The following is a 287651-nucleotide window of genomic DNA, read 5'->3' as shown; positions in this document are numbered from 1 at the left end:
TTATAAGCCAGTCAGGCTCACCTCCATCCTTGGAAAGTTCTTTGCAAAGATTATGAAGGATCATATTTGTGGGAATCCAGGGGGAAAAATAATGCAGCAGGGCAACCAGCATGGATTTGTAGCAGGTAGATCATGCTTGACCAATCCGGTTTCATTTTATGACAGGGTCACAAAATGCTTAGATGCAGAAGTAGAGGTAGATGTCGTTTTCTTGGACTTTAGCAAGGCCTTTGATATGATATCTCGTCATATTCTCATAAATAAATTAAGAAGCTGTGACATAGATGTTTATACGGTTCGGTGGGTGGCAAATTGGCTTAGCGGTCGCACCCAGAGAGTGGTAGTAGATGGGTTGGTATTGACCTGGAAGGATGTGGGTAGTGGGGTCCCGCAGGGTTCGGTCCTTGGACCTGTGCTCTTCAATATCTTCATCAGTGACTTGAATGTGGGTGTCCCAGGGGAGCGGGGGCACCGGGAGACCCCCGCGGCGGCCAAGGGGTCTGCTTACCTCCCGCAGGGCCGGAAGACCCAAAGAAACTCCAAAGCGCCGGCGCGGGCCATCAGCCGGGCGTTTATCCAGCTGTGGCTGAGCGGCGGGGGCGGGGCACACCGGCCGGGAGGAACAAAAGGCGGCCCCGCCGAAGCAGCGGGGCGGCTGGAGGGAGAGAGCAGGAGCGCGGAGCTCCAGCGAGCAGGGGATCAGCCGCCACCCGCGGAGTGCGGGACGCCACCGGATAGAGGCGGAGCAGGCTGCGAGCAGCGCAGCGGAGAGCCCAGACGGGCAGAGACAGGGGGAGAAGTCAGCCCCAGAGGCGGGGCAGCAGCCGGCGGGGAACTCGCCACCCGAGGCAGCGGGAGGCGTAGCAGCTACCCCGAGAGCGGGGCCAGCTGTAGCCGGTGTTGCGGAGCAGGCTGCGAGCAGCGCAGCGGAGAACCCAGAAGGGAAGAGACAGAGGGAGAAGTCACCCCCAGAGGCGGGGCAGCAGCCAGCGGGGAACCCAACACCTGAGGCAGCGTGAGGCGTAGCAGCTACCCTGAGAGCGGGGCCAGCTGTAGCTGGTATTGCAGAGCCGCCGGAGTGGGTAACGGCGGCCGAGACTATTGGGGGAGGCAGAGAGGACGGCTGCCTCCCAAGGAAGGAGGGATCAGGGCAGCACCCTCCAACTGGGTGAGGTATACCCGGCCCGCAGACAGCCTGAAGGGGCTAGGGTGCCCGAGCCGAGAGAGAGGACGAGACGAGGACGGGTGAGAGGCCAGGACAGGAAGACCTGAGGTGGCGTATGGCTGGGGTGTAGGGGAGGACGGAGCCCCGAGAGTACCTGCGAAGAGGCGTGCCGGCACCAGGGGATACCCCAAGGGAAGACCCCCCACTGAGAGAGTTATCAAAGTCGTGGCAGGCGAGTTCTGGGGTCCCCCTTAATACCAGCCGGGGTAAACCCTGGGGCGTACCAACGAAGCTCGGGGGCACAAGATCCCGAGCCCGGGCTAAGGCGGCGTGCGAGCTCCTAATCGAACGGAGGCGGGTACAAAGTGGTGCATTGGCCGGGAACATGGAGGACCCGGACATGGCGGCCTATGCCAGTGCCCAACCCGTGCCGGTGTCTGCACTCGAGGCTATAGGCCAAAACCTACAAGCCCTCACCCAAATTGTGGGCACTCAGCAGCAGATGCTGGGTCAACAACAGGAATGGTTCAGGCAAGGCCAGGCGTCTGTTAGGATGCCGAAAATGACGCAGGAGGATGACCCCGAAGCATATATAGAGGCCTTCGAGCGTCACGCCTTAATGACTAACCTCCCCCAGGAGCACTGGGCCAGTCAGTTGGGAGCCCTAGTGGTCGGAGTGGCACAGGCGGCCTACCGGGCCATCCCGAGAGAGGAGGCCCGGGACTACGATCGGGTCAAGCAAGCCATACTCTATCGGCTGGAACTCAGCCCAGATTATTACCGACACCTGTTCCGGGCTAAGAAGAGGCCTGACGAAAGGCGCCCCCGGGCGCTGCTACAGTTATTGCGGGACCTCCTTGATAAATGGGTGAGCCCAGTGGGGTCGGACCGCCAAGATTTGGCGGATCAGGTTATTTTGGAACAATTCCAGATTGACCTAGATGAAAGAACTCAGCGTTGGGTGCGGCAACACGCCCCGCGGAATTGCGAGGAGGCATTGAAGCTGGCGGAAGCCTATGCGGCCGCAGAAGCAAGTTATCCGAAGGAGCAGAGGAACCAAAAGCCAGCATCACTGCCACTGAGAGAGGCTGGACATCGGCCGGCCCCTATCCGGGGGACAGGTAAAGATACGGTGTGTTTCCGCTGTGGGCAGAGGGGGCACCTCTCACGAGAATGCCCCACGCAACCCACTGCGCAATGGGTCCCGGCTAGTCAACCCAGAGGCTTCCCTGACCGGCGCCGTGGCACGGAAGTGGGAGAGCCTATGGACTGCAGCTACGCTAACTGCGAGGGGAACGCGACGTGGAGCCGCCCAACCGTCAAGGCCTGGGTAGACGGCCGACCTATACGGGCCACTCTGGACTCAGGGTGCGCCCAATCAATGGTAAGGGCCGAGGTGATCCAGGGCCGAGAAGGAAGGGAGGCCCCTCCTGTGACGGTGGCCTGCCTCCATGGGGAGGCCGAACGCGTAAGGCGGCGATGGATACAGCTGCGCGTGATGGAGCACCAAGGGGAGCTACTCGCGGGAGTGGTGCCGAGGCTAGCGTGCGACATGCTACTAGGCCGAGATTGGACACCCCTCTACGACGTGTTGGAGCGAGTGAGGGATGTGGAACGAGCCCGTAAAAAGATGGGGGCCAGCGAAGGGTGGCTAGGAGAGGAAGAAGCGGAGCCGACCAACAGGGAGGGCCCCATAAGCATCGACCTCAACCAGGTTGCCAGTAGCCGACAGTTCCGGGAGGCACAGAGAGATGACCCGGAACTCGAAACCCACTGGAGGCAAGCCCAGGAGGACCGAGGCGAAGCCGCATCACCCAGAGGAGAGCAACCCCAATACGAGGTAAGGAACCACCTACTGTATCGCATACCAGGGCCCAGGAGGGAGGGCCCCGCAGAGGCACAGTTGGTAGTCCCGAGGCAGTTCCGCCGGGTGATCTGGCAACTCGCCCTTGCAAGCCCAGTGGGGGGCCACTTGGGGCGAGATAAAACCCTGGCCAAGGTGGGACGTTGGTTCTTTTGGCCTGGGATCGGAGAAGAAGTGGCCCGTCGGTGTGCAGCCTGTCCGGAATGTCAGAAGACCCGAACGGAGCGCCCTGCCAGGGCCCCTCTCCAACCGATGCCGGTCATAGATACCCCCTTTGCGAGGATAGCCCTAGACATTGTGGGGCCCCTACCCCGCAGTAGTTCTGGCCACCAGTATGTGCTAGTCATGGTGGACTATGCAACACGGTATCCCGAGGCCGTTCCGTTGCGAACCGCCACGGCCCCTCGGGTGGCAGAAGAACTGATAAAATGGGTCGCAAGAATGGGTGTCCCTGAAGAGATCCTGACCGACCAGGGCCGAAATTTCATGTCCGGCGTCATGAAGGTGGCGTGCCAGACTCTGCAAATAAGACAGATACGCACCGCGGTATACCACCCCCAAACCAACGGGCTGGTGGAGCGCCTAAATGGCACCCTGAAGAGGGTATTGAGACGGTGCATTCAGGGAGATCCACGGAAGTGGGACTTGTTGTTGCCGTTGGTCTTGTTCTCTCTCAGGGATACCCCTCAGGACTCCATGAAGTTTTCCCCATTCGAGCTGGTCCTCGGGCATCGCCCGAGGGGATGGCTGCAAGTCCTCCGAGAAGAGTGGGAGCAGGACCCTAGGGGGCTACAGGACCCGGCGGGATATCGCCAGGCTTTCCAGCAAAGGATAAGAACAGCCCAGGATATAGCTCGTGAGAACCTGAGAGACGCCCAGGCACGGCAGAAGGAGAGGTACGACAGCAACACCAAAGAACGGGTCTTCGAACCTGGGCAACGGGTACTAGTGCTGCTGCCCACATCCACTAGCCGGTTCCTGACGCAATGGCAAGGCCCCTTCGAGATTCTCCGGCAAGTTGGGCCTGTGGACTACGAGGTGCACCGGCCCGGCCATCGCCGAGAGAAGCAAATCTTCCATGTAAATTTACTACGAGAATGGAAGGAACCAACGGGCTGGGTAACTTTCGTGGAGACCGAAGGGGAGGATTTGGGGCCCCAAGGGCAGCAGCGAGTGGGGACGCGTTCCGACGAGATACAGCAACTAGTCGGAATAGGGGAAGACCTGTCGGAACTACAGAAGCAAGAAACCCGGAAGGTCATTCAGGAATTCCAGGACGTGTTTTGCATAGAGCCAGGGTGGGCCCATGGAGCCAGGCACATCATTAAGACGCCTCCCGGGGCTATAGTGAGGGAGAAGTGGAGGCCTATACCACATCACTTACGAGACGCCGTGCGGGGAGAGGTGGACTCCATGCTACAGTTGGGGGTGGTGAGGCCTTCCCGAAGCCCTTGGAGAAGCCCACTGGTCCCCGTGCGAAAACCGGACGGGTCACTAAGGCTGTGCGTTGACTATAGAAGGTTAAACGCATTGGCCACCTTTGACGCATTCCCCATGCCCCAGGTAGACGAGTTAATAGAAAAGATCGGAGAGGCCCAATATATATCAACGTTGGATTTGGCCAAAGGCTACTGGCAGATCCCAGTGGCACCAGCCGACCGACCAAAGACGGCCTTCGGCACGCCCTGGGGCCTATATGAGTTTGTCAGAATGCCCTTTGGGTTACATGGGGCGGCAGCGACATTCCAGCGGTTAATGGACCGACTGCTGGCTCCGCACGCAGAATACGCGGCGGCCTACATCGACGACATTATCATATACTCGCCGACCTGGACGCACCACAAGCAAGCGCTCCGGGCCGTGTTGTCAGAGTTAAGGCGGGCCGGAATGACAGCAAATCCGCGGAAATGCGCTTTAGCGAAAAGAGAGACCAAATACCTGGGATTCCTGGTGGGTAGAGGCACTATCAGACCCTTAGCGGATAAAGTTGAAACGGTGCGGAATTTCCCAGCCCCTCAAAATTGCCGTCAGCTCCGATCATTCCTGGGGCGTACCAACTATTACCGAAGGTTCGTGCCCCACTTCTCAGAATTGATGGCTCCCTTGACAGAGGCATTAAAGGGAAGGAAAAATGGGGCGGTGAGGTGGACAGAGCACATGGAGCAGTGCTTCCGGAGATTAAAACAGGCCCTTTGCGAGGAGGTAATAATGCATACTCCTAACTTCGGGAAAACTTTCGTTTTGCAGACGGACGCCTCCGAAACCGCAGTGGGAGCCGTCCTCACGCAGGAGGAAGAAGGAATAGAGAGACCAATAGCATATGCCAGCCGCAAGTTGACACCGGCGGAAAAGAGGTACGCCACGATAGAAAGGGAATGCCTGGCCATTCGGTGGGCCGTGGACCATTTCCGATATTATTTAATGGGCCGAGAATTCAAACTAATAACGGACCACGCCCCGCTCCAATGGCTAAGCACGGCCCGGACCGATAATGCCCGGATCACCCGGTGGGCATTGGCCCTACAACCTTATAAATTCCAAATAGTGTTCAGGCCTGGGAAATCAAATACCGTGGCGGATTTCCTGTCTAGGTGCAACGGCAGCGACTCGGACGAAACAGCAAAGCCGCAGACGTTCAAGGCAGACAACGGCTCTGGTGTACCCCGGAAAGGTAAAACAAGAACGCCCCAAGGCATCTTGAGGGGGGGGTTGTGTCCCAGGGGAGCGGGGGCACCGGGAGACCCCCGCGGCGGCCAAGGGGTCTGCTTACCTCCCGCAGGGCCAGAAGACCCAAAGAAACTCCACGCGCCGGTGCTGCCGGCACGGGCCATCAGCCGGGCGTTTATCCAGCTGCGGCTGAGCGGCGGGGGCGGGGCACGCCGGCCGGGAGGAACAAAAGGCGGCCCCGCCGAAGCAGCGGGGCTGCTGGAGGGAGAGAGCAGGAGCGCGGAGCTCCAGCGAGCAGGGGATCAGCCGCCACCCGCGGAGTGCGGGACGCCACCGGATAGAGGCGGAGCAGGCTGCGAGCAGCGCAGCGGAGAGCCCAGAGGGGCAGAGACAGGGGGAGCAGTCAGCCCCAGAGGCGGGGCAGCAGCCGGCGGGGAACTCGCCACCCGAGGCAGCGGGAAGCGTAGCAGCTACCCCGAGAGCGGGGCCAGCTGTAGCCGGTGTTGCGGAGCAGGCTGCGAGCAGCGCAGCGGAGAACCCAGAAGGGAAGAGACAGAGGGAGAAGTCACCCCCAGAGGCGGGGCAGCAGCCAGCGGGGAACCCAACACCCGAGGCAGCGTGAGGCGTAGCAGCTACCCTGAGAGCGGGGCCAGCTGTAGCCGGTATTGCGGAGCCGCCGGAGTGGGTAACGGCGGCCGAGACTATTGGGGGAGGCAGAGAGGACGGCTGCCTCCCAAGGAAGGAGGGATCAGGGCAGCACCCTCCAACTGGGTGAGGCATACCCGGCCCGCAGACAGCCTGTAGGGGCTAGGGTGCCCGAGCCGAGAGAGAGGACGAGACGAGGACGGGTGAGAGGCCAGGACAGGAAGACCTGAGGTGGCGTATGGCCGGGGTGTAGGGGAGGACGGAGCCCCGAGAGTACCTGCGAAGAGGCGTGCCAGCACCAGGGGATACCCCAAGGGAAGACCCCCCACTGAGAGAGTCATCAAAGTCGTGGCAGGCGAGTTCTGGGGTCCCCCTTAATACCAGCCGGGGTAAACCCTGGGGCGTACCAACGAAGCTCGGGGGCACAAGATCCCGAGCCCGGGCTAAGGCGGCGTGCGAGCTCCTAATCGAACGGAGGCGGGTACAGTGGGTATGAAGCATACTCTGTCCAAGTTTGTGGATGATACTAAATTGTGGGGTGAAGTGCACACTCTGGAGGGTAGGGAACAATTGCAGGCAGACCTGGACAGGTTAGAAAAGTGGGCAGAACACAATAGGATGCAATACAACAAGAACAAGTGCAGAGTGCTGCAACTAGGGCGCGAAAATATCCAGCACACCTACTGGCTGGGAAGTGACCCTCTCAGCAGCACAGAAGCAGAAAGCGATCTCGGAGTCCTAGTGGACTCCAAGATGAACATGAGTCATCAGTGTGATGAAATCATCAGCAAAGCTAACCGCACTTTATCATCCATCAGCAGATGCATGACAAATAGATCCAAGGAGGCAATACTTCCCCTCTATGTGGTATTGGTTAGACCACAGTTGGAGTACTGCATCCAGTTTTGGGCACCGTACTTCAAGAAGGATGTTGATAGACTCGAGAGGGTCCAGAGGAGAGCCACTTGTATGGTTAGGGGCTTTTCCCCACCTTTCTTAGAGAAAAACTGAAATTAAAGCCTACAAAATTATCAAAAGTGATTTCTTTCACAGATACTCCAAAGTCCCCATTTTTTAAATCTTAAGAACATTTTTGGTTGAAAATGTTATATAGGAGGCCCTCTTGCTTCTAAACTCATGCTTTCATTTAAAAGGGGAATTAGTTCCCTTAGTGAGGTTTGTTTAAAAATGTTCAAAAAGCTTTAGGTAACAACGTACAATCCTATAACCTGCCTAGGACTGACTATTGATATAAGAAGCTACTTGATTATTCAGGACTCGTTACTCAAATCTTTTTTACCAAATGCAGAAAAGCAATAGCTCTACAAAGACTTGGAGAAAAAAGAAAATAACTTCCTTTAATGTCATTTCAAGTTTTACAATTCTCTTCACAAATTATGTTAAAAAAACTACTTTCAGAACTGAAGAAAACTTTCTATATAAAGTGCATGTGTCAAAAGGATGTTAGGACCTATTCGAAGCTGGTCTTCAATTCTTATACAACTCTAACAGAACATAAGGGAAATTTCAGAAAATGGACTGAATAGAAGAAAAAACGTCAAAGCTATCTGTAAAGATGGTCTGAGACACCATCTATGTGCATCAGGCCATGTTTAGAGGCCCAAGAGAAAGTGGTTTAACAAAAGTCCCCATGTTCTGACATGGCTGTAACAAACAGGGTGTGACTGTGACATTTCTTAAGAAACGCAGCTCTCATTTCTCATAGCAGCATCCGGCTCTTTCACAACAGAACAGCTTTCCTACGAAAAACTACCAGCTACCTCCACAGTTTTAAGTGAAATAAATAAACTTCTGACTCAATGTTTTTTTCCTTATGGAAACAGAGGTTTCTAAAGATCCTTCAAATTACTCTTCTCAGTCTTTAACTTTTTAATTTCTGGTGATAAAAATAAATGGCTTTTAAAGAAATGCAGAACTGTAGAACTGTTGGTTCTGAGATGATATCTTTTATTAGACCAACTAAGAAATCGCAAAAAAAATATCTTTTAAAGGAAACTGTGTTCAACCTCAGCTGTAAATGATGCTCTCCCTTGCTTGCTGGGGCTCTGAAAGACGGAGGCTTGACCGCCATGGCAGACTTCAAGCTCAGTTCTTGTGTATCCAGCACAGTAGAGCTGTGTGAAACGGCACTGTTCCATTTCGACTTTTGTTTCGATTCGAAACAGCTGGTCTGGTCCTGTCCGTCGAAACAGTTTCACCGTTTTGACCCTGTTTTGCCATTTCACCCATAGAATATAATGGGGAAGGTTGAAACAGCCTATAACTTTGTCATTTCTGGCCTGAATTGGATGAAACTTGCAGGAACGGTAGCCCCTTCTGAGGGCATGACCACAGTGGGGTTAAAACTGCAGGCATACTAGCCCCTGCTGAGGCCACAAAGCCTGCTAAGTTTCAAGGAGATCAGTGCAGAGGCTTGGGGGAACCTGTACCTCAAGCTGTGGACAAGCAAAACTCGTGCCATGGGTGACACTGTGTGTGTTAAGACGCGGCAGGGTGAAAGCTGCAGGCCTGCTAGCCCCTGCTGCAGCCACAAAGCCTGCCAGCTGTCAAGGAAATAGGTGCAGGGGCTTCTGGTTTCTGGGGCCCTGCACCTGTAGCTGCTGACAGACAAAACTCGTGTCATGGGTGCTTGTGGGACTGTGTCTGTCTTGGGGCAGAGGGAGGTGAAAACTGCAGGCCTGCTAGCCCCTGCCATGGCCACGAAGCCTGCTAGCTGTCAAGGACATGGGTGCAGGGGGGGTTCTGGGGCCCTGCACCCCTAGCTGCTCACAGGCAAAACTCGTGACGTGGGTGCTTGTGCAACTGCTGCCTCTCATCAGGCAGCAAGACTGAAGATCCCCCATCACTTGTCACCACACACAAGTAATAATCGACCACAGTATGAACATGAGCTGGCAGTGTGATGCCGTAGCCAGCAGCGCCAACAATCCCCTGGCATGCATCAGTTGATGCATCTCCAGTAAAACCAGCAGAACCATTGCAAAGAAGTGATTCTCCCGCTCTACTCGGCTCTACTCGGCATTGGCGAGACCGCAGCTGGAGTACTGCGTCCAGTTCAGGGCTTCACACTTTAACAAGGACGTGGTAAAGCTTGAGAGAGTCCAGAGAAGGGCTACCCATATGATCAGAAACTTGCATGGCAAGCCATACAGGGAAAGGCTGAGGGACCTGGGATGCTTCAGCCTGAAAAAGAGAAGGCTGAGAGGGGATTTGGTAGCAGCTTACCGCTGCATCAGAAGCCTACATCTAGGGCTCGGTGAGCAACTGTTCACCAGGGCACCCTTGGGGAAAACTAGGAGGAACGGTCACAAACTCCTGGAAGATCGTTTCAGACTCGTTTCAGGCTCAACACTAGGAAAAACTACTTCACAACATGGGTATCCAGACTGTGGAATAAGCAACCTCCAGAGGTGGTGCAATCACCTACCCTGGAAATCTTCAAGAGGAGACTGGACGGTCACCTAGCTGGGATCACCTGACCCCAGTTGTCTTTCCTGCTTGGTGCAGGGGGCTGGACCCAGACTCTGAATCTGAGTGGCTGGAGCCTAAGTCTTAGGAGACATAGCTTTGAAACAGTTCTTCCAGAGACTTCCAAGCAAGCTTGGTCAGGTTCCTCAGCCCCCCTGAGCCTCAGCTAGTGACCTGTAAAATGAAGTAATTACACTTCCCAATTCACAGGAGTGCTGTGAAAATCAGTTCATTAAACAACTGTGAGGTACTATGGCAGGCTTCATGGCCACAGCAGGGGCTAGCAGGCCTGCAGCTTTCACCTCACTGCGCCTTAACACACACAGTGTCACCCATGGCACGAGTTCTGCTTGTCCTCAGCTTGAGGTGCAGTTCCCCCCAAACCCCTGCACCTATCTGCTTGAAACTTGGCAGGCTTTGTGGCCTCAGCAGGGGCCACCATCCCTGTAGTTTTGACCCTGCTGTGGCTTAACATATACACATGACATGAGTTTTGCTTTCAAGACTTTGGGGTGCAGTTCCCCCAATCCTATATCCTCGTAACTTGGCAAGCTTCATGCTCTCAGCAGGGGCTACCATTCCTGCAAGTTTCATCCAAATCAGGCCAGAAATGAAGTTATAGGCTGTGTCAACCTTCCCCATTACAGCCTACGGGCGAAACATTGATACAGGGTGGAAACGGCAAAACGTTTTGACTTGCCACATTTTATTTCAAGGCTGTTTCGACCACATCCGTTTCATTTTGATTTTGCTGTTTCGACCTCAAAACGAGTCGAAACAGCATCGAAACAAAACTGGTGGCGAAATTTCGCACAGCCCTACAACACAGCTATATAGATTGCTCTACACCGCTCTGCACTCCTATAGCAACAACAGCTGCTTGCTTAATCTCCTTTCCTAAGAAAAACTACCAAGAAGCTCCACTGTAACAAGCAAGAATTATAGCTGAGGTCACCTCTCACCTTTCTGAGGAAGGGTGTTCATTCAAAATCACTTCCAGAATCAATTTGCATAGCTCTGAAGAAGAGATCTCAGGCTGTGAATTGGCAGAGATAATTACTTAAGTGGCTGCTCTTAATTGACGACATTAAAAAACACCAGACCAAAGACAGGTCCCCATTGAATCCCACTTGATATCCTCCCAATTGTATGCACTGAGTCATCGATGACCACTTGCTGAACACCATCCAACCAGTTTTGTGTCCCCCTTACAGTGCTTCCATGTCATCTGTATTTTTTCAGCTTGTTAATGGGAAAATTGTGGGAGGCCATGTCAGAAAAGCTGCTAAAGCCAAGATATATCACATCCATTGCTCTCCACAAATCCACAGAGCCTATCACCTTCCCATAAGAGGAAATCAGGTTGGTCAGGCATGACTTGCTCTCGGTAAATCCACGCTGGTTGTTCGTGATGCACCAGCTTCCTCAAAACAGATTCTCTGAGGACCTGCTCTTCTGATTCTTCCCTCTGGTGGAAACAACAGGATATGATATAATGTTCTCTGCCTGTTTCACGCGAATACATTTTCTCCTGTAGACATTTCCTTGCTATTTCTTTTCTGATGCAACAAATGGCAATATGAAATTAGTGTAGTGCTACTATTACAGTCTGTTTGCAGACCTGCATGTTAAGTTACAACAATTTCACATCAGATTTGTTCAGTTTACATGTAAAAAAAATTGGCCATCTCCTCTGCAAAATCACAGCAGCAGGCAAAAAATAAGCAAGGCTATTTTTAACCATTATCTCCAGCTACGAAGAGTACTACTACAGTAAGGACGTGTTTTTCTGTGTACACCCTGAGATCAGGTACGCCCCGAAAGTATTTTAATAGTCGCTTTTCATAGCAGAAACACAAATTTCAGAGGTAGAAAGTCTCATTGGACTGGGTTGCTTCCTATAACTGTAACAAATTAAGAACCTTCCTAGCCCCTGACCTCCCCTTCCTGTTGTGCAAGAGTGTACCTGTCACAAGTGAGCCTATTAGCTGACCTCGAATTAGCAATGACCCAGTCTAAAGTCCAGGTGACTGGGCTTTGTTAACTCTGGACCTTCATGAATCTCCTTTTTTGTAATAAGCTGAGAACATATCTGCTCACAATGTGTCACTCTTCTAACCAATGGCAGAAAGGTGTTTGGTCACTGAGTGGATTTCCTTGAACATCAGGAATAGGTCTAATTTTTGGAATGTGGATTCCTAGTTTAGCCAAGCCAGTTCAGCTATCTCTTGTTCTCATTTCTGGCTGCCCCAAAATAACTCAAATATTGAATCCATATTACTTGCTATTCAGTTATTGATATTTATTATATAAAATAGAGATTTGTAGTATTAAGGATCAATATACAACCATGCCCAACCGTGAGACATGGGAGATGGGTCTGACTTGCAGAAGACAAGAATGCAAAAATCTTCCAAATATTAGACTTCTTCTCAGACACGGAGGCATCACTACCTATTTCTGCACTCTGGGCAGAGCCAGGGGCTAGGGAGGGAGAAAGGGAATGTGGATGCCAAAGTCTTATCTACTGCGATGGGGGGGGAGGGGGCGGGGGGCACCAAAGGCACCATTCAGAGGGCTCAAGTGCCTCTATACTAATGCTAGAAGCATGGGGAACAAGCAGGAAGAACTTGCACTCTTGCTTGCAGATAATAACTTGGATTTAGTGGGGCTAACAGAAACCTGGTAGGACCCTACCCATGACTGGGTGGTACACATTGAGGGCTACAGGTTGTACAGAAGGGACAGAGTAGGGAGGAAAGGGGGCGGGGTTGCTCTCTATGTAAAGGAGCACTATACATCTACCCTAGGCAAAATGGGATCGGGGAGGAGAAAGTTGAGGCATTGTGAGTTAGGATCCATGGAGGTCGAGAGGAAAGGGACTTGGTGGTGGGGGTCTGCTACAGACCACCACACCAAGAGGAAAAGCTAGACGTGGAATTCCTGAGGCATTTCTCAGAGGCTGTACAGTCTAGGGACGTGGTTGTCATTGGGGACCTAAACTACCCTGACATCTGCTGGGAGGAGCAGTCAGCCAAATCCAACCGTTCACGTAGGTTCTTAACCTGCCTGCAGGACCTTCACCTAACACAGGAGGTATACGGTCCCACTAGGGGGAATGCCTAACTGGACTTGGTGTTGGCGACAGGGGAGGACCTGGTAGGGGAGCTGCAGATTCGTGGTCACCTTGGAGACAGTGACCACCAATCAATCAAATTCACCATACAGCATAGGGTGGGTAAGATAACTCTAGGAGGGTGGAAGTGCTGGACTTCAGGAAAGCTAACTGCAGTGTGCTCAGGAGTCTAGTCAGCGGTGCACTGCAGGAGAAGAGTATTGGTGAGAGGGGAGTCCAGGAAGGGTGGTCATTCCTAAAGGATGTGATCCTTCGGGCACAGAGGGAGACTATCCCAGTACGAGGGAAAAGGGGGAAAGGAGCCAAAAAGCATCCTTGGCTGAACATGGAAATCCAGGGGAGCCTAAGGGCAAAAAAGCAGGCAAGTAGGCAGTGGAAGCAGGGAGAAGCTACCAGGGAGGAGTATACCTACTTGGCCCGCACTTGCAGGGAGCCAGTCAGAAAGGCCAAAGCAACTACAGAGCTGAAGTTGGCAATACAAATTAAAGACAAGAAAAAGTCTTTTAGGTATATAGGGAGTAAAAGGAAGGTGCAGGGCAGGATAGGACCCCAACTGAACAATGAGGAACAATTAGTGACAAAGAGGGGGAACAAGGCTGAGATATTCAATGAGTTTTCTGCCTCAGTGTTCCTGAACACGGCTCAAGATAAGTCTCCCAGTGGGTTCTTAGATGGGCATCAGAGGGACACCAGCCCAACAACTGTCGGCACTGACTTGGTGCAGAGTCACTTGGATGGACTGGATGTGTTCGAGTCAGCATGCCTGGATGAGCTGCATCCGAGGGTACTGAAGGAATTGGCCGGTGTCACAGCAGAACCACTGGCACAGCTGTTTGAGCACTTGTGGCACTCGGGTCAGGTCCCAGAGGACTGGAAAAGGACCAATGTGATCCCTGTTTTCAAGAAGGGGAGGAAGGAGGATCCGAGTAATTATAAGCCAGTCAGGCTCACCTCCATCCTTGGAAAGTTCTTTGCAAAGATTATGAAGGATCATATTTGTGGGAATCCAGGGGGAAAAATAATGCAGCAGGGCAACCAGCATGGATTTGTAGCAGGTAGATCATGCTTGACCAATCCGGTTTCATTTTATGACAGGGTCACAAAATGCTTAGATGCAGAAGTAGAGGTAGATGTCGTTTTCTTGGACTTTAGCAAGGCCTTTGATATGATATCTCGTCATATTCTCATAAATAAATTAAGAAGCTGTGACATAGATGTTTATACGGTTCGGTGGGTGGCAAATTGGCTTAGCGGTCGCACCCAGAGAGTGGTAGTAGATGGGTTGGTATTGACCTGGAAGGATGTGGGTAGTGGGGTCCCGCAGGGTTCGGTCCTTGGACCTGTGCTCTTCAATATCTTCATCAGTGACTTGAATGTGGGTGTCCCAGGGGAGCGGGGGCACCGGGAGACCCCCGCGGCGGCCAAGGGGTCTGCTTACCTCCCGCAGGGCCGGAAGACCCAAAGAAACTCCAAAGCGCCGGCGCGGGCCATCAGCCGGGCGTTTATCCAGCTGTGGCTGAGCGGCGGGGGCGGGGCACACCGGCCGGGAGGAACAAAAGGCGGCCCCGCCGAAGCAGCGGGGCGGCTGGAGGGAGAGAGCAGGAGCGCGGAGCTCCAGCGAGCAGGGGATCAGCCGCCACCCGCGGAGTGCGGGACGCCACCGGATAGAGGCGGAGCAGGCTGCGAGCAGCGCAGCGGAGAGCCCAGACGGGCAGAGACAGGGGGAGAAGTCAGCCCCAGAGGCGGGGCAGCAGCCGGCGGGGAACTCGCCACCCGAGGCAGCGGGAGGCGTAGCAGCTACCCCGAGAGCGGGGCCAGCTGTAGCCGGTGTTGCGGAGCAGGCTGCGAGCAGCGCAGCGGAGAACCCAGAAGGGAAGAGACAGAGGGAGAAGTCACCCCCAGAGGCGGGGCAGCAGCCAGCGGGGAACCCAACACCTGAGGCAGCGTGAGGCGTAGCAGCTACCCTGAGAGCGGGGCCAGCTGTAGCTGGTATTGCAGAGCCGCCGGAGTGGGTAACGGCGGCCGAGACTATTGGGGGAGGCAGAGAGGACGGCTGCCTCCCAAGGAAGGAGGGATCAGGGCAGCACCCTCCAACTGGGTGAGGTATACCCGGCCCGCAGACAGCCTGAAGGGGCTAGGGTGCCCGAGCCGAGAGAGAGGACGAGACGAGGACGGGTGAGAGGCCAGGACAGGAAGACCTGAGGTGGCGTATGGCTGGGGTGTAGGGGAGGACGGAGCCCCGAGAGTACCTGCGAAGAGGCGTGCCGGCACCAGGGGATACCCCAAGGGAAGACCCCCCACTGAGAGAGTTATCAAAGTCGTGGCAGGCGAGTTCTGGGGTCCCCCTTAATACCAGCCGGGGTAAACCCTGGGGCGTACCAACGAAGCTCGGGGGCACAAGATCCCGAGCCCGGGCTAAGGCGGCGTGCGAGCTCCTAATCGAACGGAGGCGGGTACAAAGTGGTGCATTGGCCGGGAACATGGAGGACCCGGACATGGCGGCCTATGCCAGTGCCCAACCCGTGCCGGTGTCTGCACTCGAGGCTATAGGCCAAAACCTACAAGCCCTCACCCAAATTGTGGGCACTCAGCAGCAGATGCTGGGTCAACAACAGGAATGGTTCAGGCAAGGCCAGGCGTCTGTTAGGATGCCGAAAATGACGCAGGAGGATGACCCCGAAGCATATATAGAGGCCTTCGAGCGTCACGCCTTAATGACTAACCTCCCCCAGGAGCACTGGGCCAGTCAGTTGGGAGCCCTAGTGGTCGGAGTGGCACAGGCGGCCTACCGGGCCATCCCGAGAGAGGAGGCCCGGGACTACGATCGGGTCAAGCAAGCCATACTCTATCGGCTGGAACTCAGCCCAGATTATTACCGACACCTGTTCCGGGCTAAGAAGAGGCCTGACGAAAGGCGCCCCCGGGCGCTGCTACAGTTATTGCGGGACCTCCTTGATAAATGGGTGAGCCCAGTGGGGTCGGACCGCCAAGATTTGGCGGATCAGGTTATTTTGGAACAATTCCAGATTGACCTAGATGAAAGAACTCAGCGTTGGGTGCGGCAACACGCCCCGCGGAATTGCGAGGAGGCATTGAAGCTGGCGGAAGCCTATGCGGCCGCAGAAGCAAGTTATCCGAAGGAGCAGAGGAACCAAAAGCCAGCATCACTGCCACTGAGAGAGGCTGGACATCGGCCGGCCCCTATCCGGGGGACAGGTAAAGATACGGTGTGTTTCCGCTGTGGGCAGAGGGGGCACCTCTCACGAGAATGCCCCACGCAACCCACTGCGCAATGGGTCCCGGCTAGTCAACCCAGAGGCTTCCCTGACCGGCGCCGTGGCACGGAAGTGGGAGAGCCTATGGACTGCAGCTACGCTAACTGCGAGGGGAACGCGACGTGGAGCCGCCCAACCGTCAAGGCCTGGGTAGACGGCCGACCTATACGGGCCACTCTGGACTCAGGGTGCGCCCAATCAATGGTAAGGGCCGAGGTGATCCAGGGCCGAGAAGGAAGGGAGGCCCCTCCTGTGACGGTGGCCTGCCTCCATGGGGAGGCCGAACGCGTAAGGCGGCGATGGATACAGCTGCGCGTGATGGAGCACCAAGGGGAGCTACTCGCGGGAGTGGTGCCGAGGCTAGCGTGCGACATGCTACTAGGCCGAGATTGGACACCCCTCTACGACGTGTTGGAGCGAGTGAGGGATGTGGAACGAGCCCGTAAAAAGATGGGGGCCAGCGAAGGGTGGCTAGGAGAGGAAGAAGCGGAGCCGACCAACAGGGAGGGCCCCATAAGCATCGACCTCAACCAGGTTGCCAGTAGCCGACAGTTCCGGGAGGCACAGAGAGATGACCCGGAACTCGAAACCCACTGGAGGCAAGCCCAGGAGGACCGAGGCGAAGCCGCATCACCCAGAGGAGAGCAACCCCAATACGAGGTAAGGAACCACCTACTGTATCGCATACCAGGGCCCAGGAGGGAGGGCCCCGCAGAGGCACAGTTGGTAGTCCCGAGGCAGTTCCGCCGGGTGATCTGGCAACTCGCCCTTGCAAGCCCAGTGGGGGGCCACTTGGGGCGAGATAAAACCCTGGCCAAGGTGGGACGTTGGTTCTTTTGGCCTGGGATCGGAGAAGAAGTGGCCCGTCGGTGTGCAGCCTGTCCGGAATGTCAGAAGACCCGAACGGAGCGCCCTGCCAGGGCCCCTCTCCAACCGATGCCGGTCATAGATACCCCCTTTGCGAGGATAGCCCTAGACATTGTGGGGCCCCTACCCCGCAGTAGTTCTGGCCACCAGTATGTGCTAGTCATGGTGGACTATGCAACACGGTATCCCGAGGCCGTTCCGTTGCGAACCGCCACGGCCCCTCGGGTGGCAGAAGAACTGATAAAATGGGTCGCAAGAATGGGTGTCCCTGAAGAGATCCTGACCGACCAGGGCCGAAATTTCATGTCCGGCGTCATGAAGGTGGCGTGCCAGACTCTGCAAATAAGACAGATACGCACCGCGGTATACCACCCCCAAACCAACGGGCTGGTGGAGCGCCTAAATGGCACCCTGAAGAGGGTATTGAGACGGTGCATTCAGGGAGATCCACGGAAGTGGGACTTGTTGTTGCCGTTGGTCTTGTTCTCTCTCAGGGATACCCCTCAGGACTCCATGAAGTTTTCCCCATTCGAGCTGGTCCTCGGGCATCGCCCGAGGGGATGGCTGCAAGTCCTCCGAGAAGAGTGGGAGCAGGACCCTAGGGGGCTACAGGACCCGGCGGGATATCGCCAGGCTTTCCAGCAAAGGATAAGAACAGCCCAGGATATAGCTCGTGAGAACCTGAGAGACGCCCAGGCACGGCAGAAGGAGAGGTACGACAGCAACACCAAAGAACGGGTCTTCGAACCTGGGCAACGGGTACTAGTGCTGCTGCCCACATCCACTAGCCGGTTCCTGACGCAATGGCAAGGCCCCTTCGAGATTCTCCGGCAAGTTGGGCCTGTGGACTACGAGGTGCACCGGCCCGGCCATCGCCGAGAGAAGCAAATCTTCCATGTAAATTTACTACGAGAATGGAAGGAACCAACGGGCTGGGTAACTTTCGTGGAGACCGAAGGGGAGGATTTGGGGCCCCAAGGGCAGCAGCGAGTGGGGACGCGTTCCGACGAGATACAGCAACTAGTCGGAATAGGGGAAGACCTGTCGGAACTACAGAAGCAAGAAACCCGGAAGGTCATTCAGGAATTCCAGGACGTGTTTTGCATAGAGCCAGGGTGGGCCCATGGAGCCAGGCACATCATTAAGACGCCTCCCGGGGCTATAGTGAGGGAGAAGTGGAGGCCTATACCACATCACTTACGAGACGCCGTGCGGGGAGAGGTGGACTCCATGCTACAGTTGGGGGTGGTGAGGCCTTCCCGAAGCCCTTGGAGAAGCCCACTGGTCCCCGTGCGAAAACCGGACGGGTCACTAAGGCTGTGCGTTGACTATAGAAGGTTAAACGCATTGGCCACCTTTGACGCATTCCCCATGCCCCAGGTAGACGAGTTAATAGAAAAGATCGGAGAGGCCCAATATATATCAACGTTGGATTTGGCCAAAGGCTACTGGCAGATCCCAGTGGCACCAGCCGACCGACCAAAGACGGCCTTCGGCACGCCCTGGGGCCTATATGAGTTTGTCAGAATGCCCTTTGGGTTACATGGGGCGGCAGCGACATTCCAGCGGTTAATGGACCGACTGCTGGCTCCGCACGCAGAATACGCGGCGGCCTACATCGACGACATTATCATATACTCGCCGACCTGGACGCACCACAAGCAAGCGCTCCGGGCCGTGTTGTCAGAGTTAAGGCGGGCCGGAATGACAGCAAATCCGCGGAAATGCGCTTTAGCGAAAAGAGAGACCAAATACCTGGGATTCCTGGTGGGTAGAGGCACTATCAGACCCTTAGCGGATAAAGTTGAAACGGTGCGGAATTTCCCAGCCCCTCAAAATTGCCGTCAGCTCCGATCATTCCTGGGGCGTACCAACTATTACCGAAGGTTCGTGCCCCACTTCTCAGAATTGATGGCTCCCTTGACAGAGGCATTAAAGGGAAGGAAAAATGGGGCGGTGAGGTGGACAGAGCACATGGAGCAGTGCTTCCGGAGATTAAAACAGGCCCTTTGCGAGGAGGTAATAATGCATACTCCTAACTTCGGGAAAACTTTCGTTTTGCAGACGGACGCCTCCGAAACCGCAGTGGGAGCCGTCCTCACGCAGGAGGAAGAAGGAATAGAGAGACCAATAGCATATGCCAGCCGCAAGTTGACACCGGCGGAAAAGAGGTACGCCACGATAGAAAGGGAATGCCTGGCCATTCGGTGGGCCGTGGACCATTTCCGATATTATTTAATGGGCCGAGAATTCAAACTAATAACGGACCACGCCCCGCTCCAATGGCTAAGCACGGCCCGGACCGATAATGCCCGGATCACCCGGTGGGCATTGGCCCTACAACCTTATAAATTCCAAATAGTGTTCAGGCCTGGGAAATCAAATACCGTGGCGGATTTCCTGTCTAGGTGCAACGGCAGCGACTCGGACGAAACAGCAAAGCCGCAGACGTTCAAGGCAGACAACGGCTCTGGTGTACCCCGGAAAGGTAAAACAAGAACGCCCCAAGGCATCTTGAGGGGGGGGTTGTGTCCCAGGGGAGCGGGGGCACCGGGAGACCCCCGCGGCGGCCAAGGGGTCTGCTTACCTCCCGCAGGGCCAGAAGACCCAAAGAAACTCCACGCGCCGGTGCTGCCGGCACGGGCCATCAGCCGGGCGTTTATCCAGCTGCGGCTGAGCGGCGGGGGCGGGGCACGCCGGCCGGGAGGAACAAAAGGCGGCCCCGCCGAAGCAGCGGGGCTGCTGGAGGGAGAGAGCAGGAGCGCGGAGCTCCAGCGAGCAGGGGATCAGCCGCCACCCGCGGAGTGCGGGACGCCACCGGATAGAGGCGGAGCAGGCTGCGAGCAGCGCAGCGGAGAGCCCAGAGGGGCAGAGACAGGGGGAGCAGTCAGCCCCAGAGGCGGGGCAGCAGCCGGCGGGGAACTCGCCACCCGAGGCAGCGGGAAGCGTAGCAGCTACCCCGAGAGCGGGGCCAGCTGTAGCCGGTGTTGCGGAGCAGGCTGCGAGCAGCGCAGCGGAGAACCCAGAAGGGAAGAGACAGAGGGAGAAGTCACCCCCAGAGGCGGGGCAGCAGCCAGCGGGGAACCCAACACCCGAGGCAGCGTGAGGCGTAGCAGCTACCCTGAGAGCGGGGCCAGCTGTAGCCGGTATTGCGGAGCCGCCGGAGTGGGTAACGGCGGCCGAGACTATTGGGGGAGGCAGAGAGGACGGCTGCCTCCCAAGGAAGGAGGGATCAGGGCAGCACCCTCCAACTGGGTGAGGCATACCCGGCCCGCAGACAGCCTGTAGGGGCTAGGGTGCCCGAGCCGAGAGAGAGGACGAGACGAGGACGGGTGAGAGGCCAGGACAGGAAGACCTGAGGTGGCGTATGGCCGGGGTGTAGGGGAGGACGGAGCCCCGAGAGTACCTGCGAAGAGGCGTGCCAGCACCAGGGGATACCCCAAGGGAAGACCCCCCACTGAGAGAGTCATCAAAGTCGTGGCAGGCGAGTTCTGGGGTCCCCCTTAATACCAGCCGGGGTAAACCCTGGGGCGTACCAACGAAGCTCGGGGGCACAAGATCCCGAGCCCGGGCTAAGGCGGCGTGCGAGCTCCTAATCGAACGGAGGCGGGTACAGTGGGTATGAAGCATACTCTGTCCAAGTTTGTGGATGATACTAAATTGTGGGGTGAAGTGCACACTCTGGAGGGTAGGGAACAATTGCAGGCAGACCTGGACAGGTTAGAAAAGTGGGCAGAACACAATAGGATGCAATACAACAAGAACAAGTGCAGAGTGCTGCAACTAGGGCGCGAAAATATCCAGCACACCTACTGGCTGGGAAGTGACCCTCTCAGCAGCACAGAAGCAGAAAGCGATCTCGGAGTCCTAGTGGACTCCAAGATGAACATGAGTCATCAGTGTGATGAAATCATCAGCAAAGCTAACCGCACTTTATCATCCATCAGCAGATGCATGACAAATAGATCCAAGGAGGCAATACTTCCCCTCTATGTGGTATTGGTTAGACCACAGTTGGAGTACTGCATCCAGTTTTGGGCACCGTACTTCAAGAAGGATGTTGATAGACTCGAGAGGGTCCAGAGGAGAGCCACTTGTATGGTTAGGGGCTTTTCCCCACCTTTCTTAGAGAAAAACTGAAATTAAAGCCTACAAAATTATCAAAAGTGATTTCTTTCACAGATACTCCAAAGTCCCCATTTTTTAAATCTTAAGAACATTTTTGGTTGAAAATGTTATATAGGAGGCCCTCTTGCTTCTAAACTCATGCTTTCATTTAAAAGGGGAATTAGTTCCCTTAGTGAGGTTTGTTTAAAAATGTTCAAAAAGCTTTAGGTAACAACGTACAATCCTATAACCTGCCTAGGACTGACTATTGATATAAGAAGCTACTTGATTATTCAGGACTCGTTACTCAAATCTTTTTTACCAAATGCAGAAAAGCAATAGCTCTACAAAGACTTGGAGAAAAAAGAAAATAACTTCCTTTAATGTCATTTCAAGTTTTACAATTCTCTTCACAAATTATGTTAAAAAAACTACTTTCAGAACTGAAGAAAACTTTCTATATAAAGTGCATGTGTCAAAAGGATGTTAGGACCTATTCGAAGCTGGTCTTCAATTCTTATACAACTCTAACAGAACATAAGGGAAATTTCAGAAAATGGACTGAATAGAAGAAAAAACGTCAAAGCTATCTGTAAAGATGGTCTGAGACACCATCTATGTGCATCAGGCCATGTTTAGAGGCCCAAGAGAAAGTGGTTTAACAAAAGTCCCCATGTTCTGACATGGCTGTAACAAACAGGGTGTGACTGTGACATTTCTTAAGAAACGCAGCTCTCATTTCTCATAGCAGCATCCGGCTCTTTCACAACAGAACAGCTTTCCTACGAAAAACTACCAGCTACCTCCACAGTTTTAAGTGAAATAAATAAACTTCTGACTCAATGTTTTTTTCCTTATGGAAACAGAGGTTTCTAAAGATCCTTCAAATTACTCTTCTCAGTCTTTAACTTTTTAATTTCTGGTGATAAAAATAAATGGCTTTTAAAGAAATGCAGAACTGTAGAACTGTTGGTTCTGAGATGATATCTTTTATTAGACCAACTAAGAAATCGCAAAAAAAATATCTTTTAAAGGAAACTGTGTTCAACCTCAGCTGTAAATGATGCTCTCCCTTGCTTGCTGGGGCTCTGAAAGACGGAGGCTTGACCGCCATGGCAGACTTCAAGCTCAGTTCTTGTGTATCCAGCACAGTAGAGCTGTGTGAAACGGCACTGTTCCATTTCGACTTTTGTTTCGATTCGAAACAGCTGGTCTGGTCCTGTCCGTCGAAACAGTTTCACCGTTTTGACCCTGTTTTGCCATTTCACCCATAGAATATAATGGGGAAGGTTGAAACAGCCTATAACTTTGTCATTTCTGGCCTGAATTGGATGAAACTTGCAGGAACGGTAGCCCCTTCTGAGGGCATGACCACAGTGGGGTTAAAACTGCAGGCATACTAGCCCCTGCTGAGGCCACAAAGCCTGCTAAGTTTCAAGGAGATCAGTGCAGAGGCTTGGGGGAACCTGTACCTCAAGCTGTGGACAAGCAAAACTCGTGCCATGGGTGACACTGTGTGTGTTAAGACGCGGCAGGGTGAAAGCTGCAGGCCTGCTAGCCCCTGCTGCAGCCACAAAGCCTGCCAGCTGTCAAGGAAATAGGTGCAGGGGCTTCTGGTTTCTGGGGCCCTGCACCTGTAGCTGCTGACAGACAAAACTCGTGTCATGGGTGCTTGTGGGACTGTGTCTGTCTTGGGGCAGAGGGAGGTGAAAACTGCAGGCCTGCTAGCCCCTGCCATGGCCACGAAGCCTGCTAGCTGTCAAGGACATGGGTGCAGGGGGGGTTCTGGGGCCCTGCACCCCTAGCTGCTCACAGGCAAAACTCGTGACGTGGGTGCTTGTGCAACTGCTGCCTCTCATCAGGCAGCAAGACTGAAGATCCCCCATCACTTGTCACCACACACAAGTAATAATCGACCACAGTATGAACATGAGCTGGCAGTGTGATGCCGTAGCCAGCAGCGCCAACAATCCCCTGGCATGCATCAGTTGATGCATCTCCAGTAAAACCAGCAGAACCATTGCAAAGAAGTGATTCTCCCGCTCTACTCGGCTCTACTCGGCATTGGCGAGACCGCAGCTGGAGTACTGCGTCCAGTTCAGGGCTTCACACTTTAACAAGGACGTGGTAAAGCTTGAGAGAGTCCAGAGAAGGGCTACCCATATGATCAGAAACTTGCATGGCAAGCCATACAGGGAAAGGCTGAGGGACCTGGGATGCTTCAGCCTGAAAAAGAGAAGGCTGAGAGGGGATTTGGTAGCAGCTTACCGCTGCATCAGAAGCCTACATCTAGGGCTCGGTGAGCAACTGTTCACCAGGGCACCCTTGGGGAAAACTAGGAGGAACGGTCACAAACTCCTGGAAGATCGTTTCAGACTCGTTTCAGGCTCAACACTAGGAAAAACTACTTCACAACATGGGTATCCAGACTGTGGAATAAGCAACCTCCAGAGGTGGTGCAATCACCTACCCTGGAAATCTTCAAGAGGAGACTGGACGGTCACCTAGCTGGGATCACCTGACCCCAGTTGTCTTTCCTGCTTGGTGCAGGGGGCTGGACCCAGACTCTGAATCTGAGTGGCTGGAGCCTAAGTCTTAGGAGACATAGCTTTGAAACAGTTCTTCCAGAGACTTCCAAGCAAGCTTGGTCAGGTTCCTCAGCCCCCCTGAGCCTCAGCTAGTGACCTGTAAAATGAAGTAATTACACTTCCCAATTCACAGGAGTGCTGTGAAAATCAGTTCATTAAACAACTGTGAGGTACTATGGCAGGCTTCATGGCCACAGCAGGGGCTAGCAGGCCTGCAGCTTTCACCTCACTGCGCCTTAACACACACAGTGTCACCCATGGCACGAGTTCTGCTTGTCCTCAGCTTGAGGTGCAGTTCCCCCCAAACCCCTGCACCTATCTGCTTGAAACTTGGCAGGCTTTGTGGCCTCAGCAGGGGCCACCATCCCTGTAGTTTTGACCCTGCTGTGGCTTAACATATACACATGACATGAGTTTTGCTTTCAAGACTTTGGGGTGCAGTTCCCCCAATCCTATATCCTCGTAACTTGGCAAGCTTCATGCTCTCAGCAGGGGCTACCATTCCTGCAAGTTTCATCCAAATCAGGCCAGAAATGAAGTTATAGGCTGTGTCAACCTTCCCCATTACAGCCTACGGGCGAAACATTGATACAGGGTGGAAACGGCAAAACGTTTTGACTTGCCACATTTTATTTCAAGGCTGTTTCGACCACATCCGTTTCATTTTGATTTTGCTGTTTCGACCTCAAAACGAGTCGAAACAGCATCGAAACAAAACTGGTGGCGAAATTTCGCACAGCCCTACAACACAGCTATATAGATTGCTCTACACCGCTCTGCACTCCTATAGCAACAACAGCTGCTTGCTTAATCTCCTTTCCTAAGAAAAACTACCAAGAAGCTCCACTGTAACAAGCAAGAATTATAGCTGAGGTCACCTCTCACCTTTCTGAGGAAGGGTGTTCATTCAAAATCACTTCCAGAATCAATTTGCATAGCTCTGAAGAAGAGATCTCAGGCTGTGAATTGGCAGAGATAATTACTTAAGTGGCTGCTCTTAATTGACGACATTAAAAAACACCAGACCAAAGACAGATCCCCATTGAATCCCACTTGATATCCTCCCAATTGTATGCACTGAGTCATCGATGACCACTTGCTGAACACCATCCAACCAGTTTTGTGTCCCCCTTACAGTGCTTCCATGTCATCTGTATTTTTTCAGCTTGTTAATGGGAAAATTGTGGGAGGCCATGTCAGAAAAGCTGCTAAAGCCAAGATATATCACATCCATTGCTCTCCACAAATCCACAGAGCCTATCACCTTCCCATAAGAGGAAATCAGGTTGGTCAGGCATGACTTGCTCTCGGTAAATCCACGCTGGTTGTTCGTGATGCACCAGCTTCCTCAAAACAGATTCTCTGAGGACCTGCTCTTCTGATTCTTCCCTCTGGTGGAAACAACAGGATATGATATAATGTTCTCTGCCTGTTTCACGCGAATACATTTTCTCCTGTAGACATTTCCTTGCTATTTCTTTTCTGATGCACCAAATGGCAATATGAAATTAGTGTAGTGCTACTATTACAGTCTGTTTGCAGACCTGCATGTTAAGTTACAACAATTTCACATCAGATTTGTTCAGTTTACATGTAAAAAAACTTGACCATCTCCTCTGCAAAATCACAGCAGCAGGCAAAAAATAAGCAAGGCTATTTTTAACCATTATCTCCAGCTACGAAGAGTACTACTACAGTAAGGACGTGTTTTTCTGTGTACACCCTGAGATCAGGTACGCCCCGAAAGTATTTTAATAGTCGCTTTTCATAGCAGAAACACAAATTTCAGAGGTAGAAAGTCTCATTGGACTGGGTTGCTTCCTATAACTGTAACAAATTAAGAACCTTCCTAGCCCCTGACCTCCCCTTCCTGTTGTGCAAGAGTGTACCTGTCACAAGTGAGCCTATTAGCTGACCTCGAATTAGCAATGACCCAGTCTAAAGTCCAGGTGACTGGGCTTTGTTAACTCTGGACCTTCATGAATCTCCTTTTTTGTAATAAGCTGAGAACATATCTGCTCACAATGTGTCACTCTTCTAACCAATGGCAGAAAGGTGTTTGGTCACTGAGTGGATTTCCTTGAACATCAGGAATAGGTCTAATTTTTGGAATGTGGATTCCTAGTTTAGCCAAGCCAGTTCAGCTATCTCTTGTTCTCATTTCTGGCTGCCCCAAAATAACTCAAATATTGAATCCATATTACTTGCTATTCAGTTATTGATATTTATTATATAAAATAGAGATTTGTAGTATTAAGGATCAATATACAACCATGCCCAACCGTGAGACATGGGAGATGGGTCTGACTTGCAGAAGACAAGAATGCAAAAATCTTCCGAATGTTAGACTTCTTCTCGGACACGGAGGCATCACTACCTATTTCTGCACTCTGGGCAGAGCCAGGGGCTAGGGAGGGAGAAAGGGAATGTGGATGCCAAAGTCTTATCTACTGCAGTGTGGTGGGTTAGCTGGCAGTGACTTAGCCAGGGGTTTTTAAACAGCAAAAGATGATTGGAGGACTTGGGATTCCCTTTCCTCACCAATCAGGCCCCAGAGACTCACCCTCCATGTCCCCAATTGGCCCCTTGGGTCACCTGGAGGGGGATAAAAGGGGCAGGGCGGCTGACTCAGGAGGGAGACCAGTGAGGGACCACAAGGAAGGAGCTTCAAAGAGCTGGCAAGAGCTGAGCCAGCAGGGTGGGAGCAGTTGCCCCAGAAGAGCCTGAAGGAGTGGGACCTGCAGGCAGCACTGGGGTCCTCAGCAGCACGGCAATCGGCCAGCAGGAGAGGCTCCCCATGGGGCTCCAGGATCGCCTGTGAGAGGCTGTGGCCAGCAGGAGAGGCTCCCCAGCTCCAGCAAGGGTTTGAGCAGCGACCTGAGAGGTTCCCAGCAGAGGCCAGGCAGCTCAACATGAGGCTGGGGATGCAGGAAGGTCAAGACCCCTAGCAGCCTGGAGCACTGCTACCAGTGGTGGCTGTGTGGCAGTGTTTCTGTTCTACCATGTGGGACATCCAAGTTCAAACCTCAGCTTTGGTGACTTGGGGTGAGTGAGCTAACAGGGGAAAATTCCTCTTGCAGTGGGAAGGGGCCATTGTGTTCTCCCCCTCCAGGTACCTAGGCCCTATATTCTTTGACATTTTGTATTTTGTGCCTTTTTGTATTTCTAGTAATACCAACCAGTATTGTTTGTTCTGCTGTTTGTGTTTACATTTTGGTTAACCCTGTCTTTTGTCAACTGGATGAATATGTCTATGATCGTAAGTGTATAACCTTTGCTGAATCCTGGCCTTTTGGGGCATTGTAGTGTCCCCTATACCCACCTGGTTTATACTGGTTATGTCCCCAGTACTGTTCCCTCATTAAAAGGTATATGTTTAAGTCCCCATTGGTGGTCTGACTCTGCTCTATAGGGGAAGGAGATTCCCTACACCTCCCACAGCGCTTGTGCACCTGCTTTGATCCCTTCAATTGGAGAGTGGGTAACTCTTGGAGTACTGCCTGGGTTACAGCAGCATAGACTGAAGCAGAGGTGGAGTCCCCTTGTTAGCCTCACTCCTCCTGCTGAATGCTGCTGTGAATCTGCCACCACTGAGAACAGTCTACCTCCATCTTCTTTTGACCACTCCCACCACCCACCTCTGTCAGGTAGCTGAAGGATGCTATTAAATCCCCCCTCAGTCTTTCTTCTTTACACTAAATAAGCCCAGATCCCTCAGCCTATCCTCATCAGTCATGACCCCGAGTCCCCTCACCATTTTTTGCTGCCCTCCACTGGACTCTCTCCAATTTGTCCTCATTCTTTCTGTGTTGTGGGCCCCAAACTGAACACAGTGCTCCAGCTGCGGCCTCACCAGTGCAGAATAGAAAGGAATTATCTCTTCCCTTGACCTCCTGACAACACACCTACCAATGCAGCCCACTATGCCAGTAGCCTTCTTTGCAACAAGGGCACACTGCTGGCTCATATTCAGCGTATTGTCCACTGTAACCTCCAGGTCCTTTTCTGCAGAGCTGCTGCCCAGCCAGTCAGTCCTCAGCCTGTACCAGAGCATGGGATTTTTCTGTCCTAAGTGCAGGGCTTTGCACTTCTCCTTGTTGAACCTCATGAGATTTCTTTTGGCCCAATCCTCCAATTTGTCTAGGTCACTCTGAATCCTAGCCCTGCCCTCTAGCATACCTACTACTCCCCTGCAGCTTGGTGTCATCTGCAAACTTGCTGAGGGAGCACTCGTTGATTAAGACGTTGAACAAAACCAGCCCCAGGACCAACCCCTGAGCCACTCCACTTGATACCAGCTGCCAAGTAGACATTGAGTCATTGATTACTATCCTCTGAGCCCAATGCTTCAGCCAGTTTTCTATCCACCATACAGTTTATTCATCCAACCTGTACTTTCCTAGCTTGCCTACAAGAATGTTGTGGGAGACGGTATCAAAAGCCTTGCTAAAATCAAGGTATACCACATACACTGGTCTCCCCGCATCCACAGAGCCAGTCACCTCATCACAGAAGGCAATCAGGTTCGTCAGGCATGACTTACCCCTGGTGAATCCATGCTGACTGTTTCTAATGATCTTCTTCTCCTCCGAGTGCTTAGAAATGGAATCCTTGAGGATCTGCTCCATGATTTTTCCAGGGACTGAGGTGAGGCTGACTGGTCTGAATGCCCACTTGTTACAGTAATAAATCTGTGAAGATTAGCACAGCACAGCTGACAGATGCCCTGGATCACTGCCACTGTTGGTACTGACAATTGCTGTAATGACATTAACTGAGCTATTTAGAAAACAGTTCACATAATTAATGCATTTCTCAGAAATCTTATTAGCTTAAATAGTGAGAAACTAATGTATTCCATTCAAAGTAAGAACCAGGAGTTTTCTGACCTCTAAATTACTATGGGTTGGAGGCCCAATCCTGATCCCACTGAGTGTTGAAAGTGCCTTTTATCTGTCTTCCAAAGTCAAAACCTGTAATACAAGCTTGTCAGGGGGATAGTCTGAGCAATGAGAAGAAAGAGAACTGCTTTTGTTCCAGTCACTCCAATATCAAGCTGCATTTCCTATTATCATCAAAAAGCAAGGGCTGGGGTGGTGTGGGCACCAACACACATGGTTGACAGCCCAGAGGTCACCAGGTTGAGGCCATAGCAGAAGTGCTCATGGTGCAGCCTGTCAGATTCCATTTAAATCTGTGAATTCTGCTAAATACTTTGTCATGAGGACACAGAAAAGGATGGAAGTATCTTCACAGAACTCATCAAAGTCCCCAGGATAAAAAATCCCCAAATAATTAGTCACCCAAGAATATCCTGAATTTGGAGCCACTGGAAATTCAGTATTTTTAACACAAGCTAAATTAAAATAAAGTGCTAAAGTTACGGTATTTTCCATCTGCAATGTCCAGTCCTATTCTCTGGAGTAATCTTACAAGATCTGTTCCAATAGGACCAATGACATGAATAAGAGCTATTTGTTTACCTACCTTGAAATGGGCATAGCAAGCACTGGTAAAGTAATAATTCAGGTCTCAGCCACAAAGCCCCCTCCCTCACTGCTGATTCCTCCTCCCTTCTTTTTCCCTGTTCCCAGACAGCACTGGGTTTTTTCTCCCCTCTCCTGAAAGTTCTTTGCCACCACACACCTTTTTCCTCTCCTTATGGCTGTTGTGGCTTTCTGCCCCTCTCCCTTAGTGGGCCACTTTCTTAAAACCAGGCTGTCCTCATGGCTCCCATCCCCTCCCTTTCCTCGTCACTACTGGCTACTACATTATGCACTCAGAACTTATATCGGGGTGGGCAATTATTTCAGGCAGAGGGCCACTTACTGAGTTTTGGCAAGCCATCGAGGGCCACATGACAGGCAGCCAGGGGCAGAAAAATATTAATTTTCTAAATTTTGTAGGGTCCCCGCAGGCTGGATAATGGCCTGGTGGGCTGCATCTGGCCTGCGGGCCGCATTTTGCCTACCCCTGATTTGTATATAACAAGATAAAATTGAGAAAATGAGTATGGTGGCTGGAAAGAAAAAAGGGAAGGCTAAGAAAATTCTTTCTAATGGTTTTCTTGTGCTATTGAGTAGTGTAAAGAATGGGGTGAAAATCCAATTGCTTAGGACAGTCACTATTAGATTGGATAGACTCCAGGGAATGCATCTCCAGAGATGCGCAAGCTGGGACCCAAAGCTGATTGCTTCCATCTCTAACTCTACTGATATCCACTCATGCTGGGGAAAAACGTTAGCTGGAAGATCTCTGAAAATGACTATCAGTTAAACAGCTAAGCATTGACATTTAAAATATCCATTGTTAGAATCCAGAGTTAATACATGCAGAGATTAACAGAAACGCTGAGAAGCATAAACTATTCAGGTTCTTATAGATACAGACTACCTATATCCATTCAAGCTGTGCTGATTATTTAAAACTGAATATTAGGGCCCGGGAGCAGCGAAAGATGCACGGGTGAAAGCCCATCATGCCCTCACATCCTGAAGACCTCCAGCGACCCCCAGCAGCTGCGGGGGACCCCCATCTGACCCCCAGCAGAGCCAGAGGTAAGCGGGGCCTTTGATGGGAGGGGAATAGCACAGATGTGGAGAGGCACCTGAGAGGAGCCGAGGAGGTTCTCACCCTGCCCTGGCTCCTACTTCACCCAGCCCCCCAGGGAGCCACACAACCAGAGCCATGCAACCAGGACACACAAACAGGCGTGCTTCTCTGCCCGGAGTGCAAGTTAGCATGGAAGTTTGCACAGCAGGGTGAGCAGGAGGGCATGAGGCTCCAGGCACTGAGCCGTAGTCAAGGGTCTGCACAGTAGTAGCCAGACTACTACAAGGACCATGGTGGGTGGGACACTTTGCACCCCAAGGTTCCCCTCTGCACCTGGACTCGCCTGCTCTGACACCACTGGGGTCTCCACCCAAATGGAGTCCATGGTTCCGGCCTCTACCCAAACGGAGCCTGCGGTCCCTGCCCCCACCCGGGCAGGACTCGTGGCCCTGACCTCCACTCAGATGGAGCCCCTGGCTTCATGTGGAGGCTGCCTAGCAAGAATGCAGACAGCTGGGTTTCAGGGTACTGATACCTCCCCTTGTGGGGTGTGCCCAGTGGTGGAGGCCCTGGAGTGTCAGATTAGGGAACTCCAGGCAAGGGTGTCATTAGAGACACCGAGCAGAAACTGGGCTCTTACTTTCAGGCTCCCCACCCAATGGCTGATGACAGCAAGGAACAGCCATGAAGTCCAGCCTGGGGTTGCCTGGACAATGGTTGTCTCCAGCCCAACGAGGCACAGCATCAGGGCTACCACTCCCCTAGAGCTGCACAACCATTTTGCACCTCTCATATCAACTGAGCCAGCCATTCTGCTGGCTCCAGCATGTGAGGATGAAGGGCCACCAGCACCTGTGCCTAGAGGACAATGCAGATTTATCGTGGTGGGTGACTCCCATTTAGGGGGACAGAGGGAGCGATCTGTCACCCTGACCCCCTAGCCCATGAGGTCTGCTGCCTGCCTGGAGCTCATGTCCAGGATGTGATGGAGAGGATCCCCAGCTGCTTGCCTTCTGTTAGACTGGTGTTGATGGATCCCTTGATAATTTCTTCAGGATTTTTCCAGGGATAGACATCAGACTGATTGGTCTATAATTCCCTGGGTCATCCCTTCCCCCTTTCTTGAAGACAGGGATCACATTGACTCTTTTCCAGTCTTCCGGGGCCTCACCCAAGTGCCACAAATTTTCAAATGTCTCTGCCAAGGGGGATGCAATGGTGTCTGCCAGCTCCTTCAAGACTCTTGGGTGCATTCCGTCTGGGCCCGCGGACCTGTGAATGTCCACCTTCTCAAGGTATTCCCTCACCTGATCCACATCAATTTTGGGCCCGTCACCCACTCCTAGAATGGTTTGTGTTGTTTCTGACAGTGTGATCCTCCTCGAAGGGTGAAAAACGGATGCGAAAAAGCCATTTAAGAGATTGGCTCTTTCTTGGGCATCGGATGTTAGTTGCCCTGTTAGATCTCGCAGGGGCCCAATGCTATCTTTGTTCTTTTTTTTTACTTCCCACGTATCCATAGAAGGACTTTTTGTTGTCCTTGGTTCCTGTAGCTAGCCTGAGTTCGGTTTGTGCCTTGGCTTTTCTGGCCTGCTCTCTACAGGTGCAGGCAAGTGCTAAGTAGTCCTCTTTGGTGATGCTTCCTGTTTTCCAACTGGTATAGGCTTCTCTTTTGAGTTTAATGGGGTCCAACAGTTCCTTGTTCAGCCAAGGGGGCTTCCTTGCCCATTGACTGCATTTCTTGTGAGATGGAATGGCTTTCCCCTGTGCTTCTAGGATTATGTTTTTTGAAAGATGACCATTCCTCATATACTCCCTTTTCTAGGGGGGGTATGGCCTCTAGTTGCCCGACTGACCAATTCTCTGAGTTTGCAAAAGTCAGCTTTCCCAAAGTTAAAGATTTCTCTTTTACTGAGAACTAAGAAGGTGACCAATTCATAGTCACTGTCATCAAGCTTCCCCTTGATCCTTACATTGCTCACATGATCATTATACGTGATAATTGTAGGCTGCCACCAAGTCCCCCCGAGCCTTCTCTTTTCCAGACTAAAGAGTCCCAAGTCCCTCAGCCTCTCCTTGTATGGCCTGCACTCCAGGCCTTGGATCATATGATTGGCTCTTCTCTGGACTCTCTCAAGCTTCTCCACATCCCTCCTGAAGTGGGGGGCCCAATACTGGACAGAGTAATCCAGCTGCGGTCTCACCAGGGCTAAGTAAAGTGGGAGGATGACTTCCCTGGTTTTGCTTGAGATGCATCAATGGATGCGTGCCAGAGTTTGGTTTGCTTTGCCAGCAACACCATTGAATTGATGACTCATATTCATATTGTGGTTAATCAAGACCCCCAAGTTTCTCTTGGTCATGGTGCTAGCGAGCATAGCACTGCTGAGCCTGTAAGTATGTTGAGGGTTCTTCCTACCGAGGTGCAGCACCTTACACTTCTCTACATTGAAGGCCACTAGGTTTTGATCAGCCCACCGTAAGAGCGTGTCCAAATCAGCCTGTATCCCCAGCCTGTCCTGTGGTGTGACCGCCCTCCCCCATACTTTGGTATTGTCCATGAATTTTCCCAGTTTGCATCTGACTCCCAAATCCAGATCGTTAATGAAGATATTAAAGAGTACTGGCCCAAGTACTAAGCCCTAAGGGACTCCACTGGTCACCCTGCACCACGTTGATTTGCTCCCATCAACTAGTACTCTTTGGGTCCGACCCCATAGCTAGTTTACCTAGCTATCGGACCGTAAGATGACCAAGGCCACAGTTCCCCAGCTTAACCATGAGGACATCATAGGGAACTAAGTCAAAGTCTTTCTTAAAATCCAAATATATGACATCCACATCATCTCCCTTGCCCAGGGCACGTTACCTCGTCATAGAAAGAGATGAGGTTGGTTAGGCAAGACCTGCCAGTCGCAAAGCCGTGTTGGCTGTAAACTCCAGGAAAGCCGATTTAGACTAGACATAAGAAAACAGTTCCTTATGGTGCAAGTGTCCAGGGTCTGGAAAAAACTCCTCCCAGAGGTGGTGCAAGCATCTACTCTGGACTCTTTCAAAAAACATGTGGATGTATTTCTTGCTGGGGTCACTTGATCCCAGCTGACTTCCTGCCTATGGCAGGGGGACTGGACTCGATGATCTCACAAGGTCCTTTCCAGACCCTAAAGTCTATGAAATCTATGAAATATTACACGTTTCTTTGGGTACATGAGATATCTTTTATTAGACCAAAGCAGGTCTGTTAACATGTAAATTGAGGTGATAAGGATAATAGGTGTGAGTTTCAGGAAAATACACTGGTTTAGCATAGTAAACATTTAGAGATTGACTGCCTATTTTGAGAAATATGCCTTCAGTAATTAATGCAAATGTGAGACACTGAGGATCAAAGGCCCCTGAGGACAATAGGTGAGAGTTAGTTTTGGGTTGGTTGCAGTCATGTAGACTGATGTAGCATAGGAAACATTGGGTACATTTGCAATTAACAAAGGAGATGCAACACAGGAGATGTGGTCAATTTGGGATTGCTTTCTTTCACATGGTCCCAGCCACTATCTTCCATTTTTGTACAAAATGTATTGTTTTAGCAGTTTAACAATTTAAATTTCACGTGTAGATCTGGCCAAGCTTTTATACGTACCAGATAGTTTGCTGTTATTCCATGCACGTTTCTATAATAGCCTGAAATGCTTAGCTGCTTTTCCAATTATGTTGGTTCAGTCTGAAGGTCAAGATTCCTGTTGCTCGTAGAACCCAAGTAGCAAAAACTGACTGGCTGTCTGGCGTGCATACCAGTAGGGCTGTGCAGAATTTCACGCTGCATTCTGTTTTGAAGCTGTTTTGTTGTGTTTTGTGCTCAAAACAGCAAAATCAAAACAAAACAAAAGCGTTCGAAACAGCTTCAAAATGAAACAAGTGCACTCAAAATGTTTCAAAAGTTTAGAAACATTTTGAGTTGCAAAGCCAGGTTTACTCGGCTTCAGCGCCGGTCCCAGCTGGCAGCAGCAGCCTCCTGTCATACAGCAGGCAGATCGGGGCCCACCTGCATCCATGGGAGGGCTGCGGGACTGTGCCGGACTCCTCCCGGGGATGCGGGCCCCTGATCTGTGTGACGGATGACAGGAAGCTGGTGCTGCCAGCTGGGACCGGCAGCAGCACCAATCTTCCTGGTGCTGGGTGTGGGCTGTGCCCAGCGCCACCCCAGGTGGCAGGAGTAGCATCCTGTGATCCAGCAGTCCAGTTGGGGCCTTAGACCAACACGGCTACAACCTACACCCCAAAAACTGTCTGTGACACCAAGAGATGTATGCTCCAGAGGGATGTCAGGTATTGGTTTTTCCACCCCTTGGTACATGATCACATTCTTTTTGAGCCTGATTGCCATCTCAAAGCTCTTGCATGACTCAAAAAATCCAAGCGGCAAACAGATGGCTCTGCTTCAATAAAGGCATTTACTGAGGGAAAGGTCACCCAGCTAGAGGGTCTCTGCCCCCTTTCCAAAGGGTAAAGCAGTTTTTCTGTCCCCAGTTTAGCCCAAAGCTCTCCCAAAAGATTGCTCTGCTGTTCTCTTTCCAGTCTGTCCAACTTCCAAGCCCCAAATCTGCTGGGTTGGCATCCTTCTCTAGAGTGTCTCCTTTAGAAAACACCCTGTTTGTCCAACTTTATGTCCATTTCTCTCCCCTAAGCACCTCCTGGGTATTACCTGCAATCCCACTCTTGCTTAAATCTCAACAAAGCTATACAAATGTATGTAGATGAATGTGTCTTCTGTCATCTAAACTCTGGATTCACTGTCTCTGTATCCCATGTTTTCCCCCTGCATAAGTTAGCTAGGGGGAAACTGAGGTATGCAGCATTATTACAACACGAACATGGTTAGCACAGAACTATTACAATAAATCCCACAGTCTGACACCTATCCAAGGGTAATATTGATACTTTAAATCACCACTTTATTCATCCATTGATCTACATACTTCAAAGTGCACTTGTGTCAATTTTAATGGTGACCTTGCACACATGTCCACTATGGGCCTGACAGCACCAATTTATTTTACATAGGCTGTTGAGCAGCCATCATATGTTGATGACTTTCAGTCATTGCATTCATGCTAGTGACCTAGAAGCATGTATCATGTTACCAATTCTGTCAACCATTCAGACTGCTGTAGTTTACATTGGGCTGCTGTTACATCTTTCCTTAATTGATGAAGTGTCTGTGTGTTGCAGGGTGGAAACTTGAACTGTCAAGACTATGATGATCAAACTCCTCTTCACATTGCATCCTGTGAAGGACACTCAGAGCTAGGCAAGTACTTGCTGAAATATGGAGCAACTGTGTATGCTAAAGACAGACATGGTGCTACCCCACTGATGACTGCAGTCAAGTTCAGCTATAAGAGAACATTTTGTGCAAAGCTTCATGAAAGACTAAATCAGTAAATGTTTCATTTCAGTGAGCAAAGCTTAGTAAGCAATAAGTGATATTATCAGAGGAAGGCAAGGTGGGATCAGTTGTATGATAATATTTAAAGCAGTTTCAAAGAATACATAAATAGTTTGCCTAATTGGAAGGCTTGCTGGTCTCAAGACAAATAATAGAGGTGACTAATTAAAGGATCTTATAGCTCAGTAACTAGTTCTGGATGTCATTATAAAGAATACCTGACCAGAAATAAAGTAGCATATCTTTGTCAGATGAAGCTGGCTTTGTTAATTTTGCTTTTACAAATGCAAGAAGCTGGGAGATAAAGCAGAGGTATCTTGCCTATATCCTCTCATGAAGAAGAGAGGCAATAGGCTTCTCCAATAGGCTGTAGAGTTCATACTTACATTTTTGTGACAAATTTCCTCTACTTTGCGCTTCATATCCCTTAAATGATTTCTGGACTTTTACAAGTTAGTGGCCTGGACTGAAAAAGAGTCAGTAGATCGTTACTGTGTTGCTAATATCAGAGTAAGGAGCTATAGGGGAAAGAGAGACTAGACAAGTGGTGCTCAACCTTCTTCCGTAGCAGGCTGGACGGGCAGTGCCTGGTCCGACTGCGGGCTGGACAGTGGTTCCAATCCAGCGCCTGGGGCCAACCACCATCTGGCCATGAGAAGCAGGACAGGGGGCAGCCAACCTGGGCTTAGTCCCACTGTGGAGGGAAGGGGACTTCACCTGGCCCTGGGGGTAGGGGAGAGAGGGACGTGACCTGGCCTTGTGGTGGGGAAGAGGCTTTGACCTAGCCCACAGAGGGAAAAGGGGCATGGCCCAGGCCCAACCCTGCCCCCTAAGCAAAAGGAGGCATGGTCCCATCCCACATGGGGCAAACTCTTAATTTTGAATTAATTAAGACTGTTGTTTTAGAAAATGTCAACATGGATAGTTTATTACTTTTTTCCTCCTTTCTTTTTTTCTTACATTTGTGAAGCAGGGAGGCTAGGGACAGACGTTCCGAAAAGCCTGAGCCTGAACTGAATCAATCTTTGCAGGTTAGTCTAACCTGGCTAGGCTGAACCGGTTTGTAACTGCACAGATATCCCAGAAATGCAGTCACATGCCTGCAGTGGCTCAGGCTAGAAGCTGGGGGGTGCTAGAGCAGCCCTCCTGTCCCTTGCACAGCACTCAGCTGAGGCGGGGTGGGGCAGGATGCTCTGATTAGCCCAGCAGGCAATTAATAATAGTGTTTATCACTCCCTAACTCAGTGTTTATCACCCCATTAAGAAAACAACAGAGGGACATTACCAGCTACCTGATGATTCTGCCTGTTGATTCAGCAGGGACTGTGGTCTGCTAGCCACAGACATAGACACCTCCTCAGCAAGGCAGAGGGGAGGAAGGATTCCTGCATAGCAGGGAATGGTGAGGGGGTGGGGGGTTGCAGCCTGCAGTCCATGCTGGAGCTGCTGTCAGGGAGCAGAGGGGAAGGGTCAGCCCTGCTGTGGAGCAGAGAGCCCACCCCCCCCTCCCCCCAGCCCAGCCCAGCCCAGCCCAGCCCAGCCCAGAGAGCATGCCAGGATGCTGGGGGAGTCTGGTGGATCTTAAACAAGCAAGGGGTCTCGGACAGACATTGCGTAAACTGGTTTGAGACAAATCAGTTAAGTCTGATACTACATTCAACCAGGTTTATCTCAAACCAGTTTTAGCCATTTTCAAACTGGCTTCTGTGCACTGAACATCTGTTCTGTTACAGGTTTAAACCAGTTTCTGACCACTTCAACTAGTTTGTGTGTAATGTCTGTCCCTAGCCGGGGTGAAGTGCCAACTAGAGGTTTGAGCCGAGAACTGAGAGCCAGAATTCTGAAGGTAATTCCTTTTGTAGCCTTTGACAAAGTGTCTGTATTGTTATAACCACATTTTTTCCATTTATAAGATGGAATGGTATTGCCCTGTCTTCTGGGATTCTGAAGACTATTACTTTATAAAGCACTTTCAAGATGGAACATAAGTAAGCAGTAAATCTTTTATTTGTAGTGACAGTAACCTGAACAATTCTGTTTAAGCAGCTGATTGTTGAGAAATGTTGACTAAACTGTTCAAATATTTGTAGTCTCCTCCTCCTCCACCACCCTCTCTGGCAGCAGTCTAGTCCTGCTTAGTTCAATGCTTAGCAGCACTCCTTGACTAATTAGCACAATACATTATTGTAGTGAAATAGCCTTAAAATTAATGGAATGGTACTTTTCCCAGCCTTGCTGTTAACAGTGATGTGGAAGGGCTGCCTGCCTGGTACCAGGCTGGGTGAGACATGTAAGAAACAGGTTACAACGGTAGAACTCACAAGTTGCAAGTGTGCCCTGTGCTATGTTGCATGTAGAGCTGTAAACATGCATGCTAGGCACATCTACTTGGAATGCCAAAAAGTAGTATATTAAGTAAAATACTAAATTGTTCCAATTATGAGTTGATCCTGCATATAATTTGTCATTTTCAGGTTCACTTTTAGAAAAACAGCTTTTTCCTTGAATATGAGGGTATTCTGCACCAGCAGTATGGGGATGCACCCAGGGCCAAGCAGAAGCAATGACTTCTGGTTACCATGCTGTGGATTTCTGTTGTGTATTTTGAATTAATTCTTTACCTGTATTTGTTATAATTTTGCATGTATTTTCTTCAACTTTTTAACACTTTAAAAATATGCTTCTCATCAACATGTGGGATGTTCACTAACATTTCAGTGTAGATCACTTTTTAGTGCTATGTATCCAAATATAGACTGCTGAGGTTAGAATTTTTCATAATGTGGTTTTTCTACTGTGTAAATTCATCATTTTCACCTTGCTAATCTCTTTCACCAGCCTATCAGTCATTAGTGGATTTAAGAAGATTATTGCTAACAGCATGGCTTTACCTTATAAGACTGAAGGTACTGAAGCCTGAAAGTTTGAATACTGGAAAGACAATTAAGTCTTATCTACTGATAAACTGGATCTGTGTAATCCGTGCCATTCACTAGAGCATCTGGCTCGTACAGGTTTGTCAGACGTCGCCACTGTCCGAAGAAAAGACAGCCTATTATCATGTTACATACCAGAGGATCTTCAGGGGTTCTTTCCTACCATGTCTTTGCTGTAATAAATTATTTAGTAGGGAGCAAGATGTATGTGCCATCCCTCCTGGCCCCCTCTTTCGATCCTCCAGTCAGTCTTCCCGCTTTGGGCCTCCACCTCCCCTACACCAACCAGTGATGTTGAATCCTGGTCTTCTGGGTTCGGTCACAGTGTTGGTACACACATCTTTGCCTTTTGGATCAGTATAAACGTGTATGGACGTCAGTTCACCTCACTCAGCTTTGGCCATAGTGGGACTGACCTAACCTCTTCCTGACCCTGGGTTACCTTGACTCCCAGCATCGGTTCCACTTTCCTTGGACTGCAGTTGTCGTGGTAGGGCCAGCTGTCTCTCCTCCTCTCTGCAAGTTTCCTGGGGGGCCCAATACCTTCGGGAGACATCAAGAGTCCACGGCTTTGTCTCAGGTAAGTAATACAGCCCTTCTGGGCTTGAAATATCTCCAAAACCCCCCTCTTGGGGCTGCCACCACTTTCCCTCAGTGGGGCTCTGCTTTGCTCTGGGCTGCTGGCTGCCTGCAGGGGAACCCACTTCCAGTCCCCAGTGCTTCCCATCTGGCAGGGTTTTTATTCCCTTTTAGATGGACCAGCCAGTGAATTGGCACCAGCACGTGGCCACAAACCACGCCCACGCTGGTGTGGGAGCTGGTTCCAGCTCCTCCTGGGTCGGCTGCTTTTTGGAGCTTTTTTCTTCTGGCACAGTGTTCTCTCCAGCCACGGCTCCATGCCCACCACTCCTTCAGCTCAGCACGGCTTCACACCAGCTCTGCTCGTCTTCTCCCCCAGGTAAATTTCCTTCTGTGGTTCCATTTTTGTCACAATTTGCTTTAAATAATGGGTCTAAGTATATCATGGGGAAGGCAGATGTACCTCTGCTTTTCCAGCATTACTGTACTAGAAGCAAGAGAGCATCTGGCCAAGTTTAAAGAAGTGGGAAACAGTGATGGTCAAGACTTCCTTGCAGGGGTCTGAATGACCCCAAGGGGAGAAATATAAATAATGCTGCTTGTGTTTTATTTAATGTTGTACTTTATATAGCTGAAACAGGTAGTCAAAATTGTGGTTAAGGTGGAGGCAGGGACCGCAGGCTCCATTTGGGTAGAGGCCAGAGCCATGGGCTCCATTTGGGTGGAGACCCCAGTGGTGTCAGAGCAGGCGAGTCCAGGTGCAGGGGGGAACCTTGGGGTGCAACGTGTCCCACCCACCATGGTCCTTGTAGTAGTCTGGCTACTACTGTGCAGACACTTGGCTACGGCTCAGTGCCTGGAGCCTCATGCCCTCCTGTGCAAACTTCCATGCTAACTTGCACTCCGGGCAGAGAAGCACGCCTGTTTGTGTGTCCTGGTTGCGTGGCTCCCTGGGGGGCTGGGTGAAGTAGGAGCCAGGGCAGGGTGAGAACCTCCTCGGCTCCTCTCAGCTGCCTCTCCACATCTGTGCTATTCCCCTCCCATCAAAGGCCCCGCTTACCTCTGGCTCTGCTGGGGGTCAGATGGGGGTCCCCCGCAGCTGCTGGGGGTCGCTGGAGGTCTTCAGGGTGCAGGGGCACGATGGATTTTCGCCTGTGCATCTTTCGCTGCTTCCAGACCCTAACTGCAGCTTTTTTCCATTAGTGGGCCCTTTTAAACTGTGTACATGTGCACTGGGCTCGCCACCGTGTCATGCTGCTCCTGGGCTAGGGGGGACCCTACCCAGGACTAGGAGGACCCTGCCCCACTGGAGAGAAACCAGTGAGTACCCTCTCCCTCTCCTCTCTCTCCCTGGGGGGCTGGCCCAAGTAAGAGCTAGGGTGGGGTGAGCCTCTCCTCGGCTCCTCTCAGCTGCCTCCCCGCAGCAATTAATCCCCTCCCACCACTCACCCTGCTCACCTCCAACTCTGCTGGGGGTCAGACAGGGGTCTGCTGTGGTTGCTGGGGGCCACTGGGGGTCTTCGGGGAGTGGGGCGTGATGGGCTTACACCCATACATCTTGCACTGCTCCTGAACCCTAACTCATAATAGCTTCCCTTAATAAAGACATCTCTCTAAAAACAAGCATTCAAAGCATGTCAAATACCTCCATAAGCCATTTGATGCAGCTCCATTGTTAAAATAATTACTGAAAGGTAGTATTCTTAAAAACCAATAAAATAAGACCAACATGGCTACAACCTGTACCCCTGTACTGAAAGACAGTATTTTGTGATCAACTTCCTAAACGTATTTCATTCAATCAATACCCATCCCATTTAATTCCAAATTGATCAAAAGCTTGCAAACTTCACAAACACACAAAGGGGATACAATTGAAATATGTTAATTCCCTCCTTGCCTGCTTTGTTCAGACTTTGATTAAGCAGCTATCAAGAACGAATGCTTTGAAGCTATACAATTGAAAAAGTATAAGAAGGGAAGAGTTCCCAGCAACTGGTGGGCATCTTCTCCAGAGGGAAAAAGGGACACTATAACCTGTCCCCAGCTGGACTAAGGCACCAGATCCACAATTTGAGAAAGCTAAAAACTTGAACTGGCTTCAGCCTGCATGAGTAAAGAATCTCCTACAGCTAGTATGAAGACTGTGTGGTAATATTGAGAAAGAGCCTTCATTTTCATTTATTGAATATTGAGAAAGAGCCTTTTTTCTGTCTTTTAGTTGTATAGCTTATTCCTAGTTATTAAAGCAAGCCCTTCTGCTATTAATCAACTGAGTGTTGTGTAAATTCTTAGAGCACTAAGTTAAAAAGTGCAACACTATCAGCTGTGGAAATGTAAATCTATGAGACTTGTGTGCTGTCACCCTTGCTTTATGGTTCAGAAACATGGACTATATATGCTAGGTACATCAAGAGACTTGAACAGCTTCCACATGAGATGTCTGTGTAAGAACATGAAAATAAAGTGGGAAGACAGAATACCAAACACAGAGGTACTGAAGCACGCAAGACAGAAGCTTAGAAACCGCTATCAAGAAGAGGAGGTTGCGATGGATCAGTCACGTCAGGAAAATGGGAGGAGACAATATCCCAAAGAATATTTTGTACAGCAAGAGCTGAGATGGTTCTAGAAAGCAGGGTCACCTCTATGGCAGTACCACGTTGTGTACAAAAATTATATGAAGTTATTCAATATCAATGTAGAAAGCCTGGGAGGAGTGTGCAGAATCCTATCCGATCAGGAGAGAATAGCTGGCACTAGGTGCATCTCAACATGAAGCTGCTTTGATCAGGAGAATGGAAGCAAACTGTGAAAGGAGGAAGCAGAAAGCTGTGAACTTGGACTCCAACTCAGACAACTTCCAGATCTGTGAAACTTGTAACAAGCCATGTCACTCTTGAATTGGGCTTATCAGCCACAAACAGATTCAAGTGACTAGACGTATTACATGTAGACTGTCAAGGAATCCCCTCCCCCTCTCTCGGCCCCTCACTTGGGTCAGCCCGGGTGACCCCTCTCTCTCCTTGCTTTGGTTTAGGCTGGTCAATCACGTGACCTGGCCAGATAAAATTCGTAGAGGAAGGGGAGGATCTCTGTCTTCCTTCCAGCAGGCATTTTGAAAACTGCAGCTGCCTGGTGATTACTAAAAGTAAAAACCTGGAAACCAGCCAGGAGTTAGGAATTATGTGTAGGCCAGTCGCATCTTCAAAGAGTCACCATATCCAGTCTCTGTAAAGACGTAAGTTGATTTTGTTTGCTCAAATTGTATTCTGACTTCCTTGCTCTACCCTCCTCCCCCCTCCCCCCAATCAATAAAGGTGTTGGGTTACAACCTGTATTTCTGGGCTGCTGAGGGGGAAGGCCTTCCGCCTCTTGCTTAGCTAGCAAAGTTTTTTTTTTCTTTCTATTCTCCTTCAGTTTTTCCTGGTTCTATCTAGGGTTGCTTCAGGCTGAAAGAAACACCCGGAAATATTACTGTAGACAAAGCACCTCCAAAGTTCACAGGGTCTGTGTGGCCCAGGCTGCCCAAAGCCCTGCTAGAGACCAGTGCCTGGGTGGTGGCAATGTTACCCCAGGCGTTCTCCAGGAAGTGGGACAGCCGGCTGTAGGCTCCCCGAGGGAGACTCCTGAAGTGAAGTTTTGGGCCTGGCACAGTGAGACGGGTGGCTCTGTGTAGTAGGCCCCTCTACTGTGCCACTGCATAGACCATGAACCAAAGGATCAACAGTTGCCCCCCCCCCCACATTGTTTATGTACACAGTTCACACAAAGGCTTTGCTAAAGCATTGGCCAGAGTGGGCCTAATCGATAAACCTGACTGAAGCATAAGCCCCTTACAGAAGCATAAACTGAATCTTCAAATGTGGTTAGGATGATGGCACAAGATGTGAAATCTTACCAGGAGATGGGTGGAAGGGGTGTGTGTATGCGTGTGTCATCTAAAGGTCTCAAGGGGTTCTGCTTTTGTCACGGGTTCATGCATCAGTCATGTCTGTTGGTCAGGCCTACTCTGGCCAATGCTTCAGCAAAGCCTTTGATCAATGCTCCAGTGAGGCCTACATTCTCCCCCCCCCCCCCCCCCCCTTTTTGTCTTTTATAGAGGAGGATGTCTCCTCATCATCCTGGAAAAGCATAATGCAACAGAAGGTAACCCGGTGGGCTAGACACTGTTTGAGGTTACCTTTTTTATATCCATCTATACATTTATCCCTCATCTGTCTATACATTGTGGTCTACACATTGCCTCATATGACCTGCAGACAGATTTACTCAATTGTTTGTCCCATAGCTTCTATCTGGGAATGTTAGGTCCAGGACTTAAGTCAAGAGGAATAGCCTGCTCATGAGTATTTGAAACACTATCTGCACAGTGATAATAAGCCATAACTGAGGATACTAAATGATGATACTTGAGTCTAAATATACATGTGCATTTTATATTGTTAGAAGGAATAATAAACTCTATTAAGAGTGCTTGCATTGCTGGTTGGCAGAAATTTCTGACTTGGACTACTTTTGATATGTTCAAGCAGAATCCTTCCAGGTTCCCTGGACAGTGTACCCAAAAACCATGAGAGTACCCAAAAAGCACATATTGTATTTTTTACTTGTATTGCCTCATGAATTCTTTTTGTGCCAATCAGACCCAGGCCTTTTTTTGCAGTATTGGCAGTGATAGAGGCGTAGCTCTCACAGAGCCACTTGCTTTGAACAGCAAGTTTGGTCAACTTCTAACCCTGTTTTTGTTATCAGGCAAACACTAGGGTAATGCTGCACATATATTTTATTCAGTAAAATTCCTGTGCTGTTTGCATACTACACCTTTACTGGAGGATTATTTCATCTGGGGATTGCCATTAGAATTTTGCACCTCCCTCTGTATGGGGATGGCACCCAGCCAATTTAGCAAAACTTAAGAAGTCCCATGGGATATGCCCTATTCTTTGTTCATGTAGTTGTGCTAGAATGGCTGTGAGACCATATAATGAGACCATTGTTGGGACTGCAATAAAAACAAACTTTTCTTAACTAAGTCAGCAACCGTACTTCCATACATTACACAGGCTATGGCTAAAGAGACTTTGTTATGTTTTAAATTATTGATAATGGATACGATTGCACTGAGTTTCCGTGTCACAGTATGCGTGTTGTTCAGCCAGTACGTATCAACCAATCCACTTGTCTCCTTGCTTGCAACAATTAAGAACAAAAGTTCCATTATCCAAGTTAGTGCTCTTTCCTGTAAGAACAAAATAAGAAATTGCTTCTCCCTTTAAAATATATATTATATACATGGCATAGAAAGTACTAGAATTTATTTTTTTTTAAACACAGACATTAAACTGTGTATATTTTAAACAGCATGATATGTTTCCAATATAACTGTCATTTATGTTAGTTAGATACAGGGGTAGTCCAAACTTATTTACAACAGGGTATGGGCCATGCCATTCATTTTTAGGAAATGTTCTTTTTGGCTCTGGTATAGTTTTAACTATTTCTTGGTAAAATCAAGGATTATTCCCAATCATTTTATAGGTTCTGCTCCAATCAAGTTTTCCCTTCCTCTAACAGCACGTCATCTGGGGTTATCAGTGTAGTCATTGCTGTTGTCCTCATTGGGTGTTATTGATGCATTGCCACTGTCGAAGTTTCAGGAACTGCAGGGTCGACAAGTCACAGCCAAGAGATTCCAACACCAACCTTGCCTTGAAGAACGACCACAGGCTCAGTTCAGTGGCAAAGATTTGGCCAGGTTTATTGTGTACAAGCACAGCTCTAACACATTTTGATCTAACAAGTACAGGTGACCCTCCTCATTCATGGGAGATATGCTATCGTATTTCCCGCAAATGGCGAAATCTGCAAATAAGGCACTGCGTTCATGAACACAGCACCCACGGCAGCTGCCAGGGGCACAGCTCCAGCGGTGACAGCGAGAGCCCAGCAGCAGCAGCAGGAGCCCGGCAGCAGCAAGCACACAGCTCCCAAGGAGCTCCTGTAAGTGTACAAAGTGTATTTAAAATGCAGTTTCAGCATTCACGAATATTTGAAACCACAAATGCTGAACCCGCGAATAGTGACCATTTCTTGTACATCAAACCAGGAGCTCAGGAACTTGTACGTGTGACAAAGTAGTCAGCACAGCACAATGCAGGCTCCCCCAGGCCACTACAATATTCCCTTGCTTTCCAGTTCTCTTTTTATACAATAATCAAAACAAATTACATATTGCATTTCATCTGTATCTTGAACATCTCAAACCATCCTATACCGTGGGCTTGGTTCAAATTTTGACCTGAGAGTTTCTGTTCCACCCTTATCATCCTGGTACTATCCTATCATACTGTGCCAGTTATGACTCTTTCCTTCTGCTCCTCTTCTGCTGCTCTCATCACAACCATCTCCCTAACCCAGTCTGTGACCTGGGCACAGAACTAGCTAGTTATGCTGCTGGAACAGAGGTCTTTAACTACAATGCTAACCAATTCAATAAAGTTAGAGGGGGGCCTTAAGTACAGAAAGGTTGAGAACCACTGGTTTAGTTTAAGGAAGAGGCAAGTGAGTGAAAACATGAGGACAGTCTTCAAATATGTAAATGGTTGCTGCAAAGAGGAAGGCCATAAACTGTTCTCTGTACTCTATGGGCACAGGGCGAGAAGTAACGAGCTTCCATTGCAACAAGGAAGACTTAAGAAAAACTTAAAACTAGGATTGTTAAGCATGGGGATAGGTTACCTACAGAGGCAATGGAATCTCCACCACTTCAGGTTTCAAAGATCAGGTGAGACAAACATCTGTCAAGAATGGTTTAGGTATAGTCAAACCTGCCTTGGAACTGGAGTAAATGACTTCGTGAAGCCCTCTTCCAGACCCATTTTCTGTGATCCCTCAGAGAAACACTTGAAGCTTGGCAGAGTACACATTCCTCACTGAAGACTATACACTTCCCATTACAAGTCATATAATTCAACTGGTAGCCCCTGTAGGTACTGCTTAGCAAATCTGTTGTGGCTTGGAATTGGCCAGGTTTACTCTGAAAATGCTGGGGAAAAATAAAACTTCTAACTGAGAAAATTGGTCAAAAATATCTTTGCTTTACATGCTGTTAATAATTACCTTGACTTGAAATTTTGTCTTGCATCCATAAAGTTTATGTCCCTTTAGCTCAAATATAATCTTTCTTCATTAATCCTTCAAGCTCTCCACAGTCAGATTTCCCAAACCATTTTTGAGCATGTTATTTTGGAGGAAAAACCCTAAATTTTTTTAGTTAAAAAAAAATGTTAGTTAAAATAGATTAGCTGGATGCAAGACAATGATTGTATTATGGAACTGTATGGTTCTGAGTACGTAAAGAATTTGCCCTCTGGTGGCTGACTGGAGTGTAGAGATGGGAAGGACTCCTGCCTTATCTGCACAGCAAAGAACAACTCACAGAGACAGTCTCATGGACCTTGAGGAACAGACTTCCACCTTCAGCTTCCTCTGTGCAAAAATGAAGTTTATTTTCTACCTATGGAGACTTTTTTTTGCCATCTTTAATTTTCCCTGAGCCTGAGGAAGGGCGTTTGCGCCCAAAAGCTTGCAGAAAAGGATACCTTTTGCGTGATTTCTTAGTTGGTCTAATAAAAGGTATCATCTCTGAACCAAAGAGTTCTAGAGTTTTACATTTCAAGATCTATAAAAGACTTTTTTCCACCTCCAGGTCAGAGATTTTTCCCCATGCTCAAATTGCAGAAGCTTGTGCTTTATCAATCTAGGTGCTTATATGCCACAGATGTTAAGTGAGTGCCAACAGATATGTATTAATAAATGGCCACTTTCTTGTGCTCTACAAAGCAAATTTTGAGAATATGTTTTTGGATTTCTTCTGCATAAAGTAGTGCACAACCCAAAAGGGACAAATTTAAGTAACTGTGTAAAAAGTTAGTATAATGAAATATTTATCTGCTTTTCCAATGTGATACACTGGCTTTGAGTCCCGAATTAAGAATCCCAAACTCTAGGTTTTATCCTGAAGTCCAGCCAAGGCAATTCACTTTACTACTCCATGGTTCTGGTCCAGCATCAGCATCTGAATACTTATTTCCCACTTTGGAAAGAGCTCAGATGCCCACCTATTGATATCACTAAATACAATGCTTAACATTACATTTTTGTTGTTATTCCCTGATGGTTAACTTCAACACTTTTAAGCTTGGTGGTTTTTACATTATGGTTCACAGATAAACTTACAAGACAGCCACATTAAAGTTAGCCCATTCATTATGTGATGAATTGGAAGATTTAATTCTGAGTTATCAGAATGTAGTAAAATGAGTGAGCAGATTCTTCTATCACATGGGAATCACTTATCTCAAAAACGAGTCAGGTTATTGCTGTTTTGTTTTGTTTTAAATGAGTTAAATTTTAAATTAAGAATGGCCTTCAATATTTTGATGCTGGAAAATGCTGACTTATAACGGAATAGAAATGTCATGTTTAAGAAGAACATTGCTTTTATAAGGCAGTCATGTTTCCTGCTTTCAGTCACTTGCAATTTTGCAATTCTAAATGCAGTGTATATTAGTGCCCCTAAAAAGCTTAAATACATGTGTTTTACTACTTCTTCTATGGCTTTTAGTGCATCTGCATCACTTGTTTTAGCCACAGCACACAGCAAAGAGGGAATTAAAGCCTGAAGCTCCTAAGAAACACAAAGAAAAATGAGTTTTGTACCATACATATCTCACCTACCGCAAAGGTTTCAAAGAGGTTTCCTCCATGACAGGAAAAATATTCCAGGCGATATTACATGTTGAATTTTGAAATATAAAAAACTGTAGACATTATTAGTTAAATATTATGTCAGCAATTAACTACTACAAACCTCGGCAGGGAGTTAAGTCATCAGTGGACTGAACTCATTGACTACCCATGCTGCATTCATTACCTTTCCTTGTACTTCCCCAGAAGTGCCTGTGCCTCTTGTGTCATCTTTAATGACTGTAAGCTCGTAGGGACCCATAATCTTTCTATCTCGTGTTGCTCCAGCATTGAGCTCAATGGGGTTTGGCCCGTGACCAAGGCTCTTAAGCATTATGGTACTACAAATAAATACTATAAAGATAAAACTTTGTATCAAGGAAAGAAATTGCATGTGCATCTTCCACAGAATTTAACAATTAAAAATGGACCCTTTTCACATAAAAGTTAAATGAAACAAGATGCTGTGAACAAAGAACCTGGTAAGAAAACCAAATCCAAATGATCAGTCTTTCTAGAACCTCTAAGATGATTCCAGGCAGTCTGGAACAGCTGAGTTGATGTTTTGAAAGTGTATTATTCTTTAGGCCCATACGTTCTATTAAACTTAATTAAGCTTTGAAAACTCTAGTCATTGTGCTGCACATTGTTGGACCATAATGCAGCAAGATTCCCTTTTCATGATTTCACAGAGTCAGAATTTATTTCAAAATTCTGCCTAAGTGAACACACCTGACACCCTGCATGCATACAAACTACTACTTTCCCTTATCTTTGTTCCTTTCCCTCTTCTTCAGGTTCATGGCCACAGGGACAGCTGTGACGCCCCCTAGTGGCCTTGCCACTCCTGCCTGGCTCAAACTCTAATGTCACTCTCCTTAGATAGCTCGTCTGCCATGCCTTGTTCTTAATATTATAGGCTGATTAAGGGAGGCTGCCAGCAGGCCTTAGAGTAAGCCCTCATCCCAATAAGTACCCATGGGGTCTCTCCTGAGGCCCCACTAGCCTCAATCCTGCCATCAGGCCTCATAGGTCCCTTTGACCTGACTAGGCCCCCTGTAGCCTTAAGGACAAATTGTGTGCCTCCTTTTCCTCCCCTATACCATACCCCAAGCCTTGCAGATGTTCTCTCTCACTGATGTTACTTCATTTATACACTTGGCCTCCTTGGGCCCTCAGACCCCCTGGTCCCTTACTCAGCTTCCCCCTGCACTCTCTGACCCCTGGTCCCGCACACAGCCCCTCCTCTGGGCTCTTGGACCCCTGGTCCCGCACACAGCCCCTCCTCTGGGCTCTTGGACCCCTGGCCCCACACACAGCCCCTCCTCTGGGCTCTCGGACCCCTGGCCCCACATGCAGCCCATCCTCTGGGGTCTCAGACCCCTGGTCCCACATGCAGCCCCTCCTCTCAGACCCCCTAGTCCAGCTTGGCCCGCTCTGGGCTCACAGGCCCTTTGGCCGGGCTCAACCCTTCCCTGGGCTCTTGGACCTTCTGGTTTGGGCTTCAGGCTTTTTCTAGGCTCCTGGACCCCTCACTGGGTCCCACCCTCAGTCTGAAGACTCTTAGGTTACTGGTTCTCTAAATGGGCCTTAATCCTGCCCCATCAGGGCTCAAGACTAAACTACCGGTGTAACTCAAACAAGAAGCATCACCGCCCTCTGGCAGACACCTCAAGCCCTCTGGGGTGTAACTTAAACAAAGACCACTTGCCTGTAAACCCAAACTTCCTTAGCCCAGGAAACTTGCTTCTGTTCCCAGGCCTGCAGAGTTGTCTGGCAACATCCAGGTCCTTTCAGGAGCCCTGCAGCCAGGAGCTCCTCACTTCATGGTTGCTAGGGAGAGACTACCTGACCCATGCAGGCTCTGGGCTTATATAGCTCCAGCCTGAGCCCTCTTCCGGTCAGGTGAGCCCCTCATTAGCTCTCCCATGATACCTGGCTGCTTGCTCTCTTGAAGGAGCAGGCACATCCCAGTGCCCTGCTACACATTGCCTCAGGTTGTTGGGGAGATCAATGAGCTGGGTTCAGAACTGGGTTCAGAATGGGATCAGACAAGCTCATGGAGGACAGGTCTTTCAGAGGCTGTAAACACAAATGTTAGTGGTCTAACCATCTCCTGTTAACTAGGAGAGAAAAAGGAGGAGGATCTGGCCCTGTTTCATATACTCTTCTTCTAAACCAGTGGTTACTTGTCACTGTGAGAGACAGGATACTGGACTACTGGACTAGATGGACCATTTATCTGATTTGGTATTGAAATTGTTATTTATGTTCTTAGAATGGAGACCTGCTCACTTCAATATTTATTTTTTCACTACATAATGAGCTGTCCTGTTATTAAATTACTTATGCTGTTCATGTCTGGTTTTTGTAGTGTTCACCATAAAGTGTTATGGAAAGAAACCTGATTGTTGTGTACCCAGAAATAATACTGTAGCTAGTACTTGGGGCCGGGGGGGGAGGGGGTGAGGGGGGAATTCTTAAATCTGCAAGTGGGATCCATCCTAATACAGCAATAAATTTGTTTGGTGTTTTCCCTTCAACCAAATAAATCAGTTTTCATTTTGCATTATAGTTCCCCACTAAATAACACACCAATAAATGACTTTTCTTCCTAATATAAATGCATAAATCTGCTTTAAATACAGAATAGATACCCCCTTTGCAATTCAGACTTAGGAGTTCAGTAATCACTTTAATAAACTTGCTACCTCTCAAAGTGCTCTTGGCTCCTGTGAGTGTTGTGAACATTTCCCCTCTTAGAGTCTCACCCGGCATCTGAGAAAAGAAGCAAACAAACAGCCTTTGTAAAATCAAGGTGAAACTTCCTGTTCCAGAGCTTTAATTTAATAAGTCAGAAAAATAGGTTGACAATCATGGAGAAAAAAAATGCATTAAACTATAAACAGCAAAATAAAGCAGCTGGCAGCTCCTCCCACAGCCAAGCTCCTTATGTAACGTGGGAAAAAAGTTGTTTTTAAATGATACTAACCAATTCCATTCAAAACACCACTTAGGGTTCAGTCTGAACTACCCTAGGTATCTGATGAATGTTTTAATGGTGTTAAACTGAGTCTGCACTTGGTCCCAAGTGGGTTTCAAGCAGGTTAGCTAGTATAATTTAAAAGGATGCTTTTGTTACTCTAGATCAGTGGTTTACAATCCTTTTAGACTCAAGACACTCCTCCATAATTGTTGTGAATTGAGTGGCACCCAATCCAAAGTCTAATTTCTTTATTATGGTGCTTAACTCCTTGCAGAGGAACCAGGCAGTTCGGGCAAGAAAATGGTCAAGCAGGGACAATCTAAGCCAGCCAAGAGATAAACAGATAAGGATTTTTTTTTTTTTATCTCCTTACACTTCTTATGGCACCCTTCAAAGGATCTTGTGGTACCCAGGGTGCCCAGACACCCTGGTTAAGAATCACTGCTTTAGACCAATGATTCTCAACCATTTTAGACTCCAGGCACCCCTCAGAAAATGTCAGCTCTTAGCTTTCACTTGTTTCTTGACTACAGGAAAAAACCAGCAATTCTCCCATTGCAAAAAACTCAAAAAGCCCACAACAGGTTACAATGTTTTTGATGCTGTGGATTCTTATTTGGAACCTTGGGATTTATCTTCTGAATCATGTGCAGGTGTCTGCAAGCCAGCAGTGCTAATATTGTGTAACACCCATGGCATAGGCAACGTGTAGGGGGGCTGCAGGGGGGCATGTGCCCCCCCCGACAGGGCCATCCCTGCCACCGACACTGCTGGCAGTGTCTACAGGAGCTCGCCAGCTCTGCCCCCACTGCTGGTGGCATCTGCAGATGCTTGCCAGCTCTGGCCCCACCACCAACACTGTTGGCTGCATCTGTGGGAGGTCGCCAGCTCCACCCCTACCACCAATGCTGCTGGCAGCTTCTGCGGGTGCTACCCCAGACTCGGGAGGCACTAGTCACTCATGCCCTATGGCACCGTTAAAAGGCTCTCACAGTACTCTTATTGAGAATCACAGCTCTAAACCAAATACAGCAAAAGCTGTGTTAACCAGCAATTTAGTAGCTGGAAAACTCTATTAACCGGCATCCAAGGGATGTGACAAAAGCAAAACCGGAAATACCACTTCCAGGTTTCGCCACCACCATGAGCACAGTTCTTGCCACTTCTTCAGCCCACGGCCCAGGGCAAAGCAGACTGCTCATGACCCCAGTCAGGTGACTATCAAGCCTACTCTTGAAGACCTCCAAGTTAGGTGACAGTACTACCTCTCTTAGAAGCCCATTCCAGATTCTGGCCACCCTTACTGTAAATTTCTTCCTAATGTCTAACTTAAATCTAGACTCCACCAGTTTGCACCCATTATTCCTAGTTACTCCCTGGGGCACTCTGGTAAATAGCGCATCACCAATTCCCTGTTGTCCTCCCTTGATAAACTTGTAAGTGGCTACAAGGTCTCCCCTCAGCCATCTCTTGTGAAGGCTGAGGAGCTCCAGATCTCTCAACCTCCCCTCACAGGGTCTTTCACAGAGGCCACTAATCATGCGAGTGGACCTCCTATGAACCCTATCCAGATTCTCCATGTCCTTCTTGAAGTGCAGCACCCAAAACTGGACACAGTACTCCAACTGCAGCCTGACCAATGCTGCACAGAGGGGGAGCATCACCTCCCTTGATCTATTAGTCATGCATCTGCTAATACACAACAAGGTGCAGTTGGCTTTGTTGATGGCCTCGTTACACTGCTGGCTCACGTTCATCTTTGAGTCAACTATGGCTCCAAGATCTCTCTCGGCCTCTGAGCTGCTGAGGAGGTCATCCCCCAACCTATAGGTGTGTTGGGGATTCCTCCTTCCTAGGTGGAGTACCTTACATTTACCTTTGTTGAATTGCATCCTATTTTGTTCCACCTATTGATCCAACCTGTCCAGGTCAGCCTGTATCTGCTCCCAGCCCTTCGGTGTGTTAACTTTGCCCCATAACTTGCTATCATCTGCGAACTTGGAGAGGGTGCTCTCCACCCTCATCCAAATCGCTGATGAAGATATTAAATAATGTTGGTCCAAGGACTGAACCCTGCGGGACCCCACTGCCCACCTCCTTCCCGGCTGAGAACAACCCATCCACCACCACTCTCTGGGTGTGGTCCCTAAGCCAGTTGGCCACCCTCCTGACTATGCAAGTGTCCACTCCACAGCCTGCTAGCTTCCCTATGAGAACAAGATGCGAAACTGTCTCAAAAGCCTTCCTAAAATCCAGGTAGATGACTTCACCCTCAGCTCCTGTGTCAAGACAGTGTGTGACCTGGTCATAAAAGGCTATAAGTTTTGTCAGGCAGAATCTACCTGTGACGAACCAATGCTGGTTTCCTTTCAGCATCATTTCCCCTGCTGGGCCTTCACAAATGCACTCTTTGATTTTTTCCAGTATTTTCCCAGGGATAGAGGTAAGACTTACTAGCCTAAAGTTACCTGCCTCATCCCTTTTCCTCTTCTTAAAAATGGGCACCACGTTGGCCCTTTTCCAGTCTTCAAGGACCTGGCCGGAGCACCATGAGCGCTCAAACAGCTGTGCCAGCAGCTCAGCAATGACATTGGCCAATTCCTTCAGCACCTGTGGATGGAGGTCATCCAGGCCGGCTGACTTGTAACCCATCCAACCCTTTCAAGTGCTCCTTAACTAAGTCAGCACTAACCCCTGGCGGTCTGGTGCCTTTTGGACATCTGTCTATGTTCCAGGTGGGGGAATTGTCTTGATCAGTATTAAGGAATACTGAAGTGAAGAACTCACTGAAGAGCTCCACCTTTTTCCCTGCATCAACCACCAACTGTCCTGATTTGTCCTGCAGGGACCCTTTGTTACTCTGTGCTTTCCTTTTGCTCGCTACGTATCTGTAGAAGGACTTTTTATTGTCCTTAATTGTTGAAGCCAGCCTAAGCTCTAGTCCTGCCTTGGCCTACATGATTCCCTGCAATAGTGTGCCAGGGGGGTGTATGCCTCCTTGATGTCTGCCCACTGCTTCCACTACCTATACATCTCTTTCTTTGCCCCCAGACTTTCCTGGAGTTCCCTGTTCAGCCAAGAGGGCTTTTTTATCCCCTTAGCCCCTTTCCTGCATAAGGGGATAGACTCCTTAACCAGCATCCCCCATTCCCAGGGGATGCCAGATAACAGAGCTTTTACAGTACCAGGTTTATTTGTAATAAAATTTCTATTTCAAAACAGATAAGATATCCAAAGATTAAGAGTTGAATTATCCAAACAACATTTTCAGTTGAGAAACTCTCATCTACTAAAATTATTCATTTGACATTTGTAGAGTTCTGTACAGCAGGTATGTCAAAGATATGGTCCCTGGGCTGGATCTGGCCTGTGCTGCCCTACCATTCATCATACTGTGCTGCTTGTGAGTCTCAGACCCTGCGTGTGCAGCTGGTCTGGCATGGGCCACATGTGGTACATGGAGCCAGTCCACGGCAAGCACTGCATGAGGCCAGTCAAGGGTGCATGCTACATGAGCTGAATGTGCCAGGCCAGCCCCACACAGAGGATCTGGGCCTGGTCCAGAGCAGATACACAGACCAGCCCCATGTGCCAGATTCAGCATACAGGGCCAGTCTGGGGCATGTGTTGCATGTGGCATAAGGAGCTAGTCTGGGGCTGATCCAGGGCATGCGCTGCACACAGTGCATGGGGCCAGACCAGCCCTGTATGCTGGATTTGGGGCTGGTCTAGACTGGGCCAACAGGCTGGCATAATGTGGTGGATCCCATGCCACACTGATCTGTCATGCAGGACTGGTTTGTGCACATGATCCAACCTGAGGACTGGTCCACACCCCCCATCCAGCCCACAGGGCCAGATGAGTTTGATATGCCTGCTGTAGAGAAGTGCCATATATGAGCTTTGAAGTGTTAGTTAGGGAATAACATGGCAGTCAGGATAAATTTCAAGGGAGCAACAAGTCCTAGGGTCCTGTTATTCATTTTTATTATACCCCCTTTTTGCTTTCTCCCCACCCACACAGCAACACTTACCCATCTTTGCTCATCTCTCCTTTTCCACCATATCACTTTTTGATCACTCTTCACTCACTGCACTTTAAAAAAAAAAAACCCAAAAAAACTTTTAGAGCTTCCTTCTACAACAAGGAAAAGAACCACATCTTTGGGAATTCTTCATGCCGTTAAAAAAAAGGCTGGATTTTTTCAGGAAATGCTTCAAACCCATGGACTTCCAGCACCAAAAATGAGGCTTGTGCCAACTGAGCTACAGGAAACATTCTTTAACCATGAGAAAGTGGCTATTATCAATATAAAGGACAGCAATGGCAAAGAATTTTGGCTGCTGGAAATAAACTAGGTCAGTTTACTACCTGCTGCTCTTGGTAGACAAATTCATCCCTGAATGTCTGAGGTCTCCAACATATTTCAATCCTAATTTTAAACCCAGAGAATGAACAAAAATTAAGATCAGTGAGTAAAAGCCTCAGCAGTGTGCAAGTCACTTAGGAGCTCAAATGGAACAGGAAGTCCATTTAACTTACAGCCTTAAGTCTGTAGTTGGCACATTTGAGGATTTTATTTTTGAGACTAGAGGCTACTGATTTGAGAAAAAAACTGGACCCCCAAACTCTGCCCTTTTTCCAAGCTTTCCCAGTTCCAAAGATAGTTTAAGATACGCATCCATCACCTCTCGCTCTCTGAACCAAGTTCAGATTTTGAATTAAAAGGAAAGAAGAGGAGAAGAATGGGGAGAAGAACTTTCTGTTCAGAGGAATCAAATAATTTTATTGCATAGTAGTCTGTGCAGCCAACTGGCAATAGTTAAGATACAGGAAGTCCTCAGACTTATGACCCAACTGGTTCCTGAAAACCGCGTCTTAAGTCGAAACATTGCAACTCAGAACTGATTTTCCCATAGGAAACAATGTTATAAATGAGGGAGTGGTTCCTGAACCAAGGCCCGATACCCTATTTTCACCAAATATACCCCCAAATTTTGTACTCAGTCAGTTATAGATGAGTAATATAGCTACATTAATGTATTTATATTGTAAATAGCAATCATATTGATTTGGATGGACTTCTTTGAGGTGACTTTGCTGGACTTTTTGAAGGGCTCTTGGCTGGAGTCTTCTCAGGAGACTTGGGTCCAGGTTTTTCTGGAGTCTTGTCTGCTTTCTTAAAGAAAGTGTCCAAGGAAGTTTGGACAGATGTTCTCCAGAGAGATGAGCGACTCAGCCAACTTGTTCGCTGGCGTGGCGTCATCTCAGATCAGGTGTTGTAAAGTTGAAACAGGGTGTCAGCTTATAAAAGTTGTAAGTGTGAAACGTTGTAACTCAAAACATTGTAAGTTGAAGACTGCCTGTATTTTAAAAGCTAATCAAAAAGCTACTAAATAATGAATGCTTGATTTACCTGCTTCTCCTTCAAGCTAAGCTCACTTTTGCCCAGCATGTGGAGGAGCTTAGAGAGGGATGCTTCAGGTAGCATTTCACCCCAAGAAATCACTCCTACACAAGCAAGATCCTGAAGTAAACAGCAACAGAGCATTGTTGTTCATCATTACAGTACCACCTTCAGGGATTATGATGCATAGAAACATGCTGATGCATGTATAGTATTAAAAACTACAGAGAAGTATTTGTATCAGCATCACATTTTACTGATACTCTGAAGTACAGGGGGAATTTACCTTCTAAACTATTAAACCCAGGTATGAAAGGCAGCATAAAAATGCTCATTTTATTTACTTCCACAGATACGGCCTTCAATAATCCACTGAAATAAAAAGACGTATTCTTTTTGCATACACAGGAAGTTATCAAGTTTCTAGTACCAGCGTTGGCTCATGAGAAACATTTCTTTATCCTTAAAGGGAATCAGAAGGTAATGGCTGCTTATTAACTATTCATATGCTTATAAAGTTACCTTCTATTGAATAGCTCCAGTTGCCAGGCTTTAAATCAGCAATTTTAAAAAAACAAACCAAGCATGGTGTTCTCCCACAAGCATGTTGACCATTTTATTACATTAGTTAATTCCAGTATTGTTGGGCGCTTTGTGCCCACAACGGGGGTGTTTTCATACCCTTCCAAACAGTGTTAGCCATGAATGATTTAGGATACAAGACTGAGTTGCATAATTCCCAGTTCTGGAAAACTCAAATCATGCTACAGAAAGACAGTTTCACCTATGCCTTTAATGGCTGAAGGGAAGCAGAACAGAACCGAAGTCAGGCAAATGTCTTTAGTAATTGTATGGAGAGCTCCCAGTCCACAGCATTAGTGAAGAAAAGACCGCTGATAGACATGTGACATGGGGACTGTGCCCCTGCCACATGTCATGTTTCTAAGTCTCTCTGGTACTGTTGCTGCTGCTAATTTTGTAGATTTACCTTTTGATCTCATTTTTACTCAAACTCAGAAAAGTCCAAATAAAAGTCAGTCAAGACATGAAAATGACCTTTTGGAATGAGAACACTTATACAATCCTAACTACATGCATTGGTACACACACTGGTTGGCTTGCAAAAGAGCCTAAGAGAGTTAAGCACTCAGCTCCCATTGCCTACCTACCCCTTGTGCCTTTGAAATCTCCCCACCCCCAGCTTTAAAACCTGCAAGTCAATTAACTCTGTGTTCACCTTCATACCATATATATCCTCCCCCCTCCAATTAGTCTGCAAAAATTGGGGCGAATGTATTAAGCAGGGAAGCCAAAAGCTGCTGTCATTTCTGCAGCAGCTATGAGACGGTCAAAACAATAGCTTTTGCCTGAGCAGTGGTGGTCAGGATCCCCTCCGGTCAGGGTTTAGCTGTGACTCTAGAAAAATCTTTTCTTTTTCTTCATTCTGCCTTCCCAAAACAAGGTGCATGCTTTATCTGGGGGCATGTGGTATGTGAGAAAAGACACGGCATTACCTCACCCTTCCACCCAAAAGCCAGTGCCATGCTCAAATGGTGTTTCCTAGTGAAGGACACTGTACCGCGCATTTCAGTGTTGGGTGTCACGCAGAGCACAACAGTCTATATCAAAGACAGCAGAAAACAAAGTATGTTTCAAGTAAAACAATATGCAGAATATCCCTCCTACCACAGCTATCAGTATGAATCTAAACAGTCTCTTGAATCTTACTCAATTAGTCTAAGTCAAATGACTAAAATTTTCTACTAGAGTTGTTTTTATAGCCTTTTTTACGAAACAAAACCTTTTAAAAGCAAATAATTCAGGTAGAAAACAATGTTAGTGAAATGAAACACATTTTGTAGAAAGATAGGTCAGAAATTGTTCACCTGTCCAGTTGCATAGGCTGAAGTAACAGATTCTTGTAAGCATTGGCTGCAGTTTAGAAACACCACATTACATCCTGCTGCCTTCCTGAATTTTTCCAACAAATCTCCTCGGTTATTTGGAGCATTACTACATCCATACATAGTGAGTACAATGCCCTCCATTGGGGAGCTGAAGAAACGCCTTCATCTGTAGAGTACAAGAAGTGAATATATTGCAAACCAAAGTGTCTTTCTTACAAGCCCCCTAGATGTCAGTCATTCCTGAAGTGCTTAGAAATTGATTTAGGGATGTATTTGGTAGCCGTGTTGGTCTGAGACAAAAAGAAATTGCTTTAACATGGTTTCTAATTATGGCAAATGACACTATATTTGAAAAAAGATATGGAGGAAAGTACAACATAATAAAAAGCATCCTAAAAAGTTCAAACAACATATGGGAATCCAAGATATGAGGAAGGAAGTCAGGTTATAAAATGTGAGGCCAGCACTGGAATCACCATTATTAGATGTCTGGGTTAAACAAATGTTTGCCTGGAATGGTTTTGATAGGGATGGTCCTGCCTTGAGTAGAGAGCTGGACTAGACAACTTCCTGAGATCCCTTCCAGCCATATTTCTCTATGGTTCTATGACTTGAAAAGGTAACGTGTTTTATGGTAGAGAGCAACAAAGTTAGATGAAGCGGGTGCAGAGATGTAATTCAGAATAAAGCTCAAAAGACATCCTCCAATAAAGCCAGTGCTTACACCATTCAGGGTTTAAAGAAAAACAGCAGCACCAATTTAAAATCAGACTGTGCAAAGAATGCAAGATGGTAATGATTGCTTAAGCCACTGAGGAAATGTGCTGCTGCAGACTGTGTAAAGTACAAAGAAAAGAAAAACAACTCTGCTAGAAGCTGTATTAGTGACACGAATGATCAAGCATAAAGTCTCAAAGGTATGTTTTGCTATCGCAAGGCTTCCACAAAGTATTTGAGGGTGGAGCACATACAGATTATACAGCAGGAAAAACAACATCCTATGCCTGCAGATGCGTAATTTTCCTGGGAAGCCACTAGTCTGACAAGGCCGACATTAGTTTAGAGGCAAGGATTTTTAGGGTGGTATCTTTTATTGGACCAACTACATAGAACTAGATAAGCTTTTGAATGCAAGACATTCTTCATCAGGTGACCTTTCACTACCATTATATTAGCTTGGTAAGTTATAATTATTTGTATTACCCCTCTGCTGTACTTTCCACTGAATTCCTCCAGTTAGATACATATGATGTTGCTGGTTAAAAATGCCATCATTTCAGTAGGCAGGATTACAAATCTTACAAATCATACTATTATGATCACAAATTGTTTGTATATTGATGCTACCCCCTGCTACTCTGGATGACTCCCATACAAACATCAGTCACAGTACACAGCCAGAATGGCACTGTACAAACCACTATAGGAATAACGGATGTAAACTAGTTGAGAGTGGATTTAAGTTAGATATTAGGAAGACATTTTTCACACTAAAGGTGGCCAGGTTCTGGAATGGGCTTCCAAGAGACGTGGTGCTATCACCTAGCTTAGAGGTCTTCAAGAGGAGGCTAGATAGTCACCTGGCTGGGATCATCTGACCTCGGTCCTCTTTCCTGCCAGGGGCAGGGGGTCGGACATGCTGATCCATTGTGGTCCCTTCCGACTCTACAATCTATGAATCTATATAGAGAAAACCATGAACCACCATATTTACATCCAGAAAACCAGCAACCATCAGAGATGTACCTAGAAAGCTGCAATGTATATTCAGGCCCTCAGGTACCACCATATTTCATCTACAGAGAATAGTCACAACACCCTTCTCACCAGCCTGTAAACTGCTTTTACCCAGCTAGGGTTTAGGTTGTAGCTGTGTTGGTCTAAGGACATATCTACAGGAACAAGATTACAACCCAGAATACAGACCCAAAGATATTACTCACCTTATACACTTCATCCTCACACACAACAATTTCACTTTTAATCATCAACACTTCCTCCAGATGATGGGAACAGCTATGGGCACTAAAATGGCCCCACAGTATGCCAACCTTTTTATGAGCCACCTGGAAGAAGACGTCCTCAAGAACTGCACCATCAAACCCTTGCTATACTTAAGATACATCGATGACATCTTCATCATTTGGACTGAGAACCTGCAATCTCTGATTGAGTTCCACCAGAAATTCAACAGTCACCATCCCTCCATCTGACTTTCTTTAGAATACTCCAGCACCAACATCTCCTTTTTTGACACGATGATCAGTATCCAGAAGGGTAAAATACAGACCACAGTATACAAGAAACCCACAGACTAGCATACATATCTGCACAGAACCAGCAATCACCCTAAACACACCAAAAAACCTGTGATATACAGCCAAGCCCTCAGATACCACTGCATCTGTACCAAAGAGAACACCCAGGATTGGCACCTCGACAATCTTAAAAAGGCTTTCACCCAGCAAGGACACTCTTCCAGAGAGGTAGATCTCATGTTTGAAAGAGCCACCTGGATACCACATGAAGAACTGCAGCGGTACAGAAGAAAACCCCCACAAATCGCACACTGCTGGTTATGATGTATCACCCCTCCCTTGAACCTGCACAGAAAATCCTCAAAAAATTGCAACCTATATTAGAAAGAGACCCTATTCTTAAAAAGATCTTCCCAGAGCCACCCATCCTAGCCTTCAGACAAGCACCGAACCTCGCCAACCTCATCACCAGAAGCAAACTTCCTCAACCCCAGAACACACCAAATGGATCCAGACCGTGCCATGACAAGAAATGCAAAACCTGCCAACACATCTCCACCACCCCCACTATTACTACACCCCACAACAGAGCCATCAGCATCCCAGGATCTTACAGCTGCACCTCCAGAAATGTGATATACCTCATCCAATGCACCAAATGCCCTGATGGAAGATATGTAGGAGAGACCAGACAAAAACTGCGCACCGGAAATCTATCAAAGGCAGAAATACCCAATTACCAGTGGGGGCACATTTCTCACAGGAGGGCCACTCTCTGTCCAGTCTCTCAGTCCTGATCCTCAAGGGAAACTTACACAACACTTCCCCAAGACGAGCCTATGAGCTCCATTTCATCAACCTACTGGATACCAGAGATCAGGGACTAAACATAGACATTGGATTTTTGATACATTACAATCTGCCTGGCAACTGACTCCCCAGCCCAGCCCAGCCCAGCCCAGCCCAGCCCCTGGCTTCTTTACTTTTCATTCCATCCAGGAAGAGCACACACCGACTGCTGACACTTCCTTAGCCTGAAGAAAGGTTTTTGAACCCGAAAGGTTGCTTAATAACTTTTCTCCAACCATTTGGGTTGGTCTAATAAAAGATATCAAATTCACCCAAGGAACCTTGTCTGCCTTTACCCAGCTAGGACACTCCAACAGAAAAATAGATCATACCTTTAAATAAATCACTAAAATACCCTGCAATAACCTACTAAAATTTAAAAAGAAATGTTCACTGATCACAGACCCTGGTTATCACATACCTTCCTACACTGGAACATATATGAAGGATCATCAAAGAATTTCAACCTATTCTCAAAATGTTCAGACCTTGAGAGAAATATTCCCAACTCCTCCCCACTTCTGGCCTTCAAACAACCCCCTACCTTGGTCCAACTCGTCAGAAGAAAACTCACAGCTGATCAGCCAGGAGCTTCCTTGACTTCAGTAGACCCCCTACTCATGTGGCCCCTTCCAGCCCTCCTTCCCAATGTTCCTATGATCCTAATCTCCTTCCTCAGGTGTTCACGACCCTCATCTATCTTGAACGGTCTTGCTCGTCCACTAGTTAGATTGCACTCCTACTGCACTTCTTTCACCTTGTAACCACCTTTGATAAAAACTTCTTGCTCCTAGTTTACAGCCCTCTTCCAGTCCTTCAAACAGATTTTCATTTGCATATGGAGTAATACATATGCGTCTGTTCTACCTGCTATTTACCTGAAGCTGTACCTGGTTTTCCCCCAGACCTGAGGTAAGGCAGTCTGTGCCCAAAAGTTTATCTAACTTTTTTCCCAGGAAAAAGTATTCCAAAAAGCCATCACCTCTGCTACAAGGTGACTGTTGAGTTGGACTTTTAATTACAAATCTATGTTTCCACTAACACCCAAATATTGCATTCACTTTTGACATCCATATTTTTAAGAAAAGCATATTGCAGAACTGGACAGGAGAAAATGGGCTGGAGAAAATGACCTATGGGATTTTAAAAGCTCCATCTATTTAGGTTAGCAAAAGGAAAAGCGGAGGTAACTTGATTATAGCATATAAGTGCTTTACCAAGGCAAAAATACAGGATTCTTCAATCTAGTAGAGAAAGGCATAACAACAGCTGGAATATGAAGTCAGACCAATCCAAATTAGAGCCTTTTTTTTTTTTTTTTTAAACTGTGAAGGTGATTAACCATAAGAACAAACTACCAAGGGAAGCAGTGGATTTTGCTGCTGTCTTCAAATCAAATGTGGGTATCGTTTCAGAAGATATGCTTTAGCAACATGTAATTTATTGGGTTCAAAGCAAGGGTAAATGGTTATAATTTAATGATCTATTGTACTAAGAAGAGGTCAGATTAGATGACCTATTGGTCCCCTGTGGCCTTAAACTCTCTGAATCCATAGTCTCATACTTATCTATCTGTTGCAAATAATACAAGTAGAATGTTAATATAATTAATAATACAATTTAGCAGTTAAATTCAAGATATGATGATGACCATGAAAATAAATGTGTCCATTAAGAGGAGGTGTGAATACATAGTAGGTAAAGATATACATAAAAACATAGAGATTGCATGTTTCTGCACACTGAATGGGAATCCAGATTCCATTTTACAAGCCAAATTTTCATTTCCCTTTTGAGCAGAATGAAGCAATCCATCTATAATTTTACATAGCATCTCTTCCCTCTGGGTGCCATTTCCAGGAAAAACTGGTCCCAATCATTTTGCCTTAAGATTTCCATGCTATTCAACTGTTCGCTTTTTAAATAACTTCTTAATGGTTATTTTTGTCATCCAACCTTGAAAAACCCCAAACTTTTCTATTAACAACCCATATTTCAGTGTTACAAGAGGAAAAAATAAGTACCCATCCCTCTTTTTTTAATTTGATCATGTACATATCATTCATTACCTCTTTGAAAAACAACTAAGTTCTGGCTCAGCAAGTAAAGTAATGGAGCTCTTACATCAGGTATCTGGGCAGCAGACAGAGAGACAGTGCCAGCTGGCCCTGATAGTCTGGCTGGACCGGCTGCTTGAGTGCCCTCAGCTGGCCCCATTCAGATACTTGGGCATGGCTGCTCTATATAAGCAGCAGCCCTTATAATGCTCTGTGAGCTTACAATAATGCAGATTCCCTTTTTGTCTGACCCAGTGCTCATTTCCTGCTTTACTAGTCCTGGTTCCTGATCCTTGGCTCTCTGTTCCCTAGTCTGGTTCCTGCAGCCTAAGGCAGGGACAGGCAATTATTTCAGGCGGAGGGCTGCTTGCTGAGTTTTGGCAAGCTATCGAGGGCCACATGACAGGCAGCCAAGGGCAGATAAATATGAATTTTCTAAATTTTTTAGAGGCCCCGCAGGCCAGATAGAATGGCCTGGCAGGCCGCATCTGGCCCACAGGCCGCATTTTGCCCACCCCTTCCTGCACCTTTGCCTAGTTTGAAATAGGGAAAGTTCCCCTCATGATCTCTTTCCAGTCTTAAGATAGTCTTACCTTAGAAGCAATGACAGTCATTAAATTGCCTAAAGGGGCAAATAGAAGACCCGTTCTCAATTTCCCCAACCACCTCTGAAACTCCTGCTCCCAAGCACTTAAGCCTTCACCTTCCGTCCATGCCCAATCATTGTGGCCACACAAGTGTTTCAGCATTGTGTTATACACAGTAAACAAACACTAATACCTCAATTTCTTTTCCACAAGTCCAGAAGTCCCTGCTTAGTGTGGCACAGACAGGGCTATGCTGGAGCCACAGGACCAACTCTGCTGTCCCAGGCAGAACATCCTCGAAAGGGCTTCGACGAAGCAGCAGCACCTGGGCCGGGCTGGGCTGTGACTGCTTGGTATGTGGGTATTCCCTCTACCATTCCTAGAAGTACGTGGTGACGTGCAGTGGCTGCAATGATTCCTGGGAAGAGTCACACCAGCCCAACATTCCTGTTCATGCTGGTGTAAACCTGGAACTTCTTGGTGTGTTGGCTCTCCACAATCTCCCAATTGACTATTGAACAAAGAAAGAAAAAGCCAGACTGCGGGAACCCCACCACTCTTACTGTCCACCCCATGTCAGACTGTATAGCATGCCTTGTGTGTATTTGCTGGACTTCTCGGTTTCTTTATTCTCAGTTTCTTACTTATATTATGACAGTGCCTAGAGGCCCCAGTTGAACCAGTGGCCCCATTGCACTAAGTACTGGGCAAAGCACAGCAGGAGACAGCATCTGCTCAAGGGGAGTTCACGTTCTAAAGAACCAAGACAAAGCAGGAGGGAGGAAGAGAAGAATAAATGTTTAATGACTTTTTTTCAACATAATCCAGAAGATCAATGGTGGAATCAAGGTCAGAATCACTGCACCACACTGTCTCCTGCACCTCTATAATAATTGCCTCAGCAAAATTACTGTGTTATTGTACTGGCATGATTTTAAGCGGTTAGTTAAGAGAGTCCCTAACTCCCCCATATCGACAACAACTTAAATCTCCTTTAAAAATCAGCGCTGTATCAAAGGCAGCAGCAAATCTGCCCTAATATTATATTTCTTCAGCAAAAATTTTCTAGGTAAGACAGTTTGGCAATAACATGAAGTTAAGGCAAAAAATTAGACATGAAAATACTTGTTCAGTCCTAACAAACAGAATGGTCTGTTGAGAAAAGCAGTTCAAGTGAACTGAACTGCCCGATTAATTTCAACAAAGTCATCTAAAAAATTAAATTATGTCAGGGCTTGGAAAAGATGCTTAATCAGCAGTTATGCAGACCACTTCCTTATCATAACAGATTTAGCAAGGGCAGTAGTAGCATTGGAAATGTCCCCATGTTGCTCTAATTAATGTGTCTAAACCCTGACATGGTTAAAATCTTTTATGAGGATACAAAGATAGATCAGTTTCCAGCCTCATTCCACCATTGGTATTTCAGCTGAAATTTCTAAAAAGCATCTGAGCTTTGACTGGGAATTTTTCTGGAAGTCACTTTTCACAAACAAGAACCCCTAACCATTTATAACATTTTAAGCTTCTCAAGCTTGTGGGATATGATAAGCACTCCTTTAAACTACCTCCATAATTATAACTATGGCATAAGCACAGATTCAATATGTAAATACCTTAAGGAAGGCTGTTTTCTTTTCATAGATCCATAGATGTTAGGGTCAGAAGGGACCTCAATAGATCATCGAGTCCGACCCCCTGCCTAAGCAGGAAAGAGTGCTGGGTCTAGATGACCCCAGCTAGATACTCGTCTAACCTCCTCTTGAAGACCCCCAGGGTAGGGGAGAGCACCACCTCCCTTGGGAGCCCGTTCCAGACCTTGGCCACTTGAACTGTGAAGAAGATCTTCCTAATGTCCAATCTAAATCTGCTCTCTGCTAGCTTGTGGCCATTATTTTTTGTAACCCCCGGGGGCGCCTTGGTGAATAAATACTCACCAATTCCCTCTGTGCCCCCGTGATGAACTTATAGGCAGCCACAAGGTCGCCTCTCAACCTTCTCTTGCAGAGGCTGAAAAGGTCCAGTTTCTCTAGTCTCTCGTCGTAGGGCTTGGTCTGCAGGCCCTTAACCATATGAGTGGCCCTTCTCTGGACCCTCTCCAGGTTATCTGCATCCCTCTTGAAGTGCGGCGCCCAGAATTGCACACAGTATTCCAACTGCGGTCTGACCAGCGCCCGATAGAGGGGAAGTATCACCTCCTTGGATCTATTCGTCATGCATCTGCTGATGCACGATAAAGTGCCATTGGCTTTTCTGATGGCTTCGTCACACTGCCGACTCATGTTCATCTTAGAGTCCACTAGGACTCCAAAATCCCTTTCCACTTCCGTTCCACCAAGCAGGTCATTCCCTAGGCTGTAGGTGTGCTGGACATTTTTCCTCCCTAGGTGCAGCACTTTGCATTTCTCCTTGTTGAACTGCATTCTGTTGTTTTCTGCCCACTTGTCCAACCTGTCCAGGTCTGCTTGCAGCTGTTCCCTGCCCTCCAGCGTGTCCACTTCTCCCCACAGCTTTGTGTCATCTGCAAACTTGAACAGAGTACACTTCACTCCCTCGTCCAAGTCGCTGATGAAGACATTAAAAAGTATCGGTCCAAGGACCGAGCCCTGCGGGACCCCACTGCCCACACCCTTCCAGGTCGAAGCTGACCCATCCACCACGACTCTGGGTGCGACCCTCCAGCCAATTCGCCACCCACAGGACTGTGTAGTCATCCACATCACAGCCTCTTAACTTGTTCACCAGTATGGGGTGGGATACCGTATCGAAGGCCTTTCTGAAGTCTAAGTATACAACATCCACCCTCCTCCTGTGTCCAGGCGTTTTGTAACCTGGTCATAAAAAGAGACTAGATTGGTCAGGCACGATCTGCCTGCCACGAACCTGTGCTGGTTTCCCCTCAGCATAATTTGTCCTGCCGGGCTCTCGCATATGTGAGCCTTGATAATTTTTTCAAAGACTTTGCCAAGGATGGAGGTGAGACTGACTGGCCTATAGTTGCCTGGATCCTCCTTCCTCCCCTTCTTGAAAATGCGGACCACATTGGCCCTTTTCCAGTCCTCCGGGACTTGGCCCATGCGCCACGAGCATTCAAATATTCCCGCCAGTGGCTCTGCAACTATGTCGGCCAGCGCCTTCAGCACCCTCGGATGGAGCTCATCCGGGCCTGCCGACTTAAAGGCATCCAGTTCTTCCAAGTGACTCTGCACCATCTCAGGGTCTACGCATGGTAGTCTGGCGCCTTGCTGCTGCCTCTCTACAACCCCAGTGAGAGACTTTCCTTTTACATGGGCTGAACATTACAGGATTTAAATGGCAGAGTTGCTTGCTTTTAATGTCAGCCTTGGCATTTGCAAGTGAAAGCAAGTTAGGTGAAGAGAAGGCAACTAAATTTTCAGCATCCACCCGAGACACCCTGTTTCCCCTGTGCAACTGATGGTGAAAATACAGGCAGGCCTGCAAGACGAGTAAACAAACAAGTCTGCACGCAAGCCAGCAATTAAAGATTCAGTTAAATAATGTTTCGACTTGTTTTTCCAAATGTTTCCAAAGTCTTAAAATGAATGATGTAATTAAGGAGGCACATAGCTTTGCAACTATTGTGCTTTGAAAAATGGTGTTTGTCATTCAAAATTAAGATTGGCCCTTAAATTCTTTTTAAAAAATTGTCTAATTAGGAAATTCCTTCATAAAAAGAGCAAAGGTCTAGAAAAATGGTAAATAGCATAAGCATCTAGAATCCAGTGTAAGAGGCCGGAGGGCTGAGGGAGGAGGGCTTCCCAGGAAACACAAACACTTTCTTCTCAGTGCCAGCTGTTCAAATCTGATATTAAGCAATTCACCAGCTGTTCCACAAAGTTTTACCTGTGGGTCTTAGTCTGTATCATTGCAAAGGTGGAAAGAGGATGGAAAATAAGCTATTACTCTATACCACACAGAGAGCTTCTCCGAGTGCTGTACAGATCAAAGCTAACCTCAAATCTACTGCAGTTATACACTGCAAAGGCCAGGCAGCATTTACAGTAATAATAACATACTGGTAAATAAACCTAAAAGACATGTGCAGCATCATATAACATCACACAGGCCCATTAAACAAAAATGCACATTTTGTAGGTTAAGCAAAAACATTTTCAGAGTGGAAGCACTTGGTTTTACCAGCTCAGGAAAGCAAATTCTGATGCAGTTGGCCAAGCAAACGGACCTCAGGAATGACAGACTGTCCGGTAATGCCCCAGCAGGTTGGAACACCCATCGCTCCTCAGTTCATGTATGGGCAAGGCTCAGCCTTAGGCATGAGCAACATGGGTGACTGCCCAGGGCACCATGTGCCACACATGCAAATAGTGCCACACCTTTCCCCCAGGGAGCCTTTGTAGCCCTCTCTGGCTGCTGCTGAGCCAGCCAGGTGCCCCTTGGGGATGGCAAGGTGCCAGAAGGCAGGGCTGTCCCTAGGGTATGACGAATCAGGGTGACCGCCCCAGGCCCCATGCTTTGGGGGGCACCACAGAGCCGGGTGGTGCAGCTGCGGCCCCTCCCATGGGGCCTACCTGGTGCTGGCAGCTCTGCACCATGCCGCAGAAGTGTGGAGACTCCCTCAGGCACAGGGGAGACCCCAGCCCATGCCCTGCCTTCAAGGGGGTCCCACAGGTCCCATGCAGTGTTAAGGGGTTGATTTGCCCCAGGCCCTGCAACCCCCAAGGTTGGGCCCTACTATGAGGTCACCCCCCTCCCTCCCAGCAGCAATAAGAGCGGGTAGGGGAGAGTAGGCAGTGACAGCAGCAGCAGTGTAGACCCCAAACGCTGGCCTGTGTCATGTAATTACATCATAACATCATAGGCGCATGACTAAAGGGTCTGAAGATTCTAGAAAGCCTGAACTTCTACCCCCCATGATGTCATGGCCCAGATACATACATGAATTTGCCTTGAGCATGAGCAGTCTATCATCATTATATAACTGCTGCAATGGGAAAAATATGTTAATGAAGTGTTAGGGGAGAATAGTTTCCGAGTGGTCCAGCAGTGATGGACAGGTGATTGATAGAATGATGCTACTAATGATTGGTTGAAAGACATGATTGACAGGGGGTGTGATCTGAGTGATATAATACCTATGTGAGCCAGTACCTCAGCAGGTGACTCGGACTGTGAGGGTGCAAGAGACTGCGGGTGTGCAGGCCTTGAACCTGGCATGCTTGTGGGTTTGATGTTGGTCTGGACTGAAATCTGGAGAGAGAAGTGCGAGTTCTCGAATACTTGAGAGGGTGATCAGCGTCTGACTTGTAGCGAAAGGTGCTTGTGTGAGTGAGGGGGTCAACTCCCAGCATTGGCAATGCGTGGGGGGGAATGGAGGACATGGGAGGGCACATGCCTCCCCCCCGAGATTGGGCCCTGGAAGAGGGGGTGCCAGGGGAAGTGCCAGCGTGCTCCACACCTCCCACACCAAGAGAAGCGCCGGCAGTGAAACTGGAAGTGCTGGCGGAAGTGCCACAGGCACTTCCGGTTTCGCCATTGGCAGTTCTGGGCTCAGCGACTGGCTGCGGGGGGGACCCCCAGAATCAGGAGGCACCAGTCGCCCATGACTCCCAGTGGATCACTTACCCGTGGAATGACTCCTGCCACACGTGGAGACACCCGTCTAGCACATCCGTCAGTCCTTGAGAGGGTAACCAGGATCCCTGGCATTCGTTTTCTCTGATGATAAAAAAATCCCCAATTTTTACATTAAAAAAAGTCACGCCAAATCCACATTTTTCCATGATCAAAATGAAATACCACTAATATATATATATATATATATATATATATCCCTACTCCAAGTTTATATATAGATATATCCCTAGGTTTTTATATATTTTAGTGGTGTTTCATTTTGATCATGGAAGAATGTAGATTTGGGGTGACTTCTTTTAACCTGAAAATTTTTTGGGGGGGGGGGTGTTTAATCAGAGAAAACCAAGATCCCTGCGTATCACCCACCCTTGGCTTTGAGGTGCTCCGTACCAGTTTGGGGACAGCAGAGTACCCATCGAGTGTGGGGAAGGCTGGAGGAGCAGTCTCGTTTTCCATGTTAGGCCTGAGTGCTCTTTACTGCCATCTAGCGGTAGTATGGTGGTGTTGTCTGATTCTCTCATAAATACTGTATAGACTAATTTGTTCTGCGATTCTGGTTTGTTGCTGTTGTTATTGGTGTTAATTATTTAATTGTTATAATACACACTTTTATTTGACTTTCATCTTGTGGTTATTAGTTTATTGTCCTCCAGGCAGGGCCAGGCCATAGGCCAAAACCTGGAGTAGAGACCCTTTTTGGCCTGCCAAAAATCAACAGGTTAAGAGGCCTGATAACCCTCTGTGCTAGTTTAATATAGAGACCCTGCCAGCTCCTTTCAGCAGAGGCGGCGGAGCTGGGGAGTGTGCGTGTGGAAGTACCTGGCTTGGCACAGCTCATTGCAGCCAGCAGCTGCCTGCAAAGCAGTGGCACTTCCTGAGAGCTCCCAGCACCATCTCCAGGCCTGGGCAGTGCATGGTGGCTGCCTTGCCAGAAAGGGCTGCTGTTGAGAAGGACACAGGAGAATTAGGACAGACTGGCAGTAGAGGGCGGTGGTGAGGTGGCAAGGGCAAATGAGCAGCAGAGGATGAAGTGGGATGTCTGGGGAGCCTGCACCATGCTCTCCAGCTGCCTCCTACTCACCTGCATTCTCAGTACCACCACTATGGGCCTCAAGTGCTTCTCGCTGGGCTCCAAGCTGAAGGGGAGCTGTTCTGCCTGGGCATCACTGCCCACACCTTCTACTTGAGGTCGCTGCTCTCCAATGAGCCGGGGAGGGGGCACCAAAATTAAAGTTCACCCAGGGCACCATTTTCCCTAAGGCTGGCTCTGTAGGCACCTAGAAAATATGTACTGAAATTTCACCTGCTCCCTTCCAAGAAATTAAGCAGCAGATAAAAGGCTGTAGATCAGGGGTCAGCAAGTTTTGGGCAGTGCGCCAAAAACAGCTGTAACCTCAACTTGTAAGATGTTGGTGTCCCGGGGCAAACAGCAGGGGAGCTGTGAGGGGCCTGATCCTTGTTGTGGGAGTGCAGCCCCGGCCCCTTCCCCAGGGTGTGTGTGCCAAGCAAAGTTGCCTTCACATGCCATGCTCTGGCAAGCATACTGGGGGTTGTCTACCCCTGCTGTAGATCATGCAGTACAAATGCAGCAGAAAAACTGAACTAGTTTATGCAAGAGCTGAGACAAACAACATGATCTTCAGCATACCAGCTAACTTTTTCAGACTGCAGCTGAGAGTAAGATTTTTCCTTGTCCAACCATCTCTCAGGAGTACTAACAACAGTTACACAAAGTCATTAGTCCCTCCCTTCCTGGCAGAATATAAACATATGTAAACAGTCCTCACAGGGCAAGTCCAGACAAGTTTGCATGTGCCTTTTGCCCCATCTCAAACTCCTTTGAGACGGGGAAGAGGCACATGCAGGAACGAAAAAATGTTCCCCGCACTGCAAGTTTGCAGCACAGGGAAAAAAATTAGACCCCTGGATATCCAGGGATCTAAAAAAAAAAAAAAAACTTAAAAAGGCAGGGCAGGGCAGAGTCTGGGACCATGCCCTGAGTCAACCGGAGGTTGGGCCCTCCATGGAGACGCTCTGGCTGCCACAGTGTCTCTATGGTCGGCCCCTCGACCTGGTGCTGAAGCACGTGGCAGGCCAGGCCATGTGTTCAGCACCAGGGTTCCAGTGCCATAAGTAAGGGGTCAGGGGGTTGAAGAAGGGGGGAGGGGACCATGGGGGGGACCCCTGCTAGCTCCGACCACTCCCCCAGCCCCCCCAATCCCTGCCCTGTCCGACCCCATCTCCCATCTGCCCCCCAACCCCCCAGTCGCTTCCCTGCCTTGCCCCCCAGCCTCCTTGATCACTTCTCTGCCTGACCCCCCCCAAGCCCTGCCCTGCCCAGCCACATCCCCCCAAACCCTGCCCCCCCACCCCAGCATCCCCATAGTTTAAAAAATCCCCGGCACTTACTGGCAGTCTGGGGGCTGTCTGTGTCACTGGGGCCCCACCCACACACTGTGAGGCAGAAAGACAGCCCTAGCAGCACCAGCCTGGGCCCTCCTGTCCCCTGCTGCCCTGTGCTGCCTGGGGGGGCTCTGCCAGGAGGACCCTGGAAGAGCCCTCCCAGCCCCTGCTTCTAAGGTGAGTAGAAGCTTTAATTTCTTTCTATTTTTCTTTGAAGTGAGGGTGCCTGGGGTTGGGGGGCAGTCATGTGGGCCTGGGGGTGCAAGTGGGGGGTGCGACTGGGTGGGGCAGCCATTGGGGGGGTCTGGAAGACTGGGGGGCGGGGCTGGGCAGGGCAGCTATTGGAGGCCTGCAGCAGCTTGCAGGGGATGGGGCCAGGTGGGGCAGCAATTTGGGGGGCTGGGGTGGGGCATGTGGGCTTTGCAGGGGGGGTAGTAGCCCCTGCAGGGGCCATTTGGCCCCTGTTGGGGAACCATACCCCTTGTGTGGGGGCCGAATCCCCTGTTGGGCCATAGCCCCTTGTTGGGGGGCCGTAGCCCTTGTGTGGGGCCAAATCCCCTGTGTGGGGGCCATAGCCCCTGTGGGAGGGCAGCAAAATATATATTCATGAATTCATGAAACATGTATTTAGAGTTCACTTTATTATTATGATAAGAGATTTGCTTTAACACTGTAGATATATCAATAAAACATGTCCAACTGATCGCTGTCTCTGCCTCACGCTCGCTCTCTCTTTATAGTGGTCTTTTGTTTTACTTGTAGAGGAACATGAATTTGGTGGTATTTTACAGAGTGACTTCGGGATTTTTTTTTATCAGGGATTTTTCAGTTTTCCAAGAGGGATCACCAGAATTCCTGCTAGGGAGGCCAGTGGCAGGACCCTGCCTGCTCAGAGCTGGCACCTTCAACCCAGCTGGCTGTGGCTGACCTCCTGGCCAACTGGGGCCAGGAGGACATGCTTTGACAGTTCAAAGCAGGCCACCACACCTGGAACATCTTTTGGGCAATAGCTGCCCAGATGGCCGGGCAGGGGGCACACGTGGTGGTAGTGCCACACAGAGGCCAACCCTGCAGCCACTGCCCACTGGCAGCTGGCCCAGAGAGGCAGATGCCTCTGCTGGCTGTGCAGTCCCCATCTGGGTCCAGCAGGTATGTAGCAGGTCACAGCCAGGCAGCAGCCCCCACTCCCAGACTGCTGCAGTGGGTAGAGGGTGCAGGGAACTGTCAGGGCTGCTTCAGCAGTCCAGCTGACACAAGGGGTAGTGTCACCAGGTACCAGTTGGCCGGGCCCCAGAAGCTCCTGAGAGCTAGTAGCCCTGAGCTACCTGCCAGGGCAACTTTTTTTAGTGCTGAGGACAGCACAGGTGCTGGCCCCAGGCTCTAGCTCCCCCTGGCTGCAGATCCAGCAGGAGCCAAGCAGGTTTATTTTGCCCAAGTGGCACAATTTGCTCCCCAACAAAGTGTATGTCCAAGCATGTGCACTGAGGCAAAAAGCCCCGGCTCAAATTTGCACTGCTTCTTTGAACTGGTGCAAGCGCACATGCTTGCATGTGTGGACATGCCCGCAAAGTCTATCTGGCTACCCATGGCTGCACAACATAAATTCTTACATATACTGGCTGGGAAGACTCAAGAGGGGAGGAGGAGGGTGGCATTCAGATTAGCAGCAGTTCTTCTTGAATTTACTGAGTTCTCCAAATTTCCCTCCAGCCTATGTTTATAGATGGCCTATTCTAATATTCCAGTAAATGTTCTCTTACTGGTTTTATTTAAATTTCTTTGTTTAACTAAAATGTTGAGGCCTGGACTGAACCCAACCTCTTATCCACTTATAAAGGCATAGATTACTTGGAATTTACATCTTTGGGAAAGTAAAGGAGAGGGTTTCTTACAGGGCCAGCCCACAATGTTTTGGGGCCCCCTGCAAGGCATAGCTTTGGGACCCCCCTAATGTGAAGAAGGCATTGGTGGGGTGGGGGGCAAGCACAGATGTGGATTAAGATGTACTGGGGCCCTGGACAAGCAAAAAATTGGAGGCCCCCTCCCCCATGGGAGCTGAGCTTTGGGCGGGGGAGGGACCCCTTCCCCTCCTAGTGCTGGCAGGGGAGGCTGGGTGGACCCTGCCAGGCTGGGGGGGGGGGAGGGCACATGCCCTCCACTTCTCCCTGTTTCCCACCCCCCCTACAGCCAAATGTACACATACGCATGGCAGACAAGGTTCTTTGGGTAAATCTGATATCTTTTATTAGACCAACTAAATAGTTGGAAACATTTTTCTAGCAAATTTTCAGATTTAAAAACCTTTCATCAGGCTGAGGAAGCATCTATAGTTGGTGTGTGCTCTTCCTGGATGGAACGAATAGTAAAGAAACCAGAGGCTGGTCTGTATGCAAGCCAGTCAGTGAAAACATAAATTGAGGAGTCAGTGGGTGAGAGAATCAGTGACTGAGTCATTGGGTTTCGTGGAATCAATCCTTAAACCACTTGTTACCGAAAGAGTGAGTTTTGTCCAAGCTGCTACAGCCTTTCTATGAAAACTTAAAAACAGACCACCTTCCCAGCAACACCTTCCTAGCCACCATGGATGTTACTAGCTTATATACCAACATCCCACACCAGGATGGCATCCAAGCCTGTCTTACATACCTACAAGAGCAAGATGACAACTCTGAGTACAGACCCAAAGATATTACTGAAATGATATGCTTCATCCTCTCACACAACAATTTTACTTTTAATAACCAACACTTCCACCAGACCATGGGCACTGCTATGGGCACCAAAATGGCCCCACAGTATGCCAACCTTTTTATGAGCCACCTGGAATTCCTCAAAGACTCCACCATCAAACCTTTGCTATACTTAAGATATATTGATGACATCTTCATCATTTGGACTGAAAACCTGCAATCTATGATTGATTTCAATCAGAAATTCAGCAATCATCACCCCTCCATCCAACTATCTCTTAAGTAGTCCAGCACCAACATCTCCTTTTTAGACCCAATGATCAGCATCCAGAATGGTAAAATACAGACCACATTATACAAGAAACCCACAGACCAACATACATATCTGCACAGAACCAGCAATCACCCTAAACACACCAAAAAACCTGTGATATGCAGCCAAGCCTTCAGATCCCACTGAATTTACACTGAGGAGAACAATCAGAATTGCTACCTCACAAATCTTTAAAAGACTTTCACACAACAAGGACACTCCTCCAGAGAGAGATGCACATTGAAAGAGCCACCCGGATACTATGTGAAGAATTGCTGCAGTGCAGAAGGAAAACCCCCATGAATCGCACAGCACTGGTTATGACATATCACCCCTCCCTTGAACCTATATGGAAAATCCTCAAACAACTGCAACCCATACTAGAAGGAGACCCAATTCTTAAAGAAATCTTTCCAGATCCACCCATCCTAGCCTTCAAACAAGCAGTGAACCTCACTAACCTCATCGCCAGAAGCAGACTTCCTATAGCCCAAAACATACTGAATGGAAAATATGGAGGAGAGGCCAAACAACAACTCCTCATCAGAATGAAGTCACACCAGAAATCTATTAAAGACCAGAATACCCAATTACTGGTGGGGGCACATTTCTCACAAGAAAACCACTCTCTCTCCAGTCTCTCAATATTAATCCTCAAAGGGAATTCACAAAACACTTTTCACAGATGAGCCTATGAACTTCACGTCATCAACCTCCTGGATACAAAAAACCATGGACTAAACATAGACGAAATACAAAAATATAGAACTCTTGGTTCCAAAATGATACCTTTTATTAGACCAACTGGGAAATGACAAGAAAATTGTCCTTTTCTGCAAGCTTTCAGGCTCAAAGTCCCTTCGTCAGGCTCGGAGAAAAGTATAAATGGTAAAAAGTCCCCATAGGTAAGAAATAAATTCATTTTTGCGCAGAGGGAGCTGGAGATGGAAAGCTGTCCCTCTGGGTCCAGCATTTTTTTGTTATTTACCAGTTGATCTACTAACAAAAAATGCTGGACCCAGAGGGACAGCTTTCCATCTCCAGCTCCCTCTGCGCAAAAATGAATTTATTTCTTACCTATGGGGACTTTTTACCATTTATACTTTTCTCCGAGCCTGACGAAGGGACTTTGAGCCTGAAAGCTTGCAGAAAAGGACAATTTTCTTGTCATTTCCCAGTTGGTCTAATAAAAGGTATCATTTTGGAACCAAGAGTTCTATATTTTTGTATTTCTTCTTATCTCAGAACAACATGGCTACCAAGTAAAGTCCTGAAACATAGAAATGCTGAATTTTAGCTGATTTTGGATTTTAAACTTTATTTCAGAACAACAAGAAAGATTTTTTTACCTGCCTGCCTGCCTGCCATCTGACACCTCCAGGGAAGGAATTTTACCTAATCTACATACCAAAGAGCAACTCAGCACAACTCTCAGACACAGCTATTAAGTACATCCCTGGACTAAACATAGATATTGGATTTATGATACACTATAAGCTGCCTGCCATCTGACTTCCTAGGTACCTCTCCACTTTTCCCTGCTACATTCATCCCCCTTCTTACCACCCCACCCCCAGCCTGTCTCTCACCCGCTGACTCAATTCACATCTTCACTAACTGCCCTTCTTGCTGCAACCCAGCCTCTGGCATCTTTACTACTCATTCTATCCAGGAAGCGCACACACACACACCAACTACAGATGCTTCCCCAGCCTGACCAAGGGCTTTTAAAGCCCAGAAGCTTGCTAAGAAAAATGTTTTTAACTCTTTATTGGTCTAATAAAAGATATTACACATACACAGACCCTCCCCCCAAAAGCCACCCACAACTCAGTCTCACTCCCCCCAGCCCCTCCCATTACACTCACGTGCAGGGAGCTGCTGCCCAGCAGTCCTGAGTAGCCCCGCAGATGCAAAGGGGAGGGCTGGACTGGGCTGGACCTGGTGGGGAGCAGCTCGGCCCCCTCCTATGCAGGTGTGATGCCACCCGGCTGGCAGGCGCAGTGGGGTTCTTCAGGCAAGACCCCAGGCCTGCCCCCCTTCCCCAGCCCTATTGGTGGAGGAGGGTGCCCTGCTTCCAGCTGCCGGGAAAGCAAACGTGAAAGCCGCAGTTTTAAACTTGACGCTGAAAATGGGTGCAGAGTTTAAAACTGTGGCTTTCACTTCCCTGCTGGGGCATGGATGGGCCAGCCCTGGTTTATCTTCTTTTCTTCACCGTTGTGGGATGCTGTTCAACACAGTCCTGTTTCTTCTTTACCTTGGTTTATGATCTCCTCTGATGAAGCTGCTTTGTTTTTACAACACATCTAAGCATCTTGAGAAAAACAGATCTATTATAGCAAAACAGAATCTAATACATTTGGTTACATCAATTACTACCACTAACATTTTAAGATAAAGCCATCATATAGTATATTTGGATAATTTAATGTATGGCCTTCCTTATAATATTTCTTTTTCAGGCTTTGTTTAATTCGATCTTATTACTGGTGTAGCTGGACATGTTGGTCTCTTCCTTTCCTTTGCTGACCAAGCTAGTTGTCACATCTGTAAAGGTTCATTCTACAGTCACTCAGAAATGGGCTTTGCTTAACTATACTTCTGCAGCTTGGCCTAAGCTCCTTAAAAATGGCCATGGCTGGCAACAGTAGCTGTTCACATTTTATGCACATTTAGTTCATGTCCCCATACCATGGTTACTGCACATTATGTAATCCCTTCACTGAACACAGAATTATGAATTTCCTCATGGATTTTTTTATTTTGATCCTTACCATAATATCTAAGAGCTGCACAAACATTAATTAACTTACCTTCACAAAAACCTGGAAAATAAGGTGGTATTATCCCCATCTTAAAGATGGAAATGAAAGCACAGAGAGAATAAGGTGTGCACACACACACACACACACGTTCGATAACTTTGTTTTTAAACATACACTTCTTTGTGTGTTTGTCTGATTGCTCTGTTAGTTAGGAATCATGATTTTATTTGACAGTTTGCCACTTTTTAATTTTACTCAAGGCACTGTGGTCAAAAGTCACAATCTCTACAAGCTTCATAACAGAAGGATTTCTGGGTAGGCCTACATAGCACAATGCTATCATGCTAATACATAACTTCTTCAGGCTACTTTACAGGTGCTGAGAGAAGTGCCATTTGTTGTGTGATCGGTGCCCTGAAGGTGTTCTATAGCCATGCCCTGGCAGAAGTGCATGACTAAAGAGCACTTTAAAGGTGCCTGATAACACAACAAATTAAACTGCATGCAATGAGGGTTCAGATGAGAGCACTCCAAAGTGGAGCACCTTCATTAACGTCTGTCAGCCCGTGTGTGCAATCTCAGCTGGGCTGACACAGTCCAGTCCCACTCCCAGTACTGTCTGCAGGATGGGAGGGGAGCAAATGGAGGGGAAGGAGCTCCAGGCTCGGGTTTGCTACCCTGGTCCCCCTGTTTAACCTGTGGCAGATTAGGGTGCTGTGCCTTGTGTTGTGTCAGGGTTGATGGGAGTTTTATGAAGAGTTTACATTATGGATCTGTATAGGAAGGTTTGGATAGAGATGATCCTGCCTCTAGATGACCTCTGGAGGCCCCTTCCAGCCCTACTTTTCTATGATTCTATGAAAATGCATGATGATTCAATTTCTCGCTCCTGCAAGTCATCATGGCTGTCACTTTAAAAAGAAAAACTTTTTATAGGTTTTTTTCTCCCCCTTAGAAATGCCCTGATTTACAGTTTTAGCTTCATGTCTAACACAAGATAAACGAGGAGTAAATAAACTGCAATTCCCCACTTCCCCCCACCTCTCACCCTCCAAAGGGTAGCTGAAAATGAGAATCCTATTCAAAGAAATCAGATTTTTCTGGTTATGGAAATATCAAGGGCAAACTATGGTATATAAAATTTAAACATTACTACAGAGACATAATTACCTAGGACCAAAACAGTCCAACACCATTCCATTGGTAAATAAAAATGTGATTGCTCGGTACAGCCCCTCAAAATCTCTGGCAATTTTAGCCCAGCCATTTGTCATGTTACAGGAATCAAGCAACAATGAATAATCTAGAACTGTGTAGATAATTATTTTCTTTCATTTACAGACATTGTATACAGGGTGAGAAAATAAATTCAAGCTGTAAACCCTTATACTGCATTTTCAATCCTGCATTAGGCACTGCAGTCTCAAATTATAATCTCTACCAGTATTAAAACAGTAACAAGGACTTGTCTGACTCTAGAAATGTTTTTATAATGTTCTGTAGTAGGTATCTATTGAAATGAAGTTTGAGGTTAGAGAGCTTTGTCACAAAATAGTTGGATGCTATTGCCTACATATCTAAAAAGATATAAATGTGAGATTTCATATTTGGGCCATCCTTCTTGACCAAAGAAAACAAAAAGATACTTAGAGAAGAGAAATGGAATTGCAATTAAAAAAAGAAAAATCAAAGAGCAAGCAAAGCAAAACACCAGACCAGAATAAAAACACCCCCAAAAACCCCAACTGCTAAACTGGAATGGACAAAGGTAGGACGTAAGTTTGGAGCAGTCATGATTTTCTCCTACCACTTCAATTTTATTTATTTATTTAGTGAATGCAAATCCACAAAGCCAAGCTATAGCCTCCTCATTAACTGAGTTCAAAGTTACTAACCCACCTCTTAGTTTGTAGAGGGGACACTCCTCGTGACATGCAGACCACTTCAATACACTAAGTGTGCAGTTCTGTATACTGGTCAGGACTCTGCATTATAAGTAGGGACCTACTTAATTTGCAGTCTCGTGGATTTCACAGAAACCACAAAATCCAATCCAGGACTGCCCTGTCTCCCTATGTAGAAGAGACAGGACAGAGAGGAAAGGTGGGGGGGTTGCACTCTATATCAAAGAGCACCTCACATCATCAAGGATTAGCTTTGGGTTAGAGGAGGGTCAGGCAGAGACACTATGGGTCAAACTACAAGGGGGGGCGTGGGGAAAGGGACCTTACAGTGGGTGTCTACTACAGACCACCCAACCAGGGGGAAGAGCTAGACCAGGACTTCTCCAGTCAGCTTATGGAGGCAGTTAGGTCAAGGGATGTTACTGTCATGGGTGACCTAAACTACCCAGACTTTTGCTGGGAGAAGCAGACAGCCAGGTCTGACCACTTGCATAGGTTCCTGGCTGTATTACAGGACCTTCACCTTATCCAGGAAGTGCACAGCCCCACTAGGGGTAACGTCTTGCTGGACCTGGTCCTAGCCACGGGGGATGACCTGGTGAAGGGACTGCAGGTCCTTGACCACCTGGGCAATAGCGATCATCAGCTGCTGGATTTCACTATCCAACGCAGGGAGTTAAGGGCTGACACCAAGGCTAAAGCCATTGACTTCAGAAGGGCCAACTTCAATGAGCTTAGGAGACTAGTGGGGGTGGCACTGAGGACCCAGAAGGTAGAGGAGATGGGAGTCCACGTGGGATGGTCATATCTTAAGGGGGTGATCCTCCAGGCCCAAAGGATAACTGTCCCTGAGAGAAGCAAGGGGGGTAAGAGTGCTCAGAAACCCCCTTGGTTCAGCAAAAGCATTCAGCAATGCCTGAGGACTAAAAGGGAAGCGTACAACCAGTGGAAGGGAGGAGCTATCACCAAGGAGGAGTACTCCTCCTTGGCCCAGGAGTGTAGGAGGGCTATTAGGACAGCCAAGGTAGAGATGGAGCTCAGGCTAGCATCCAGGATCAAGGACAACAAAAAGTCCTTTTTCAAGTACACTGGGAGCAAGAAGAGGGCACCAGGCAATGTAGGGCCCCTGCAAGATGCTAACAGTAATCTTGTGGCTACGCCAGACAAGAAAGCTGATATTTTTAACAGTTTATTTGCCTCTGTTTTCTTGAACAGGGACCAGGACATCCCACCTACCAGAGGTAGGGACAATCTCGGAGATAGCTCTGTCAGGCCTTCAGTCAGTGCAGATGTAGTTAGGGATCTTCTGGAAGGGCTAGACATTGACATTTTTAAATCTGCAGGTCCAGATGCCCTCCACCCAAGGATGTTGAGGGAGCTGGCAGGGGTCATCGCGGAGCCCTTGGCCCGGCTGTATGAGCATTCGTGGTCACCTGGCCAGGTGCCAGGGGATTGGAAACTGGCTAATGTGGTCCCAATTTTCAAGGAATGGAGGAAGGAGGACCCAACTAACTATAGGCCTGTAAGCCTCACCTCAGTGCTTGGGAAGATCTTGGAGAGAATCATCAAGGAGCACATCTGTGGAGGGCCAGCAGGGGAGATCATGCTCAGGGGCAATCAGCATGGGTTCATCAAAGGCAGGTCCTGCCTGACCAACCCGATTGCCTTTTATGTCCAAGTAACTAAATCCTTGGCTGATGGTGTCGCTGTGGACATAGTCTTTCTAGACTTTAAGAAGGCCTTTGACACTGTCTCTCACCCCATCCTCATCAATAAATTAAGCGACTGCAGCATTGATGCCTGCACAATTGGATGGGTAAAAAATTGGCAGATGGAGCACACCCAGAGAGTAGTGGTGGATGGGTTGTACTCAACCTGGCAAGATGTGAGCAGTGGAGTACCCCAGGGCTTGGTCCTTGGGCCCACACTGTTTAAAATCTTCATCAGCGACTTGGACGAGGGGGTGGAAAGCACGCTGTCCAAGTTTGCTGATGACACTAAGATGTGGGGCAAGGTGGACACACTTGAAGGGAGAGAGAGGCTGCAAATAGATTTGTAGTCTGTCTAAAAGTGGGCAGATGAGAATAGGATGGGGTTCAACGTAGACAAATGCAGGATGCTGCACCTTGGGAGAAGGAATCCACAGCATACACACAGGCGGGGGAGTTCCCTTCTTGAAAGCACAGAGGCAGAAAGGGATCTCGGAGTCATTATTGACTCCAAGATGAACATGAGCCGCCAATGCCAGACTGCAGCCAGCAAGGCCAGCCATACCTTGTCATGCATCCAAAGGTGCATCTCAAGCCGGTCCAGAGAGCTGATCCTCCCCCTCTATGTGACTTTGGTCAGGCCGCAGTTGGAGTACTGCGTCCAGTACTGGGCGCTGCACTTCAAAAGGGATGTGGCCAGCCTGGAGAGGGTTCAGAGGAGGGCCACCTGCTTGGTGAGAGGGCAGCAGGACAGGCCCTACGAGGAGAGAACCTGTTCAGCCTCAGCAAGAGGAGGCTGAGGGGGGACCTGGTGGCTGCCTACAAACTCATCAGGGGAGATCAACAGCAAATAAGTAGAGCCCTTTTCTCCCCAGCACCACCTGGGGTGACGAGGAACAATAGTACTAACCTGCTGGGGAATAGGTTTAGGTTAGAGATCAGAAGGCAAATTTTTACAGTTAGGGTGGCCAAAATCTGGAACCAACTTCACAGGGAAGTGGTCCTCGCCCCTACCTTGGGCAAATTCAAGAGGAGGTTGGACGATCACCTGTCTGGGGTCTTGTGAACCCAGCATACATTCCTGCCTGTGGCAGGCTGGATGATCTGTTCAGGTCCCTCCTGACCCTAGCTACTATGAAACTAAGCACCTTGTATGACTTCAAGGCTTGTGCTTCCCAGGAGGCACAGGGCCAAGAACTATCCAGACCCTGGGTGGTGGCAGCACTGTCCCCAGGCTCACAGGTGTGCTCCAGGAAGGGGTCAGTCGGACATGAGGCACCCTAAGGAGGCACTGGGAGCCTGGTAGGTGGACAGACGCACTGAGGGGGGCGGTTCAGCACTGGAGTGCCCCCTACTGGCCCACCACAGGGAGCATTTATAGTTACCCTATATGCTTTGGTTCAAAACCACTCATTTAACAAGAGTGAGGGACTCACTTACAGAAGCACAAAGTGCTGTCTGGAGACTTGCAGAAATCATAGACCTTGTTTCTCTGTGCATATTCCTCATTGTGAAGCATCAGCACTTTTTTGAGGGTCTGTAATAACTTATTAGCCTCTAGAGCAAGACCTAGAAATTAGGAATATAAATAAAAGTCACTAACAATGATTTCTCTAGTTTCCATTCCCTAGATTTTTTTTCAGCTTTCCCTCCCAGTCACTGCAGTTCTATATGCTTCTCAAGGAAGATTTAATCAAACAGTATCTGTTACTGATAGGACACAAAATGAAATATATTTAGACAGTTTTGAAGTAACCTTGTCCTTGTTCACACTGAAACTAATCAGCAGGGGGAAATATTTACTTCTATTCTCAATTCATTTTCTTACACATCAATCTGTAATCTGCCTCTAGGAGACAGAAAAATGTTAAACAAATTAGAGAAAGCAGAGAAGTTAACTGCAGGTATTGCAGTTCCTTCAATGCCCTGACCTTATGAGACTAGGCAAAATGGAAAATCTAGCTATGACAAAAAGATTCCAATTCTCACATCTCAAATACAGAATACTATACTTATTGAAGACTCCAGCCAGTACTTATTAAAGATTTTAATACTGTACTTATTACATACTTTATGTATCATATTTTTGCACTGTTCAGTCGCTGATTATGTTGCCTAGACGTATAGTACAAGAGAGGAGAGGGAGCACTGATAAGATTTTAAGCAATAATTATGGAGAACTTTGATCCTGGTGGTGTAGTCTCTAGTTAAGAGAATGCCTCCTGGGAAGCAAGCAAAGCATTCTCTTAACCAAGCATTTTAAGGTAGGGTTGACCACCAAATGCAATTGTGCCAAGGCCAAAGGATCAATAATTTTAAAGTATTTATTAAGTCATGATGCATGTGCATCAACATTTAAAACAGTCAAAATAAATGGAGAAAAGTGACAGACAAGTGCATGTTAATACACAAAAAGAAATTAAGAGACGGCCTTAACAAAGCCCCCTTACATCTGGTAAAAATGCAGCAAGAGCTCTAGCAGGAATCACTAATATGCGACTGCAAGATAAGCAGAAATTGGAGCTCAGCAGTTCTTGTCAGGGCTCCCTGACACTGAGAAACATAGCAGCCCTTGACTCCTTGTAAACATGAGAGTCGTATCCAAAACAGGGGTCCCAAAGCATCCTGTTCCTTCAGGCAGGGCTGTCACAAAAGGACAATTCCATCTCAACACAAGGCCGTGCCATCAACTGAGGAGCTATGTTAGCTTCTGCACCAGTGATTCTCAACCAGTGTTCTGGGGCACCCTGGGGTGCTTTGAGATCCTGTCAGGGATGCCGCAGGGTGCCAAGCAATGTTAGCACAATTGGGTGTGCAAACATGATTCACAAGATAAACCCAGAGATTTCAAATAGGAATCCCTTCTGATAGTACATTCTGCCCTGCTGTGGTCTTTCTGAGGCCTTTGCAGCATAAAAATTGCTTTAGAATTTTTCTGTAAATCAAAAAAATGAGGGAAACCTAAGAGCTGGCATTTCCCAAGGCGGGCCTTGAGTCTAAAAAGGTTGAGAACCATTGTTCTACACAGAGCAACTCCTACGTCCTAAGGCTGCTGACTACAACACCGTGATCAAACACTGTTTAACGTCTTGTCAATGCTCCTTCCCCATGAGTCCTTCACTGTGTTATCTGCAGGAGTCTCCAAGGCAGACAGTCTCACTTATAATCCTTAGGACTAAAATGAATTTGCAGCTGGTGGAAATGAAGCCCTGAGCAATGCAGAGGAAAACAGCCCAGTGCCACTTTTGTGCAGCACCTGGCACCATGCGCTGCACCCCTGCAATACAAATCCTACTGCAGCAGCAGTTCCAATGACTGGAGGGGCTAGGGGCATGTATCCTGTAATGTGCAATCCTCAGCACTCTGTGGAAACTTGCTCTAAAGGGGGGTGCAATTCCCAGCGGTTCTGTCCACCTTTCTGCCTTCCCCAGGACCTGGGGGCAGCTCTGTCTGTCTGCTCCCCACCATTACACACCTTGCCAGTAGTGTCCCCAACTGTAGTCAGCACCAGTACCTGGTGCTGTAGTCTCCACAGCACCGGCCACGAGCTCCGGGTAGCCCCACAGGCTCTTGCAGCTCATCAAGGATCTCCTCAGCAGGCCCACGGCCAGGAAGGCACTGCCATGCCGAGCTTGGGAGCCATGTGCTGCTCCCCTGAACAGGCTCCTGCACCTCCTGTGGCCCAACCCGACCCCTCCCCACAATAGCTGGGCCTCCTGGGAGGAGGGGGGGGGGAGCCAGAGCAGGGGCAACCTGGGAGATCAACAGTACCGGGCAGGACAGAGGGAGATGGGAAGGGTTGTTCTGTTCTTGTCAATCCCCCCTCAATCTCACCCTCATGGCAGCAGCCTCACCCCTCCTGTACTATGCAGGCACCCCTGACCCTTCCATGTGCAGTCAGTGAGATCCCCTGGGGGACTCCTGAAAACCTCCCTCCCCAGCTTCAGATGAGCTGCCAAACCAAGTCTCCCCTCACGGCAGCTCTCGCCTGATGCTGGAAGCAGGTTCATGGGGTGACTATGCCCAGAACCAGGCACCTCTAGCCTGTGATTGCCCTCAGAGACCCTCAGTGCTTCTTGGTCTGGTGGTTTTGCCCTTTCTGCTCCAGACCTGCATCAGCACCACCCCCCAAGGAGCAGCAAAGGTTGTGGTTATGAACTACTGGTGCCTCCCGAGACTGGCGGGGCACCATGGCGGTGAGCAGGGACTGCCTGCAGACGCCAATTGTGGCATCAGCATCAGGGGGAAGGAAGGGGCAAGCAACAACTGCCCACAGATGCTCAGGCGGGCCATGTGCCCCCCATGCTTACCCTATGCATCGCGTATGGTTGTGGTGCTACTGGTGGTGCCCAGAGGCTGGAGCCAGTTCTAGCCCCTCTGCACCTGCAGCTCTCTGCCTCTGTCACTGAGACCTTGCCCTCCTCAGCAAGGGATTGTTGGCTCCATCTCCACACATCTTCCAAACACCTTCGGCTGGACGCGTTCTCCTTCCATCTCGGCACGTTAACAAACAATTCATCATCCATTCTAGGTCTGAGTGAAGTGACACATAGACCATAGCAAATCTGTGCAATGATTCATGGTGTTAAAGTTAGAATGTGTTTAAGAATTGTTTCTTGCCTGTACAGCTCTGACTTGCCATGCGACAGGCTCATTGCCACAGGGGTAGCTGCGACGCCCCCTCATGGTCTTGCCGCTCCTGCCTGGCTCAAACTCTAATGCCCCTCTCCCTAGATCAGGAGTTCTCAAACTTTGTGATACCGCGACCTTGTAAAATTTTATATAAACTTACGTGACCTCTCATGATTAAAGCTATTGATTTCATTAGGATTAGGTAGGACATAAATAAAGCACATTTACGTTTGTGTATTAAATGAAATATATCGGTCAAAAAACACTTTATAAAGTTTATCAAATTCAAAACTATTTCACTGAAAAAAAAACAGGACTCTCCCAGTCCCCACTCACCCCTTCCTGTGCTGGAGCGGCCCCGGGAGTAGCTGACAACAGTTGCCTGCACCAGGGCACAGTGCAGCCCAGCAGCTGCAGGCAGCTGATGTAAGCTGCTCCCGGGGCCGCTCCAGCATGGGAAGGGGTGAGTGGGGACCGGCAGAGGCCCTGGGGGTTTGGGGCACAGTACAACCCAACAGCTACAGGCAGCTGGTGTCAAATGCTTCCGGGGCTAGGGTGAGTGCCTTGCCCTGCACCACCCGGGGCTCTGCTTGTCCGCACTCACCCCAGCCCATGCTGGAGCAGCCCTAGTCGCAGCCGACACCAGTTGCTTGCACCGAGGCACAGTGCAGTCTAGGAGCAGAGGTGAGTGCAGACAAATGGAGCCCTGGGCAATGCGGGGCATGGCACTGACCCCAGAGCCCAGGTGCGAAACAGGGGGAGCACGGTGCAGCCCAACAGCTGCAGGCAGCTGGCGCCTGCTGCTCTGGGGGCCACTGCAGTCAGGGCTGGGGTGAATGGAGCCATGGCCCTTTCTCCTCCCCCCACAGAGTTACCTGCTTTGGCAGTGGGGGCATCTATACTGATCGCATAAGAGCAAATTTACCTTGCATATAACAAATTATGAGTCTGAATATGCTCATTGCATAACAGCAAATTCACATATAAAGAACTCGCATAAAATGCAGGAAAACAGTACTGAAAGGTTCCCTAATCCAGTTATAATTTCCCATTTCCAGATCAGGAAAGTAATTCTCGAAGTGGGATTTCAGTGAAGAAAGAACAACTTTTAAGATTATGAAAAACTCACAATCACACGCAGTCAGTCCAACTGTTGACAGACAAATACTGAGCTTCACTAACCCATACACACTGAGATTAGAAAACAAGAGACACTTTCAATGTGAGCAAATCCAAGAACACGTGCGTTGCCGCTGGGGGAGGGAAGCAGGCAGGGCGTTTGCGCATTTGGCAGGGAAGAGAAATTTGTGACCCCCTTTTAAGTTGCTCACAACCCCCCCGGGGGGTCACGACCCACAGTTTGAGAACCCCTGCCCTGGATTGCTCGCCTACCATGCCTTGTTCTTAGTATTATAGGTTGATTCAGGGAAGCTGCCAACAGGCCTTAGAGTGAGCCCTACTCCCAATAAATTCCCACGGGGTCTCTCCTGAGGCCCCACTAGCCTCAATCCTACCCTCAGACCCGATAGGTCCCTCTCGGCCTGACAAGACCCCCTGTAGGGTAGCTGTAGCCTTAAGGGCAAATTACGTGGCTCCTTTTCCTCCCCTGTACCATGCCCCAAGCCTCGCGGATGCTGTCTTTGATTTTTCTCTTTATACACTCAGCTCCCTTGAACCTCCTGGTCCCCTATGCCATCTCCCTCTGCACTCTCAGACTCTTGGTCCTGCACGCAGCTCCTCCTTCGGGCTCACGGACCCCCTAGTCCAACGCAGTCTGCTCTGGGACTCTTGGACTCTCAGCCTTTTCTAGGCTCTGGGACCCCTCACTGGGCCCCACCCTCAGTCTGAGGGCTCCCAGGTTACCTGTTCTCTAAACAGGTCTTGAGCCTGCCCCATCAGGGCTCGAGACTAAACTACTGGTGTAACTTAAATAAACAAGAAGCATCACCGCCCTCTGGCAGACACCTCAATCCCTCTAGAGGTTTAACATAAAATCAAGGCCACTTGCCTGTAAACCCAGTCTCTCTCACACCAAGGCAGTTGCCTCTATTTCCAGGCCTGCAGAGATGTTCAGGCAAAATCCAGGTCTCTTCGGGAGCCCAGCTGCCCTACAGCCAGGAGCTCCTCACTTCATTGTAGCTGAGGAGAGACTACCTGACCCGTGCAGGCTCTTGGCTTATATAGCTCCAGCCTGAGCCCTCTTCCGGTCAGGTGAGCCACTGACACCTGCAGGCAGCCTCAGACTGCTTGCCCTCTTCAAGGAGCAGGCACATCCCAGTGCCCTGCTACATACCACTAGAGGGCTGGCAAGGAGGGGTATGGCTAGGAGCCAGAGCAGCTGGACTGTATCTCTGCTTGGGGCGGAGGTGTGGGAGGCTGGGAACAGTGCATCCTGGGATGCCAGAGGACTGCACATTGCTCAGTTATCTCTGTGGAGTAGACTGAAGTCATCCTAACTTAAGCTAGGTTGCACGGCCCCAAGTTAATCCTCACCTGAAATAGCATAACTTTGAGATGCTCAAAGGGCCTTTAGCACAGGTTAACAAGCTTTAGCATGTGGACCCTCTTGCTTTATGTGCCCTTCATATCGTTTAAGTGAAACATGTAACTTCACCCTGACTTCCTCTACCTGTGGGACGCTGGGCGCAGCAGGATCAGCTTCTCTAGTCCCAGTTGAGAAAACTGGGTGCTCTACTTCACTTGACACTCAGGGTAGGTTTGCTCCTTTTGCCATAACTGGGCCTGTTTCATCTGAAGTGGTGTCAACCATCATCTATGTGACTGCTCGGATGGTCCTGGGCTGTTGCCATGGCTCAAAGGTCTGTAGATGAAGACTCGATTCCTTGCAGTGCCCTTCCACCCTCATGTTTGAGACATTCAAGACTTTGTCTACATTGCAAAGGCGTGACTGCAGCTCGCCAGACCTAACTAAGCTAGCTTGAAAAGGAACAAGCTTCAATGCAAGAGCAAGGTGCTCCTCGCCAGCTACAAAACTCCTATGAAAACCTGAATCTGTGCTGAGCTCCACGCTTTTCCAGCAACACTCTATGTCTGGCCAGACTCCTGGACCTCTCCACTGATCCTGTGCTGTCTCATTACTCTCTTCAGCTTCATTCCCCCTCCTGGATAGCATTCGACCTTTTGGTCATACTAGCAGACTCTCTCATATACTGTGTCTGGGCCCATCAATAACCTGCTGGATAATCAAAGACAAGGCAGCTATTTGGTTCCACTCAGCTGTTTTTTGCTAAGAATCCCATACTTAAGACTCTGCTGACATGTTTCTTGCAAGAACAAATGACAGCAATGACAAGGTGAGGAAAGTACACTTCATAAGATCACACGAAAGTAGAGCTGGAAGGGACCTCAGGACATCATCTAGTTTAGCCCCCTGCTCAAGGGAGATCTTCCCTGACTACATTGTCACCGTCAAGTGTTTAACCCACTTCTTAAAATTTTCAGAGAGGGAGAGTTCACAACTTCTCTAGGTAGGCTGTTCCAATGCTTAACTACTCTGATAGTTGTAACCCAGGTACACCCAAAGGTGTGTCCTATTCTCAATCGGATGGGACGGGTAGGCAGGAGAGGGGTGCTGTGAGAGGGATGCCAGATTTTCGAGCGGATCCCCCTTTCCTCTATAGAGTTAGCCCAAGCCCAAAGTTCTTAACTATATACAATTTATTGAGTTACCAACATATAGACATTTGTAATGATATCTATCTTAAATTGTTCTATATCTATAGAACAATTTAAGATAGATATCATTACAAATATAAACACAAATATACAAATAAAGGTCTGGTAGCTGGAGGAAGTCAGCCCTAGGGAGGGCATTTGGGTAAGTACCTGTGCCTCAGGCCCAGAAGAGGGGTGGATCCCAGGACAGTCAATCCAGCAAGTTTATACCACAAGTGGATTAGCTAATAAAGACATCCTTACAGAGCCCATTATACAGAATTAATACACCCAACTATTTATAACACCAACAATAACAATAGATACTGAATAGGAAACATAACTGTACTAAGTATTAGACGCACCCTATCTGGATTCCAACCACTTGGTCCCTCAAATGGGATAGGGTCTTCTCCCCCTAGGCCCACTCCCCCCAGGATCCCTTGCCTGGGTGCGCCTCCTCTGCAGGACCTGGGTACCTGGGTTCCTGGTAACTCATGGTCCTTTCTCTGGGGGCTGTTTATCTGGCCTCTGGGTCCCCATCTCAGGCCTCCTGGAGCCACTGGCCTCGAGTTGAGGGTTCTTCCCTCTGGACCCCATGTTGGGCACCCAGGCAGCTCCTATGGGGCCCGAGCCCTCACTGGATCCAGTTCCCCAGCCTCACACCAGGGGTCTTTCCCCTTCCCTGCTCGGTGCACTGGAGCTTTTAGTTTAATGCTGAGCCACACTGCAGGGCTTTGGTTATCCGTCCTAGGGCCGGAGCTAACTTGAGCAGCCTCCAGCTGCTCCCAGGGCCAGCTCTCCATGTGCCAACCTGTGCAACGCGTGGGGCCCGAGCAGCCTTGAGCTGCTCCCAGGGCCGGCTCTCCATGTGCTGCTCGTGTACCTGCCTGCCAGAGTTACGGGCCTGAGCCTCCCAGCTGCAGCTCCCAAGGCCTGGGCCCGTGCACTGCCCTGCGCACCACGGGACCCACCAGCCCTCTGGGGGTGTAGGCTTGAGCCACTGCTCACAGCTCCCAGAGCCCTAGCTCCGTGCACTGAAATGTGCACTGTGACACCCAGCCACCCACCAGGGTTGCAGGCTCGAACTGCCACTTGCGACTTCCAAAGCCTGGACTCCGTGCACTGAGATGGGCCCGAGCAGTCTCACACCACTCCCACGGCCGGGTCTCCATGCACTGTCCCCGGGCACTGTCCACAGCCCAAGCGGTCTCACACCGCTCCCAAGGCTGCTCCTCCAGTAGCGGCTTCAGGAGCCTTGGGCCTATTGCCTACCGTGGAAGAACTCCCCAGCTTTTATCATTCCACTCTTCTTAAGTCCCTCGCTGCATCTCTCCCCGCCTGCTGAGCACACACCCCTTTGAACTCTTCAGGGGCTCCACCCCCGAAGTTCTCCGGACCTGGCCGGTGCAGTTCTGATCCAGGTCCAAATTGAAAAAGGGTGGGGCATTGCTTCCCTTGTGCTGCCTCTGGATTGGTGGGTGGGCTCCACCAATCAAACAACAGACCCTGGATCCTGGGACTCAACCCAAGCTCTGAAAAGGTAAGCCTGCTACATAGTTAGAAAATTCAGTCTCTAACTTGAATTTTTTCTGTTGCAGTTTGAGGCCATCGCTCCTCCTTGTCATGTCCCCGGCAGCCACAGGGCGCTTGCACACATGATGGGGGTTTAGTCATTAGAGTTGCATTCCATGCCCCCTAAATTGAAACAGTGGGGTTTTATTTTTCCATCAGTTACGGTGAGGTGCCCGATCCTTTGTTGGTTTTTTTTTGGAAGAAGCCTGCCCATGGCTGGGGGGCAAGCTGCCAGTGGGCAGAGCGGCCCCTGAGCTGCAGGGGGCCCTGGTCCTTCCCTCCGCAGCAGCAGCACCCCCTGGGGCTGCCCAGGTGGGCTGCTAGTGGGCCAGGTGCTGCCCCAGCTTGAGGCAGCATCTGGCCTGATCCAACTCTTCCGCGATCCTGAGCTGGGGCAACACCTAGCCCACTAGTAGCCCACCCAGGTAGCCCTAGGGGGTGCTGCCACCATTAAGGGAAGGACTGGGACCCCCCACAGCTCAGGGGCTGCTCAGCCCAGCAGCAGCTTGCTCCCTGGTATTTGAAGACTGTTGTGAAATGAACAAGGTAGAATAATGATTCAAGACAAGACATGCTATAAACGCTGGGGGGTTGTAACAATGCAAGAGCAATTGGCCTTGAAAAGACAACCGTCTTGATCACCTGCAGAGGCCACCAAAACAGTTTTGAAATCCCAGAACAAAAACGCCAGTGAACTGAAAGAACAAATTCTGAATAGATTTTATAGGACACACTCTCTCAAGCAAGGAGGGGAAATAAACTGACACCCAGATCTTTGAGGTTAGGAGTTACTGGGAAAAGAAGGCCTACCTAATAGTCTAAGACAGAGATGCCTGTGGGGGTGCATTTGGAAAGACCAGAGAAGGGGCCAAAGGTATAACTAGCCCTCACTGTAACAGAAGCCTGACAGTGTATGTGTTCACTGAGAGGAAAGGAAACAACAGCTAAACTGACATTGCTCTTCCTCCTCCAGTGACTTTGCTGCTGTCATCCTTTCCTCCCTGTCACTCAGACAAGATAGACAGCCACACTTCTACCTGAACTGGTGGCTGGGCCCTCAAAGTAGTGGCAACAACAGTAGCATGGCCTCCTGAACAATAGTAAAGTGGCTTCTGGCAGACTGCTGGCTGCCGCTGGTTCTCCAGGGTGCCCTAGGCAGACCCACTGCAAAAAATTATATTCATATTTTAAGATTTTATTCACGAACACAAAGTAATAAACAACTTTTTAAAATGCTGAAAATGAATCCTGACCTGATTCTGAGAGTTGGAAGCCCAAGGCAAGGGGCAGTTAAATTTGTTTCCTAATGTTTCTCAAAAAGCAAATCGTGCTACGTAGATACTTTCAAAGGCAGGATTTAACCACATGGTCAAACCACAGTAACCTTATACTTCTTACAGATAACTTACAAAAGGGGAAAAAAAGTTCACGACTGTGTCAGAGCATAGTTGGGGTGCTCACCATGTGGCAGGGGTTGCAGTAGTCTGAGACAAAGCCAGCAGAGAAGGCAGCCAAGCAAAGCCCCTGAATGTCATTCTAAGTGGCGAGGTGTGTGGCGGAGCACCTTTGGGGGTGCTCGCCACTTGAGGGCTTTCACAGGCTCTGACGGGAGCCTGCTTTGGAGGAGCAGCAGCAGAAACCTCCCCGAAGAACTATTTTCAGGGGGAAGGTGTGTGGCAGGGCACTGTTGGTGCCTGCCACTTTAAGAACTGAGCCAAGCAGCCAGCAGGTGCTTGATTGTGGCAGCCATTTTAGATCTCTGGTCACCTACATGAACAGCAGTTCACTGCTGGCAAGCCAGGCAGTGACATCACCTGGCTGCATGCAATATCCTGGAGGTAAGGGCAGGAGCTGTAGGGGATGGTTTGGAGGCTCCTGGTCCTGGGCATGACCTAAAACTGCACCCTGCTGGGAGTGGGTGGCCTGGTGGGGCTCCCAGTGGTGTGGGAGCCCCCAGGAAATGCCAGGCCAGTTACCACCCTGGTGAAAGGCGGGTCAGGGCGCCTTAACCCCAGCCCTCACCTTTGGGTGGGTCATTTGTCAATTTGAGGTAGTTGCCACAATCAAGCACCTGCTGGCTGCTTGGCTCAGTTCTTAAAGTGGCAGGCACCAACAGTGCCCTGCCACACACCTTCCCCCAGAAAATAGTTCCTGGGGGAGGTTTCTGCTGCTGCTCCTCCAAAGTAGGCTCCCCTCAGATCCTGTGAAAGCCCTCAAGTGGCGAGCACCCCCGAAGGTGCTCCACCACAATGACCTTCTACTTTTTCCTTGTAACATGCAGGAAATCTTTATGAGTTTTTGTGCCCAGACTCTTCCAGCACAGACAAGTCAAGAATTTTGAGGGCCCCCTCTACACCTGAAGCTAAAGGCATGATGGGGTCTAAAGCACACTTCACACAATTGTGCCTCCTGCAATGTCACATGTCAATGCATTAGATCCCATCATACTTTATTGATCTCCAGGTAACTGCACAATTAACCAGCTGATTGTGCAATACCTATAACGTAGGAAGAACTCCTCCCTCAACTTCGAAAACTTCAGCAGAACGAAGTTTTCCAGGGCTGTTTTGTATATCAACATGCAACAGAAAGCATAAAAGAATACAATCCTCTTTTCCTCCTGGCAAATCCGTTACCTTTAATCACTGTTCTCATCCATGACCTGGGAAGTCACGCTGGGCATGCCTTTGTAAACAAACCTCTGAAACACTGAACCCTGGTGTGAACAAGAATGTTAAGTGAGCTTAGTAGCCACCTTTACCACTTCTTCAAAACGTCAAAGGATCATTTATAACCTCAGGTGCAGATCATGTGAAAATCCCAAACATATAGAGATCAAAGTGATCTCACAACAGGGAAGATGTCAACTTCAGAAAACTCCTCCTCCCTCCCCCACAAACATAGCTTTAAAAGAAGCCTCCCAACTCCCTAGTCTAACTTCATGAGTTTTATCGCTAAAAGTGTCTCCTATCCACAACTTTTCTTTCCCGTTTTGCAGCACGAAAGACTCCCAGGAATAAAGGAGAAAACTGACTATAGTGATGCATTTATTTTAGTGAAATAATTGAATTCCATATGCACAAAAATTAACTGAAATTAATATTTCTCTACTATTTCAGTCTCAACAATCTTAGATATTACCTGGAACAGCAGCATGTATAAAATACATAGATGTGTGATTTTTTTTAATTGACTGTCCATTATAGGAAAACACACCTCCCTCCTTCCCCTCTCCTGCCCAAAACAGCAACAACAGAAGCAGGAGCTAGGATTACAGTTGGAATTTAAATCACCATTGGCCTACCAGCAGCCTTCCTTCATAACAGTCCTGCATTAGACTCACCTTGGTCACCTGGCGTACCTTCCCCCCACCTCCATACTAGAATCCTTTCTAAAGTTTCCCTGGAAGCTGCCAAGGTCCTCAGAGAGAGTGCAAGTCCTCAGGGCCGGCTGCAGAACATCATTGTCTGAATGTACAGTTGTAGTACTTTGTGTCGAGTGATTTCATAGATTCATAGATTGCAAGGCTGGAAGGGATCTTGGAAGATCATCAGGTTTAGCCCCCTGCAACAAGCAGGAAATATAGCTGGGGATCAAGTGACCCTGGCAAGGTGACTGTCTAGTTTCCTCTTGAAGACTTCCAGGGTAAGTGATTGCACCACCTCCGGAGGGAGTTTCACCTCTGGACACCCTGACTGTGAAGCAGTTTTTCCTGGAGTTGAGCCTGAATCGATCTTCCAGGAGTTTGTGGGCATTACTCCTGGTTTTCCCCTTGGGTGCCCTAGTGAACAGTTGCTCACTGAACCCTTGATGTACTCCCCTAGTGTAGTGATAAGCTGCTACCAGGTCCCCTTTCAGCCTTCTTTTACTCAGGCTGAAGAGTCCCAGATCCCTCAGCCTTTCCTCATATGGCTTGCCATGTAAGACTCTGATCATACAGGTGGCTCTTCTTTGGACTCTCTCAAGCTTGTCCACATCCTGGTTAAAGTATGGTGCCCAGAACTGGATGCAGTACTCCAGCTGCGGTCTCACCAGCGCCAAGTAGAGTGGAAGAATCACCTCCTTGGTTTTGCTGGAGATGTATCGATTGATTCATGCCAGAGTATTATTTGCCCTACTGGCTACAGCATCACACTACCGGCTCATATTCATACTCTGGTCTATTTTTACCCCCAGGTCCCTTTCATTCATGGTGCTAGTTAGTTTGGTGCCGCCAAACCTGTAGGTGTGTTGGGAACTGCTTGTCCTGAGGAGAAGTACTTTACATTTCTTGACATTGAACTTCATGAGGTTCCAATCCGCCCAACTTGCAAGCCTGTCTAGTGCCGCCTGTAACTGTAGCCTATCTTCAAGTGTGACCACATTTCCCCATAACTTGGTGTCACCCGCAAACTTGGCCAGTGAGCTCTTCACCCCCACATCCAAATCATTAATAAAGATGGTGAAAAGTACTGGACTGAGGGCCGAGCCCTGCAGGACACCACTGCCCACTTCTTGGCAGAATGACACAGATCCTTTCACTACAACTCTCTGGGTCCTATCCTGTAGCCAGCTTTTCACCTACCTGGCTGTCTCGGAGTTAAGCCCACAATCCTCCCATTTTCTCACAAAGACATTGTGGGATACTAGATCAAAGGCCTTTTGGAGAAGTAAAGGTATACAATGTCAACCTGCTCTCTCGTGTCCAGTGGCAAGTTACCTGGTCATAGAAGATGAGGTTGGTAAGGCAAGACTTGTACACGACGAAACCATACTGGCTGTCATTCAGAATCTTCCCTTCCGCAAGCTCATCGCAGACAGAATCCTTGATGAACTTATTCCATCTACACATTCCTGGACTGCCCAGGTTAGCTCAGCGCTATAAAACAGATTCATAGATGTTAGGGTCGGAAGGGACCTCAATAGATCATCGAGTCCGACCCCCTGCATAAGCAGGAAAGAGTGCTGGGTCTAGATGACCCCAGCTAGATACTCGTCTAACCTCCTCTTGAAGACCCCCAGGGTAGGGGAGAGCACCACCTCCCTTGGGAGCCCGTTCCAGACCTTGGCCACTCGAACTGTGAAGAAGATCTTCCTAATGTCCAATCTAAATCTGCTCTCTGCTAGCTTGTGGCCATTATTTCTTGTAACCCCCGGGGGCGCCTTGGTGAATAAATCCTCACCAATTCCCTTCTGTGCCCCCGTGATGAACTTAAAGGCAGCCACAAGGTCGCCTCTCAACCTTCTCTTGCAGAGGCTGAAAAGGTCCAGTTTCTCTAGTCTCTCCTCATAGGGCTTGGTCTACAGGCCCTTGACCATACGAGTTGCCCTTCTCTGGACCCTCTCCAGGTTATCCGCATCCTTCTTGAAGTGTGGCGCCCAGAACTGCACGCAGTACTCCAACTGCGGTCTGACCAGTGCCCGATAGAGGGGAAGTATCACCTCCCTGGACCTATTCGTCATGCATCTGCTGATGCATGATAAAGTGCCATTGGCTTTTCTGATGGCTTCGTCACACTGCCGACTCATGTTCATCTTGGAGTCCACTAGGACTCCAAAATCCCTTTCCACCTCTGTGCCACCCAGCAGGTCATTCCCTAGGCTGTAGGTGTGCTGGACATTTTTCCTCCCTAGGTGCAGCACTTTGCATTTCTCCTTGTTGAACTGCATCCTGTTGTTTTCTGCCCACTTGTCCAACCTATCCAGGTCTGCCTGCAGCTGTTCCCTGCCCTCTGGCGTGTCCACTTCTCCCCATAGCTTTGTGTCATCTGCAAACTTGGACAGAGTACATTTGACTCCCTCGTCCAAGTCGCTGATGAAGACATTAAAGAGTATTGGTCCAAGGACCGAGGCCTGCGGGACCCCACTGCCCACACCCTTCCAGGTCGAGAGCGACCCATCCACCACGACTCTTTGGGTGCGACCCTCCAGCCAATTCGCCACCCACCGGACTGTGTAGTCATCCACATCACAGCCTCTTAACTTGTTCACCAGTATGGGGTGGGATACCGTATCGAAGGCCTTCCTGAAGTCTAAGTATACGACATCCACCCCTCCTCCTGTGTCCAGGCGTTTCGTAACCTGGTCATAGAAAGAGACTAGGTTGGTCAGGCACGATCTGCCCGCCACAAACCCGTGCTGGTTTCCCCTCAACATAATTTGCCCTGCCGGGCGCTCACAAATGTGAGCCTTGATAATTTTTTCAAAGACTTTACCAAGGATGGAGGTGAGACTGACTGGCCTATAGTTGCCCGGGTCCTCCTTCCTCCCCTTCTTGAAAATGGGGACCACGTTAACCCTTTTCCAGTCCTCCGGGACTTGGCCCGTGCGCCACGAGCGTTCGAATATTCCTGCCAGTGGCTCTGCAATGATGTCGGCCAGTGCCTTCAGCACCCTCGGATGGAGCCCATCCGGGCCTGCCGACTTAAAGGCATCCAGTTCTTCCAAATGACTCTGCACCACCTCAGGGTCTACGTATGGAAGTCTGGCGCCTTGCTGCTGCCTCTCTACAACCCCAGTGAGAGACTTGTCGTGCCCCTCACTTAGGAACACTGAGGCAAAAAACTCGTTGAGGAGTTCAGCCTTGTCCCCCCTGTCTGTCACCAATTGTTTCTGCCCATTTAGCAGTGGTCCTATTCCTCCCTGGGCCTTCCTTTTACTCCCAATATATCTAAAAAACAATTTCTTGTTGTCTTTTACTTGGGTTGCCATCCTCAGCTCCATGGTAGCTTTGGCCCGCCTAACTGCCTCCCTACAAGCACGAGCAGAGGAGGTATATTCATCTTTAGTGATCTCATCCTGTTTCCACTTTTTATGTGCTCCCCTTTTGGCCCTTAGGCTGCCCTGGATTTCTCTGGTCAGCCATGGAAGCCTCCTGGCCCCTTTCCCTCTTTTGCCTCACTCGGGGATCGTCTTGCTTTATGCCCGAAGGATCGTTTCCTTTAGGCACAGCCACCCTTCTTGGGCTCCCATCTCTTCAAAACTCCTACTCTGCAGTGCTTCCTTGACTAATCGCCTGAGTGCATTGAGATCAGCTTTCCTAAAGTCTAGCACTTTCACCCTACTAGTTACCTTACCCACTCGCCGTCTTATGTTGAATTCTATTATTAGGTGATCACTGTCTCCCAAATGGCTACCGATCTGGAGGTCCCCTATCATGTCATCTCCTGTTGCCAATACCAGATCCAGTATGGCATTCCCCCTAGTGGGACCATGCACCTCCTGTGTCAGGTGGAGGTGCTGTACACAGGTTAGAAACCTGAGTGAGCGATGGGACCTTGCTGTCTGCGTCTCCCAGCAGATGTCCGGGTAGTTTAGGTCCCCCATGACTACCGCCTCTTTAGCTTTTATGGTCTCCGAGAGTTGCCTCAGGAGCCCCGAATCTATTTCTTCCCCTTAGCGTGGAGGTCTGTAGCAGACCCCTACCACCAAATCCCTTTCTCCTTGCCCCCCATGTAGCCTAACCCACAATCCTTCTACTTCCTCAACCTTGGATTCTGTCTTGATGAGGGTTGATGTATATTGCTCACTGACAAAGTGCAACCCCCCCCCCCTTTCTTCCCCGACCTGTCCTTTCTATACAATCTATAGCCCTCAATATGTACCACCCAGTCATGGGATGAATCCCACCAGGTCTCTGTTAGCCCCACTAAGTCACAGGTGTTTAGTGCAAGCAGGAGCGCTAATTCATCCTGCTTGTTCCCCATGCTCCTAGCATTAGTATATAGGCACTTGAGCCCTGTGACTGGTGCCTTTGCTGCCCCCCCACTCCGAGTCCCAAGGGGCCCATTGTTTCTTACCTTCTTGTTTCTTACCTGTTCTGTAGTGCTGGTCTCCCCATGGCTTTCAGGTTTCCAATGTTGGCTTCCGCTACTTCTTTTTTTCTTCCTCTTTACCTCTTCTTTGTCCCTCAAGTTAATACTTTCCTTTTCCATCTTGTGTTCACAGTTGCCTTCCTTTTACCTGCCATCTGTACCCTGTAACCAGTTTCATACAGTTATACAATAGCTATGGTATAAGCCATCTATGATCCAAGTACTCAGGAACCAACCCCCTTGAGACCTAAGAATGGAGGAGACCTGATCAAGAAAAGGGGAGCCATCAATGCCCATCAGGAGCATTTTGAAGACCTTTCCAATTGAGACTGTTGTTGACGAAAGTATTCCCTACTCCATCCCGCAACACCCAGTCAGAAGTGATCTCAGAATCCCTCCAACCCTTGACGAGGTGAGAAAAGCCATCAAGCAGATCAAGAATGGCAAGACATTTGGAGTTGATGGAATCCCTGATGACATCTTCTTACGGATCTGGAATGATGAGGAAATCCCAGATGACCTCATAGACGCCATGATCATGACCATCTTCAAGAAAGGAGACAAGTCCAACTGTGGAAATTACAGAGGGATTGCTTGCTGTCCACCACAAGAAAGATCATTATAAGAACCGTTCTGAATCATCTCCTTCCACTTGCTGAAGAGCTCCTCCCGGATTCTCAGTGTGGGCTTAGGGCATCAAGAGGCACAACTGACATGATTTTCACTGCTTGCCAGCTGCAGGAAAAATGCTGGGAACAACATAAACCCTTCTACATGAGCTTCTTTGACCTCATGAAAGCCTTTGACTGTCAACCAAGAAGTGCTGTGGAGGATCCTTCTAAAGTACAGATGCTCACTGAAATTCATCACCAAGGAAGTGAATGCCTCCCTTATAGCTGACATACCTGGTCTGTGAAGGAAGTTTGTTTCTTATAAAACTGAAGTCTTACCTGGACACTAGAGACTTCTAGTTGGCAATTGTTAAGTGCAAGTTTGCAGAGTAGCATGTGTTGCAGATAACAATGTTCTTGGCTCTCCTCTCTTTATATGGTTCGATTTTGGTGAAATGTTAGTTGTTAGCTAGTCAAAAGAAACAAACTGCATTTTTGGGTGGGACCTCGTACTTCTCTTGTGCTGGGTTGTAGCTGCTGTTGCTGGCTTTGCGAGACAACTAACAGGATCCACAGTTGCCATGTTTATGGACAGCTGTGGTCTTCTCCCATTACTCCTGGGAGATGTCCAGGAATTCATTAATCATTTCTTGAATCTTCTCCACAGAGATCTGCAAAAGTGTTGCCACACTTTTCCAGTGGTCTTGGAACCCCTTGAAGTCATTCAACTGCTGAGCACCAAGGATGCATTGCTTCATCTGGGAAGGACAAACAAACATTATCACAACCCCACAATATAGCCACATTGGCACTGATGGTTATGAACTTTATGTCCTTTTGATATAGGCAGAGTATCTGTACCAGGACAATCCGCTAGACTCTCTGTCAGAAGTTAAGGAAGGTGGAGATATTATAGGAAAGTATCTGTATGAAAACTCTGAAATCTGACTATAAACCAGTAAAAGATCCAAGGAATTGGTCAAGTGTGAGAATGCAAGGTCCACTGTTTTCACAATGAAATACCTGAGTGCCAATTTGTTAATCAACGGTAGAAACACATCATTTTTGTCAGTGAGGACAAAGCTTCCCCTATGGCTTCCAAAGTTACTCAAAACTACACATTAAAATGATGAATTGCATGTGCAATTCAACCAACAGGGATGGCTTTGTGGCTGCAAAATTTTCAAACTACAGGCATCCATTTTCATCTCACTTGGATTCATATCTGCCAGTTGTTCTTCATTCAAGAGCTGATTTTATTCAACACTGCTCTATGTTGGTGGTAGCAAAGTAGTTGCATCTTGCAAAGAATTTATTGTTGGCACCTGAGACCAATGTTTCATAGATTCATAGATGTTAGGGTCGGAAGGGACCTCAATAGATCGAGTCCGAACCCCTGCATAGGCAGGAAAGAGTGCTGGGTCTAGATGACCCCAGCTAGATGCCTATCTAACCTCCTCTTGAAGACCCCCAGGGTAGGGGAGAGCACCACCTCTCTTGGGATCCCATTCCAGACTTTGACCACTCTGTGAAGAAATTCTTCCTAATGTCTAGTCTAAATCTGCGCTCTACTAGCTTGTGGCCATTATTTCTTGTAACCCCCAGGGGCGCCTTGGTGAATAAAACCTCACCAATTCCCTTCTGTGCCCCCGTGATGAACTTATAGGCAGCCACATGGTCGCCTCTCAACCTTCTCTTGCGGAGGCTGAAGAGGTCCAGGTGCCCCAGTCTCTCCTCATAGGGCTTGGCCTGCAAGCCCTTAACCATACGAGTGGCCCTTCTCTGGACCCTCTCCAGGTTATCCGCATCCCTCTTGAAGTGCGGCGCCCAAAACTGCACACAGTATTCCAACTGCGGTCTGACCAGCACCCGATAGAGGGAAAGTATCACCTCCTTGGATCTGTTCGTCATGCATCTGCTGATCCACGATAAAGTGCCAGTAGCTTTTCTGATGGCTTCGTCACACTGCCGACTCATGTTCATCTTGGAGTCCACTAGGACGCCAAGATCTCTTTCCACTTCCATGCCACCAAGCAGATCATTCCCTAGGCAGTAGGTGTGCTGGACATTTTTGCTCCCTAGGTGCAGCACTTTGCATTTCTTCTTGTTGAACTGCATTCTGTTTTCTGCCCATTTGTCCAACTTGTCCAGGTCTGCTTGTAGTTGTTCCCTGCCCTCCGGCATGTCTACTTCTCCCCACAGTTTTGTGTCATCTGCAAACTTGGACAGAGTACACTTCACTCCCTCGTCCAAGTCACTGATGAAGACATTGAAGAGTATAGGTCCTAGGACCGAGCCGCGCAGGACTCTACTGCCCACAACCTTCCAGGTCGATACCGATCCATCCACTACAACTCTCTGGGTGCGACCCTCTAGCCAATTCGCCACCCACCGGACTGTGTAGTCATCCAAGTCACAGCCTCTTAACTTGTTCACCAGTATGGGGTGGGATACCGTATCGAAGGCCTTCCTGAAGTCTAAGTATATGTCAACCCCTACTCCTGCGTCCAGGCGTTTTGTAACATGGTCATAAAAAGAGACTAGATTAGTCAGGCATGATCTACCTGCTACGAACCCATGCTGGTTTCCCCTCAGCATAATTTGTCCTGCCGGGCTCTCGCAAATATGAGCCTTGATAATTTTTTCAAATTTTTTGCCAAGGATGGAGGTGAGACTTACTGGCCTATAGTTGCCTTGGTCCTCCTTCCTCCCCTTCTTGAAAATGGGGACCACATTGGCCCTTTTCCAGTCCTCCAGGATCTGGTCCGTGCGCCATGAGTGTTCAAATATTCCCGCCAGTGGCTGCGCAACGACATCAGCCAGTGCCTTCAGTACCCTCGGATGGAGCTCATCCGGGCCTGCCGACTTAAAGGCATCCAGTTCCTCCAAGTGACTCTGCACCATCTCAGGGTCTACGCATGGCAGTCTGGCGCCTTGCTGCTGCCTCTCTACAACCCCAGTGAGAGACTTGTCTTGCCCCTCGCTTAGGAACACTGAGGCAAAGAACTTGTTGAGGAGTTCAGTCTTGTCCCCCCTGTCCATCACCAATTGCTTCTGCCCATTTAGTGGGGGTCCTATTCCTCCCTGGGCCTTCCTTTTACTTCCTATATAGCTGAAAAACAATTTCTTGTTATCCTTAACTTGGGATGCCATCCTTAGCCCCATGGTAGCTTTGGCCCGTCTAACTGCCTCCCTACAAGTGCGAGCAGAGGAGGTATACTCCTCTTTGGTAATCTCTCCCTGTTTCCACTTTTTATATGCTCCCCTTTTAGCCCATAGGCTGCTCTGGATTTCCCTGGTCAGCCAGGGAAGCTTTCTGGCCCCTTTCCCTCTTTTTCCTCGCATCGGGATCGTCTCCCTCTGTGCCCGAAGGATCATTTCCTTAAGGCACAGCCACCCTTCTTGGGCTCCCATCTCTTCAAAACTCCTACTCTGCAGTGCGTCCTTGACTACTCGCCTGAGTTCATTGAAATCAGCTTTCCTAAAGTCTAGCACTTTCACCCTAATAGTTACCTTACCCACTCGACGTCTTATGGTGAATTCTATTATTTGGTGATCGCTGTCCCCCAGGTGACCACCAATCTGTAGATCCCCTACCATGTCATCCCCCGTTGCCAATACCAGATCCAGTATGGCATTCCCCCTAGTGGGACCATGCACCTCCTGTGTCAGGTGGAGGTCCTGTACGCAGGTTAGAAACCTGCGTGAGCGGTGGGACTTTGCCGTCCGTGTCTCCCAGCAGATGTCTGGGTAGTTTAGGTCCCCCATGACTACCGTCTCCTTAGTTTTTATGGTCGCCAAGAGCTGCCTCAGAAGCCCCAAATCTAGTTCTTCCCCTTGGTGTGGGGGTCTGTAGCAGACCCCTACCACCAAATCCCTTTCTCCTTGACCCCCATGTAACCTAACCCACAATCCTTCTACTTTCTCCTCCTTTGACTCCGTCTTGATGAGGGTCGATGTATATTGCTCATTGACTTAGAGCACAACCCCTCCCCCTTTCTTCCCCACCCTGTCCTTTCTGTACAGTTTATAACCCTCAATATGTACCACCCAGTCATGGGAAGAATCCCACCAGGTTTCTGTTAGTCCTACTAAGTCGTAGGTGTTTTCTGCAAGCAGGAGTGCTAGTTCATCCTGCTTGCTTCCCATGCTCCTAGCATTAGTATATAGGCACTTGAGCCCTGTGACTGGCACCTTTGATGCCCCCCTTGATGCCTGCCTTTGATGTTGTCTTATTAGTTCACTTGACTGCATGTACATACGGAATAGAACTAGAAACAGAATTGCATCTTGTGAACTCAGGAAGAGGTATACAGAGCAGTTTCCCAACACTGTTCTTTGGCTGTGTGGACTGCTTCCTGAACTGAAAGCAACAGAGCTACATTCAGAAAGCACCAGAGGCAAGTTTATTGCCACTGCTGAGCAATAATGGTTCACCCACAGCAGAGGTCACATGCTATGAATAATTCTGTCTTTGGGTACATGCCTGCAGGAAGAACTCAAACCATTTTAGCCCATTCCCAGGGGGCTCTGCAACCAATCAAGTTGCTTCATACTTGGTGGGTGTCAAATGCTATAGATGGGACCCAAGAATTGATTTCTGATCATCATTCAACTGACAGCAGAAAATAAGCCAACAGTGCCACTAACTATCTCAATTCCACATCTTGGCTAGATCATGCCAGGCCTATGACACTGACTTCAGTAAGACAAGCTTGGAGTTAACCTACAGCTAGCTTCAGAGTTTACTAAGGCATGAAGGCTTGATACTAGCTAGAATTTATCCATCTTGGATGGTAGAAAGGAAATCTTTATGCAATAGCTTGAAGAGGAAATGTTGCATTTTCTGGCTTGAATTACAGAAGTGGGTCAATGCTGCTTGAAAAAAACTTCCAAAATGCACAGTCCTATTTTTGCAATGTTTGATGCAAGGTTTTTCTGGGGCTTAGGCATATCACCACAAATCACCTCTCCATCAGGCTGCAAAAATGCAGTAAGGACTATTTTTCTATTTTTTTACACAGCCACAGAAGCACATCAGTTTCACTAAAAACACCCTACACAGGGAGCTTTTTCTCTGCCATACAGAAAACAGTCTAGCAATTACAAATTCAAATAGAAATAAAATGTACATCCAACTTCCCACCAGGTGGCAGGAGACTCACACTAATGACATGCAATTATTAGTTAACAGCAGTCCAATTCCCCAGGAGAATCTTCCCTTTATCCTCTTTCAGTATCTCCATTTCAAAGTTTAAACCAAAACCAAACCATTTTAATAGTTCTACATCTTGACATGAGTAGCCCTCTAGCAGAAGTTCCTGCCAGTAATATCTCGGGAGGTGATAAGTGGCATAACACCTTGTCTGTTGCCCACTATCCCATCCAAATTTGCCTTAATCTGATTGCTCCCTATTTACCTGAGTGTTAAATGCAATACACTGTTTTTCAATCAGGTCACTATATGTTTTAATTCAATGGAGAAGTGCTCAGAGCCACTCAACTAGAAATGGAAGTCAAGAGGTAAAACTGCACCCGTTGGACTACCCACACTGAACCATAGAAAATTCAGGTTGGAAGGGACCTCAGGAGGTCTTCTAGTCCAACCCCCTGCTCAAAGCAGGACCATCCCCAACCAGATCATCCCAGCCAAAGCTTTGTCTAGCTGGGCCTTAACAACCTCCAAGAATGGAGCTTCCACCACCTGACTGGGTAACCTGTTCCAGTGTTTTACTACCCTCATAATGAGAAAATTCTTCCTAATATCTAACCTAAACTTCCCTTGCTGCAACTTGAAACAGTTGCTCCTTGTTCTGTCATCTGCCACCACTGAGAACAGCCCAGCTCCATCCTCTTTGGAACCATACTTCAGGGAGTTGAAATCTGTTATTAAATCCCCCCTCAGTCTTCTCTACTCCAGACTAAATACACCCAAGTTCCCTCAGCCTCTCTTCAGGTTCCCCAGCCCCTTACCATTTTCACTGCCCTCCACTGGACTCTCTTCAATTTGTCCACATCCTCTGTAGTGGGGGGTGCAAAACTGAACACCATACTGCAGATGTGGCCTCACCAGTGGACAGGGAGGGGAAGAAATATTTCCCTTGATCTGCTGGCAACGCTCCTAATGCAGCCCACTATGCTGTTAGGCTTCATGGCAACATGGGCCAACTGTTGACTCATATTCAGTTTACTATCCAATGCAACCCCCAGGTCCTTTTCTGCAGAACTGCTGCCCAGCCAGTCAGCCCCCAGCCTGTACCGGTGCATGGGATTGTTCCATCCTAAGTGCAGGACTTGGCACTTGTCCTTGTTGAACTCCATGAGATTTCTTTTGGTCCAATCCTACAATTTGTCAAAATCTCTCAGAATCCTAGCCCTACTACCAGCATATCTATTACTCCCCACAGCTTAGGGTCATCCACAAGCTTGCTGAGGGTGCACTCTATGCCATCTTCCATTATTGTTGATGAACATATTGAACCAAACCAGCCAAAGGATCAGCCCTTGGTCACTCAACTTGATACCAGCTGCCAACTAGACATTGAGCCATTGGTCAGTACCCTTTGAGCCCTACCATGCATTCAGTTTTCTATCCAGCTTACAGTCCATTCATCCCACCTGTACTTCCTCAGCTTGCTTTCAAGAACATGGTGGGAGACTATCAAAAGTCTTGCTGAAGTCAAGGTACATTATGTCCACTATTCTCCCCGCATTCACAGAGCCAGTCATCCCATCACAGAAGACAATCAGGTTGGTCAGGCATGACTTGCCCTCGATCAATCTATGCCAACTTCCTAATCACCTTCTCCTCCTCCAAATGCTTAGAAGTGAATACCTTGAGGACCTGCTCCATGATTTTTCCAGGGATTGAAGTAAGGCTGACCAGTCTATAGTTCCCCAGATCCTCCTTCTTCCCTTTCTTAAAGATGGGCACTATAGTTGACCTCTCCATCAGCATGTTTTCAAAGATAATGGCCAGCAGCTCTACAGTCACATTGCCCAACTCCCTCAGCACCCTTGGTGCGCTGGATCTAGCCCCATGGACTTGTACGTGTCCAGCTTTTCTAGAGCCTTTAACCTGTTCTTTCACCACTATTGGCTGCTCACCTCCTCCCCAAACTGTGCTTGCCAGATGCAGTAGTCTGGGAGCTGACCTTGCCTGAGGTAAAAAAAAAAAAAAAAAAAAAGGCATTTCCTCATCTGTCACTAGGTTGCCCCTCCCATTCAGCAAGGGACCCACACGTCCCCAATCCTCCTCTGGTTGCTGACATACTTGTAGAAACATTTTTTGTTACCTTTTACCTCCTTTGCTAGGTGGAAATCCAATTGTGCTTTGGCCTTCCTGATTTCAGGAAGGCCTAAGCAACTCTTATACCTAGAGACCTACCAAATTCACAGTTGCACGATTTTCACAGAAAATGTGAAATTGGGTGGGTTCGCTACAAAACAAATTTACCAGCAAGCAGAGAAAAGGGGAGGAAGTCCTGCCATCTTGGACCATGGGGAGGGGGCAAGGAAAGAGTGGGAGGTGGGGGCCAGGGAGGAGACTGTAGGTGGGGAAGGGGAGGGAAGCTGGGTGAAGGTGAGGGCTTCTTGCAGCAGGAGGTGAGGAATTCACAGGCAGTTTGCACCAGGTCCCCAGCTATGGCAGGCAGCCAGGAGGCTAAACTGAGGTCTGCAGAGCCCCGGCCCAACTCACTGAGTGCGTGCACCCACCACGAGTAAGGAGTTGGGAGGGTGGGGGGAAGAGGGGAAGGCTCCACAGACCCTGACGCAGACTCCCAGCTGCCTGCCACAGCAGGCCTGGGACCATAGTGCAGCCTCCCCACTTGGGGATGGCCTGAAACTGTGGCTTAATAATGCTAAATACATTTATGGAAGTCATTAATCCACACTTAATAACGAGTGGATTAATGGCTTCCCCAGGGCTTAAAGCAAGGTAATTAAGCTGCAGGTTTGGGCCACTTGCAATCTGTGGGGAGAGGCAGGACTGCTGGGGCCCCTTGGCCAGAGGTGTGGGGGAAGGGGGGCCATCATCATGCTCAGCTCATGAAAATGGTGGCTGGCTGGCCTCCTCCTCGAGTTTGGTAGACCCCAACTTACACCCCTCCCAGGTACTCTGTCCAAGTTTTCACTTCTTGTAAGGTTCCTTTTTGTATTTTAGCTCACTGAAGAGTACCCTGCTTATCCAAGCTGGTCTTCTGCCATGCTTGCTAGTCTTCCTGCACATCAGGATGGTTTGTTCCTGTGCCCTCAGTAAAACTTCTTTAAAATACAATTGCTTCAAGGTGCAGCAACAACTGCGGGCTCCGGACTCACCCTTCCTCTGGCTTCCCCTGCCTGCCATTGCCCCAGGGGGCAGTGCAGCATGGTCCAGCCTTCAGTTCCAGGGGACCCTACAGTCCAGTCCTGTGTCATGGTGCAGCAGGGAGGAGGGCAATTGTGGTCAGAGAGGTCAAGCTAAGGCTGCCCAGGTGCACAGTGCAGCAGGGAGGCATGCAGTACAGTGGGGGATGCCCAGGTGCACAGTGCAATTGAATGGAGCACAGGATGCAGTATTAGGGGCGCTTGGGCACACAGTGCAGCAGGGGAGTATGGGATGCAGGGGGGGTACACCTGACTGATGCAGCGGTGGGGGGGTATGTGGTCCCAGGGCCCCTGCTAGCATAGCCTGGGGGGCATGAAACCCCTGGCCACTTGGAAGCTGAACAGCCCTGTTCTAGGCAACAGAGGAAGGAATAAAATAGAGGAGCAATGAATCAGAGCTTCACAAGGACTTTTCTTTCCTCATAAGAAAGCTTTATGTTCAGTTGTGTCAAGTAGATGGACTGACTTACTACAACCAGCATTCATCCAACTAAGGCCCCTTCTACATGTTACAGCTCATGGATGAGAACAGTATTTAAAGGTAACTGATTTGTCAGAAGGAAAAGAAGACTCTGGATTTTTTTTCCTTTCTATTGCATGTTGATATATGCAACAGCCCTGGAAAGCTTTGTTCTGCTGAAGTTTTATATGGTGAGGGAAGAGTTCTTCCTATGCTTATTTTAAACTCTCTCTATACATTATAGGTATTGCACAATTAACTGGTTAATCGTGCAATTACCTGGAGACCAGCTACACGTGCAAAGTAGCTATCACACAATAAAAAGCTCCGACCACAAAGTTAGACCTCAAAAATGTGTACTGACTTTATAGTTGGTTACTATCCAGCTTTAATTAGCACATGTAGCAGGGTCTGCCCTGCAGCTGGCAGCCTCATCAAACAGGGCTCCCAGCCACAGGTGTGCAGCCCCTGAGCCCTGGGGATCGCAGCTCCCCGCATGCAGCTGGAGTCCCGCAGCTGACAGGGCTCTGAGTCCAGGCTGTCTCTCTCATGCAGCTCAGACCAGAGCCCTGTCAACTGTAGGACTCTGGGTCCCAGGTGTATGTGTCCCCCATAGCTGGCCCCTCAGCAAAGGGGGCTCCCAGCTGTAAGCACCTGATTCTTGCCAATGCAGGAGGAGCCCAGGATTGGGCTCACCCTATACCCATAATAAAGCACAATGGGATCTAATGTGCCTACAACTGCGCCCTCCTGCCATCTGGCATAGCAAGAGGTGCGACTGTGTGGATCACATATTAGATCCAATTACAACTTTACCTGCTTGTGTAGAGGGGGCCTAACTGATACATAACCTAAAAGACTAATAGCCATTAACCTTTTATATATACAAACCACAATCTAGCAATTTGCCATAACATTTATTTTCCAAAACACTAGTAACAGCCAAACAAAATAATGTAAAAAACATTTTGCAACTCAATATCTATCATCTCAAAGACAAAAATTAACTCTTACTCTTCCTCAACTTTTATGATCTTTTAACTAAGCAACTAAAATAAGTTTCTTTTATTCCCTTTAGGTTTGGTTAGTGCTTTCTTAAAGCCTTATCAAGCATTATTAAAAGAAAAAGAGCATCTTGCTTTAAATAAATGTCTTCTACAAAGGTGTGATTTTTTTTCTGCACCTGTGGATCTTGATTCAAATCTTCCAGAGTAAAAAAGTCATTGTCCATTTGCTCATCTTGGGGTAAAAAATGATTAAGGTATTCCAAACTAAATTACAGCACACTATTCATCTTAAGAACCAGTGAGACACAGCCAGCTAAGGAGGAAGTTGGTAAGCCTTTTTTTAAACATTTCTTCTTTTAAATAACTTTTAGAGAACACTTAAGTATTTAACAAAACTAGCTTATGTAGTTGGTAAAGAAAAACATTCCTTCCTCTTTCATTCTGCCTCTCAGATTGATCAATGATGAGTTTTGAATCCACCTAAAGAAAACAAAAAAATGACGTTAGGAAGATGCAACTCTGGAAAAAACCTTTCTTATAAACAAAGTAGTGAAAAAAATCTTATTTTGTTTCCTAAGAGCTTGACTGGTCCAAGTCAGACAAAATTCTGCTTGTTTTCCATGGTGTGAACTTAAAAACTTAACAAAAAACACTACTCTAGAAATCCTTATTTGTGGAACCTCCCATGTCAGAGTTCACCTCAACAAGAAATCTAAGGATTTTACTCATCAGCTGAACACTTAAGGTATTTTGCAGTAGCATAACCAAGGGGGGGGACGCGCATGGAAGCATCCACTGCTGTTCCAGTCAACTGTGCTTCCAATGCTGCTGGTGGAGCTGCTGCCCTGTTATGCCTCTGGATATTTGGTAATGACATTGAATTAAATGCCCTCACTAAAATCATTTATGTACTTGAACAAAAGCTTATACTAGAGTGCTCATACTGGTGATTTAAAAACCTCCATGAGTTACTTTTCTTTGACTGACCAGGTCAATATTAATGTATTTGTACAGTAGGAGAGGAATCAGTAAGGAGCACTGCTTTATAACAACATTCAAACTGATCTTCTGTGCACGTGTGCATGCGTGTGCACACACACACACACACACACACACCCCCCCCCCCCACCCACCCATGAAAAAGGGTCAACCATAGGGTTTTCAACCCCTTATGCTGTTTAGAAGGGAAAGGGGGCTCCACATCCTCTGAAGGTAACAGTACTGCAGGGATTCAGAGCAACTGTAACAAACTGAATGGTGTTTTCCTGATCGAGACTCACTACTTTCTAATGTCAACACTTCAATACCAACCAAATACTGAAATCTAAAAAATTAACACCACTTCCACTTCTTATGCAAGATATCAGAACAGGAATAGGGGAACTTTTGAGCTGGTGCTACAGAAGACAGACGATATTCTGCCATCATATAAAATCAGCACAGAAAAACTAACAGCAAAATTTAATGAAATTTAACTTTTGCTCACAGGACAAATATTCTCTCCAGTTGCTCTCTATGCTTATCCAGGTGTGACAGTCTTTTTCTCCTTTTCATCCCTCATTTATTTGCCTTAGGAAAGCTCCCACTACTCCCCTTGCAAACCTCCTCAGAGATAGGAGTGCCCCCACAGGCCTGCCTCTTTTTTTTTTTTTTTTAAACGGATTGACTGACCACTGCTCTGGCTATGAACTACCTTGCAACAGGAATCAAGTGTTTTTGGAAGGACGCGAAGTCGTGGCAGGTTTCTAACAAAGCAGCAGGACAGAAAAGCACTTACTCCAAGGAAGAGCGTAATTTTCCAGGTGCAGGAAGCCCTCCCCAACTCTCCTGGAGAGTACTCTTTATTTGACCCATCCCAGTGACCCTAAAACCATCCAGTTTCCTGGAAGAATAAAAGGAAATCCTGTCTGAAAGCACAACAGTAAACAGGAGAACCCAAATTTTGCTTACTGCCAGCTGGCAATTCCAGAACAAGCACAGCAAGTATAGCAATCGCAGGCCTTCCTTTCCTGTGGTTAATTTTACATCTGCGTTACAGGAAGCACCAGGAATTACTTTCCAAGGGAGATAAAATTTTTGGCATTAACATTTTAATCCTTATTAGAAAAAGCAACCAAGATGACTCCCTGTTAGAAATTCTTCTTCTTGTGAAGCTTTTTATTTTCAAACAATATAAAAGTAACTAACATAAGCGTTCACAAATTTAGCAGACAGCATTAGACTGATGAGTATAAGTTTGTCCATACATTTCATATACTAACCTACAACATTTACAATATTTTCAAACGAACTGTCTCCTTATATGGTTTAAAAAACAAACTAACCAACCTACGAAGGGCAACACTGGGACAAAATCATTCAGAGAGATTAGCGTCAGCCCTGAACCTACTACAGAACTCAAGGAATATATAACACCCATTCTCTTTTTTCCCCCCTGTTTATTATACCCTTACCTGATTCCATTCATAAGGCTTCTCATACCATTTGGGAGTAATTACTTCTCGAGGTTTTGATTTGCAGATTAAACTGAAATTCCATAAAAAGATTAATAAGAAACTGTATTTAGTTAATTCTAAATATCTACAGGACCATTTCTGTTCATTTGAATTGCTATTGCATACCATCATCATATAAAACCATCTAAATGAAATTTTATATTGGAAACTCATTTTTGATACTACTTTGCTGAAAAAAGAAAACCTTCAGATTTTCACATTACTGTGCTTCATTTTGGATTTTTATCTGTATTATGCTGGCATTGTGAAAAAACAAATATACACATTACTGCTTTAGTGAAACTCATTTTTAAAAATGTATTCGGATAGATAATTTAATAATTTGCCTATCTGACAAAGGACTATAATTTGCAGCAGTCCTTTATCCCACTATTTTTTGCATACTTGCTAATTTGACTATATAATTTAGATATTTTAAGACATTTTGTTTTTGTGACAAGTCAAATACTATAGATGGTCTGCCTTTCCCACTTATTTCCTCAAGCTGTATGAAGTACAACAGCACATTTTAATTAATTCTGTCTAGATGTGTTTTTCAAAATACGCATTTTATTCTTAAGTAGCAGTGACATGATGTAAATATGATTAACTTAAAAAAACAGAGAGGAACTGTAAGAGACTTAGCCTGATTAGTGTTATAATTTTTACTGGAAGGGCTCTAAATAATATGTTGATACCTTAAACAAAAATAATCAGAAAACATTTGAAATATGGAAGAATAAAAAAAAATGTACATGGGTTAAAAAATACAAAGCAACATTATGCTAATGAATCATCTCTTTCTTCAGAATCGCAGTTAGCCCAGCTCATATGAGAAACAATCAATCTGAATGGAATAACAAGCAACTGATTTTACTCCTAAAAATTTGGTTTCTGGATACTAAGAGCCACAAATCTTGAAGAGATAAGAACACAACAGGTGCTATACTGGGTCAGACCAACAGTCCATATAGCTCAGTATCTGGCCTCCAGCCATGGTAGAACTGGGTATTTTGGAGAGAGAGCACTGACTTGGATATATCTAGAGCAGAGATGGGCAATTCTTTTGGCTGGAGGGCCACTCAATATGTTTTTGAAACTATCGGGGCCACACAAATAAAATCTTTCAGAAGATGATTTTAACAAATTATAGATAAAAAAAAATGATATATGAAAAAAATCAAATCTTTACTATAACATATTTTAATTTTATTTAAAAAAAAATCATCCTGATTTATGGGGTTTTTTGAGGAGTGTATATAGAGATGATTGCCTAACAGCTCAAAATAAAGACTTACTCTTGTATACTGTGGGGAGGGGACAGGTGTGGAGGGGTGTGAGTGTATGTCAGGGAAGGCTGCCCATGCTAGGTTCCAGGAGCTGGCTGGAGGGTGAAGCATGTGCAGCAGAGCTTGCCTGAGTAATGTGGTACATGTGCGATTCACCCCTCACCCCCATCTGTCCAATGGCTGCCCCCACGGCACTCTGTCTGGGGCCAAGCCCCACTTGCTGCTGCCTGGGGCAGCCTGCACTGCACTCCTGCCTGCACCCGCCAATAGCACCACCCCAGGCCCAGCCAGCGTACACAACTTCCCAGCAGGGCTGCCTTCTACTCACTTGGCCACCCACAGATGGCTGCTCATCACACCAGGTGTCCAAGTGGGTGGAAAGCAACCAGAAGCTGGAGTCCTTGCACTGGGGCAGGAGCTGCCCAGCTACAGCATCCCCCCTGCCTGGCTGGGCATGTGATGCCTGGCACGTGCCCCGCCCCCATGGCTGCTGTTGCTTCCCCGTACTACCTGTTGCCCAGAGTGGCACTGCAAGGGCAGGAGGAGGTGCGGCTGGAGGTGGTAGGGAGCCGAGTAGTACCCGTGCAGCAGCAGTAGCAGCAACCCAGTCAAAAAGCTGTGCATGCTGGCCTGGCCAAGTTGGGACTGGGCACAGGGCAGGTGCAGGTAGGGCTCAGCCCCATGCAGTGTTGTGGGGGAAGCTGCAGGCCAGATATAAAAATCAACTGGTGGGCTGGATCCAGCCCACAGGCTGTATTTTGCCCAACCTTGACCTAGAGTGATCTACCCCTTTTTCAGCACCTATCTTGGCATCCTCCATCATCGGTTTAGAGATGCTATAGGAAACAATCTCTGACTATTCTATTTAATAGCTATTAACAGATCTATTCTTCATAAATTTTTTAAAATCCTTTTTTGAACCTGCCTGTATTATCTGCCTCTACCACCTCCTGTGGTAATGAGTTCCACAAGTTAGCTACAGGCCGTGTAAAAAAGTACTTTCTTTTGTTACTTTTAAACCTGTCTCCTACTGATTTCAGTATGTGTACCCTGGTTCTAGTATTTTGGAACTTGGTAAATAAAATTATCCCATTATTTGTCCACACTTTTCATGATTTTATAGACTTCTATCATACCACCCCAGCCTTCCCTTTTCCAAACTGAAGAGTCCTAGATTTTTAGACTCTCCTGTCATGGCAGCTGCTCCATACCCTGATCATTTGGTTGCTCTTCTTTGTACCATTTCTAATTCTACTACATCTTTTTTGACCATAACTGTGTACAGTATTCAAGATGTGGGATTTGTATAGTGGCATGATGATATTTTCCATTCTATTTTCAATTTTCTTCTTGATGATGCCAAACATTTTACTGACTATTTTGATCAGCAGTGCACACTGAGCTAATGTTTTTAGAGAGAGCTACATACAATGACTCCAAGGTCTGTTTCCCAAGTCATAACAGCTCATTCAGAACCCACTACTGTGTATAAGTATTTGAAGTTATTTGTCCCCATGTGCATTACCTTGCATTTGTTAACAGTGAAGTTCATCTGCCATTTTGGCCCACTCACTCAGCTAGGTGAGATTTTTCTAGAGCTCTTCTGTCCACTTGGGATTTGACTACCCAAAAATCATTTAGTACCATCTGCAAATTTTGAGATTTCAGTCTATCCCCATTTTCACATCACTGATAAAAGCACTGAACAAAACTAAACCTAGCACAGATCCCTGCAGGACCTCACTTTTAGTCTCTCTTCATCCTGAAACAGTTCTGCAATTTCACCTTGGAGTGCCTTCAGAATTCCTGGGTTTATCAATCTGTTCTAAAACGTATTCTGTTGTCATTTCAATGTGATCCAATTCTTCCGACCTATCCACTAAGAGGGACTGGTCTGGTATGAGAATTCTCCCAATATCTTCTGTAGTAAAAACTGATGCAAAGGATTTGTTTCTCTGCCATGGCCCTATGGTCCCTGAGTACCCTTTTTACACCTTGGTCTAATCTTGCAGGATGACTAAAACCTTATATCTTAATATAATTTGTTAGTATGGCTTTAGACATGTAATCACTGGAATATTTTTTTAGAACAGAAAGAAGTATGATATATCACTAACTTCAACAAAGGACCTTCAGCAGTTTTTTTTTGGTTAGGGTAATACTTTAGATTTTAAAAAAGACTTTTTAATAACATGCTTTATAATATTTTAAGGCAGTAACTTGCGCATCTTGAATGTGTATTCATCAGCACTACTGAATATCAAGTTGTCTCATTAAAACTGATTTTTTTTGCAAATACTGGGTGGGAGGGGGCGGGAACTGAAAAGGACATTGCTTGGTTAAGGAAAGATTAAAAAACACATATGAGTGATACAGAAATAGCTATGGCATGATAAGTGTGCATCAAAACATCAAAGTTGGTGCATTTTGTCCCCAGAGGAAAATGATTCTCTGGGCAGCTGGAAAATTTAGAATGCAGCTTCAAATGTTTTGCTTTTTTGCACAAAAGGAAAAAGGGAAGGGAAGCAAAAGAAGATGTGCAGGTATGGGAATACATGAAGAAGCCTAACAGAAATTTAAGGAACAGAGACCATTTGAAGATAAAGTTTAGAGAAAAGGAAAGAGAGATATGGGGATACATCAACAAAATGTAGTTCTTACACTAAATAGGGTTTTATGTTAAAGGGTTTAAATATTGGTACTTCAAATTCCATATCAAACAGACCATTTTCAAGAGACAATGTTTTATCAATGTTAGTCTTGCATACAGATCATAAGGATGGTCCACCTGGATTTTCTACTTTTCTACAACCTGATTATTCCTGCAGTCAGAGCTCAGTAAATCACTCTCCTGGATGAGGTACAAGTAGGAACAAAATCCAACTTAGTTTCTCTTGGCAGTTTTGCAGTGCTAACAGAAGTAAAATCAAGTAACCACCTACAGAACAATTTTCAGGGAACCTTTTAGTCTCAATGGAAATTTGAAAGTTATGCCAGTGCAAGATAAAAGTCAGAATGGACTTGGACCGCTTGGGAAAGATCTGTTGAATAAGAAGGTGCCATGTTTACAGTCATTTAAGAGTGGAAGATCACTTTAAAAAGGAGAGAGGCTGGTAAACTCAAGCATGCTTCATTTAACCTTTGTATGATGCCTCAAGGCAGTGTCAATTTGTCATCTATGTTTAAAATGTTATTGTTTAGTCTATCTGCAGTTAAAGCAGCTTTGCAAAAATGTTTCTTGCCTGAGCAAAATAACGTTTGGCAGGTTAGTACAGTAGTTCTTTATTTCCATACATTTATTGCCATAAGTGTGGCCAGCCATTTACTGCATAACATAACACCGTTACTTTTACTCTTGCACTTCAACTTTCCTCTATGGTGCTACCCAAAGGAAACACCAGGATGGTGCAGATCATAACATGGGAACTTAAATGGTTCCAAGACATGCAAGAAATCAAGTGTTACAAGATGTACTTTTTTCTAACCTCTGATATTTGGTGATTACTTTGCAGGTTTACAATGAAAAATGTTTGAAATATCTGCCTGATGGAGTTGTACTGCATGTTTATGCAGTACACATCAGAAGCAGCTATTCTGGAACTATATGTGTGCTGTTTTTCTGGATGCACAAAAGCCACAGTGTGCCAAGTTGCTAAGAAGTGCTGTGTCACTCTGGGACAACATTAGCTGTTTGGCTATACCAGACAACAGTGACAGGCATGACATAATGCCCCAAACCATCCGGGTCCCTTTGTTCATTTCACTGACACAGGTCCACAGTCTATATTAAATTTTTGTCAAACCCTGATACCCGCAAGGGGCACATCCAGGTGAGCCCACACGTGGAGGCTCTTGCCCCGTCTCAAAGTAATTTGAGATGGGGCAACAGGCACACTGGAAACAAAAAAAAATGTTCCCCATATTGCGTATTTGCAATGTGGGCTCAAAATTTGATACCTGGATATCCAGGTATCAAATAAACTCTGCCCCCCTCCCCAAAAAGGGACTGTGCCCTGAAGCAACTGGAGGCTCAGATTCTCCAAAGAGATGCTCTGGTAGCCAGCCAGAGTGTCTCTATGCCTGTCCCTTGCCCTGGTGCTTTAGCAAACCCCACATCCCCCACATCTGGTAAGAAAACCAGAAGCAAACAACAAACCATATAGATATTTAGAATTTATTTTATTATGATGATGGAGACACTAGTAGGCTTCCAAACTGCTTTAACTTTGTACATATGGCAATAAAACATTACCCAACTGATCTCTGTCTCTCTCTCTCCACACACACACACACACACACACACACACACACACACACAGTGGCCTTTTGTTCTAATTGTGGAAGAACATGGATTTTGGGGTATTTCAAAGAGTAAATTTTGGATTTATTTTTATCAGAGATTTTGAAGTTTTTCAATAGGGTATACCAGAATTCCTGCTAGTGAGGCAGGTGGCAGGACCCAAGCAAAAGAGCCTACCCAGCTGGAGGTAGCTGACGCTCTGGCCACTTGGGGCTAGGGGGGACATGTTTTGACAGTTCAAAGCAAGCTGCCACACTGGGAACATCTTCTGGGCGATAGCTGCCCAGATGGCAGGGCGGCGGCACACATGGCAGTAGTGCCGCATAAAGGCCAACTGTTCAGCCACAGCTCACTGGCAGCTGGCCCAGAGGTGCAGATGCCTCTGCTGCGGCTGTGTGGTCCTTGTCTGGGTCTTGCAGGCACGCAGCCTCAAGGCCACATGCTGTCACAGGTGGCAGCAAGTTACAGCCAGGCAGCAGCCCCCACTGCCAGACTGCTGCAGTGGGTAGAGGGTGCAGAAAACTCTCAGTTATGGCTGCTTCAGCAATCCAGATGGCACATGGTGTAGTGTCCCTAGATACCAAGTGGCCAGGCCCCGGAAGCTCCTGGGAGCAAGTAGTCCTGAGCTACTCACCAGGGCAACTTTTTATACTGCTGGGGCCAGAACAGGTACTGGCCCCAAGCTCTAGCTCCCCCTGGCTGCAGATCCGGGAGGAGCTGGGCAGGGTTATTTTGCCCCAAGTGGTGAAACTTGCCCCATACCAAAGTGCATGGGCACGTGCACGAAGGCAAAAATCCCCAGCTCAGATTTGTGCCACTCCTATTTGAGCTGCTGCAAGTGCACATGCCTGCATATGTGGATGTGCCCAAGAAGTCATACCCAAGTGTTTCAAAGCAAGACGGGAGTCTTTTCTTACTCGTCTATCCCTTTACAAAATGTGGTGACCCAATCTCTTTTCACAGCTGGGGAGTAAAATGTGGAGGTGCTGGTAATCACACATACCGAATCAGTGGATATAGTTAGTAAACCTTGGCAAAACAATTAAAATATCTGCAGCCAAAGAGGGAGTCAAGGAAACATTGCCACTTTCAATGTGATAGGAGGATGCCATGGCAACCAGTTTCCCTACAATGCACTGGGAGACTTATTTTTAAGCTTTTCCATCTTAGCATGAGACAGTGTCAAGGAAATGCCCCTGCTTCAACATATATTGTATTTATTCAAATCCAAGATGAGGTGTCCCCATATTTAATCTGGGGGGAAGCCCCTCATCTTGGATTCAAGTATGAAGTGTGTGTGCGTCCGAACAACACGACGACAGGGACGGGACACGACACAGGCAGCTGCTGTGGCTGGCCCTGACTCAGGGTTGGTGATAGAGCTGCAGCTGCAGCCTGCCCCTCCACCGCCTTCTCCCCCTGCCCCCTCCTCCAGCTGCTTACCTTTGTTCTGGCAGGCTCTGGTCCCACTCTAGCTTGGAGCAGGGAGCACACCTGCTTGCTCTGGCCCCAGCCCAGCCTCGTAACAGCTGATGCATTGGTGGCACCTTTGGCCAGGACCTGTAGCCTGGGTTGGAGCTGCCACCACTGCTGTTGCTACTGGGTCACGCTGGGGCCAGAGCAAACGTACTCTGTGACCCAGGCTGGAGGGGCCAACAGAGCTGGAGCATTCTCCAACTTCAAGAAATCACCAGAATTTCATAAAAATGTGCTGGATACTGTAACAAACAAGGTGGCTATCATCAAAGAGAAGAAAACTAATGTAGCTGCTGTTTTGTCCATCAACTATGAAAACAAAACAACCTTTATATGAAAAGTCTTACCTCAAAAGCTTCTGACGAGCATCTTCTTGCAGCTGTGCAACTGTCTCTTGTCCATGGCGTATCGGAACATTTGGACCATAACAAACCAGTTTGTTAATGGTTGTCCTTAGGATGTTTATCTGTAAACATGCCAGTGATATATGATGAAAAGCAGCCCAAGTACCAATTCTAATAAAACATCATAATTTTATTTGTGTATGTAAGGGGCGGCCATCATGTTCACATTACCCTGCATCCAGAATAACTTGGTTAAGATTGACAGTTTTTTTTTACCTTTGACTTTAGCAAAAAGACCATACGAGACTAGGTGCATCTTTTCTACATATGAATGTCCAATTTTTTATTTTAGCGTCAGACTGACATTGTAACAGTGATGGTCCAGGAATTACATAAAAGGAAAGGACTCCTTAGGGTGTTATCTTTTATTGGATCAACTGCATAGTTGGGATCAAGTTGGACAAGCTTTTGAGTGCAAGACATTCTTCCTTAGGTCCCAATGTCTTACACTCGGAAAGCTTGTCTAACTTGATCTCCACTATGCATTTGGTCCAATAAAAGACAACACCCTAATAAATCATTGCTTCTCACAATTTTTTGTGACTAAGCTGAGCTATAAAAGTGGTAGTAATCCTTTATATCAAGAATATAATTAAAAGGTATTCATCTCTCACAGAAAACAAAAGCCTCTTGTATAAGAGTTTGACTAGTACAAACTTGATATTGATTTAAGTGTCAGTTTGCTTATACAGAGCAGTCCAAAAACATGCCAGTGTGTTACACGGTGTATTTGACTTTGCTCAATAAAGTTTAATAAAATAACCTTAGGGTGTTTTAAACTTAGCCTGTGATGCACAAAATCAATTCAAGGTTATAAACAGGCAACTCCACTAAAAAAAAATTAAACAACTTTAAAATCCTGCCAAAGGTTGCTAGACTTCAAGGAATAAAACTGAAATAGCTAACATTATCTGACAACCACTAGACTCCAGCTACACAACACAACAGTGAAAATAATTCATATGCATGTTTTACCTCCACTATATCATCCACGTCAAAATGTACATCAAATGCCAGCTCCATTTCATGTTCTGGAAGCACTGGAGTTGCAGGAGTCTGGTTCCACCCCAAGCCACAAAGAACGCCAGTAAAATTCTTGCCTTCTTTATTAACTCTAAACAAAATGCAAATAGGAAAAATGGGAATTTTTTAAAGTGTACAAAACATCATGAGACGTCAAAAATTCAACAAGAATACGTTAACATGAAACAGGGGTGTAGGTTGTAGCCGTGTTGGTCTAAGGATATAGGCAGACAAGGTTCCTTGGGTGAATTTGATATCTTTTATTAGACCAACCCAAATAGTTGGAGAAAAGTTATTTAGCAAGCTTTCGAGTTCAAAAACCCTTCGTCAGGCTAAGGAAGTGTCAGCAGTTGGTGTTTGCTCTTCTTGGATGGAATGAAAAATAAAGAAGCCAGGGGCTGGGCTGGGGAGTCAGTTGCCAGGCAGATTATAATGCATTAAAAATCCAATGTCTATGTTTAGTCCATGATCTCTAGTATCCAGCAGGTTGATGAAATGGAGCTCAGGCTCGTCTCTAGGAAGTGTTGTGTAAGTTTCCCTTGAGGATCAGGGCTGAGAGATTGGAGAGAGAGTGGCCCTCCTGTGAGAAATGTGCCCCCACCGGTAATTGGGTATTTCTGTCTTTGATAGATTTCCGGTGTGCGTTCATTCTGGTGCGCAGTTGTTTGGTCTCTCCGACGTATTTTCCATCAGGGCATCTGGTGCATTGGATGAGGTATATAACATTTCTGGAGGTGCAGCTGTAAGATCCAGGGATGCTGATGGCTCTGCTGTGGGGTGTAGTGATTGTGGGGGTGGTGGAGGTGTGTTGGTAGATTTTGCATTTCTTGTCATGGCACGGTCTGGATCATAGGGAACAACTCTCCCAGACTACCGCAAGCACAGTTTGCGGAAGGAGGTGAGCAGCCAACAGTGGCAAAAAAACAGGTTAGGGACTATTTAGAAAAGCTGGACATGTACAAGCCCATGGGACTGGACACGATGCACCCAAGGCTGCTGAGGGAGTTGGCCAATGTGACTGCACAGCTGCTGGCCATTAACTTTGAAAACTTGTGGCAATCAGGAGAGGTCCCAGACAATTGGAAATGGGCAAATATAGTGCCCATCTTAAAGAAAAGGAAGAAGGAGAATCCAGGGAACTACAGGCCAGTTAGCTTCATCTCAGTCCCTGAAAAGATCATGGATCAGGTCTTCAAGAAATCCATTCCTAAGCACTGGGAAGAAAAGGTGGTGATTATGAACAGTCACCATGGATTCACCAAAGGCAAGTCATACCTGACCAATCTGATGGCCTTCTAAGATTAAATGACTAGGTCTGTAGATACAGGGAGATCAGTGGACGTGGGTTAGATAATCTGGAAAAACTCTCACAAGGAGAGTAGTAAAGTACTGAACAGCTTACCTGGAGTATCTTCGTCCTTGGAGGTTTTTAAGGACTCAGTTAGACAAAGCTTTATGATTGGCTGGGATGATCTAGTTGGGGCTGGTCCTGTTTTGAGCAGGGGCCTGGACCAGATGACCTCCTGAGGTCCCTTCCAACCCTAATTTTCTATGATTCTAACTCATTTGAATGGCCAAACAGGAACAAGTTACCAATAACTGCCTCACTTTCAGGATTTTTGTGTTTTCTGAAACACTTCAGGGCCCACTGTGGTGAAACAATGATTTGCAGTGTGTCCACCCCAATTTGCAACGTAAAAGAATGTAACCCATGCCATGTACTTTGAGGTCATTAGGTTTTCACTATTCATTCCAATTTCAATCCAAGTGTAGATCAAGACTTTTTTTTTCCAATTTCTAATTCTGAATTTTCCATTTTTAGGGCTTCCAACTTTCATGAACTCCTTTACATGAAGGCTTATAAGAGGAAAGAATCTGAAAGTGGTATTATAGCACATAGCACAAATCCTTTTCTGATTATATTTGCTTGGATTTAGACCTAGGGACTTTTGACTTTTTAAACCATAAAAAAATAGTAAAAAACTACAAGTGAAAGTACAAACCTGAGTGGCCCCACCAAGGGTCAGACATAAGAGACTCATCAGTAACATAACACCCATATCACCAGCAGTTGAAATGCCCTTCCTCTCAATGCCCTTCATGGAATTACACATTTAGGATTAGTTGTCCATTTTCCATCTTGCAAAGTTCCCCCTTAACAGCTCAGCACAACCGATGCTAGTCCAAGTTTTGTTGCAAGGTGAAGCATCCAAATTTAAAGGAGACGTGTCCAAATCAGGAACCAAGAGAGCTGGAGGCTTTGGTCAGAGCTGGCCTCTGTAGCTCTTCAGGGTTGTCATCTTGGCCTGGCCCACTGACCAGGCAGATCATACTCCCCAGAGCTACTCAGTATAGAAAAAATGTAGAAGTCCAGCATACAAAAGGTGGCACCAAGGACAGCAAAGAGTGGGTGCAAGCAGGGGGCAGTTCAGGATGGCATAGAAAACAGGAGGGACAGGCCACTTACGCCACCTGATCTAAATGGTGGACAAAAGTGGCAGTGGCCAAGGCCCCATGTGGCAACTGCCACTGGAAGTCACCAGTCCTCTTAGCAATGGGCAGCTTGTACAGGGGGCACCAGGTGAGGTGGGCTTGCTTTTTTACTGCTGCCGCTAAATGCCGACTTCAGATCACGTCTATAAACTGGCCAAGGGAGACCAGCAGGCAAAGGGAGAGTCCCTGTTCCCCCGAGCCCTACTGGGAGTAACAAGGAATAACAACTATAATTTGACAGAGAGTAGATTCAGGCTAGATATCAGGAGGCACTACTTCACTGTCAGGGTGGCTAGGATCTGGAACCAACTTCTAAGGGAAATGGTGCTCACTCCTACCCTTGTGGTCTTTAAAAGGAGGCTAGATAGACACCTTGCCAGGGTAATTTGACCCCAGCATTCTTTCCTGCCCACAGCAGGGGCTGGACTTGATGATCTGCTCAGGTCCCTTTCGACCCTACCTAATATGAAACTACGTCCAGGTGGATGGTGAGGACAAAGGCATGACACAATGACTGTTCATGTGTAGAGCATCTTCCAAAACAGGATTTCAGAGCAAATCCCACATGGGGAGGAACAGCCTGGGTATCAGGCCTGCCACTCTCACTGCTGTCCGTGGCCAGAGAGATAGGCAGAGATGGTGCATTCAACAAGCTGCCATTAGGAGGGTTTGCCATGTGTGAAGGTGTCTGCCAAGCAGCAACAGCATCTGAGGGAAGGGCAGCTTCCATTTGAGCCAAGAGGCATGGAGCAAAGTGTGTCCAGCAAGGACAGAGGCAGAGGCTGTAAACAGAGACTGCATCTGTGCCAGGAGAAAACCTTTTGTCCAACGATCCTACAGACATACGAGCTTCAAGTCCCTTTCAGATATGCAGGATAAAACGTGCTAGTGCTTTTTCCCAGGACATGACTGTGTGCGTGCAGCCTGTAAACAGGCCAAGAGCAGTAAGAGTTAAAATATGGAAGTCTGAAGTTCTGCAGAAAGCACCAGAGTGCATCAGAACATTTGGAATCTGGCAAAGAACATCCTGGGATGGACAGAATTAGTATAACCTGCCATAGCAGATAGGCAAAGCATGTAGGACAGTACAACCAAAGCATGTTATATACCTGGAAAGGTACATAGGAAAGTTACAATTAAATAAGTTAATTAATCATCAAATTGTGAGATGCGTGGAACCAAACTTGACTGATCAAGTGTGGGCAGTGATGCAGGCTTGAGCAGAGTAGAACAGAAGAAATGCCCTTTGCATCTGTATTTAACCCTGCACTATCCCTGCTGTCATCCAGTCCAATCACCTGGCTGATAAACTGAATAAAGGCTACACTAAGTTTATATTCACCTGGTTGATAATATGAATAAAGTTTATACCGTACTCATCAAATAGCTGCTGTGGGTTTATTCAAACCATGTTGCAGTAGCACCTAATGGGTCCCCAGGGGACAAAAACAGTGCATCTGTAAAGTTAATGTGTTTTTAACTGGGACAAGCCAGCCACGTTCTGTGCTCCTCTCTGGTGGAGAAGCAGCAATATAGTTTGCAAGAGTAATGTGTGTAAATGACTGCTGTGCCCATTTTAATCCAAGTTAAACCAGGGGACAGTCAGGCCTGTGTCAAATTAGTCATCTATTTACTGCCAGAAAGATTGAGAAACTGAAACCAGTTTAAAGCTCTAGGTACCTGATGCAGGTGAAAAGAGCAAAAATAAAGTTTAGCAATAAAGCTTAACATACAAATCCTCTCCACCACGCAGATCTAAGACTGGCAGAGGTCCACACTTATACACTTAGCCACTGCTATACCTACACTTGTAATAATCTCAGGAATGTGACTGGTGCACGTTACAATGTGCTACATGCTTTATTGTGTTGTTTCTGTGTTCACACTATTGTTCTATCGTGTGACTCAAGGTCTTCCTTAGAAGAGGTTAAGTGCCAGGACTGGCTAGGTGCAGGAGACAACTGGACAGACATTTAGCATTAGCAAAGCCTTGAATGACTTTGCTGACATGTCAACAAGGGTTAGATACGTGACATCCAAGGAGTGCCTTAAGGATATACACAAGACAGCGGGAGAACAGGCTGAAAACAACCAACCTGGCAGCTCCTGACCAGAAGGGTTGAGTAAATGAAATAAGCCATCTTTGGGGGTGCCCAGGGCTTTGTGAACTGGACTGTGGATGGAAGGACTGCTTAATCCTTTTGGAGGGGACAGAGAACCTGTGGCTGGCTGCCTTAGCCCCAGTAAATGACTGTCTGATGTGCTGCTTGGAACTGTGAGTTGTGCTGTTTCACCAAGAGAAGGTGAAGTCACTCTCTCAGGAGCAGAACTGGATGCTCACTCCTCGAGTCAGGGCCACAGAGAATCAGGGAAGGTGAGAACCCAAAAGGTCAGGGTCTCAAGCAGGAAGGAGCTTAGACTCCTCCATTCTCTAGACGCTAACCCTTAACTAGCTTTAAGGCAGGGGCGGGCAATTATTTCGGGTGGAGGGCCACTTACCCAGTTTTGGCAGGCTATCGAGGGCCGCATGGGTAGCTCCGCTCCTTGACAGGTGCCCTGCCCCCTGGCCACCATCTTGGGACCAACGTCTCAATGTCTTGGGACCAACGTCCCATGGCTAGCACCGGTGGGGCCCAGAGCAGGGTGCAGGCTGGCAGGGGTCTGTGGAGTCAGGCTGGGCTGCACCAGCAGGGAGAGGGGGGAGCTGGCCCGGCTCCATAGAGCCCCTGCGCTCCTGCCACCCTGCTCTGGGCCCTGCCAGCACTGGCCCCGGGACACCAGTGCGGGCCCCATGCTCCCGCTGGCTCCCTGCCCACTCACACCCAAGACCCCTCCCAGCCCCGTGGTACAGGCAGGGGGCAGCACACAGCCCTGACCCCCTGCTCGCTGGCAGGGAAGAAGCTGGTGCTGAGCACAGGGAAAAGTGGCACCTCGCCCGCCCCATGGCCGGTGCTCCCTGCTGCAGGTGCTCATAGCCCACGCAAGGCTGTGTGGAGCAGGCACAGGCAGCCCCATGTGGGCTGCAAGCAGCTACAGCGCAGGGCACTGGCCATGCACTGAGCAAGGGGCCGCTTTTACCCGCATTCAGCACCAGCTTGTAACCCGACCTGGAGCTCGCATGCTGGGTAGCCTGGAGGCAGCAGTGGCAAACACTGCCCAGCACAGCGGGGGGGCGGCAGCGGCGGCACGCACAGCGTAACCGCTGTCGCCATGACACAGCCCCAACGGGCGAGCCTGGAGCCAGCGCAGGGCCCAGGCTGGCAGTGGGGCTGGGTTAGAAGGTGGTGCTAAGTGCTAGTGGGGGGAAGAGCAGTCCCCTCCCCAGCCCAGGCCTGGCGCCCCACGCTGCAGCCGCTCACAGCCCCCATGGAGCTGCCTGTGCTTGCTCCGGACAGCCCCACGCGGGCTGCGAGCACCTGCAGCAGGGAACGCCAGTCATGGGGCGGGCGAGGGGCCACTTTTCCTTTGCGCCAGCAAGGAGCAGTGAAGGAGCCCAGGGAAAAGCTGAGTGCAGGGGGGAAAAGCAGCCCCTCCCCCACCCCATGGCCGCCACTCCCTGCTGCAGCTGCTCACAGCCTGCATGGGGCTGTCCGGAGCAGGCACAGGCAGCCCCTGCAGGCTGTGAGCAGCTGCAGCGCAAGGCGCCTGCCCCGGAGTGGGGGAGGGGCTGCTTCCTCCCCCCCCCCCTCCCCCCCCCCCCCCCCCCCCCCGCCCCACCACCTTTGTTCCTTCCCTGCCCGGGGTCTCCCCTGCCCTTCTCCTCCCACCCGCTTACCTGAGGTTCTGGCGCCACCAGGGCAGCCATGTGGTCCCAGGCCAGAAGCCCTGGTTGGGGCTTCCGGCTGGGGGGGCCCTGATGTTGTGGGAGCCCGCCAGGCTTCCCCTGGGTCCTACTGCCCTTGGTTCCTGTCATTTTTGACAGGAACCAAGGGCAGATAAATATTAATTTTCTACATATTTTAGGGGCCCCACGGGCCAGATAGAATGGCCTCGTGGGCCAGATCCAGCCTGCGGGCCGTATTTTGCCCACCCCTGCTTTAAGGGGTACTCTCAGAGACCTAACAAGCCTGCAGCGGTCTGAAGCAAGCACTCCCTGGAGGGCACTCCGTGACATGAGACATCTATTTACAGCCAGAGTGACTAAGAAACCAAGACATACTTAAGGCTCGAGGTACCTGAAGCAGGTCAGAAGAGAAAAAGTAAAATTCAGCAGTAAAACGTTTAACACATAAACCCCTTCCACCATGAAGATCTAAGATTAGTAGAAATCTACACTATACACTTATCTACTTCTACATCTATACCTGTAACCATTTAAGGAATGTGACTGGTATACATGAAGGCAAAGATTGAAAGTTCAGATTCACATATCTACCCAACATCTTTGCAGTGCTCTACAGCACTGCTGGTAAAGGATGGAAGAAATGCAAAGCATCGGGGAACAATGGTAGAGAGCACCCAGTTCCTGAAGGTGTACAATGTCAATTTGCTGAAGTCACAAATTTATCAATGAGAAAAAAAAAATATTGTTAAAAAGGCATGAATACCTGAGTTCTATAACAGGGGCAAACAACATACTGAGGAGTGCTGGTAGCCCAGGGATAGGAGGCATAAAAGTCGTTTCCCTTAACAACACTGTAGACCCTATTAGAGAAAAGAATAAAAACTGGTAGTTAACAGTGCTAAAAATCACAAATAATCTCAAAGCAGCCCACAAAAGAAACTATAGTAACAAATGTATTTACTAGTGTGGCTGTTCATATGAGCAATGCTAAAAGCTAAAGTAGTACGAAAAATGTGTAAAATTAGGAATACGCAATTTTTTTTTGCCTATTTCCATACATTACCAGTTGCGTTTACTGATAAGAAAGCAGCAACCAACATTTGCTGAAATGGATCTGCAGGGGTATCATGGACAATCACAGAGTTTACACTCTCTCTGTCTATCCAGATGGTTCTAGAGGGGAAAAAATGACAAAATATGTTTTGCAGCATAAAGAAAGCCAACTAGTACAAATAAAGAATTCAGAGAAAATCAATGCACAAACTAATTCTATTTAGCAGCTCAATTTCCAATATGAATCAGGCTCATAGTTTTGAACCTATCTGCAGTAAAAGTCTTAAAATGCTTTAAGGAAAACTTGCCTAAAATGCTTTAATAAATTAACCAATTCTCAACATTCTAAATCGCATGTTGTATTTTAATGCTATAGAGAAATGGTTCTTAACCTTTTCAAACTCCAGGAATTTCTCCATAACTTTTCTGAATTTAGCAGTACCCTCTGTGGAGGTGGGCAGAGGGAGCCCCTCCTTTTCTTCAATGAACACAGACAGTCTCCCCTGCAACATCTTCATTGTTCCTGCCAGCAAACTTCGAGTTCCGTTACCATGTTCAGATATATCGTCAAGGTTCCCAAATTAATTTTGGAACTCAAAGAACCTAAACTCCCTCCCTCATACATGCTTATTCTGTTTTAAGAGATAAACCCCGTAATTTTTCATAGTGCTGAATGTTGTTTAATCTGTGCAGAACCACACCAACTTCTTACAGGTTCACTTTAAGTGCCCAAAGAGAGCTGGGAATAAGGCCAAGACTACAAGAAGAGTTGCAGAAGTAAACCTAGTATTAAAGCAGCCTAGAGATTGCCAGCTTCAATGACGAAAAAAAAGGGAACAGGAGTTTTCCCACTACTCAGAACATACGAGCATGCTACTGCATTTATTGTAGCATGAGATTTTAGTGATAGTTATTATTTTGCTCTAGAATCCCGGAGTATAACACTTACATCAGGCCAGCCAGCAGCAGCAACTGCCACAACCAGAACGCAGTCCCTCATGTCAGGCTGGGCTGCAGCAGCTTGCCCCCTTCTGCCACAGCCACATTCCAGTCCAGCCCCACAAGGAGTCTTCTGGGAATAGAGGCACAGCAGGACAGTTCTACGTAGTGGCAGCGATGGTGTGGCACCCCTAAAAGGATCTTGTGACACTCTCAACAACTGGTTGAGAATCTCTGCTACAGAGTTACTACAGCATAAAGATGAATTTTAAAAGATTCAAGATGGACAAATGTGCTACTTGATAACTCTTACTATGCATAAGAATGAGCGATGATGTGCTACTGTTAATAGTGACTGCTTTACCATACCTGAACTTGGCAACTTGGGTCATACTATGACACTTCATCTCATAAGGACTGAATGGGCCATGAAGCACTGCCTTTGAAAATACAGGACAAATGAAAATATTTTTAGTTAATATTTGGACCTCCAATTTAGTCAGTCTATCATTAAAAAAAATCAGCTTTTAATTAGTGATAACAATTAATCTCTCTCTCTAGTTTAGTATGCTTGTAGCATACATGCACATAACAGGTAACATTTTAATATATGAGATCATACTTTTGGTTCCTAAATTCATGCTGAGGCATCTGAACTGTCCTGTTTTCACAGATGTGCAGCATTCAGTTTCCTACCGATTTCAATGGAAGATTGGATGCCACAGAATTATCTACCAAAACAACCCAGGCCACTTCTATTTAAGTGGTCAGGTCCCCAATCCTATAAAGACTTTATTTATAGTGTTATGCATGTGAGACATGCTGTATGAAAGTACCTCCATGGGACCACGTGTATGTAAATTAAGCATGCGCATATATGTTTAGAAGACTAAAAATGTATTTGCCCAACAAGGAGCCTAGCTACCAATTTGGGGGGGAAAACATAACATATTTGATAAGATTAACAAGTAATTAGAGTGCAAAGCAGAACAGAATTGCATAGTTTTCCATATCTGTTGTTTAATTGTGACTATACATGCCTTAACATACAACCAAACAAAATCCCCATTTTTTAAAAAATGTATATGTTCAGTAATGGAGCCATATACTGCAACACTAGTACTGCTTACTGCAGGATAACTTTGCATCATCAGCAGAACCTATTTTTTGTATGCATTTACATTCAGATTGTTAGAAATAAATTTGATTGTGGCTGCATGTTCAGTGGTGGTAACTACATTTTGCCTGCTTGAATACACCAAAAAAAAAAGATCTGCATCTGTGTTCCAGTTACAGGAAGTGTCACTATAGATTGGAGTATGAGGTTGTTATGCTCTTAGGCAATGGACTAGAAAACATACACCCTAAAACATTAATTAAAATAGTGATGAAGAAAAATTAACTGGATTAGTCTGTAGTGAAGGCCATATTCTGGAAGGTGTTACAAGGTGTTTCTATATGCGTTAAGAAGGATGCTGACATGGAACAGGGATTAAAAGTGAATTCTACAGTGAGTTATTACTCTAGTGTTGAATATGGTAACAAATCATGCTTAGAAAGAAAAAAGGAGAGAGGTTTGTATTAGTATTACAACAAAAACTACAACAGTAATCTTTAACAGCCAAAAGTGCCCCAAAATTTTGGTCACTGCTGACAGTTGTACAACTTCATAACAATTAACTGTGAAATCTAGATTAATATGGAAAAGCTGAGTTCAAAATGTTCACAGATTCATAGAAGTTTTAGGGCTGGAAGGGACCTTGTGAGATCGTCAGGTACAGTCACCCTGCTCTGAGCAGGAAAGACTGCTGGTGAATTCAGAAAACTGATGAGATCTGCTTTCCACAGACTTAATTGCTATTCCAGCTACAGAACTCAGTAAATTTTTAATTATTTTGCTATTTGTTTTTAAAGATAAAAACTGATATACCATACAAACAGAAGTATTCAATTTTATCCTTAACATTTTATTTGCATTGGAAATGGTTTTGTAGCAAAAAGCCCCCTTTTTCCTCTTGCCTGCATTTGCTCTCCCTTCTTTGGATACGTTTCTCTTTTTCTACCTTTTCTTCCTTCCTCTCTCTTTCACTTTAAGATAAGGAATTGTGTTTTAAAATTTGTGTGTGTGCATTTTGTATCTCCCCTTGTAGTTTGGTATTTTTATCTATTTGTGTGCCATGGCATTTGTAGCTTATATTTTATACTCCTCACCTTTCAACTTTCAATTAAATGTGTTTTAGTAAGTTATACATTGTAACAATGTTAACAAGGGCAGGAATCAAACTGTCCTTCTCTGTATCAGGCTGGCCCCTGAAAGAGGCAGTGAATCAGTGATTGAATGTGTAACAAGGTATCACAAAGCAATTAACACCTGGGAAGCTGATGATCAACCAAGGGAAGAACTCAATAGAAGACAATGTAACAACCAGGAAATCTCTAAACCTCACTGATCCAGGGCTAGAAGCCCAGGCCTGAGTTAATCAACACCGGGGACCAACTTTTGGGCTGAATATCTCCAGATCGGCCGCTCCCAGAGCCCTATTCAAAATTCATCAACGACTCCCAAACCTGCACGTACATGCGGACGACCCCTGGGGCTGACAGATGCCGTCCAGTAGCCACTGGGGGGGGGGGGGGGGGGGGAGTCCCACGAGGGTCAACGACCCCTGGATTGGGCAAACCTGAAAACTGGGGAGTCACCAAAGTTTGCCAGGGACAGATAAAAGGCAGTGAAAAGTGACCCTCAGTGGCGCCCTCTTGATCTCCAATTCGACCAGACCTGTCCAGCCAGAAGGACCAGCCAGCAACCCCCTTCTGGAAGATAACACCACGCTGAAAGAAGCCTCAACAACAGACTCCAGCGCTTGTAGGATAGGTATACCTGACTGTAGCCTGCTACTGTGTGTGTGCATGTGTGCGTGTGGGGACCAGCCCCAAGGTTTATGATTTAAGTCATTACAGTGTTTCAATCTGCCTAATAAACTAGAATTTTAAGGATCCCGAGTTGGACATTTGTAGCCAACAGTTTCCACAGACGGTACCAGAGTTGCTCAGGACCTTGCACAGAAGTCTTAAAAGTTCATTTCAAGCTTTACAGCTCCCTAAGTAATACTCACTTCAGAGCTCACAACCGTTTACACATATGCATCTTCAGCCAGATGCGAAAAACCTTAGTTAGCAGTGTCTCTTAACTAGTTTTGGCTTTGAATAAAAAGAATATTACAAGAGAGAAATAAAATCTTGGCTAAAGACTTACAGGAAACCCTTGCAACTGGCGGGTTCAGGATTTGCCATATCAAATATTTGCGAATGCCTAACCCACATCTTAAATACCCTTGAAGGAGCAGCTGTGCCTCCTCCCAGGGGCACTGTGTTCATGAACGCAGTGCCTTATTCGTAGATTTTGCCATTCACGGGGGATACAAGAACGTATCCCCCACAAATGGCGAAGGTCGTGTGCATTTTAATTCTTCTGCACAAGCCTATCAAATAGAAATTCAAGCCCTTACAATTTCAAGTGAAAAAAAAAACCCCAATCCACATTTCTGAAATTACCTTGCAATTTGGAGTACCAAATTTGTTGGCAGAAAAGCTGCTTGACACCATTTCAATTAGATGCTTCTCTTTTTCTCTTGAGGATTTTTGGGTTGCATTGTCCTCATGTTTTACCGGTTTTGAAAACAACTCCTTGAGCAGTTCATGGCTTTGCTACATAAATACAGAAAAGGTTGGAAAAGTGGAAACATTCAAATTTAAAATTTTTCTTGTAAGCTTAATGAAAAAATATGCATGTCTGTGGAAGTGCAAAAATTCAAATATAATACAAAGCCTAGTATTTTCTTTAAGAATCCTTCCCACTGAATCATAAAACATGAATTTCTAACATACAAGGTGTTCAGCTAATAAAGTGTCATACATTTCTGTTTTGGGAGTGTTTCAGAAAAAAGGGTGTGTTCTGGTCATATTACAATCACACTAGTATACAAGTTTCCCTCGCTTTATGTAGGCTCTATATGTGCGAATTTGCTTTTATGCAATGACCCTTTTTATACCAAAAATTTGTTATATGCAAGGTAAATTCACTCTTATGTGATCAGTGTGGTAGAAGCCCACAATCAGCTGCTTTGTGCGGTGCATTGTGGGAGTGAGGCGCACCAAAATATAGTCTCCTGGGTGGATCTGTGCTTTTTGCTCATTGTCTGCAACATGTGTTTCTGTAGTTGCCATCCCCATTATGGTAACATTCACCACCACCCTGTGCTTGTATGTACTGTTTGCTGTTGGTGAGTACCAAAACTGTCTTGTAAAAGTGATAGAAATGGGCCTGAGGGTCAGTACAATCGAGGTCTTGGAACGTATCCCTATTTGTTACATTGTTCCCTTTATGCAACTTCGAATTATGCGCCTTTTTCCAGGAATGCATGTACAGAATAAACTGAGGGAAACCTGTATGTATTCTCAAAAGACCAAAAATGCTTTTATGTACATAAGCACACACTTTACAATATAAACTTACATTCAACTACTAGTTAGACCGAACTGTGTCTAATGTGTAGAGCTTTCAGGATGTCAGCTCAATGTGGTTTCAGGACATAGGAGATAAATGAGATTACTAAAAGAAAACCAGAAAACCTGGTTTATTTTTACTTAATATATACCTTTGATTGGTATGATTCTTCAGCTACTTCAGCATAGCCGTCTCTAATAAGCACATCTCGAATGTTCACAACATCTTTAATCCCCGAATGACGGTAAAGATTCACATGCAGAATACTATGAACAACTGAATACACTTTCACTATGAGAGCACAGCCATTGACTAATGAAGTAAATCTTTGACTAGCACCATAGCTCCACTGCTCTCCACATACAAGAGATTTTGCAGAGGGACGCATCTTGCATATCTTGAATTCTAATGCCTGAAGCAAAACCATTTAAGAAAATACAATGCATTACAGAAATAACACATTTTCATTTATTTATTTATATTACTAAGGTCAGTTACAATCTAAATAATGAAGCCTGTATGTAACATTTTCATTAACTATATCAACTCCATTATTTTGCACTGAGAAATCCTAAGATTGCTACAGAACTACTGACACTTCATTTTAACTGCCATAGCAAATGTATCTTCATTTACAGCAAATCTTACATCATTTCAGTCAATGGGCTATGTAGTTTCTAAAAGACATACACAAAAAAGTCTAAGAAAAAGTAACATCATCTCAGTTTGTTGAGGTATGTGCAGTGTTGATTTGTCATCAAAATCAAACAAATTTCATAAGAATGTGAAAATTCCTCCCTGAAACTTTGATATCTTTCATTAAACAAGTGAAATGTTCAGTGTAGCTTCAGAAGGTCCTCAGTATGCATCCCTGCAGCAGCTGTTTTACCCTTGAAAAGCAAATGTTGAGTTTTGAACCTTTCCATTGGAGCCATTCTATAATTAAGGTGGAAAATGAGATTCTAATGTAAACTGTACTTTATTCTATTCAGAACCCAAAAAGAAATATCAGGATCAACACTGGGAGAGTGAGCCTGCAGATGACCTCTCACTACCAAGTTTGAAGGAGATACAATAATGGACTATGAATAATGACCTCAAAAAATCCAGCTGGTTCAACTCAAATTTTAGTCATTAATGTTGCATTTAACATAATGGCTTGCCTTCTGCAATAGGCTTAAATATATACCACCAACTGAAGACCTGAAAGTCGAGTAACAGAAGTTTCTAGCCCTTTTATTTGCAAGAAAAATCTGAACAACAATTTATTATTAAACCTAGCCATCTAGGAACGTAGCTCATTTGAAATCAGTTCAAGGCAGGCATTAAACAGGTATACTGGAAATTATTAGAACAGTAATGCTCAACTTTTGGCCCTGCAGGCCAAATGAGTGGCACAGGGCCAGTCCGCAGGCCTGATTGAGTCCCATGCTCCAGGATCACATTCTGGGCCCTGGCACTGCCCCTCCCTGCCCCACGTGCTTAGTAGTGGCCCCAAGGGGGCTGGTGTCCTGGGGTTGGTCCCCAGAAGCCTGGTGCCACTGCCTATCACTGAAATTGGTCTCTGTAGGACTAGCACTACCCCTTCCCACCCCAGCACATACAGATTGGTTCCCAGGAGCCTGGTGCCACCCCCTCCCAGCCCCTCAGTCTGGGATTGGGCCCTAGACCAAGCACTGTGCCTGTGCACTAGGATCAGGCACCCGATCCAGTGCACAGGGCCTGGGGCTTCCAAGGGTCTGGAAATTTGACAGATCTGGCCCATAGGCTGGAGGTTGACAACCCTGGATTAGAAGATCAAAATTAAGATGATGGTCAGGAAAATAATTAAGTGGCAGAGACGAGAAACAACTACAAGATTTCACAATGATGAGCCCTCAGACAGTTTATCGGTTTAAGCTGGCAAATGTAATGCCTATACATTCTTTTCTGCAGTTCTCTGTACAGCTGAGTGGGCATATGGGGTTTGACTTATGGTCCACTAACAACTGTCACCAAGAAGGGGCAAATCAGAAATACCCCAGACTGCTCACTGACCTACAGAGGACACTGAGAGAGTAAATAGTTGTTGTTTCGCAGATCCTCCTCCAGGAGCTGCCTTGGGTGCGTGCATAAAGAAAGTTCCCAGTGCCAGGACTCTCTTAGGGGCTAGCAGACATTTACTTAATGGTACAATGGGATCTAATACCCGATCCCAATAATCATGCTTCCGACCATGGATGGCAAGAGGTGATTGTTGGGATTGGGGATTAGATCCCAATCATGCCACTGCCACCAGGAAGCTTGAGTCATAGGTCTGCAAGTACTAGACAGGCTAAGTTGATTGATTTCCTCCACATGGCAACTACAAATGGAAGGGCTCCCTGCTAGGACCCTGGGATCAAGAAGCCTCTCCCATATCCTAGATCCTGGTGGACATAATCTCCACACCTTCACCCCCCTCCCCCAAAAAATGCATCCATAGCTGGCCTGTACATGCAGTTTTTATAGCTCCCAGTGCACAAGGACCCAACAATTGGGTAGAGGACCCCTGTTTCATGGAGCAGATTCTCAAGGAATCCATTTCTAAGCACTTGGAGGAGAAAAGGGTGATTAGGAATAGTCAGCATGGATTCACCAGAGACAAGTCATGCCTGACCAACCTGATTGCCTTCTATAAGATGACTAGCTCTGTGGCTGAGGGGAGACCAGTTGATGTGGTGTACCTTGATTTTAGCAAGGCTTTTGATATGCTCTCCCACAACATTCTCACAGACAAGCTAAGGAAGTATGGGCTGGATGAAGGGACTGATAGAAAGCTGGCTGGAGCATCAGTCTCAGAGAGTGGCAATCAATGGCTCGATGTCTGGTTGGCATCAAGTGGGCCCTGGGGCCAGTTTTGTTCAATGTCTTCATCAGTTACCTGGAAGGTGACACAGACTGCACCCTCAGTGAGCTTGCAGATGCCAACAAGCTGTGGGGAGGGGCGGGGGAGTAGTAGATAAGTAGGAGGGCAGGGCTAGGATTCAGAGTGACCTGGACAATTGGATTGGGCCAAAAGAAATCTCATGAGGTTCAACAAGGAGAAGTGCAAAGTCTTACACTTCGGATGGAACAATCCCATGCACCAGTACAGGCTGGGGGCTGACTGGCTGGGCAGCAGCTCTGCAGGAAAGAACCTGGGGCTACAGTGGACAATGAGCTGAATATAAGCCAGCAGCATGCCCTTGTTGCCAAGAAGGCTAACGGCATACTGGGCTGAATCAGTAGGTGTGTTGCCAGGAGCTCATGGGAAAAGATTATTCCTTTCTATTCTGCACTGGTGAGGCCACATCTGGAGTACTGTGTTCGGTTTTGAGCTACCCACTACACAAAGGATGTGGACAAATTGGAGAGTCCAGTGGAGGGCAACAAAAACAGTGATCGGGCTGTGGGACATGACTTATGAGACTGAGGGAACTGGGCTTAGCCTAGAGAAGAAGACGCTGAGAGGGGACTTAAAAGCAGCTTTCAACTATCTGAAGGGAGGTTTGAAAGATGATGAAATTGGACTGTTCTCAGTGGTGGCAAATGACAGAACAAGGAGCAACAGTCTCAAGTTGCAGGAAGGGAAGTTTAGGTTAGATATTGGGAAGAATTTTCTCACTAGGAGGGGAGTGAAACACTAGAACAGGTTACCCAGAAAAGTGGTAGAAGCTCCATCCTTGTAGGTTTTCAAACCCTGGCTAAAGTTTTCACTGTGATTATCTAGCTGGGGGTTGAACTAGATGGCCTCCTGAGATCCCTTCCAACCCTAACGTTCTATGATTCCAGGGTCCCCATGTGCAGAGATGTCTAAAAACTGTGTGCGCAGGTGAGCTGGCAGACTTGCAGATACACAAACCAAAGGAGTTGTTCAGTAAATATTTCTTGGTGGAAAGCACTTTGGTCTGCTAAAATACTTTACAACTAACAAAGTTGTCTTTCCTGTATGCTACATTAGTAAAATATGTGAATCAGTAACAGTACATTGTCATTCTGGAAAGTGCTGTTGTTTAAAATACTTTAATTTGTTACACAGAACATAAATAAATTCATTAAAAAGTAGTATGTGATATTATTGTTACCTGAAAAGGAAGTGCCCGAAGATGGTGTGGAATTTCCATTAAAAGATTTAAAGGCACTCTCAGTCTATTCCCATAATCTACGAAGAAAACCTAGACAATAAGTAAAAAAAAATATAAGGATCAGTGCAGGACCTTGAAGGATCAAAGAATAACAGAATACTATACAAGTGGATACAGGTAATTACAGAAGAGCCCTACTATGGTATATGAGATTACTTGAATCTCATACTGCTTCATCACAGGATGACTACATGGGCCAACAACGTGTTGCACCCATAAAAAACCAAATACATCCTACGACGTAACAGATGAGGTGTTTTCAGTAGACACAGAAAAAGTACTAATGCCTTTGTACAAGGCATTAGTAAGACCTCTTCTGCAATGCTCTATACAGGTCTGGTCTCTCCTGTTCAAAAACATTAACTTCAAACTGAAATAGGTCCAGAGAAGGATGACTAGGACAATCTAAAGGATGCAGAGCCTATTTTGTGACAAGAGACTCTGAGCATGTCTTGCTTACTCTAGCAAAATGAAGACTGAAAGAAGATGATTTCTTCCTGTAAGTAGATCAGAATAGTAAACACGATAGAAGGAGAAGTCAAAGGACAATCATGGCGTAAGAACAAATAGGCAAAAACTGATGTAACAGAAAAGATGGAGCCAGAGATCAGTATAAGAATGGAATTATATTACATGGTCACCAGTTGGTCACCAAAGGACTGGACTCACTGACCCAGCATATTCCTCCATCATTGTGCTTCTAAAACAAAATCTCTTGTGCAGCTGCAGCCTGTTTTCAGTTTTTAAACCTACCATCTCAGCACACGTGAAACAACACCATTTATTTTTCTCTTCCATCAATAATATTCTCCTTTTAATTTCAAGGAAAATCACTGTTCTACCCTTAACTAGTGTTCATTTCTGCCCTTCACAAGGTTTTACAGATTTCTTTGCAACAATTACCTCACTAAAAAAAGCATTTAATTAAAAAAGTGCAGCTGGAAGATTGTTAACCCAATTATGTCTTACCTACTCAACATGACACAACATATTACTGTACCTCAGCTGAATCACCAGAAACATACAGGATCCGAGCTCTGTAGTATCTTTTGTTTTCCAATTCAGAAAATGGTGCCAGACAAAGTAAATCTGGATGTGGACTTATTGGCAGAGGCATCAGGACAAAGCGACTAATTTCAGCAGCTAGGGTCTGGAGTACAGTCAGACTGTTTTCATCTATTCTGTAACCCCAGAAGTGTCCAACTTCGACTACCTACAAACACCAGGATACAACATGCTTAGAAGAGTCTGATTTTTTGTAAGCTTTTCCAATCGTCTCATTTGTATATGCTTTCTATTCTTACAGTGTTCAAAAATGTTATACTCTCCTTCAGGAAAAGTACAATAAAGCTTTCTTAATCCTGACTAGCACAATAGGCTGTTTAAGCAATGAAGCATAACATCTGTAATTCCACCAGGTTCTGTAAATAAGAAACCTATTATCATCACATAACCACTTGGTGTAAACTCAGAAATGCTCTGGGTATGCAAACTGACATGATGAATTTACTTAAATCAAAGTGATTAAAAGCAATCTTATTTTGGATTTTTACTTTTAGTTATTCTCCAAAAAAGCTGATTTTCATTAATTGTTGATTTGCAACTATAATAGCCTGATACTAAATCTGGTACTTTTCTGCAAGTCAAAATATACCACGTCTATACAAATTTTATCTAAGCAAATTGTAGCTTATATTTTTCCACAAAACATTACAATAACTATTCCCTAGAGGGTTTTTTTTTAGTATACATAAGTCAAAATCAATTTGGATAGACACTGGAATTTAATTATGAATGAAGAAAACCAGTATTTACATTTTTATTAGTTAAATAAAACCTTAAATGTCCCAACTAGAATGGACAATATTCTCTAAATTAAAATGTGTTTTACATTGAAAAAACTGACTTACTAAACAGCATATTAGCTAGCAGCTAGTGAACTGAACGGTTTGTTCAGTTCACCACGCCTTTCAAGGTTTTCAGATCTAAAAGAGGTCAGCCTCTTGCACCTCAAATATTACTCATAGTTAGAAAAAGGAAAACATGGCTTTCCTACCTTTTTTCAATTTTCAGTTTCTCAACTATTAATGAGCTAGTTGAATATCTTGAAATTAAGAAAACATTCTCTCCATACCTGCAGAAACTAGTGCCGTCAAACACTGGTTTTACTTTGTCAAACTATAGTCTTTCAGGGCCTTAGCTAGCAGCTTCCATCAATTTAGCTGTTTGGGCTTTAACATTTCAGCAGCAGATATGAACTGCTTTAATAGTCATTTAAAATAAGTAAAAATGATATGTGCAGTAGGTGCAGACTTTCAAGGCTGTCAATTTCAAGTAGCTTTTCCCACCCCAACCCAAAAGAAAAATGTATTTAATTTACAAAAAATCTAATTAAAAATGTCCATTATTTTTTATCCACTCTGTGAACTGATCTCTCCAAAATCCAAAATGTGTTTGGCACTTTTACTGCTAAAACCCACAGTTAAAAAAAAGAAGTCAGATATTTAAAAACACTGGGCGTGTCTACAAATTGCCATAGGGCGGTATTGCTATGGCGCCACACTTTAGTACTTCCCTTTCGGCGCCAATTACTGCACTGTCCGGGCGGCACACGCTTAGGTGTCCCTGCTACACTGCTGTAGCGGTACACTATAGCCAGGGAGCGTGTCGCTATGGTGATGTAGCTGGTGATCACGAGTAGATCCATGTGATTGCTATGTTGCCGTACTATGCTGTATGGTGACATAACACACTGCTATGTCACTGTACGGCAAGGTATAGGTGATCCCACTGAGTCTCCCCAGACTCTAACAGAGTAGAAACCAGGCTAGTTTAATTGGTTTAGGCATTATATGTTTTGGAAAAATATCAAAACATTCACTGGTGAAACTAGGAATCACAATATGTCCAAATCTTGCAGTTTCTTCTCTTCTGACCTCTGCTTTTCTCCTGTAGACAACTGAAAAACCATAGCTAGTCCAAACCTGCTCACCCCTCACATCTTTCCTCAGGACTTCCTAACACCTCTCACTCCCATGGGGTCTATTCAATATGCTGCTACAAAGATCTGCTTCCTGGTCCACTGCTGATCTTATGTTCCCTATGCCCGCTTCTAAGTCCTTCTGTTAGCAAGATACCTACTTTTTTCCTGCCTTCTTACCCTGCTGGGACCTCTCTTTCGCCTTGCAGTTTCCTGGACAAAGGGAAGTTTAACTGAATCACAAAGCATGTTTCCTGCACTTTTTCAAAATTGGGTATCAATGATCTGGGAGCCCGAGATGGAGTTCAGCTACCAACCAGGAAATAGAAGGAAGCCCAACATGTAACTGCGAAGTCGAACACTTGGACAATAGTACAGCAGAAAAGCCTTGCAAATGAAAAACGTATGTCACCAAAGCCATTTAGAAAAGCTCATACTTCTTATGACAACTCTATAAAGGGGGATCTGAGCTGGATCATTTGGCAGGGCAGAACCTCAACAATTGAAACCAGGCCTTCTGAGAAGCAGACCTGAACACCACTCCTTGAAAATCAACATTCAATACTAATTGGCCATTTCTGGTTAATGTCTTTTCCTCAGCTATGAGCCATGACTGTGGGCCTCTGTGGACAGGAGGCAAACATTAAAGGGTCTTTCACGGCAATGGGATGAGCTCATGTGGATGCTGAATTAGGCACTGCTGCCAAATTTGATTGTCTCAGATAAAATAGGACAATGCTTCCTTATGAGGCTTTTCAGAGCCTAGCCCAGGAGTGGGCAATTATTTCAGCTGAAGGGCCGCTTAATGAGTTTTGGTGAGCTGTTGAGGACCACATGGGTAGCCCCACCCCTTGACAGTAGCCCCACCTCCTTGTCATCATATTGGGACCAGAAGTCCTGTTCCCTAACCCCTGATCTTTGCCATGAGAAGTCCCTCCCCTTGTTCCCTCCTTCCCCCCTGCTGAAAATAATTCTTTTGGGAGGGGAGGGTTGCCATCTTCAAACCAGAAAAAAACCAAATCATTCACTAAAAGTCAAACACCTACTATAAGATATTTTAATTTTATTACAAAAAAATATTTGACATGATTTGCGTTTGTGTACTGTATATAGAGGGAGGATTGCATAGTAACTCAAAGTCTTACTCTTGTATATTGTGTCTGGGGGTATGGGGTGTGTGGTTGAGGCTGGGGGTGCATGTATGGTGGTATGTGGGGGTGTGGGAGCGGTTTGTGAGGGGGTGTGGCTGTGTGTGTGTGGGACACAGGTTATGTTGGGGGGGGTGTATATGTGGCAGGGTTGTTGGGGCAAGGTGTGGATGTGAGGACCCCCCCCCACACACTCCCCCACATGGCATGCTGCCCCTGCTGCCAGCAGCAACAGCAGGAAGGGATGCTTAAGGTGCTCATGTCTGGTGCAGGCGCTCGCGCCCAGTGATGCCCAGCTCCGGCCAGCACTGCAAACGAGGGTGAGAAGCGCAGCCTGCCCAGGCTGCCTCTATTGCAGGGGCTCCGCGTGGCGCGCCTGAAGCTCCTGCACTCGCACGGTACCAGGAAAAGCTTCGTGCTGGAACTGGTTGCCTTCCCTGCCCCCTACCACGGTTCTAGGACTCCAGGGTTCTGGGACTGTGTACCATGTGAGGGAGTGTGTGGGGGGTCCCCACACCCACACCCTGCTCAGCTGAGCTCCACTGTCCTACCGCCCCCTGAGCACAGGCTCTGTGCTGCTGCCAGCATGACACTCCTTGCCCACAGCCAGCTGCAGGTCCCCCCACCCCTGCCCACTCCCCTGGTATCCCACTCGCTCTGGGCGGCAGGTAGAGAAGACAAGTAGGTCCCCCAGGGCAGCTGCAGCAATGACAGCAGCAGCTACACCCGGAAGCTGCTACTGGCCTGGCTGGGCCCTTCCACCCATGAGGGTAGGAGCAAGGCACAATAGGGTGTGTTGCGGGGGGATGTATACATGGGTGTCTTGCTCCCACCCTTGTGGGCGGAAGGGTACAATCACTGGTGGGTGCCTGTGGGCCAGGTGAAAGTGCCTGGCAGGCCATATTTTGCCTGTCCCTGACAGCTCCTCCCTGTCCCCATCAGCTTCCCCTTGCAGCCTATCATGAACACCTGCCCCTTACTGCTTCCTTCCATACAGTGCTTTCAGTACAAAAGCTTTCCTGAACTAGCAGATAGAGTCACAACTGGTCCCTACTCTCTCAAGAGCCATTTTCCTACAGCAGGAGAGTCGAACTCAGATGCCCTGGGTGAGCGGTGCAGGCCAGTCCATGGGCCAGATAAGTGGTGCGGGGCTGACCCACAGGATGGATCCTGCCCACGGACAGCCCCTGCCTTCCCTCATTGCCCTGCTGCCCTCATTTTGCCCGAGACACGAGCTAAATCTAAATGTATCCTTTCAGGCAGGGAGGGGAAAAAAAAAAAATCTGTCCCCACCCTTGCTCCACCTACTTTCTTTATGACAACCTTTCAAATACAGAAATGGCCATTTAGGACACCTACTTCAGAAGATACATAGCTATGTAATCCTTGCAAAAGGAACTAGCCCTTTTGCAATATCACACTGAAACAACAATGCTTAAGCCAATTTAAGCCTGCCTGCTGAATCACAAGGAGCAATCCCAAGTGAGCCTCATTATCTTGTTACTGCAGCATGCCCCAACCTCTGCTCAGCTGCTGGCTGCTCTTAAACAACATATTGTTATTGAGGGTGCCCTGCCTTTAAGACTGGGGTGAGCAATTATTTTGGGTGGATGGCCGCTAACTGAGTTTTGGCAAGCCATCGAGGGCCACATGACAGGCAGCCAGGGGCAGATAAGTATTAATTTTCTAAAGTTTTTAGGGGCCCCGTGGGCCAGATAGAATGGCTTGGCGGGCCACATTTTGCCCACCCCTGCTCTAAGAGCAGCCTTGAACCTGACAGGATCTCATCTGTTCCATGGCTGCTAACAGCAGAGCACTGACAGGGCTGAAATGGACTAAAAGGAATAGCTGCCATTCCTGAATGCTGGAGTTTTCTGATGGCCAACCAAGCCAGCTATGTATAGCTCAACCTGCTAACCATGTTCTCATTTTAACCTCCTTTTCTCTAAATTAACATACTTAATTCCTTTAACTGTTTCACATGTATTCCAATCCTTTTGTTTCTTGTCTCTGGATTCTCTCCAGGTTCCCTACATCCTTAAAATGTGGTGATAGGATTCTATTAACCAAAAAAGCCTAGCCGGATCCTCACCTCCCATGTCTTGTATACAATGCTTGTGAAATTAGCCCAAAATTGTGGTTGCTTTTTCTTGCAAGAGAATTACACTGCCGAGTTTGTGATCCACCATAACCCTCAGATCCCTCAGCAGAGCCACCTCCAAGCCACCATCTCCCAGTCTGTTTTGGGGGGTTTGGATTTTCTTCCCTAGGTATGGCACCTTACATCTTTTTGTTGGGTTTCACATTAATGTCGATAGCACCATTCTCCAATGTATCAAGATCCCTTTAAATTTTAATCCTATTTTCCAAAATATTTGCAAGCCCCTTCCAGTTTTGGTTCATCTAAATATCTCCTCTCTCTAAATATATTCTCTATTCTTGTATCCAAATGATTAATAAAAACATTAACCACCACTGAATCCAGAACACCTCCACTTGGAAGACTTCTACCAGGCTGACACCAATCCATTAATAATGACCAGGGATCCTGGTTTTCTGTTAAAAATTTTCAGTTAAAAAAAGTAACCCCAAATCCACATTTTTCCATGATTTAAATGAAACACCACTAATGTATAGATATATATATTAGTGATGTTTCATTTAAATCACGGAAAGATGTGGATTTCAGGTTACTTTTTTTAAACTGAAAATTAGGGATTTTTATTAAATCACAGAAAACCAGGATCCGTGATAATGACATTCTATGAGTGGTTATACTCAATCATTCATGCATCCATCCAATGGCAATTTATGTAGCACACATTTCTTCAGCTTTCTTATAAAGTTTTTGGGACTATTGTATTCTGTCCACTGCATTCCTTTTAAACATCAATTCAGTAAAACCCTATCAAGGAAGGGTATCAAAATGGTTTGGCATTTGCTGTTAATAAATCTATGCTGATTGCTAGCAACCATCCCATCATCCCACAGATATTCACAAACTGACTTGTTTGATGATTTGCTCTAGTAACTTCCCAGATCTTGAAGTCAGACCAACCAGACTAATTAATCAGGTCTTTGGGTCTTTCCCCTCTTAAAGGTAAGCACTATGTTAGACCTTCTTTAGTATTCCGGGACCCTGTTTGTTAACCACGACTTTGCAAATATTATTGCTGGTTAATCCAAGATTCTTCAGTAGTTGCTTTAAGACCCCAGGGTCATTTTCCAACTACTTCTTTGAGCTGATTTAAATCCGACTTTTTACATTCCAGTTCTCATGCCTTTCTTTCCTTAAAATGCCAATTAATGCTTTTTTTAAGGTATGTTTTCTAGTTAATCTTGCTTACTCCTTATGCTCCTTGCAGTAGTAGAGAAACACTGGTAAAATTGCCACTCAGAAAGAAACACAAATAACGATGAATTAGCCAGTAGCGATCAATTACAAGGAGCTGGTAGTGAAGAGGGAGTCCTCACTGGTGAAGAATCAAAAAAGGAAATCAGACCACAGTGGCAAATTCCAAGAGATAAATTAACCAGGGTTTACTGCTAAAAAAAAAAAAACACACTCTGCAGACTGCCTTGCTTTTTTTCTTTTAACTTTAACCTTTTAATCTTTATCTCATTTCCCCAAAATAGCCTTCTTTGGGGGAAAAATGCAACCCTACCACTTTCCCAACACGAAATCCAATGCTTATTGGCTGCTTTTATACAAAGGAAATTATACAGATTGATTAGATATAGTCAGTATTTAGCTACAGAACATTCCTACCTCTGTTACACTGATGGATAAGAGAAGACCTGAGATTGTCTGTGATTCTTCAAGAGCACTGAATGAAATCTGCAAAGGATCTATTGTCTGTTTCTGAAAATCCACATTTACTCTAAGAAAAAAAAAAAATCAAATGTGCATCAAACAATCAATTACAATATAATCAAATGATATTGATAATTTAATCAAATACAATATAATAATCTGAGCACTAATTATTGGGACTTGTTAAATTATTTAAAATTAATTTACCAATATTTTTAGTTTTCACCTACTTCCTATACTCATTTAACATAAAAGGAACAAAACAATAAAAATGCTTGCTCTATATGCCACAATGTTTCTGAATAGTTGAAAAATATTAACTGTTTACTCTATAAAGTCATCCTACAGGATCCTAATTCACAAAACCCAACCCAACCCACTTTTACCTGGGTCTCTAACAAACCCAAGACACTCCAATTGACAAAAAAAGTATCAGTTCTGAAGTGCCCAGTTTCAGGATGGTCTCTGCTAACAATACATAAGGTATAAAAGGTCAAGATTATGAAAATCCAACAGACCACAGAGAAACTGTTTAATACGCCTGATATGGCATAACCAAAAAAGATACGCATTGAATAGCAGCTGTATTAACAGCCTGCGATTCAAAAGCCTACATTTAACATTTAGATGTTTTTATTATGGCATCTCTCTTGAGGTTGTGTTCTGAAATTAAAATATCTACATCCACTCTGGAACAAGAATTCCAAAATAAACTGTTTTCAGAAGGTATGTTCCCAGGAAATGACAATATTAATCCTCAGACCTTCCTGGACTAGGTTTCTTCAGGTCCTTTAATAATTAACATTCATATACATCTTGGCATATAGTTTTTGAGTACGTCGATGCTATTACAAGAGCTTTGGGCAAAAAGCAGTTATAATTAGTGGGAGCTGCACACTGGACTGCTTAGGCCCAATTGCTTCCACCAATTTTAATATTTTGAAATAGTAAATCCTGACTGTAGAAACTAATACCAGGACCTCAGCAGAAACCTTTTACTTGCATAGGCCAGCTTGTGTACCAGATACTTCTAAGAAAACCTCTTCACTGGGACCAGGGACATGGCCTGTATATGTAATCTCCCTTAACTGTATCCATGTCACCAGTAGGTCCTCCTCCCAGAATACTCCCCAGTCTCCTCCTGTTGCTCCTCCCTTTTGATATTCACTTGCCCCCTACACATCTATTGTGCCCTACAGCGTAATCACCTATGGCAACAGAGAGGATGGGTCTGAACTCTGATTACACTGAATGTCCAAGCAAACAAATCTCAATTTTATCAAACATACCATTTCCCACTGAAAACGAAACAGTAAAATGAGTTTGAGGTTCCTAGGCCAATCATTTTGACTTGAGTGGCAGCCCCCCAAAAGTATTCAGTTAATGAAGTAGTTCCACTATACAATACGTTACCCCAGCTCCCTTAAATGCTGCAAAAATATTCTCCCTTGGCATAAGATTATGCTTGTGGCATTTGAAGTGTACCAGTTTAGTCTGGGTTACATTAGAGGAAATTTACACTTAATTTTATAATGAAACAGAAGCCATGTTACAACTTGTAACTATGAAGAGATCAGTCCCACAACACAGTACCTTGTATGCCTCAAACTTGTAAACATCCTGTCTTCCATTTTTCTTTCAATCTCTTCTGGAAAATGAACTTTGAGTTCAAGAGGAACTCTCAACTGTGCCATTTTAAGTGCCAGAAACACTGCAGGAAGAATTTTAAATCGTTCCATCGGATTACGAGAGAACTCCACAAAGGCCCTGTTTCAAAAAAACCCACAAAATAAGTCCACAGCAGATGCTTGGAGAACTCAGTGCTTCATTTCTTCCTGCCTTCTTCCAAACACAGAGAAAGTAAAAATGCAGTCTAAGTTTTTTAATCTATCCTTAATAACTTTAAAACATATTTACAAACAGTAATGGATATAGAGAAATTCTTCCAGGATGCTCAAGATTATACTAAAACTGAGACTAGCAATATAAAAGATGAATATGAAAAAAAAATCCATGAATTAATTATGAAGGCAGTGAAACCTAAAGGTGAAGAACAGCAAACATATGAGAGTCCTCAAACTCTGGAGAGCTCAGGGTTCAAAGAGGCTTGGATCAGCTGGACATAAGGAGTCCAATTCTTTTTTAAATGCTTCTAGAGTCTTTAACTGAAAAAAGCTTGGGTCCCTATAAAAACAGCTGGAAATAAACATGGACCAGCCCAGCTGCCTTTCTATGATGCATTATCAAAGATCTGGGTTTTCCGTTTGCTGCAGAAAATCGTGGATTTCTCCTTTAAAAGGAGAAAAAAAAAGGGAAACAGCAGGTTTCCCTTTGCAGGCTGGCACAAAGGAAGCCAGCAGGGGGTGCAATATACATGTGCACATGTACATGCACGTGGCAGCTGGGCAGTGGTGGAGAGCAGCTCCCACAGCTCCCTCCAGGTAAGTCTATGGGGGCAAGGGATGTGGGGAGAGAGGGCACAGGTGATGCGCTGGGGAGCAGGTGGGGCACGGGGCATGCATTGGGGAGGGGAGCACAGGCAATGTGGCAAAGTGGGCAGAGTGGCCAAGGTGATGCGGGGGGCACATGCCCCCCAAGATTTCAGTGCCCACAGTGGGGGGGTGGGGCTGCAGCCAGGTGGAACTAGCTCTGGAGAGGAGCCACAGCCCAGCGGGTAGGACCTGGTGTGGAAGGGAGAGCTGTGCTGCAATGGCCGCCAAGGTGAGGCGCGGCAACAGTGGCAATGCAGATTCATGCCCCCACTGCTGCCAGGCAGGCAATGGGGCCTCACCTTGACGGCCACGGCAGCGCGGTGCTCTCTAGGCCACAGATGCATTTCCTCTGGAGCTGGTCTCACCTGACTGCAGCCCCGTGCCCTGCTGTGGGTGCAGAAATGAGGGAGAAGGGGAGGCGTGGACACATGACTTCCAGCTGGTTCCCCATGTTATTGCCTTTGCCCACATCCCCACCCCTTTCCCCACACCAACCCCATTCCCCACAAACCCGCTCACTTTCTCACAGGCTGAGGCAGGGGGTGCGTGGGACAGGAGTGAGGGACATGGGCAGGGCTGGGGACCTGTGGGTCAGGAACGAGGGGTACCAGCAGGGCGGGCTGTGGCTTGGGAGTGAGAGGCACTACAAAGGACAGGGCACCAGCATATCAGGGCTCCTCGGTATCACGAAGTAGCAGTGGGGAGACGCCTGCAGCTGGGCCCGTGTCCTGGTAAGCGAAGTGGGCAGGGAGAGCTCTGATTTTCCATGATTTAAAAAAAAAAAAAAAAAAAAAATGCCAAAATATATAGGTATTTAGAATTTATTTTATTATAATGATTAAGGCACTGATAGGCTTCCAAATTGCTTTAAAATTGTATATATATCAATAAAACCTTGTGTTCAACTGATATTAATTTATATATAGTGGAGTTTCATTTTAACTGTGGAAAAACGTGAGCTGGGGGGGGGGGGTTTAGATCAGTGAATGTGGGGGGTTTATCAGAAAATTTGGGGAGGTTTAACAGGAGTACCGGGATCCCTAATTGTTACACAACAGAAGAGAAAAAGACTAGAGCTGCTGTCAGGAACAGAATACATGAGCACAAAAACAAACTGTTACTTGCTTCTCAACTCTATAATAAACCAACATGTATTTAGCCACAAACCAACTTCCCTTACACCACCCAACATTTGGTTTTCAACTCAGACTGCCCAAGCAGATTACATCCTAACAGATACTCGATAAGGATGTATTGACCAAATCTGGTTAACAAAAGCAGTGGCTCGATAATTAATAAATCTGCGCTTGTACCTTTATAATTATGACTTCTTTTTACTTACTTTGCATCATCATATGCAATGGATTTTACTTGACCACACTGTCTGAAGAGCGATTGCAGCTGCTTATGATACAGGAATCCGTATGGGGGAATGTTCTTCAACTGTTAACAAATAAATTGCATTTCCATAATTTTAAATGTTTTCACTGACTGAACTCAACAGAACCTGAAGTATTTACTCATTTGCTCTGTCACTCAAGGAATACACTATTTATAACTGAAGGAAAAGCCATCAAAACTGATAAATTTTGGACAAAAAGTAGCTTGTGTAACAAGTTTGTTTGTTTTTTAAATAAGCAACCACAACATCCCAAGATTTTGCTACTATTGCTGCCCTGCTTTCCAAAGAAATGTCGTACAGTACACTGAAGGTCATAACACAGTAGTCCAAACATATGTAATAAAGAATAAAAGGAATAATATCCAACACAAAGGGTGCCTGACTAAGTACTTCCCCAAAGCAAGTCTGTTCCTTATAAATGTAATTCTTTCATAGAGAAAAAGAGGAATTTTAAAGGTGGAACTCTCAGGTGTTTGGTTTCACCTCAACCACCTTCCTCATAATAGATTTATATATTATGCAAAAACTGCCTCCCTTAAAAAGCAAAAACCGCATTTTATCACAAGGCAAAACTTAGTTTAATTTGTTTAGTATGCCATAATTATTCCTGCAAGCCACCTGATGTTAATTTAGTCCCTTGCTGCTTTTACTGGAAAGGAGGTGGATTTAGTGGCCCACTCTTCATAACCGTGTCCCACAGTGCAGGTCTTTATGTCTATGCCTGCAAATGCTAAGGCATAGTAATTGCAACATTTAATTCCCAAGGTTTTTTAATTCATGGTATTCCTGGACCATTATATTTATGACCATTAAGATTTACCACACACAACCACAACTGCAAAAGAGTTGGTCACTTGCAACAAAGGAGGAGAGAGCTAACTTTTCCCACAGTCACTGGAGCTCTTTGAGATGGATGGTCTGTAGAGTCATTCCCATCGTGGAAGCTGTGCTTCAAACATCCTGCCTTAGACATGCCTTAGCAGTATTCGTAATGTGCACCCTGCACCTGTAGAGCATTTTCCACATGAGAACCAAATCTTTTACTGGAAGGAATACCTTAGGCCAGTGGTGCCCAGCTTATGCAACCCCACGGGCCATATGAACAGAGTGGGGCTGACCTATAAGCTACATCCAGAATATGGCAGGTTTTACAGAATATGGTAACAGCAGCATTAATTGTTGCAGCTCACAGCAGCTGCCACTCCTCACGTCACTATTTCCAGCCCTATGGGCAGCCCCATGGACCAGATGACACAGCCAGCTTGCAGAGCTCCTTGTAGGTCCAAGAAATTTGGCAGCAGGGTGAGCAGCAGTAACATCAATTGCTGCGGCTCCAGGAGCTATGGCAATGAATGCTGCCACCACTAGCCATCTAGGCTGGATTACAGGCTGGGGACTGTATCTTCATCACCCCTGCATTAGATCCCTGAGAACCTGCAACACGACCAAGTGGAGGACAGACTGGCCTTCCACTTGTGGGTGGCAGGCTTAATAAAAGTGAAGATACAAGGCCACTGCACTTCAGCTCCATCAGCTGATCCCCCTAAGGTAAGTGGGGGCCAAGGGAACCGGCGCAGCAGAGCCGGATCCAGTGGGAAAGCCTCCCGGGTCCTTTTTTGGTGAGCCGGCAGGGAGCCGTGCTCCCGAGCCTCACGCGCAAGCAGAGCACGCCAGCGTTTGCACCAGCGGGTGAGCAAGAAGGGCCAGCAGGGAGACTCCAGCAAGGGTAGGGCAAAGGCACCACACAAAAATATAAATAAATAGCAATTTATAAAATGGTGTCGATGGAGTGCTGCTAGGGCCCCCGACCGGGGGGCGCTGCCGCCTACCCGGGGCTTGTTTGAGGCCTCCACCCAGGCAGAGCCCATGGAGGAGCTGGCGTCCCTCTACCCCCCGGCCTACGGAGGATACCCAGCAGGGCGGGGGGGCAGGGAATGGGGGCCCCCACACCTGTCCTGCAGGTGCCCGTCTTCAGGCCCTGGAGGCGCAGGTGAGGGAGCTCCAGGAGGAGGTTAGCAGGCTGAGGGGAATCAGGGAGGCAGAGGATGAAATTGATGGGTATTTTCTCTCCCTGCAGAGCCATGCATCCAAGGGAGAAGCACCCCGGGAGGTGCCCTCCACAGCAGAGTGGCAGATGGTCCCCTCCAGAGCCAGGGCTGCTTGCAGCAGAGCAGTACCAGTTCCTCCAGTCCAGCTGGAGAACAGGTACGAAGCCCTGGTGACACTGCAGAAGGAAGAAGAGGAGGAAACCTCCGGAAAGGAGGCCACTCCGCACTCTGAACAGGCTGAAGGAGCTAAGCAGACCCAGAGGAAGAAACGGTGAGCGCTCGTCATAGGCGACTCCATCCTGAGAGATACAGAGGGTCCCATCTGTCACCAGGACCCCTCGACATGCGAGGTCTACTGTCTGCCCGGAGCAAAGATTCAGGATGTGATGGGGATGATCCCAGCCATTATCCAGCCCACTGATTACTACCCCATGGTCCTAATCCATGTGGGCACAAATGATGCGGCCAGGAGAAGCCCTGATCACCTGATGACAGACGACCACGCTCTGGGGGGCATGCTGAAGGAGATAGGGGCACAGGTGGTATTTCCTTCTGTCCTACCAGCGAGCAGACGTGGAAGACAACACGAGACCTGCATCAGAGAGGTCAACTTGCGGCTTCAGAAATGGTGTCTCGAGGCGGGCTTCAGCTTCTTGGACAATGACCCACACATCAGGATGAGAGAGATGTTCAGGTGGGATGGGATTCACCTTTCCCCCAAAGGTAAGTGTGTGTTCTCTTCTAGGTTGGCTGATCTCCTCCGGCAGGCTTTAAACTAGGCTCATCGGGGGAAGGGGAAGATGAGGGCGGAGGAGGCCTTGGACCACTAAACCAAGCGTCACCCACAAGAACAGCTCAGCCTAGACCAACGACGAGCAGAACAAATACCCAGGTAAGCAACAGGGACCTGGGTAGTGCTGGGATTAGGGGGGGCAGTGCATGCATCTTCAGGAGGCCTCAAATGCCTCTACACTAATGCTCATAGTATGGGGAACAAGCAGGAGGAACTTACCCTCCTGCTAGCTAACACCAACCCACACATAGTGGGGCTCACTGAAATATAGTGGGACCCAACGCACGACCGGGCGGTGAATATCAAGGGCTAAAGGCTGTAAAGAAGGGATAGAACAGGGAGGAAAGGCAGGAGTGTGGCGCTCTACGTCAAGGAGAAATACACATCCTCAATGAGTAGCACTGGGTCAGAGGAGGGGCACACTGAAATGCTCTGGGTTAGAATACAAGGAAGTCGAGGGGAAAGGGACTTAACGGTGGGGGTCTACTGCAGACCACCCAACCAAGGGGAAGAGCTAGACAAGGAATTCTCAAGTCAGCTCACGGATGCAGTTAAGTTAAAGGACGTGGTCATCAGGGTGACCTAAACTTTCCAGACATCTGCTGGGAAGAGCAGTCAGCCAGGTCTGACCATTCACGTAAGTTCCTAGCCAAGATACAGGACCTCCATCTAACCCAGGAGATGCACAGCCCCACCAGGGGAGACGCCTTGTTGGATCTGGTCCTGGCCATGAGCGACAACCTGGTGAGGGGTCTACGGGTGCTCGACCACCTGGGTGACAGCAATCATCGCCTGCTGGAATTCACCATCCAGCACAAGGTGGCAAAGGCTGGCAGCAAGGCAGCAGCTCTGGACTTCAGGAGGGCAGACTTCAATGAGGTAAGGAGAATAGTCGGGGAGACACTGAGGTCCCGGAGGGGAGGGGAGTCGGGTGTCCAAGAAAAGTGGACGTTCCTTAAGGAGACAATCCTCCAAGCCCAAAGGGAGGTGATCCCAACATGGATCAAAGGGGGCAAGAGGGCGCAAATGCCCCCATGGCTCACCAAAAGCATCTGGGAACGTCTCTTAGCTAAAAAGCAGGCATACACCCAATGGAAGGGAGGGGCCATCACCAGGGAGGACTATACCTCTGTTGCTCGGGACTGTAGGGGGGCGGTCAGGCAGGCCAAGGCAGAGATGGAACTGGGGCTAGCTACCTGGATCAAGGACAACAAGAGGTCCTTTTTTAAATACATAGGGGGTAAAAAGAAGGTACCGGGTAACATGGGGCCTCTGCAGGACATGCTAGGAAATCTAGTTGTCGCACCAGACAGCAAAGCTAACCTATTTAACAATTTCTTTGCCTCCATTTTTCTGAGCAAGGACCTGGTCATCCCCACCACTGGGACCCCCGTAGGCCCCAGGGGAGGTGCACCCAGGCCTAGGGTCAGAGAGGACCTAGTCAGGGAACTTCTGGAGGGACTGGACATATTTAAAATCAGCAGGTTCTGACGATCTCCACCCCAGAGTACTGAGGGAAATAGCAGAGGTCATTGCAGGGCCCCTGGCATGGCTTTATGAGCACTCATTGTGCTCTGGTGATGTGCCAGAGGACTGGAAAAGGGCCAATGTGGTTCCCATTTTCAAAAAAGGAAGGAAGGAGGACCCAGGAAACTATAGGCCTGTTAGTCTTACCTCAGTCCTGGGTAAGCTTTTTGAGAGAATTATACTGACGCATGTCTGCAAGGGACCAGCAGGGGAGCTTATGCTTAGGGGCAACCAACATGGATTCATTAGAGGCAGGTCCTGTCAGACCAACCTGGTGGCCTTCTATAACCAGGTCACAAAATCCTTGGATGCAAGTGTCGCAGTGGACACACTCTTTCTGGACTTCAAGAAGGCCTTTGACACTGTCTCTCACCCCATTCTCATTAAAAAACCTAGGAGACTGTGGCATTGATACTTACACAGTCAGATGGATCATAATTGGCTGGAGGGCCGCACCCAGAGAGTGGTGGTGGACAGGTCTTATTCGACCTGGAGGGATGTGGGCAGTGGGGTTCTGCAGGGCTCAGTCCTCGGACCCGCACTGTTCAACATCTTCATCAGCGACTTGGACAAGGGGGTAAAAAGCACCCTGTTCAACTTCGCAGATGACACTAAGATGTGGGGGGATGTGGGCACGCTAGAAGGGAAGAATAGGCTGCAATCGGACCTGGATAGGTTACAGGGGTGGGCAGATAAGAACAAGATGGGTTTCAACACTGACAAGTGCAGGGTACTGCGCCTGGGAGGGGGGAAGAACCAGCAGCATACCTACAGGCCGGGGAACTCCCTTCTCATTAGTGCAGAAGCAGAAAAGGATCTTGGAGTCATTATTGATGCCAAAATGAACATGGGCCGACAGTGTGAGGACGCGGTCAGGAAGGCCACCCACACCTTGTTATGCATTCACAGATGCATCTCAAGCACGTCCAAGGAGGTGATCCTCCCCCTCTATGCGAGACGGGTCAGGCCGCAGTTGGAGTACTGCGTCCAGTTCTGGGCACTGAACTTCATGAGGGATGTGGACAGCATCAAGAGGGTCCAGAGGAGGGCCACTCGCATGTTCAGGAGTCAGCAGAGGAGGCCCTATGAGGAAAGGCTAAGGGACCTGAACCTGTTCAGCCTCCACAAGAGAAGGCTAAGGGGGCATCTAGTGGCCCTTTACAAACTAGTCAGGGGGCACCAGGAAGCATTGGGGAGTCCCTGTTCCCCCGAGCACTCCCAGGACTGACAAGAAATAACGGTCACAAGCTGGCAGAAGGTAGATTCAGGCTAGATATCAGGAGCCGCTACTTCACTGTCAGGGCAGCTAGGATCTGGAACCAACTTCCAAGGGAAGTGGTGCAGGCTCCTACCCTGGGGGTCTTTAAAAGGAGGCTGGATGAACACCTTGCCGAGGTCGTTTGACCCCAGTACTCTTTCCTGCCCGTGGCAGGGGGTTGGATTTGATGATCTGCTCAGGTCCCTTCTGACCCTACCAACTATGAAACTATAAAGTCCAAAATAGTTTTATTTAGGGCTGTCAATTAATTGCCATTAACTTGTGCAATTAATGCAAGAACCAACTAATGAATTAAATGCGTTAATCATGGTTTTGGAGGCTGCCCCTGAGCTGCCCTGCCCCACTGCCATCACCACCACCTCTGCACTGCCATTGCTGCCCCACAGGGTGGCCCAAAGATGCCATAGGGCAGCCCAGGTACAGGCTTGAGGCTGCTGCAGCAGGAAGGGAGGGGGGGGATGCACCCACACACAACCCCCAGCCAGGGCCCCAAGCAGCTGGGCTAGCAGTACTGGGGGTTCAGGGAAGGCGGCGCTGAGCCATGGTGGAGCTGCCTGGCACCCTCAGGCCCCACAGCTTGGGCGTGGGGTAGGTCGGAACCACATGGGAGCTTAGGCATGAGCCGCCTCTGTGCCTGAGGGTCCCCATGCATCCCCAGCCTGGGACCCCAGGGACCAGCAGTGATGGCAGCCCGACCCCCTGCACCTTGCCAGCAGGCAGGGGTGGGATTCCCATGGAGGTACCTCCACATGCCCAGCATCACTGCTGAGCTGGGCAGAGCTACCACTCTCCTTCCTGCACCACCTGGGCTCCTGCTAGGATCTGCACAGTGTCACCAGCTCCCAGCAGGATCCCAGGCAGTGCAGAGAGGAGAGCGGCAGCTCTGCCCAGCTCAGCAGCAGTGCTGGGCACAGCTTGGGCTCTGGCAGTGCTGGGCTGGGGCTCGGTGTGCGGCACAGAGCAGTCTGGGGGCTATGGGAGGTGGTTCTGTGGGAATCCTACCCCCGCCATAAGCATTAAGAAGGCTGAGGGGGGACCTCGTGACTGTCTATAAACTCACTAGGGGGGACCAGAAGGGTTTGGGGGAGACCTTGTTTCCCCTAGCACCCCCTGGGATAACAAGGAATAATGGCCACAAGTTGTTGGAGAGAAGGTTTAGATTAGACATCCGTAAGAACTACTTCACAGTTAGGGTGGCTAGGATCTCGAACCAACTTCCAAGGGAAGTTAAAGACCCTGGGGGTCTTTAAGAAGCGGCTTGATGCCTACCTGACTGGAGTCAATTGAGCCCAGTTTTCCTCCTGCCCAGGCAGGGGGTCAGACTTGAAGATCTACAAGGTCCCTTCCGACCCTACTTCTATGATTCTATGATCTGCTTCTGCAGGGGCACACCTTTGGGGCCGTGCCTGGGTGGGGGGTGCACCCCAGATCCAGGCCAGCTCTAGAAAGACCTTGCTCAGATTGAGCATCCTGTCAGGGCATGCAGGAGTCTCCCTTCCTCATGTCCCAGATGTCTCTGCTACTCAGACTCAACCCCTTCCCCAGGCTCCAAACCCACAGCTCCCCACATCTTCACAATTCTTCCCCCCCACACACACACAGCCACCCCCCAACCATACAAACTATCTGCATAATTTTGAGTTTTTAGCTGTGCAATTAAAATTGAGATTAATTGCAACTAGTTTTTTTAACCACACAACTAATCGTGATTAAATATTTTAATCACTTGACAGCCCTAGTTTGAATCACCACAACAAGCCCTTGAAAACGGCAGCCAGACCTGCAGGCTGCTTGTGAAATTGCCTGGCTGACACCTCAAGTTGAGCAGACTCCTAACAATGAAGGACTCAGCATGGGCATGTTAATGAGGGATCTAGCATGTAGTGAGGCTCTAGGCAGCAGCAGTGAGAGAACCAATGCACAGTGATGCACCTGGGAGATGTATGGCACCAAGGACTCATGAAATCTTCAACTCACTGCTTTAGAAACAGTGAAAAAACTAAGCATTCCCTGGCAAAAATTCAAATAAAACAGTAGGTGGCACATCCCCATGATAAGATGTAGTGGCTTAGCCCTGAGACCAAGAACATCACTTGCACAGAAGTTACCATCAGACTGTAACGAAAAACTTGTTGAATTTCAGAAGCACATTATTGGGCTACGCAAGACTCATGATTACCTCCTGGGCCAGACAGGAAGTGTTGATGAGACTGCAGTCTATTTTGACATGCCAAGCAATGTCACCATCATTGAGAAAGGCACAAAATCCATAATTTTGAGAAATACACGAAATGAAAAAGTCACAAATTACAGTCAAGTTAACAGTATGGATAGGAGAAAACTGCCATCCCATAAGATTTTGAAATGGCAAACTCTGCCAAAAGAAAAGCTGCCACCAGGACTAGTGGTTAGCTGGCGGCAACAAAAATGCACGTTGAGTGAACTGACAAATGACTAGTTAGTTGCTGCGTGGAAATAGAGACCTGGGGCATTGCTAAAGAAATGAAGAATGCTAGTGTCAGATTCAGAGGGCATTTAACACCAGATGTGTAAGTACAAATTGTAATCGTGTACTCAGACACATGTTGGTATAACACCTAAACTCCAAGTACTAGAAGTTGTAGTGAATGACTGACCCCTTTAGAGACCATTTATGGTGTCAGTACTCAGACTGGCTCTTGGCAGGGTACCATGCACTTACAGCTGGTGGGAAGATTAAGAAGCCAACCCTAGCGCTGCTTTGCCAATAGATTCTGAATTTTTGAGGAAGGATATCTTCAGAGTCCATTATTAAAGGCTTCAAGAAATACAATATATCTAAATACTAAGGATGATACATTGTTGGGAGATAAGGGAGAAGAGGAGAGCAGTGAAGTGCATGAAAGTGATGTGAAAGTGACCAGGGAAAGTGACCAGATCTAAGAAAGGATCAGCACTCACCATGGTCTGGATAGAACCTAATACAGCTTAAATTGTTTGAACTGAACTGAAGTTAATGTTGAATTTATGACTTACCTGTATTACTGCAGTTTTTGTCAGTAGGTCTATTTATAAAAATAGTACCAAATTAGAAATTTTCCATGTGTGGAATTTAATTATTGGCAGAGGTGTTTTACATTCAAGGTCACTTTGGATTCAGGTAAATATGGTAATGAGATCTGAAGTGAAATTTCAGCTATAAGTTTCCTTTCTGTGAGCAAAGCGGTGAATACTTTAAAATTCCAGTGGCATATTTGTAAACAAACGTTAGACACAATGCGTTAACAGTCTAGTAATTGGCTACTAAGAACTGCAAAACTGGCAACAAATCCAGTTTTGAGTTGCTATGAAACTGTTTAGCCACCTTGACAACTCTACCTACTAGAGAGGCAAACACAGGATTCATATAGAAAAAAAACTACATTCCTGGAAAGGACTTGAGAGAAAGAACAGGTTCTGAAAACGGCCGCCAGGCAAAAGTGCAGTCTGTATGGCCCCTGGTGGATGTCACATTTATTAGACATCTAACATGTTAACCACAGGAAAAATTGGAAGGCCCCTGCCAGATGTAAGAACATTAATATGATTGTGATTGGAAGAATTTTATGCCCCATCACAAACATCACACCTCCTGCCATGCCAGATGTGCACAGCAAAGAGTGCAACGTTTGGGATGGGGCATAACATTTCCTCTGATCCCAGCTGCGCCATTGCAGAACTGCCTAATCCATTCCTGCAGATTAGGCAGCTCTGTCCCAGACTCAAGGCTTCCCCCAGGTTCTAGTGGGTTTCAGGACTGTCCAAGCCAGGTCCAACAAGCAGCTGATAGTTGGCCCAGCTCTGGGACCACCTAGCTGTGGCAGGGCACCTTTGGTGCCTGCCATTTTAAGGGGCTTAAGCAGGCTGTGGAGCAGCCAGCAGGTGCAGTTAAGCTCAATTAGGCAATCACATGACTACAAGGGGACCACTGGATTGGAGAAGGGCTGGGAAGCCTCAGTATAAGCTCAGGCCCTAGAAGCAGAGCTGGCAGTTTCATCTAGGAAGCCAGAGGAGCAACATCATTCAGCTTGCGGACTGCAGCACCCAGAACACCTGGAGGTCAGGGTAGGAACTATGGCAAAGGAGGAGGTTCCTGGTCCTAGGTAAGACCTGAAACTGCATCCTGCTGGGTTGGATAGTGTGGTGGGGCTGCCTGTAGTGCAGCAGTCTCCAAGAAATGCCACAGCTGTGCCTCCCCAGTTAAAGGCAAGGATGGGGTACCGGAAAGCCTCAGCCCCCACTGCCTTGTGGGTAACCCCATAGAGGGGACAGGCTTGGGGTCCAGGCATGTTGACAGACACCTGAGGCTTGAGTGGGCCATAGGCTGAGTTTGGGATGCCCAAGGCCAGAGACGGCCTGGGACTGGAGTCAGTCCACAGCGTGAGGCCCAATGCCTGAGAACACGAGGCCTAGAGAGAGGCCAAGTTAGGGGTCCAGGTATGTTGACAAACTCCTGAGGCCCAAGTGAGCCATAGGCCAAGTGTGGGATGCCCCAGGCCAGAGAGGGCTAGAGTCAGCCCAGAGTGTGGGGCAGTAGGCCTGACACCTGTCCTAGAGTAGGGCCTGAATGGAGCAGCCTGAAGGTCTGCAAGGGGTCAGGACCACACGTGAGATAGAGGAAGCCTGAAGGGCTGTATGGAGTAGGGCTAAGGGGGCCTGAATGGCTATACAGAGTAGGACAGAGTGCATGGGGCCCCAGTGAGAGGGGGTGGAGAGGCCCAAGCACATCTGAGGCCAAGTTTGGGCCAGAGGCTGAGGGCAGCCCAGCTAAGGGGCCAGGAAGATGGAAGTGATCTTGGATGCCATCTGCGAGGCATGCGACATGGTAAAGGGAAGATCAGAGCAGTGTATTATGCCCTTGACATCAGGTAATACATGGGCAGCCTCCCACCTATGAACAACTATTCAGTTCCAACAAAGGCATGGCAGGAGAGTCAGGTAGGCAGACTGCCCTAGACAGATGGGTGGCCAACGATGTTCTCAGGATGCCCACATGAGGTGCATCCACAATTTTTTTTAGAAGTCCTGGAAGCCCAGGATCAGTAAGCCTCTCCCCCATCTTGGGGTCTCCGTGCTCTGGGCCATTTAAAATACGTTCAGCCCAGCTCCCCCTATTATGGCATTGTATAGTGCCTTGCCCTGCAACCTGAACATTTTGTTCTATTTGACAATAAAATATGAGACTTTAAATAGGAAATTCCTGGAATACAACATTTGTGAGTAATCCTAAAGTAGCAAAGAGGTGTATGAAACAGGTGTTTGGGTTTTTTGGCTGGGATGATCTAGTTGGGTACAGATCCTGCTTTGAGCATGGGGTTGGACTAGATGGCCCTCCTGAGGTCCCTTCCAACCCTAATTTTCTATGATTCTATGGTACATGTGCAGGAAAAAGGTATTATGGAATTCAAACTTAAGTTACATGCTTCAAGGGCTTAATTTATAAATGCCTACTAAAAAGTAATCTTGACAGTCCTAATATACATTTAAAACACCGTACCATATTCAAGAAGCTGGTTACAGCTGCATGACACCACCATTCAAAACCATAGGCGCCAACTTTGGTTTTGCAGGTGTGCACCTGCAGGCTTAAAAAAGCAACACCCCCCTCCCCCCACCATGCTTTATTTTAAGCACACTGCATTCCTGCGCCAAGCCCACATGCCCAGAGGAAGCAGCACATTACTTCAACCTGGCTCTGCAGCGTCTGTAAAGATTCGGCACTTCAGTGGGCCTTTTTTGGGCCAATTACCTAATAATTGGTTGAATCAACTTTAGATAAAAGTGCCAAAAAGCCCTGTTGAAGCTCCTGATCTTTACAGATGCTGCAGAGCCAGGATGAAGTAACGCACTACTTCTGCAGGCAAAGCATAGTTTCAGGGGGAAGGGGGTTGTTTGCTGTTTGTTTTTTTTAACACTTGCAAGCCGCCATGGCTGTGACTCGTGGATGCTCAGCACCCACTAATATTTTTTTTTCAGTGGGTGCTTGAGCCCAGGAGCACCCATGGAGCCTGCACCTATATTCAAAATACTCGGAGGTAGACCTTAGCCAGAATTCTTTCAAAATTGTCCAGTCACCAGCAGGGAAAGAAGGAAGATGACTTATTGCATAACGATTGAAGCAAAGGTAATTATTCTTGTCGTTTTCCCAGAGAAAACAAAACCAGCCTCAACAATTATTTTAATTGCACAAGATTTCAATAAGTTACTCACTGTATTAACATACCATTACAGTGGTTTTAGGATCTCTGCCAGTCAGATTCTTCACAGCAATTTCTTCATCACATTGTCCCAATGAAAAATAGTTTGGATAGAAAGCACCAGCTATCACAATCTGAAATGAAATACTTTTTTTGCTAAGATGCAACACATTATGTGTAGTACCTCTCATTAAGATATTTTATCTTTTAATACAGGTCTAAAACATCAGCAATGAGATCTTCATGGGGAAAGTCCTCTACAGGGGGGTAGGGGGGAACCTAACTGAAATTTTATTTCACAAGTCAGATTCTAAAGAACATGCTTTCATGAAATGCCTTTTGGAATAGTTTTCAGTATTAACATAGGTAGCTATCATCTACCCAAATAACACTTGAAAACCTACTGAAATTGTTGGGAATGATGTGTGTAAACCAGGGGTGGGCAATAATACAGGCCCAAGGGCTACAAAGGGAGTTTTGTTGAGTGGGTGGGTGGGCAGGGTCCCGTGAGAAGCTACATGCTGGCTGGGGCTTGGGCCAGCAGGAATGCAGTGCAAGCTGCCCCAGCAGGAGCTGGTGGGGCTGAGCCCCATGTGGAGCACCATGAGGGCAGAGCTATGGGCTAGATCCAGCCACTTGGCAGACCAGATCCATCCCACAGGCCGTATTTTGCCCATCCCCGATGTAAACCTTCATAATAAAAAAGTTTTGATTTTCAAAGTTGTCATAATAACTACATGGAAAGGATTATGTATATTATTTAAGACATGCTCAACATTCTCTCAAAATAATTTCACAGCAAACCTCAAAGGAACTGATGATAAAGATATGAGAAACTCAAATTAATCAGTTGCCATTCATATAATAAATAACTGCCCTGTTCGTACCGATTGGTAACAAGCTTGTTTTCATATGGGTATTTCATTTGACAGAAAACTGAAAACACTATATCCACAATAGTTGAAGTGATCCTTATGCCAATGAAGGTCCAAATGTGGACACAGGAGGAAGAGAATTATGCCCCTCCTGGCATAATTTATATTTTTGTTATCTAACTCCTGTGCCACTTTCCTAAGTAAGTTGCTTTTTTACTTTAAAAATGATTAATTCAGACAGTCACAGCAAAATGACATCTTGTTATGGCTTGGGACACTGCTCAATATCAATTCTGAAACATTAACAATAAAATAAACTGTATTTCTACTTCTTACAAACAACATTCATATTTCATCCTTTAACACAAAAGTTTAGATCCTCCCAGACCAAAAGATTTTCAGTTGTATGAATTTAGTTACCATACTAAAAGGAAGAAAAACTACTTTGACAAGAGTTAATTTAACAGGCACTCATTAGTACTTGGTGCAAGCAACCTGTAACAAAGGGCTAGAAGCAAGCATTGTCAATTAATGAATGTTTTGCTCTCCCCTTCCGCAACAGGATCAAGAAACTGGGTAAATCAGTACTCACCTGAAGAATAAAGCGTTGTTTGAATTCATATTCCTGATCCATAGCAAGTGGTTGGGTATTGACATGCATGTTGAATGATTTGATTCGATTTTTCAGTTCTTCAAACAATTCAGCCACCTGAAATTTTAACTTTAAATAAGGCTAAACAGATCAAAACCATCTACAAAACAAATCTATAAAATCCTTCATTTGTAACCAACTAATGAAATGGGAGAGCGAGCTCCTATTCATTTCTGTAGGAACCACAAGCATCAGTCTCTTACAGTAGACTGCTTAATAACTACTCCTAGAAAAAACCATCCAACAATGTGGTCCAACCACGCTCTAAGCCAGCTCCTCAGAGTGTATTATTCAGTTAGTGAATTCGGCATTACACACACACAATAAACTGGAAGATCAGAAGAGAGAAAGATGCTCTGTTTACCAGGTCACCCCTTGGAGTAACTAGAAATAACAGCCACAAGCTGACAAAGATCAGATTCATGTTAGGCATCGGGAAGAACTTCTTTACGGTGAGGGCTGCCAGAATCTGGAATGGGCTTCCAAGGCAGGCAGTGCTCTCCCCTACCTTGGGAGTCTTTAAGAGAAGACTGGACAAGCACCTGGCTGGGGTCATCTGACCCCAGCAGTCTTTCCTGCCCAGGGCAGAGGGGTCAGACTTGATGATCGGCTGAAGTCCCTTCCAACCCTAGTATCTATGCATCTATGAAAATAAACTGACAAGAACAATGGTGTAGTTGCCAACTCATTGTTTTAGGTGAAGATAGAGAGCCAGCCTGAACAGCTTCCCTACTAGCACAAAGATGCACCCCTTCATGGAGTTGTGGTAGCTGCCCTACATAACGTACATTGAAATTTAGCCTTTGCTTTGTCATAAAGGAGATCAAATTTTCAGGATATGGAAGAATGCGCTCTTACACTCTCTGTGAAGCTATAATTACTGTATTTACTCAAATCCAAGTCAAGGTCATCATCGTGCCATCCCCCCAATCAGCAGGGTAGGAGAAAAAAGCCTCGTCTTGATTGGAGTACCAGTGGCCTGGGCTAGATTTTCAAATAGCTTTCAACTGCAATCAGAGCCAATGGTAGTCAGTTGGAACATATGGGGCATGTCTACACAAGACACTAACTGCGCAGTAACTAAATAATATTGTTTGGTAGCGCATCACAGCACCAACAGTGCTAATACGCTACTGTGCAGCAGCATCACTAAAAAGGCATTCGCCAGCACTACTGCACAGTAACTCCAGTTACTGTGCATTTATTTAGTACTTGATTATTCACTATAATCAAGTACTAAATAAATGCACAGTAACCACTGCTCAGTAGTGTCTTGTGTAAATGTGCCCATGAAGTGCTAGAAAAATGTTTAATATTGGAGAAAATAATTATACTCCAGGCTTCTCACTCTGGGAGATCAAACCTAGGGGAACACTTGACAATTTGGGCCTAAATCCCTGGGCCTTCAGTTTCTCAGATGTTTAATGGCGAATATAATTTCACTTCATTCAGATTAAAAAAAGGATTAAAAAACCACATCAATAATGTTTTTTAAGCTCTTGGACACTAGAGAGAGAGATAATTGCCCTAGAAAAGCCTACTAGGAAATAAGTAATTCTGTTTTCAGGGCAGATTTTGAATAGAATGTGATGAAGGCCTAGCATTGAATGAAGATAATAAAAAAATACCGGGCTCTTTTAATGAATGCTATCCAGCCTCTGAACTAAAAGAGGAAGGAGTCCCAGGGGGAAAAACACCTCTCAGTTTTATGACTGCATACTACCGTACCACATATGTACAAACAAACCAACTTCAGACTGCAAAGGCAACCAAACCACTTCCTTGCACATGCTTGACTCAAAGACACTTTCGTATGTATATTACACAAATTGCTTCCACTAGCTTGCTTTTTATGTAACAACCTCTACCTTTTTGAGATTAATTAGCAAGTACTTTGTTAATGAGCCTCATTTTCTGATGTTCTGTTTAGTAAGATGTTAGAATTTGTAGTTTACAATGAAAGCAAACTAAATACATTTTTGCTTCTGCACCCACTGCTGCTCCCAGGATGACTTGTAAGGGAAGCTTTTGCTTTTTTGTGCCTTTTGAACCCTCTATTTAAACTCTGTGTGCACTTCACTGTACCATCACTCATGCCAGGAGTCTGATGTGATGGAATCATGCCCAGATGTATGTGTGCTAATGCAAAACAGTTGCCTAATTAAGAACCTTGCTGCTAGCGTATGTGAGTGGGCAAAAGCATGTTCTGCCAATCAAGGTTATTCAGGAGTTCTAATTATTTTTCCCCTAGGCATGCCACAGCTTGAAGCACTTCTATGATGAAATTTCCATTAACTCCTGTAGTAACCTTAGTAACAAAATGCCATGTAAAATTTGCCATTTTAATCTTTACAACACAATCGTGCTTGTTGCATTTGTCTAAATGCTTAAAATTGCTCTAAAGATAAGAACAAAATAACGCAATGTCAAAAAAGCACTAAATTCCAACTACAGCTAGTTATACAGGGACTATATAACTGGTGAATAATCTTGAAGAAAGAGCTTAAGAGAAGATATTGGGTGGCCTCAAAATTTTATTTTAAATACAATGAGATCTCCCAAAGATGTAAGGTTATTCTTAGGTAGGGCTCCTATAGATGTGCAAGCAAGGCTGCTCTGATGTGCTGTAAATCCAGATTAATCAAGTCTGTTGGAGGATGGAAATTAATGCACTCCAACAGCCTCCAGTGTCACGTGTATCAGCGTTCCCGTGCTGAAGAATGGCAGCAGGACACTTTGAACTAAAGCTGGTTTGATGAGCTTTAGTTCAAAGCGCCCCGCCATTTTTCAGCACGAGGACACTGATACACATGATGCTTGGTTGTTTTTAATTAGCGTGGCTTGCTAATTAAAGTGAGCCACACCCGCGTGCCAGAGCATGTCTATAAACTGTATTAGTTCTTCGTATTTTTAAAACTGTAGATTCTGCCATGATCATAAGATAAATAGAAAATTCATAAGGTGAGGTACTGGATAAATATTAAGCAACTGTTGTGCGTTTCAACTCACCTCTCTGATTCTCTTTATCTGAATATAATTTGATCGACCCCAATCAAGTTCCTCCTGAAAGACAGAGAAAATTAAAGATCTAACACAAACATGGATATTTGTTACCTTACTAGCTTCCTTACTGGTTACTATATTCTCTTTTTAAAACAGTCCAAATTCATGAAAGATGGCTATAAAACTGTGGCACACCCACTTATACATACATTCACTCAAAACAAGTACTTCCAAAGTAACTATTAGAGAGACATGTCACATATTACACGTCAATTAGAAATTGAATACATAATATGCCAACACATAACTATGACACAAGTAATATGGCATTTTGGATCAGAAGCACTTTACATAAAAACAATTTCCCAGGCCAGGCCTTGCAAATGACAAATCTTCTTCATGACACAGATTATTTTAGGAAAATAGAACTTCCTTTTATCTAGATATGTGATATTTAGTAGACAGACAGAACCTGTAGATAATTCGTCCTGGTCACTCAAGAGAACTTCAGTGCATGCTATGCAATTTTATTGTCAGGCAGGCATTCAAGAGGAGCCAAAGGGTATGTTTTTCCACTACCTGCATAAGAAAGGTTTATCTTCTCAGCAACTTCTCTTGCGATTCTTTGACCTTTTTTTTATTTTATAAACTTCTTGTGAGGTATGTGGCCCTTTCCCTAGAAATAACCAGGTACAGAAGATTCCCCAAGATGAGATTAATAAGGAACCTGGATTTCCTGTCCCATTGGGATATAAAAGGGAGCTCACAGGGCAGAAACATATGTTGTTTGACGTTGCATTTGTGTCACCATAAAAATAGATGTTCCTATTCTTTAACATGACATATCAGTAGTGTGACAAAAGTTAGTGTAAATAAAGCTGCTTTACTGTGCTCTGTGGAGGGGGGGTGCGGGCAGCCTAGAGCTGCCCACACCCTCCAGCCACCCTGGGTAGGTGGCTCCAGAGACTTGAAGGGGCCAATCCTGAATACCCTAGGAATTTCTGCACAGGATCAGGCCCCTGAACCCCCAAAGCATCTGCCCAGCTTTTCCTACTTATAGAGAGACACCCTGGGAAATCTGGGAGTGCCCCTCTGTAAGTGAGGGAAATTGGGATTCCCTGCTTCTGGAGACCAGCCCTCAGATCTCCAGAAACATATCTCTATAAGCAGGGAAAGCCCACATGGGTCCTGGCATAGAGGCACAAGACCCAGGGAATACCCAACAAACCATTCTTCCATCACACTTCCCCCTGCCTCCATGAAGAACAGGTTGATGCAGGACCCGGCACAGGTCCCAGCATGGAGGCATGGGGCGCTGGGAATTCCCTAGGTCCTGCATACCCCTGGCTTCCTATTGGGATCCATGCCAACCTGTGATTCACGCAAAGGCATGGGTCAGTGTGGGTCCTGGTGTGGAGGCCCAGGGTTCTGGGGATTCCCCAGGTCCTGTGCTGCCCTGCCCTTCACACTGAGGCACAGGTCAGTGCAAGTCCTGGAGTGGAGGCATGCGGCACTGAGGATTCCCCAGGTCCTATGCCAAGCTGCGTCTCCGTGGAAGGCATGGGTCAGCATAGGAGCTGGGTCTCAGCAAGGAGGCACAGGCCAGCAAGGAAAATGGGAAATCTCTTGGCAAAGGGAACATCTTGCCTGTCATCCCTATGCAAGAAAACAAGCAATGTATTTTTCGCCCAGTGAAGTGGGTCAGCTGTGCTGGGATGCATCCCATCACAGCTTGATCTGCTTCACCTGGTACCACCTGTTTTTACTAGTAAACTTCCCTACAGAGATCTTAGAGTCTTATTTATATTTCTGCCTTGCTAGGTGCCAAAATGGCAGTAATGCAACTTTTCTGAAAAGTGAGAGAAGCCAAGCATGCTTGGCAACATGGGCATTATAGAGAACTGATCAGGAAAGGCAGATTGAACATTTCCATCATTTAGAATATGCTTTTTGCGTCCTAGAGGTGGACAAAATTGAAGTGTGACCAAATGGAAGAAAGAAAAGAAGAAGGGATAAAAAGAGGTCAGGATCCATGAGTCTCACAGCATTTTCTATTAACTTGTAGTGAATTATGTACTCTATTTACACTGTTGAAAGAATATTGAAGTACCCAGACCTCAGCTAGAACATGGTGTTAAATTCTGGCCACCCACAGGGAAGTAAAATTAATTTGAATTGGGTCAGGTACAGTCAAGTAATAAGGGCAACGGTGAGCCTGCCTTACTAAAGAGCTGAAGTGTTGCATTTCCCTTCACTGCAGAATGGAAACTGAAGGCAGAACAGGACTGCCCTCAACAAAAAGAAATGCATCATGGAAGTAAACACCAGGGAATCAAAGTAACTATTTTAAGCTAAAAGACAGTGTTGAGATGGGATGTAATTTTATGGAAAGGATTCACTGCAACAGAAGGCAATGGATTTGGTAACTCAGGAGGTCTTTTCACTCACTATTTAAACAAAACTCAACCTGTACTTCTGTTTCATGTATAATTAAGGAAGAGGACTGAAGTAAAGAGACCACTGATGATCTGTATCCTTTTTCTGACACTTCAACACCAGTCTTCAATCATGAATAAAAAAGCATTAGCTAACCTTGGGATGTCTCAGTTGTCCTCTCTGCCTACAAGTCTGCCATGCCTAAAGTAAAGAAATTATTTTTATTATGCAAGAATATACCAGGTTATATCACTACTATTTACAAATAAATATAATGCATTCATAAATATTTTTTCCAAACATCGCATTAAAATTGTAATAGGAATAAGGTAATTTCTGCACACTAATTAAAAGACATATATTTCAAGAACAAGAACAATTTTCGGTAGGGGTGCACTGATAGAGATTTTTGGGCCGATACCAATGGCCAATTTTTAACAAGCCATATTGGCCGATACTGCTCTGATCACCGATATGCAGCCCCGCAGCGTGGAGAGCGGCGACCGGCTGGTAAAGTCTGTTGTGGGGGAAGGGGTGGGGGGAGGGAAGAGGTATGGGGGGCAGATCAAGGCGTGAGGGAGTTGGAGTGGGGCAGGAGCTGCCCAGCCGGACTCGCCCTGACACCCCCGGTCATGCAATAGGGCTGAGGCAGCTTCACAGATAGGCTGCCTTTCTAGGCAGGCAGAGTGGTGGTGGTTCCTTCTGGCTGCTGCAGCAGCACAGAATAGAAACTGCTGCTCAGCGCAGGACAAAAGCAGCCCCTCCACCTTGTCACCGCTGGCACTTCCTGGTGCAGCCACCCAGAGTCCACACAGGGCTGCCCTGCATCTCCAACATGTGACCACCACCTCTGGGCTGCCCCACGGGGCAGTGGTGTTAGTGCAGCTCAGACGCAGGACAGCCCTGCGTGGGCTCTAGGCAGCTGCATGAGGAAGCACTGGCAGCAGGAGGAGGAGAGGCTGCTTTTGCCCCATGCTGAGCAGCAGTTTGTTCTGGCTGTCACTGCTGAGCCTAGGCTCCAGATCCAGCTCCAGGCTCAGTGCTCCAGGCTGAGCAGCAGTAGGTGGCAGCAGCCGGGCATAAACTATTGCTCGGCATGCAAGAAAGTGGCTCCTCCCACTGCCAGCCAGTTTTTGGTACAGCCACCCATAGCACATGCCACACCGGGCTGCCGAGCAGCTGCAAGGCAGCTCAGAGGTGGAGGCAACAGTGATGGAGCCACACGGCAGCCTGGCGCAGCACCTGCTCTGGGCAGCTGCACCAAACACTGCCTGGCAGTGGTAAGGGGAAGGGGCCACTTTTCCCCCCACAGCAAGCAACAGTTTCTGCCCGGCCACTGCTGCCACTGCTCAGCCCAGATGGGTGAGCCCGAATCTAGCACAGGACGTGTGGGGTCGGGGCTGCGCGCACTGGTCCCCACCGCTACCGCGGAGCTGGGCCCTGCTGCATGCCCAGGGGCAGCAGGATGTGCCAGGCCGGGTGGCACAGAGCAGGCACGGGCTGTTGGCAGTGGCAGCGGAGGTGCTCCAGGATGCACAGGCTCTAGGCTGTGGGGCAGGGACTGACCAGCTCAGTGGGGCATGTCTGGGGGCTCCCATGCACACCCCACATACCTTCCTTCCCAAACCCCACAACCACACCCTCCCCCACTAACAAATCACGCACCCCACAAACACGGCAACCACTCTCACCTCTGAGGGGAACCCCACTCACTGCTACACGCACACGCTACCCATACACACCCCCAAGTCCCCTCCCTCCACAAACTCCATACCCACATATCCCCACAAACCCCAAATCCACCCATCCACACACACCCACACACACTCCCCACAAAAGTAAGACTTCATCCTGAGCTATTATGCAATCATTTCTATATATACACTGAACAAAGGCACACAAGTCAGGAAAAAGTATTTTTTTAAAATAAAATGAAAATATATTATTAAGGATGCCGACCGGCAGCAGTGGAGGTGGCAGCACAGACCTGTGCCCCTTGCTGCTGCTGGGCAGGCAGGGGGCGCCTCACCATGAAAGCACAGAGTTCAGCAACAAGCTGCCCCACTCTGCCCTGCCACACTGGGTCCCACCCACTGGGCTGCGGAGGCCCGGAGGGTGGGCAGGGAGCCCAAGGCCAAAGTGGGCAGCCCCACTTGGGGGGGGGGGGTTGGCCCTCCCCCAACCCCACCATGGGCTCCACTCTGGCCATGCTGCCTATGGAGGGGGGAGCTGGGCTCCACTCCACCACAGCAGCCTCTGTCTCCCATGGGCAGCACCCAGGGCTCAGGTGTTGCTGCAGACCGGGATCCCTGACCCTGTAGGCCTGGCAGCTAGGGAGCCCCTCTGGCAGGACTGGGGAGGGGGCAGGCGTCTGTGGGTGGGGAGTGAGGGGCGCCAGGGGGCCGGAGGCTGTAGGTGGGGAGCAAGGGGTCTGGACCTACATCCTCGTAAGTGAAGGGGACAGGGGGCGCTCTGATTTTCCATGATAAAAAACCCAAAATCAAATACCAAAATTCATAGTTACTTAGAATTTATTTTATTATCGTTACTGAGGCACTGGTAGGCTTCCAAAATTGCTTTAAAGATGTAAATATATCAATAAAACATTTTGTTCAATTGATACCTAGATATATGGCGGTGTTTCATTTTAATTGCAGATTTGGGGGGTTTTAACCAGAGAATTTGCATTTTTTTTTAATCAGAGTTTGTGATTTTTCAACAAAAACCAGGATCCCTGGTAATCACTATCCAAAAGAGGCTCAAAAGAGGAGACTGTATGATCCACACAACAGCGATGGCAAATCCCAAGTAGAAGTTGTGTTGGACCACATTACTCCTTAATAGCATCGTAGCAGAGTCTTGAAAAAAAGCTGTACAAAAGGTTAGTATATTTCAAATTCAACAAAGGACTTGAGGATCTTCAGCACAAGAGCCTGTCCCTGGGTCCAAACTCTTTCTGGACTCCCATACTAAGATCCTATTCTAAGCAATAAGCTGTGCATCTTCTTGCTGTGTATCACTTCTTTCAGCCACATGAACCATCCTCTGTCCATAGTACTCAACTAAATGTTCAGACTGAAATACTTTAGGTCTGCATGGAGCACAGTGATGTGCAATCAAAGCTCAATAATCTGGGAACAGGGCAGGTGACTGGAAATAAATCTTTTTAAGAGGCTGTCCAGCCAAAACTATCTTAGGTAAATATGAAAATTACCATGTCTGTATTTCATTTGATCATGGATATCGCCCTGGAAATCTGAGTATTCTGTACATATGGGAAGACTTGAAGGAAAGTGAAAGCAGTGATCCCAATCTTATGCCCCCTTTGGTCAAAGGTCTCATAACTGTCATTGTCCCTGGTGACAAAGTTGTCTACCACTGAGACCCCTAACAAAGGAATACTTGTTTCTCGATGGATCTCTGCAACAACCCCTCACGACTGCTCAAGAATTCCTACCAATTTACTGCCAACTCTTAGAATGTGAAGAACCACTGAGCTTATGCCATCTTGGTGACATCAAGTCCACAGCTTGATAAGCTTCCACACTGAGAAGCACCTACCTTCATTCAGGGACCAAACCCATCTCTAAAGCACCTGTGATTAATTTCATCATCAAGGGCGTGTCCAGACAAGCGTGCATGTGTGGTATGTGGCACCACAGACCTATCTGCAGCACCACACACTGCATGTGCCGCACATGCAGGTGTTCCCTGTGCTGAAAATTAGCAGCGCAGTCGGGTTTTTAGATACAAGGAGATCCCACTAACAACAAACAAACAAAAACACCTAAAAAAAAAAAAAAAAAAGGGAGGCAGCGTATGTGGCGGCAGCACATGCTGCCCAAAACAAAAGCCTGGCCAGCCAGAGCCAGGCTCCAGCTGCTGACCAGGCTCCCTGCTTCCAGATCACCACAGATGCTGTCCGCAGAGGATGCCAGGTAAGACTGCTGGGGCCAGACCAGGTGCTAGCCCCAGATTCCCTTACCCCAAATGAGACAACATGCTGTGAACCAGAGCACATGTGCAGAGGCATTCTCTAGGGACAAGAAGCAGTGGCACACACTGTGCCGCTGCAGTTTGTCCCCAGGGAAATGCACGTTCCTGTTCATGGGGATGTGCCCCCAGGAAGGGGCTGAAAAGGGCCCTCCCTCCTACATTCTTGGATTCTAGCCAACATATCGATTCTTTGATGTGACGTGGCACTAAGCACATTCTGCCTGCTTGGTATCTTGTCAAAAAATGACCTAACAGTAGAGCTGTAATGACTTGCAGGTGGAGTCTGGGAAGTGACACCATACGTATGCACGCTGACACATCTAAAACAGGGCTGTCCAACTGGGGGCCTGTGGGCTGCATGTGACCCAAGGGGGCCACCATGCAGCTCGTGCTCCTGCAGCTGCCTTTCCCCTTGCTGTGTGCTACAGGAGGGTCCAGGAGAAATGCACATGCTGCCCATTCACACAGTAGGAGGTGCTGGATCCTGGAGATTCTGCGTGGCAGAGGTGGGGGAAATCCCAGAGTGCTACTCCTGCAGTATATGGCTTATTTAGTGTGTAGGCCCCAGCCGCATGAAAGTAGGACAGCCCTGATCTAAAAGTCTATGGCAGCGTATACTGTAATGAGCTAGTTTGATTTTTAGTACTGACTGCAACAGGAACCCATTTTTGGGCAGGTATGTTTTCACCATTCTCAAATGGATCATGGGCCCTATGAATGTTACTGTCTGATGAGCAATGAGATATCATTTCTTGTAGTTCAAACAGGGGCAGAACTGGGCAAACAAGAAGAGGGCATCCCTCAGGCCTGCCACCATTCTCTGGTGGAATCTGTCTGTGGCCATCTAATGACTTAAGTGAGAGTATGCATAGATGCCCTGCCGTCTCAGATGGGCCACCACTACCAGTACGCATTTTGTGAACATGCCATATGCCTTGGAGTGCAAACAGCAATACCTTAATTCTGACAGTCAGAGTTGGCTTACAGAAAAAAAAATAATTTGCAAAACTTGGTTTTGATTCTAATTGAATTAGACAAGATGACTAGACAATATGATTACCTTAAATGCCTTGACGAAAGCAATGCAGTCACTCTTGCTATTCCCAGAAAAATTTATTTTGCTCCTGGGAATGCAAAAAATAATGTTAAAATTATGCTAAAAAGTTCTTAGACAGCCCTCCTCATTGCAATATCTCAGTGCCTTCCATAAGTGCATGAAAACAAAGCAAGTAACACTGGCCATTATGGAAGCAAAGCTAAGTGCTGACAGAAATTAGTCTAGCCCCAAAATCCTGAAGTCTGCAAGACAATAGAGGAACAGCATTTTTAAAGATGTTAAATATCTGGAAGGTAAAAATACCTGTATCCATCAAAGAGCTGCCTGAAAGGCATTGCAAAGAAGTTCTTCAAAGACAGTGCTGCAGCTGTAACAAGAATAAATGGAAATAAAGCACTACAGCATGTGTGGATGCAACTTTAAGGAGACTTTTCTTAAATAATTTCTGTTTCCTCCCTTACCTATAATAAGGCACTCTTCTAAACATCCAAAGACATGGCCAAGGACTATTAGCTTGCCAAGATGTTGATCCACAGGTAACTGTGCCAACACTCTTCCTAAAAAAGTCAGCTCACCGTCATAGGGATTTTCTTCTTCAGTTTGTGCACTAATTGCAAGAGCTCCTATCTTTACAAGAGAAATTATAGGATTAAGAGTGCATAAATTTAGCCAACATTTGTGACCTTTGTATTAAAAACAACTGCCTAAGAACAATACATTTAAAATTAGTAACAAAAGTCCTTAAAAACAACTGCAGACTTAAGTCAGAGGTGGGCAATTATTTGGGCCAGAGGGCCACTTAGGGAGTTTTGGTGAGCTTTTATGGATTGGGTCAGCACCCCCTCCAGGCCAACAACTTGCCAAAACTCCCCAAGTGGCTCTGCTCCACACTCAGCTGGGTGGCTGGAATGGGGCCACAGGCAGGCAAAGAGAGACATCCAGGAGCAGGATGGGAAGGAAGGGCCAGGGCTGGGATCAGAATCATGAGGCTGTAACAGTATGGGCCCAAAGCCCAGGGCAGGGCCATGATCCATTCTACATATGCCCCCGTGACAGGTGCCAGTTCTATGGGCAAGGGCATGTGGAAAGCAGATCACAGCTCTGCCCTGGGCCCCGACCCTGACTGACCTCCTTAGGTCAGCGCAGGGCCGGGACCCATGTGGCCAGGGAGCAGTATCCAGCAGGGCAGGCAGGGCAGGGATCTTGGGGATGTGACAGCACAAAACCAGGGCCAGGGGCAGAGCCACAGTCCATTTGCCACATGCCCCTGCCCACAGAATTGATGCCCATTGCAGGGGCATGCAGGGAGTGGATTATGGCTCTACCCTGGACCCTGGCCCTACACTGTCACCACGCCAAAATCCCAACCTTAGCTCCACACACCAGTTCCAGTCCTGGATGCCACTCTCTGCCTGCCCATGGTCCCATACCATTCACTTGGCCACGTAGGTCCCGCCCCCAGTGGTAGGCACAAGGCAAACAGGCTGGTGTGCCTAGGCAGTGGGACCAGATCTGGCAGCAGCAGCAGCCAGAACGAGCCACCACTGCTGGGGCTACCAGGAAATGAGTCCAGCCACCATGTCACCCCAGCCCCACTGTGCGCCCAGAAGCAGTTGGAGTGACCTCACGCACCACAACCCAGGTCCAGGCAGCACCGATGGACTCACTGCAGGCCAGACAAAATCCCTTGATGGGCCACATTTTGCCCACCTCTGGCTTGAGGTAATTCTAAAAGCCCCCATTTCTGCATGCAGGCAAGACTCATGCAGTGCAAATCAAATATGCAAAAGAAGTATGGCTCCTTCTAAACTGGTACTCAAATGCGTGTCCAAGGAAAGATATATTAAATACTATTAAATGCTACCCCAGAGCTTACAATTGCAAAGCATTAACATTGTGACTTACCTCCTTATGCAGATTTGCAAACTGTGACCCTGTTCTCCTCACATCCTCCAAGTAGAAAAGAAGGGTGCCACCAGAATTTTGGCTTTTTTCCCCCCCTTCGAAACTACTTTAGTTGCTGTTATTTCTTTACTATTTCGTTTCACTCGGGACATTTGTCTACAAATAGGTGCTCTCAGTTTATTAGTTCCTGCTCCTTGACAAAGTCATAGTCCTGTTTTAGTGACATTATAAACGGTCATCTTTTGGCATGATTTCTGCAGCTAACAATGAAGTGGGGAATAAACCACAACTGCCCCACGTGTTTCTAAAGTTAAGTGTCCTTGTCCTCCCCTCTCTGAACTCCAAGTAAGAGTTAGCACCTCTAAAAACACATCAGTTCAGACTACTTTCCTATAATATGATTAGTAAAGCAATGTTAGGAAAAATACCTACTTCCTTAAGTTGAAGGATTGTGTGTTCAATATCGCACATAGCAGGTGGAGAGAGAGCTGTTGCCAACAGAGCTCTTGGTTCCCCCATGTCAAGCAATTTAACCTTCAAGATGGTATTTCCCAATGGACAACGCTAAAAGGAAAAATAATTGGGAAGTGTTAACTTCTATTATTTGTGGAAAGATATGGAAATTCTCCATATGAAATTTATTAATAAAAAAGTCTGCAGTTTACCCAGACAGTAAAAAAGAAAAAATCTACAGAATCCCTGAATTATCCCACAATTAAAAAAATTCTAATATTACCAACCTACTAAATCCATCTTAAACAAGTTTCATTTTTATTGATGTGTTGTCTTTACAAAAAAATTACCAAAATTGTATTTTTCCAGTAGAAATATTTATTATTTTACCTGCTTCTTTCTACACTTCTAATATAATAAAAAATGGTTTACATCTGAATATGAGAGTAACTTTTATAACAACTTATTTTTAGAAAGACTTCACTTATTACTTGCATTACAAAACAGTGAAAAAACACTTCAGCAAAATTATATCAGAGAACAATTCTTACCAACATCTCGGGTACTGCATTCTCCGGAATATGGTTTATCCAGAAGTGCTTGCTTACAAGCCTGTAGCAATACCCCCTGGAAACACGTCCAGCCCGTCCTTTAAATTAAACAGTAAAATTAAGGCATCCTTTAGCAATGATTGTAAACTGACCACATCTCAGACTCTCTTGTGTGCTGAAGAAGAGAGACTCATACTTCTTTCAAAGCATTCCACAAGATCATATGGCAAAGCCAGTGGTCCCAGTAAAATAAACAAGAAAGCTCAAGCTGAAAAAGCCATCTAAAATGGTGTTTAAATCCTCTGTTCTATGCAACAAACTGTGGACCAAATCCTATAAATAGGATCAAAACATCAGGATTTGGAAGATGGAAGGAACGGGTTGGGGGGAGGAGGGCCTGGTGTCCTAGAGGATGGAACAACACCCGGGACTCTTAAGACTTTGATTTGATTTTCTGCTCTAGCTGACCTTTGACAAATTACATAGTTTCTCTCTTCTTCAGCTTTCATCTGTCAAATGAGATAAAAGAGCACTTCCCTGTCAGCCAGGACAGTTGCAAAGATAAATCTATTAAAGATTAGTTGGTTCTCAGATACTATGATCTATACCAGAGAAGGAATTATTGAAAAACCCTCCTAACTAGTAACAAGCAAATTCCATTCTTTTTGAATGAAAGAATGAAAGTGAAAGTGAAAGATTTCCCCCAAACAGCACTATTCCCAAATAGCAAAAATGGTTTTGGTCAAAATTTATCAGATCAATCGCATTTGGGCAGAACCTGGACACGGAACTCTTCATGTACAGGAGAGCATAAAATCTAAGCTAAACATGACTGCTCACTGATTCATTCCCCATACAAGTTTTCTATAGGAAATCTGCAAGATACAGAAGAGCATCAGAAGGACTGAAACAAATTCCTAACCTCTTCTGGTCTGCACATCCCAACCATGTGGTATGCTCAGAAGCAAGTCTGAGATGGGGAAACTTGCCTCAGTTTTTAGTATCTTTTTGTTGATCAACACACACCTCATAGTTTGATTTTCTAAATATTGAAACAAAACTCAAATATAAGCCTAAACTACCTAACCTCAGAAAAATACTTATTTCTCTGAATTAAGCATTCAGACCTTGTCCACTCATCATATTTTTGGAAGACTCTTCCATAATCATGCTACAGCTCCATTTGGGAGACTCTTGGTTTAGACAGTCTACTCTAAGCGTTTTAAGCACCATTATATTTTGTACCTTCTTAAAAGCAAAACTGAAAAATGTTCTAAAAATAATCATAGAGTGGCTACATTCTTTGATTTTTAATAGTAATGAATTATATCATTCTAAATGTTCTATTATAGATGGAACTGAAAGGACAGATATGTCAAAAGATATGCCATACTACTGTGGGATTTGGTTGGCTGGAAAATACAGCACTGTTTTTGCACTTGGTATGTCTGCTGTTTCTATAAGGACAGCATGTTTTTAGTATATAATATTCCTGTGTACAAGAATATAGCTAGCTGGAAAGCAGAACAGGGTAATATTCACATAATCAAGTCACACAAGCTTAAAGCCCTGGACTGTACTACTGCACTCTCTCTCAATAGGATATTTTGAATATTATCAATATTGTAACTTTGTTTTCAGGACCAGTTCAATATCCCAGGATTGGAAATGCAATATGAAATAAAATTCACTGGATGGATTTCTTCACTTCAACAATATTTAATCTTCTGTTTCCTTTTATCACAATTTTGGCTATGGTGAAGCAAATGAAACTTAGTTTAAAAAAAGCCAGTTTTTAAAAAATGTATCTAGAGAAGTATATTAGGCAATGGAATAAAAAAAAACAAACAAAAACCTTAAAAATACTATGCTTAAATGTAAAACACTAACGAGTTCATTTTAAAATTTAGTTTGTATCAAATATTTCTCTCTCAAATTGCCATAAAAAGAAAACTATCATGTTAACTCATATAACAAACATAACTCATTTAAAAGGTGATATAGAGAAGAAACAAAAAGAACTGAAAGCCAAGAAAAAGTATACCAAGAGAAGTCATCCTACTTCCCAATATAGTTCACGATTTCTATAAAGTCTGCCCATATCTGTCAACTTATTTGTATAATTTTTGTTTGGAAAGCAGATCCTGTCTATCACTAACATTTCTTTAACTGTATGCTATTCTTCCATCTATAGACCATATTCTGATTTCTAGGGGTGAACCAATAGAGATTTTGAGGGCCGATACCAAAAACTAACTTTTAAGGAGGCATATCAGTCGATACCGATCTGATCTCTGATACAGCTGTGTGCAGCTGGTAAGTCTGTTGTGGTGGATGGGGAGTAGGGAGGGAAAGAGCGTGAGGGGTGCAAATCAATACCCCCACGTTGAGAGGGAATGGGACAGGGACTGGGGCAGGCACTGCCCAGCTTGGGGCAAGACTGAACCATGGCTCATCTGGGGGGTGCAAGGCAGGGGGTGCAGCTCCCACTGCTGCGTGCACCCCTGGAGGGCATGGGGGGGGGCACATGCCCTGGATCTGAGCTGGGGGGTGGGGGCCTGCAGCTGCAGGCTGGGGCTGCGCTAGGTTCTTCCTGGTGTGTGGGAACTGCGCTCAGAGCTGTGGGGCTGCACTCAGGCCTGTGCTCCCGCCACATGGGGGCTGCACTTGGGATGGGCAGTGCTGGGAGGAGCTACAGCAAAATTTGGGATGGTTGTAGCCCCCCCAACCCTCCTCCCAGCACCTCTGCCTGCCCCGAGTGCAGCCCCCATGTGTCAGGAAGAGCCTGGCTCAGCCCCAGAGCTCCCCCCCTCCCTCTGGTGCAGATCCAGGGCACATGCCCCTCCCGGGGTGTGCGCAGCAGTGGAAACCTGCCCCTTCCCTGCCCTCCTGGACGAACCACGGCTCAGTCCCATGCCCCTTCCTGCCTCGGCTGGGCAGTGCCTGCCCCATTCCCTCCCTCACCCCACTCTCCACCAAAACAGACCTACCAGCTGCATGCAGCTCTCCAAGCTGCCAGGCTCCGCTCCTCGCCGCCTATGTGCTGCACTGCAGCTGTACACATGCAAGGGCATTTATCGGCCAAATTATCGGCCGCATCAGGCTGATTTCTGATATAAAGAAAATTGATTGTATTGGTGCCGATCCAATATCGGGCCAATGTATCAGTGCACTTCTACTGATTTCCAATATACAAGAGCAAACGCTTCAGCTGCTTTTAGAATCTGTCCAACCAGCTTCTTGGAATAATCCAGATTCTATTGAGAAATCTATTAAGATCAAAATAACATGTTCTGCTTTTAGCGCACTGTCAGTTAGGTTCATTACTGACTTCCTTCTAGAATCAAATATTAAGACAAATCCTAGCATATGAATCAAAATGGCACTGGTTTCTGGACATTAATATTTTTTACTACTAGTAGCTCCAAACTTAATCTTATAAGCATTCCAATACATATTCTGTCAAATAAAGAGCTGACACAAGTCAGGAATAAAATATTAGATAAAAGTCCAATGCTTGATAGGTACCACATTCACTCAATTCCAAGACAAGGTTTTTTCCCCCCATTTAACATGGGAGAAAAGGCCCCTTGCCTTGGACTGAGTACAAGGCAGTAGGGGGGAGGGGAGTCAGCTGCTTAAGCTTCAGCTCCAGCCCCAACCCTGGGTTCAGCCTCCACGCCAGCTGGGCAGCACTTGCCCCTTCCCCATTCCCTCCCTCGCCACAGAGGCTTCAATCTGAAATGAATCTCAGTGAGGAAATCCTCAATGAAGCCATCTTCATATCATATCAAAAAGTACTCCAAAATGCTTTTTTTCAGATCTAAAGATAGCATTGCCAGTGATTTGAGTTCAGTTAAATCCATCAATAACCTTGAATTATTAATGCCTTGAAATGTCTTTACAAATCTCACCTGATTATATTAAATAGCAGCCAAAATTAGTGGCTGATCTGGTAGTCAGGAGCAGATGTCTGACATACCTATGACAACTGAAATAACAGAGATTTGGGGGCATAATTCACATGACTGGAGCACTGTCATGGATGGGTACAAACTAGGGCTGTGTGAAGCTACAGTAGCCAATTCAATTTGGAGGAGATTTGGCCAGTTTCAGTGGCCAAAACCAAATCGAATCAAGAGACTCACTAAGAGGTAAGAATCAAATCGGAAGCCTCTGAATCGATACGGAGAGATTCGGGGCTGATCCGAAGATTCGGCCATAGGCTATACAGGTTTACCCAACATAAAGCGAACCCATTTTATAATGTAACAAATAGGGATAGGTTCCCCAAGGCAGTGAGGAAGGGAGGGAGTGAGGTTAGGACTAGGGAAGGGGCAGAGGGAGGGGTGCCGTTCCCAGGGCTGCACCATGCTCCACCTGTCCCCCCCATGCCTAGACTCTGTCTGTCCCCATTCACCCCAGCTCCTGGGCTACACCATGCCATGGTGCAGGCAACTGGTGTTGGCTGCTTCTATGGCTGCTGCGGCAGGGGCTGGCAGGAGTGGCAGCAAGCGGAGCCCTGGGAAGCACAGGACGCAGCGCGGCTTGTCTGCACCCACCCTAGCTCTGGCTGCAGCGGCCCCAGGAGCCACCAGCACAAGCTGCAATGAGAACTGTCAGTGGGCGTGGGGGAGGGAGGGGGCAGGGCATGGAGGCCAGGGGGAAACCCGGGGACATGAGCAAGGGTTGCGAATCGGCCCACCGGGGCGCATGGCCCAGAGGGAGGCTGGGGCAACACAGACACGAGAGCAAAAGAGGGCACCACCACATGGTGAGGCGGGCAGCCTTGATCAGAAGGACTTGGGGCCCCCGAGAGCAGCACCGGGGACCGGGTCTTCTCAGAGTTGGGTTGCTTGGGAATGCAGCCCAAAGCAGGTGGTAAACTCCATCTAAGGCTAAATACCGGCACGAGACCGATAGTCAACAAGTACTGTAAGGGAAAGTTGAAAAGAACTTTGAAGAGAGAGTTCAAGAGGGCCTGAAACTGTTAAGAGGTAAATGGGTGAGGCCCGCGCAGTCTGCCCAGAGGATTCAACCCAGTGGGCTCGGTCGGCCAGCCTGATCCAGACGATGGATCCCCCATGCCCCCCCCTCCGTGGGGTGGGGCGGTTGGGGACCACTGCCTGGACAGCCCCAGGTTGGCTGGGAAGGCCTGGTGGGCAGGTGGCTCGCCGCTTTGTGGCGGCGAGTGTTACAGCCCCCAAGCAGCAGCTCTCATCACATCCCGGGGTCAAGATGACGGCCGCCACGCCTTCCCCCGTGGCCCCCCGTCCTCACGGTGGGGGGCGGCGCGGGGGCCCGCTGGGAGAATGGGCCCCCTCACTCCCGGTGTGACTGTCAACTAGGGTGGACTGTCCTCAGTGTGCCCCGACCATGTCACGCCGCTGGGCAGGGAGGACCACACTGGGCGCCTGCGGTCTGCGGCAATGTCGGCCACCCACCCGACCCGTCTTGAAACACGGACCAAGGAGTCTAACACATGCGCGAGTCAGAGGCTCGAACGAAAGCCCGTGGCGCAATGAAGGTGAGGGCCGGTGCATGCCGGCTGAGGTGGGATCCCAAGGCCACTGTTTGCGGTGGGCACACCACCAGCCCGTCTCATCCACCCTGTTGGGGAGGCGGAGCATGAGCGTATGTACTAGGACCCGAAAGGTGGTGAACTATGCCTGGGCAGGGCGAAGCCAGAGGAAACTCTGGTGGAGGTCAGTAGTGGTCCTGACATGCAAATCGGTCATCCGACCTGGGTAAAGGGACAAAAGACTAATCGAACCATCTAGAAGCTGGTTTCCTCCAAGTTTCCCTCATGGACGGCTGCGGGCTGGGGGGCTGTGTTGGGCTCTTCCCGCAAGTGCGCGCCCCTGGATCTGTGCATGGGATGACAACAGGCTGCCATTGTGGGCTGGGGCTGGCCGCAGCACCAGGCTGATTCTTCCTGGTGCTTGGGGCGGGCACGTAGAATGCCGGGAACAGCTCAGTGTCTCTGGATCTGGACATGGGATGACATGCAGGCTGCTGCTGCAGGCTGGGGCCGGTGGCGGCACTGGGCTGTTCCTGGCACTCGGCGCACCCGCCCCAAACACCAGGAAGAATCAGCTTGGTGCTGCCACCAGCCCCAGCCTACAGAGGCAGCCTGCATGTCATCCCGCACACAGATCTGGAAGCACGCATCCCTGGAAAGAGCCCAACAGAGCCCTCCAGCTAGGAGGACAATACAGCAGTATGCAGGCAATCTAGGAAGTTTTTGGAGAGTGCTGGAGACAACTTCCTAGTGCAAGTGCTAGAGAGACCAACTAGAGGCTGAGCATTTCTTGACCTGTTGCTCACAAACAAGAAGGAATTGGTGGGGGATGTAGAAGTGTATGGCAATTTGGGTAGTAGTAACCATGAGATGATTCAGTTCAGGATCCTGACAAAATGAAGAAAAGGAGAGCAGCAGAGTATAGACCCTGGACTTCACAAAAGCTGACTTTGCCTTGCTCAGGGAACTCATGGGCAGGATCCCCTGGGAGGCCAGGCTGAGGGGGAGAGGAGTCCAGGAGAGCCAATTGTATTTTGAAGACATCTTACTGAGGGCACAGGAACAAACCATCCCAATGTGCAGTAAGAATACCAAATGTGGCAAGCAACTAGCTTGGCTTAGCAGAGAACTCTTCCGTGAGCTTAAACACAAAAACGAAGCTTATAAGAAGTAGAAGCTTGGACAGATGACTAGGGAGGAGTGTAAGAATATTTCTCAGATAAGCAGGGATAAAATCAGGAAAGCCAAAGCACAACTGGGAGTTGCAGCCAGCAAGGGATGTGAAGGATAACAAGAAGGGTTTCTACAAGGAGGTTAGCAACAAGAGGAAGGCCAGGGAAAGTATGGGGGAATGGGGGAGGCAACCTAGTAGCAGAGGATGAGGATAAGGCTGAAATACTCAATACCTTTTTACCTAAGTCTTCACAGGCAAGGTCAGCTCCCTAAGTCTTCACAGGCAAGGTCAGCTCCCAGCCTACTGTAATGGGGAGTACAGTTTGGGGAGAAGGTGAACAGCCGTTGGTAGTGAAAGACCAGGGTAGGAACTATTTAGAAAAGTTGGACATATACAAGTCCATAGGGCCAGGGCCAGATGCAACGCATCTAAGAGTGCTGAGGGAGATGGCTGGTGCGGTTGCAGAGCCACTGGCCGTTATCTTTGAAAATTCATGGTGATCGGGGGAGGTTCCAGACAATTGGAAAAGGGCTCATCTTTAAAAAAGGGAAGAAGGAGGATCCAGGGAACTACGGATGAGTTAGCCTCACCTCAATCCCCAGAAAAATCATGGAGCAGGTCCTCAAAGAGTCCATTTCTAAGCACTTGGAGAAGAAAGTAATTAGAAACAGTCAGCATGGATTCACCAAGGCACATCATGCCTGAACAACCTGATGACATAACTGGCTCTGTAGATACAGTAAAAGCAGTGGGCATAATATACCTCAACTTTAGCAAGGGTTTTTGGTTGTAGCTGTGTTGGTCTAAGGATATAGGTAGGCAAGGTTCTTTGAGCAGATGCGAGATTTTTTATTAGACCAAGTGAGTAGTTGGAAAAATTGGGAAATTGCAGCCTAGACAATTTCACGGTCCGATTGCTGGGGAACTGGCTCTGTCAATGGACCCAGAGAGTGACAGTCGATAGAACTAAATCAACTTGGCGCACTGTAACAAGTGATGTCCCCCGTCCCAGGGCTCCATTCTCAGACCTGTACTCTTCAATGCATTTATAAATGATCTGGACTTGGGTGTTACTAGCAGACTGGCACCAAACTATGGAGAAGTGCAGCCACCCCAGAGGATAGGGGGCAATCCAGGCTGACCTCAACAGGCTTACAAGGTGGGATGGATCAAAACCTGATGGCATTCAACACTGAGAAATGCAAGGTGCTCTATCTTGGAAGAAAGAACCCACACCACACTTACAGGCTCAGCAGTGCTACGCTAGGTAGTACTGCGTCCGAAAAAGTCTTGGGGGTCATCACTGACAACAAGATGAACATGAGCCGCCATTGTGATGCCTCAGCTGGCAAAGCAAACAAAACTCTGGCCTGCATCTTCTGATGCATCTCAAACAAAACCCAGGAAACCATTCTCCCACTTGACTTGGCCTTGGTGAGACCACAGCTGGAATACTCTGCCCAGTTCTGGGCTCCGCAATTCAGAAAGGATGTGGAGAAGCTCAAGAGAGTCCAGAGGAAAGCCATGCGAATGATTAGAGGACAAGAGGACAAGCCTTATGAGGGGAGGCCGAGAGACATGGCACTCTTCAGCCTGGAGAAGCATAAGTTTAGGGGTGACTTGGTGGCCACCTATAGATATACAAGGGGTGTGCACCAGGAACTGGTAAAACGTTTGTTCACCAAAGCACCCCATGGGAAGACTAGGTCCAATGGTTACAAACTCTTGGAAGACCGTTTTAGGCTGGACATAAGGAAAAACTTCTTTACTGTCTGAGTCCCCAGGGCCTGGAATAAACTCCCCCCCCAGAAGTGGTACAGGCACCTACTCTGGATTTCTTTAAGAAATGCTTGGATGCCTATTTTGCTGGAATCATTTGACCCAGGGGGCTGGACCCAATGATCTTGCAAAATCCCTTCCAGCCCTAATGTCTATCAAATCCATGAAACTTCATCTAAGAGTGCAGAAGGAGATGGCTAAAGTCATCATGGGACCTCTGCTGAAACTTGTCCAAAACTCGTGGTGCTCGGGGGAGGTCCCTGAAGACTGGAAGAGAGTCAATGTTGTGTCCATCTTCAAGAAGGGGAGGAGAGAGGACCCAGGCAACTATAGGCTAATTAGCCTATTTTCTAATCCAGGCAAACTCCTGGAAAAATTCATCAAAGAATCTATGTGTGATGAGGATTCTGAACAACAGCCAGCATGGCTTCATCGTAGGCAGGTCTTGTCTTACCAATCTCATCTCCTTCTATAACCAGGTAACTCACCACTTGGATAAGAGAGAGGAGGTTGACATTGCCCTGGAAATCTTCAAGAGGAGATTGGATGGTTACCTCGCTGGGATCACCTGACCCCAGGGGTCTTTCCTGCTTAGTGCAGGGGGGCTGGACCCAATGATTTTTCAAGGTCCCTTCCAGCCCCTTACAATCTATGAATCTATGGATGGTGGGATGGACTGCACCCTCAGCAAGTCTGCAGATGACACCAAGCTGGGGGGAATAATAGGTATGCTAGAGAGTAGGGCTAGAATTCAGAGTGACCTAGACAAACTGGAGGACTGGGCCAAAAGAAATCTCCTGAAGTTCAACAAGAATGAGTGCAAAGTCCGGCACTTAGGATGGAACAATCCCATGCACTGCTACAGGCTTGGGACCAACTGGATAGGCAGCAGCTCTGCAGAAAAGGACTGGGATTACAGTGGACAGTAAACTAGATATGAGTCAGCAGCATGGCCTTGTTGCCAAGAAGGCTAACATTATATTGGGCTGCATTAGTAGGAGTGCTGCCAGCAGATCAAGGGAAGTAATTATTCCCAACTATTCTGCACTGGTGAAGCCACATCTAGAGTACTGTGTTTAGTTTTGGGGCCCCACTATAGAAAAGTTGGAGAGAGTTTAGTGGAGGTGTAGCAAAACCCCCAGTTGTTTTTTTTTCTTTTAAAATGCATTCCCTCCCCTTCCCCAACCATTTCTGACTTTGTCTCTCCCTCTCTATTCCCTATAGATAAGTATAAGTAAACCAAGATGTAGGATAAGCTTTAACATTTCATTTTAGGTAGTAAATTTTATTTCTCTCCCCTCTGCAAATAAGTGCCCTGCTATTTTGATATAGATATCCACTGTTTTATAAGTGACAATTATTATGTTCGTGTTGATTGTTTTACTGCTTCTATATTGTGTGATTACTGTTTTAGGCCTATATATGTAAGTTAGCATAAGTCATGTCAAGCCTCCATCTTATCCCCATGCCCGTTGTGTAACCTATGACTCATACTACCCCTCCTATGTAATTTGGTTCCTGAATGAAAGGGGATGAATGAGGGTGCTTGAGAGACAATGGCAGTAGGTCTAAAAATAACTCCTGAATGACTGAACTATCAACACCAATACCTCGACCAAGGACCCAGCCATTGGAACCACCCTCAGCATTCAAGAAACAAAAGATGCGGCAATCCACCATTGTGCCAGAGCTGCATATGCTCAGTAAGAACACCTGGAACCCTCTGGAACAGGACTGGCACTGCCTGGACACGGCCTCCCATAGGAGATCAGAGGTAGTCTACCCCATAGAAAGGGGTAGTGAAGACTGACTCCTTGGGATGCCCTCTCCATCTGAACCAGCACCATGCCACACCAGTATCCACCCAGAGGCCCTGCTGGCGACCCCCCCTCCAGACAACACCTACTGGACAAAAACCCCTTTCCAGCCTGGATAGGTAACTATCACCCCCAGCCCCTCTTCAACCAAAGATTTGGACTGTTTCTCTTCCCTACCTGGACTCCAACCTTTCCACTGAGTCTTTCTCCTGCTACCGTTGTTTCGTAGTAGGTAGGGTCAGAAGGGACCTGAGCAGATTATCAAGTCTAACCCCCCGCCATGGGCAGGAAAGAATGCTGGGCTAGCCTCCTTTTGAAGACCCCCAGGGTAGGAGCGAGTACCACTTTCCTTGAAAGTTGGTTCTATTGTGAGTGCGTGTGCATGTGTGTCAACCAATAACTTCATGGGGCTGTGTAGTGTGTTGTCTGTTTAATAAAACTGTTATTTGGACCCCTGAGTTGGGTTTTGCTTTACTACGGTTCCAGCCCTGCTCCAATCTCTGCTCCTCGCCCCTCTAACTTCTGTATCATTTCTCCCTCTCCTGCTTCTGGCTCACCACCACCTTCAACACCTGTCCTGAGCTCCTCTCTGCCTGCAAACCCCGTTTCTTTGCCACTGTCTTATCCCCACTGCCTTTTCCCCTAAGCAACCAGGTTTCTGCCTCACTTTCTTTCCTGGCTGTCTCCTCCTTGCCACCACTTATCTGTCCCCACCCCCCAATCCCTCACCTGTCAGCCTCAGTTTCCAGCCCCAAGCTCCCAAGTTTCTGCCTCTCTCTTTCCTGGCTGTCTCCTCCTTGCCACCAAGCTTTTCCCCTTGCACCAGTGACCTCAAATAACCCTGGGGCCACTTGACCTTAAGTAACCCCAAGCCTCAGTTCCTCAACCAGTTTCTCTCTAGTTCACCGGTTCTAATCCCAGTTCTGGCAACTTTCACTCCCTACACTTTAACTCTCTCTCACCTTAACCTTCCCCCAAGTATCCCAGGTACCCCAAGCACATACATACATACTGTACCATCCAAGTTAGGAACTTGCCTGTGTGTGTAGGTGGGTTGTATGTGTGTGAACTGGTGAGAGAGAGAGAGAGAGAGTGTGTGTATATATGTCATTGTCTGCATGATATACAAATAAGTGATCTGTGTATGTGTACCAAGTGTGCGGGTATGGACAATTTTTTTTTCTCTAACTTTTGGGGTGTATAGTGTATGTGCTTGAATTGGTGGTAGGTATGCATGTGCCTAGACTTGGGGGGGGGGGGGGGCCGCGCACGCGCGCACACTTAATTGATTTGTGTGTTTGTATATTTGCAATTGTGTCACACCCTCCTACCTAACAGCGCAATATTGAGATCCTGACAGTTGGCCTGAACCCTCAGGGCAACAGAGGGCAATGAAAATGGTTCAGGGCTGAGGCACGTGATTTATGAGGAGAGGCAGAGGGAACTGGGCTTATTTAGTCTGGAGAAGAGAAGACTTGAGGGGGGAACTGACAGCAGCCTTTAACCACCTGAACGGGGGTTCCAAAGAGGATGGAGCTAGACTGTTCGCAGTGGTGTCTGATGACAGAACAAGGAGCGATGGTCTTAAGTTGCAACAAGGGACATTTAAGTTGGATATTAGGAAAAAAAAAAACCTCTCTCTAGGAAGCACTGGAACAGGTTACCCAGTGAGGTGGTGGAATCTCCATCCTTGGAGGCTTTTAAAGCCCAGCTTGACACAGCCCTGGCTGGAATTATCTAGTTGAAGATGGTTCTGCTTGCAACAGGGGGTTGGGACTAGATGACCTTCTGGGGTCTCTTCCAACCCTAATTTTCGATGATTCTATGATCTACATTGTTGTGGCTCTTTCCCTGACTTAAACCATAAAGAAAATAAGGTCCTCCTTCATGGACCAAGACAAATCCTCTTCATTACATGCATGTATATGTAACAGCATACACTACCAGAGGCATAACAGTCAAATGTCTGAAGATGTTGATAAAACACTAATAGCCCATCTGATGCTAGTGCTTTTCCCTTCTTCACTTCATTCATAGAATTTAATAAGACGAAATATTATTTGAATAATACTGACTAGCACCACAACTGAAAGGGACCTAGGGGTAATAACAGACCATAGTATGAACATGAGCTGTCAATGCAATGCTGCAGCCAGCAGAGTAAACAATACTCTGGCATGCATTAACCAATGCATCTCAAGCAAAACCAAGGAAGTGATTCTTCTACTTTACTCAGCATTGGTGAGACCACAGCTGGAGTACTGCATCTAGTTCTCGGTGTCAAACTTCAACAAGGACATGGGAAAGCTTGAGAGGGTCCAGAGAAGAGCCACCAGTATGATCAGAGACTTGCAAGGCACCTTACGAGGAAAGGTGGAGGAACCTGGGACTCTTCAGCCTGGAAAAGCAAAGGTTGAGAGAAGACTTGGTAGCAGCCTACTGCTGTATCAGGGAAATACATCAAGGGCTCAGCGAACAACTGTTCACCATGGTACCCTTGGGGAAAACCAGGAGTAATGGCCACAAACTCCTGGAAGACCATTTCAGGCTTAACACTAGGTAAAACTTCTTCATAGGCAGAGTGTCCAGACTGTGGAATAAACTCCCTCCAGAGGTGGTGCAACACATACCCTGGAAATCTTCAAGAGGAGAGTGGACAATTAATTCACTAAGGCCACCCACACTCAGTTGTCTTTCCTGCCTAGTGCAGGGGGGCTGGATCCGATAATCTGCAAGGTCCCTTCCAGCCCCTTATAATCTATGAATCTATGCATAATTTGCAGTGTTTTAAGATAATATACATGATTATCATAGAATAAATACTTTAAGTAACAAGAAATATCTCCTGGGAAAATGTGAACAATTTACCATACAAGTGGTTGGCATCTTTTTAGGCTGTGGGAGGGACTGACCCAGTTTGGGGTAGAGCCAATAAGCAGGTGCTAGGAGCAATCTGCTGTTGGCTCTCATCCCTGCAGTAGCATGGGGAGAACGCCTGCAGCCAAAGCCCCACACCCATGGGCCACAGCTTGCTGAACCCTGAACTATAGGATAAAAGAAGGTGGGGATTTATCACGGGTCTGCTACATAACTCGCCCTCTTTTCCTTGAAGTCTCAAAAGCAACATGGAAATTCCTATGGAAACAACTATTGTTACCTTACCTTTTCTCTGATTACAATTAGTCTGAGAAGCCCAGCAAAGTCTCAGGCTCTGATATTTAGTGTCTTCATCACAAACCAGTGTTCTGGTCAAACAGAAATCAATAACTGCAAATTTTAAAACATACAATACATTAATTAATTAAAGTACTGCAGAGGGGAGTGATTTGTACAATGCAGACACCGGTTGGTTTTGTGAAGCCACAAAGGGAAATCTCAAACAAAAAACTAATGTCTTCAAAGAAGGTGGGGTAACTACATATGTAAAATTGCACTTGATACCTGAAGTACATGACTCCAAACTGAGATTTAGGTGCTTATATAAAATATAATAGAAACTTAATGCATATTGAAGTATAAACATACAAAAGGCTTCTGTATTTGGATGTTCTTCCTGATTGAGTTCTTTCATATGAAAATTTGCTTCTTAAAAATATATGGGGAACTGGGTTGACCGGATGATAATGTTACATTTGTGTCTTTGCATTTCCTTTGGTATTTGTAATCAAATACTGGCAACCCTCCCCCACCCCCTGTTCTGCAATCATGGTCTCTCATAAATATTCTGCTCCAAGTTACTAAGTTTTAAAGACAAACTGGTTGAGTTTGTGGTGCTTAATGTCTCAATAGTAAGCTGGGTGCTTAATGTATCAATAGTACCAGACACTTTTTCTACAGCATTTTTTGCCAGAGTATATCAATATTTTATCCTATTAATAATCAGAGGTTGAAAGGAACACCCATACTTTGAGGTAGAGGGCTAGGAATCTTATTGACAAAATAGCTGCTGCACACAGCGAACAGGATGATGAAGACCTTTTTTAGTTAATGATGCGGGGGGAGAAATGTATACAGGTACAAAGCAAGAAAATATTGCACACATATATTCCTACTTATTATGTAGAAGACTCACCATATTTAACATCAGGCACTGTTAAAGAACTCTCAGCTATGTTTGTAGACAGAATAATCTAGTTAAAGTGCAAAAAGGGGGGAAAAAGTAAGCATGCAAAGCAGAATCTACTCATAATTATGCATATATTTAGATGGAAGAAGTCCAACTCCCTCTGGGCAAATTCTGAAGAGTCATATTTTATGTCCAGACATCAAATGGTGTTACAGGATTTAATTTTTCTTTTTCTAGATGTTTTCATTACTATAGCACTCCACCACTAGAAAAGAACCTGATAGTTTCTTGGTACATATATTTACTGCTATAGCACCATAATACTCTTACCAAATCTGGAAAACAAAACAAACAAGATTCTAAACTGAGCGAATACAGAACACCATCCAGCAGAGCATGCACAATGCTGGTGAACTCTTCTTCCCACATAGAATATTACTGGCATCCATGTGCAGGACATTATTCACTGTTGTCTTGAAAGATCAGAACAATACACTTTTAGGTATGCACATTTCTTCACTTCCTATATAGTGTACGGCCTCTCTGTCTGTCTGTGGCCAGCAAACTATGGCCACGGCTGTAAATTGAGGGATGATTTCTTACCCTAGTAGAAAGTCGTCAGTTGACATCTAAACAAAACTGGAATATGGTACATGTTTTTTCACCAAAATTATCTTCTGTTTTTATTTTTTTTAAATATCTATGGTTTAATATTTGTGTACCTTTCTGTAGCCAGGAACAGGAGTCAAAAACACATTATTCTGTTCTTCTAAAGTCACACTTGAATGGACTGGATATACTTGCAGCCTACACAAAATGTAATTGGTGAAATATTTGTATAGTGCCCCACAGCAATACTAAAATATTTAAAGGCATAATCACCTGATACATATCTTTTGGGACTGGAACTGACATAGCTGAAGGATTAAAGTTGTACTTAACAAATTTAATATAATCACAATAGAATTAAGCATATAGAAATACTTGAGTGGTTATTTTATTACTGGTTATTTCAACTCACCTTTTGTGAACCATGTTTGAGAGAAGCTCATGCATATAATGTATCTCAGCCAAACCTAAAGGAAAAATAACCAACTAAGTGAAAAAAAATCCTCACAGAACCAAACAAATTAATGATTTTTATTCTAAAAGCAATTCGCATTTCTGTTGGAGTTCCCAATTCTATTTATTTTCACTGTTTCATACACAATTACAGTATGAGGAGTTAAAAAGCAAAGCACTGCACAGTGCTCTAGTGAGAAGCAGAAGAGAATTTATCCTACAATTGCAGCACTGGATTACCACGGGCTGTGTTGAGTCCAGACATGTGAAATGGGAACAGGAAGACTATCTCCCCTTGTTTTTAATGATCCTCTTGCTGGATCCAAGCCAGGGAGAGGAGGAGAATGCTGAACAATTTCAATTCAGAGGGGACGAGAAGCAGATCTGCAAAGGAAGGGGGCAAGGGAGAAAGAAAAAAAATATGGACTAGGAAGGGGGAAGAAGGCAGGCATGATTGGTAAGAAATGAGACTAACGGTAGACTGGATGAAGAGTAGGGGCTATGTGACAAGGCATGGTGGGAGAATTGAGACTGGATGGGCAAAAGGTACTGAGTAGTAAGGAACAGCAGAGATGCACAGGACCCTGAAACTGAAGAAACAGCCCCTGGTGAGAGTTTAAGATCAAGAGTCTACAGGAATAGCAAATGTGGGCAGGGGACAAACAAACCAATATCTGGGAGACAATCTGGTGGCAGGAAAGAGAGACTACTGTGAAGAGCAAAATGACACAATATAGGCTATCTTTCAGAATAGGGCTGGGATAAGGAGTCACTGTAATGGAAGACACAGGCCTGATTCAAGGACTGACTGGAGAGGAGGGGACACAAATTTGAAAGGAGCAACCGTACCTTGCTTCTGCCCCTGGACTCTAATAGTAAGATTTCCAATTCCTTCACTGCCAGAAAATATCAATGGCAAGGGAGATTATGGCCCTGAGTGCTGGTTCCACCAGTAGATGGATGGTAACCTACTAATCCTTTAGTTAGTCCATGAGCACAAGTGATATAAGTCTGTGTGGCAGATTTAAATGCTCAGCTTTACTGAACAGAGTGCTGAGATTAGGAATTGATGATACAGGTGTCAATATGTCACAGTGGAATCTGCCGTTCCAGGTGCCTAAAAAACAAATAAGCAATCAACTAGGCACAGGTGGTCATTAATTTATGTTCTTCATTTTCTGGGCATCTCAGAGGCATAGTGATCTCACTGAGCATCCAGGGCAGGAGTATTCCAACCACTGTAGAAGTGAGTGAGTAGAAGGGAAAGCTTACCTTCCTGGGCTACTGCTGCCACTGCTATAGCAGCATCAGCTCTGCTCTGGCAGCAGCAACTCTGTGACCAGGCTCCCTGGGGGCCAAACCCTGTGCACTGTTTGCTCTCTCCCATCCCCTCCCCTTCCACACATCACGATATCATAAGCAGGGCTGTGCATACTCTGGCAAAGGCTCCCAGGTTGGGGGAGGAGAGCAGGGGGAAGGGGGAGCAGCATTCCACTTAACCTCTGCCCCCTGGATATGCTGCTTGGTGAAGTGCTGCCTTGCCCTGCCTAGAACCTATGGCCCGGCAGGGGCAGCACAGGGCTGCCCACGATGTGGCAAAGGCTCCCAGAGGCAATTCTGGCATCTACTCATAGCCAGCACCCAGGGCTCGTATCCTGCTTGCCCCATCCTCATTATGTAACTAAGGTGTCTGACTTGAGGCTTAGGTCTGACTTACAGATAAGACACAGCACTAACAGTTCTAGCTGGAGTCAATGGGAGCCATGCTTTAAAAATCTGAAGTATTGTTTTTAACTCATCTTATGGTCTCTTCATTTTTTATAGGAGCTGTAGCAAATGCTTCTTGAAAATAAGTCATTTTCACCTATCTGCAGACCTGTTTGCAACAAATGCGTATACATCCACAAACTTTAAAATTGGTATATGCTGAAAACTGCTCTTGATGTTTTCCAAAAGAGGGTGTGCTGCCAAGTTTAAACAGAGGTAACTGAGAAAATAAATTTTAGTGAAAAATTATGGATGCGGTCCTCCAATCAATTTGAGTTTGACACCTTTGCTTTTGATGGCTGACAGGAAGCCCTATCCCTGTGGAGAAAAAGACTGAAGAATCCTGACTGACCTGATCCAGCTGAACAGTGATCGTAATACTGCCCTCTCAAACTTTACGCTTCCTGGCTGCTAGGTTGTTGATTCTCAAAAGATGGAAAGCTAGTGGCCTTGCTGGCAATGAGAAAGTCTCTTTAAACAGCATCTTTCTGTTATACATAATGATGTATTTGTGTTCCTCTTCCACATAAAATACTGTGAACTGGTCTGATTGCTACAGGTCCAGGATATTTATGAGTCATGTTATTTTTAAGAACAGACTCTTGACAATTCAGCTGGCTCCATTTCCTTGATTCAAGCCATTGTCTACGGGTCAATACAGGGTATACTGTGACCACTTTTCTGCCGCTTATTTTATGTTTTGTAGAACAGACCAACCTTAGCCAGGATAAAAATGCCTTCAGGTGAAGTCTACCAAACAGCATCATATAAGTGCAAGCTGCCATGTGGCCCATCACTCAGAGGTGTGTGCACAATTTGATAATGGCTAGAAGTGATTGCAGTGATCAGAAATTGTCTTCAGGGAGATATGTCTTTGCTGACAGGGAGTGAAAGCTTCTATAAATTCTATCATCTGTGATAGAATAAGGAATGATTTTCTGTAGTTTACTAAGGGGTATAACTGGCTAAAGAGCTGAAGAGCACAGTTCAGAGCTGCAGAGATCACCTACTGGGCTGCCGACCTTTTATTAACAGTGATTACCTTGGGTCAACGCAGATGCCTTGTCCTCTCAAATGTGTTCCCAGCACATTAAATAAACATTATTTAAAAATTATCAGCATGGTGAAGAAACTGAATGGTGGTACTTAGCACTGACAGACATAGGCTTCCCTATGAATAGCAAATGCTTAGTATGCCCAGATCTGGACCATGCTGCCCCCAACCAGCCATGTATGCCAGGATTGGGCTCCGCAACCCAGGACCACAACCCACCCACACTGAGATTGGGGCCCTGCGTGCCAGGTTTAGGGCCCTGGGCCCCATGACCCTGAACAACACCCTTGTGCTGAGATTAGAGCCCCCAGACTCCATACCACTTCCAACTGTCCCCTCCTTACACTAAGATTAAGGCCCCAGACCCTGTGCTCCCTCTGTCCAGCCCTACATGTTGGGATCAGGGCTCTAGGGCCCCACATCACTGCCACCCAGCCCCATGAGGAGAGTCAGCCTCTGAAGCATGTGCCACCTTCCACTGGGATCTGGGCTCCAGGGCCCCATGCCACCTTGTATGCCAGATCTATAGTGTAGGGCCATGGACCCATAGGGAGCCCTGGAAGTATGCACCCCACAAACTGACAGCCATAAAGCATGATGGAAACAATATTATCATCCTGGATCAGATATGCCATAATACATTTTCAATGTTCTCAGATACAAGGCAGGACAGAGAGCCACCCTCTTAAGGATAAGGAAATACTTGGAGTAGAAGTCCCCCCTCCTCTCTGCTCCAGAGGTACCTCTTCGGGAAAAGCAGAGATATAACATCCTATTTAGATTAGCATCTATGAGAAGGGTACAAACAAGAGTGAGTAAAAAGGGAGCTAGAAAGAGAGTAATAACTGAAACTGGGCAGCATAGCCATGTGCCATGACCCACCTGTCTGTCAAGAAAAAAATGGCATCAAAAGAGGAAGAGGTTTTTTGTTGACAGGTTTGACTGTGGTTCTCAGCAGTTATATCAAATCTGCTATCTAAAAGCAGGTAAATGACTGACATTAGAAGAAAAATGAGGAAAACATTTGAAACACCTCCTGCTAGCCGGATGTCGAAGGGTCTAGTTTTGCAAGCAGGAAGATGTTCTCTGCCTAGATTACCTCTGATTTTTAAGAGCATGTAATTTGCAGCTGACGTACAAATGCCTTGTGGATACTGTAGAGTCCTTGAAGGAGTACAACACTTCACCAATGTACATGCTCAGCAGTTCCACTCTCTCCAATAATAAATCAACTATCTGTTGCATCTCTTTGGAGATGCACGTGGGTTGCAGCCATGATGCACTCTGCATGGTCAAAGTGGTGGTCAGAGACTTTGTTGTATTACCGCATCTAATGCGCCCACAGCCACCTTGAAGGAACACTAGCCTTTGCAGGCAGCAGGGGACAGAGGTGGCAGCAGCTGTAGCTTCAACTCCAAGCCAGTGTTGGGACTGCAGCCACCTGTCCCTGCCCCTTTCTTCTACTCAAATCCAAGACAAAAGGCTCCCTGCCCTCATGTTGAATGAGGGGGAAGTCTGTCCAGGATTTTCATAAATACAGTACTTGGCAAGGAGAGCATGGCATTTTGTAATGCAAGGACTAGGTCATCCTCTCAGAAAAAATCCACTATTTTGGGATTAGATCCATAGGTGGCAGAAAGGGGGTGCTAACAGGGCACAGGCCCCCAAATGGAGAGCAGCAGCAGGCATAGCCTTATGGCAGCCTGGCCACAGGCTGCTGCAGCAAAGCAGGGGAGGGGTGGGCACACTCGGATACCCTGTGCACTCGCAGCTGGCCCAGCCACACTTAGGTAGGTAAGTTTCTTTTAATTTTCTTTCTTTATCACCCTGGGCTTGGGGAGGGGGGGGGAGAGCAGATTGAGACCAGCCCCCAGAGTGCAAGAGAGTGCAGTAGGGGCAGGGCAAATCATTCACCCTTGCCTCTGCCCTGCTCCCTGTTGTACTCCGGAGACTGTCCCATGACCCAGCCAGGGCACTGCTCACCATGAATGGAGCCCCAGCCAGACCAGGTCATAGGACAAAATCTAAGCCCAGCGGTTCATCCAGGGGTGTGGGCAGGCAGCTCACGCCGCTGCGCACCATGGGGAGCCAAGCAGAGGAAGGGGAGTTCCACCCCACTCTCAGCTCCACACCCCTGGATGAGCCACTGGGCTCCGACTGCCCCATGACCTGGCCTGGCCAGGACCCCATTCACAGCGAATCGGGTCCTGGGACAACCGGAGCCCAGTGGTTCCTCCAGACATGCAATGATGGACAGCCAAGGGAGGGTGGGGAGCATGTGGTCCCCTGATCTTTGCACTGGGCAAGGGTAGGCTGCAGCTGTGAGCTGCGCTCTGCTCCTTGCCTCGCTGCAGCTCCTTTGAAAGTGGTTCAGCGCGATGCCATGTGCCTCACTGCCCAGCCCGCTCAGCAGCAGGATGCACATGGCGCCTGACACTTTCAAAGCAGCAGGAACAAGGAGGCACAGAGGCAAGGAGCCCTCTGGCCCAGCGGTGCAGCTGAGGCTGGCTCTGCTTTGACCCTCGGCTCTGGGCTCCTCCAGGTAGTGTGTGGCCAGGGCCAGGAGGCAGCCGGGGCTGGGGGCCAATGCAGCCGGGGTCAGCCCAGCATGGTGCCAGGCAACGCCAGTCCTCCCCTGTGGCCATTTCCACCCCCCTGCAGACTTTCTCATGGGGGGGGGGGGGGGGGGGGGGGAAGAAGGCATGTGTGCGCACGCATGCTCAGCCCCCCAAAAAATGTTTTTTCTTCCTCCACCTATAATTGGATCCTTCTTTCTTTGAGGGTACTGTTCACTCATTTTGAATTTTCATGCACCACAGGCAGTTTTGCAGTGGTTAGTATGTGAAGAATCATTCATATCTTTTCTATAGCATTTATTACTGCTTCTCTGCCTTTCTGGCTCTGGGGACAGAGGCAGCTGTCTTGGTGATAATACCTTTACTAGACCCTAGATGCCATCACTGATGCTGGGATAGGCTGGGATGCTGGAAGCATCCACTACTGAAAGTATCAGAAAAGACATCACTACAGAGGATAGATTATTCCATTATATACTGGCTGGTATGGTAAGGAAATCTCTTAATGGTCCCAATATCTGCAACAGAACTATAGGCCAGGAGTTGGCACAGCTTCTGGGCAAAGTGCCAAAAACATCTGGAACCTCAACTTGTAAGATGTTGGCATGCCAGGGGCAGATGGTGATGGAGCTGCAAGGGGCCTGATCCTTGTTGTGACAGTGCAGCCCCTGCCCCTTCTCTGCCATCAACCCTGAAGGTACACGTGCACTTAGTACCAGGAATGAGTTGGGCCAGGGTTCCACTGATGCCAGTGCAGCTGCTTGCAGGATAGTAAGAAGACTATTATATTGTGAAAACCTAAAAGAACAACACTACTGAAGTCTAAGTTACACAAAAGCTATCTGATGGATGCCTTTACTGGTATTAGATCTCATCTGGACCTCTCAAACAAAACTAGACCCGTGTATTTTTTAAGGTCTAAGGCAAGTTGAATTTTTCCAGCTTAATTCTGCAAAAAATAATATATTAATTGATGTGCGATTCTTTATGGATTATCTGCCAAGCACTCACAGTGGGCGACTGCACAAACTCAACTCCTGCTTTAAGAATCTTGGTAAAATTTGTAAGACACAACACATGAGGCAGACAGACATGTGAAGAAGCTGTGGCTCCCTAGAAACAGAGAAACTTTATGCAGACTCTGAAGTACATTGTGTGTCAAAATTTAAATCAGCTGTAAGACCACTCTTGCTATATTGCAACTTCATTTGAAAATAAGATTAGAGAACAGGGTATTTGAAAGTGCTATATATGTTGTAAGTTACTGCTATACTCATACTACTTTGGGATAAAACTATCATATTTAAAAGGAAAAAAAACCAACACCAGAAATAAACCTGATTTTAAAAGCATACTGACCACCAAAATTCTTAAATAAATGCTCACCTGGTAAAAACACTAACACGCTGCCACAATCTGATGTGGAGGTCACATTTTTATACTCTCTAACGTAAAAAAAAAATTATTAATTTTATGCAATATCTTAAGCTTTTTACCTTTCAAAAGAAACAGAAGTGTACTTTTCCTATAAGACCAATTATTTAAACTCACTCTAGGGATATAATACAACAAAAAAATAACCTAAAGTCACATGGTTTTATGACGCATACATAAAAACTACAAGTAAATCTGCTCCTTGGCATTTAGAACAATGTCACACAGAAGCAGTTCTATTTCACTTTAAGATGCATCAAAACATTATGAAAGGTCTTTCATAAAATATTTTTCTCTATAGCATCATTACCTCAGAACTAATTCAGTATTAATTAAGATTTGTGAAGCGTCACTCTACCCTTCCATTAAAAAGTGATGTCAGACATCTCTAAGGAATGCTTTTCATTTGTGATCTGCAAAGCTCATTATGATGAACTGCAACTGAATGAGTGAGTCTGCTTTATAACAGCAGAAACAGTCTCTTTACTTAAGTACTAACAAACTCCCATGACATGAATTGTGAGAGATCTGCATAAGTTTGCATGACAGAATTGAGGCTAGTCAGTTTAACATAATAAAAAAATGCCATACACTTGGTAGCAGCCACTTCAGATTTTTATAACATCTTTAAATATACCAGGAAAATCACAACTCTTATAAAATACAACAAACATTTGGCATCATCATCATCAAAAAGAGTTATTTTCCCTGAAAGGCACTAACATACTTTACTGTGAGCAATGCACCTTTTTGCAACTGTATTCTTAAAAATATATATTAATCTAGCATGGGAACATTTTATATGATCCTTTGGACCACCTAATTCTAAAACACTAAAAAGTACTTGTAGAAGTATGCAACTAGGTACTACTGTAGGTTAGGGCTTAATGAAACTATCCCAAAATTTCAAAAGCATACCTAATTATTAGAGGTGTGCGAAACAAGTCATTGATTTGGATCATGGTCCCAATTCAGTTTGGTTGAATCCGAATGTGCATACTTTATGCTGATCTGGAGAATCAGCAATTCGGCCATAGACACAGCTTTAAATGTTTTTTCTACATACCTTGAGGTACCAGGCATGGCTCATGAACGCTGAGATGGTGGGGTGGATGGAGTGTCCCCCGGCCCAGTTCTGGGTCTGCCGCTGAGCACGCAGGAGACATATCCCCCCACCCCAGCTCGACGATCGGCCACGGGGGGACCCCGGTTGCTCCTCCAGACACAGGAGGCACCAGTCGCCGAGCCGGGGGACCCTGGCAGACCCAGAAGTGAACAGGAAGTGCTTCTGATCCACTTCCAGGTCTGCTGCCGAGCACGCTGCGGACCCCCCCGTGCTTCTGTGGGACACTCCATGCACCCCAGCAACTTAGCATTCATGAGCCACCTGGTACCTTGAGGTATGTAGAAAAAACATTTAAAGCTGTGTCTACGTCCAAATCAATGAATCTTTCCAAATCTCTCCAAATTGATTTGGAGTGTTCCGATTCGATTTGGAGAGATTAAAGGGTCTCCTGATTCGATTCAGATTCAGAGATTCGGCCACCAAATCAGGCCGAATCAAAATCAGTGACCAAAGCTTCACACAGCCCTACTAATTATGTACTTTAAGAAAAAGCTACTCGCTTAGAAAATGTAAGGTATATATTTATAAATCACTACCAGAAATCAGACTACCAACAAGTAGCAAGTATAGAAAAAAAAAGTAGCTTTAGGGTGCTGTTCAGAATTAGACCAAGTGCTTGTACTTTCATATTCTTCTATTGTACTTTTGAAGATGTTGATACCAATTTGCAAAATGCTGCAAAGCAAGCTAGATTTCCTTAATCTATCCTGCATTCTGAACCATGATGTACATTAAGAAACTTAGTCTAAGAATATAAACAACACATCTGCTTTCCTCATCTTTTCTATACGCTTTTGTTCTCTTTTTAAAAAGAGAATCTGAGGTTTACTTCTTTTTATAAAGGACATTCAATTCCAGCCTGCAGCAAAGGGTAAAAAGTTTCCATTTGACACAGCTTTAATGGTTATGCTTCAGGACACAAAAGCGTATTTTAAAATAAAAGAAATTGGACAAGAACTGGGAGGAAATTTAATATGATTAACCTAAGCAGAAATCATATATAAAGAGAAAGAGTAGTGCAAAAAACTGAAGGCATCACTCAGCAGTATTAAGTATAAAAGAATCCTATTCATTAATTAGTTTTATTTCATTAGTATTATAAATTCTTCATCCACAGGCATGTAGCATCTTACCTACTGTCTTTCATTTCCAATTCACTAAACATCTGAATAAGACAGACTGCAACTTCATACATTTCCTTTGCTATCATAGGTTGTTCAAAGGTCTGAGGGAGAAGCTGGAAGAAAAAATGTTAACATTAAACACTTAATACTAACAGTTTCCAGACTACACATTGAAAGTAAACTGCCAGTCATTTACTTAGGCCATGTGTAGATGAAACAAGGGGCATGTGTGCACTACACTTTTAAGTAGGTTAAATGCTTTTGCACCACTTTAATGGCATTGGTGTTTCCATGTGCTGGCAGCGTATTGTGCAGTAATTCTAAGCACTGTTTAATTTGCTGCCCTACAGCCGTGGAGTGAAGCACTGGGCTCCATGCAGCTCAGGGGCTCTGCAGGAAGCCCGTGCAGGCAGCCTGGCAGCAGCCTGGGAAGGCAGGCTCTTTTTTTTCCCCCTTCCTAGAGCCTCCCTGAGCTGCACGGGGGCCCAGTGCTTCCCCCCGTGGCTGCAGTGCCCCCCAGGACTGCCCAAGCCGGGTGCCCCCCCCAAGGGGGGGGGAGGGGAAGCACTGTTACCATGAAAGGAAGCACCAGTCCCACCCCACAGCCCAGGGACCACTCCACCCGCTGGCAGCTCACCCTCCCCCATCCCTGCCACTGGAGAGGTAGGTAAATGGGTGTGTGCACGACATGGGAGTTTAAAGGGTCCTAAATTGAAGCAATGTTCTTAAAAACCAACCACTTCAATTTAGGGCCCCATCTGCTGCTGGATGCCCCACCTGCCACTGTGCTGCTGTCCTCTCCCCAGTATGCTACGTGCCACACACAGGCTGCTCATGACACAGGCTGGCCACCCCTGTGCTAACATTTTATTTCTTCAGGCAGTACGGAGATCTTGAACACCTTACGAGAAATACTGAGAAGTTTTTCATAATAGTTGCCTACTTAAGACAAGCAATATCTTCATACACTTCCTGAAGTAACAAGGCATACTTGGAAAAGGCTGCAGCAAAGCATATAGATTGCTGCTGTGCAGTATGTAATTACAGTGCATTGAAGCATGCTAATTAGCATATCTCCAGCAGCCTCTGCATTTCATGTATCAGCATCCCTGTGCTTCAAAATGGCAGCAGGGACACTTTAACTAAAGTTTGTTCAATGCGGGGACACCAATACAAAAGACACTGTGGATGCTTTAATTAAAGCGGTCCCTCTACACTCCCGAAGCACAGACAAAAATGCAAATGGTTTAAACCTGTAACAGAACAGAAGTTCAGTGCACATAAACCACTTTCAAATGGCCAAAACCGATTTAAGATGAACCTGGTTCGATGCAGCATCAGACTCAACCAACTTAAACCAGTCTACAGAACTTCTGCCCCAGATCCCTTCCTGATCCAAGTTAACTCACAGTCCCCCAGCATCCCAGGGTGCTTTGTAGTCCTGGACTATGCTGTCTGCTCCAACAGAGCAAGACTGGCCCCACCCTCAGCAGTCACAGAGGTGAGGCACTAAAGCCTCAGTTCTCCAGCCTGGCTCCTGCCTTTGTTTGTCAGCCCAGTGGGATGGGGGGCAAGAGAATGGATGCCCAGGCCCCCCTAGCCCTGAGCTATACAGCAAGGGGAGGAAAAGCCCCTTTGGTAGGGGGTTTTTGTTCCCCCTCTTGTACTCCAGCAAGCCAGACAGGGATCAGCTCAAACATGTCCTCTCCCCAGCCTCCGCCTCCCAGAGGTAGGGAACGTACCCTTCCCCGATCCTATCTGGGGTGCAGGAGGGGGAAGCCCCCACCAAGGAGCTTCTCACCTGTCCCCCTGCAGCTGAGTCAGAATGGGTTTGGCTCAGACCTGCCTCCTCCACAGACATCCAACTCCAAGGGCTTGGGGGGGGGGGGGAAGGGGCTGGAAGCCCCCCCCCACACCTAAGTCTGCCCAGCATGGAAGGGAAAGTACCCTCCATGCCAACTGAGAAGGGGCAGGACTGAGATGATCCTAGCCTAGCTTCAAGCTGCGGGGAGATGAAAAGCCCCCAAGGTGGGTGCTTTTCCCACGTCAGGCAGAACCCGGCTGGCAGGGGGGCTGTTGCCAGGATGCGAAGCAATGGCTGAGGACAGAGCGGCACTGAGAGATCCCAGCCGGGCTCAAGCTATGGTGGGGTGAAAAGCCCGCCCCACACCCCATGGATGCCTTCCCGTCTGTGCTGGGCAGATGTTAGCTGGGAGAGGTGGGGTTCCCACCTGCTGCCCCTGTCCAAGGCTGAGGGTTGGGAATACTCTCTATTCAGTACTGCAGAGGCCTCACCTGGATTACTGTGTCCAGTTATGGACACAGCACTTCATAGAAAAGATATAAACAAATTGGGAAGTTTATAGCAACAAAAAATTAGAGGTCAAGAAAAGACTGGAACAACAGGGATTAGTCTGGAGAAAAGAGGACTGAAGAGGGATTTGAATTTTTAAATACCTGAAGGGCAGTTACAATAACTATAGCAACAGACTATTCTCTGACTATGCAGGCTGCAGCAGCCCTGGGAGCTGCCAGCGCCACCTGCCTGCACCAGAGCACAGTGTAGCCCAGTGGCTACAGGGAGGTGGCATCCCGGGGCTGCTGCAGCAGGAGTTGGGGTAAGTGGAGACAGGCAAACCCCCAGGGAGTTCGGGGCACGGTGCAGCCCAGCGGCTGCAGGCAGCTGGTGCCGGCAGCTCCTAGGGCCACTGCAGCTGGGGCTGGTGTGAGTGCCATGCCCTGCACCGCCCAGGGCCCCGCTTGTCCGCACTCATCCCAGCCCATGCTGGAGCAGCCCCAGGAGCAGCTGACACCAACTGCCTGCACAAGAGCACATTGTAGCTCAGCGGCTATAGGAAGCAGGCATCGGCCACTCCCGGGGCAGCTGCAGCAGGAGCTGGGGTGAATGGAGACAGACAGAGCCCCAGGGAGTTGCGGCATGGTGCAGCCCAGTAGCTGCAGGCAGCTGGTGCTGGCTGCTCCTGAGGCTGCTGCAGCCGGGACTGAGGTGGGCCATGGCCCTTTTCCTCCCCGCATAGATTTACCCTCCCCCCATAAATTTAGAAAGGCCATGGCTCTTTCCCTCCCCCCACAGATTTACCTGCTTGGGTGGGGAGAGCATCTACGCTGATCACATAAAAGTGAATTTACCTTGCATATATGAATATGAGTCTAAATATGTTTGAGTCTAAATATGCTCATTACATGAGAGCAAATTCGCATGTAAAGAACCCGCATAAAATCAAAGGAAATCTGTATACAGTTTTGTCTCAGACGGCCGAAGCCAACTTGAGGAGGATCGTTGATTACTCGGCCGTCAGGCAGGCTGGTGGATGGAGAGGCGGGACACAGCGTATTGGTTGCAAAATAACTTTTACTTTAACTTTACTTACGCCGCTGGTGGTCGCGACGCAGGTGGTAAGGTTGCTTACGTAGTTACAGGTAACAAGTTGCTTACGTAGTTACAGGTAACTGGCGACCAAACGGACCAGCGAGTTTGTAGACAGTAACGAGCATGCAGGATGAAGGATACATCGGGAACAGGCGGTGACGGGGAGATGTTGGAGGATGGCCAATCTGCCAACTTTTCTCTACCGCGTGGCAAAGTTCTCCGTACTCTACCACGTGCTCAGAGCTCTCCGACTTGGGCGGAAGCTGCACAGATTTTTATACGTTTAGAGTAGCCAATAACAGACTGCCAGGTGGGAATAGCTAATGAGGCAGAACGTACCAAATTTGCAGTTATTCAAGGCAGTTCTATTGTGACAGGGGCACTCAACTCATTTGGTTATGACAAGTTTTAGGTACTGTAAACAATAGCCAGGCAATCTCTGGCCAGTACAGCCAGTACAGTCTCCGCCATTCCTCCTCATTGAAATAGGATGCTTAGTCTTCACTTGACTTTTGTTCCTAACACTATCTTCAAATTATACTCAAAACCTTTTGGTGGCCACATCCAATTGCATAAATATGTAGCAAAACCCCCAGTTTTTCTTTTTTTTTTTTCTTTTAAAATGCATTCCCTCCCCTTCCCCAACCATGTCTAACTTTTTCTTTCCCTCTCTATTCCCTATAGATAAGTGAGCTAAGACATAAGACAAGCTTCAGCATTTTATTTTGGTAGCAAGTTGTATTTGCTTTGTTTTTTTCTTCTTCTTTATATTGTATAATTATGTTTATATTGATTTTTACTGGTCTATATTACTGTTTTACTGGTACTATATGATTTAGGCCTACATATGTAAGTTAGCATAAGTCATGTCAAGTTTCCATTGAGTTGGTCAAGTCTCCATCCTGTCCCCAGGCCCGGTTGTGTAACCCATGACTCGCACCTACCTCTCCTATGTAACTTGGTTCCTGAATGAATGGGGATGAATGAGGGTGCTTGAGAGACAATGGCAGCAGGTCTAAAAATATCTCCCTCTGAATGACCGAACGATAAGCACCAATACCGGAACCAACAACCCAGCTACTGGAACCACCCTCAGCATTCAAGAAACAAAAGATGAGGCAACCCACCATTGTGCCAGGCTGCACATGCTCAGTAAGAACACCTGGAGCTCTCTGGAACAGGACTGACCTTGCCTGGACAGGCCATCCCCATAGGAGATCAGAGGTAGTCTGCCCCATAAAAAGGGGTAGGCAAGACTGACTCTTTGGGACGCCCTCTCCATCTGGACCAGCACCATGCCACACCACCTATCCACCCAGAGGCCCTGCCAGCGACCCCCCTCTGGACAACACCTATTGGACAAGGAAACCTTCCCAGCCTGGACAGGTAGCTATCACACCCCACCCCTTCTTCAACCAAGTACTTGGACTCTGCTTGTCTTCCCTACCTGGACTCCAGCCCTTCCACTGAGTCTCTTTCTCCTGCTGCCACTGTGAGTGCTTGCTTGCTTGTGTGCACGTGCGCGCGCACCAATAACTTCATGGGGATGTGTAGTGTGTTGTCTGTTTAATAAAACTGTTATTTGGACCCCTAAGTTGGGTTTTTGTTTTACTATGGTTTGGCCCTGCTCCAATCTCTGCTCCTCGCCCCTCTAACTTGTGTCTCATTTCTCCCTCTCCTGCTTCTGGCTCACTGCCACCTCCAACACCTGTCCTGAGCTCCTCTCTGCCTCCAAACCCCCTGCTTCTTTGCCACTGTCTTATCCCCACTGCCCTTTCCTTTTCCCCTCAGCAACCAGGTTTCTGCCTCAGTTTCTTTCCTGGCTGTCTTCTCCTTGTCACAACTTATCTGCCTACCCCCAATATCTCAGCTGTCTGCCTCAGTTTCCAGCCCTAGTCTACCTTAAGTAAACCCAAGCCTCAGTTCCTCAGCTGGCTTCTCTGTAGTCCACCGGTTCTAATCCTGGTTGTGGCAACTTTCACTCCTTACACTTTAACTCTCTCTCTCACCTGAACCCTCCTCCAAGTATTCCAGGTATACCAAGCACACACATACACACTGTACCATCCAAGTTAGGAACTCACCTATATGTGTGTGTAGGTGGGTTGTATGTGTGTGAACTGGTGAGCGTGTGTGCATGATATACGAATTAGTGATCCGTGTCTAACTTTTGGGATGTATAGCGTATGTGCTTGAATTGATGATAGGTATGCATGTGCCTAGGCTGGTTTGAATGTGTATGTGCCTGAGCTGGTAGTGTGTGTGTGTGCATGCACCTAAATGATTTGTGTGTTTGTATATGTGCAATTGTGTCACACCCTCCCGTCTAACAATGCAATATTGAGATCCTGAGAGTTGGCCTGACCCCACAAGGCAACAAACAGATCTTGCACAGTATTCAGAGTAGAACTCTCATTCCAAAGCATCTCATTACCCCAAGTACGAAACAGACTGTGACTGTTCCTTCATGCTTCATTAGATACTTCCCTGAAACCTAACAATTTTAAAGTCAATTAACACAGTCCTGAAAAGGGGGGAGAGGAAAAGGGTGGTGGACAAAAAACAAATTTAGTAGGCTTGAATGCTCACCCTTTGCCTTTATTCCAGTTTCCCTTTTTATGATGAACACTGCTTACCCAGGAACTCAGACATGCTCTGAGGAACACTAGATTTTCTCTCCAGCCACCAGACTCATCTAATTTGTATATATGTTCAGAAAATAATCTTTAACTACTTCATTTCCTTCAGCAGTTTTTTTTTTGTTTTGTTTTGTTTTCTAATACTCCCAAGCAGCACTTTCTTACTGTAAAACAGGTCTCACCCATGCTAGGAGACCAATACTGCTGTACCTCCAGCTTCGCTCTTAGTGGGAACGCTACTGGATGCAAGGGACAGGTATTTTAAGCACCCCACCCCTCCAGCTCTGGATTACCCAACATTGATTACATGGCTTTGTGCACTTCTGTCTCATAACCATATCTACAGTTGCTAGCTGTGGAACGAAAGACTCCGTTCTAACAGAGAGATAATTAGGGGAGTGGGGGGGTTTATTAAACAAGACTCAAATGCCAAGCCACTGCTGAAGAGCATTAAGAAACTTGCAATGCACACTGAGCAGCTCTAGAGTGTTTGCTGAGTATGTAGAAAAGGATATTCTAGATTTAGATGGAGGAAAAAAATGAAAAGAGAATTTTCAGCTATTCAAATTCCATTTCTACAAAGCTTCAAACTAGGAATATAAGACTTTTTTTAGACTGTTACATGAGAATACAAGAAAATTTAGCATCAGTTTTCTATTAGGCAATAAAAAAGATACGAGTGTGCTAATGAAGTCTGTTCACACAAATTTGAGAAGCATTTTCGATTCAGAAGATCAGATCATTATATTGAAGAAAACTGGATTACCTGGAGGCCAACAGAGCAATACAAGCAGACAAAATTCAATAGCACAAAGTGAAAGGTCACACAGTGATAACAGGAATTTCTGCTAGAAACAGAGCTCAAACTGAAAAGGTCCAAGGAGAGGAAAGACCCAGTGTACTAGTCAATCAAAGATGTCTGTAAGCTGCCAACATAAGACCTTGAAACAGGCAAATGGAATCCTATAATGCATCATCAGTCAAGGTACACCAACATGCAATGCATGAGAGACACGTCAGCTGGAGTAGCGCACATGCCAGTGATGCTCAACCTTCTGGCCCTGCATGCCCAATCTGACTGTGGAGAAACACACCAGCACATGGGTCCATAAATTTGGTGGTTGGGGAGCAATGGTAGCAATGATTGCTGCCCCTCTGGAAGTCGCAGCAATTAATGCTGTCACCACTCCCCCATTGCCAAATTTCCAAACCCAGAGGGAGCCCTGCAGGCTGGACAATATGGTCCCACAGGCTCAAGGTTGTTCTGCTCACCCTGTTCAAGAAACAAACAAAATGGAACAGGAACAAGAACAGAGAAGGATGTAGTAGTAGTTGTGATAATTAGTAGAAGAAAAATCAGGAAAATAATGAAGTATACCATAATTTTTTTTATGACAACTTAAGCTGTCGCACTCCAAGGGACCAAAAAATGTTGCTGCAACCAAAGGTAGTCACAGTTTGTGACACCTTAAAATGGTCCGTTTGCTTATTGTGCACCACAGGAATCCCTCTGCAAGGGGCTTCTGCCATGCACACAGGCTGCCACGTCTTGATTCAGAGCACGCTTCTGCAAGCAGGAGAGCCTACATGGAAGTTGCCTACTTGCAGATACACATTACAGGAGTCCCCTGCAGGGCAATTCTTCTGCTGCATATATCTTGCTGCCGCACCCAAACTCAGGGAGCAACATATGGGGCCACTGTCCTGAAAGATCAGGCCCTTGAAGCCCCAGGAGGGGCAAGGCCCAGCTCTGCTGAACAATGGCTCTGGCAATATCTGTAGATGCCAATAAAGTGGATCAGCTTTGCCAAGACGCATGCCAGCATAGATGATTCCAGTCCAAAGACAACTCCTGTTGATAGCCTAAAGTAGGTAGGCTTGGTTTGTCTAGCAAAACACGGGACAGAGAGAGCTATGACAGCAGGGGGGGCAGGAAATAAACAACAGTAGGAAAAAGCCTATTTTAACTACAAGACAATATGGCACACAACGAGTACACAGTGGCTATGTAAAAAAAAAAAAACAGGTTAAGTTGGTTAGAAATGTTATTAAAATTTCCATCATCATAATATCACTCTGGAAAAGCCTTCCAGCTAATGTATTGGGGACAAAAAAAAAATCCAACTAGCTTTAAAGGTGGTGATGGATCAGATTATGAAAGGAACTGTAAGACAGTTGTCCAAGACAGCGGGCCTTAATAATACAGGTAGTGCTTTCCAGTCTCGTGTTCCTAATAACATTCTTTTCAAAGTAAACAACGTAACCAGTACTTGATACGCTCAGCTTTTTCTACACACCTTATTTATTATCTTCTTGAAAAGTTGAATGTTGAAGTATAATTTATTTTTAAATACAGCTTCATTTCATGGCTTTGATGAGAGTCTGTAGCTTTCTTAAACTGCTTAATATTCTCTGGAGATTTATCCTCTCTGGGCTACCTGAGTCCAAGATGTTGCTTTTTGAATTATCTCTGCTTGAACAGCTTTCAAATTTGTCTTTTCACTTTGTTAGCAACTGTACCTTTCTTTGCTATTCTTCAATGTGACAAGGCTGCCATATAGCCCATGAGAAAGGTAATGATGTGACAAATGAAGTCCATAACTTCTAACATAGCTGTCTGAAGTAACACAGCACAAATAAAGCTGGCTTTGACAAACACTTTGCTGCCTGGCATCTGGATTTCATGACTTCAGCCAAAATGACATGAGTGAGTTTTAGCAAGGGACCCACACAATGAGCACAGGTAAACATCTAATTTCATGCAAAACATCTCTGGAAAAACATTTTCTATTAATATTTCTAGTGCAGTAGTGCTCAGGACCCACAGTCATCAACTCAAACCCCATCATAGCAGGCTTCTACAAACAGTGATGCCAGGTCTGTCTTTATTCTCACAGCTCAGAATCTAAAGGATTCTTGAGAAAGGTTTTGAAGATGTTTCCAGGGAGCTTCTACCAAGCATGAGGGACAACATGGGAAATGGAAGCTCCTCCATGTAGCCCCAAAGACCCATAGGAGTAGAGCAGGTCTGGGGGAAGGCATGGGAGGAGGGGACAAGGGGGAGCTGCAGGCACCACCTGTACACTCACTCTGAGAAAGATTTCTAGCACTGGAAACTCACCAGAAATTCCCAGATAATAGCTAGTTAAAAAAAATCCTAATGTAAGGGACAAACCTCATTACTTCACACCAACCAAAAACAGGTAGTATTATAAGGAAACCATCTTGGCTGCTTCTAAAAATCTATATACTTGCCGCAATATCAACTGTAATTTAAATTTCTTTTACACCGATTACTTATTTGAAGAGGATGAGGCTTGTTAAGTTTGTTCTTACAATGACTTAACTTATAAATGCTTTTCAAAATGTCACTAAACTGTTAGTCTCATCTTTTAATTTTATGAAACTTTTACAGACAAAAATACAAAATACAGAGAATTAAAGCCCCAATCCTGTGAACAGTTCATTATACAGTACATCTAACCTTACTCCCATGACTGGCCTCACTGAATTTAATGCGACTATTAATTTGTTCTAGCATTAGCAACCACAGAAGTAAAGTTTATTTATTAATTATACCTCTCTCTTAGCAGCATAAAATTACCTCGAAGCAAAAACTCCTTCAATGTTAGTAAGTTATTCACACCTTCAATACTTTTAAGTCAGTGAACTTTTAATCCTTATTAAAAACTATACATGGCAAATTTTAATGCTTGGCTTTAAAGTCCAAATGTAGTTACATAAGATATGAATCTTCTAAACCAACATCCCTGAAGCATCTGCTTATGGTTCCTGTCCAAAATGTTATAGTGTAATAAATGGACCTCTGATTTAATATGGCAATATTTCTGTTGCATCACAGTGCCTTGATATCCATGCCATAATACCATTTTTACTTGGTTATTAGTAAAATTTACACAGAATGTATCTGTTAACGTCCCTATTAATAAAATCTGCCTTATAACCTACAACCTGAAGATAAATTTTCAACCAGTAATTTTTTCCAAAGTTATGCAATAGCCCAGTACATTTAAGCTTTCTCACTCCCTTCCAATTTTTCTTATGTGTATAAAAATCAAGTGATCTTATGTGTGCTTTGGAACTGCCTTAGGGTATAAATACAACTGTCTGTACCATCCTGTTTTTTCCTTCCTACTAAGCAAAGAATGGTTTTTAGCCACAAGGAAAAAGAACAGTAGTAAAAAATGAACAACCTCTTGAAAATTAAAAGGTGAAAGGCCATGTGCAACACAGCAAATAATGAAAATATTTTTTTTTTATAAACCCATCTAAAATGGTTCCCCTACTTTGGGTTGAAAGGTGTGGCAACTGGCCTATAATATGAAATGCAACAGCTTTGATAAATGTAACTCGATAGAAACAGACTTCTCAGTGAACTTCTTGGTTATCTTTTTGTTGCCACCTATCATGAAGAAACTTTCACAGCATCAAATATTATGTAATCTTCCCCATGTGACATGTCACTGCTAAATATACTAATGCTGACAGGACATTGTTATATGCTCTTCTTGTAGACTTTTTCTGGTGTAGCAGAATTAATCAATGAAGCAATTTGTTTCTTTGCTCATCACTGTGTTCATCAAGAGATGCGCAACAACAATTTAACAAATTCATCCAATTTCCTCTAATCCTCCAACAGTATGCCATTTTCTTTTGTGGTTTTTAAACTTCCATTTTGTAGAAATTGTGATGGACTCAGATGCTAGTTTTTTCAAATGAATTCTCTCTTCATTGTGTGTCAGCTAATAGGCATTATATCAATTATCAAGGTTAGTTGATTATTTCCATGTCCTAATTATTTTTAGAATAGCTATTACTGTATTAAAGTATACACAAAAGCTTTCTATTTATTCCACACAGTCTACCAGTCCATATTTGCCCTTAATTTTTATCTCAAGCTATATCACTCAAACTGCAAGACTGTGAAACAAGACATCCACATTTTCCTCAAAACTGTTTAAAAAAAGCTCTGAAGCACAATGCAAACTTCTGACTAGTTTAATTTTCTATCCAGTATTTAATTTCTACAGCTCTAAAGACATGACAGCAACTTTACAAGACAAGAGAGGCATAACTACATCTTACAGAACTTAATCTTTTAAGTGATGAAATGAAAGCAACACACTGGGATATAGGCACGTGGGGAAATGACGTGCTACAAGAGCTTGTGGCATTTTAGCATCATTACATCGAAAAAACAACCAAAAAAACAACTGCACTCATTTTTCTTGTGGTCAACAATGCTTTTCCCACATCAGTACATTCTGGAACTCCCAATTAAAGGAAAACCTTTTCATGAACTCCATAAAACAGAGCAGTGGTTCTCAACCTCTTAAACTCAAGGTGCCCTATACGACATATGAATCGGGCAGCATCACATTTCCAAAGCTAATTTATTTATTATAGTGCTAACCTCCTTGCAGGAGAGCCAGACAGTATGGCCTGGGGGTTCAGGAAGGGAAGGGCTTGAGACTACACTTACCTGCTTAACTCCTCGCACCTTGTGGCACCCTTAAAAGGATCTACTAGTACACACCCTGGTTGAGAATCGCTGCAATAGGAGTTTAGCCCCAGCCCACAACCAAACACAGAAGTACACTTCATAATCTCATCAATTGCTGTTCTATATACCATCAAAAAGAACAGGGTCACTTGGTTCTGGATTAAGACTTGGAAGGGTCCTCCTCTTCCTGCCTCTCAGCAGTCCAAGTCTGCCCATACTTTCAGGGACTTGCACACAGTTACATATCTACTCAAGCAGAAGAGGCAGGCCATGGAGTGAACATGGTCACAGAGGATCCCTGCCAAGCATCCCGAGGACAAGTCTATTCATCTCTTATGTGGCTACATTTAGGCACTTTTAGGTGAAACAGGATTTTGGTCCTAGTGACATCTTGGAGAAATCTACAGCTAAGATTCCATTTTTTTTGCTGAAGCTTAGGTAGTTAAAACTGTTCTGTTAAAAGGTAGACAGAACTGAAAATATTATTACCCCTCGCAACAGAAATTCCAGCTTGCAAGACAGTTTGCAAGGAAGTACGTTCCAGAGATCAGGTGCCAAACAAGCAGCATCGGACCTTTCTCAAAAATCTGGGGGAGTACAGAAAAGCCATTCCTTGTTCCAATCCCAGATTAAAAAAACCCATTAACCAAACTTTGGAATCAGGTTGCTTCCAGACCTGGATAGCTAGAGGCCTTCATGCTGGATATGATCCAGTCAGCTGTTTTAGATCTCAGCTACTTCTTGGAAAAACATGAAGAAACATGTTGTCTATAGTCCCTCAGTTTTCCTTTCCTCAAGAAACTGAATTAAAGTACAAACAGAATGTCTTCATTTAGATTGATATTACCATTTAGTCAAACATTCTGCCCTCTCCTTAGCTCAGAAAGGGAGATGAACTGCAGATTCCATTAAGTACACTATGAACTTCACTATTAAGTGGAAAGTGCTTCCATGATGCAGTGAGAGGGGATTGGCAGAGGATGTAACTAAATGTAGATGGGAGTGATGAGGAAGATTAGAGAGTTGAGGCTGCAAGTTCCCTAGGCTGGGTTGTTTCAAACTCCAATGCAGGATCACCTCCAGAGAATGACCTGGTAAACCTAATGACTTAGGGCAACCTCCTGTTACACCCTAGCATTTCAGAGACATTGTTAACTTTGTTTATCAAATTCATCATTATTGGGTTTTTGAGGGGGTTTTGCTTTTTCCCCCCTCTAATCCTATTTTATTGCACCAAAACAATTAGCATGTAGTATATCTCACCTGGCCATGAGTAATGTGCTTCAGATCATCGAGATAGTATTCTTCAATGGCATGGGGTTTCCTTTCTACCTTAAACACGTGGGCTGGACTCAGTCTGCCCCAAATAGGAACTGAAAAGTACTCAGCAAATTCCTTACAGTTGATGGTAGCAGACATCAGGATTACCTGTTAAAAAGAACATGTATAAGTGAAGCATTAGCAATAATCCACAATGTCTCATTACACTAAGTGGAGTTAACGCTACAAGTCTAATCTTTTTTAATCTGTTCTTTTCCTTAGTTGTTGACTGCACAGGAATCAAAGCATATGGTACTTCCTTCCTGCTTCAGTGGTGTGCTGGGACAGAACTAAGCTGTCTTCTTGTTATCTCCACTTGGTTTATGGTTAATGAAGCAAAGCCAAATGACATAAGCTAACCTTCAGGTTATTTCTACATGCCTACAGAAAGCATGATAGCAGATGCAACTTCTTTAAATGAATCTCAAAAAAATCAAGAGGCTCTGAATGAACATGTGTTTTGCCATGTGTTATTAAAGCAGTAGGCGAACACTTTTGCTAAGTGTGGAAATCTTCTCCCAAAAATGGTACCCCAAAAAACTGAAACCACAACTTCACTGCCTAGTAATTCAGTGCTCATGTGACAAACAAAAAGAGGGAAATAAACATTTTTTCTATAAACTGCCTTCATTTGTTTACTCTGTGAGAGGGTGCACACTGTCCACCTGCACACTGATGTGGTATCGGTAGCAATGGTCCAGTCATGCATTGGACAAGCATAAAAGAATACAACCCCTTTACATGACAAATGATACAAACTTGTAAAACAATACAAAAAAAAGTCCAACAACTTCAAGGAAGACCCAGGCATTTTCACTGACTGTATTAGACAACCTAAAACTGACTCTTTCAAAAGAACTTAGTACAGTGCTGGGCATGTGCCAATAAGGTGGCTACATTACTTCTATTTCAGGTGACAGAGCTGGTGCAGTATACCTCCATACAGAGCTCCCTGGTCCTGGGCGCAGGTAGTGTAGATGTCCTATCTTTTGATGGGGCACCCAGTATCAAAGACAAAAATGAGAGGTTTCTTCCAATGTGACTGACAGAACCTTCAATATCAGTGCCACAATATGCACATGTTCCTGAATTTATAACAACCCTCAAAAGGAAAGGAAGCCAAAACCACCTGAAACATTCTTGATACAATCATCTTTTGTCTGCTTCCATTTCTCTCTTTCAGTTATAGCCACACAGGCTCCCTTTTTTCATCCAATAAAGTGCCAGGTATTAGCCTGAATAAGCTAGCCTTTCCTGCTCCCTAGATACAGTGGGGGCTTCCTTTACCAGTGAAACTGGAGGATGTCTCTGAAATGCCCTGAAAGGCCACCCAAGATCAGGACAGTACTTGCCAGGCCTAACAATGACCAAGCTCTGGGATCTGTACTTTGAAGGGTAGGATGATCTATGTGACATATCCAGAGATTATCTTCTCTGCAAGAATATTCAATTTAACAATTTGATTCCCCCAAGAATGTGCTTGACCTATCACAGTAACAGCTGAAACATAAATTGGCAATAAAAGAAATCCCATTGCCAGAAGTTTGACCTCTCTTCAGTTTGACATGATCTCTGGAACCAGCAGACAAGTTTTAGGGAGAATTCTCTCGTCTGAATTCAGATGATTGGTTTAGGATCCAACTGGATCAGCTCCATATTAGACAGTTCTGAGAACTGTAAACATAACTTGGTTCAGTCAACAAGAGCTATTTTGACTCTGATCAACTTCTTAAACACTAATAGTTTCTCTTGTGATTCGACTCTTAATTCAGAGTTTGACACCAGTTTAGGAGGACTTCAAGGTCTGACCCACCAATTTAGGAACTAAACATACACCAAGCCAGGAACATTATCCCATGGCAGACTAAAGCCATTTGCATAGCTCCCTTTTTCTTAGGCCCAGAAACATCCAGAGCAGATGCCAATTTTTTCATCAGGTTTAGATGCCTTAGTAACATAATATATCTCATACAAACCAATTCACAGCCAGAGCTTCTTGCAGCAAGAGGGCCTTTAACCTGTTTCATCCCTTGAAATAAACACATAACGCATAGGGTACCCTGAGAAAGAATGGTCTTCACCAAACATCTAACATGGATATGTGAGAGACTAAAAAAAACAATGCAGAAGCAGCAAGGATGAGAACAAACAATAATGCCTAATAGAAAGTCTGATGTTTTGCAGTAGTATATTGTTGACTTGCAAGCAAAGTCTCCTCTGTAACAGAGTTTCTTCATTTTGGTACTGCATCCGACATCCAACCTGTTCTCAGAAATTGACAAGGGAAGGAAAAAAAGGACCATGTACCAAGGTTATCAGGTCTGGTTCCCAAGAACGATGGGCTTAAATAAGGATCTTTGAGATGAGATCTGACCATGCTCAACATGCCTTTCCACAGGTGTTTTGGAAGAGAAAGGCATATGAAATGGTCCTTCTCTTTTTCAGGCTATAATACCAATCTACCCTCTAACAGAACTGGGAGAACTGCTTCTGTTCCTGGTTACAAATAAAAGCAAGGATTCTGCCACTGAATTCTTATTTTGGTCCTAGCCCTTGAAATCAGAGCCAGCTGCTACCATGTCTTTAATGATCAGATGTGCCAGTGTAATCAGTTCTTGAAACACCTTCCTAGAAGGTAAATTTTTCTTAGCATAGCAAAAAGAGCAAATCCACCTGGCAATTTTAATAGTAAATGCACTGTACAAAATGATTTCCTGATACTCAATTAATAATTTCCTCTGGAAAGAGGGATGGATAATCTTGAGAATCAGCTTTAAAAGGCGCATAGTAACATGTACTCTTAATGTCTCTCTGTACTCCAGAGCTAAGTGATCCAATCATGTGTCCAGCCAAAGTTTGAGGTACGTGGCAGAACAGATTGAAGCAGAGAGGAAAGGTTAAAAACTCATTCTCTATTAATTTTGTAGAAGAAGCTGTCTTATAAAAGTGGATTACTACCTTAAAGGGAGATAAGATCATGCTGGGAAAATGTAGATAGCACTGCCAAACATGAGCAGGGGGGCATCACAAAGTATTGGTTTTCTCATGCTGTATGGAAACGTAAAACATTACTGGAATACTTGGATGGTATCTTGCCAAATCAGAATTGCCTGAAGTTTTTACTAAAGCAAAACTACTAACTCCAAACCTAGACTGGCCTTCAAAATATCAGAACCAGATGGAGATAAAATCATCTTGCTATATGCTTCCAGCCGTAGGCTCTTGCAAAAAAAAGATAAGAGTATGCCTTAAAATTATTCTCTGAAATAAACCTGTCTCTCGGAGAGTTAACACTCTCACTCCTGAGAATACTAACAGAAAAAGTTGCTTAGAAAGATCACATGAAATCTGATCACAATAATTTGTTCTAAAGAACCTCTCTCCCCCACACACTTTTGGTCTTACACTACTGAGTTTCAGAGACTGCCAAAGAAAAAGGGTACCTCTCTCAAAATATGCTATCTTTTCTGTAGCACTCCACAAAGAGAAGGCTTTATAACTTTTAACAGTGCATGCTTCAGAAAGCTGATTTTTTAAAAGCGACAGAAAGGGTGGAGATGTTAGCATGGATTCAAACAGAAATGCATATTCACTTTGGATTTTCTCTAAAACCCAGCAATTAATAGTGATAGCTTTCCATGTCTAGAGAAAAAAAAAAACAAAAAACAAGACAGATGACCCCTAAGATGGAAGATACCCAGGAAAGATGATGGAGACCTCTGCCATTTTGAAGAAGCAGCTGCAAACAAGGATACAAATGAGGTAAGATGTCACCAATGATTCCAAATCCCAAACATTTAAATCAGGTTTGACGTACAGAAACATGTGGTGGTAGATGTTGAGAATCTTTCTGGAACGCCAAGAATGAGACTGATGCACTTTTAACAGTGCTTTCACTGTACTATAAGTGAAGCATGCACTTATAATAGCATGGATACTGAGAAAAGTAGAGGAAGCACTGCAAGTATAGGAATTATTTGTCTCAGCAAGCACTGCAAGTATAGGAAGCATGAAGTAAAAAGCAAACTATTCAGGATCCAGGAGAACAAACTGTGTTGTTTTTAGTATGCTATGGCTAGATGGAGCCACATTAAAAAAACAGACTTGGAAAACAATGTTAATGCTATTTAGGGAATTCAGAGTCATCAACCTTTTGCTGGAAACAAATGATATTGAGATTTTAGGCAATGTGTTCCCAGCTCCAGGCAAAGAAGAAACTATCTAACAAGAGAGACCACTCTTTGGAATCTAGTAATGAACTGGAATAGCTTGACTGAGTTTTCCCTGCTGCAACAGGACTTACAGGTGCAGGGTTATGTATTAGCTTCTCTGAAATCAAGCAAACTGTGTGAAGTTGTTGGGTACAACTGTTTGTATTAGGCTGTTAAAAAATTCATCTATATACTTGTAAACACACTGACAGCTGATCTTTCTAGATCACAGAAAGGGGCTTCAGTGAGATTCTTTTGCACTTGTACATAAATAACTTTTGAATACAATGATTTGCACTAGTTAAGTAACTATCTAAAGATACCTCTTTAAAGTCAAATCCACCTTAAGGTGTCCACTACCTAGAACAGAGCTGCACTCAAATGTACTGGGTTTCCAAAGCCAACCTAGTTATTTCAGCCCACCATGAAAATCAAGTCACTTTTAAGACTGCAGACACCTGTGTGAACTTTTCACAGCAAGACCTTGCCTACTGCAATTGAAAAAAAATGTTAGAGCACAGAAGCAAAACTATTTACCTATATGAGCACAGAAAATCTTAATCATAATGCTGTATTAGCATATTTGTGCATTTTATGGAATATATTATTTATATTTCTTGTTTTTCTTGAGACTTTTGCTCCATTTAAAAAAAAGTACTTGTGTGTTAACATAGTCAAATTTAGTCAAGGAGAATCATGACCCTCAACATCCACATATAATTTCAGCCAAGTATTCATCTTTTATATTCTGTAGCCCTGAGCATATATTTTAGAAATTAATGCATCTTAACACTGAGGAAAAAAAAGGCTCTCAGAACACATTATATTGGTCACAGAAAAATGCCCTTCAGCTTGCTAACTTAATAGGACTGGAGTACTACATAATTTTTTGGCTTACAATGAGTCACCATGTTCAAACTGGCTCTCAAAGCCATATTCAGGTGCATAATGATAACAAAGCTGGTCTTCAACTTATTCTGTTACAAAAGAAGAGGGGAAAGTAGTTTAAAACTTACCTTCACAAAACTTGAATTTGTACGCAACAGTTTACGAACTACCAATAGCAAGAGATCCATTTCTTCTGTACGTTCATGCACCTTAAAGAAGCAGCAGAACACAATTCACTTATTTTAACCCCCATGCCTCTTTGTCTAACCTCTTCCTGTTGGTTAACTTTATATATTTTCAAATTCTGATTGTAAGCTTTTCATAGCAGACAATATGTCTTTTCTAATACATACTAAGTCACTAAATTAAGCAGACTTTATACCTCAATACAGTAGTTTTGACAATCTGTTTAGGATTTTATACAAACAATGAACACTGCAGAACAAAGGTGAAGATTGCAGTTATTAATACTAGCCACCAGACTGGAGCATAACGCCTGTACTGTTACAGAAAACAGGTTAGTCAACTGTGCTGGTGGGTGGTTGTAAACATTTTATGCAGGAACTGTATGCACATTTTTGTCTGCTAGGTTAACAGGCCTCTCCTCCTCTTCATGGCCCCAGGACATCATCAAAATATAAATACTGGTACCTAGGATTAAATGATCATCAATCTATTCTGTAAGGCTTTAGAGCCGATGACATCTGTAATCTGACCTGCAACCCTTGAAGGCAGAAAGAGTGTGGTGTAGTCTTGTTAAGGGGCTTTATCCATGTTTGGTACTGTCAAATGGGAATTGCATTAACCTACCCTTTAGAGGCAGAGTATGTGTTTGAGGCTATTTAGCTGCACTGCTTCTTGCTGGGTGAAAGAGTAGCATGGGAATTGGAATTCAATCTAAACCAATACAGAAAATCTGCACTAATACTCCCCCATAATGAAGCTCTATGTTAACTGTATCAATTCAGGGAAGAGACTTGAGCATCACTTTTGACAGTTCAATGAAGCCCTTTCTGCTCAATGTACAGCAGCAGTCAAAAAAGACAACAAGGTAGCAGGATGCATAAGAAATGGAACAGAGAAGAGCAAGTGTCCAACTCATGTGGTCCTATGGTCTGGATCCAGACCATGGGGCTCCTCATGGACTGGATGATCCACTGCTGGATCCAGCCCACAGGGCATCTCACTGTAGCTTCAGAGCCACAGTGTCAGCACCAGCAGCCAAAGAGTTAATGTCAGCACTCAACCCTCATCACTGGAGATGAAACCAGCACAGAGGTTCATGGGCCAGGTGTAGCCCCAGTAATATAGAATAACAAAAATAATATAAAGCGCTTGTGTGCCATTCTAGGCTCCTTAATTTAGGGAATACAGCAGAAATGGGCTGAAGCATGGGGGGGAAATAGCAGTATCAGAATGAAGTGACAAGAATATTAGGAGCATGGAGTAAAGTCATATAAAGATAAGAGGAGAACATTTATGATCATCTAGGCCAGTTGCTGCCAACCTTCCTTGCAATCTTGACACAAGGTAAGCTCTGCATCCTCCCAAAATATCACTTGGATCCCCTTATCCTGCCCAATCTGTTGCTCTGCTTCCTGCCCGATTTGTTGCTCTGGTTTCTGGTCCCTCCTCAATCTGCTGCTGTGTTTCCCACTCCCTCCCTGATACGCTGCATACACAATGGACAGGTGGCCAATGCCATTTGTGAAAAGAGTACCACAGATTGGCCACCTCTATCTAAGCCACAACTGTCCAACTTTAAAGTAGCCAGGAGCCACACGCTCCATGGGCCGCACACCAGCGTGAGCCACACGTTGCAGGGGCAATAGGCCGCCCCAGGCTGCATGCCCTGCATGTATGAGTGCAAGTAGTTGCTCACCCTCCCTGCTGCACCACGTGCATGCATGGACAGGCATGCCCCCACACAGGGCAGCAACCTGCCTCACCTTTAGCTCCTTGTGGGCTCCACTCTGGCTCCATGTCGTACGGGTGCTCCAGGCTGCTAGCTCCACTACTGTACCATAACCTGTGCCAAGCCATGCTGCCCTACCCCCTGTAGCCAGATCAACAGAGGCAGTAGTAGCAAGGGGGGAGCCCAGGGTCCATAAGTGAACCCCTCAAGGACTGCATGCAGCCCAGGGGTGATGGTTGGACACCTCTAGTTCAGGCCAGCATGGCCTAACTTCTGAGGCACTGCCCTATCACTGCCTCCCCTGTAGGCTGCTAGGATGCAACAGCTGGCGGAGGGAGGGTCCAGGGTGGGATGTAGTGACAGCAGCCACAGGAACAGGCAATTGAGGGAGGAAGCGATAGCTGGAATCCTTTCCATTTCTTAGGCCCCCATGCACGTTGCATTTATGCCACAATTAATGTTAAATCTACATATACATATAGGGCTTAGTCTGTCTGTCTGTTCGTAACGCTCTTTAAATGCGAATAGCTTAAAAACTGTAAGACATGGAACATTTGCATCTTCAGAGAAATTTCTTTGCTAAACCTTAGTATTTGTTTAGTGACCATGTCAGGATGATCCCAACTTCCAGAACTGGGGAAAAAAGTCAGGGGCCAGGGCTGTTTCTACTGAGCTCCTCCCCGGAGGGTGCCAGGAGTCCAGCAGTAGAAACCCTTACCTCTTGGATTCTGATAGCTTCACACAACCACTACCTAAAGGAATAAAGTGCCATCTCAAAAAACTTTCAGTTCAAAGTGTGTATTCAAAACTGTACCTCCTCCATCCAAAAGGGCCCTCTAGAACGGTGATCAGAATTTCTAGGCCTGGTAACCATAAGGCACAAATTAAATGAAGGGTCTTCCAAACTTTATCAAGGCAAGGCTCACGTGGAATTCAGCAGGTTCTCCAAGTAGAAACAGGTACGATAAAAGCAGAAAAAGTTTTAACTTTGCTAACTCACTTCATCTATGAAGATGTGTGTGAATTCCGCAAGGCTTTTGGCACCAACTATTTTCTGAAGGAGTACTCCAGTTGTCATGTAAATTAATCTTGTATCCTTTGTTGCTACTTTCTCTAAACTAACCTAAACATATTGGGGGGAAGAAACAAAATAGTTAATCCAAATATATCACCACTAGCCACATATGACATCTACCTGAAGATTTCATAAGTCTAAAGAAAATGTAGATGTGTGACACTCTCCCATACATACAGAGGTTATCATGTGAAACAGAAATGGACAGTGGAGCAGTCAATGGTAGGAAAGAAAGGCCTAGGAGTACACTTAGAAGGAAAAGAGTCCATGTGTTCTGGAGTAGTTGATGGACAGGATGTTACTAATAGTTGCTTACATGTTTAGACAGAAGCAGGGAAAGACTCCTGCCAGGTGGAATTTGTATAATTAAGCACAAGCAATTTGCTCAGCATTATAGAAAAAAATCCATATGTTACCTGTTTTTTACTGGAGTTCTTCATTACGGTACTCCCACTATTCCTGCCTATGCCTAAGCATTCTTTAGAAGAGGATTAAGATTATAGTCCAAGAGAGATTGCACAACAAGTGAACTGCAAGCAGAAAGGTGGCATCAAGAACTGAAGAGAAGGAAGAAGAGCTAAGAAAAATAAATTCTGAATGAAGAAAGAAAGTTTAGGAAGGTGAAGAAGTTTTCTTTTATCTAGAAGGGCTTAGCAACAGAACAGCAGCACAGAAAATGCTAAAACAAAATAATTACTATGGCATAGGATATGCTGCTTTCTATTTAATAAATTCAGATAAAAAGTATTTAGTTCTGTTTTAAAAGCCATTTGTACTGCTCCAGAGAAACCTGTGGTACAGCCAAGACACTAAAAACAACAAAAAATAATTTTGTCCTGACTTCCAAAACACATACAGTCTGAACCATCACTGTACCTGATAGCCTACAAATCCACCTAGTGTCCACGATCGTTCTCTGCTAATCCATCTAGCAATGCTACTGGCACCAATTTTTCGAGGTTGGGTAACAACAACGTTGCAGTAGGAAGACTGCTGAGAATAATAATCCAAAATATATTGAGGAAGTTGTGTACTTTTACCACTACCAGTTGCTCCAAGAACAATTACAACTGAATTGCTTTCTATCAATGAGACTACCTGAAATTAAATTTAAAAAAAAATTAAGGAAGGAAGTTCATAAGACTACAAAAATATCTTTAAAATATTACAAAATTTCAAGCAATTGTTTTAACAGTGTTAAATGCCTGTAATAATTTCTTATTTAAAACTTCTAAAAAGTTCATTTGAAATGGCAAAATATTGTCATCCATTTCTATGTTTCAACATACATATGCGGTAATAGAAGAAAATTGGGTTGTTACCAAGAACATTGTTATACTGTTAGGAAGACTGTAAATTAAATTCATTGCAGATTAGATTATCAGTAGAAATTTACTTTTAGAAAAAAGTGGTCAGAAACTTTAGTGTATGAGCAGCAAAAGTTTGATTAGCCAGTAAATTTACCTCTTCTTTACATTTCCTTATAGGCAAATCAGGATATTCATACTTAGATACTGGTAGAGGAGTCAAATAGCCTGATTCATTCAGAAATGATGAGGGAGTCACTGAAACAACAAAGGGTAAATGTTAAATTCTTCCCGTTAAAATAAACACAAATGTGCGAGCTACTATAAACATTAACTATCTATAGTGTAGAGTATAGTGTATGGTCTGAAGTCAGAAAAAGTAGGGCAAAAGAGCACCTCTGAGACTAACTGGTTCAGAGAGGCATGGGAGGTCTCCAAATCACAGCATCTGACAAAAAAGAAAAAACAGGTGCCTTTCTGAATCAGTTAGTCCGAGGTACTACCATGTTCTACCTTCTGCCTATCTGTAGGGTGCATTCCCATCAAGGCTCAAGTGGTATATTTTTGAATATTAACAAAATTACTTAATACACATTCATACTAACAGGACAGAAGAAGTATCATCTCCCTTTATGCAACTGTTACTCTGTTTGCTTACCCCCCTGTTTCCAAGCACAGGCTTAGTATTCTGCTCTCACGCAGTTCTACAAGCCTACATTGTGCTGAGCCAGGCTGGAACAAGTAATTTTGCTTTCTTTACAACTATCAGCCCAAACCAGTTCTTAAGAAAGAGCCTTGTTTTTAGACAAATTACTAACAAACAAAGTGAATAAAAATCAATAATTTAAATAAATAAATAAATAATCAATCATATTTTTTATTTAAATTGGGGGGGTTTAAATCATTAATAAAATACTAAATTTCTCTCTTGTTTAAAAAATAACAGTTACAATTAAATCTTATCACAAACATACTAAACCTACACTTACAGTCTCATAAAAATGAATTAATGACTGTCACTCACATACATCGACTTACCTACCAACCAAACATGGTTTGGTATCATTTGGTATTAAAGTTAAGAAATCGACTGGGAGTTGAAAAAGCACAAAAACATGTGTTTCTGTTTCAGTCTATGAATAAAAATGACAGCGGGAGTGGAGAAGATGAGATCTAGTTGTAGAAGTTTTAAGGACAGCATATGTTTAATGTTGTGATGACTTGTCTGTCAGAGCTAATCAAATCTGAAAACTAAAAAAAAAGTTTAAGGACAGATGTTGTAAAATGCTGTATTGAGTTGTAAATTAACATGTTTTAGTGATCAGATTTAAGCCATTGTTTAAGAAATATGTGAATAAGTATCAGTGGGAAACTTGATTTAAATCAAAGATTTAAGTCAGGGTTTTCCCTTGGTGATCTAAAGCATCATTTAAATCAATGATTTAAAATCGCCTTGATTTAAAATCAATCCACCGTGCCAACAAAACATTAGTGACATAAATGAAAAGGCCCTCAACCATGTCCTGGGCATAAAGACTCGATACTGAACAGTCTTCTTGTAGCAATGTATGAGGAGGAACACTTTTAAGTACACCATACAGTTTTACGACAGGTACACCCGTCTGAAAAGGCATCTATATTTGTTTGCATAATTACCAAAGAAATGTGGAGGAAAATAACAAAAAGTCTTGAAACTTTGAATGCAACACCCAGGCAAGACTAGGGCAGGTGTGGAGCACAAGGAAACAAAGCCCGGGGGGGGACCATGTAGGTAGATCATTTTGAAGAAATAAGGCATTATAAGCCAAAAGCCAGTCCTAATGACATCAATGGTAACTTTCCCTTGACAGCAAAAGGATGGTGACTTCATCATTTGTCATAAAATAGATGTTATTATAGTAAAACTTAAGTCTCGAGTTATTGTTTTATGTCAAACAGCCCCTTTTTAAAATGCCATTTTGAAGTAGAGGACAGATTCCTTATAAAAAAAGGAAGCAAAGAAAAATAAGCTGTGAACAAACACTGTGCTAGGGATAACTGCTGTGAATCCTTTCACACACTAGTTTGAGCGAGCTCTCCAAGGCACGCATCACATTTTCCAGTATCACAGTACAGCATCACACAAAGACCCAATCCCGTTAAGGACTTTTGGGTGCTACACAGAACCACCGACTTATAAAAAACAGCAGCACAGGATGGCTTTGCAAGATACTTCTAAAAACTTCTGTGAATCGGAATCCCTTGGAAACAAATTCTTCCCATCATGTGACAGGATGCTTAGAAGCTAATATCTTGTGCAAGACAGAGAAAGCAATAGTTACAGAAAATTACTGCATAGCATTATGGTTAGTATCAACAAAACATGGAAAAGACAGAACTGCATAACAAAACAGTCCTTAACGAATATTAATGTTGCCCTTGTTAAAAGACTTTTGGTCAGGACTCTACATATATTTGCCAGGAAAATCTTACATAGAGCATCCTGTCACAATGACATGATGCACACAGGATGACTGGCTTCCCTCTGGCACATTCATAGATGTCACTATTGAGACATCAGTAGCAGTACGTGACTGAGCCAATGCCGGAAGAAATCTCAAGCTGTTAGGGGAATGCTTCTGGTATTTAAACTGCTCTTGCTAAAATAATGTAACATTCTCATCTATTTAGCAGGATTCCCACCAATATAATCAAAGTACAAGCAGTATTGTAAAACAAAATAAAAAACAAAAACAGCACTTTCTAAAAACCAAAGACAAGTATGGAAGTCCAAATTCAAAATTAAAGGAGCGACTTGAAGAGGATAATACAGGCTGCCGTTGTTTTAACAACAAGGAACCATCAAGCTTTATAAAAGGGGGAAAGGATTAAATAATGCCATCTGGTAGCTTGAGCTACACCAGTGTTTCCCAACCAGTGTGGCGTGGGACAAAAGTGTGCCATCAGAAATGAACAGGAGTGCCATGGAATTTCACCATGGGAATGAGCTAGGTATAGGGGGTGGGGAAGGCCATAACAGGTGTGCTGCAGAAAAATTTTATTAATGTAAGTGTACCTTGGGCTAGAAAAGGTTGGGAAACACTACTCTACACCATAAGAGCTTACCACAACAAGAGTTACCAAATTCAGACCACACTAAGTTACTTGGTGGCATCCACCACCAAGTAACTGTACTAACTTAACACTCAAAACAGCTTTCCAATCTAACCTTAGCTAATACCACTAAGGTCTCTAAGGTCTACTGAGCTTCACAGACATGTTAAGCAACAAAGAAAGATTTAACCTTGAAGGATAACGTTTCAAATCTTTTAGTGAAGATATATAGTATGAAAGTATATTGATTTCCTTTGTTCAAGTAATAAAGCTGACAATGGGAATTTCAACCTGTTGCAGTCACTTGGGTACAAGTCAATCCCACTCACAGACTCAACTGGGGTCCTAAAAGATGTTTAAGGGTGCTGAAACAACCAGCTCCTGTGTAAGGAAATAAGTACTCGCTCCTCCCCTCATCTAGCACCCTGCACCAGCCCCAGTGTCCCATGGACAAGCAGTGAGGTGGCTGCTCTTCTGCCAGGATTCCTATTCCTGCCCCCACCCTCTGGTAGCCCCGGCAATGGCCAGCTACCCCCAGGCTCCAATCAACGCACACTGCCATGATTGAGCACCTAGGAGATGCGAGGCCAGGTTTATCCCCCACCCCCTCCCACATTCCCAGGACCAGTGACAGGGGCCCTAGGGACAGGTGCCTCTGGTCACCTGGAGGAACAGGGACAGCAGTGCGAGCTGTACTCACCCCATCAGGTATTCCTACTGCCTAAGCCACTTGGGAGGTTCTCCCTTGCATAGTTCTACATCCCAGAGGTTTCTGGAAGGGCAAGAGGGTTGGGCCCATGTGGGCCCCATTTTTGCCAGCAAGAATAGCTTCTGGAAGCCTTTCTGGGGAGCGTAAGTGCCAACTAGTGCAGTAACAACAAATTCCTTACATGCATTTAGCTCTGATACAAAATTTGTAGAGGCAAACATCCGCTCTTTTCATTCCTTGTCCTACTGTATTAATAATGCAAGGACATGCCAGATACTAACAAAATTAATTCAATTAGATAAAGACATGTTTGGAATGCTCCGCTGACAAGGGAAACTGCTAGAATAAAAGGATAATATTATTTTTTCTACCATACATTGAAAAATCAGATTCATAGATGTTAGGGTCGGAAGAGACCTCAATAGATCATCGAGTCCGACCCCCTGCATAAGCAGCAAAGAGTGCTGGGTCTAGATGACCCCAGCTAGATACTCATCTAACCTCCTCTTGAAGACCCCCAGGGTAGGGGAGAGCACCACCTCCCTTGGGAGCCCCTTCCAGACCTTGGCCACTCGAACTGTGAAGAAGTTCTTCCTAATGTCCAATCTAAATCTGCTCTCTGCTAGCTTGTGGCCATTATTTCTTGTAACCCCCGGGGGTGCCTTGGTGAATAAATCCTCACCAATTCCCTTCTGTGCCCCCGTGATGAACTTATAGGCAAGCCACAAGGTCGCCTCTCAACCTTCTCTTGCGGAGGCTGAAAAGGTCCAGTTTTTCTAGTCTCTCCTCGTAGGGCTTGGTCTGCAGGCCCTTGACCATATGAGTGGCCCTTCTCTGGACCCTCTCCAGGTTATCCGCATCCTTCTTGAAGTGCGGTGCCCAGAATTGCATGCAGTACTCCAACTGCGGTCTGACCAGCGCCCGATAGAGGGGAAGTATCACCTCCTTGGACCTATTCGTCATGCATCTGCTGATGCACGATAAAGTGCCATTGGCTTTTCTGATGGCTTCATCACACTGCCGACTCATGTTCATCTTGGAGTCCACTAGGACTCCAAGATCCCTTTCCACTTCCATGCCACCCAGCAGGTCATTCCCTAGGCTGTAGGTGTGCTGGACATTTTTCCTCCCTAGGTGCAGCACTTTGCATTTCTCCTTGTTGAATTGCATTCTGTTGTTTTCTGCCCACTTGTCTAACCTATCCAGGTCTGCCTGCAGCTGTTCCCTGCCCTCCGGCGTGTCCACTTCTCCCCATAGTTTTGTGTTATCTGCAAACTTGGACAAAGTACACTGCACCCCCTCATCCAAGTCGCTGATGAAGACATTAAAGAGTATCAGTCCAAGGACCGAGCCCTGCGGGACACCACTGCCCACACCCTTCCAGGTCGAAACCGACCCATCCACCACGACTCTCTGGGTGCGACCCTCTAGCCAATTCGCCACCCACCGGACTGTGTAGTCATCCAAGTCACAGCCTCTTAACTTGTTCACCAGTATGGGGTGGGATACCGTATCGAAGGCCTTCCTGAAGTCTAAGAATACGACATCCACCCCTCCTCCTGTGTCCAGGCGTTTCGTAACCTGGTCATAAAAAGAGACTAGATTAGTCAGGCATGATCTGCCTGCAACGAACCCGTGCTGGTTTCCCCTCAGCATAATTTGTCCTGCTGGGCTCTCACAAATGTGAGCCTTGATAATTTTTTCAAAGACTTTGCCAAGGATGGAGGTGAGACTGACTGGCCTATAGTTGCCCGGGTCCTCCTTCCTCCCCTTCTTGAAAATGGGGACCACATTGGCCCTTTTCCAGTCCTCCGGGACTTGGCCCGTGCGCCACGAGCGGTCAAATATTCCCGCCAGTGGCTCTGCAATGATGTCGGCCAGTGCCTTCAGCACCCTCGGATGGAGCTCATCCGGGCCTGCCGACTTAGACGCATCCAGTTCTTCCAAATGACTCTGTACCATCTCAGGGTCTACGCATGGAAGTCTGGCGCCTTGCTGCTGCCTCTCTACAATCCCAGTGACAGACTTGCCATGCCCCTCACTTAGGAACACCGAGGCAAAGAACTCATTGAGGAGTTCAGCCTTGTCCCCCCTGTCTGTCACCAATTGTTTCTGCCCATTTAGCAGTGGTCCTATTCCTCCCTGGGCCTTCCTTTTACTCCCTATATATCTAAAAAACAATTTCTTGCTGTCCTTTACTTGGGATGCCATCCTCAGCTCCATGGTAGCTTTGGCCCGTCTAACTGCCTCCCTACAAGCATGAGCAGAGGAGGTATATTCGTCTTTGGTGATCTCTCCCTGTTTCCACTTCTTATGTGCTCCCCTTTTGGCCCTTAGGCTGCCCTGGATTTCTCTGGTCAGCCAGGGAAGCCTCCTGGCCCCTTTCCCTCTTTTACCTCGCACGGGGATCATCTCACTTTGTGCCCGAAGGATCGTTTCCTTAAGGCACAGCCACCCTTCTTGGGCTCCCATCCCTTCAAAACTCCTACTCTGCAGTGCATCCTTGACTAATCGCCTGAGTGCATTGAGATCAGCTTTCCTAAAGTCTAGCACTTTCACCCTACTAGTTACCTTACCCACTCGACGTCTTATGGTGAATTCTATTATTAGGTGATCACTGTCCCCCAGATGGCTACAGATATTTGACTTCTTCTGCCTGCCTTTACTAGAAATCTTCTAGCACTCCACCCACATGAGTAGCGCATTGGGGATCTCTCTCTCTCATACATACACACACTCTATATTCTGATGATCTGCATATGTCAAATGATTCTTGATTAGGTTTGATGCCAGGTGGAAATCAGAGAAACTCTGAGGCAGCTCCAAAATATCCCAGAGGCAAAAGCTGCCGTCAGCATCACCAGAAATGACCAGCAAGCAAAAATGGCTGAAAGCATTATTTGCCAACCAGCTTTATTCCTCCACTGCACTGACTTGAGTGCCAGCACAGCTAAGGCTCTGGCCAGGATCTTCAGAGGGCACAAGAATAAAGTCACTTGTCAAAAATTAGGGTGATTTTTCTTTTTTTAAATAACACCTATGAAGAAGTGTCCAAAGCAACTAAACACAACTAATCTGTAGGAAAACAGAACATGTAACTACACTGATTTGAAAAGCTATTCAGCAGCAGCTCTGCAGAAAAGGTCCTGGGGATTACAGTAGACCAGGGGCGGGCAAATATTTTGGGCAGAGGGCCGCCTACTGAGTTTTGGCAAGCCATCGAGGGCCGCATGACAGGCAACCCAGGGCAGATAAATATTAATTTTCTAAATTTTTTGTAGACATTTTCCTGATGTCCCTTCCAACCTTAATTTTCTATGATTCTATTATGAGAAGTCACCTTGAGGGACCATGTCAACACTACAAAAGATTAAGGTAGCTAGCCATGTTAGTCTAAAGTCAAGCAGAAGGCAGGGCAGATATACACCATGTTAACTAAGATACACACACACACACACAATGCACAAGTGCACTCTGTAAGTTGTAGGGGTGTACCGATAGAGATTTTTGGGGCCAATACTGAAGCCAATTTTTAAGGAGGCATATCTGTCGATGCCAATCTGATTTCCGATACCAGCCCAGCAACTTGAAGAACAGTGTCCAGCTGGTAAGTCTGTTGAGGGGGAGAGGAAGGGGGAAGGGAAAGGGCGTGGAGGAGTGGGGAGCAGATCAAGGCCCCTGCAGTGAGGGAGGGAGTGGGGCTGGGGTAGAACTGGGGCTGGGGGTGCTGTCCAGCCTGGGCAGGGCAGGGCGCGGGACAGAGCCACAAGCAGCTTGTCTGGGGGGGGCACAGGGAGGGTAGGGGCAGCTCCCGCTGCACCGCAGCTGCGTGCGTGCACAGGCATTTATCGGCCGAATTATTGGCCACATTAGGCAAATTTCTGATGCAGACAATTTTCTTTATATTGGTGCCAATCCGATATCAGACCAATGTATTGGTGCACCTCTAATAAGTTGCACAGCTATTGCACCATTGCAGAAGATTAAGTATGTCGCATGTCAAACCACATGAGTATCTGAGCCAAAACTTTCACCAGCTTCCTCCAAATACTGTGCATTTGTATGAAAAGCTTGTAGTTCTGGGAATATTTTCTGTTTTCACTATGTTTAGCAAGATAATAACCAATAGCTAAAACACCAAAATGAATAGAGCAGTGGGGTTCTCCATCATGGTGTTTTAGAACCACTAGGGGCAGTGAGATCCTTTTAAGAGTGCCATAGGATAATAAGTAAGTTCTTGAAATGGGGAGCAGCATAATTCAGAAGAAGTTACGGAGGGGTGGCTTGAATCAAGAAAAGTTAAGAACAACTGCAACTAGGAAATTCTCTACCTCCTGAAATTCCCTCCCGTTGAAGGAACTTCCACAGCCAAGAGAATTCTAATCTACTTGTCTAAGCTATAAAAATGACACCCGCTTGTCACCGAGTGACGGTGGACACTAAGTTACAGATTCTGTAAGGAAAGAATATAACTACTTTCCCTATGAAGCCACATGGCAAATCCCAAATGTCAACAAACACAAAAATCTTCAGTTTCCATCTCCATCCCAATGATTATTTACCACCTGAATGGCTGGATCTGGGGCTGGAGTACTTAAAGAAAAAGAAGCTCCAATTAAAACCCAATTTAAAGATTGTCCTGTTCTTTGTGTTAAGGTTCACAGACCCTTAACAAGGGAATAGTCACAACAGCCTGTCTCGAGGATAGAGAGCATGCTTTAAATATGAGCACCCACAATGAAGCAGATCTACATAAGTTACACACAAAAACATATTTAATATTAGGTTCTCAGTGTTCAGTAACAGCTTGGGAAGCACCAAAATTCAAACTGCTCATACAATCTAAATCCCCTTCACATACCATATTTTCTCACATACAACAGACTCCAAAATATAGTATACACCTTGCTTTTGAAAGGCAGAACAAAAGGGAACAGATCTTTCCTTGTAGTAAGTAACTGAGTAACAGCAGCTAGATATCTGAGCTTGCTCACTGTTCTGCTCCCTGTGCACTGCTTCAGGTTTTATTTATGGCTTCAGCTGGTAAGCAGCAGAAACAGCTCTTACAATACTTCTTGTATGTAATAAGCACTCCAGTTCTGAGTAGAAGATGGGTTCTGTAGAAAAGATGTGCAAAGGATGCAAGAAAATGTGACATATCTATTATAATACCATCTTTAAATAACATGATCACATGCTATTTTTTTTCCACAGGATCTCTGCCTCTCTGAGTACATGTGGAAGAACCTGCTCTCAAGCTTCCTGTCCAATTTCACTGGCTTCCCGTCACAGTCACCAGTTCTTTTTCTTCCCTTACCAACTCTCAGGCCCAACCTCCCTCTTTCATCTTCCCACAGGTACTAAGCAATAGGAAAAATAGTTTAAAAAGGAAAAGGCATTGGATAAGACTGGATCACCAATATGGTGAATTAATATTAGACAAGCATTGGGCCACTTTACTTGGAGAATGAATGCTAGGAGAGCTCTGGGAATTTCTGGTCTTAATTTAAACATACAATGTCAATTTTCACAGAAAGCTTCCCACTTAAAAAGCTTCCTCCTTGGAAAAAAAGTCAGCTTCCACATGGTAAAATAGAAGGTGAACCCAAATGAATAGGAAGTATAAAACCACCTTAGGCAATAAACCAGATACTGCTGAAAAGAGAAAAATGAGGTCTGCATTTCTATGGCATTCCAAACCTTCCGAGTTAAGGAAAGTTTTGAAGACAACTCTCCATTAGAAACTTATATATAGATAAGATGAACTACAAAAAGCCAACAAGCTAATAAGATGGGATGAGAGCAACAGTAAACAGGTTTGACTCCTCTGACAAGTATCAGAGCAAGTAAAAAAAAAAAAAAAACCAAACCAAGAACCACCACTTAAGGGGACAGGTTTCTGGACCCCAGCACGGAACTGAGGTGAGGGAGGTATGTGAATACTATAAACCCTGAAGAAAATGGCTTGACTCAGACTCTGGGCATGGCCAGCAGTTTAACTGTTACCTTTCAGTGATACCGCAAAAACTGAAAAGCATTAGCTCACTTTAGAAACACAAAACAGCCAGACTTGCAGAAGCAAGGCATCATTGAGGCCAACTGCATAGCAGCATTCAAAATAGTGCTCTTAGACCTGCAAGACAATGTGCAAAGTTACTATAACAAAAAACATGATAGGGATAAACCTTCAAGAGAAGCAAACCAGCCTCTCTTCCCCTGTGTGCAGGATATCCTTTAATTGTCTACTGCAGAGTTTTCCTGGACCATCCCCTGCCATATATGTACATGGTAGACATGCTGGACTAGATGTACCACTGATCTGATCCAGTGCAATGAATTTGCACTGCTAACAAGATGATAGCCTGTAATGATAACTGTGCCTTGATCCTAAGAATCTGCACTTCAACACCTTAAAATCAGTATTTTAATTTCATAGTTATGCTGAGTGCTTTGAATTTTTTCCAGATCAGACTATGATCCTGAGATGTTACTGTATTTACTTGCATATTGCCACACCTTTCCCCAAAAGTCAGTCCCCCAAAAATTAGGATAAGTGCTTTCAGTGGGGAAGCTGGTTTTCATTTACTAGAACAAAAGTGTGGAGAAATAGAAAAATTGAACAGCTTTATTGTAAGGGCTGCCAACATGACTGCTGATTCTCTTGGAGCTAGCAAACAACAGGGGCAGAGTCCAGTGTTAGGCCTCATAGCCACTGCTGAATTAGCAGTAGCTTTTGCATAAGCAGCCAATACTGCTAATTCAGCAGCAGCTGTGGGAGGGTTAACGCTGTAGCTTCTACCTGAAGAGCGTCTGTCATAGAGCTAGCCAAGGGCAAGTCAACTGTTGCATGCAGTCAACTCACAGGCATGAGTCTGGAAAAGTATTTTTTTCTACATTCTGCCTTCCACAAACAAGGTGTCCCTTAGGGCCTTGTTACACATTGCAATTTGAGCTGCTCAAATGTTGATCTGACTATCTCACAGTTATGATTTGCCACTAGATGCCTGGGGAGCAAAAGCCTGACTAGGAGCTATAGTTTTGAGTTGCCACTACAGGGCTGGTGAGCCAGGACAGGCTTCTATCCCTGCTTTAGGTGGGGATGTGTGAAAGATGGGTGCAGGGTGGGTCATGAAATGGGAGGTGGAAAGGAAATGGGAGGTGGAAGAAGGAAATCAGCCGCTGAAGGATAAAATGTGAAGTAAAGAATTAAAAAATAAAGAGGAAGTAAATTATAGAAGAAGGTCTCATCTTCTAATAAAGTAGGATTTGGGACTGAGGTGTGGGGGGATACTGGTCATGCTTCCTGGGGTGGCTGGGAGATGGGAGTGGTGAGGGAAAGTGATTTTAGAGGAGCTACTGTCCCTGCCCTGGGAAGGAAGCCTCAGCTCATGGGAACCCTATGCAACCCCTTATCTTGTTCTCCTCCATCACCCTTAAACCCCACTCCTAGACCTGTGACCTACCTACCTGGCATGTGCTTTGCAAGCTGTTTGCACAGAGTTGCACACCTGGGGGTGGGAAAGTCATCCCCAGGGGAGGGAGGGGCAGTTGGCTTGGTGCCAGAACTGCTCCCTGGGCAGTAGAGTTCAGGGAGTAGAAAGTTTGTCCATAAAGAACAGGAGGGTAGGGAGGGGACACTGCATCCTGGAATGCTGGAGGACTGCAACTTGGGCGGTTCATCTGTGGGGAGCAGCCACACATTAACAGAACATGAATTGGGTAACAGATCAGAAATGAACCTGTCCTGGTGTGGCATAACTTTAAGCCACCTAACGTTTGCTTCAAACTAGCTTCAGGTATTAATGTGTGGACAATCTGGGGGTTAAGAGCTCCAGGAGCTGCCCAAAATTAATGTGTAACAAGGCCCTTATTTGGAAATGTGTGCCATGTGTGAAAATACCATAAACCTACAATTCTCATGCTCACTGTTTTTTTTTTCTTTTAATACTACCCAACTATGAGAATTCTGCATCTGTTTATATGATGGTGGTAGTAATGACAAAATATCTGAAGTATCCTGAATTGGTTCATGCTACAAGTCTCACAAGTTTTCTGCTGCTGTGTTCCAGAATATTAGTAGACACCTTCTAGTCCTAGCACTATTCAGTCTGCTTAGCTTCTTTCAACTAATACAACACATAGCTGGGAGCACAGAACTGATTACAGGAGGTGGACAGCAACACAGGAAGCAGCAACTTCCTGATTAACTAAAATCTAACAGCATTACAGGGGCAAAGAGCAAGAAAAGAAAAGGGATGGGAGAAAACAGCTACCAGAGAAATAACAATAGAGCACCTATTATGATATTTTATGGGTTTGTTGTTTATTTTCATTGTGGTAATTAAATATGCTGTTCTAGTAAATTACAACTGAGAGATAACAACAATATCCTTAGGGATATAAACACCAATGGAAATCAAGAAAAATAAAATAAATAGGAGAAATGGGATTTTATTAAGAGGATGAATTTTAAGGCCAATGCTATAAAATTACAGTACATCTTCTATTGCTTCTGTTGCAAAATTTCTCCCTAATTTCTATAAAATATTAGGGAGTAAAGAATAACATTAAAAGGTATTTTCATAATTACTATAAATATGTAACGAGTACACAATTACTATAATGTATCATTGAATAATTGGGTTTTCTGAAGTTAAGTAAGTATTTTGGCAGCAGTTCTATGAAGCATCAGAGCCAGCTCAAGCCTTCCTACTTTAGTCACTGAAAGACATAAAAGAATGAGGGGTACAGAGTACCTCTATAGCAGGCTTGTCCAACATACGGCCCGCAGGCTGCCATGCGGCCCGCCAAGCCATTTTATCTGGCCCGAGGCAGCGGTACGGAGCCGCCGGAGGCACAGCCGGCACTGCCGCCACCACGGAGCATGGAGCAGTCGGCAGTGCCGTGCAACGTGGAGCCGCCGCAGAGCACCAGTATAGGCTGGAGGCTGCCGGCGACAGCGAGGCAAGGCGGGCAGGGCTGGCCCGCAGGCCCCAGCTGGCAGCAAGGGGAAGGGAGCTGCTTACCCCCCGCATGGGGCCAGGCTCATTAGTGAGCCGGGTCCTGCCACCACTGCCCCGAGGGCTGCGTGGCGTGGGGCTGCCCCAGCCCTGCCTGATTAGACGAGCTGGGGACAGCATGTGCAGCTTCTTTTCTGGCTTCACCCCTTGCCCCCAGCGTGTGGCCGGGGGAGCTGCAGCATGGCCCACACCTTGCCCGCATGCGTGGTGGATGGAGGCGCCTTGGGGCCGGGGTGGATGGAGGTACGAGCTAGGGGTGCCTCGGGACTGGGCCAGGCAAAAATGCCCATATTTTGTTGCTTTGATTAGTTTCTACTCTGGCTGATATCTTTTCCACATTTGATCTGTTGACTTGCATTATGCTTCTTTCATTCACTGAGCAGTGAGTAGAAGCTAAAGGGTTTATTTTAGTCAAGTGTTTGGTATTATTTCATTCTTGCTTTTATATTGTTTTTATTTTGGATTTTAAACCACATTTCCAGACCCATTTCATTGTCACTTCCTGCAACTTCATTGGTGTCAAAGGTCACGTGACATCACTTCCTGATGTGATACCACTTCCTGTGAGGTCTTTGAATATGGCTCACCGGCCCACTGGGTGATAAAAAGTTTGTGATCCAGCCCCACATTCAAAAAGGTTGGACACCCCTGCTCTATAAGATAGGCCACCCTACAGTATCTTGTTTGGAAGTTAACTATAGCACAGTGTAGTTTGAAGCTGAGCCGTCATGACAACCTAGTCAGCGTTATACTGCTTTTACAAGAAATACTGGGAAAGAGGTGCAATCCAATTTCCCTCTAACAACACTCAGAAGAGAGACATTCACACATACTTTCCAAAATAGAGTAGAGTGGAACGTAGCAACCCAGAACAAAAGAAAAAACAATCCACATTACCCATTTCTATTCTGGCAACAATAAAACCATCCGGAGAGAGAGGGAGAAATCTACTTACACAAATGAGTATTTTAAATTCTAAATAAAAGATCTATCATCATCATAAAATGCATTACATCACATGTATGTATGCACACACACAAATCTTCACTCGTTAATACCAGTCCATCTTTAAACAAGATAGAAAAAATACAGAACCATCGATACATACACAGACATTACAGTTAATATTTTTGTTTAGTTTTAAATATTAGAATTAGAAAAGGGGAAGGGCATTTTTTCACCTGGGCCACGGAGATGCTGTTCTTTACCAACTGCAACCAATTCTTGCTCCTCCAGTTGTCTGTATTTTTCAACATATTCAGTCCCCACACTCTCCTTGGCATGTACCCTGAAGGGGAAAAAACAGCAATTCAGCAAACACTTTCTAGAGTCAAGGAAAGGGTGAACAAATCCTCGGGGATATCAAAATTATTCAGTTACTTCAGGGTCTCCACATCAAGCCCTGGCAGGATCTGCCCCAGAGCCTAAACACCAGACATCAACACCGTCCCTGCCCTTTGAAGCTACCTACAGAATGGGACTATGTTTTTTTAATGACTTTATGTGCTGGATTCCAGATAAATTTAGCTTTCAACAAAACAGGGAAAGGGATCACACATGCTCAGTATTTATTTTCACTAAGAAATTAGTAAGATTTCTTATGGGCAAAAGCAAAATAATGTTATTTAAAAAAAAGGGGGTTTTTTTCTTTAGAAGCAGGAGGGCAAAATAATGAGCAAATCTGACCAGATTTTAAAAATGCATGCTTTGTCCTTGAGACAAAAGAGGTTGGAACAGAAAAAAAAAAGAATAAAATTACTTAGCAGTAGGAACAGCAGATCAATGCCTCAGCTAGAAACCCACAATAGTGTAGTGTATCTAATACAGATCTATACTCAAAGCATTCTGTCAATTCCTGAAGTATCTTTTGTACACAACAAAGGGCAACTAGCAGGAACACAATCTCATGAGGTTCAACAAGAACAAGTGCCAAGTCCTGCACTGAGGAAGGAACAATCCCATGCACCAGTACCGGCTGGGGGCTGACTGGCTGGGCAGCAGCTCTGCAGAAAAGGACCTGGGGGTTACAGTGGACAATAAGCTGAATATGCGCCAACAGTGTGCCCTTGTTGCAAAGAAACTAGTGGCATACTGGGCTACATTGGAGAGCTTCCAGCAAGTCAAGGGAAGTGATTATTCAGCACTGGTGAGGCCACATCTGGAGTACTGCAGCCAGCCTGGGGCCCCCCGCTACAGAAAAGATGTAGACAAATTGAAGAGAGTGCAGTGGAGGGTAACAAAATGGTTCGGGGGCTGGGGCATGTGACTTATGAGGAGAAGCTGAGGGAACTGGGCTTATTGAGTCTGGAGAAAAGAAGACTGAGAGGGTATTTAATAGCAGCCTTCAACTACCTGAAAGGTGGTTCCAAAGAGGATGGAGCTGGGCTGTTCTCAGTGGTGGCAGATGACAAAACAAGGAGCGACGGTCTCAAGTTGCAGCAAGGGAAGTTTAGGTTAGACATTAAGAAGAATTTTCTCACTAGGAAGGTAGTAAAACACGGGAACAGGATAGCCAGAGAGGTGGTGGAAGCTCCATCCTTGGAGGTTTTCAAGACCCAGCTAGACAAAGCTTTGGCTAGATGATCTAGTTGGAGATGGTCCTACTTTGAGCAGGAGGTTGGACCTAAATGACCTCCTGAGGTCCCTTCCAACCCTAATTTTCTATGATTCTACAAGCTGCCATATGGGCTTGCTCAGAGACAAAAGCAGTATTCAGATTACTGAATACAGATAGAATTTAAATGTTTGAATAATTAAAAGAAACCAATTTGGGCTATTCTTAGAGTGTTGCATCACAATCTAATTGGTATGAAGTGTTTGTGATTAATGTCCTTCCTAATAACAGCTGAAGGACTACAAAATAATTCTAGTATGTCAACTCATCACACAGTGCAATCACCCCTGCCCACTTTCCACAGTGTACTATTTCAATTTTCCCTTTCTCTTCCTCCAAAAAACAACATAAACCTGTGAAGTTATACAGTGTTGGCAGTATAATGCTACTTCATACGCTTGGCTGGTTTCTAAACACAGTTCATTTCTAAACTTTGTCCTTATCAGTTTAAACAACAGCCCCAAGAAAACAAAACCATAAAACTCTTTGTTGTAATTAGATGTTACTCATCTCTGACCTAAGCTGTTTGGGGGACCCAGAAAAAAAACCACATTTAGCAACACAGATTTTATACGCTTTTTTCTCTCTTATGCTGAACATATGTAACAATATCTCACTGCACTTAAGTGCTTCAGCCTGTACCACAGCCAGGGTGGTACCTGAACTGCCACAACTGGAGACAAACACTGAATTATTAGATTGGGTGGTTACTTCCTCCTAGTGAAGGGTGGCAAAACATCCATGTCGACATTAGATAAGCTGCTTCTGGCTGTGGCAGATGCAACACTAAACTGTTCTAATAGGGAAGAAGTAACTCTTACTCCTCAAAAGTGCACAAGGCAAACCCATAACTGTGAGAGCACACCGATGAAACAGATTAGCAGAGTTAAACCAGTATAACCTCAAATGAAAACACAGGTTTAAAGTTCCAACAGTTCAACTCCTGGTTAAAGTGAAACAGAGCATAAATATATAAAAGTTATAGCACTTTAAAATAATAGAGCTTTACAGATGTTGAAATATAACTATTTGTGTGTCCGTGCTCGTTGATAAAGACGACCATGAAGATGGCTTGCAGGTTAACACCTCCCATGTACAGGCAAAGGCATGGGCAACTGGTGCCTCCCGAGTCTGGGGGGGCACCAGATTGACGATAGGAGGGTCCCCAGCAACCAATTGCCGACCAGGGCAGGGGGAGAGAGGGGCCAGGGGTCCCCCAGTGGCCAATTACTGTGCACTTCCACTGGCACTTCCAGTTTCATGGCTGGCACTTCCAGGGGCTGCACAGCCAATCTCAGGGGGTGCACACACACCCCTTAAGCATCACCAATGGACAGAGACACAGCAGGCTCCTGAGGTGTAGCAACAACCAGGGTAGACTGCCAACTCATGGAGGGACAGGAGGAGTGCTTTTACCTGTATGACCACATACTTGCCTCCCTGCACCCTTGCTTCTTCGTTCAGAGCATAGAATGGACCAGCTCTGTTGACAGATATGGGGTTTTCAGCAAAGGAGATGTCAGACTGCAAGAATCCTGCCTCGTTTGCTTAAATAATGGGAAAATATATAGTGAATAGTTAGGAAGGCCAAAGCACAATTGCAGTTGCAGCTAGCAAGGGAAGTGAAGGGTTTCTACATGTATGTTAGTAGCAAGAGGAGGATCAGGGAAAGCGTAGGTCCTTTACTGAATGGGGGAAGCAACCTTGTGACACAGGATGCAGAAAAGGCTGAAGTGCTCAATGCCTTTTTCACCTGGGTCTTCACAGGCAAGGTTAGCTCCCAGACTACTGCATTGGGCAGCACAGTTTGGGGAGGAGGTGAGCAGCCAACAGTGGCAAAAGAAGAGGTTAGGGACTATTTGGCCAAGGGTCCAAAACAAAGGTAGTCCATTCCAAGCCGCAGGAAAGGTAGGAAAAGGGCTGAGAGACCCCCATTGGCTCAATAGGAAAGACATGGACCTCCTAAAATTGAAAAGGAAAAACTTACAAGGGATGGAAGTTGGGAAATACCACAAAGAAAAAGAACACAGCAATAGCCTGCACCTGTAGGGAGAAGATGAGAAAAGCAAAGGTGAAAACCAAATTCATATTGGCAACAAAAGTCAAGAACAATAAAAAGTCCTTCTTCCGATACCTAGGAAGTCGGAGAAAAAAAAATAAGGGAAACATTGGACCCCGATGAACAAAATGGGACAGCTGTCAACTGACACCCAGGAGAAATCTGAACTCCTAAACGATTACTTCACGTCTGTATTCCACCAGTCCAAGGGTGCTATTCTGCTTGACAGGATACAGGATGATCAAGGTGGGGGTGATCATCCACCAACAGTTGGCAAAGATCTCCTGAGGAAACATCTAGAGAGGCTGGACATTTACAAGTCAGCAGGCCAGGATAAACTGCACCCAAGAGCGCTAAAAGAATTGGCCAGCATCACTGCACGACCCATGGCAAAACTATCTGAGAATCTGTGTTGCTCAGCAGAGGTTCCAGAAGACTGGAAGAGGGCCAATGCGGTGCCTACCTACAAGAAGGGAAGGAAGGAGGATCCAGGGAATTACAGACCAATCAGTTTAACCTCAATCCCTGGAGAAATCCTGGAAAAAAATATCAAAGAATCCATTAGCAATAGGCTAACAGAAGGCAATATTCTAATCGATAGTCAACATTAGGCCTGCGTGACTAGGGAAGCATTCGATTCAGATTTGGCCGATTCGGAGGACAGTGATTCAATTTGGAGATTCAAATCGCTGTCCCCCATCTGATTTGGTCAAATCAGAATCAGAGATTCAAAGCTGATTCAGAGATTTGGATCAGCCGGGAAGAGGCAGGCACAGCTGGGTGGCTGCAGGTTCTCCCGTGGCTACTCCAGCTGTGCCTGCCTCTCCCCGAGTGGGGGGAACCATGGGAGAAACCCCCATGGCTTGCCTGCGGGTGCCAGGCAGGGGTGGGGGGCAATCCCCGCTGAGGATTTTTTTTTTAAATTGCAACCCATATTAGAAAGAGACCCTATTCTTAAAAAGATCTTCCCAGAGTCACCTATCCTAGCCTTCAAACAAGCACCAAACCTCGCCAACCTCATCACCAGAAGCAAACTTCCTCAAGCCCAGAACACACCAAAAGGATCCAGACCGTGCCAGGACAGGAAATGCAAAACCTGCCAACACATCTCCACCACCCCCACTATTACTACACCCCACAACACAGCCATCAGCATCCCTGGATCGTACAGCTGCACCTCCAGAAATGTAATATACCTCATCCAATGCACCAAATGCCCTGATGGAAAATATGTAGGAGAGACCAAACAACAACTGCGCGCCAGAATGAGCGCACACCGGAAATCCATCAAAGACAAAAACACCCAATTACCAGTGGGGGCACATTTCTCACAGGAGGGCCACTCTCTCTCCAATCTCTCAGTCCTGATCCTCAAGGGAAACTTACACGCTTCCCAGAGACGAGCCTATGAGCTCCATTTCATCAACCTGTTGGATACTAGAGATCAGGGACTAAACCTAGACGGTGGATTTTTGATACATTACGATCTGCCTGGCAACTGACTCCCCAGCCCAGCCCAGCCCAGCCCAGTCCCTGGCTTCTTTACTTTTCATCCCATCCAGGAAGAGCACACACCAACTGCTGCAGCTTCCTTAGCCTGACAAAGGGTTTTTGAATCCGAAAGCTTGCTTAATAACTATTCTCCAACCATTTGGGTTGGTCTAATAAAAGATATCAAATTCACCCAAGGAACCTTGTCTGCCTATGTCCTTAGACCAACACGGCTACAACCCAAACCCTTACTTGAACCAGTACTTTTTAACATATTCATTAATGATTTGTACTCGGGTGTTAAAAGTGGACTGGCAAAGTTCGCAGATGACACCAAATTATGGGGGACTGTGGTCATGGTTGAGATTAGACAGGGGATACAGACTGACCTGGACAGGCTCACAAGGTGTGAGGACCAAAACCTGATGATGTTCAACACTGAGAAGTGTAAGATGCTTCACCTGGAGATAAACAACCCACAACATACTTGTGGGCTCAGCGGTGCTACACTTACTAGCATCACAACTAAAAGAGACCTGGGGGTCTTAATAGACCATATAATGTGATGTTGTAGCTGGCAAAGCAAACAGAGCGCTGGTATGCATCTAACAACGCATCTCAAACAAAACTACAGATATCCTCCTCTCCCTTTACTCAGCCTTGGTGAGGCCGTAACTAGAGTACTGTGTCCAGTTACGGGGTGGCAGCGGCTACCGGTAACCACCCCCTCTCCTTCCCTCCCCGCCAGCTCTTGTTAGGGGGCCAATGGGGGGTGCGCTCTGGTTCCTGGCTCTAAGGAGCAGATCGGGGGCGGGGGGGGTGGCGGCAAGGCCAGTGCTGCTGGCCGCATCCCCTGGCTCCATACTTTCTTATGGTGGGGCTCCGGTCCCCGCCATTCCCCTCTCCCTCCAAGGAGGAGCGCGCTGCCGTCTGTCCTGTTTATCTAGAGCACTCTGACTGGCTGCCAAGACAGCCAATCAGAGCGCAAATAAAGCATTATCGACAGAGACAGACAGACAGACAAAGGCTTTTATAATATTAGAATACTCCTCCCTGACTTTACTGCCTGCTACGCCGTCTTTTACTGGAGGCAGCCTGTAATGCTGCCCTGTCTTCAAGAACCATAGTTATTGTAGTGTAAAGGCATTGATTCTTCAGTCAGAGGCTGAATGCTTTATCTAAACCAAAAAAAATTATTTTGCATACTTCTAAATGCGAGTCATCACAGTACTATTTTAGTGGGCTTTATTTCTTCTTTTCTTCAATTAAGAATTTATCAGCGTCAGTCTTCTTTCAGATAGTTAAGATCTGAAGAGCAGGAATAACTAGAGTATGAGACACTTGAGTAGTCCTCTCGTAGTTTTACGAACAGAAGATCTTGTTTTTAATTAAATGGCAGAGTTTTAAATCTAGCTCAGTAAGTTTTTCCAAAAGGACACTCTACTGAGTAAAGAACATAAACCCGTATCCTTAGAGTTCATCTTTTACATTTAATGGGTGAACAACCCAAACTCAGAATCCTAATAATATTCCCACTAGGTCTTTTTCTACTGTAATGTTTCCAGCCTCAGTTCTTGACTTGGAATGCAAATATAAACCCAAAAGGTGAGTTTCTAAAAATGTTTTATGTGGCTTATAGAAATTGAATAGTAAGGCTTTTTATTGGCAGTACATTATTTCTTTCAAGTTAGCCTATTTTTCTGGTTAAGACGATGCTATCAAAGTACTGAATGCCAACTGCCAGTAAAAGGAAAGTCATTTTTATTGAGACCTTCAGCAAACCCCAGTTGAAGGTTATTCACTGTTACAGCAAATATTCAGTTATATAAAGTGTCACATTATTTTAGTTTCAGAAAAGAGGCTATGAGACAGTCCACCATGTGTATTCTACCAAAACTGCACAGGTGAAATACTGCTGTAACTGTCCTCTCTGCATTTTTGCTTTCTGTGATTTTTGTGGGGTTTGTGTGAAGAGGAGAAGGTTTTGTATGGAATAGAACCTGCACAATTAAGAGTGATCTCAAAAGCGAGTGATGCTAGTTTTAAGTAAAATTCCTACTGATGTGCTGACAGAGGTGGTGGTGCAGTGAATGAAATATTAAAGTAAAAAAATAAAAGATATTCAAGTGAGGCTTAAAAAAACAAATTAAAAAAACACTACCTAGAATGCTTAGGTTGTGATTATTTGACAATTTGATTCAAGTTCTCAATTTTAACCAACTTAGGGTACATCTTGGTCATCTTAAAACTGAAATCTAGTCTCGGCATGTCCCACTGTAAGAGCAAATCTTTTTCTCCCTTCTAGAACAAAACCATGAGGTCCCTTCCAGCCCTAAAATTCAGTGAATCTGTATAAATGAAAGATTTGTTTTCCTCCCTAGGATTCTCATTATCAACTCAAATAAACTCTCTCTTTACAGGCTCAAGTTCTTGCTAAGTTAATCAGTGTTCTTTTTCATTATAGGTAAATTTGTGATTAATAGTTTTAAAAACACTAGTACATGTAATGCACACTGAAATACAGTTGAAGTTAACGTGTGTTAAATCAGATGCTTTGCTTTATTTGGCTCTGCTGCATTAATACAGCATGGCTGAGCTTTGTCTTTTTTCTAAACTGGGAAACCATGCTGTATTTGATATTTCAAATCCTGTTCAAATGTAAAATTTACTGAATACTTTGCCTCTGCTATATTGGCCTCATTGACTTATTTGAGGTCATTTTATAGCTGCAAGAAAAGGAAGACCTTTGTCTGGCTGACTGTATTTCAAGCAAAGCACCCTCAGTGTATTGGGAACATTTACACTTGAATGTGCCAACAATTTCTGGTGTTAAACTGTGTTTGCCTTCCAGTAATTCCCCTAAAGTGACAGTTTAGTTTAATTAAATGTTAATTTTTTTAAATATTTATATGTATATTGTTTTATGTTTACTTGTTCATAAAAATCCAGATAATATGCACATTCAAACAGATGCTCATGTGTTTATTTATAACTATACAAAAAAACCCACTCAGATTAATTTGAACAAAATATGACAGTAATTAAACTTTACAGCAAAGGATAAATAAGGGAAAGTATCCCACCCTCACTAATACCCACTCTTAAGCAGTGGTTCTCTCCCTGATCAGGATAGAGCATTCTGAAGCCCAGGGGCCAGGGTAGGATGCTCTGCCACCAAGTTCCTTTTTATATATAACAGAAAGCAGAGCTTGAAAGCAGGGATGTAAATACCAATTTAAAAAAAATTAACTTGCTAAAATTACAACAGTGTGGATGGGGCAGAGGGGTAGAGCACACAGTGGGGTTGAGCCACAAGCCTGGGGGAGCTGCCCAGTGCCCCCATGCCTCCACCTTGCTCCTGCCAGGCCCTACAGCAGCTTCAGGTCTGGCCAAGGGGTGAGCATGGGCACCACCAGCAGCAGCAGCAGGCATCACATCCAAGAGGGAGCTGAGTTGCTTTGCTTGTGGACATCAGAGTTGTGGGGGGAGGGGGAAGGAGGGACTAGTACCTAACTACTAGGCTCCATGGACCCTGCTGCAAGCAACCCGGGCTCCATGGTGGATGGCAGGTGCCTGCCTGGAGCCCAAGCTGCTCATGGCAGGCACAGGGGAAGCTGCAAGCAGCTGCACTGGGGTCCGCAGAGTCTAGATATAGGTACTAGTCCCCCCCCACCCCACCCCCTTCCTCCTCCTCTTCCCCTCCTTCACACCTACTCTGCTGCCTTCTGGTTCCTGCTGGGACACCACAAGGCCTCCCTTTGCCCCCTTTCCCTGCTGCGCCCCTCTCCATGCTAACAATAAACAGTAAACTATAACCAGTTATCACTGGACTTATCCCTTAAACAACTGTTTACCCATTCACATCCCCACTTGAAAGTTTACACCCACTTCTGAGGAGTGTGCATTTTTTTTTGCTTGCTTTCTTTAGTTTTATTGCTTGCAATTATATTCAGGTAATCTCTTCTCCACAGAACAGTAGCACCCTTGTGTTTTAAAGCAGAGACTTGGAATTTGGCAGACGTAACTTTTATGTCACAGGTGTTTCTCTCACCCTCATGAATATCTGCTCAAACGTGAGCAAGTTTTAAGCCTTTGAAAAACTGCACTGCACATGATGTAGAGTAGATATTTTCAGTTCTTAGTTCAGTCCCCCAAGATTCCCCAAGTGAGCTCACACCAGTCCCTCCTGGCTCTTACTGATGGCCAGATTGTCCGCATGCATGATTCCCACAGAACAGCTGAGCATGAGCCACGCTTTCTAGGAAACTGCTGTTCTGGGTTTGGTTGGGTTCAAACACTAAGAGCAGGGAGCCTGCCTGTCCCATGTTCTCCTTGATATCTCATGCCTGAAAGACCAAGGGAGTGGTTTGACTGGGACCGAGATGAGAAGTTTTAGGAACCAGAAGTAGGCAATAGACAAGACAAGGACATGTCGGACAACAAGGCAAAAGAGGTTGTGTTTGGGGAAGGAGCAGAAGAGTCATGCTCCCTTACATTCCCTATGTAGCTAAGGGACCGCCTACCCCCTTAGGCCCCATCATGATCCTTAACATCAACTGAGACCACCCTCCTGCATGTGCCATAAAGTTTGCTTGGCCAAAAACCCATGGGAGGTCATGTTCCTCCTCAGCTCTGAAATTCCCTCCCTCTTGAGGTCTGCCACTGCTGGAGCTTGGACATCTTCTGGAAGTACTGTGACCCATTCCTATTTGGACAGATGTTTAGCAAGCAATGCAGACCTCAAAAGGGAAGGAATTCACAGCTGAGGAGAAACATGACCTCCCATGGGTTTTCTGCCAAGCAAGCTTTATGGCAATTGCAGGAGGTGTTCTCAGTTGCTTTTATAAATTATTTTGTTCTCTGAGCCTTTGCTGGGAAGGGCAGCATATAAGTCTAAGTCTAATAAATACATCAAGAAAATAAATCTCTGTTGTCAGGAAATACCAGTGAAACCCAATGTCAAAGAGCAAGTCATTCCCTTTGGTTTGCAGAGGCCAAAAGCTACTACTGTTAGGTTACTTTGGTTCAAGTAGCTGTTGTTTACTACCTTTACCCATCACACACTGATGACACATATGGGTGTCAGTGATGCTGTATCATGGAATTTATTAAATTTACTTAGTTTTTTTGTTTGTTACAGAAGATACCCCTAGGAAATTACACACACTCTCCCTCCCCCCCAATCATAAAAGAACATTTGGGCTGCAAAGTCATGCTTTCAGAATTCAGAAAATAACAGGATAAAGGTTGTCTGTGCAATCTGTTCTCACCTTCCTTGCATGTATATCCCTTGAAAAAGATATAGCCTACTGAACAGATCCAGCCCACAGTGCTGCCTCAGACTGGACCTGTACACTGCATGTGACATGCCCTTGACTAGGTCATGTGCCACACATGAAGCACCACAATTGGCATGCAGGACTGGTCTATGGGCCCAATCTGGCCTCATGTCATTTAGAGCCCACAAAGCCTGATGAGTTTGATGTCTCTGTTCTAAACTGTAAGTAGCATGGTATTCATTTGCTGATGCAATTTCAATTAGCACATTATAGAAAGAGAGTTGTGATGAATTCCTGAAGGACATAAGAAAATTAGGGCAACTTGATAAGTAGATTAAGTTAAAGAAAAGACATTAATGGCAATCTGCTTTTTTTAGCTGATGTGGCCAAGAATGATACCAATAAATGCCACGTGCATATGCGCAGCCAGCCCAGCAGCTTGGAGAGCAGTGTCTGGCTGGTAATTCTCTAGAGGGGTAAGGGGAGGGAAGAGGGAAGGGGAATTGGGGGGGAGGGGGCAGATTCAGGCCCCTGCGATGAGGGAGGGAGCGGCGTTGGAGCTACAGCAGGCACTGCCCAGCCAGGGTGGGGCCCAGGACAGAGCCATGAAGCTCATCCAGGGGACACGGGCTGGGGGAGGGGGGGTTAGATCCCGCTGTTATGCACACTCCAGAGGGAGCCATGTAGGGGGCGTGTGCCCCCTGGATCTCTGTGTGGGACAAGGGTGGGCTGCTGCAACCGGCTGGAACCAGGGGCAGCGCCAGGCTCTCCCTGGAGGAGGTTTCGGCCAAGGCTATGTGCAGGCTATGCAGTGGCAGCACTGGGGGGGGGGGGCATCTCTCTATGGTCAATTCTCGAGTGGCTGTGGCCCACCCTGTAGCCCCCACACTACAGCACCATCACCACCCGCCCCGAGTGCAGCCCCAGCCCAGCCCCCCTGACAGGAAGAGCCCAGAGCCAGCCCCAGCCCGTCCTTGCCCCATTCACAGATCTGAAGGACACACATTTCCCATGTCTCCCCCAGGACTGCACATAGTGGCAGGATCCACCCCCGCCCTGTACTCCCCCGGACGAGCCCCATGGCTCTATCCCACACCCCGCCCCAGCTGGGCAGTGCCTGTCTTGGCCCCAGCCCAGCTCCCTTCCTCACCGCAGGGACCTCAATCTGCACCCCCTACGCCCTTTCCTTTCCCCAACCCCTTCCCCACCACTGATTTACCAGCCGGACACTGTTTTCCAAGCTGCCAGGCTGCATATCAGCAATCGTATCAGTAATGGCTGATATGGCTCATTAATATTTGGCTATCTGTATTGACCCAAAAAATCTTTATTAGTGTACCCCTACTGGTTATTGCGCATTTCTTTAGTACTTGGCTATACAAGTACTAAATTAAATGTGCAGTAACCACTGTGCCTTAATGAACATGTAGACATGCCCTGAATGTACACTAATAAGTTTAACTGTCAGAAAAGATTATGAATTAGCAGGGCCGGGGGGGGGGGGGGGGGTGTCTATATATCTACCCATATATATTGTGGCCTTTCATTTTAATCACAAGTTAGAGGGGTTTATATCAGAGAATTTACAGGGGGGGGGGGAGAATATATATAAAAAAATTTTAAATCAGAGAAAACCAGGATCCCTGATCATTATTAAAAAGCAACTGAAAAAAATTCAAAACAAGACAACAAAAACAGTCAAAATTATAGGTTATGAGCTAGCAACTTCCACCCTCCAAATACTAAGGGTACTTTTTATATACACGAGTCTATTTCTTAAAGCAAGGAAAGAGCTTAAGTGGCAAAATCATATTAAAATATGATTTCAAAAATCTACAAGACTCTTTCTTATGCTAGAGGTTGATGATCAGAGAAGGCAGAGAAGTACAGAGAAGGCAATCAAACCACCTATTTCCAACAACAGAAGAATCAGAGGCAGCCCTCAAAATTAAAAGGCAAAACTAATGTTAAGGAGAAAAGGCTTTGCACCCCATGAAGTTTTATTGTATAACTTCCTGGAGGATAGCACTGAAGCAAACAGTAACTCAAAATAAATGTAAAGGATCTGCTTATGAAAGTAAAAAAAAGTACCTGTAGTTTCACATTAATATAAAATTACTTAATATTTTAATGGTCTGAGTCAGTGATGCTCAACTATGGTGCAGTGGCACCTTGGGGTGCCTTGAGATCCTTTGAAGAGTGTCACAGGGTGTCGTGCAGTGTTAGCACTGTTAGGTATGCAAACATGATTCACAAGATAAACCCAGAGATTTCAAATAGAAATCCATAGTGTTAAAAACATTCTGACCTGTTTTGGTCTGAGTTCTGCGCAAAAGAAAAACTGCTCTAGTTGTATTTTTCCATAGTCAGACAAGTAAAACTTAAAAGCTAGCATTTTCCAAGGGTGCCTTTAACAAGGTTGAGAACCACTGCCTTAAAAGTAATGCAACCAAGCAACTATAGATATAATATTTTCATGACTGCTCATTATGTTTTTAAATTGATGTACCTTCCACTATGTACCTTCTTGCTTTTTAAAAGGCATTAAATTATCCATATATTGTACATCAGTTTACTTTCTGATGCAATACTCTAACTGTCTTGGAAAAGAAGTGGCAAGAAACATTTTAATTTCATCTGAAAATTTGTGAGGACAGTTCTGTCTTTATAAGCCCAGCTCCTTTCCTTTTTTATAGTACCATGTAAAATGCATTGTGAAAACCTTCCACTTGAAGGTGATTAATACTGACATCTGAATTTTTCCAATGTATAAGTAATATCAGCTTTAATAACAGCCATTCACGTCATCCTTTATGTTGCATGACATCTAAAACAGTTTACACAACCCCTGTTCTCCCAACAGTTCAACCTAACAGTGGAGACAAAAAGTAGGAAAGAACAATCCTTAAAGGAAAAAGGGTAGTCACTTAAACAGCAGAGAGCTGAACAGAAGGCATTTTATATATCATGCCTGCTCTTTAGATTAATAGGAAGAAACCAGATAACTGGAATGGAAAATGGCTGCTACAGCGACCTTTAGTATGTACCATGCTATCCCCGAAAATGAATCTTAAAGTGGATATCCCCAAAATAAATCAGCAAGGATTTTACATTCAAGTTGAGAGAAAAGTAGTCTATGGTAAGACTTAAAATTATTTTTTTAAACCAGATTGACCTTATTTTGTTATTATTTATCCTATTCTTCCATTCCTTTAATTAGATTAATACTTTTTCATGACATCCTGTAGGCATTGCAAAGTTGTTTCTTTAATCTCATTTAATAAATGAGATTAAATATCAATTAAAAATGCTAACAGCTATGAACTATAATGAAACAAATTAATGCTATGAGAGGGATGATCTTCATTAGGAAGAAAAGCATTTAACATAGCCACAAATTTCACTCAACAGCCTTATTAATAGCTCATTATTGTTGCTCCTTTGCTAAAATGAACCTTAACAAAATCTCTCACTAGAAAAGGATTATTGTAACCTACTTAAAATTAACACAGAAAAGCCTGATCTATTTCCCCCCACTCAAACAACAGGAAAAATCTTCTAGCATCTTAAATAGCCTGAAAGTTTAGTTAGACAATAAAATCAACATAGTTATTTTTAGAGCTCTACAGGCATAAAAATACAGCACTAAACTGTGACCTACAGCTATGCACAGCCAAGCATCACATCATGCGACAGTCTTAACTTTAGCTAGGAGCACATCTGTAGCTGCTTCAGACTATCATTATTCATCTCACTACCAATATCTTTGGATGGATTTAGCAATAAACATCAGAAATTGTTACCATCTTTTTTTTTTTTTAATTGCTGCTATAGGTGGAACTCAATTCAAAAGGTAGGAGACCTTAATGGACTTTATGGAAAGTACTTGGGAATACATCTTGGGTTAAAAGGATTTCTTTATGCTACAATATTAAATGACCTTAGAAACAAAAGAATTCAAAATCCTCTCCTCAGTTCAGAAAGTTATTCTTCTAAGTAAAGTTTCAGCAGGTAAATTAAGAAAACATGTTTTTTTAGCAGTGACAACAGCCTGGAAACAAGATATGCTTGAATAAACAACCTGCAACTCAAGAAAACTCATTTACAACATAGACAAGTACAAAGGTACAGTATGATGTTATTTCAGTTAAATTTGTATATTGTTTCATAGTAAATATAATTATAAAATACACTCACACAAAAAAATCTGTAATTTGGAGTCTAGTTCCATTAGATTTCTATGCTGTTTTTCCAGAGGCTAATGAGTAATTTTCTTTTGAAGACTAAAAGGATAAGAATTTTGAAGACTGGAATATGTAGAAATTCACTATCTCTAAAAACTGATCAACTATAGTTTACTTGTTAGAGATTTTTTTTGAATGGGAAAGTTTATTTTGCTAGTTGCATACTTACAGCATAGCAATTTATCAAATTATATTTTCTACTCTAACAACGTATTTTCAAATACTATTATAATTTTGTATGATTTAATTAATCCAATAAAATGCAAACATTAAATGCCACAACAGGCTTTCAATCTTTATAAAACGTTAAGAGCATGTCAGATCTGATTTTGAACTAGAGAATTAAGTTGCACAGCAAAATATTTTACCACAGAACATGTGCACAACTATATCATAAATGCGTTGAATACTTTCTGGATTTTCCATTCATAACTTAAATGGTCAACATGTTTATATAAACATTACAGTTTATGAGAAGACTAAACATTATGGTTCTTCATAGCTTAAAAATGCCACTTTTTGGCTGGATGAAATGGCCCAAAAACTATTCCTACAAACCCACACAATACCCTGGCTCTGAAGTAGTGACAAAGACCCTGCTGAGGGAATTGAAATGGCACCTGAAAGAGCGTGAAAGATTAGTGCAAGAAATTGAAAATGAACAAAGAGTCCAGAAAACCGGCATGGATTACAACTGGCTGAAGAACTATCAAAATCCTCAAGCTACAATCCCAGCTACTGAACAAAGGCAGCTTGAAGCTCTTTGCTCCCAAATTCAACCTTGTCAAACTGGAACTGTCCTCAGCAGGTAATTTCTCTTTCCAATTACTGTAATTTTCACTTAATAGCAAAAAATAATTTCCCCCTTATTCTTCTTCAGAGTTAATTAAGTCTGGCTGTGATTCCAACCTCCCCCTCCCACCCCAAAAACCAAACAAACTGGGCATTTTAATGGAAAGCTTTACAGTGTCCTATAGCTCTTCTAGAAATAGCCTGAAATTTCATAATGTGAAATACTGAAAACAGCTTCTACCTCTGTTTTGAGATGAAACAAAAAAAAAAAACCAAGAGGCATCTATAATTCTTAGGCTTCCGTACCTAAATGTTATCAGGTTTCCTCTCATTTACCTGATGACTACAGGATTATTAACAATGTAATACTGTATAAACAAAGTCAGGCTTCTCAGAATTTGTAGAGACTGAAATTAAGTTTCTCAAAGTTAGCTCGTGTAACTGAAGGGTATTTTAAATCAACTTTTTTCCTTGTTGAAAGAGAATTTCATAAACCCTCCCCCAATTTATATATTTTATGTAATTATATATGGTTTGTAGCACTATGTAGAAAACACAAAAGCAAACTTATGTTCCTTTTTAAGCCCAGAAATACCTGAGGGCAAAAGTCATCTTAAAATCAATTTAGCCAAATGGCTCAACACAAAAAAAATAACTTCTACCCTTCTTAACATTTGCCTTGCAACCAAATGCATTGTAAGAGCTTTTCTTTCTCTCTTATATGGGAAGAACAAACGCAACTATAACACAGGTTATGAAACAAGAGCAGGAATACCTTTATAGAAGAGTCAAGCACTGAAATCAGATTTCAATTCTCATTTGTTCCTAGATTTCGTGAAGTTTTGGCAGAAAATGATGTCTTGCCATGGGAAATAGTCTACATATTCAAGCAAGTTCTAAAAGATTTTCTAACTGCTATTGAGAGAGAAAACCAACAAGAGCAACTGGTAGATGTATGGAATACAAATTGTTCTGTACACATTACCGCATCTAGCAACAGCTCTAACAAATCAGACAAAGATGAAATCCCAACAGTTTCAAGTTATGTTGACAAAAACACACAAAGCATGTTTCCTACTTTCTCCCATAGAATCTGGAACCTACCATATTATTACCCAACAAGTTAAGTTTTTTCTTCAGACAGTTCTCAGTTCTCTTCCAGTCCAGAGACATATAGAAATAAGAAATATAACGCTCTCCTCTTTATTGCAAGGTCTGAATTTTAAATCCCTCATTATAATCTATATATAGATATATTTTACAAATTTGAAATCATTAGAATAATCCCCTTTTTACCATTCTTATTCCCCCAACGATATTGTGTTTATGGGCACCTTTTCACCAAAAATGTACCTAAACTTTTTTTATAAAAGTGTTGAAACAATCTTGTTTTCTTACCATACTTAAAGCATGTACTATAAGAAGCTCAAGTTGTTTTCCATATTTTGGAATATGATCACTGTGCAATGTGTTAGTAAGGACTTCTACTTTGTGATCTACATATAGTTTTTTAGCTTCTAAGGGAACCTTATAGTGTGAGATGGATGCTTTAAAATAGTAATCAATTTATATTCAACGTAACTGAGAAAAAATTTTAACTGAACTACTATTTAACAAATTCAAGAACCTGTGAAAGGGAAAAAGTCTAATAAAGCTATAACATACTGTACTAATGGTTAGTTTTCTGAACTGTGTTCTGCATAGGCTGCAACACTATGAAGCTAATGGAGTGAATGAAAACAATCTGGATATTTACCTCATTTTAATGGTTCACTCTCTCTCCCTGAAGATACCTAACAACAGCATTTTATTACCCCCACCTCTTGCCTTTTATTGGGAGAAATTATCTGCAACTCAGATTTTGAACTAGCTCTCAGTGCTTTGGTATCTTACAGTATCGGGTTTTATAGAACAATAAACAAGTCAAGCATTATTCTGGGAGAATACACGTTACTTGGTTATTTAAAATTAAAAAGTATAAAAATTTTGATTTCTGCTGCTGCTTTGAGGCCTAATAAAAAGCTGTATTAGATTTAACTGACATGTACTAGCTGTGGTCACAACTGGCACAACTAGAGCAGAAAAATCAATGAAAACAGATGCCAGGACCCACATTTGCTGCAACTGTGCCTGGCCTCTTTACAGAAGATTTGTGCCTCTTTTTGTTCCACAAACCATCTGACTCCAAACTTGCTTTTCCTTTTTAATCTTAGACCATAAAAGAATATTGTCTCAGTTGTAAACATCCTATTCATAAAGTATCATACAGGGAAAACCTTTTTCCCCTACTATTTTCTAAGAGTGTACCGAGACGTTTTGATAGAGTTCCTTGGACAAAAAGTAGAACTGAATCTGAGAAATGTCCCTACATTTTCAGGTCAACACACTTCCTTCCACAAAACTGCTTACAATACAATATAGTGAAGTTTGAGCAAATTAAGCTTTCCCAAGAAGCTAGGCTTACAGTACCATTACATCTCTTAAAAACACTAATTGTAGTAATACAAAACGCAAGCCTTGTTTAAAAGAACTGGAATACATATTTGCAATTGAAATTCAAGTTTACAATTAAAATCCAAGCCATCTTAACTACAATCCCCTATATATACCAACCTCCCTTCATTTAGTACTTTGCAAGACAGCCTAAAGAAAACTTCCTGAAAGTTTAAGCATTTTTTTCTTAACAGCTTTAATAAGTCCATGTAGCACAGATGTCAATCTCAGTAACAGAATTTCCCTGGCCTCACAAGCTTTTTAAGGGCACTGAAAAGTCTATGGCAAGCATAAATAGGCTCACTGGAGGCTTAGTCCTCAGAAGAATCTGAAAGATGAAAGACAGCAATTCACTGGCAGCAAGATGGCAAAATAAAGATGACTTCTGAGACTTGCAAGCAAATAGAGTCGGTACAGAGAAAAGAAATCAGCGGATCATTCTATAATCCAATCATGGGAGCAGTTTCTTTTCTAGGCCTTTCAGAAGGTCCAGAGGGACAGGTGCTATGGCAGATCCAGGAGAATAGTGGGAAGAGGTACGCAATAGGGCCCTGCGAAGCTTCAGGTGCCAATTCAATTCGGAGCTTTGGCCCAATTCGTTAGCCAAATCTCCGAATCAAATCAGGAGACCAATAAAAAGGTCCAAACTGATTCAGAAAAGATTGTGAGAAAGATTCGGGCAGTCCCCACTCGCCACTGCAGGGAGCTGGACCCAGACTCCGTGCCAGTAAGTAGGGGATGGAGGAGGGGGGAAGGGACCATGGGGGGAACCCCTGCCAGGCCCCATCCCCTGCCTCCTCCCCCAGCCCTCCTAAGCCCCCCCTGACTCTTGCCCACTCTTCCAGCCCCATCAATGGCTGCCCTGTCCAGCCCCAGTGCCCTGGCTCTTCAAAAAAATAAAATAAAAGCCTTGCATTCACCAGCTCCTGTCAGGGGGTGGGAATCCCCGCTGTCCCCCACTGCCCCGTGCTGCGATGTGGGGGCCTCTGCCACAAGCCCCTACCCCAGCCCACTCTTCCAGCTCCGTCAATGGCTGCCCCACCCAGCCCCAGCATCCTGGCACTTTAAAAAAAAGCCCCACATTCACCAGCTGCTCCTGTGGCCACAGGCAGATTCCCCTCCAACTTGGGAACAGCTGGAGAGTGCAAGGCACTTTAAAAAAAACAAAAAACCCCCAAAAGAGCCAGAATGCTGAGGCCAGGCGAGGCAGTCATTGACGGGGCTGGAAGAGCGGGTGGGTGGCGGGGGCTCGTGGCAGAGCCCCCGCAACACAGTGCAGGGCAGTGGAGGGCAGTAGAGATGTCCCACCCCCAGCAGGAGCCAGTGAGTGAAGGTTTTTGGTTTTGGGGGGTTTTTTTGCTTTTTTTTTTTTTTTTTTTTTAAAGTGCTGGGGCTGGGCAGGACAGCCATTGACGTGGTTGAGAGAGCAGGCAGGATGGGACCTGTGTGAGTCACCGAATCAGATTCGACCAAATCAATTTGGGACAGCGAATCAAATCACTGTCCCCCGAACCAGGCAAATCCAAAGCGAATACTAGCTGCTTTGCACAGGCCTAGTAAGCAAGTATTTGCCATTTCTGAAGCTCATAACAAAAGATAAATCACTGGAACCCTTGATGAATTTTTTTCCTATTGCCAAAATTTGCTAGTGAATGAGTAATACTTTTGAGTTCTCTCCCTGCAGGAAAATGGGAAAATTAACTGACCTGAAGATCCAGAGAGTCTGATCTTACCAGACTTGATATTTCAACCGGTCCTGTGACAAAACATGAAATTATCTGACCAAGTACACTAGGTCTCCGCTTTGAAAGTCCACTTTATTAGATACATTTTTCCTTTTTTTCTTTTATAGTTATATAGTAAAAAAAATAGCAGAAAGTTTACATTTAGAGTTGTGGAGTGTTAATCCTTTTATGGGGGGGAAGGGGGAAGGCAAAGTAGGGAGTCTAAAACTTGTGATCTTCAAAATAGGCAGAAAAATTGCCAATGTTGCCACTAATTTTTATTACTACTTATTGTAAATTTCACAGGGGAGACCATGAGTCAGTGAGTACAGGATGACAAAATTAAGTTTAAAATAGAAAATCAGTTCCATGAACCAACTGATAAAACTCATGGTGTAAAAAACAACTAAATTGCATTTATAGGCAGGAAACTGATATTTGATTTGTTAACCAAAATTTTTTATTTAAAGAGTGAGAAAGATGATACATTTTATTTTCTTGGCCAAAACAAGTGAATTGCAGGTGGGATTTCTTTAAGATATTATATGATGGTCAAAGCAGCCATGATTTCACAATAGCTAAGCAGCAGTGGCAAAATGAAGATAGCAACTAGATACAGGAAAAATTCTAAGATTATAAAACCTGTAGCCTGTCTGTCTGTCTATAACACTTTATTTGCACTCTGACTGGCTGTTTCAGTAGCCAATCAGAGTGCTCTAGATGGACAGGACAGACAGCGGAGCATTGCCATGACAGTGGGGACTGAGGGGCCGGAGCTTTTGTGGGGCTGCGGGGCTGGAGGCCGCAGACCTTGGAGCAGAGGGGGATGGCGGGGACCAGAGCCCCACCATAACAGAGGGGACAGAGCCAGCAGGCAAGGCCAGCAACATTGGCCTCATCCCCCCCAATATGCTCCTTGGAGCCAGGGCATGGATCACCCTTCCACCCCACAACAAGAGCCAGCAAGGAAAATTGATAAGGAATAACAAAGTTACAAGGGAGATATCTATGGCAGACAGGGATAAGTAAGGTAAGAACTAATCCTAGCAACATAAAACCAATACTACACAGAGATGGAACAATTGGTAATAACGATGCAGAAAAGACAGAAATATTGAATATTTCTGCTCTATATCTAGAAAGCAGGATGATATACTTTGTCACAACCCAAAGTTGTGGTTTTTGTTTGTGTGCGCTTCGGCACCGCTAAATTATTGTTCCCGCCCAAATTGTAGCTTTCTTTGCACGGTGGAGTTCTCTGCTGCGGGAGAGAACTCTGGTGCAAAGGGGGATTTCCCGCCAATTTGCAGCTTCTTTGCATGGTGCATTTCTTTTGCATCTCAGAGATGTACGGTGCAAAGGAGTTCCCGCCATTTGTATTTAGATTCGTGCCACATTATTGGCCAGTTCTAAATGTAGGCACACGTGGCGGCTAGCTATTGGCTTGCTAGCCGTACAAAAGGCTTGAGTGGTTTCCGCCCAAGTTGGAGGACTCCACGAACACCAGGAGGAGGAGACTTCACCCAGTGTGAAGATCTCTAAGCGTTGCGGATCCTTACGGACCCAATGCTTTTCTCAAGCAGGCAATAGAGGCTTAACAATCGAACCCACGGAGCTTTAACTACTCCAGAGGGGGGAACAAAAGAACAAACCGCCTCTAGCCTCTCCCCGTCGCCAAGCGCAATCCAAGACGTATCCCTTTCCTGTAAACCCAATTTTCGAACCCATGGAGCCTTAACAACTCCGGCGGACCAGGGAACCGAACCGAACCCGCGGAGCCTAAACAACTCCGTGGGAAAGAATTGCTGAACCCGTGGAGCCTAAACAACTCCGTGGGAAAGAATTGCTGAACCCATGGAGCCTAAACAACTCTGTGGAAAGGAATTTGTCGTAGTCCTCCAGCGAGGATTTAAGCGGAGCTGCACCCGGAAAGCTGTCCAGCCTACACCACTACCATCTTTGGGTATAAGTAAATAATCTTTTCAATCAACCACTACGTGTTTGTGAATAATTCTAGCTCACCACCGGTTTTCTCCAACCCCGCGTGCCCGGGCTGCTGGCCACAGCCCGCGTGTGCAAAGACGGGCTGCGGATCGCCCCTCCCGGCTCGCACTTGGCAGCGGCATCAGGGCCCGGCCCGCACATACTTGTACCACATGAAGGTAATAAAATAACTTCTAGTTGCTCAGTAATCAAAGAGAATGTCAAATAACAGCTGCTGAACAAACGATGAATTGGCAAGCCCGGCTAACTTTCACCTAGGATCCCGAGATGATCTGACAGAGGAGATCTGTCCCACTGAAATTTCTTTCTAATAAAACTTACAATCTTAGGGAAATCTTTGAAGTCTGGAAAAGTACTTATGTCTTTTCAATATTGAGAAAAGGCTAAGATGACCCAAGTGGGACAGTTAACACATTATCAATCATGGGAAAAAACCAGGAAGGATGGAACAGGATACAGCTGATAAGACCGTAACACCAGCCAAGCTGATCTCATGAAAAATGCGTGTTACCAAACAAATCTGATTTCATTTTAGGAGATCAGATTACAAGTGAGTGGAAAACGCCAACTACCTAGTCATAATTTATTTAGCCTTTTGTAAAGTGTTGGACTTAGAACCACAGTGTTCTGATTAAAAACTAGCACTATACAATATTAACATGAACACAGTAACTAATAACAGTAGACTAACTCAGTGGCACCCAGCCTTCTGGCCCAAAGGATGGATAAGTAGCAAGGGGCTAGTCTATGGGCTGGATCCTGTGTGCACCTGGATCTGGCCGTGAGCTGGCACTATCCAGTAGGGGTGCACCGTTAAAGATTGTTTTGGCCGATCATTAGCCAGCCACATTGGTCAATACTGATGCGATTGCCGATATGCAGCCCCACAGCTTGGAGAGCAGCATTGAGCTGGTAAATCTGTTTGGGGGGGGGGGGGGGGGGGAGAAAAGTAGATCAAGGGTCCCATGGTGAGGAAGTGGGGCTGGGGAACAGAGCCGTGGGCAGCTCGTCCAGGGGCACAGGAGGGTAAGGAGGACAGCTCCCACCGCTGTGTGCACCCCTAGGGGACACAGGGGGGGGCATGTGCCAAGGGCGGGCTGCCCACTGAGGGCTTGGGGCTGGGGGCTGCAGTAGCTTCTTCCCAGAGGGGGAGCTGGGCCAGGGCTGCACTCAGGGCAGGCAGGAAAGGGCAGGTCAGCAGCAGCGCTGAGAGGGGGGCTATGGGGTGGGCTACAGCCACCCCAAAGTTTGCCATGGCCCCCCCATACCCACCACTCCCTATCCCTGCCCACCCCAAGCGCAGCCCCAACCCAGCACTGCCCCCTCGGGAAAAGGCCAGCACAGCCCCCAGCCCCTAGCCCACCCAAACCCCTCGGACAAATGCAGGGAAACACATGCCCCCCATGCCTCACCTGGGGATGCGTGCAACAGCAGGAGCCACCCCACTCTCCATCCCTCTGGACAAGCCACCTATGGCTCCATCCCGTGCCCTGCCCTGGCCAGGCAGAGCCTGCCCCTAACCCACTCCCTCCCTCACTGTGAGGGCCTCAGTCTGACACCCATGCCCCTTCTCCCCCCTACAGGCTTACTGACCAGATGCTGCTCTCCAAGCTGCTGGGCTGCATTCCTGGCTGCATGCACGTTGCAGCTGCATACATACACACAGCATTTATTGGTGACATTATCGGCTATACCAGTCAAAACAAGCCGACTGCCAATAATGTCAATTTTCTTTTTATGGGTGCTGATACGATATCAACCTATATATCGGTGCACCTCTACTATCCAGTGTGCAGGGCCACATCTGGCCTATAGGGCTCCCCACTAGTCCAGAAATTTGGCAGCAGGGGAGTAGCAATTAATACTGCTACTATTCCTCCTCCACCAAATTTCCAGATCCTTGGGGAACCCCACAGGCCAGATGTGAAGAAAACAGACTTCAGCCAATTTTTTAAAATTATATAACTGTACCTATTTTTTTTAAATTAATCTAATATTTTAAAGGTCAGCTAATTATCTTAATAACTGGATGAACTTTTACCTTTAAAAAAGTATGCCTATTACAAGCCTACTATTAAATCCAACACTCAAAACATACAAAAAAAATCAGACAACAAAGTGTTAGTAATAAGATATATCGAGTTGTAAAATGTATATTCTTGCTTTTATTATAGTGAGTGCCATAGCTTTCAGAGTAAAATTGTTCATTAATATAGTAACATATTTCATGATTAGTCCCAACAAAACCTATGGCTAAGCAGAAAGTTTTTAAGATGCTAAGGAGCTGTAAAAAGCAATTTTTAGAAGCCATTAAATATAAATTCAGGTATTTTGATGCATATAAGCCTTTGGGGATCCTTCCAAATAAAAACTGACCAATATTTTCAACAGCTTCCTATACTGTACTATTAAAGAGAAGCATCTGTTATTCTCAAATGAAGCCAGGACAAAGTGGAATATCTTCCCCAGGTATGCCCTCACTAAAGGTTTTCTGTGCTTTGTTGTCCCCATAGGCATCTGGGCACCCTATGAGCAACATTTAAATCCCTTCAAACACATGTCCTGGAGCAAGCTGAATCTAAGTAGAGAACTCTGTGTAAGAAATGGATCTGTGCAGCCTATCCAGTTTAAACAGCGGCTCACAAGATTTTAACCAAACTAAACAGTCTAAATGTGTCAATATCAGAACATCAGGCAATTACTGAAGTGAACCTCACTGCTCAGTCAGCAAAGAGTCTTCACAGGTTACCACAGCATGCAGAAAAAGCCTTTGATGGAGTTGAATGGAACTATTTAGCGGAGATTTATTTTAAAGAGGCATCCAGGAATCTGGCACCCAGATTTTTGTTAAAAAGCCAGAGGAAGTTGGGTGCCAGCTTCACTTTATGCTTTTAAAAAGTCTCCACATCCAAAACTAGAACACCGACATTTGTTGTGCACAAGATGGCCAAAAAAATATGTTAATGGTTACTATGCCAGCAGTCTCTGTGGCCAGGGTGATGCGGCATTCTGAAGTGCCTTGAGAACCTATCAAGGGTGCCAGAGGGGGCAGTGCAATGTTAGCACTGTTAGGCATGCAAACATGTATCACACTAGATATAGAAATAGAAATCTATAGTGTTAAAAACATTTTGACACTGAATGAAAACTAAGAGTTGGCATTTTCCGATGGGTGCCTTGAATTATTGGTGTTTTAGTCTAAAAAGGATGACAACCGTTACTCTACTCCTCTCCTCAGAAGTAGATAGGTACTTCAGTCACCATTTAGGCACAGCAGGCATCAGCACACACAAGGTAAAAGTCTTATCATCTTCTGTAAGGCCAGAGTATTCTGGAGCATTTGTCTCCCATTTCTCTCTAGTATTTCACCAACAGAACAGAAAACACAGATGCAGGCTATACAAGCAGTTGATGTGGCTTAAGTCCCTGCAGGAAAGAGCTCAGGAAAAAACAAGGCATCTGTCTCTGGCCAAGCATGCCAAATTAAATGCCTGAGCCCTTCCCCTTTCCTCTGCATTCCAATCCTAACCAGTTTAGGTAACTCCACAGCCTTCTGAGACTTCCCCAGGCATCCAAGTCTTCCCATGCATTGCTCATGCACCCCACACACCTAATTCAAGGCTGAGGATACCACTAGATCACAGCACACAGTGAAATAAAACCCTGCAATACTGTGCAGAGCAATACTTAAATATCACTAGCAATCTGAGCCTATTTAAGAGATTAAAAAGTGTGCAAAAGTTTCTAGGTAACTACTCAGAGCCTAAAACAATTAAACTAGGTCTTAACATGATGGTTTAAGACAGTGGAATAACAAACACACACAGTATTTTTCCTCTTGAAGGGGTTTTAAAAACAAACAAGCTACATGTCCCAATACATCCAAAAAGCAGGTAATTTACCCACATTTTAACTGTTTTATACATGCACCCACACACCTGCCAGTGGAAACGAAAATTGCTGTAAAGGAAAAAGCTATCAAACTAGACAACTGAAATTAAAACTTTTCAGTGGTCAAACGATCCAAAGATGCGTCACCTTAATAATACAGTATTTAGAGCAGTACTCCAAGTTAGGAACCAAAGATCAGAGACTTTTTTAAAATGCACCACACTAAATTACCAAATTCGAAAAGGGATTGGACAAATCCTTGGAAGAAAGGTACACCAGTAGCAATTGAGCATGGGAGTGAGGGTCATGGCCTCTGAATCAGAGCTTCCTACACTTTAAGGCTGCGTACAGATATTAAAAAAATGGTGCTTCACTTTAAACTTAGCATGCCCCCACACCAAGCCCAGCACATTCCCAGAAGTATCATGTTCATTGGACCCAGCTCATGCATCATCTGTAGAGATCAAGCGCTTTAGCGGGGCTTTCTTGGCACTTTTTTATCTAAAGCTGACTAAATCAGATTTAGATAAAAGTGCCAAAAAGCACTGCTGAAGTGCCTGATCATTACGGACACTACAGAGCTGGACTGAAGTAACATGCTGCTTCTTCCAGTAACGCCGGGGGGGGGGGGGGGGGGGGGGGGGAGGGGGGGAGTCACTTTTTTTTCCCACATCGGTCAGCAGCCTAAATGCTGGAGGCTAAAAGTGGGAAAGAAACAGGAAAAAACGCTAGTTATACACTGTTCACTCCCCCTTTCAGTATCCACTCTTAGCCCCTGTGTCACACAGTGGCAATCTGATGTGCCACAGCAACCAGGGGTACATATGCCCCTGGGGGTACTTGGGAAGGTCCCAGGGGGTACGCGGCAGCAGCGCAGAGAAGCAGCGGGCACTTCCAGTTTCGCCCTCCGGACCCACCCCCGCTCGTCCATCAGCCACAAGAGCCCCCGCTCATCGACCAGCCACCGGGGTTCACCAACCAAAAAAGGCTGAAAACCCGTGCCAGAAGGATTCAGGGGCCTAGACCCACCAACCAGCGAAACACTATCTGGAGACATGAGTGAAGGAAGGACAGGAACACAACCCACCCTCCCCCAGCCAGAGCCTCTTTGCTGGCCTGGGAGCTGGCTAGCTTGGCCAGAGCCAGGAGGCGGCGGACCAGATAGATCATGGGACTCAGTGAAGTCACGGACAGAAAGCGCATAAACAAGAAGCTGCAGGGAAATGAGCAGCGAGACCCTCAGCAGGAGACTCCAGAGGCCGAAAAGGGGCTGCACCCCTGCACCCAGGGCAGGCGCATGATCAAAGCAGGTGTCGGGGGTGTCTGTGAAGCGTGCCAGACGCGGGCCAGGGAGCTCGCGAGCCGAGGGTGGAGCAGACCAGTCCAGCAGGGATCGCTGCCCAGGGCGTCCTGCCACGTGGTGCCAAAGCAGGACATGAGGCTGCGCAAAAGGGGCCCATGGCCCAACCTAGCAAACCCTGGCTCCAACACATCTGTGCCTGTGAGGAGCAGCCCCCACATCAGGGCTGGCCTACGGCTGCTCCTTCAACCCAGGCCTCCAGCGAGTCCCCTCAGCCGCACCCCCGGGGCTCCTCCTCCTCCATCGACCCTCCCCTGCCCCCGCCGCTTGCAGCGCCCCTCACCCCGCTCCCACCCGCGCTGCGGGGCCAGAACGAGGCCCCCCCTTCCCAGAAGTCTCTGCTGCGCCCCGAGCAGCCCCGCGGGTTCCCACGAGGGCCCGCCAGCCCCGCGCTCACCCGGCGGCGGGGGGGGGCGGCGGCGGGGCGGCAGGCCCAGGGCGGGGGAGAGCGGCCGCGGGATCGCATCCCAGCAGCTCGACGTTGGTGACGGCCTTGCCGATGGTGAACCAGTCTGTGATCTGCTCCAGCGTCAGCTTCCGCAGCATGCTGATGTCGGCGGCGGCGCCTCGCACCACCGACCCCGACCACGTGCCCGCCCCAACCGCCACCCGCCTAGCGCTTCCCCACTGCGCATGCGCCCAACCTCGTGCCCGCCTCTGCCGCCACGCATGCGCTGCGTTCCTGCTCTAGCTACCTAGGTCACGTGCTCGCCACCTCCCACCGCGCATGCGCCAGGCCTCCCCTGCCTTTAGCGGTGCGACCGAACAACTTTGCGCCTGCTCTTATGTGGGAACAGCCCCCGCGGGCGGCGCACCTCAGAGTCTGTCTTTCCCTCGTGCCCCATCCCCGGAGCGGCCACCTGCCCGCCCTTGCCCCTGCCCCATCGCCTTTCCTGGGGGAGGGTGCTGGGGACGCACGGGTTAACGCGCCTCGCGGCCCAGGGCTGAGGGAGGGAGCACGGGGCCGGGCAACAGAGGACGCTGTGGTGGGCGGGGCGGGGCGTGGCTGCGGACGCTCTAGCCGCTCCTGTCGCTGGCGCATCATTTCCCGGCAAGCCACGCGGCAGCGCCACTTCCCGCTCCTTGACCTTCGCCGGCGCTCGCCGAGGTGGGTCCAGGCCCCGGCCGGTGGTGGGGGACGGGACGGGACCGGAGGGGAGGGGAGTCGAGTCGAGTCGAGTCGTGTTGCCTTGCCTTGCCTTCCGGCGCCGGGTGACGCGGGAGTCGCTCCGCGGCCGCTCCGACTGCCGCGTCCTGGCAGAGGCGGCGGCGTCCCCAACTTCCCGGGGCCGCAGGGCGCAGCGGGTGGGGGGACGCGACCTGATCTGCTCCCACAATGGGGGAGGGTGGGGCTGGTGCCTGGGAGTCTCGCCCCGTCCCCACGCCCGGCGCTTGGTGCCCCTTTATGAATCCCCGGGTCCGGGCCGCCCCTCGGGATGCAGCAGGGCTAGAGAAGGGTGAACTACGGAGGGGCTGCCCTGCCAGGGGAGACGGAAGAGGCGAGGCCACTCGGTTCAGATCGTAGCTTGGCATTGTCAGGTTGGGCGCCGACAGCGCTTTGCTCAGCACCGCGCCTCGGGGCGCACGGCAGGGAAGGGGCCGGGCTGTGCTGCCACAGCGGGGATCGAGCCCGCCGGACTCCTCTGCTACACCAACACCTTACGAGTCAAGGTTGGTTTTGGTACTCTGCCCAAAAATGTTGCCAATCCCTTGGTTTAGGAGGCGCTTAGGGGGGCAGAGGGGAATGGGACCTGAGAAGGGTTTACAAAAAGTAAGTTTATAGAGACTTGTTATTGGCTCTCGTGTAACGAGAACTGGGGGTCACCAAATGAAAAGAGCAGGTAGTCAGTTTAAAACTAACACCGGGAAGTTTTTTCACACCGGTGTCATTCAGGGGTGGAACTTGTGCTGGCCAGAGGCGGTGGAGGAAGCTGACAGTTTGGCCCGATTCAAACAAGGACTGGACGTGTTCCTGGAGGAAAGGGGCATCAGTAGCAATTGAACCATGGGGGAGAGAGACGGCCTCTGAATCAGAGCTTCATAGACGTTAAATCTGGGGCAGGTGAAATCTGGCCTGCGGGCCAGATCCTGCTGGCAGCGGACTCTGTTTCCCAGCAGCCCCTGCCCATGTGGCTGGGGCTGGTTTCCATGAAGGCCCCAGCAGCAGCTGTGCTGTGATAGCACAGGGCCCGGGTTTCTGTGGAAACCAGCCCCAGCAGCTTTGGCAGGCAGCTGCAGCAGCACCAGCCTTTTCCTGGTGAGGGAGCTGCTGAGGGGAGTTGTGCTGCAGGCAGGAGCGGGCAAGAGCAATGGTGCCACTGGGAGGAGAGGCTATGGGGAATTTTGGGGTGGCTATAACACCCCCAGCACTGTCCCTGCGAGCAGGGGGACCAGCAAGGCACGGAGCTGCTCCAGAGCCCAGCTGGGATCTTGTGGCACTGATAGCATGGTCTAGAGCCAAGGCAGAGCCATGATCAGCTGCCTGCACACCCGCCTGGAGCATGCGGGCTGCAAATTGTGGATCTGCCTTGGCTCTGGACCACACTTTCATGGCCGCAGGATCCCAGCAGGGCTCTGGAGCAGCTCTGCACCCTGCCAGTGCTGCTGGGGCTGGTCTCTGTGGAAACCCTGGCCTTGCACTATCACTGTGCAGCTGCTGCTGGGGTTCCAGTGGAAACCAGCCTCAGCCATATGGGCAGGGGCTGCTGGGAAATGGAGTCTGGCCACTGGCTGGATCTGCCACTTTGCCCATGCATGCCTTAAATGCTGGCAGCTGCAGGTGAGGGAGGAACAGTGGAGGTGGGGGGGAAACCCTGAACAGACCAGTTCTCACTTTCCCTTTCAGCATCTACTTTCTGCCCCTGTGTGACACAGGAGACTGGGCCAGATGGACCTATGGTCTGACCATAGTAAATGGCAATTTTTATGACAGTGCTTAACCATGCTCCATGGAGCATTGGGAAGGTCTGTTTAGATAGCTCAAACTATGTCGTGTGTGTCTTCGCCCCCCCCCCCCATATTACAGATATTACTCAATTCACAGATCAATTGCACAATAAATTTAGACCAGCTCCAAGGGCAAAGTAATCGTCTCAGTTCACTAGGTAATTGTACAATAAAGGCAGACCAGCCACATGTGCAAAGTAATTATTTAGTATTTAGGTTAGCTATTAAGAAGCACTTTCTCACTAGAGTGGTTGTAAAACATTAGAACAGGTTACCCAGAGAGATTGTGGACTCTTCATCCTTGGAGGGTTTTAAGACCCAGCTAGGTAAAGCCTTGGTTGGGATGATATAGTTTGGGGGGTGGTCCTGCTTTGAGCAGGGGGTTGGACTAGATGACCTCCAGAAGCCCCTTCCAACCCTCATTTTCTATGATTATTCCTAAAAAAAATTACTAGGCAGCTGTAAAGAGCCAGCTATATAGTTAGTTCTTGGAAATGCATAACAACCCTAGAGCTGGTTTCTATCCAGCTTTAATTTGAATGTGGAGCATAACCCTCAGAGGTAACTGATTTGGCATAATGCTGCTGCTTTTTAATTTATGAAAAAGATGGTGAGATTCTTCTAACTCTCTGTGCAATTACAGTTAGCTTAAATCGCTGCAGAGGCTACATGTGAAGGAATTAAATTATAGGCAAGTGATATTTCTAGCAGCTACTGTGTACAATTATGATTGTAGACTGGATGAAATGATGAACACTTCAGGTAATGGTTGAGTGATCTAATTTGCAGGCAGGGATTGTAGTGAGTCATATGTCAAGAGCTCCCACTGGTGGATTACTTGGCCCACTTGCCACTGTTGCTTAAATACTATGTGGCCTCAAATTATTTGTAATTACCTTTTATTTTTGTTTTGGTAGCACCTTAGTTAAGATTATAACTCTAAATTCCCTGCATATGTCCTAAAAGCAGCATTCTTGTGCTGTTTTTATGATCAAGTTACTCACTTTACTAATAGAATACTATAGGCTTGAATCACTCCTCACAAGCATTTGTCAGATAAGGTATTTTAGAACTCTGTTTCTCAACCTCTTTAACTTCAGGGCATCCCTCCATGTTGCTTTTGATTTGGCAGCTCCCACTTGAACTGCTGTCGTGATGCCTCTACAGTAGTTCTCAGCTGGGATGCAGCCACTGTTGCTGCTGTAGCCAAGTGCGACTGCACTGCCCATCTTGTGCACAGCCCAGAGATAAGCCTCAAGTAGACAAGTGCTCTTCTCAGTTTGCCGCAGCCCCCGGTCTCCCTTACACTTTCCTCCTGGGAACAGAAGTGAGCAGGACAGTTCCACATCCCTCTTAACCAGGAGGAGGATGTGCAGCAAGGGTGGGTTCTTCTGCCTGCTCTAGGCTTGCAAGGCACACAGGGCAGTTCCACCGGACTGCTGCAACACCCTTGAAAGGATCTTGCAGCACCCAAGTTGAGAACAACTGTTTTAGATCATATACATCAGAAAATAGGCGTGTAGGATAAAAAGATGCTTCCTGGGACCTTAAGTCCACAATCAACCATTTCTTTGAAACAGTCCATAAAAACTTCCATTCTGGCCCTTTTTACACACCACAGCCACAAAACGTAGGCTTTGCAAAAGGAGGAGATGAGGGCATTACCGGTGCCTAAGTGAAACCTAAATTCAACCTGGGTTATGATTAAATATGTTCCTTTAAATGTAACATCCCTTATTCTTTCAGAGACCTCAAAAAAGTTATGAATATAAAACATCGGCTATATAAGGAGTCTTAAAACTCCACCAAAACAATTGCTTTTTAATCACTTCCAGATGTTGCAACAGATGGCTCAGAGATGGTGGGGAACCATGAAACCTTACTACACTACAGTTTACCAAGAACTGTGGGTTAGCTTGATACCGACCACCTACCTTTATTACAAAATTTCATATGGCGGTAAGTCACCTTGTTTCAATCTTAGGTTGGTTATACCTACTTTGACATCCCAGAAGTGATACTTTCTGTTGTAGATAAAATTGACTGGTATCTGAGAAATTAGTTGTATATAATATTTTGATAATTGGGAGTTGTACCATTTCTTACTAAAGTCAGATCTACACTAGAAAATGCTTATAAGTATAGGCATCTGAGCCAAACTTCCTAGTGAAGATACAGCAGCACCACCAACACTTTACGCTAACTTAATAGCCTCTCTAAGAGAGCATTTGTTGGGAGTTATTTATTTTAAAAAGCCTTTATTTTGTGATGAAATTAAGTAAGAATTTGAATGTATAGTGGGATTATCCCCTGGTTAGCAAAAAAAGTTCCAAATTTATTATAAAAACTAAACTCTGTTGCATATCAATGGAACCTTAATGAGCCTGAATTTGATTCCTGTACTCATCAAAAATGCACATCTTGTATTTCAAAGATCTAACAGCAGAGAGCTATGGTAAGATTGTATAAACACCGCACTTTATTACACTTAAATTATTTAAAAAATTAACTTGATGTTAAACATAAGATACCTCTGCTGACTTCCATGGGGGTGCTATCTTGTTCATTTCCAGTCTTCACTAGTGCGTTATCAGAGATTACTGTAAATATGCTACTGCTTGTGACTGTATATGCTACTGCTTGACTTGGTCATTGACAGCTGAACATCTTAAGAGTTGGAAAATGTAAGTGGGCAAAAATAAATCCGAACTTCTTTGGAAAATTTATGTTTTTACTTTCTGTTTCTAGGTAAAAAAGCCAAGAAAAACAGTACGTATTAACTTAAATGTATACTGCTGTATGTTGTTCTAGGTAATAAAATAATTCACAACAAATCCTATTTGTTTAAAGTTAAAATTAGATGCGTGTATATATATATGTGTGTAAATATATGTATGTTGCAAAGTATAACTTAAGGGCAAAGCTTCAAGTAGTTATAGTTCTGTCTGTATCGCACTGCTAATCATAGAGTCATAGAAATTTAGGGTTGGAAGGGACCTCAGGAGGTCATCTAGTCCAACCCCCTGCTCAAAGCAGAACCAGCCCCAACAAGATTATTCCAGGCAAAGCTTTGCCTAGCCAAGTTTTGAAAACCTCCAAGGATGGAGCTTGCATCACCTCTCTGGTTACAACCTGGTAGCAGAGCTATGCATTTACAGCTTGCTAAATTGATATATTTTTCTTTGTATGTGTTTGAGCATAAAGGAGTTGATGCTAAATATTGGTATATGGGAGCTTGGGTGGGTTTAATTTTAAAATGCTAAAGGATATATTCAGTCATTTTAAAAATTTAAAAACTTATGAAATTGCTAACTAGGTTAACCTACCATTTTTTCCTTTCAGCTAAATTGTCGGTACAAAAATATTAATCTAAAAATTGTATCAAATTCTGACCATTTAAAAGTCAGAAGCAAATTTATGAGCTGCGGTAATTGTCCTGTTTCAGAAGCAGATGCCCTTTCTCCAAATTTAGTCAGTTGTGTGTGTAAAATGATACATAACATTTGCAGTTAATCTTAAGAAGAGTCCCAATATATTGAAAGCAGTAACATTTAACATAATCCTGAATCTTTCCATATGTTAACCAAAAGTGCTTTAGAGGAACCCATGTATGTTTAAATAGTGCTAGGTTGCATATCTTGACATTAGGAGAATTTCAAAATTAACAAGCTACCTCATGCACAGTGCTTTGAATATTTATCTTAATTTTAGTTCAACATGTTGATCATTCTGGTAACTTTTTAATATTAGATGTTTTTAGGTTGTAAATGACAGATTTTTTTTTTTTATATTGCTTTACAATTTGAACAATCTAAATTGTGTGTTTGTTTCAGAGAACTCTGATCCTGGTCATCATTAAGTAGCTCTTCTTTGGGTATGCAGTTGGTGATTCATCCGTGCTATAAATGAAGCAAGCTACCACCATAGGGAGTGTAATTGGACTTCATAAGCATTGTACAGTTTTAGAACTGTACATAATCCATTCGCTGTACTTAAAGAATAAATCTGTGAACAAGTAGTACTCTGGAGTGTATTTTAATACTGTAACTTCAAAGTAAAATAACTTGACATGTGAAACCATATGGTGTAAAACAAGGTAACTTTCAACATACCATAACCTCTCATGAGAATACACTGAAATAACTAACATTTTGCTAACACTAAACACATCAATAGTAGACCTGTTCAAACAAGAACCAGTATTGTGAGGGGTTTTTTGCCTCTTTAAAAGACTTCTGAATTTCTTGTGAAAAGATAAATTCTGAAAGAAAGCATCCATTTCATTTTAAGAACACTTGAAGTGTAAATGTATATTTAGTCTCTTTAGCAATATGAACATTTCTATTGTCAGTGTTTAACTTTTGGTCATCTAAATCACATAGCAGCACTTCTTTGATGCTAGAATTAAGCAATTTTAAAAAATGGAAACTCTTTGCACTTGAAAAAGCTCCTCTAAGTTCTGCAGGAAAATTTACAAAGCAAAAGCCATCTTATTAACAAAAACAAGTATCATGAAATGTTTTCAGATTTGCTGAAATGTCCATAGCTAGGGGGTGCATCGATAGAGATTTTTAAGGAGCCATATTGGCCGATACTGATCTGATTCCAATATGCAGCAGGACAGCATGGAGACCAGCGTTGGGCTGGTAAGTCTGTTGTGGGAAAGGGGTGGGGGGAGGGAAGGGGCATGGGGGCAGATTGAGGCCCCCATGGTGAAGAAGGGAGTGGGGCAGCAGCCCACCCTGCCTGCACACATCTGGGGGCACACGCTCCCCATTCCCTCCTGGGGTGCATGCAGTAGTAGGAGATGCGCCCACTGGACAAGCTGCTTGGGGCTCTATCCCATGCCCCACCCCAGCTGGACAGCACCTCCCGCTGCCCCAGTCACGCTCCCTCCCTCACCGCGGGGGGCCTCAATCTGCCCCGCACCCCTTTCCCCACTACAGACTTACCAGCCAATACTGCTGTCCAAGTTGCCGGGCTGTGCTGGCCGTGTGTATGAAGCGGTTGTGTGCGTGCATGGGACACATATCAGCCACATCAGGCAAAAAAAGCTGATTGCTGATACTCAATTTTCCCTATATCAGTGCCGATCTGATATGGAACGGATGCATCGGTGCACCTCTATCTATAACTTTGCCATCTATATTTGAAAGATCGTTTAGATTATTTGGGACAGAAAATATTCCAAATTGTAATCTTTCACCAGATTTAGTGAATGCTTAGTCCCTTTCCTTAGAGCAATTGCACTTAAGCTCATTTTTTTCATGACTGCATAGGATTAAATTTCTTAGTGCAGACATTGTTCTCCTTCATACTGTACTTTTATACTATTCTGGCATGTGGATGTGGGTACAAGGCCACACTAAGCGTTTTTTGAAGTGTGATATGCCACATGGATGTCACTTTGCAGCTCCAAGCACTTGGGGCTGAGCTAGTTAAAGGTGGCCCCTTCTGTTCCCTTTGAATCTAGAGTTTGAGGAGAGACTTCCAACAAATGAAAAGGCACTTAAATACAGATCTCCCATTGGGAACTGATGCAGATTCGCTAGTCAAGTTGATATTTGTACTTCTCCTGCTTAGAGCGGGGATCAGCCGGGGCAGAAAGCTGGGAAAAGCACTGCTGTGAGTGTGGGCTGCTCACAAGTGTGTATACATATGGTGCCCCCCCGACCAGTGCCCTGGGTGTTTTCCCACATCACCTACCTGTAAGCCTGCCCCTGTGAGCACTACTGTTAATAGCTTTTACCAAGTATGGAGTGTAATTAGTAATGCTTTGATCTCTATACTGTTACTCAGAGCCCTTTGGGAAACAAGCTAACAAGAATTGCTTCTGCCCAAAAGCTTGCAAAGACCTTTTTTTTTTTGAACTACTCAGTTGGTCTAATAACAGAGATCACATCTACCCAAAGAAGCTTGCCTAACAAAAATTATGAATTTCATGCTGGCCTTGCTTTCAAAAACATAGTTACAGAGGCACAGACTAAAATTATTTAGTGTGGAGAACCAGAAAATGGATATTGTTCTAACTATTGCATGACATCTTCCAGGAACTTTACATTTCTTCCCTCAATCCTTGTGTCCTCCAGTATGTCTGAGAAGAATTGGGAAGTGCATTCACAGTATAGTGGAGCAGGGACCCAGTATTCTAAAATTCCTGTGGTTGTTCAACCTTCTCTGTGTCATGTGTTTTGGGGGTGGTAAGTAGAGGGGCTGAACTACCAACTATGTGAGACTCAGAGCAGAGCTTCTAAGCTTTCTTTTTTCCTATGCTCCTGAGAATAACCATGTCTTTGGAAAAGGAGTGAAAAGACAGTAGTAAGTGAATGGAACTTCAACTGATGAGACTCTTGCAAGCCACAGATGACCTAGGAAGCAGGTTGTAACTACACAGTGGTTTGGTTATGAGGCCAAACATAAATTTTAATGCAGACAGAGTCTGGAGTGATGCAAATGTAGGCTCTTTAAGCTGGTTTCTGAAATACAAATTTGTTTTTTCCACATTTTAAATGATCTGCTTTTAAAAACTTCACAGTTCTTAACTTTTGCATATTCCTCCAAAAAAAAAGTAGTGGTAAGTGCAACATAAAACTTGCATTATTAGATATGTGCCATTTTAGCTAGTGCCAGTCCCCCAAAACCATATACCAACCTAGCAAGACAAAAGATTGCTATGTTCCTTGCATGAGACACAGGCACGTTACATAGCCTCTGTTCCACAGCTAAGTAGTGCAGCCCTTGCTGTTGCAGAAGGAGGATGGTGTAGAAGATATTTCAGGAGCATAACTAGCAGCACAACCCCACCAGTAGTTGCAAATGCTGGTAAGATTACTGCTACTTCAAAGAATATTTAAGTAAATCTGAAGAGTGCTTATATGCTGCAATAATTTCCGTGTTGACCAAAACTTACTCTTTAATCAAAATAGCAAACAATTTTTTCTGTACATATGCCTGATCCCCAGATGAGATGGCCATTATGATGTGGGTAGCAGAATTGCTAGAGGGAAAAATAGCTGCTAACTGATAGATGATACTCCCTACACTGAAATATTGTGTGTTTTCTGTGTAACTGATCATCAGGGATCCTGGTTTTCCGTGATAAATCACAAATTCTCTGATAAAGATCCCAAAGTCCATGGTTAAAATTAAATGCCCCCCCCCCTCCGCTTGTGCCCCCTGCTGGAAGGGGCCAGAGACGCAGGTCCGCAGCCCCCTGTCCCCAGTGGAAGGCAGCAGCTGCTGCAGCAGGAGCACGAGCCGGCTCCTCCCTGCTGCAGGCTCAGGCAGGGCCAGCTCCTAGTGGCAGCGTGCGCTCCCGGGGAACAGGGGGGAACTACACCCCCCCCCCCACCGCAGATCTGTATGGGGAAAGGTGGGCGTGCGCTGCAGGCTTGTGCTCCCCACCCTGCTGCCCTCCCCCACGCCCTCCAGAGTGCAATGTGCAACACCTAGTGCGGCAGCATGCGGGGGACGCGCCCAAAAGCTCCCTTCCGCTGCAAGCTGACGCTGCCCTGGCCACGCCTCCTCTGCAGGCGGGCGCAGCAGTGAGGGGCACAACCCTGCACCGCCCCCACGCACGCAGAGGAAGCGTGGCCAGGGCAGCGTACAGCTTGATGCAGGAGGCAGCTTTCGCGTGTGGCCCCGCTGTGCCCTGCCGCACCAATCGCGCACGCTGCGCTCCAGCGGGCCTGGGGGAGGGCAGCAGAGCGGGGAGCACAGCATTTGCGACCCAGGGCTTGCAGCTGGCTGGGCACTCCAGGCGGGGATGGGAGGTTTTCAGTCTCCTCGCTCCCGGCCAGAGTGCCTGGGCGGCTGCAAACCCCCCCGCTCCTAGCCAGAGACTGCCCAAGCTGGCTGGGGGCTGAGGAAGCGGGGGAGGCTGCAACCCCCACCTCCCCGTCCCGGCCAGAGTAGTGCTCAGCTGGCTGCAAACCTCCCTGCTCCTCAGTCCCCAACCAGCTTGGGAGGCTGCAAACCCCCACCCAGCCGGAGTGCCCGGCCGGCTGCAAACCCTTTTCCCCAGTCCCCAGCCAGCTCCCCACCAGCCCTGCTCTGCAACCCCCAAGCCCCACTTATCTCCAGCAAGAAAAGTGAGCCTGCAGCAGCCCCCAATAAGTGCGAGCATGGGGTCAGGCCCCGCCCTTCCCGCAGGACAGGGTTGAGGGTTTCCCCGCCCCGTTTGCAAACAGCTCTCGTAGGCTGGAACTCAGCCACCCTGCGGCGCGCTTTGCAAAAGGGGGCAAGTCATGGGTTTCTCTTCTAAAAGGGAAAATCTGCCTTTTCACTGATAAAAATGAGAAATCCGTGGTTTTCTCTGTTTTTCCATGGGAAACGGAAACCCCAGATCCCTGCTGATCATAAGGAGATTAACATAGATTAGTTCCATGCATTTTAAGCAGAAAAATGTCATTTAAATAGGTGGCACTTTTACAGAAGCTGCATTGAGGTTATAGTTCTGTTTGTATTGCAGCACCTTAACAAGTCCGTCTTGATTTTTGTGTGTGTTTTTGGTACATGTAAACCAAAAATTAGCATTTTTAGTTGGTGACATTTAGCATCTAAGTTTGTGGGACACAGAACACTTTTAGAAGAAGGGCACAAGATTAGAAGACTTTAACACAGATTTATGTAAGAGAATTTGAAAAATAAAAGTCTGATCTGTCGGGTAGAAATATTTGCATCTTCCAGTAGTTGGCTATGGTTAGAGCAGCGGTTCTCAACCTTTTCAGCCTCAAGACACCTCTCCATAACTTTTGAATTTAGCAGCACCCTGGGGTGCCTGTTAAGACTTACTGAGTTAGAATCTAAATTCAGAAAAATTATGGAGAGCTGCCTTGGCTGAAAAGATTGAGAAACACTGATAAATTTGGTGCCGGGGAGAGCTGTGGGAGCAAGACCTTACCCTTCTATATCCTACTCTTTCTGCTGCCTGCTCCAACTCCCTGCCCTTGGTCCATACCTAACCAAGGGGCAATGGTGGTTGTATCTCTGGGGTCTTGCATGCCAGCAACTAGAGACAGCTGCCCCTGGGGGCCCTCCCACAAGCCCTGAGAACATAGGAAAATCCACAGGTTCAAGCTGTCCTGAAAAGTGTGGTTCTGTCCATGTATGCGCTCATGGTACAGCATGCTGCTCAGTATAGGGGCAGGCGTGCCAGAGGGCGTAGGAAGGCAATGGCAGCAGCAGGCCTTAGAGAAGCAGCTGGGGACACCACTGGTCTGTCAGATGCTACAGTGGGCATAGGGAGCTGGATGGGGGAGGAAAGTGCTTTATCCTTACAGATGGGCTGGGTACTGCAGCACCCCTCAAGGTATCTTGTGGTAACCCAGAGTGCTATGGCACCCCCATTTAGAATCACTGGGTTTGAGCAGGAGTATTAAACTCATCCTGTCCCTTGGGCTGGATTGAGCCTGCAGACCAGCCCCACGCACTGGAACCATGCAGGGTGGGTCTGGTGAAGGTGCCATGTGCACTAGCCCTGGCTCTCTGCTAGATATGACACCTGAGATGGATCCAACATGTGGGGCTGGTCTGATGTGGCATAGGTGCTGCATACAGTGCACACCCTGCACCATCCCTGTGCACTGCATGTAGCCTGTGTACTGAATCTAGCCCTGCATGGCATGTGCCAAACAAGCTTTGCATGCCACATGCAGTATGAGGGGCTGGCACATGCTGCATGTGGCATATGGAGCCAGATTGTAGGGCTCCATAGACTGTATCTTTGACATCCCTGGGTTAGAGGACTGAACTTAGCAAAGCATTGCTTTTAGACTTCCTTTACTTCTAATCCTGTCTCTGGTTAGGAAGTTTTGATCTCTGCCTAGAGGCATCCAGTACACTTCAAATCTTATTGGTAATACCCTCAAGCTGAAGTCTGAGGTTAATACATGTTTAAGGGACACATCAAGGAAATAGCAAAATACTATTTCTGTTGATACATGCAAGAGAAACAGCGCCAAACATGTTTGGTGTCACATTAACTTCTCATTACTACCTAACTTGGAAGGGACATACACATTCTTTTTATGGTGAGAATGAAGGAAATTGCAGGAAATGATCTAGACTGACATAGTTTAACAAGCCTTCTGTATATCTGTAACAGAACAACAAACCACTGATTAGAGTAAGGTATAAGTACACGCTGCTACATGGATGTGGCATCAGCATAACGTAAAGTATTGCACTTTCATTTCAGTCCCTAAGGAAGGGAAACTATCAGGTGCATGTTAGATGCAGGTGATTATATATGAGATCATCACCAGATGGCTATAGAAAGCTTGAAAAAAGAGGAAGTCAACATGTGAAATCTCTATTGTTTTATGGAAATCTGCAAAGCTACTAGGAAGGAAAGAGCTGTAAGATTAGAGATGCCCTTAAGCATTGAAAGTGTTGACTAAGAATTTGGCCAGTAGAAGAATAACAAGAAATTATGAGCTATTCCTTGAAGATGAAATGCTTTATACCATACTATTACAGCTCCTAATAATAAGAAGCAGGCAGTCTGAAGAGAAGCTTCAGAACAAGAAATTCTTGAATTCTAATCTGTGGTCTATTGAAGAGCTGTTTAAGAGCGGTGAATTTACTTGTCCCGCCCCCTTAGCTTTACAATGACCTGTCCCCATCCTGTGTTGGTTTGTGAATTTAATTATAGCTGCTAAGTAACTCGAAATAGGCAAACACAAAACCCAAATTCCATATGACCAAAAGGAACACGCTGGCTGATTTAAAGATCCATGACCATAGGGGAATAATTGCTATTAAAATTAGATACAAGTTACATCTTAAACATTAGCAAGCATGCAGTTTAGAAATATGTTGGTTTGTACATTTATTATGCAGCATTCTTCTACATTGATCCCTGTAATTGCATGATTAAATATAATTTTTTTCTATAGGTCCTTGCCTCATTGAGTGCACAGAATGGTACTGGTATTCAAATACTGAACAGTTCTTCCAGTAAGTGTGTATCCTTCCATACCATCTTCAGCTGCCAAATTCCTGCCTCCCCTTCCCAGCACAGCCCTGGCTTCCCCCCATAAAAACATCACATCTGTTACACTAGTTGTTCCTCTCTACATTTTGAATTGGATAGCTGTCCCTTTCATGCTGTCTGTGTCACCAGAGGAATGTACGTACAAGGGGTGTACATCAGGATCTGGGAGAACGTCTGTTCACCAGAGCGCCCCAAGGAAAAACAATGACCAATGGTCATAAACTCCTACAAAACTGTTTTAGGCTGAACATAAGAAAAAATGTCTTTACGGTCCAAGCCCCCAACACCTGGAATAGACTCCCTCCAGAAATGGTGCAGGCACCTACTCTGGATTAATTCAAGAAACACTTGGATGCTTATCTTGCTAGGATCCTTTGACCCTAGTTGAATTTCTGCCCCTGGGGCAGGGAGCTGGTCTTGATGATCTTTGAGGTCCCTTCCAGCCCTAATGTCTATGAAATCTATGAATATCATTAAAAGCCTAGGCTGCTAGTTCAGTTCTAGTGCCTGGAACAGAATATCCTGAAACAATTGTTACAGGGAAGTCCCTCTGGCCCTCTAGTCCTGTCCTGAAGCTTGCTCAGTAGCATGATAGGGATGAACTATGGGCAGTTGGGTTAAAACCAGCAGTTGTAAGAAATATGAGTGTGAGAATGGAGTCTATAGCAAGTCAGAACCTATCAACTGACTTTTTTCGTCAAAGGTTGAGAACTTGGGCAACTTTGGATTTTCACAAGGATGGTAAAAAGAACATCTCTGCCAAATATCAAGTCCCTAATCCAAAGTATGAACATGCCAGAAAAGGAAAGGAAATGAGACTCTCCCACCACCCCACCAACCTGAGCCTGACAACATTTTCCCTCACCTTGTTTGTTTCTGGAAAGCAGCCAAACTGTTTGGGCTAATGTTGTTCACTTTATATAGTCTTGATCTAGTGAAGTGAGGGGAGATACTCATGTCTGTTACACACCCATCTGTATTTAAAAAACCCAAACATTAATGTTACAAAGTCAAGCATTTAAGGTAGAAAATGCTACACCTATGCTGGCTGATGCATTCTTAATTTGGCCTCCTTGTGCACATGCATTATGATATACTAGCCAATTGCTCATCAAGAATGACAGGAGAGCAGGTGGGGGCAGAGGCCTGCATCCCTTCCTTACCCCCACCCCCCGTCTCAGGCCGGGGCTGGGGTCTGGGTCATTCCTCATCTCCCCCTCCCACTTTGGACGGGGCCAGGCCTACTCCCCACCTCCTCCACAGGCTGGGTCTGGGGCTGTTCCCCCCACTCCCCCTTCCACTGCTTCAGGTAAGGGCCAGGGTGTTTCCCCCCCCGCCCCCCACCGCTTCAGGCCAGGGCCAGGGCCACTCCCTGCCACTTTGGGCCAGGGCCAGGGCCGGCACCCACAACTGCGGCAGTGGCAGCAAGCCGCAGCTACCAGTAATCTCCCCGCCACTTCCTGCTCCCCTCCCTCCCTCCCCTGTGCCCCGCCGCCTCCCCTCCCTGCCGGCTGTTGTTGGGGTGGGGGGGCGCCGGCCCCTGGCTCCAAGGAGCAGACCTGCTGTCATGGCAGCACTCCGCTGTCTGTCCCTGTCTGTAAGGCATTCTGATTGGTTGTCTCAGCCAATAAAGCATTACGGACAGACAGACAGACAGACTTAGGCTTTTATATATATCAGTATGCTACCTATGTATCGTTCTATTTCTTTCTACACCAGTGGAGGCCAACCTTTTTAGCAGATATGCCACAAATTAGTCCTACACCCTCCCTGAATGCCACCCAAACCCACTCCCCATTCCCTGCTCTGTGCTCCTGCATGATCAGCTGCTCTGCTTTCTTGCCCTATCTGCTGCTGTGCTACCTGTCTCCTCTCCAACAGAAGCTGCTTGAGCCACTTGTGGCACACATGATGCAGGCAGGCCACCTCTGTTTTATGTGATCTCTGGCTTATTCAGTACACAATAGATAGTGATTAATTAATGATTGGCTCTTGAATATTTTGTCTCATCATCATTGTTCAGTGTGTGTCCTTAAGTCTTATTTACATGCTATTCAAACCCTCCGCTGATGACAGAATTAATTTCCTCCTCAGCTTTCCTATGGCATTTATCACTATAGCATCAGATACTTTACAATCTGCAAGCAGAAAAGTTGGTATTGTATCCATTTTAGAAGTAGAGAACGGAGTGATTCAAGTCAGATGTTCTCTCACTTTCTGAGTCTTTAGCATTATGTAGCACAGCTGCCTTTTGAGTTCAATTGCAATTGTAAATGCTTGGACTTCTGCAAAACAAACCCCAGGGCTCAAATAGAGTACCTAGAACATGTGGAACATAGTGACCACTAAAGTGACTTGACAAGGATTATGAAAACTGTCTCGGTAGCAGGGACAGAGTCCAGTTCTCTGGCAACATTAACCTTGAAATCATCTTTTCACTTCTTGTAATCCTGTCTTATTCAGCATACCCTTTAAAACTCCTTGAACGGGAATCCTACATAAGACAGCCTCCTTTACTACACATCACCAATTTATATCCAGAACAGGTCCGTTCTGTGCATGGTAGGAGTCGGGGGAGAAATATGTGTAAGTAGATGATCACACACAAACACAATCACAATGAGTACTCACAAGATGCCCAAATGAAGACTGTTTAAGTCATATTAATCCTGGCATCTCCCAGCATTTGAGTACTGTACAACCTTGAAGTTCTTTTAATATAGACTTTTGTAATTTGCTAGATTTTGGGAAACAAAGGAAACAAAAAAAATGATATTATCATTCCAATAGCTTTATGTGTGACAAGAAGAGCTGGCATCTTTAGATATTGTTCATATAGTCTTTTGTCACTTTGGCTAATAGTAGCGGACAACAAGTCTGGTATCATCTTCTGGAGACCAGCACTTTTTCAGTGGCTTTCATTAATATTTGCTGATAAAAGGAAGGGCAATATTTGAGAATCTTGATTTCCATTCCAAGATCTGAAGGGAGTGTGGGCTACATACTTCTGCCCATTTCCCCCCACGTTTGATGTTCTGAACCAGTGACACTCAACCTTTTTTGTCTGGTGGACTGGTTGGATAGTGCCTCGCCCATCCATGGGTCAGATCCAGCTGGTGGTCCTGATCCAGCACCCAGGGGCAGAGAGAGCTGCCCAGCCCTGATCCAGCTGCATGTGGGAAGGGGGCTTGGCTTGGCCCCAGCTTGGCCCTGTTGGGGGGCAGGGGGGGGCATGGCTCAGCCTTACAGGAGGAAGGGAACATGGCGCAGCCTTGATCTGGCTGTTCAGGGAGAGGGGATGTGACTTTGCTATAATCCCTGTGTAGGGTTTGGGAAGTTGGCAGCAGGTAAAGGGGTGGTATTAATTGCCACTGTTCCCCTGCTGCCAAATTTCCTGACCTGTGGAGAGCCCTGTGGGCTGGATGTCATGGTTCTGTGGGCCAAAGGTTGAGCACCCCTGTTCTGAACCACCTCCTCCAACCTGACCTTGCTCCACAACCGTTCTCCCTGACCTTCCAGTCCATTTCTTTGCCTAGCGAGTCCAAGTTAGTCCCTCTTCTTGACTCCTTTAATCGCTCTCCTGGGTCCAGCATCTGACCTGGACCAGCCGAGAGAAACCATTAAAAGGAAATCCTTCTGAGCTCCCATAGCCCTAGGCTAGAGCACATGCAACATGATCACTCCTGGGAGGCTGAAGAGGTTTGAACATGCTAAGTGTGAACAGCACCTTTGGAGATTTTAGATTCCAAACTCTAGGAAGTCTGAGCACAGGTGATCTGTCATTTTTCAAAGATTTATTTGACCAAATTTGGCTGTATCATCCTGGCCACAGCAAAAGGCATATCCCCTCGCTAAATATCTCTAATTCTTGTTCACTGGGAAGGCCACTAGATTTTGACAACTTATTTTCCTTTTCCATTGGAAAAAGCTAAAATGGTTTGGCTATATTTAAACAATAACAACGAGCCTGAGCTAGATGCCTGGCATAAACAATTTCAGCTGAAAGAGTTACTATTTGGGAAAGTTAAAAGCAACTAAACAAGGTTTTATAATGGCATGGCCAGGCAATCTTGATAGAAGGTGGGTGTACTAACCCCAACTATGATATTTTAACAGAATTCCTTGGAACTATCCTATTCTTTTTGCTCTTCCTTTTTCTTCACTGGCTTGCCAGCTATTTGTTTTAATTTTTTTAACAAAAGCTGGGCCTTTACCTGAAGGAAAAGCACAGTTGTTAATTAAAACCTATGATAGGAAAGCAAATGCAATACATTAGCATTTGAAGCCTTAGAAATTGAGATGGTTGCATAGGCAACCACTGTATAAATACACTTGAAAAAAATTAAACAGTTCTCCCTAGAAGCTGTCAGATGTACATAAATTCAGAGTTTGTTTCTTCTCTGATAACAGGTACCATTGCCAATCCCTAAAACAATACAAAGAATGCAATGCCCTAGCCTGATAGGAATGAAGAAGATATCGCCATGTGCTACAGAAAAAATTCAGAACCTTGGCTCCTTTATCATCTCTCTGTGATAATATGCCTCTCTCTCAGACACAGCATTAACAGGCATATAGTAGAAAATGCTGTGGATTAGTTGGTTTTTAACCTTGAGAAACTGGAACCATTTACTTTTTACTGCTTTTCAAGCTAGTCTTGCACATTCATATACGTGTAGGAGCTTTAACTTTATCTTCATGCAAACAGTATCTTGTGTTCATGCTGATAAACTGTGTTACAGGAAATGCTGGTACTGATTCCTTAGATGGCCCTCTTCCTTCTGGACTAGGCCAAAAGCAATATACCAGCATGCTGTCCAGAAGTACTGAATGAGCTCCTGATCTAGTTGTCTTTTAGATGAAATGTAATGTACAACTTCTAACAATTACAACTTTATGTAGAAACTGCACTGGTAACATCAGTATGCTGGGTGAATTCCTGATATGTTCTACCTGCAAAGTCAATTGGATATACAGTAGTTGTCTTCATTTCCTGATTTCAACTGTTGGGCTTAGTGTTTTATTCTAACATTTAGAATAGCTGCAATTAGAGAGAGAATTCTTGTATACAAGCAATAATACCATGGGATATTTCAGGATGGAACAGGCTATATAAACAATAGACATTGTGTGAAGATTAAATGAGTACTGACATCTCAGTACAGAGTACAGTATTACAGAGGGGGAAGAAGAAATAAACAAGCTGAACGAGAATGTGAACAGGCTGTGGATGTGTGACTTGGAACACAAAGAGAAGATTCAGTTTTACTTTTCTCAGAAGTGTTTCTATTTTAATGTATATATTAAATGGAGCTCTACATCTAGCTTGAGGACATGTGCTCCTTGAGGATGATTATTCTAAAAGCAATGCTACAACACAAGAGTTTATTGATTTGTTCTGTTGGTGATGTCTCAGCTACTTCAAATGTTTCCATATTATTCAGTACACTTGCACCCAAAATACACTTATTAAATGCTTCCACATGTTTGTCCCTCCCTTTAAGTTATAGCATTATGAAATACAGTTTATAACATAATTTGCTAAACAGCCTCCTAGTCACTTTTTTTCTTTTACTTCAAGATCATTTGTTTAGATAAACTGCAACGATTTAAAAAGTGAACTCAATCGATGCTGAGAACTGGGGTATGTCCCTTTTAATAAAGGATCTCATTGTCACAAGGCATCTACACCATCCTCCTCTGCATCCTCCTAAGGCTTTCAGTTCCCCTACCATATCTTGTTTTTAGGTTTAAGGTTCTTAGTTGATATTGCAAGGTGCTGCGGCTCTGGGGAGCTGAACAGTCCTTGGTACCAAAGAACCTTTTAAATTACCTTGAATTGTCTTAGTGGGTGTCTTCCTCAGGCCTTTCCAAAGGTTGCATGGGGCCCCTTGAGACCTTCTCCTTGACTCTTCGGGGTCCCTTTAGGCCTTCCCAGTTATCTTTGTCTGAGCCCTTCAGGTTCCCAGGCATCTGGACTTGCACAGTTAATAGTATTTGGACTTCTCTATTCTGTGATGTCTGCTCCTCCTCCTGAAAGCTATTTTTCACTCCCTTCACTTAGAGAGAGGTTCTTCCTGCTTTCCTGACTTCTGTAGTTTTTACCCCCCATAAAGCTTATATCCCTCTCTTTCAGGAGTGGGGGCATCACTCAAGGTGGGGCATTCTTGCTTTTTTTCAAGAGACCCTGTCTTAAAGGGACATTCTTCCTTTTTCTGTTTTGGGAAAGAATGCTGTATGCCCATTCCCACCCAATCGATTTCAAAATACGAACTCTCCTTCAGCATAACCCCTTCCCTGTGCAGTCACAGCTCACTGGTTAATAAACCAAGAAACAGCGTCTAACAAAAACAAACAGGGATTTTTGTATTATTCTTTCAAATTACGCATTGTTCATAATACCATCCACATACAATTTGATTTCAATGCAGACTACTTCAAATGCTTCTTCACTCAGGTCAAAAACAGCAAATGGAAAGTAAGAGAAAACCGTTGTATGGAACTTGCAACATTATTGGGGGCAGGGAGCAGACTGGCATTACTTTCCCACACCATTACTTCTCCCAGTGCCACCACACCCAGGAGTTATACAGGGTTACACCCTAGCCTGAACTCCTTTCAGAATTCCTTACAGTGCCTTATCTAAACAGGAGACACTAATGTATTGTAATTTTAGAGGAAACCTCTCTCTTTCATCCCCACACTACTCTTTAAAAAGAATACAGTATTTGCAGTTTTAGGAGTAAATCTTTAATTATAAAGAGATTTTATATAATTTGAGTTTGGAAATAAAGTATAATACCACATTAGTGCAAACGAAAGGAACATTCATTTTAATTTATTTATAATCTCTTCTTTTTCCCACAGCTATGTGCATATTTCCCCACCTGCTGTTTTTCTCTCTCTCCTCCTATCTCTTCTGTATATCTTCTTGTTTTAGGAATTGCTAACCCTTGAAGCAGGGTCTGGATGGGATCAAAAGGTCATTTAGATCATCTTGTTGCCCCATGGCAGCATCAACTATATGTACCTAAACCATTCCTAACATATTTGTCTGACCTGTTCTTTATAACTTCAAGTGATAGAGATTCCACAGCCTCCCTAAATAATCTGTTCCCCAGATTAGCTATCCTCAAAGCTGCAAGTTTTCCTTAAAGTCTAACTTAAATTTCCCTTGTTCCAATTTTAACTCATTACTACTTGTCCTATCCCCAGCTGACTGGAGAATATTACCTTCCTTTTTACAGAAACCTTTCACATATTTGAAAACAAGTATAATGCCTCTCCCTCTAGTCTTTTCTTCTCTAAATTAATCAAATCCATCTCCTTCCATCTTTTCTTACAGGTCATGTTTTCTAGACATCTGATACTTTTTACTGCTCTTTTCTGGACCGTCTGCAACTGCTGCACATTTTTCTTTAAATGTTATGCCCAAAACTGGACATAGAATTCCAGCTGAGGCTTTATCAATGTTGACCTCCTACATAGGCTGCCCCAGAACTGGGGACCTAAAGCTTCCCTGCCCCCAGCAATGCAGTCTGGCATATGGAAGCCTGAACTTGACACAAGGCTGTAAGAGCTTCTGAGTGCCTAGGTGGTGGAGTCACAGAGCTAAGAAACAGCCCACAAGGGGAGCATGCAGAATAGTATACCGATTTCTATTGCAACTTTGCCTGTTCAGCTGGAAATTGGTCCAAAGCAAGAGTGAAACATTCTGAATTCAACAAAAGTAGCATTTTCCAACAAAACAAGTCCAACATTTTCCATGTGACCACTCACATTCTCCTTCCCTATGTCCCTCAAAAATAGGAAAATGTGGATCTTGAACCCCTTAGAACCAGAGCTGTGCTTATGTATTGCCTAAACGTGGAAGGAGTCGTATCCCTCCTTACCTGCTGCAGAAAATGTGGTATGCCAAAATATGGAACGTCATCTCATCAGGCTAGAATATTAGAAAGGAACACAAAAAAAGTATAGATGTCATGTGAAGATTATTATTAAATATCACTGCATCTTCTCTTCTCCAGATGAAATAATCCCGGTTATTTCAGCCCTTCCTTATAAAAGTCACGCTCTTCAGAACTCGTTACACACTTGTGTTGCTCTTTGTTCAATTTCTTCTAATTTGTACACATTTTTCTTGAAGTATGGGGCCCAAAACTGACACAGTACTCCAGGTGAGGCCTTACCAGTGCTGAATAGAGTAGAAATCTCTCTTCTCTTGATGCTCCTAAAATAATACAGAAAGAGTAGACATGACAAATGACAGCTGTCCATATTAGGAAGAATTTTCTCACCACAAGGGTAGTAAAACACTGGAACAGGTTACCCAGAGAAGTTATAGAATCTCCATCCTTGGAGGCCCAGCTAGACAAAGCTTTGGCTGGCATGAGATATTTGGCAATGGTCCTGCTTTGAGTAGGGGACTGAACTAGATGACCTCCTGAGGTCCCTCCCAACCATAATTTTCTAGGATTCTATGATTCATATACAGGTGCAGCACCTAAAACAGTTACACACAATAATTCACAGGATTTCAAACTGTGCAGTTAAACCCCCATTAATTTTGAGTCTATCACCTTAATTACCAAGACACAACAACATGGATGCTTGATTTAATTGAAAATAGCCCCATGATTTCCTATAATAAATGCACTGGATGGATCAAATACTAAAAAGAAGCTTCAACCCTTGTTTCTGAAATGTGGGGAAAGAGACATACCCCCCCCAAAAAGTACTACCACGGACAGAGCTGTCCCTAGGGGCATGCGGGGCCTGGGGGAGTGAGGGGAGGGTGTGCATAGGCAGAGGAAGAAAAAATAAAATTGCGGGGGCTGAATGTCTGTGCATACACCTGCCCCCCCATGGAAAAGTCTGTGGGGAGAGGGAAAGGGCATGGGGGGGAATGACATTGCCCGGCACCACACCACATCAGCCCCAGCTGCCTCCTGGCCCCAGCTGCACCAGTCCTGGCCCCGGCTGGCTCCTGGACCTGGATGCCACCCTGCCTCAGCCATGCACCTCCTGGGGGGGCCCCAGAGCCAAGGCCAGAGCAGGGCCAGCCTTAGCTGCACCGCCAGGCCAGAGGGCTCCTTGCCTCCACACCTCCCTGCTGCCACTGGTTCAAAAGCGGTGGGCACCGTCACATGCGTCCTGCCACTGGGCAGCGAGGCACATGGTGCTGTGCTGCACCACTTTCAAAGGAGCGGCGGCAAGGCACGGAACAGAGCGCAGCTCACATCTGGTCTGCCTGCTTGCCCCTTGCAAAGTTTTGTGGGCTATGTGCTCCCCCGCACCCTTGGCTGCCAAGCGCTGTGCCTCTAGAAGGACCACTGGGCTCTGACTGGCCCATGACCCGGTCAAGCAGGGCCTGATACCCCATGACTGGGGCCCCGGCCAGGCCAGTCATGGGACAATCAGAGCCCAGCGGCTCGTCTAGGAGTGCAGCGCGGGGGAGCTGGGAGCAGGGGTGGAACTCCCCCTTCCCCCTTGGCTCCCCATAGCATGTGCAGCAGTGGGAGCTGCCCGCCCATGTCCCCGGATGAGCTGCTGGGCTCCGACTGTCCCACAACCTGGCCCAGCTGGGGCCCCAGTCACGGTGAATGGGGCCCCAGCTGGCCAGGTCGTGGACAATCCCCACTGTGCAGCATGGAAGGGGCAGGAGCGAATGATTCACCCTTCCCCTACCCCACTCTTTCCTGAACTGCAGGAGTCTCGATCTGTCCCACCTTCCCTTCCCTCCCCAAGCCCAGGGTTATAAAGAAGATTAAAAGAAACTTACCTGCCTGCCTGTGGCTGGGCCGGCTGCAGTGCTGACTGCAAGTGCAGGGTAGCTGAGTGTCCCACCCCTGCCCCCCGCTGCAGCAGTCTGCACGTGGCCTAGGGCTATGCCTGCTGCTGCCCTCCATTTGCGGGGGCTAAGCCCCATTAGGCCCCCCACCCTTTGTGCTGCTGGCCAGAGCTGGCAGCGCTCGGCAGTGGCAGTGCATGGTG

At 46.1% G+C, this 287651-nt stretch overlaps 2 protein-coding genes and 1 long non-coding RNA gene across 7 annotated transcripts; 1 reads left to right on the top strand and 2 right to left on the bottom strand.

The window, feature by feature from the left end:
* Positions 1-45051: 45051 nt before the first annotated feature.
* On the bottom strand, positions 45052-48909 carry LOC109281668 (uncharacterized). The gene is made up of 2 exons (XR_002088402.2): positions 46439-48909; positions 45052-45317 (listed from the first exon to the last, which is right to left on the bottom strand). It is a non-coding gene; the product is annotated as an uncharacterized LOC109281668 (long non-coding RNA).
* Positions 48910-109530: 60621 nt separating this feature from the next.
* On the bottom strand, positions 109531-264347 carry TDRD9 (tudor domain containing 9). Of its 4 annotated transcripts, XM_006258013.4 has the most exons (36): positions 264114-264347; positions 236947-237053; positions 223101-223201; positions 222513-222734; positions 221562-221684; positions 218775-218855; positions 213491-213655; positions 200683-200786; positions 198376-198434; positions 191552-191606; positions 191253-191337; positions 190537-190594; positions 189627-189731; positions 176174-176271; positions 175602-175733; positions 173726-173891; positions 173568-173631; positions 173268-173331; positions 168368-168412; positions 165782-165835; positions 162713-162829; positions 161272-161379; positions 149324-149424; positions 147083-147256; positions 145445-145556; positions 138548-138760; positions 137488-137577; positions 133554-133814; positions 132451-132603; positions 129265-129335; positions 127967-128076; positions 127667-127763; positions 120579-120717; positions 119547-119665; positions 112093-112165; positions 109531-110119 (listed from the first exon to the last, which is right to left on the bottom strand). In XM_006258013.4, the coding sequence occupies exons 1-36, from the start codon at positions 264260-264262 to the stop codon at positions 110018-110020; spliced, it is 4077 nt and encodes a 1358-aa protein (XP_006258075.1). In that variant the 5' UTR covers positions 264263-264347; the 3' UTR covers positions 109531-110017. The 4 variants fall into 4 exon arrangements, 3 of the variants coding, with proteins under 3 accessions (XP_006258075.1, XP_059579258.1, XP_019337084.1); XM_059723275.1 differs by lacking the exon at positions 133554-133814; XM_019481539.2 differs by lacking the exons at positions 236947-237053; positions 264114-264347 and adding an exon at positions 223982-224071.
* On the top strand, positions 250038-254281 carry RD3L (RD3 like). Of its 2 annotated transcripts, none has more exons than XM_019481540.2 (4): positions 250038-250347; positions 251247-251333; positions 251955-252260; positions 253074-254281. In XM_019481540.2, the coding sequence occupies exons 3-4, from the start codon at positions 251962-251964 to the stop codon at positions 253369-253371; spliced, it is 597 nt and encodes a 198-aa protein (XP_019337085.2). In that variant the 5' UTR covers positions 250038-250347; positions 251247-251333; positions 251955-251961; the 3' UTR covers positions 253372-254281. The 2 variants fall into 2 exon arrangements, with proteins under 2 accessions (XP_019337085.2, XP_006258072.3); XM_006258010.4 differs by lacking the exon at positions 250038-250347 and adding an exon at positions 250927-251061.
* Positions 264348-287651: the final 23304 nt, after the last annotated feature.

This window comes from Alligator mississippiensis, chromosome 2, assembly GCF_030867095.1.
Source record: "Alligator mississippiensis isolate rAllMis1 chromosome 2, rAllMis1, whole genome shotgun sequence".
Classification (NCBI taxonomy): domain Eukaryota; kingdom Metazoa; phylum Chordata; order Crocodylia; family Alligatoridae; genus Alligator; species Alligator mississippiensis.
This window is presented reverse-complemented; position numbering and strand designations above follow the sequence as displayed.

Bases quoted from the DNA above. Each gene is read 5' to 3' on its own strand.
- RD3L (XM_019481540.2), top strand. From the start codon at position 251,962: ATGCCACTTTTTGGCTGGATGAAATGGCCCAAAAACTATTCCTACAAA. The intron at 252,261-253,073 runs GTAATTTCTCTT...ATTTGTTCCTAG, and splicing joins ACTGGAACTGTCCTCAGCAG to ATTTCGTGAAGTTTTGGCAG.
- TDRD9 (XM_006258013.4), bottom strand. From the start codon at position 264,262: ATGCTGCGGAAGCTGACGCTGGAGCAGATCACAGACTGGTTCACCATC. The intron at 191,338-191,551 runs GTGAGTTGAAAT...CATTTTGTGTAG, and splicing joins TCAAACATGGTTCACAAAAG to GCTGCAAGTATATCCAGTCC. The intron at 189,732-190,536 runs GTGAGTCTTCTA...TAAAATTTGCAG, and splicing joins AGTGCCTGATGTTAAATATG to TTATTGATTTCTGTTTGACC.